Source organism: Sminthopsis crassicaudata, chromosome 3, assembly GCF_048593235.1.
Source record: "Sminthopsis crassicaudata isolate SCR6 chromosome 3, ASM4859323v1, whole genome shotgun sequence".
NCBI classification, from domain to species: domain Eukaryota; kingdom Metazoa; phylum Chordata; class Mammalia; order Dasyuromorphia; family Dasyuridae; genus Sminthopsis; species Sminthopsis crassicaudata.
Window position 1 is genome coordinate 22,979,185 of NC_133619.1, and position 288,358 is coordinate 23,267,542.

Genomic DNA, 288,358 nt, shown 5'->3' on the forward strand with positions numbered 1-288,358 from the left:
CCATTCCTACTAAAAACGCTTGAGAGTATAGGAATAAATGGACTATTCCTTAAAATAATAAGGAGCATATATTTAAAACCTTCAGTAAACATCATATGTAATGGTGATAAACTAGAACCTTTCCCTGTAAGATCAGGAGTGAAACAAGGTTGCCCACTATCACCATTACTATTCAATATAGTACTAGAAACTCTAGCCTTGGCAATAAGAGCCGAGAAAGAGATCCAAGGAATTAGAGTAGGAAATGAAGAAATCAAATTGTCACTTTTCGCAGATGACATGATGGTATACTTAGAGAACCCCAAAGATTCTGCTAAAAAGCTATTAGAAATAATTCAGAATTTTAGCAAAGTCGCAGGATACAAAATAAATCCACATAAATCCTCAGGATTTTTATACATTACCAACACAATCCAACAGCAAGAGATACAAAGAGAAGTTCCATTCAAAATAACAGTCGATAGTATAAAATATTTGGGAATATATCTACCAAAGGAGAGTCAGGAATTATATGAGCAAAATTACAAAACACTTGCCACAAAAATAAAGTCAGATTTAAATAATTGGAAAGACATTCAATGTTCTTGGATAGGCCGAGCGAATATAATAAAGATGACAATACTCCCCAAACTAATCTATTTATTTAGTGCTATACCAATCAGACTCCCAAGAAACTATTTTAATGACCTAGAAAAAATAACAACAAAATTCATATGGAAGAATAAAAGGTCGAGAATTGCAAGGGAACTAATGAAAAAAAAGTCAGAGGAAGGTGGTCTAAGTGTACCTGATTTAAAGCTATATTATAAAGCAACAGTCACCAAAACCATTTGGTATTGGCTAAGAAATAGACTAGTTGATCAGTGGCATAGGTTAGGTTCACAGGACAAGATAGTGAATAAAAATAGCAATCTAGTGTTTGACAAACCCAAAGATCCCAAATTTTGGGATAAGAATTCATTATTTGACAAAAACTGCTGGGAAAACTGGAAATTAGTATGGCAGAAATTAGGCATGGACCCACATTTAACACCACATACTAAGATTAGATCAAAATGGGTCCAAGATTTAGGCATAAAGAACGAAATCATAAATAAATTGGAGGAACATGGGATGGTTTACCTCTCAGACTTGTGGAGGAGGAAGGAGTTTGTGTCCAAGGGAGAACTAGAGACCATTATTGATCACAAAATAGAACATTTTGATTACACCAAATTAAAAAGTTTCTGCACAAACAAAACTAATGCAAACAAGATTAGAAGGGAAGTAACATATTGGGAAAAAATTTTTACAGTTAAAGGTTCTGATAAAGGCCTCATCTCCAAAATATACAGAGAATTGACTTTAATTTATAAGAAATCAAGCCATTCTCCAATTGATAAATGGTCAAAGGATATGAACAGACAATTTTCAGATGATGAAATTAAAACTATTTCCACTCACATGAAAGAGTGTTCCAAATCACTATTGATCAGAGAAATGCAAATTAAGACAACTCTGAGGTATCATTACACACCTGTCAGATTGGCTAAGATGACAGGAACAAATAACGATGAATGTTGGAGGGGCTGTGGGAAAACTGGGACACTGATGCATTGTTGGTGGAGTTGTGAAAGAATCCAACCATTCTGGAGAGCAATCTGGAATTATGCCCAAAAAGTTATCAAAATGTGCATACCCTTTGACCCAGCCATACTACTACTGGGCTTATACCCCAAGGAACTACTAAAGAAGGGAAAGGGACCTGTATGTGCCAAAATGTTTGTGGCAGCCCTTTTCATAGTGGCTAGAAGCTGGAAGATGAATGGATGTCCATCAATTGGAGAATGGTTGAGTAAACTATGGTATATGAATGTTATGGAATATTATTGTTCTATAAGAAATGACCAACAGGAGAAATACAGAGAGGCTTGGAGAGACTTACATCAACTGATGCTGAATGAAACGAGCAGAACCAGAAGATCATTATACACTTCAACAATGATACTGTACGAGGATGTATGCTGATGGAAGTGGATTTCTTCAACATAGAGAAGAGCTAATCCAATTCCAATGATTAATGATGAACAGAACCAGCTACATCCAGAAAAGGAACACTGGGAAATGAATGTAAACTGTTATTTTTACCTTCTGAATCCAATTCTTCCTGTGCAACAAAAAATTCGGTTCTACACACATATATTGTATCTAAATTATACTGTAATATATTTAACATATATAAGACTGCTTGCCATCTGGGGGAGGGGGTTGGGGGAGGAAGGGAAAAAATCTGAATAGAAGTAAGTGCAAGGGATAATGTTGTAAAAAATTACCCATGCATATGTACTGTCAAAAATGTTATAATTATAAAATAAAATAAAAAATTTATAAAAAAAAAAAAACCCTCAAGAAAAATAAAGTTAAAAAGTAAAAAAAAAAAAAAAAAAAAAAAAATTTCTTGGAGAAGTCAAACAATAAACTATATTTGAAATGGACCATTATCATAGACAAAACTGTTTCCACAATTGCTTAAATATAACACTGATCTATTAAAAATATCAAGAACAATATTTTAATAAATGTTGCCATAGCAAATACTCATAATTTCTATAGTGAGGAATCAAAATGTTACAATAAGGAGAAGCAGCACAGACTGTGGGAGCAAAGCCATGTTGCAACAAGATGAATTATATATACCTATAATCCTATGTGCTACTGGAATTGTACCAAGTATGTTTGTAGCAAGGCTTTAGAAGATGACTTTACTTTCCAATACATTTTATTCTACTACTAAACAAGTTATTTTATCTGTCCGAGCTAAAAGATAACAGAAGAATTATATAGACTTTCTTTTTGTTTTATTAAAAAGTCAAAAATAATGCTTCCCCCTAAAATAATGAAATACAATGATAGCTACTAGCTCTTTGAGCTATGCAAAACATTTTACACGTTATTTTATTTAATCCCCACTTGGATGGAGGAGTTGTGATTATTATGACCATTTTGCAGAGGAGAACAGTAAAATTCAGAAAATTTCAGGAACTTGTCCTGGGGTGTGTAGATAGCCAATTTTGAGTCAGAATTTGAACCCAGACTTTCAACCAAAGTAGTTTTGTCCACTTACACAAGAAGGAGGGATTTGAATATCAAAATAGTTAATAAACAAAAAAATCAATCCTAATGCTGGTCCATGTAGAATAGTCCATAGGGCATAGTATTTCCCCCCATGTACATGAGTTTCCTTTATTCTTCTAACTGTAGGTATGTGACAGAATTTCGTTTTCAGCTTTCTTCTGTTTCTATACTATTTCACTTAAACATATGATTAGCTCCCACAAATTTAATTATAATCTCTATGTTTGTAATTTTCACATATAATCATTCTGCTCTTTTCCAACATTCAGACACACGTCTCTAGATGTCTTTCAACAATCTCAAACTCAATATTTAGCAGTCACTCCAAACCCATGTCCCAAATGGAATTCATTTTCTTTCCCTTAAATCCTCTCTATTTTTTTTCCTCTCTACTTTTACTATTACTATAAAGGGCAACATCATTCTCTCAGCCCTTCAGGCTATCAATCTAAGTAATATTCTAAAGTATGTTGTAACCCTCGTGCTCATATCCCCAGGATTTATTACCCCCCATATCCAATCCATTGACAACACCTGTAGATTCCATGTTTGCAATATCTCTCCAATACACCCTCTTCCCTTCTCTAATATTACAACACTAGTTTGGATGGATTATTTTAATAGCCTGCAGTGATCTGTCTGCCTCAAGTCTATGTTCTTCCTTCATTTATAAAGCATTTTCCTAAAATGCTGGTCTGGTATTGTCACTGGCCTACTTAACAAATTCCAGAAGCTCGCTATTGCCTTCAGGATCAAATACAAAATGGTCTGTTTGGCACTCAAAGCTTTTTAAAAGCTGACCTCCTCCAACTTTCCAGTCATTTTATGTTTTTCCCCTACAATATATTCTTTGATTCAATAACCCTGGATTTTTGGTTGGTTCACAAACAAAATGCTCTATCCCTCAGCTCAGAATGTTTTTTTTTCTTTTAATGCTTTCCCTCTTTATCTCCATCTACTGGCTTTTCAGACTTCCCAACTAAAATTTCACTTTCTAGAAGATGCCTTCTCAAAAAGCTGATGAGTTCAGTGCCTTACCTCTGTTAATTATTTCCCATTTATACTCAGTGTAGTTTGCTTTGCATATTTTGTTTGCAAGTCCTCATTAGATTGTGAACTTTTTGAGGACAAAAGTTGTCTGTAGTGATTTTGGTTTTGCATTTTGGCATCTCTAGCCCTTAGGAATAGTGTCTGGCAAACAGTAGGTACTTAATAAAAGCTTATTGACTATTAGTATTTTGATTTATCTGTGCTCTCACTACAGTAGGCATTCTACTCTGCAATACAGGTTACAGATCAGCCATGCCTTGATATCTTGAGTGACTCTTTTCCCATGTTTTTTAAATAAATGTTTTAAAAAGAAATCCCTTTTGTTCCTGAGTTTTTCCTTCTAGATGAGGAATTTGTTGTTTCTGCCCTTTGTTATTCTAAATGGTTGATGCTACCAGTGAAGGTTTTGTCCTTGGAGCTTGTGCAGGGATCCCAAAGTGATGGCTGATAACCCCGTTTCTTTAATTTTGGGATGACATGTAGAAGAAAACCACTAAGAGAGAAAGCCATTCCCATTCATTTCAAGCCCTCACAAAATTCCAGCTCATCAAATATCTACAAGTTTCCCTTTCATGTTTTATCATGATTGAGGTTTCATTGATCATACCTACTGCATTTCCAATTATATTTCAATAACATCTCCATTCAACCATTCTTACTCAATCTTTTAATATTCTCCGTTATTCACACACATACAATACTCAGCTGTTGCTATTACTCCTTCTGTTTTCTTGACTGGCCCACATTGGTTCCCAGATACATGTTCTTGATAATGTTCCCTATACAACTTAAAGTGAGGAAAATATTGTTAACGTACTGCAATCTGGTGACTCCTATTATTAGTCTCTTAATGGCCCTTTGGGCCATTTCTAATTCCCATATTGTCCTCTGACACCATGTTGTTACCTGATTTATGGCACTTATAGATGATCATCTTTGTGATGAGTGAATCAAACCTAGATAACATTTTAGAGATTTTTCAGTGAATTCCATGCTCATTCTAAATCTGGCAGAAAACGTCTCATTATAGTCACCCTCTGCTGTTATGATTTTTTAAAAGGAGGGCCACTTTTAGGATGTATGAAATTCTGGGAATTTTTTTTTTTTGATGCAACTCCTATCTATATAATCTATTTGATGAGAAAATAGTTTTACAAAATTCATGAGACCATGTGATATACAATAATAAATTGATAGATACTTAGGATAATTAACTTACACCATTAATTTTTTAAAGGAAGTATGATTTAAAATAATGAACTGAAATATTTTTATATATTTTGTATATTTAATGAAAAAATTATGTTAATTTTCTAAAAGCATTATTATATTGGAGTTTTCCATAAAGAGAGCACTATGAAATGTCAAGTTATTATCAGCATTCTATTTTCTGATTTCTTACTGCCAATGCACGAAGTAATAATAATGACAAATATAATATAAAATGAGAGAAAACTTATCTGTAAGATTATCCATGTCATTTAAACAATTATCATTATTTGAGTCTAATACAAAGAGCCCTTTTTTACAGGAAATGCACCGAAACCAGTGTTTTTATCTAATTAATATTGAAAATGTCACAATAAGAAAATGTGATAGTATTAATAGTGAAAATAATAAATGATATGAATATATAGATAGATTCCAAAGAATCTTCTGACAAGATACAAAAACTATAAAACAATGTAATAAATACTATGAGAACTACTATCACCATAATATCAGAAGTCAGTGCACTATCTAATGAAGGCAAACTAGAGTTCTTTCCAAATATGTTGGAAGTAAAATAAGGATACATTTTATCACCATTACTATTTGTTATACTAGTAGAAATATTAGAGATAGTAACATCAAGAAAAATATGATAAAAACAGTAAAGAAGAAAGAAAATATTGCTTATTGCAGATGATATGATGGTTTCCTTAGAGGGGCTAGTTAATTGAAAAAAAAAAACTAAAATAATTTCATCAGAGTTGAAGGTTATAAGGAAGATTCAATTGAGTGATGAACATTTTTCCATACTGTAAGAAAAACATAGGAGAAAAGGTAATTTCTATTTAAGTAACTACAACATTTATAAAACATCTGGGAACATGTCCACCTAGGCACAAATAGGAAATGTAGGAATATAAAGCACTCCAAACAAATAAAAAACTAAATACTTGGATAAATAGTTATCATATATGGGTAGATAAAATCAACATAAGCAAAACGTCAATATAATTTAGTTTACTTGTTCCTTGCCATATAATTTAAACTGCCAAAGGGTTATATTACATAATCACAAAAATGAATTTCATCTTGGGAAACAAAAGATAAATAATCTCAAGGGAAAAGAAAATAAGAGGGAATATGGGAAGGAAATGTATCTAATAGTGCCGAATCTTTAATAACAACACAAAGCAGTACGCATGAAAATGTTTTATAACATGTTAATTAGTGGAAATGATCAATTAATGGAAAAAATTAGACCAAAATATACAGAACCAAACACGGACAGTAACTTTTTTGTTTGTTTGTTATTTTTGTAAACTCAAAAATCTTTGTTATTTGGATTTTTAAGACACTATCTCACCCTATTCTCCTCAATATTATTCTTTTCAAAGTAATCTTTTTTCCCATTCTTTATTAAATTTTGTGGCTTAATAACTTTTGTAATTTTGCATTTCTGCACATGGGAGAGTCCAAATGACTTATAATTTCTTATATGTTTCAAGAAAAGAAACACTATATAGAATCTCATTCCAGTGATGCAAGTCCACAGTATGATTACTTGGGCCAACTAAGAAGTTAGATGACTTGCCTATTGTTACACAGGTATTGTGTTGAAATTAGGGCTTGGCCTTATGGCTTCCTAATTCCAAGGCTAACTAAACCTCCATCTAACATTGCACCTTCTTTTATTTTTAAAGATAACTTATGAAGAATTTATGTTAGTGTATTAAAAAGTCTGGTTGATCAGTTGAATTTGATTCTTCATGATCGCATTTGGAATTTTCTTAGCAAAAATACAGAAGTGATTTGCTATTTCCTTTTCCAGTTCATTTTCCAGATGATGAAACTGTGAGAAACACATTTAAGTGACTAGCCCAGGGTGACACAGTTATTACACAGCTGAGTCTTTCTGACTGTAGGCCTAGCTCTCTTACTCTACTCTGCTCTACTTAGCTGCCTTATTAAAAATCTAATGGATAATATATATATATATATATATATATATATATATACATATATATATATATATGTATATATGTATATATATATGATCATAATTGTTTATGTATATATTGTATATCATAATTTTACTATTTATAGTATAGAAGATTACTATGAGATATTTTATACTTATAAAAGAGTTTCATTATATACCTTATTCACATCTCAGTTATTGGATAGGCAAGATGTCTCAATAACTAATCAGAAGGTAAGAAATATAATGGAAGACACGTGCATATGCACACATATCTTCCTGGGATTTCATTGGATTTGTAATTTTTCAATATGAGTTTTGCTTCCAGCAATGTAGATGGAAGATCTTTAATACTTGTTCATTCTTCTCAATTCTTGAAGAAATCCTTTTAGATATCATCTTCAATGAATGTAAAGTTCAAACTTACAAGCAGCGTGATGTGGTGGGAAAAACAATGGCTCTGGAGTCATTGACCAGGTTCAAATATTGGTTTTGATGTTTGTAATCTGTGTGATCTTGGCAAGTCACATAACTTCCACTGTCATCTATTAAAAAAGACCATTGGAATTGACAGCCTTTGAAATCCATCTTAATTTCACATCTATGCTTCGTGATTCTGTGCTGGGCAGTTTTTGACTTATATTGGCATTACATGGATGACAATGGAGTAAATACTGCCATGATTAACTTTCACTGAGTGATAATAAGAAACAATAGTGGTTTGTATTTAGATAGTACTTTATGGTTTACAAAATATTTTACAAATATACTATTTCATCCTAACAACCCTGTGAGATGAATGATATCTTTATTACCATTTTACAGATGAAAGAACCGAGTCAGAAAAAGGTAAAATCATTTGTTAAGGGTAATATAAAACAAATATTTTAGGTTGAATTTGGAATCTTACCTTCCTGAGTTCAAGATCAACTTCTACTACCTAGCAGGCTTACAGTTTTTGCTCTTTCAATTCTCCTCACATTTTAAAATCACTTAAAGTGCTTGTCCTTAATTTTTGTTTGCTAATGTATTATATCCAATATATTATATAAGCATTATATTACTTGCTACCATACTTCCTAAGATTTGTCTATTTTAAAAGCAATTCAGATAAGTAATTTTTTTTCACAGATAATTTTATTATTCCCATCATACTTCTCAAAATTTCATAAGTATTAACAGATTGTTGAGATGTGATTTTTATTAAAATCCTATTCTGATATCTTACCATTACGTGGATATCTCTCATGGTCATCAAGAATGTAAAAAAGTTCTCTTAAGATAGATGGGTTTCAAGTATATTTATATTGATGTCTCATTTATATACCATCTAATAACCAATCTGAATAAACTTAAGAGTGCTCACAGCTCATTTGTCTACAATGGGATCATTTTATAAAGCCATATTAGATAGCAAAGACTACTTACTTTTTACAAAATCCAGAAATACCATGATATGTAATCAGTAGAGAATGCACCCCAGACACCCAAAAAAAACCTTACAGTACCAGCAAGACATTTGAAGGATTGAAATTCATACGAAAAGATTATAAAAACAAAAACAAAACTCCAATTCTGTAAGTATGGGCAGATATTTGTAAGAAAGTAGGAAACACCAAATTAGTTAATACTGAATATAGCCTTTTGAAAATATCTAAAGCAAAATTGGAAATCTATATAACAGCTTTGGTGCTTTGTTTCAGATTCCTCTCTGCTAGATATTACATTTCTATATTACTTTTGTGGGTAAAATGAATTATTGACATTTAGCAAATAATTTGTAGGCTGATAAGTTCAAAGAAACTATTTTTTCAAAGATTAAAGAACACAAAGGCAGATCACAATCCAACATGTCTTTGTTGTCCTGTGCTAAGTACATTTTATTTTCTTTCTGGATAAATCCTTGAAATTCTTTCCCTTTTTAGTGTCAGTATTCTCAATGATCCACTCCATCTAATTTCCCAACGTTTGTACCCTCTGTTCCAAAGCTATACAAAATTAATCACAACAGTGGCCATGTCTGAAAATAAACATTTCATTCTGTACCTGTAGTCCACCATGTCTCTGCTAAGAGGAGAGTTGCTTGCCATCTTCTGAAGTCAAAGTAAGATCTTCCCGAGCAGCTTTTGGTAGGCATGAATTTCTAAGGACTTAAAAGCAGTTGATGTGGTTTTACAGATCAATGACTATATTCAAAAGAGTAAAAGTTGGGACTGAGTTTAAGAAGTCTTTAGTTAAAGAAAAGTAAGAAAAATTCTGTTAGCTTGGCAAAGAGAATCCTGAAGAATGATCTAATGATGAAGTGTTGAAAAGGCTACTAAAAGGGGTGTACTGGTCAGCTGTTTTTTGTTTCCACTGATGAGAGAACCAGGTGAAAGAGATTTAAATAGAAAGAGAAGGAAAAGTGCAGCAAAAATGAATTATAAAGACAGAGGTTAGGGAACTTGTGAAATTTCCTGATGAAGTTAAGGAATTTTGAGTAAAGAGAAGACCATGACAATCTAGTTAGCCCATATGAGAATAGGTATATATCAAAGAGTTTAAAGCCAGAAAGGATATTTAAAGATCAATTCTTCCAGTCCTCTCATTTTCTAAATAAGGAAATTGAGGGTCAGAAAGGCCAACTGAATTAATACAGATTATATAGCTAGCAAATGGAAAAAAATCAAATTCAAGTTTTCTCTCTTCAATCCACTTTGCATTTGCTGCTCTTTGGCTTCAGTTTCATAAAACAACATCTTCTCGAGGTAAGCTCATCGATTTTAATATCATAACCTTACTGCTAACTTAGGCTTTGACTGATATCCTTTTTCTTCTTATTGGAGGGCTGAGCATTGGAGTATTTTTGCCCTTTCCCCTCTTCATTTGCTTCTCTACATGATTTCATTCTCATCACTATCACCCCAGCCTATACTTTCCTGTCTCCTTTTATGTGTAGTCACATCCCACCTCTAATACCCCAACCCTATCCCCAGACCATTAGATTATAAGCTTCTTGAAGGCAGTGGTTCTCATTCCTGGTTTTTAGGTCAGTTCTTAGCACAGAGAAAGTGTTTAATAAATATTTATTGGATTATCGAGTAGACTTCACTACAAATGCAAAGTCTATTCCACTAGGTCAGGTTTCTAGATTCGAATATCATTTAGGATACTTGTTAAAGTTGTTAAAAACATTAAGCCTTAATTATTTACATCCTTTTTCATTTGTGAAGTGAAGGGATTCTACTACATGGCTGGAAGGAGGACTTAGCTCAAGTGTTTATTGTTGTTCTTGTTGATTTTTTTTTTTATTTCAAAGCCAGGATTCTTTTAGGATCTACCACAGCAAGGGAGGCCTCCATGGTTGAAATGGAGATTCATAAGGGATAATTAAGGACAACAAAAGTAATGTGAAGGGTAGTTTGCTGCCTGGTTCCCCACCTCTCTTCCTTCCCCCCACTAAAAAAAAACCCTGTAGATACATACAGATGGAGAGACAGAGAGAGACAAAAGGACAGAGACAGAGAGAGACAAAAGGACAGAGACAGAGAGAGACAAAAGGACAGAGACAGAGAGAGACAAAAGGACAGAGACAGAGACAAAAGGACAGAGATAGAGAGAGTCAAATATAGAGGCAGAGACACACAAATACAGAGGCAGAGACAGAGAGAGACAAATATAGAGGCAAAGTCACAGAGAGAGACACAGACAGATAGAGACAAGGACTAAAACTTCCAATGTGGACCTGGAATACTGTATAAAAGGAATACAAACTAGGATAACCCTATTGAGCCTCTGACTTGATGGTTTTGAAGCCATGGATGAAAGAAAGAATTGTTGACTATCTTAGGAAGGCAATTTTATGAGTGTGGTTATAGTCACTTCTATCTGGAACTCCTACATCAGGGTTTATATTCATGTTTACCCATTCCTTCATTGATTCACAATAATAATCAGATAGTTGTCATTATTGCTTCTTTAGAATTTTCTTTTCTCTTTCTGCCAATTAAAGAATTCTATCTCTAGCATCCTGGGGTTTGACAATTGTGTGCCTCAGGGATTTGAACAATAAGATTTTTCTAAATAATATTATGTAGATAATTTCTATTTGAATAGCATTGCTAGTCCTTCTCAGCTCTTGAGAATTTCATCCATTATGCCCATGCACACCGTGTTATGGCTGCTTTCCTGCTTCTTTTCTTCTGAATGCCCATTATTCTTAGCTTCCATCATCTTGTTCTATTTTTGAAGTCATTCAATTTGATTTGCATTGGAACAATCTGTCTGTTAGCCTGTAAAATTCAGTGCTTGCAGCTCTAGTCTGTCTTTGTCATTGTGGATTCTTTCTTTCACAGCTTCTATTCTGTGTCCTCTTAATCTTCTCACCTCATTGTTTCCTTCAATGATGTTTCTCTTTTCTACATGTTGCTTACCAACTCTTGAATTCTTCTGTTAACTCTTCCAGCCACTTTTCCCCCTGGTGAAATTTATGTCCTCATTCATGTCTTTCAAAGTAGTTACTATTCATTCCACTTGTCCTTCTACTTGTCTTGAAGTTTTTGTTATTATTTTCTTTTAGGTTCTTAATTCTCTACAATCTGAATATTTTTTCGTTTCATCTTCTTCTATTTCTTTACTTAAAGACTCCACTACAATCAAACTGCTCCCTTTGCATTCCCATATATTCCCTTTATATTATTTTTCCAAAATCTTTGTTCACTCAGGTACCTAAAATTTCTTTACCTCTGCTTATCTGGGTGACCCTAAATCTAGAGGCAATTGCTGTGAAGAGAATGCCATATCTAGATATGACTCCTAATCCAGCTTCAGACATTTAATGTATGAGCTTCAACAAATAACAACTTCTATGTCTTCAAAAATAAAACAAGTATAATGATGGTATCTACCACCTAAGGTTTTTGTGAAGATAAAATGAGATAATATTTGTAAAATTGTTTTGTACAGTTCCCATGATATAGTTGTGGCTGATCCAGTTTTGAATGATGTCATGAGGTGATATCTTGACTTGCATGTGAATTGGATTTAAGTGAGATAGACAAATTTACTAATCTATTTCTCTTAGTATTATGGAAAGTGGCAGGAAAAAAAAGAATAACTGGTGATGGCCCAGTTTGTCATGGCTGACCTTGGCCTTCTTTATGTTTGACCAAGAACTAAGTACTCTACAGCCCCTGCTTTACCTGCCTCCATGGCTATTAGAATAAATAGTTTTCATCCATCCATTCCACCAGGAAATTCTTCACATGCTGGGGGTACCCACCCTCTTACTCGACTAATAGATTTGAAACTTCTTGGTTACTCTTAGTCTGGTTTTTATTCCATGTGCTAGAGAGTTTACTTGGGTGTTGCTACTGCACTCCACTTCTTGAAGCCACATTTTAGAGTTGGGTGAAAGCTGGGCCTCAAAGGTTGATGGGAAACCCTCATCTTGGCAGGCTTGGCAAATCCTAATAAGGATAATTAGGTAAAGAGTACCTAGATGAAATTAGGGTTACTTGAGGTCTAGTGGAAGGTTCAGGGTACAGGGAGTCAAATAGAGCTCTCCTGCAACCCCTTTGGATTTGGCGCAAGGATACAGAGTTAAATGAAGTCTAGTAGCAGGACAAGAGTTCTCTGTAAAGGAATTTACAGACTTGAAAAGCTAGATTTAAAAAAAAGAGGTTTATTTGGGGGTTTGGAAGTAAGGTTAAATGTAGAAAGATGCCAGCGCAAGAGCTGGCAATGGGTGGACAGGGACCCTTGGCATAGCTGGTGTATGCTATATTGGGGGCTCTTGTTTCCCTCTTTTCATAATGGGGAGCTTTTGGTAATCTTGAAAGGGGCCCATGGGTGGAGTCCCATATTGGCTCCTGGCTGGTTTAGGCCAGAGTTAGAATTTGAATAGAATTCAATGGGTTTTAAAATAAGAATGAAGCTGTTTGCAGGGGTTGGGGAAACCTGAGCAGATGCAGGGACTGGGACAGCCCAAGTTAACTCAGATCTGATGGGAGCTGGGAATTAGAAAGGAATTTTAACCCATATCACTAGCACCAGAGACACTAATTTTCCTTGAAAACCAGTGTAATATAAACACTTCTTCCCTTCCCCTTCTTCCTCCAACGTCCATATCTTGTACAAACAACAGAAAACCTTCTACCATCCCCTCAGTAATCTCCTTTTCTTTGAATTTGAAAAACTTTGTCTGTACTTGCCATTTGGCATTTAATACTATCTTGTATTCTTAAAATATGGACATGACATATTACTGTCTCTCCAAAAAGATTTTCATTTGTTTGATGCCACTGATAATGTCCCCAGTGCCTGTTAGCTCTTTACATACTCAATAAGTGCTCTCTAAATAAGTCTCGAATTATATGAGGATGTGTCAATGCTCCTAAATATAGACAATTATATTTCAGCCAACAGCATGATGTTTTTTGAAGTTTTGAGAATACAAAGAAAAGCAAAACCTAGTCCCTTATCTCAAGTAGCTTAAAGTTGAATAATGTATTCTGGGAATCTTGGACTTATTCCTCAATGATTCTTCTTTGTCAGGGAATCATTGCTCAGAAAGAAAGCCTGCTGTCGATCCTTTTGTGTGCAGCTTATCATGCTTATTTGGTTCACATGCAGCAGTACAAGTCTCTTTGATATAAAATTTAAAGAATAGTTTGGTATCCCATGACTGCTTCTCCTACAGTGACAAGTTAGTAAGTGATTGTAATAAACATAATCCTTTATGCTTTTCTTTTGATTTTTCTCAATCAACTAAGAAAATAAACATACAAACAAAATGATTTAATCAAATAAAACTCCACTAAATACCTTCCCCTCCCCATCTCACAGTCTCTATGAAAAAATATAATCAAGAACCTATTTCAAGTAGTAAAAATGCTTTAAATCCTAAAAAGAAATTTTGGGGGAGCAGAAAACATGGAGTCCCCAACTCTCCAGACATTCACTTTACATGAAATTTGGTCTGATTGTTTGTGCTACAGTGGGAATAATATAGAAGTCCATGATAAAAATCAATGTAATTTGGAATCCTCAGATGAGATAGAAATTTCATTATTTTCTAAAATAGACTATTCAAATAGTATCTAGATAGCATGAGATATTCTTTAGAGAAATATCATGCTGTTGGCTGAAACCACACTGCATATACATCCACAAACTTCATGGTGAGTAGGAAATTAGTGAAGTTTTACATGATATTTTTAGAAGACTTCTAGTGACAGATCAAATTCCCAAGGTCTATAAAGTGGCTGTCATAACACACTTATTCCAAAAAGCATTAGGTGATGACAAGTGCAGGGACAGAAAATTGGTTAGCTTAACATAAATTGTAGGGGAAATGCAATGAGAAAACTAAGCAGAGAGAAGAAATGCTTACACAAGCATGAGACAACCAATCAGGATTGAGAAGAAGGGAAAAAAAAGAGAGATTGCTTCAGTGACTTATTTAGGAGTTATCTAGAGATATTATTATCCATCATGTACTGGGGAAATGTACTGACACTTATATTTACATAAGTTTCCCGAAAATCATTTGCTTAGGTTTTCAAAAATGGGAAAGGTACTAGAGAGGATCAAAGCTCAAAATCAAAGAAGGAAATGAAGGTGTCCATGAAAAAATATTCAAGCCAAGAAAACTATATGGGGATTTCTTTTATTGGTTGTTGGCAGAATTGAAAATAGAAAGTCTTACTTAATAGGCTCTGTACATTTGTCACTAGAATCTTCATGTCTCTTAATAGAATTTATGTCAATTTCTTAATCTTATCCCTGTAGATAGAATAGTAAGAGCTTAACAAATGCTTGCTATTTTATCTTATATATTCCTGAAAGAGGTAAATGATAGAAAATTTGTATATATGTGTATATATGCTATACAATATATGTATGGGTGTATATATTTGTATATACTACAGTATTAATCTAATTCATTTTCTCTAAAGTCTAGAAAACAAGTATTTCTCAAGTAACTGGAGAATCTCTAAACAAACAGTGACATAAGAAGGGAGCGTTATTGTAACATTAAAACCTACAATTCTATAAGTGGGGAAAAACACCAAGATGAAGTTGGGAATAATTTGTAATTTTCACCAATAATTTAATTTTGATCTTGAAAAAGAAATGATAAAATATATCCTTCCCCCTTTAGGGAGCTAGGATACTATAAGGGCAGATGAATGTGTGTGTGTGTGTGTGTGTGTGTGTGTGTGTTTGTGTGTTTCTAAAAAGGAGACGCAGAGAAACAAAGATAAAGACACATGGAGACAGAGACCCACTGAGAGAGAGACATAGATAGAGTAAGGTATATATTTTGGTCACATAGGTAATATGATCTTTATGACATTATATAAATGACTGATTTTTTTTAGTAAGTGGAACAGAAATTGGAATTGTACATTGAGTTATTTATATAATGAACTGAAAATCTAGGTGATACAATGAATAAAATTCTGGGCCTGTAGTGTGGGAAATTCAAGTTCCTGAGGTAAAATCTGGACTCAGTTCTTAGCTATGTGATAGTAATCAAGTCACTTAATTCTCTTGGCTATAGTTTTTTCTATCCATAAAATGAGCTGGAAAAGAAAATGGCAAACGACTCCAATATCTTTGTCAAGGAATCTCCAAATGAGATCATAAAGAGTCAAACACAACTGAAAAATGACTAAACAGCCATATAATAGAATCTAAAGAGACCAAACTCTCTACCAATGTATTAGTCAATACCTTGTCTTAAACTTGAGTCTTTTAAGAGTTGCTTAAAGTATTGAGAATTTAAATATCTTGACCAGTATCACAAAGCCAATATGTATTAAAGGTAAGACTGATACCCAGGTTTTCCTTCTTCTGAAAGTAGCTCTTTATCTACTATGATAAAATGAATTTCCTTAAAAAAGGACAACTATTTTAATTCTTTGAATGTTTTTATCACTTTTACTTATATTCATTTTTATCACTTTTGCTTATTACATTACTTTTTAATTGAATCTATCCTTCTTATTTCCATACCCAGAGAACTATCTTGTCTAACACATAATGGGGGAAAAAGGGAAAATTTAGTAATACTAAGTAACACATCATCCAAGTATGACAATATATGCAAAATTCCACATCTATAGTCTGGTGACCACACTTGTTAAAGAATTGACAAGCATTTCTCATCTCTTTTTCAGGGTCTAATTAGTCATTTTAATTATATATCCTCCAGGTTATTTTTAGTAAAATATATTAGTCTCCTTTTTAAAACTACATTTTTTTTGGATTATAAGTTCATTAAAAATTTTTTTTGCAACCATTAAAGGCACGTTTCATATATTATGAGAAAACTTTCTCCCATTTCTCCTTCCTGATAACACATTTTCAATGATAATTTAAGATTAAATCTTTCCCTACAGGTTTTGTGTTAAACTTTTACCTTTTATTGCTAATACGGCAATTGACATGGAATTACTTAATATTGGAGTAGAAAAAATTGTTGATGATAAGACAGATAAGAAAATAAATTAATAAGTACCACTGGATGCTATGAAAACAATGCTAAGTAAAATATCCAACTTAAAAAAAAACACATTTCTTAGAATCATCATACATTATACCTCCATGTGCCATATAATGTAGGAATAAATTGACATCAAGATATTCAGAAATAAATGTCCAAGTTAGTTGGGGAAAATAAATAACTTGAAATATTAGAAGTTAAATTGGAGATATGGACTTTAAGACTGATCCTGTCTCTGTTCTGTTGACTTCTGACTCTGTAACTTGTGATACCAACACTTCTTATTGAAGAATTTAAGCATTAGGGAAAACCCTTTTCATATCTGGATCATTTCACTTGGACCACATATTTGCCTTTAATATATGCTGTTAGAATATTGGGATGTTTTCTCAATGTTATTTTTCCAAACTAGCATCTTTAGGTATACGTTTTTTATTCTCTCAGTCTTGCTTACAAAGTCTTTTACTTTTTCTTTTGTATTTTCATTCAGTGAGGGAAAACAGTAGTCATTAGAGATGCTTGCCTATGCAAGCATCCTTACTCTTTTAATTCTCTTAGAGGCTGCTCTCTGATTAGAGAACCTGATTCTATAGATATTAACTATAGAGCCAAGTAGAGCACATATTCCATTCCACGTTCCTTTATTAGGCCCTGTGTGCTACGTAGAGATTCATCATATGAGAATGCTATTCCCTTTCAATAATAGCAGAGATGGTGTTATCAACCCAAAACCTGTAATGATAATAGTGCATAGGGAAGTGAATCAAGAAGACTTGGATGTTTACTAGCTATGTGATCCTAAGTAAATGACTTTAAAGAGTGATCTGCTTTGTGCTTTCTATGTATAACGAAGAGGTTGGGTGTGATGCCGTCTAAAGTTCTTCTGACTTCTGGATCTATGATCCTAAAGGAACTCCATTAGATTAGCAATAAGGTCCGTTCCAATTCTATATATAATCATCCAACACCTAGCACAGTACCTGGAACATAGTACACATTTAATACATGTTTATTGTTGATTGAGTAATCAAACTGTTTAATAGCTAGCCTGAAGTGTAACATTTCTGGAGATAAGTGAGTTCTACTAAATGTAATTTTTTTTCTGGTTCTGGTACTAAGCGCTACAGTATATCTGCTAACCATTGCCAGTGCCCGTCCCTCAAGTAGAGACTTACTTATCACATCTGATAGAATCATAAAAGAGTATGAAAAAATCTTAAACATTTATTCTAACCTCTTCATTTTACAATTGAGATTTCTTCTCAAAATCAGCAAATTTGAGAGCCAGAAAATTGTATTTGCTCATTATTACCAAGGGAATAAGTAAGAGAGTTGGGATTTTTATCTAGGCCTTCTGAGTCAATTTTCAGTGTATTACAATAATACTGTCATCAAACACAAAGGATAAAACTTTGACCCCAGAATTAGGAAGATCTGAGATCAGATCTGGTCTCAGACACTTACAAAAAGTATGGTACTGAGCAAGTCATTTAATCTCCATTTCTGTTTCCTCAACTATAAAGTGGGGATAGTGATTGTACCTAACTTTCAGAATTGTGAGATAACATGCTTAGCATAATTCTTGGCGCATAATGGATTAGTATATGAATGCTCATTTCCCAAATATTTTCTTTTTAAGAAATGTACACAGATATGAGGGAAAAAGTCATTCAAAATCATTTAAAGAATTTCCTTAAATTTCCTAATATCTGGGTTTGATTCATGGTTCTTACATATATTTAAAAATGTCTCCTCCAGTAGAATGTGACCCTCTTACCTTCAAGGATTGTTTCATTTTGTCTTTGTGAACCAGTACTACCTCAAATATGGTAAGCATCTAATAAAATCGTATTGATTGATAAGTTGACTAAAATATATTAGTTGTGTGTCCTTGTGTCAAGTTATTTAACCTTGAATTTCCCAAGGCAACTCTCTGAGCCTTTCATTTATAATTAAGTTACTGATATCTACTGGCTTAGAGAGCTTCTTCACTAGTTTAGAGAACATTGTGATTTGTCTTCCTCCTTAATTGCAAACGTTGTGACAGCAAACTTGAAACCATAAGATTATTGGTTGATATGAAAAGATTGAGTTCCATGATTTAGTAAGCAGCTAAATAAAACAGTGCATCTAGTCAGGAAAAAAAATTGAATTCAAGTGAAGTTTCATACACTGTCTGTGTGACTCTGAGAAAGGCACTATTGCCTCATACCATTTTCTCACCTATAAAAAGAAGGAAATTGTGTTGCCTATATGATAGGGTTGTTGTGGGAAGCAAATGAGCTATTTTAACTTGCTTAGCATAGTGCTAAATGCTTAATAAATGCTTATATCTTTCCTATTTTTTCCAATATGAAATCTGATCCCATTATCAAGAAAGGAAGAATGAAAGAGGGAAAAAAAGACAGATTGAGGGAAGAAGAAAGGAAGGAAGGAAAGGGAATGAGGAAGGAAGAAAGGAAGGTTGGAATTGAGAGAGAAAAGAAGGGAAAGAAGAAAATGAGCGAGAAGGAGAGAAAGCAGAGGGATGGAGTGAAAGAGGAAGGGAAGGAAGCAAAGGAAGGAAGAGGGGAAGGGAGTGAAGGAGAGAGGAAAAATAAAAGAAGGAAAGAAAGAAGGAAGGATTACAAGTCACTTATTTATCAAATTCACATTATCTTGAGTTTTATGACCTACATGATAACTAATTCATCTGATTTGCTCCCCCCTTCATCTATTTATTTGCTGCTTTAAAGACAGTGTCACACAAGGTCAATGATTAAATGTTTCATCAGAAGCATGCAGTTATGTATACATATATTGTACTTAATTTATACTCTAACATATTTAACATGTATTGGTCGACCTGCCATCTTGGGAGGGGAAGGAGGAGAAAAATTGGAACAAAGGGTTTGGCAATTGTCAATGCTTTAAAATTACCCATGCATATATCTGGTAAATAAAAACTATTAAAAAAAAAAGCATGCAGTTAGTGTGCATGTGTTTAAATATGAGCTTGTTAAGTGCACATGTTTTTAACATGAAGGACAAATTATCTAGGAGACACCCGCTCTATAGACCATAGCTATGTTTGTTTGAGTGATGGAAAAATCTTCAAAGTGCAGACTATAGACACAGATTTAGGGGTCTATTTTTATTGGATCAATGTGTGTTCCTACTTAAAAGATGCAAGAGGGTCCAGCAGGGGAAGAATAAGAAACTATATGCTAAAGTAAACCAGTGATAATACAGACAGCTAAGCAGGAGTTATTGACTAATAATTGTAATGTTTTAGGCGATATCTGCTTTGTTGGTTTCATTACTTATATTAATGAGGTCTTTAGTGCTTTTTATCTTTTAAAAATTGTGTGTGTGTGTGTGAATTCAGATATGTGTGTGTCTAGACAAGAGCAGCCTCTGTGCACAAGTGTAGCTTGATGCCAGGCTATTTTTAGTGTTTCTTGGATAAGCTGGGAAATTAATAATGCCACATGTAGGAAGTAAAGAGCTTTGTCACTTTGGATTTGCTGCTCGAGCAACTTTCCTTCCAAAAGTCGATAAATTACAGGGCGGCATTTAATGAGTTGATCCATTTGCATTGCTATTAACCCTTGGGTACCCTTTCACAGTGCCTGAAGAAATTTCAGTTTGTTTTCGAAGGACTTGGTTCACTGGACATAGATTACTTTTGTCCTTTTTGGGATGCTCAGAAATAAATTACTGGGCCAGATGTGTGATGATGAGTGCATAATGAATGGTGATGTTGGGGGGGGGGAAGGAGTCATGGACATTGTGGAGGGGTCAATTCAAGATAAGCTTACTTGTTGCCCTTGTCAGCATTAAATGGATTTACCTCCATTAGTGGTGTCCAAGATCACCACTTTATTTTAGCACTTGACTTTTGATTGGTATAGTTTGACCATCGTAGCCTCTTTTCAACCTCTAGGACCATTTGCATGTATGAGCATATGAATTGACTTAATAATGATAGGAGCCAATTCATCTGCAACATGCAGAACTCTGAAATCTAAATATCTTCCCAATATACCCAACATTTCTACGTTAATTATTTAGTATCAGTCTTGAAGTAGTAGATCTGAAATTAAAGAATCTGCCTTCTATTTTCATGCTTTATAGCTCTGTGACCCTGGCAAATGCACTTAATCTTTCTGTGTCTCAGTTTGCTCATCAATAAAATGGGGGGATATTTGATGGCTTCTAGGAACCCTGTGAGGTTAAGAGCTCTGCTACTATGAATTTATAAGTAGATAAATCTAGAGTATTTGCAAATAGGAAAAAAAAATAAAGTAAAAAAAAAATGAATGGTCCCTCCACAGGCATATTCAACTTGGAAGTTATGAAGTTAGAATAGACTCATCTCAATGGATGCATGTACTTAGTCATGTGAGCTCTCCCTATATTAGTGAAGATTACAATTCACAGATATCTCATTCTTTGCAATTTATTTCCCTGTTCTCCCCTAGAATGTCCAGAAAGAATCACTGCAGTATGCTAACATCCTACTTCTATTTTTAAAAAATTCTTCATTATGAGTGCACTACTTTTGTTATCCTTCTTGGATTTGTTTTTCTCAATATGTGACTAAACTGCCTTCTTCTTTGAGCTTACATTTTTTGGAAAACATCCAATATGCTTCTACCCCACTGGAAATACATACAAGAAACACCTGGAAGATCTTATCATTTATATATGCAATATCCATTCCAATCAATAGCTCAACTTAAGCCTAGTGAGCAATATAATGGCTCATAAAGTTCCTGTGATTCACCCCTCTTCAGCTTTAGGAAAATGATTTTAAAGAAAATGTTATTAATTCAATAACAATTGCCCAAAGTACCCAATTAAGGAAATTCCCAACATGGAGACAGGAATTATACTCTCTTTCTCTGTACATAGAGAGAGAAAAAATAAATAAATATGGTTAACTTCTCTCCTCTTTTGTGATTGAAGGAAAATTCTGTTTACTGGAAACATTTGCATAATGAAACAATGGATTAAACTATAATGTTCAGAAACTGAAGAAGGGGACTAAGCTTTCTCAGGACTTCCTTCTGCTAAGATTTTTCTGCTCCAAATTTCTTGTAGAGCAAATAACTCTCCTTGGTATCTCCAGATTTTTCATACCTTCTCATGTGTATGCTAAAATACCAGGCTTACTGAAACTCTAAAATAAAGAACTCTCTTGATAATTTGAAGTTGATCCCTGGTGTGGGGCCAACTTTTCCCAGTGTATCTGAACAAAATTCTGCTAGAGTGAAGAACTGTTCCCACTTGATTTGATTGGACATTATTGATTAGACATTCCATCACTTGAAGTAAGGTGGATTGAGTGAGTTCTTCCTCCATTTGTATTCCATTCACAATATACTCAATGATAATGACAATTTTTAAAATAATATTTTATTTTTGCAAATACATGCAAAGATACTTTTCAAAATTCTCCTTTGTAAAACCTTGAGTTCCAATTTTTTTCTCCTTCTCCCCCAGTACTACAAGCAATCCCATGGAGATTAAACATACAATTCTTCTAAACATATTTCTTTAGTTTATGACAATTTTAAACCAACCAAAGTAAATCAAGGGAAGGAGGAGGCTAGTTATTGACAGAAGGTCTGGAAAGATGTCACATTGAAGGTGTGAATTTAAATAAGAAGGCATCTGAGGTGGGAGAAAGGAGGTACTGCCTCACAGCCAAGAAAGATGACCAGGACACAGAAATAGGAGATGGAATGTTGTAAAAAGCAGAGAAGACACTTGCTAGACTGCAAAGTTGGAGAAGGCAGTTGATAGGGAATGATTTGATTTATGAAACTACTTTCACTGATGCATATAATCTATTCATATCTATTAAAGGGGAGGCTTGAACTTTGTTCTTTCTTTTTTATTATAAGGCCAGTACTCTATCTACTATACAACTACTACTCTATTCCTAATACCATCTTAGTATATTTATCTCCCAGAATATAATAGGAGCTTTACAATTCAGAAGAGGATTATTATATAAAATTGAAATTTTGGAAGGTTTGAAGAGTTCACTTTTTATTTGCACTTCTATTAAAAAAACTTTTAACCTTCTTATAAAAACTTAAATTTTCAAACATTTTAGATAAAACTGAAACTTTAGGAAAGCCTAGTTGTATTTGAGACATCTACAAAAAAGAAAACCTCTATTTGTGGTTAAAGAGCTAAAAATCTGAGAATAATTCCCTTGATTCAAAATATTTCTAATATATTTCTTTTAGGACCTCTTTCCATTTAAGATAAGTTTTGCCTAAGACCTTTAGGATTGTATTATAATCCAGAGGACTGTTATATAAGGAAGTTGATGACCAATGAAAAAGCTGAGATCAATCATTTGATTAAGTAGAATTTATATGTGTCAAGAAGGTACTATTCTAAAACCTGAAGATATAAAGATGCAGCAATGTGTTTATGCCCTTAAGGAGTTTACAATTTGATGGTGAAATGGTGTATACATAAATAGGTAAAAGAAGAATTTTTATCTAGATAGACAAAGGAAGGTTTACTGAAGATGGGGTCTAAAAGAAGGAAGGTGACTGTTATTTTCATGGGAACTGCAAATATTTTGGAGAAAGACCTAAAAGCCAAAAAACAGAAGTGAGAAACAGAAGTATGACTCTGGTCTATACATGTCATACTCAAAACTTTGAAGTAAAGATAAAGAAGCAGAGACGGAAAGATCACCTTAGAAGGATGAAAAGTAACAGAAGAAGAGAATCAGATTTATGACACTGAACTCAAGGCATGAGTGCCTTCTTTGTGAATGAAACCTCCAAAGTCGAGGAGTTGTGCATCATGAATGGTTAAAGAAACCACTCACAGAGAAAGCATAATTTTGCACAACATGGATTTAGTTATGTGAGTAAAAGCTTTCCAAATGCAAAGTTGTTGTTATTTTTCTTTTCTTTCATTAATTTTTTCACCTAAAATAAGGTTTTGAGTTTGTGGGTTTGTCAATACAACCAGACTCTCTCAAGTTTCAGGTAAAAGGGAAAATTTTTTTTTTGTCAATTTACTTATTTTTTTTTTAATTTATGGGAAAACCCCAAGAATTTCCATAATATAGTATAACAAAAAAGATGATTACCTATAACAATGCAAATCTACTATATACAACTTGCTATTCCTTTTAATATATAATAAAATTATAATATGAATTTATTTAATTTTTCTTTTCACTTCTGTTCCTCTGTTTTAGAGTTGATTACCGTTGGAAACAAATACATGTGTATGTTGTTTGTCCTTAATTCTTTTTATTATTATTATTTTTAGTAATAGTCTTTTATTTTAAAAATATATGGAAAGGTAGTTTTCCATTCACCCTCATAAATTTTTGTGTGGCAAATTGTTTTCTTCTTCCTTTCCCCCTATTTCCTCCCTTAAACACCAATACACTATATGTTAAATATATACAATTCTTCTATACATTCCCCAAAATCATCATGCTTTATAAGAAAAATCAGATCAAAAAGGAAAAAAAATAAGAAAAAGCATGCAAACAACAAAAAAGTAAAAAAAGTACTATGTTGTGATCCACACTCAATTCCCACAATCCCTCTCTTGGGTGCAAATAGCTCTCTCCATCACAAGTCTATTGAAATTGACCTGAATCAACTCATTGTGGAAAAGGACACATGTCCATCAGAATTGATGATTGCATAAATCTTGTTGTTACTACTCCTTTCACTTAGCATCAATTCATGTGTGTCTCTTCAGGTACTTCTGAAATCATTTTCTTAATCATTTCTTATAGAACAACAATATTCCATAATATTGATATACCACAAATTATTAAGCCATTCTTCAACTGATGGGCCAGTTTCTTGTGCTACAAAAAGGGCGGCCACAAACATTTTTGTGCATGTGGGTCCTTTTTCCTTTTTTATGATCTCTTTGAGATACAGGCCCAGTAAAGTTTGTTCTTGATTCTTGAAGAGGACCATGATGTAAAAGAGGGAATGCCATGACATGCAAGTGAATTGGATTTGAATGAGAGTGGGCCATGGAGAGTCACCAGTTTCACTTTCTCCTCTGGAGCCACCTGGATCCTGTGGCCAGATAAAGATTAAGACAAATGGAGGTGGCCCTAGATGAATTTAGGTACATGCGCGCACGCGCGCACACACACACACACACACACACACACACACACACACACACACACACAACCCTGAATGATTTCCCCTCCCACATTGATTTTTTTTTTTTTAACTATGTAAAAAAGGCCATTCTCTACCTCATTTCTTTCTTACTTAGGGTTAATCATGGATTGGGTATTACCTCAGTTAAAGTGAGTCCTGTTAAAAATCTCAGCTTAACAAGGTCAAGATCTCCTAATCCATCCAGGGCTAACTCCAATTGTTCTGTATGTAAAATTATTTAATACATACTTGTATTTATCAATTCTTTCTCCCAATGAAGATAGTGTTTTTCTTCACATGTCCTTTGAATTAATTTGGGTATTTGTTTGTTCTTAAAACAATATAGATGTTACTATATAAAGTGTTCTTTTGGTTCTACTCATTTGGATTTTTATTATTTCATGCAAGTCTTTACATGTTTTTCTAAGATCGTTGAGCTCATTATTTCTTATAGCACAGTTGTATTCATCACAATCATCTATCACAACTTGGCTAACTATTCTCCAACTGATGGATATCACAGCAATTTCCAGGTCTTTACCAACATAAAGAGAGCTGTTATAAATATTGTAAAACATACCCCAGGATATGTATACGTGTGTATACACACACACACACACACACATACACACACACACACACACACACACACACACATATATATATATATATATATATATATATATATATATATATATACATAAACATTTTCTTTCTTTGCAAGTTTCTCCAGAAATTTATTATAGCTAGTTCATTTGAAATTCTATTCACGGCCTTGAATTCTTTTGAAAATTTATTTTGTGGTGAGATTTATCTAGTTCAGAGAGAGAGAGATTAAAAGTCAAGAGAAAATATATAAATATATTTATAATATTAAATGAGGCTTTATGAATAAGTACACAACCTTTTAGGACATGTGACCATATCTATTTTTCTCAAAATTGGTGCCCATTAGTCATTCTAATATATTCTGAATTAAAAATATGTTTAGTGACATCCTGGTAGAGTACTTAGAGATTTGGTCTCAGAGTTTGAATGATGAGAGTATGCCCTCTGACATACATAAATATATGATCTACATCAGTTGTGGGATATTTGACACTGGGGTTCCCTCTCCAGAGTAAATCTTAGATATAGAAATGCCCACAAAGTAAAGAAACTTTTCAATTTGTTCTTCAAGATATCATTGTATTGAACTTTCATTACATTTAAAATGAATTTGACAACCATCTCTTTTACAATTCATGGTGTTTAACAATTAAGTTAATATAACATTATTAATGCTAACAAATATTTGCTAAAATATATAAACCAATGAGCTTCATGCAAAAATATAGGCTTCCAATTATGACTCAGAATAATCATGCTAATTTTTGTTTATAAAGAAGTAAATTTAAAAAATAATTTTCTCACAACACTTATGTGAGCATCTCCTACATTTTATCTTTTCATCTGAATTATTTTATTTTTGAATAAGTTTTTTTGTTTTTCAATTTATTTTATTTTCCCCAATAATTTGTTAAAACAATTTTTAAAACATTTTAATATAAATTTTTAAGTTCCAAATTATCTCTCTCCATCCGTCCAAGATTCTAGATGTTGAATTTTTAGATCATGTACTAGAGCTAGTAATTGTAAGAACCGGGATGTAAATAAGGCTCTCCACACTCCAACTCCAAGGATCTTCCCAATCTACCTAAAATATGATTTGATACAAAATAATATATGATACGATATGACATGGTATGGTACTAAATGAGACAATATAGTACAATTCAATTCAATGAAATATAATAATATAACATAACAAAATACAACACATTATTTGCTAGTATTTCATATGTATATATATCTATATATCTATATCTATATCTATATCTATATATATATATACAAACATACATACAAATTGTTATAACCATAAGAACATACTATATGATAGTATTTTAATCACAAAGCATATTGCAGTAAGTTCTTATGTAATATGCCCACGCATATATATTTATTTGTATAAATACATGCAGAAATTGTGCATGCATGTATATGCGTAAAGTCAGAGAAAATTTATCATAGCAAAGATATTACTTGCTTTAAATTCAGGTAGATCTATATTCATAGCTTGCTTCATACTCCCACTAGTGCCCTGACCAGTCACAGTCTCTCAGTATCTTAGACAATTGTGTTTAAGACTCTCAGTTTTGGAGGAATTGCTCAACTGCATTGGCAGGAATTTTCATACTGTGATTCCTCCCACTGAAATAATATGTATGGACAAAAAAATTAAACTTTAAAAGTGCATGTAGAGCTTCATTTTTCCACCATTGCCCTCCCCCCCAAAAAAAACCATGTGTCCGGAAATCTGAGTTAAATGTTCCTAGCTTTAATTTTCTTAACTACATCTTATTGGATTGATCAAAAGGGAATTAAATCAGTAACTGAGTTTTGCCCAGAGGTCACTGCAAAGGATGGGCCTCATATAAAATTGAGGCATAAAATACAACTAAATCTCTCCATGTATATTATGAAATATAAATAGAATTACTTCCTATTTATTTCTAAGACTCTTGAACAGATCAGTATGGGCAAAGGATATATATTATACATGTTTTCATGAATAAATATATGTGTTTTTGTATTATTTTACATAGTATATATTTTATATAGTATTTATTATATAATTATGTTATTTATGGTGATTATGGAAATGTATGTATATGTGTATTACCATAAATAAAAGAAATCAAAGATGGACAGGATAAAGATCAATTGGTTTATTCTCAATTATCAGTGTAAATATGTATTTCTTACAAGTGAATTATCTCAGAGTCATTCATTACTTATATAACAGAATTAAATCCTTTGAGAAAAAGTATGGATTCCCTCATGTAGATGTATGTTCAATACATATTATAAGAATACTTGCTCCTTCAAATTATTATGATGGTTAGGTCCTTTCCAACCCCCTTAAATTTGGATTAATTTCAATTTGTTATACAGATTATATATTTTTGTTATATCTAATTTTATGTTCATTAAACATAATACAATATTTACAAGGACATATATGAAGGAAACCTCATTTCACTCACCAGATTTCCTTTTACTTTTAATTCTAATTTTCTCTTGAGTCTTTCCTCAAACGTGAATTTAAAATTATTGAGATTTGTTGAACCTGTGGCTTCAGAAAATCTTTTCTTTTTTCTTTATTGTTTATTTTTTTCAGATTACATATATACATAAACTATTTTAACGCACGTTAATTTATAAATAATGTTGGGAGAGAAAAATCAGAACAAAAGAGAAACACCACGGGAGAGTAAACAAAATAGAAAAAAAGTGAACATAGCATGTGTTGATTTATATTCAATCTCCATAGTTCCTTTTCTGGATACAGATGGTATTTTCTATCTAGGGATTCTGTTGAATCACTGAGAAGAACTAAGTCTTTTATAATTGATTATCACACATTCTTGCTGTTATTGCATACAATTTATTCTTAGTTTGGTTTGTTTTACTCAGCATCGGTTCATATAAATCTTTCTAGGCCTTTTTAAAATCAGCTTATTCATATAAACTTAGAGAATAATAATAATCCCTTATCTTCATGTACCACAAGTTATTCAGCCATTCCCCCAAAATAATGGGACATTTTTACACATGTGAATTCTTCCCCTCCTTTGGGATTTCCTTGGAATACAGACCCAATAGTGGTACTGCTGGATCAAAAACTTTTTCACTCAGTTGTATAGCTTTTTGGGCATAGTTCCAAATTGTTCTCCACAATGGTTGGATCAGTTCACAATTCCACCAACAATGTATCAATGTCTTAGTTTTATTACATCCTCTCCAACATTTACCTTTTCCTGTCATCTTAGTTAATCTGAGAGGTATGAAGTGGTAGTTCAGAATTGTTTTAATTACATTTCTCTAATAAATAGTGATTTAAAACATTTTTCATATGACTGTACATGGCTTTAATTTAATCATCTGAAAATTGTCTGTTTTGATCATTTATCAATTAGGAAAGTCTTCAGTTAATCTAAAGTAATAAATGTTGATGAGTTTGGTCTCCTTTCTCTAGTTCCCTTAACTTTGAGTAAATGTCTTTTTTTTTTTTTTTTTTTTTTTTTTTTTTTTTTTTTTTGAGGCAGTTGGGATTAAGTGATTAAGCCAGGAAAGGCTAAGTTCTGAGGCCAGGTTTAAACTCAGATCCTCCTGACTTGAGGGCTGGTACTCTATATACTGCACCATATGCTGTAAATGCCAATTTTACAATGAATTTTATATCTGTTTCTTAGGGATTCTCACTTTCTGTATATGACCTATCTATTTTTTCTACTCCTAACCATTTATATTAGTGATGAAGTAACCATATCTTCTTGATCTGGAGTCAAGAGAATCTGAGTTCAAATCTGGCCTCTGAAACTTCCTAACTGAAACTCTGAGTGCCTTTAATCTGTCTGCCTCAGTTTCTTTGTCTGAAAATGTGGAATAATAATAGCATCTAATTCAAAGAATTAAAGCAAATGACATATGATGGAACCTACAAACATTAAAGCTCTATATAAATGCTAGTGATATGCAAAATTTTATGTTATTAGGACTCTAGTAAATATCAAGTCCAAAGTAATGTAACCTAAGATAATATAAAACATTAGAATAGAATATGCTAGGCTGGGCTAGTGTAGGATAGGATAACATAAGATTGATATGATATAGTGCAACATAGAATAAAAAGACTAAAATACAATTCAACACAACACAATGCAATATAATATAATTTATACTGAATGTAATAAAATATCACACTTGATGTGATATACAATATGATATAAATATAACCTAATCAAATATAACATAACATAAACTAATATAATTTAGTATCATGATATTATATAGCATATATGTGATGTTATATATAATGCATTTAAGTGTTTCCTTTGTAATATAATGTATAATATGTATTACTTGTATTAATATCAGAAAATATAACATGTTATACATATACAATATGTAATATTGTATATGTATAACATATTATATTTTCTTGAATTATATTTTAATTATTATGTTATATTTTGTTCTATTCTAATCTATAGAAATCGACTTTTAGAGAAGGATCATGGAATAGTGGATTTAGTTAATTTCAGAGTCAAAGTAACAGGTTTGAAACCAGACTCTGACAAAAAGTAGATGTATGATCCAGTATCTTATACTTTGACTATCCTAACTTTCTATAATCAGGGACTATTACATCCACCTGTGTGTATGTTTGCATGTGTCTGTGTGTATTCATGTATGTATTTGTATGAAAGAAAGAGAGAGGAAAAAAAGAGACACTGACTCCATTGGGAGTCTGATAACCTTGACATTCATATTGTTTTTAAATGCACATAATAAAACACGTAGAATTATGAAAAAAAATCAATCATATTGAAATACCATGATCAAGTCAGTCAGTCAATAAGTATTCATTTAAGTTCCTCTATGTCAGGCAATGTGCTAAACTCTGGGAATACAAAGGCAGAAGACAATCCTTGGTTTCGAGGGGCTCATAATCTATTGGAGAAGACAAAAAGCAACAACTGTCTGCACACAAATTGTACGCAGAATAGACAGGAAATAATTAACATAGGAGAGGCATGAGAATTAAGAGGGATTTGGAAAGGCTTCTTTTAGATGAGGTTTTAGTTAAGACTTAAAGGACAGAATTACTTACAAATAAAGTTCACAGTCTCTCAGTAAAGAATACTGCTCTAAATCTTTAATTATTATGCAGAGTTTTCTACCCTAGTATAACACAGAGCCATCCCCCAAATCCTCAAACTATGCCTTTTGTCCCATGAAATCTTGTGAATCTATTTTCTTTCCACTCATGCCTATTACAATCACGATACATGTTAGTGGATAATGGATGGTATGATTAAAATCTTCATCATTTCAAAACACATCTCATGACTATTTTTTTTCTTTTTGGAAGAAATTTATGAAATAGGAAATTGGCAGTTAGGATGGAAAGAATGGAACATAGGTGAGAGATGCCAGGTAGGAAAAAATGGTGAGATTTTTTTATCTTAGATTTATGAAGTTGATCACATGAGGATGAATCCTTTAAAAAACATGTATCTATCTATCTATCTATCTATCTATCTATCTATCTATCTATCTATCTATCTATCTGATCATGAGAAAATCTGTAAAACCATTCTATGTTATGTTGACATCCAAAGGACCAAATCGTTTAACAAATTCTTGTGATCACCTCCAAGGTATTATTGGAGTTGTACTTCAGGAGATGGATTATAATATAAGCTGACCGAGGATATGAAACAAAATGAAATTCATTTGACTTGGAATCATAAAGTGATTATAGATAAGGGATAGGAACATAGAAAGCCAGAAAGAAAAAAAAAAAGAAAAAAGAAAGACCAGGAAAAAATCCTACAATATAAGTGATTACAAATTATGCTTAAGATTTTTAATAAAAATATTTGATGTGGTTATCATGAGTATATATTATGATCTTTGTCCTCAAGGAATTTGTATTTATATACAAATTATATTTATATTATATCCATTTAATTTGTTAAGTAACTGATGGATAAAAGTCAAAGAAGTTTTCAGTAAGTCAGAGAGAATGCATGCTGTGTTAGCTTAATTGATTTAGTAAAATAGAAGAATTCTCCATATTATAGTCTAGTTCTGTTGTTTTTATCTTGATAAGACATAGATTTGTGTTCTTAATCCAAATTGAAGTATAGGAGTCTGTTCCATGCTAAATGTTAATTTTCATTCTTGTCAAAATTCAGTCCACTTTACTCCAGTCTATGATCTCTGCCAGCAAGCAGGTGCCAAACACTTTGCCATGCCTAGTGAAGCCAAGAGTTTAGATGACTCTTGAATGTTTAAAAAGCTTGAGAAGAACTACAATATACATCCTCTGCTTATTTCTGATTTTCTAGAGTATCCAAGCCATTAGTATAATAAAAATGAAGGCTAATTGTTATTCCCATGGCTCCTTCCCATGATATGAAACATCATCTATGGAAATACAACCAGAATCAGGGAAAGTATTGACTGTAAGTGATTCGATGGGCTATAAGAGTTAATTTCTTTGGGGGGAAACAGTGATTGGGAGATAACTGGTCTCTGCCTACACACTTTTAGCACCATGGCAGAGATGAGACTTATAAATACTTTATAAATTAAAAGAAATTAACTGCCTTGCTGTGAAACTCAAAGTACCACCTACACCATTTTCAGTTTTCTATTAATAGTGAGAGAGAAGCATTAGCTGCCAAAGCCCTGGAATAAATTAGTGGGGAATTGGAGCTTACAGAGATGAGTGATTTCCTCCTGTTATGTGCAGGACATGTGGTGGGAAATGCCATATTTGGTGCCAATTCCTTGTAAGTTCCAAAATTATGTAGAATAATGATGATCTAAGATTCCTGACTTTTAGCCTTATTAAGGTTTAATAAGAACAGACAGTATATGTATATTTGTTGGAGAGAATAAGAAGAATGAACAAAAGGCAAAGTCACGTAAGTAGAGGCTGTGTTTTCTTTGAATGGTGGTTTCTATTCCATTCTGTTAATTTAAGTTCCCCAAATTTGTCAAAATATATGGAATATACACACTCAGTAGTGTATGTACTTACACATATACAATATACATATATATATATATATATATGTGTGTGTGTATATATACATATTTATACATATATGCAGATTTTAGAAGATGAGAAAAGTAAAATATTTCCAAACTTTAAAGTCCTATAGATGTTTCCTTATTATCATTGTCAAGACAGTTTAATTTTTCCCTGACATAAAAAAAAAGTTTGACATAAATTACCTGAAGACTTGCTGGTGATGTCTTCCCAGTTGGCTCTGTCTAGTGCAGGATAAAATAGCAAACTAATCCCAGAAACTTTCTTTAGGGAAGTGTAAATACTTTCAGGAATTTCCAGGTTCCATCTCTATCAGTAGCTCTGCTTGGTTGCAACTCCATAAAAAATCATGACCCTTGTCAGGTACCACCTGATGTTTCCCACCCTATTTTTCAGCTTCATTTCATATGTGATCTTCTCCAATTAGATTGTAAGCTCCTTGAAAGTAGAGGGTCTCTTTGTTAACATTAATCATTTTGTGGGGGGAAATAAAAAAGTAAGAGGCAATAATCTATCAATGTGGACTCAAGTCTATCAATTCTCTATCTGGAAATGAATATCACTTTTCATCATGAATTTTTCAGATTGTAGTAGGTCATTGTGTTATCAGAGCTGATCAGTCTTTTTACAAGAGATTATATTTAAATTATTGCTATTGCTATGTAAATAGTTTTCCTGGTCCTGCTCATTTTATTTTTATCAGTTCATTTGAATCTTCACAGGTTTTTTTGAAATTAGCATCTCAATTTCTTATAAGCAACATTATTTCAGTATTTTCATTTGCCATATATTCAATCACTTCTTAATTGATGGATATCTTCTCAGTTTCTGATTCTTTGCAAACACACACACACACACACACACACTACCATCAACATCAAACATCATCACCATCCTTACCCCCACCACTATCATCAAACTACTATAAATATTTTTCTACCTATGGGTACTGTTTCATGTTTTTATTTCTTAGATAGTTGTATTGCTGAGACAAAGGGTAAACATAATTTCATAGCCATTTGAGCATAGTTCCATATTGCTTTAGAATGGTTCAACTACTTTGCAATTCCACTAACCCTACATTAGTTTACTTTTTTTTGCCCCAATGTTTTCTCCAAAATTTGTAATTTCCTTTTCCTATCATCTAAGCAAATTTAATGGGTATGAGGTAGAAATAGGGTTGCTTTAATTTATAATTCTTTAATTATTAGTGATTTAGAATATTTTAAATGATCACTAATTAAATGGATGTCTTCATCCTTCTTTATCTCTTTGCCTCTTTTTCTGTTTGTCTCTTTTTTCTCTCCTAATTTGGTTCAGTTCCTTATATATTTCAGAAATTAGAATAGAAAATCTTGATTTAAAGGTTCTCCTCACTCTATTTCTCTTTTTCTTTTAATTTTAACTGCACTGAATTTGTTTCTGGGAAAATAAAAATTTAAAATTTTAGGTTATTAAAACTATCTATTTTATCCCCTGTGAAACTCTCTATTGCTCATTTACTCCTCCACTTTCCATAGATTTAAGGGATATTTTTTTCCAAACTACTCAAATTTGCTTTTTATATCCTCATTTATATCTAAATTTTTTACCTATTAGACCTTATATGTATAGAAGGCATGAGATGTTCGTTTATGCCTAGATTCTATCAAACAGCTTTCTAGATGTTCCATCAGTTTTGTGTTAAATGATGTATTATTGCCCCAATAGCTGCAATCTTTGGGGTTATCAAACAATAGATTATTGTGCACATTTGCTTCTGGATGTTGTTTACTTAAAATGTTTTATTGATTACTCACTCTATTTCCATTACAGCAACAGACAATTTTGATGATTACAGCTTTAGAATAATATTTGAGATCTGGTACCGCTAGACCCTGCTAATTCAGATTAAAAATAATTGATTCCTTTAATGTTATTCACATTGTGTCCCCCCAAGATCATTTCATTATTTTTTCTAGCTCATTAAATCATTATTTTACATTGAAAAATCAGATTAATTAAGGCAGTATTTTCATTTTGATTATATCGATGATCTATTCATGATTATCTAACATTTTTTCCAGTTATTTAGATTTGTCTTCAATTGTATTGAGTGTTTTATCATTATATTTATATAGTTCCAGGTTGTGTCTTGGCAAGTAATTTCTCAGGTATTTCATGCTTTCTTCAATTTTTAAAAACTGAATTGTGACTTTGATTAAAAACAAATTAGGTTTTGTTTATAATATATAGAAATACTGATGATTTGTAGGTTTATTTTATATTTCTCAACTTTTCTAAAGTTATTAATTGCTTCACAAGTCTTTTGTTGTTTTATTTTCTTTCTTTTGTTAGGGGTGGGTTGACTCTCCTGTATTCTCCAAATAAATTATCATATCCTCTGTAAAGAGAGACAGTCTCTTCTCTTTATTCAAGTGGTTTTGGTCTACTGCTTTGGCTTAATCCACCAGACTTTTTTTTCAGGACTAAAGTTTAGAACCTTGTTCTATTCTTGTTCTTTGAGACAAACTATGTTTCTTGGACTTGTTTGCTTTTTTCAGAGGTAGGGCAACTGTTCCCTCACAACAATTTATTTCTGCAATGAAACTGTGACCTAGAACTGGATGATGAGTGACAAAGCTGCCAGATGATACACATTCCTCCTCAGGACTTCCTGGGATCTCTTTATTCCTAGGTATTCAGTGTCCTTACCATTCCTGAGTGCTGTGCTGGTTCTTTAGAGTTTCTGCCTGTTGGATTGCTGCTTATTTGCTGGATCTCTAGTTAACCTTTCTGCACTTTTGGTGGATCTTTCTATCTTCCAAAGTTGCTTTGGGCTGGAAAAAATATCACTGTGACTTTTTCTTGGCAGTCCCACTGAAAATTTAGTTTGAAATGTATTTCAGATCACTGCAAAGAAGGATGTGAATAAGCTCGGGAAAAGTTATTACTTTTTATTGAACTGTCTTTCCTCTTCCCATGTCAATTTTCTTTTTTACTTATTCATATATCTATATATGTATATATATATATGTGTGTGTGTGTGTGTGTATGTATGTGTATTCGGTAGTCTCACTTATTCTTATGTTGTATACTTATTATATAGTGTTTTACACATAGTACAATATTAATGTATATGTATTTAATTGAATTAAATTATGTCCTAAAATCATTTTTGTGCTATAAAATAGCCAAAACACCACTAAGATGGTCATCTGAATTTGTTTACTTTGAAGTAATGCTCCATTTTCCTATTTTTAACTATAGTTCTGAATAACATTATGCATGAAGCAACTTGTTCAACCACTTTCTAAATCATTTCCCTGTACAGGAAGCCAAACTCTTTAATGAATCTTTTTTTTTTTTTTTAATTTTAGTTCCTGAATTCCATCATTAATAACTTTAGTATTTTTTCAAGCCCTTTATAATTCCTCCATTTGATGTTACTATTTCAGAGATTTTCTTTGTTTCCCTTAAATACTAGTTTAATACAATATAATATTATTGAATTGTACTGTTTTGTCAGCTACATCATCATTTTTATGTTTTATTGTTGTACTTTGTCTAACTTAGGTTGATCTAAATAGCCTTCTATCAATGAAAATTGCCACAGAGTACTTGAGTAATACTATTTCATACAAATATATGCAAAATATGCTGTTTTAGTTGACTTGATGTCTAGGCAAGGTCAGGAAAAGATGAATTAAGGCTTTGGGAAGGTATTTTAAAAATAAATTTTCTCTTGGAAAAAGAAATCTCTTCTACATAATTAACAGATCAGCCAGGAATCAAATTTTATAAAATTAAGCTGGAACTTATTAACTAACTACTCAAAATATTTTATCAAAGACATTTCCTATACAACCATAATTTTTCAACAGTTTCCTTATCAGATATAAGAAATACATTTTACACAGTAGAAAAATTAATCTTCCACTTGGAAGGGAATCACCCTTATCTATGAATTTTTGCATTTTAAAATGTGTTTTCTTATCAACTAGAGGGCTGTGTCAAGTTGGTTTCTTGAAAATCTTTGTGGCTTTCAAAAGGACTTTTCCCATTTTGATTCTGGTCTGTTTGCTTCTGAATTTTTTCCATTCTGATTTGATTTGTTTAGGACATTTTTGCTTGAGTGCCACAAATCACTTTCTTCATAGGAAAGAGTTTTCTTTACTTCCTTTTTCCTTGGAATCATCACCATAATGAGGACTATCATCATGAAGGCATGTTTACTAAAGGTCATGGTAAAATAGGCGTATAATTAGTGTTTAGTTTTCTAATTATTAAAGGCTCATGAGAAGAACATAATGATTCAATCTTTATCAGTCAAAAAGTTGAAATTTTATAATATATTTATAAACTGGTTTCCTTATTTTTAAAAACATTTAAGAAAGTTGACAAAAATGGTTTTAAACAAATCCCCTTATTGATATGTTGATGAAAATTAATTAAAATCATGTAGGTAAAAATATAAGCTTTGCTAATATCTAGTTGTTCTACAACCTGAGTATGGTCTGTCATTATTCACTTTCACTGTTTATATGTGGCTACTTCTTGCAGAAATATATTATGTGTTCACTCATATGGAATATTTGTGCCTCACTTGTGATAGAGCCTTCTGAGCTCTTATTGGTCCAATAAATCAGAGTTGAACACACTGGACCTCGATCCCAACATAGTGACGTAATTTTCGGACCTCTTTGTGAATGAAGAGCAAGAAAGTAATATGAAGGCTTGCCAAGATTTTTCAAAGCTTGCTCATTCACTTTTGGTGTCAACCTATTGTCTAACTCTCACTTGTTGCGTCCAAGAAGATGAAGCGTGCAGTTGCCAAACCCCAGTAAAACTTTCTTGGCAAATAAACTAAACCAAATTGAGGATAAGTAACAGACCTCAAATATATTGGTAAGGTAGGGTGAAGTCTATCCCAAACTTATAAAGATTTTTCCCTAATGGAATGGATACATGAGAATAATTTGTTCCAATATCCAAAGAGAACTGAAATGGGAAATATGGGGTGCTTAGTGAATCAAAGAAACCATTCACTGTATCATGGACCATTGCCAATTATCTTTACTTTTGTCCTACCAATGAACTTCACTGACTGAAAAACAGAGTGAGACAGACACATTTGTGCAACTCTGCCTCATTTAAATCTGTGCATATAAGCACATACAAATCAAAATCATGATTATTGCTTTTTTTTTTAAATGAGGGATAAACAACAGAAGTAGCAGTAACAGTTATATGATCTTCCCCCTTGCCTATGTACTAGAGAAAACAGTGGCAACATATTATTAGCAATTAAAGGCATATTCCTCTTAATTGAGTGTTCCAACAAATGTGTGAACTTACAGCTAAAGTACTATACAGATAAAATTGTCTCTCCAAAGTTCTTCCTTTCTCCATCTCTCTCTCTCTCCATATGGAGAGGTTGCAAATGATAATGAAGAAGAAGAAGAAGAAGAAGAGAAAATCCCTGGAAGCTTCCAACCTCAAAAATGGGCTTGATTTTTTCCTGAACCTACGCTCTTTTATTCCACTTTTAAATGGTTCTTGTATTGCTCTTCCTAGCTACAGAAGTGATTTCTGTACTATACAGTTATCTTTTCAACAGCAACACTTTCTATAAGTCAGTGTTACTGCTTGGAAAAATACCCAGTCGAGAAAGATCAAAAGAATGCAATTGAATGGTGGAATTTCTGAATTTTAAAAAACATTAGAAAGGTCATCCAAAAAATCAAGACAAAGAAAAAACAGGTTTAAGAGAGAACCTATATTAAGGAGCCATATATATTAGCTCTTTTTTTCACTGAAAATTTGATTTTTGCTTTGTATTTATTTTTTGCTATTTAAAACTTACCTATTTTGTTGGGTTCTTTTTACCTTATATTATGTGTATTAAATGATTTATATTTGAAATGATGTTTCTTAATTATTTGAACCAATCAATGCTTTCCATTTTGTTTTTTTAATGTTATTCATCAGATTATTCTTCCTGAATAATGTTTGTATAGAGAAAAAATATGACAGATTGCTTTATTTCCTATCCATAGTTTCCTATTTTCCTATTTCTCTTGCGAGGAAGGTTCTCTGTTTCCTGGTTTTTTTTTTTTTTTTTTTTTTTTTTTTTTTTGCTTGGATCAACATTGGTCATTGAAATTAATCTGACTTCTACAAATTGGTGTTGTTTACTTTTAAAGTATTATAGTCATGTATATTGGTCTCTGAGTTATGCTTTTTTGGTATGCATTTTCCTATATATGTCTTCTCATTTTTTTCCCTTAAGTCTCCATATTCATTGTGTCTTATTAAACAAACTATTTCATTGCATTCAGGAAATTCCAAGATTTCTACCAGAGGGTTCAATATAAGCATGCATTTATTTTCTTTATCATTGAAAGCAATTGGCCCAAAATTAATTTTTCTGTTTTCTCCTGCTATTTCAGGAAACTTACTAATACTTATTTAGAAAGATAATAAAAACAAGCTCTGAGGACCTGGGTTAAATAAGATACATACACACACACATATATGTATATATATACACACATATATATATATATATGTGTGTATATATACATATATGTGTGTGTGTTTATGTATATATATATATGTATATATATACATACATATATATATATATATATATATATATATATATATATATATATATATATATATATATATATATATATATATATATATTGATTATAAAACATAGAATAACTGCCTTGTTTTATATTATCCTCTAAATTTCAACTATCTATGACGTTTCCCATAATTCCTGTCTTTGTTTTGAACACAAGTAATAAAAACATCATTCATTATATTTTAAGCTTAAAAATATAGTTATATGTGAGGATGAGTGGATTAAATAATTTTTGAAAAGATAAATATAAAAGCAAACAATAATTTTCCAACATGTATACAAGGCAGCATTAAGACAAAGGGAAGGAGAAACAAAAGATGTTGAAAAGAAGGGAAAACATAGAAGTAGCTTTAAAAAACTATTAAAAGGGGGGGTAATAGCTTACTAGATTTAATTTTTTTCAAACTACTTTGTGTTTTACAAATGACAAGGTTTTTTTTTTAATTAAACATTGGCCTATCCCTTCGATCATTCTCTCCCCTCACGTAGGAAATCCAAAAAAAAAAAAAAAAAAGCATTCAATATATTGCTGCATAGTCTTGTAATACAAATAAATTAATTAGGCATGTCCAAAAATGTATGTCACTTTCTGCATTGTAGTTTTATCATGCTCTGTCACGATTTGAGTGACACATTTTAGCTGACTTCTTTTATAGTTGTGGTTTATCATTACTCTAAGCAGAGAAGGCACAGTATTAGTGCAAAGTGGAAGATGAAGGATTTCTATACTTATCCACTCTCTTGAAGTGCACAATGGATTTCATCCTTAAGGACCCAAATACTAGTTGTCACACAATTCTACTTCCTTCCTCTCACCTGATTTATTTTGCTTTGCTTTTTCAAATTTCCCCTTGATGTTCAAAGTCTATGAGTATTACTCAGAGGCATCTGAAAGATGTTTCCTTTGTGCAGAAGAATAATTTGCTTTTAAGGGAATGTTGTTTTATCACCCCCTACCCCAGGCTTTGAAATTTTAGACTACTATCCTAAGTCAACTGCAATAGAATCAGATTCTGGAATTATATAGCACAGTAACAAAATATACATAATATATATCTATATATACCATAAGAAGGGTGATATCTGAGTACAAGACCTTAAAGTTTTATTTAGAATAAATATACATCAACAATACATGCAATGCATATAGCCAAATGTAAAGAATCTCATGGTGAAAAAGATGTCTATTTTGGAGAGAATTCTTTTTATCTAATCTCTTTACGTTCACTTTTCAGTCTCTTTTCTAAATTATAATTAAATTAGGAGACTAATTAAAAATAAGGAGGGCTCATGCATGATTAAAGACAAAAAAACTATATCCCTCTGCTTTTCTTTTTAATTCATTAATTTTTTCCTGAGATTCATTTTACTTAGATCTTTTTTGTTGTTAACTTGAAAATGAACCATGTTTGTTGATTAAAATTTTGTTTAAATGATCATTCAAATGGCCTATGGTTATAAATTATGAATTACATAACATGATTTATAACATTGATACATTGTGAATAATATTCATATTTAATTTCTTCTCTTTTAAGAGCCTACTTATTGATTTGATAATTTTAATTTTTTAAAATATTTATCTTTTTATAAATAAAATTAATATTTTAAATGCTTGCTAATTTTCTTTAAGACTTTGTAACTTTTAAATTACACAGTCTTTTTTATTCTTAATTTCATATATTTCTAATCTAATTTTCAAATGTCTTTTACTGTGCTTAAAGGAGATGTGATTTAGATTATTTTTATTGATTTATTGCTTTTTCTTTGTGAAAATTTCTGTATTTTTGTTTTTCTTTGGGAGATAGGTGGGTAGGATGACTGGTGTAAGCCTATTTTATATAATCTGCAAGTATTGTAACCATTAATAACCTTGATCTTAGTACCCATTGGCATAGAAGCTTTAATCTATCCTTTTTTTTTTTTTTTCTTTTTTCTCTGACCTTGGTACGTTCACTCTTACTTGGACATCTTGATTGTCCTCTGCTCCCAGAAAGTCACCATATTTTTACTGGACTTACTGTGGTGGGCAACCAATTAGCTTAATCCCACTGTTTCAATAGAGGATTTTACAGGCATGTGCTAACATGTCCAGCTATGTGTTTAATCGTCTATTCAAGTTGTTCTTCCTTCAATTCACTAATTTACCTAATGTTTTCTAGGATATGACTTTTCCTATTTTGATTTATTGTACATGTTAATATTTCTCATAATTACCACATCTTAGAATCACTATTCCAATAATTTTATGAATTTTTTAGTTTTATTGTTGCCTTATCTAGAATACTTCCCTTTCTGCTTTTTTGAATCACATGAAGAATAATAAATAACATTCAGTCTCTCCCTTTTGTTCTTTATATTCACACTTTAAATGTGCTTCTTACAGATTTCAAACACTTTTACTTTGTTTTATCATCCACTATTTTTTTTATTATAGAATTTTATCTGTTCACATTTAAAGTTATCATTGTCATATTTAGGGTTTGATTATTTTTCTTCATACATTCTCCCCTACTTTCTCTTTACAATCAGCACCTGAGTAAGTGTTGCTTTGGCTTACATTGATAGGAAGCTAATCTCTTCACATCAATGTCACCTTCTCCCCATCAATTAATCTTTACAATTACAAAGTTAATTTTATTTATATTCACTCTTATTCTGTATTCTTAATGTAAAGTAATTTTATATATTTCCAATGTTTAGCTTATGAACAACATAAAATACTTTAAACATTCTCAATTTGAAAAATTTTCATTTATAGCTCTCCTTTCTAAATAAGATTTGTTATTTTTCCCATTCCTGAAACATATTCTTTCAATTATATATCATACTCTTGCATAATTTTCATCTTTGTTCTTTTCATGATGTATACATAGCTCTTGATAGAAGTTTTTCTTCTTCTTCCCATCTCTTGCTGTGATTGAAGATTTTTTTTTCACTCTTCCACCACACTGTTGCTTTTAATATTGTTTTCATTTTCCTCTAAGGCCTGTCTCTTCAAGAACCTTAACACTCACAACTGCTATTTCTTTGCTTAGCCAATGGAATATGCTGGAAGATGGTTTATACTCCATTTCATGGAGTCTAACATTGTCTATATTCTTGGTCTCTGCTCTTCCCTCAAGAGCACATTAATTATATTTTTTCTATTTGTGTAACTTCATTAATAAATCCTCTGAATCACAAATTTTTTAACCACAAGACAATCAACCATCACAACATTTCAGTAAGACACATGTAACAAAGCACAGACACGTGATGAAAACAGAGGATGGGCAAATGGCAATGTAATTTGAAAATATGAATACCCTTGAAACTTTGGAGTTATGAATAGTGCCTCTTGAAGTCATTTTTATATATGCCCCTTATTTCCCAATATCATCTACATATGTACTTTTGTGTGAGTCTTATATGAATTTGTTATCCCTGCTTATGGTTTGAGAGAGTATACCCTAGATTTATGGTGGAAATGTTATTTTACATCTGCCCTTACTACGCTATTATGTTAAATGCAGTGATTTATGCTGATAAATATTTAACAACTGGCTCTCTTAAATGCATATATCATACATCCAAGTTTAATCTTTCTCACTAATATTATCTTCATCAATTTCTTAATCCTAGAAAATTAAAATGATAAATCAAGTTCAGATTTTTAGACTTTGTCAGTATTGGAGGTATAAGTACTCACATTGGAAATTTAGCAATTGGCTTTTAGAAACCAGCACTAATTGTCTTCCCCATGCTATTGATTATATTGAACTTTAATGCTTGCTGAAGTCTTTATATACAATATATTGTTCGAATACTGGAACAATCCTGGAATGTAGGTGTGATCATGGACAGAGAAAATCAAGAATTGATGTCATTGGTATACAGACTTCTTAATTAAAGAAAAGCTTTCTACTGGTGTAGATAAATAATTTTTAAGTCTAAAATCTGGGTTTAGGGGTTTGCTTTCATTTCCAGAGTCAGAGACAAGACTTGAACTTGACTTTCCTTCCTTTGAGTCACTCTATAAAAGAATGGAAGCTCAGAGAGGTTGTGAATGGTCAAGCTCTTATAGCTAGCCATTGTCTAAAGGGAATCAAAATTCTGGTTATCCTAATTCTAAAGGCAGTCTTTTATTCATTCCTTTATCAGATCACAGCATCAGTCTGAAGCTTTAAGGTACCTTAGAGGCCACCTATTCAAAATATTTTATTTTATGGATTAGCAACTTGAAGCCCAGGTGGCTAACAATTGGAAAAAGATGTAGAGGTCATAAACATCAAAAAAGGAATTGGGAATTTGCTCTTCCTGCTTCTGATGGCTAATGTTCTGCATATGGATAACATCTGGCCAAAGATGCAACAAAGTATTTGGGGTTCTCAACTAATGCCAAATTAGCTCCTTGTTTTTCAAATCCAATGTATACTGATTTTAACAGTGCCTGAAATTACCATTTCATTAACATACAGGCTTCCTGCATGGTTGTATTTATCATTCCTTTTAGGAACAAAAGTCAGGTCCTCTCTAAGAGTTCATGGGCAATCTAGGAAAGAGTTCTAATCAATGAAAAAGTCACCATCAGTGACAAGTATTCTCTCAAGATTGCTGAGCTGGTCTTCCCATAAAACAAAAACTGTCCAATCTACTTGAAACTTCTCATCTTAATCAAAACTCACAAGGACTTCTCAATTCCTAGCATAGCAAATAAGAAACCAGGGTCATTTCTGTGCAATGGTGATGCATGAGATGTGCAAATTAATGGGGATGGCCTCCCCATTATTTCACAGTCTTCCAAAATTCTTTGGAAAATTCTACAGACATCTGTCCCTTCTATTACTTTTTCCTGAATGGGAAGAGGAGTAAATCTCATGTTAACTCATGGATAGTGCATTTCTCCTTTCAACCTATTTTATATGAGTCAACTGATATGTGGCCAGTACCAACATTACAGATGGATTGTTGTGGCAAACATACAACTGCACTATTAGACAATACAGGTGCTTGGATTGTCATTTGCTTGCCAACCAGCAGTGTACTGGATGTTGGAAAAGCCCCTGTCATTACAAAGGGAGGCAGAGAGAGCGTGTGCCTACTCACTCAGCTGGCATTAATCTGACTCCATAATTAGGCCCAAGCTTGGACCAAATCCACTGCTATAATTTCTTTCTGAGACTCTGAATCACTTACAGATTCCTGACCAGAACCCTCGAATTAGGGGGAGAGATTTTGGGCTGAGATTGTCAGGGGGCTTTGATATGGAAGTGATATATATGCTTTCTTCTAAGAGGATGCTACCAAATAAAGATTGCAGCCAAGATGATGAACATTCCCCTTCTCAAAAAAAATGTGAAACCACATACCTAGGAAAATGAGACCTGATATAAGCTGAAACAAACTCAAGTGATGTGCTTTAGGTTCATTATTTCTGCAATTGGAGTTGATTTTTTAATTATGATTTCTGTTTTTCCAAATTGAAGATGGGATGACTAAGACTTATTTAAAACAACAGTAACACTTTATTGATTAAAGTTATATCATTTACATTTCTCAATTTAATCCCCATCCATTGACTATGGTAGAAAATCATTTAAAATCTTGACTTTGCTACTTAGTACCTTTGTGACCTTGATCAAGTCATTTGACATCTGTTCTTTAGCTTCTTCATCTGTATAATGAGGACATTGGACTTAATAAGCTCCAGCATCCCTTCCATCCCTAAATCGATTACGCTGTGGATTTTATCTAAAATGACTTGTTTTCATTTTTCATTTATTCAAAATAAAATGTATATTTCATTTATTCATTCATTCATTAGATGCATGTTGTTTCCACCCAGCATAACATATCATACTCTTGAATGGCAGAGTCTGTTTTATTTTTAGTTTTGCATCCCCTGTACCTAGAATAATGTCTACATTTGGGAAGAGGAACTACTCTTATGAGTTCAATAGGGAAACACCAGTGAGATACCTCTCGTTGCTAATGCATAACAGAACCTGCTCTGTACCTTAAACTCTTCAAGAGTTTCCAGGGTCACTGAGAGGTGGTAACTTTCCTTATAATTTTCCAGATAACTTCCCAATCTGTGTTTTCTTTGTTTTGAGATCTGTTCTACAAATAGTTAAATGAATTAAACATTCAAATTAACAAAACGGACGGATACATCAAAAAAAAATATTGAGGGTATATCTAGTAGTCTGTACTAGTGTTTCTGTACTTCTCCACTAAAAGAAAAATGGTTTTTCCTATCAGTTTTCTAGAACTAATATGTTCCTAACTTAAATCTGGGTTCAGTGGTATTTTTAAAAATATTACATTATATGGAATTACAATAACTCTTGTATTTGTTCTTTTCCTGTTTCTGCTTTTTTCACTCCATATCTGTATTTTCTTTGAATTTGTCATATTAAAGATAATTTTTAGTACATAATTGCATGAGTGTAATACACCATAAATTTTCAGCCATTCCACAATTAGTGTGTAACAAGTGGACTTCCAATATCTTACTATTATTGAAGTTGATTGTTATTTTATTACAAACATGAAAGAATAGAATAGCAGAGGAAGAGGGCTTTTATATTTTGCTTTTTTGCTTGATTACTTGCCTCTCCTCGCACCTTATTCATATCATAAGATAAAGTTGATCCTTTGGTTTGAAACTTGTGGTCACTGTTTTTAGAACTGGAATTATCTTGAAAATGTTTCACCTTGGCGCTCTCAAGGTAAATTTCATGTCCTTAAAACTTTAGATGCATAATGACACTACTCGAGAGTGATCTTGAACATTTGCTGGGTAGTTTGTGTGGGGAGGGTAACGTACATTTATAGGCCTTCTGCTGAGAGGGATAAAGTGTGTCTTGGCCACATAAGACTTTGTTCTATCTGTTTTGTGGAAATCTTCAGATTTTACAGAGAAATGTACTAACACCAGGACTTTCTTATCGTCCTCTGTGCTCCTCCTTGGTAAGTAGCTTAGAAAATATGTACACCTACAATCTTTCTTGGCATATGTTCTTTACACACAATAGTCATTTTTAAAAAGCCGGTTGGTTGGTTGAGTGTGTAGCTAGGGCTCCTGAAAATTATGAATTATATAAATTATATTCTGAAAGTTATGGATTATATAAATTTATACACACATATATATATATATATATATGTATATATATATATATATATATAAAGATAGAGATGGACACAGATTATATCTATCTTTCTACCTCCATATCCATATTTCTATCTATCTGAGAGACTTCATTCACAAAATGACTAACCATGGTGCCAAATTATTGAGGATAAATAATGCTACCCATCTCGCATACACATTCACTGTGCTACTATCTTCACTCCTTATACAACTGTGACCATCCTGGGTTGAGCAAAGTCATCAATGAATTGACCAATTCATTGTCTCTCAACTCTCAATTGAATCTCTGTCCCCATCTTTCCCAAATCAAAAAGAACACTCAATATAGATTCTAGCTATCAATGTGCACTTTATTGCCTACTATCCCCAGGGCCTTTTGTAAAACTCAGGAATCAACGTAGTCTTAAAGAACTTTCTTCGAGCATGAATAGTAAGTGACAGCAGCTTCCTTCCAATTTTCTATGACGAAAACTAGTAATAGTAGTAGTAATAGCAATAGCAGCAGCAGCAGCCATAAGAGTAAATAAAACTAAATGAAGTACTTATCATTACTTTTGTTTTGTTACTACTATGGTTGTACCAAGGAAGCTGTCTGTGAGGGATCCAATGTTTTTCTGATGTAATGTAGTCCCAGCTTCCCTGATGCTTTTTTGGTCTAGAGGGTATATGCTATTGATATCTCTCAGACTTGATGTATACCTAAGGCTATGAGATTGACCACCCTCTTATGATTTAGTGACCAAACATTTTTCAAGATGGAGATGAGAGGTGAGAATTCCAGAGGAGGTAATTGCTCCTGATTGTATCACTGTTGCATATTCTTGCAAAGTCAAATGCTTTTGTTAAATGTTCAGTTATTTCCAGTGCCTCATTTCACCTCAACATTAAACCCAAAGTAAAAGAGTGGTAGTGTTATTATACTTTCAATGAGCATTCAGAGGATGAGCCCATATCTTACTATTTTTATCCAATTTGCAAAGTGAGTAATTACATCTACTTGTGCTATTGTCTGTAAAACTTTAAATAGTCAGAAGTGTTCCACCTACAATTTCATTGGTATAACAAGTTGTCACATGGTGGGGGGACCCAAACTACCAATGAATTACAGAGTCTCTCTATAATTTATTGTCTGTGAGAGCATTAATTTGCATGTCTCTACCATCACCCATATTGTAACCCAACCAACCCTTCCCATTCAGCGCAACTTTCATCCATAGCTCCCCATAAATTAATTGCAAATAGCAAGTCAATATGACAAAGACCTTTTTCAAATTCTTATCATATTTTTTGGATACCAATGAAACCCAATGTCTATATTCCTATGATGCTTGTTCTTGTCACTGAGAGGTCCTAATTTCTATTCATATATTATTCTGATTATAACTTTCCATCTCTTCTTTTCCATAATTCCTACCCTGAAATCTATTGCAGCCTGCCCATACTCATTTCTTCTTTGCTTAATGGCTGATTCTTAACTTTGTGTTTACAAAGAGTATAGAGTTCCAGGACAACTATACAACATCACTGGAAGATCATTGGTGTGAAAAAGGATCTTAGTTTCTGAGAGAACTATGTAACATTATGTGTTAATTTTTAAAATTGTGACAGTATGATTTTCTAAAGATGATATGAAAACTTTTGTTATGAAAATGCCTTGAATGAAGAATAAGATGAAAATACTTTTAGAAGCTGAAACCCTTTATTTTACAGATAAGTAAATCAAAGCCATCTATTCTTAAAGACTGATGTTTCCTACTGTCTTCCTTTTGTATTCAGAGTCGCCAAATAAAAGCTTATTTTTTTGTTATATTTTGTTTTATTTTTTGCCCCCTCCCAAATATCCTGGGCCTAAACCATTGAAATTTAGTTCTGGAAACATTCTTCTCAGGGACCAAATAATTGGTCAGAAATAAGTGATATATAGGCTAACTGATTCCTCCATAGCAAATAATGAAGATGGGATTCCATGATCTCTAGTGGTCTTCCAGGTAAGAATTTTGAGTAATTGGATTTGAATTCACCTCTTTTGATTGTGAAGACAATTATATTTCTACCATATAATAATTTAGAGATCTATACTACTCAAGGTAAGTGATGTAACATAGTTTTGAACATTCATCCTTGCAAAACCTTGTGTACCACAATTTTCTCCCTCGTCCTCCCCTCCCCTAGATCACAATTAACTAAATATATGTTAAACATGTTCAATTCTTCTAAATATATTTTCACATTTATCATGCTGCATAAGAAAAATATAAGATCAAAAAAGGAAAAAAAAATGAAAAAGAAAGAAACAAGCAAACAACAACAAAAAAGTGAAAATGCCATATTGTAATTCATATTCAGTTCCCATAGTCCTCTCTCTGGATTCAAATGGCTCTTTTCATCACAAATCTATTGGAATTGGCCAGAGTCCACTAAATATTGAAAAAAGCCAAGTCCATCAATAGTTAATCATCACATAATCTTGTGGCTGTTCTCTTAGTTCTATTTACTTCATTAGCATCACTTTAGGTAAGTCTCTCCAGCCCTTTCTGAAATCATCCTGCTGATCATTTCTTACGAGACAATAACATTTCATTGCACTCATGTACTATATAACTTATTCAGCCATTCTCCAACTGATGAGCATCAACTCAGTTTCCACTTCCTTGTAACTACAAAAAGGACTGTTAAAAATATTTTTTGCACATGTGGTTCTCTTTCCCTTTTTTATGATCTCTTGGGGTTATGAATCCAGTAGAGACACTGCTAGATCAAAGTGTATGCACAGATTGATAGCCCTTTGGGCATAGTTGCAAATTGCTCTCCAGAATTCACCATCTATTCTTAAAGACTGATGTTTCCTATTGTCTTCCTTTTGTATCCAGAATCTCCAAATAAAAGCTTATTTATTGTTATATTTTGTTTTATTTTTTGCTCCCCCACCCACCCAAATATCCTGGGTCTAAGCCATAGACATTTAGTTTTGGAAAGATTCTTCTCAGAGACCAAATAATTTTTTCAGAAATAAGTGATATATAAGCTAACTGATTCCTGCATAGCAAATAATGAAGGTGGGATTCCATGACAAGTCCAGTCTAATTTCATTTAGTTTATGTTACTTGCTCAAGGACATAAGGGATCTCAAAGCTAGTTATGTAACATTTTCTAAATTCTCTAAGGTCCTCTTTCATTTCAATAGGTTAGTAATATCATAAAAAGTTCTTGAGATCATCAAGTACTCTCCAGGGTATTTTCACTTCTTATTAAATGATTCAGTCAAAGACAGAAATTGTACATTTATTAAATCACATACTATGCATTTTTATGAGGACATTGGAATTTAAATTTCTCCCAAAAGCATAGATATCAATGAAATACTACCAACAGCATATATGAGATGAGAAGGGGAAAAACCAACAACTGTTGGTCTTTTAAAAATTTATCATATTTCTCAAAGCTCATTTAGTTTTGATAGTGATGATATTAATTGATCATAACAATCTAAGATGGCATAGGGTAGTGAAGTGTCTACTTGACATGTAGAAATTTAACATGCATATTAAATTATAAATCTTGGTGAATAAATTGAAATGCTTGGTGAATGTTGTCAAGTCTTGATTGCTTATATCATTTTATGTGTGTGCTCATGTACATGTGTGTAAACAAGTCTGTAATCTCTTCCAAATTGTGCTGATAATCTATTCCAAATTGTGCTGATGCTCTTGGATTGATACCATTCACCAATATGGTAATACATTTGTCTGACAGAGATATACATCTTTGCCCAAATTTTCTTTTTCATATGCACTATTTGGGGTATAGGAGTCTTTAGGAAGACTATTACCCCTGGTGTTAGCATTGCAATGCCCTTTTAGGGTTGCTTTCCACTTTTAGAGTCCACCAAGTTCATCCAACTCTCACTTGTAGCTTTATGTCTCAATCCATTGGTGAGTTAAGAGAGTACCCAAGATTTTGAAGACTTCCCCAGGGGGAATGGATTGATGAGAACACTATATTCCAACAGCAATGAAGTGATTAAAGCAGATGCTGTGGAGTGCTTAGAGCTTGGTTAGGCAATTAAGATACCAATGTCATCCTCTGAATCCCAAACCAGGGCCAGTTATCTTGACTTTTTCTTGAGACTGGAATCTGATGTCTTTGGAAGAAAGAAAGATAGTATATACACCTCTGGCTCATTTGATGAACTATATATATATATATATGTATATGTATATACATATATATATATATATATATATAGTGAACTAATATTTAATAATCAAACTAAGTATATTTATTGTATTCCATTCATTTGACCATTAATAAAAACATGAGATTAATAATATGGGCATAATTATGTCTGTCTCACACAAGTGAAAAGAGAAGTTCAAAGAAGTTAATCTGTGTTGCCACTGTCATAGATAATCTTACTTTTTTACACAAATAATATTCAAGGTAATCTTTGAATCTAGAATCTCCTGACTATGAGAATGACATACATGTCATAAACTATATTTATCATCAAGGGGATTTAGTAGGTAGCCAGAACAAAGATACAGAATTTCTCTCTTAGTATGGGTCAGTATGGAAGGCAATTAAAAGCAATGAAACAATATTATTTGGAGCTTTGCCTTTTTTTTCTGTATGATTTATATTTTCACTCTTTTCCTTATCCTTTTTACCTGTTGGATTCTATATCTCACATTTAATGCAATATATTCAAACAAGCATTTATTGAGGTCTTAAAAATGCAGATTATTCTACTAAGTGTTATGTCCATAAAAATAGCAAGAAGAAAAATTAGTCTCAGTCATAAAGGAAGTTGTATCACCTTCGGTCAGAGGAAGGGGCAATACAAAAGATGTAAATAGGCTGTTTTGAGAACAAAATTGATAGAACTAAAAACATGGTGGATATGGTGGTTGGGCCAGGAAGGAAGGCTTGCGGAAGAGATGAAAAAAGAACTGATAATAGCAAATAGGTTATAGTGAAAGTGAAGTAGAAGGCCTGAAACATTTCTAGTTGCCTCTTTTTCCTTGGCTTGCCAAGTCTGGACTTTAAGTAATCCCCAGGGCCTGTTTCTAATATAATACCTTCAAGTGTTTTAAGAGCTTGGGGTATTATCTTTCCAAGGGTTATTTGCATTTTAATAGAACATTAAGAGAATTTTTAAGTATTAAAAAAAGGAAAGTTAAAAGGGGGTGAGATATGGGGAAAAAGAAATAGTTTGGAACTTGGTTGGTCACCTTTCCAATTTTAGTATGGAATTGGATGTCAAAGAGACAGTGACATGATAGAAAACTATTTGATGACAAGTTATAAGTATACGTTTGTTGATGTGTCTTGGCCTTAATGTCCAAAACATCTGCTGTCAATATCTGCCTCTATCCCATAATAGCTTCTACAAAATTTAAGCCAGTCAGACTCTCAAGGCCCAGTTTTCAAATTTTCAGTTACAAATGAGTTGCAAATCTTTATCAGTAGAAGGCATTTCCACAGTAGGAGTTCATTTGAATCATAAAATTTCTAGTATGGAAGCACTCATTCTCCTAAAAAAAGTCACATTTATTTTTCAAATAAATTTCTATTATTAATTTTTATATCACCAACATTATCCATCCAACGTATCCTTCCTCTCATTCTCCAGTCAGCTGTTTCTTATAAAAATAAATTTTAAAAAGAGGCAGGGAACATAAAAGCAATTATCAAAGTTAACTAAAACTAAAATAAAAACTTCATATCTACCATCCCACATTCATCTCTTCTTGTCTCCACAAAAAAATTGGGTATTTTCTAAAGTTTTTGGTATAAATTTGGTCATTTCCAAAATTATATTTTGTTGTTTTGTTCTATTTATACTGATGTAGTCATTTTGTACATATAGTCATTGCATATATTATGTTCCTTTGTATCTGATAATATATTTATATCCATTCACTTGTCTTCCCATGTTTCTCTATATTCATTTATATTCATCATTTCTTACAAAACAAAAATATTCTTTTACATTCAGGTATTGTAATTTGTTAATCCATTTTTCAATTAATGAACATTTACATTTTTTCCAATACATTGTTTCTACAAAATGAACTGATATGAATATATTGATATATATGGGACTTTTATTTTTGCTATTAAGCTCTCAGGAAGTCAAGAAATATATCAAGTCAAAGAATATGGATTCTATATACTTTCAAAATGATTTTTATAATATTTGGAATAATTCATAGTTCCAAGAACAATGATTTAGTCTGCCCTTCTTTCTACAACTTCTAATATTGACTATTCTCAACTTTCATCATCTTCAGTAAATTTTCTTAAAGTAATATGAAACCTTGGGGTTATTTTGATTTGAATTCATCTTATTATCATTGATTTGGGGGCATTTTCATATAGTTGTTAATAATTTGAAATTTTTTTATGAAATTTTATTTATATTTATATACTTATTTACAATTCTATCTTTTGACAACATATTTTGGGGGTGAAATTTCATCATTGTTTTTGATAAATCATCTATATATTTTTTCAGTATCAGATATTTATTGAGAGATTTAATAGAAATATTTCCTTGATCCCTTTAATACACTGTCTGGTGATTTTTAAAGCTAAATCATATGCTATTATACATTCCTCTACCTGCCCCCATCTCTTTCTTCTGAAGTTTATTTTTTTTTAGATCTTAAACTATAAGCAAGATGAACTAGTGGTCTATGAGGACACTAACTTTTCCTTTGCAAATGGCTTCAAAGAGTGAACTCCAGGGAATGTTATTAACAATTTAGCATTTCCAGTTCATGTGAAAATGTTAATTCTACTTACCAAAGAGAATATTATAGACTTGCTTGGTTTAAAATGCAAATATCACACCCTCTAATTCATTTGAGTTTTGCATTCACCTATTACTTTACAGAAAAAAAAAAAGTTAAATTCAGGTTTTTGAGTCCTGCATATTCTTAAGTTATTTAAAATTAATGCATATAATTAATTTTCTTACTCTGACTTACTCTACTTCTACCAAATAGCAAACTGAGGAAAAGGGACAAAAGGAGCCAAAATAATAGGAAAAAAGCAGAAGATAAAAAGATATAGCTAAGTAATAATGATCTTAAAAGCCCTGTAATTTTTCCCTGATGAAATATTATTTTAATAATAATTATTGTGCAAAATAATTATTATTATGATATTATCAGTTTTTTCCTACTCCACTAGAGGGAGAAGGATAGTCACATGTTCCACTCACCCCTTGAGAGAATTGATCCAAGGCCCAGTATCATTCTTTGCTCTCCTCCTCCTCACTGGTGGTAAGCTTAGGAAAGGATGAAGGCTTTGTAATTAATGTTTATATTGGATTAAATACACTCATTATGCTTAGAAATTAGAGATTTAGAATTTGCAGGAGCCCACTACCTCACATTGACATTGGAAATTTCTGATGAGGAAAATTAAAAACCTTTGATTGTTTTCTATTGTTTGGAACAGGTTAGGACTCTGGAAGATGAAATTTTATTTTAGAAGTTTCTCTTTGTTTTTCAACTACAAAAATAAAAGTCAAATATGGTTCTCAGATTTTTTAGGTTCCTTTTTCATTGATTTCCTATTCAGTGTACATAATTCCATAGAGAAAAGAGTAGCTCTAAAGGGGGAAAAGTCTGTATCTGAACAACATTTACCAATAGGAGATGTTAGTGGATAAATTAAGATAGTATATTGAAAGCTACATGAACTTTCCTATGAGACCTAAGAGGACAGATCCTGAGAAAGCATTTCCATAATCTATTTGGTGGTAGTAAACTAGTGCTGATAAATTTTCCCAGAAGCACATGGCAAAAAAGACATGTACATACTCCCTTATGCCAAGAGTGGAGGTCTTGAATAATATTCCTGAATCTTAATATTTAGTTTAAAGCATTGAACTTGAAATTATAACAACTTACTTGAATACAAATTCTGCAACTTGTTTACTATGTAATGTTTTATGAATCATTTTAAATCTCTGGGTCGATTTCTTTCTCTTTAAAATGAGAGCATTTAATGTTTAATGTGCAACAAGAGAATGGTATTTGTACACATATGTTGTATCTAGGTTATATTGTAACACATGTAGAATGTATGGGATTGCCTGTCATGGGGGGAGGGAGTGGAGGGAGGGAGGGGATAATTTGGAAAAATGAATAAAAATAAATAAATAAAATGAGAGCATTATGCATATTTAACATGTATTGGTCAACCTGCCATCTGGGTTGGGGGGAAGGAGGGGAAAAATAGAACAAAAGGTTTGGCAATTGTCAATGTTGTAAAATTACCCATGCATATATCTGGTAAATAAAAACTATTAAAATAAAAAAAAATGAGAGAGTTATGGTAGACTAGACCTTGCTTCCAGCTCTAATTCTAGAATCATGTGACTGTATGATACTCTGGTTGGGATATGGGTAAGGGAAGATATCTGTCTCCTGAGTAGAATCTGGTCTTTTAAACAAAGAAAGGTCATTTTCTGGCTAGTGCTTTGGGGGTTGTCTTTTTTGTCACTCTAATTTGAATAGTTTACAGGTTTTAGAGTTTAGGCATTAGAACTTGCAGATAATTGAGAGGAGTCCTTGTAAGTCTTATAGAAAGAAGCTCTAGAAATAACATTATTGTTGAGATTGTAAAGAATAGGTTTGTTTGAGGGAAACCAGAGTCCTGGAACTCCCAACTTCTCCCTTCAAATATCAACCAGGTGCCTGGGAAGTTCAAGGAAGACTAACATTTTTGTTGTGAAGGCTTTGCCAAGGCCTTTGCAGGACTGCTCATCTGGACAATTGTTCCAATGGTCATGAAGGTGGCTGAAGTGCTATGGAGAACATAGAGTTTGGTTATACATCAGAAACTCCAAGGTTTTTGCATAGGATCATTGCCTCCTAGGCTATTGCCTATTGGATAGACCCTTGTTCTTTCACTGAATTTTGAGTCTGGCAGAGAGAGTGAGGCTGATGACTTTGGGCAGTTTCAGTCAAATCCTATTCACACAAGAGTGATATAATTGGTACTCTGAAATGAAGGCTTAATAACAATTAGAGTGACTTATTTAAGTAACATTGGTCTGCATTGAAGAGAGCTGCCTATTTATTAATCTTTATAATGTGGTTGTCTTGCTGATGGAGTCCATGAGCTGTTAGAAGTATCTCAAGGGATTGCTGAGAGCCACCTTGAGAAAGGGGTTAGAGTTGGTAATACAACTAGGAATATCTGAACAGAAGTCAAACCTCACGCATTATTTATTTTACCACCTTGGGCATTTTATTTAACTACTCAGTGTTCTGAGCAATAAATAGCAGAGAAGATTCAGACCTGCATTAGTAGAGGAAATTACCTTAAATAAGTTTTCTATACAAAGGAAATAACAAGTGTGTTCTTCGTATGATTTTAGGGGCTCTTGTGAATCCCTTCATCTTGCAAATGAAGTTTGTTCTATTCAATATGTATATTACCTTGAATATCTGTTCAGGAGCTAGCGCCATCTTTTGCATGTCTTTCAATATGTAGTCACAAATAAACCAATAACCTCCATTTATACAAGATGCTCTCCTATTTCATCTATGACCTCTTTTAAAGGATCTGCAAAATGCTGGGACACAATGTTTTAAAGCAATGCATCATGTAAACAGTGTTACCATGAAAAATTAAAATTTTGTTTCTGCAAAGGGAAAAAAACACTGAGCCTATTTTCCAAAGATTAAGAAAAGTGAGGGATCAAAAATTCAACATCTGAGTTTAAGGCAGTCATTAAAATTAGCTTGTGCCTAGAGCCCAAAATATATTAGGAAGGATTTCTCTCTTGCACACAAATAACTATTCAAAAATCCCTTTAGCTTTAGTTCTCTTTCCCTTGACAGTCTAATGAAGGGGGTATCATTTTTTTCTGAGAGAACACTCCTCCAGGCAGATGTTTGTATTCCCTTGAAATGATGCTCAGGAGATTGGTAGGAAAATGTTAGGAAACCAGAGTCGGCCAGAAGTATTTCAGTGGATACCTTAAAATATTTCTAGGCCAAGGACTTTGTCTATAAATCCCTGGCTGTCATATAGTTACTTTTTGAAATTCTCTGTGTCTATCTCTATCTTTCTGTCTCTCTCTCTCTCTATCTCTGTCTTCTTCTTTCTGTCTGTCCCTCTCCCTCTCTCTGTCTCTCTATCACTCTCTGTTTCTAGCTTCCTTTCTCTCTCTTGGTCTCTCTGTTTCTCTGAGTCTGCCTCTGTCTCTCTTCCCCTCCCTCTACCAATATGGGTCTCCAAAATAAATACTCTTCTTGTGACATCATGTCCATATGATTTCACAATATGTAATTTTTCAAGTTTTCAAAAAATTTTCTCTTATTTTTGTGGGTTCATGATTTAGACACAAATAGTGGTACTATTATATTATATTATATTATTATATTATATTATGTTGTGTTGTGTTGTGTTGTGTTATATTATATAATATCATATATATTATATTATATTAGAAGAACAAAGGTTAATCTACTTCTAAGATCTATAGAGAAAGAAAGCATTTTTGGCCAAAGAAGAACTAGAGTTCATTTTGAAATGAAAAAAAAATAGATAATTTTTATCATATTAAGTTTAAAAGTGTTCATACAAACAAAACCAATGCAGACAAGATTAGAAAGGAAGCCATAAATTGGGGAAAAAATATTTTACATTTAAGGGTTCTGATAAAGGCCTCATTTCTTAAATATACAGAGAATTGAATCAAATTTATAAGTATACAAGGCATTCTCCAGTTGATAAATGATCAAAAACCAAGGTCTTTCAGATGAAGAAATTAAAACTATTTAGCCATATGAAAAAATGCTTTGAATCACTATTAATCAGAGAAATGCAAATTAAGACTAGTCTAAAATACTACATCTCTCAGATTGGCTAAAATGACAGAAAAAAGATAAAGATAAATGTTGGAGGGGATATGAGAAAACTGGAAAATAGCAAAGTTATAAACTCATTTAACCATTCTGGAAAAGAATATGGAATTATGCCCAAAGGGCTATCAAAGAATGCACAACTTTGATCCAGCAATGTCTCTACTATACCTGTAATCCAAAGAGATCATAAAAAGGGAAAATACCCACATGTGAAAAAATGTTTGTAGCAGTCTTCTTTTTATTTTATTTTTTTTTTGTAGTGCCAAGGAACTGGAAACTGAATGAATGCACATGACTTGGAGAATGACTGGATAAGTTATGATATATGAATGTTATGAAATATTATTGTTCTATAAGAAAGGATCAGCAGGATAATTTCTGAAAGGCCTGGAGATACTTATATGAACTGATGCTAAGTGAAGTGAGTAGAACCAAGAAAACAGTGTACACAGCAATAACAAGATTATATGATGATTGATTCTGACAGAGCCATGGTCTGACAGAACAAAAGATTGACTTCAGAAAAAAAAATTAAGGTAATAGAGATTGACTGAAGTAGAAACACTAGTGCTAAGTCTTTGAAAATGAATGAATCCTCAGTCCTTGCATAGTTACTGTTATAATCATTAAGTAATTAATCTGAACAAGAGCTAGTGGAGCTGGCAGGAATGATTACTTTCCCTTTTTGAAAGATGAGATAATCAACCATTGTGCAATTAGTATTTATGCTAAAAGTTAGAATTCCCCACCAGAATTGTTTGCAAATTTTAACTAAGTTAAGAAACATGGTTCTTTTCAATATCAAGTTGATTCAGGCTAGTTCCAGTGGTCTTATGATGGAGAGAGCTATCTGCACCAAAAGAGAGGAGGAGATGGGCCTGAGTGTAGATCTTAACATAGGATTTTCACTTTTTATTGTTGTTTGCTTGAATTTTGTTTTTATTTCTCATTTGTCCCTTTTTGATTTGATATAAAAGAACTGCATATGTTTGAAATATATTGGATTGCTTGTCATGTAGGGGAAAGGGTGGGAAGAAGGGAGGGAGAAAAACAATTGGAACACAAGGTTTTGCAAGGGTGAAGGTTGAAAACTCTCTGTACATTTGATTTTGGGAGGAAAAAAAAAGCTTTATTAAAAAGATAAATAAATTGATCTTAGCATGGAAAACAAAACAAAACAAAACAAAAACATTCATTTCCAAAACATTCAAAAGAAAACAAACAACAAAAAACAAGTAAAGGAGAACAAAAGATTGACTTCAGAAAAAAAATAAGGTAATAGAGATTGAAGTAGAAACACTAGTACTAAGTCTTTGAAAATGAATGAATCCTCAGTCCTTGCATAGTTACTGTTATAATCATTAAGTAATTAATCTGAACAAGAGCTAGTGGAGCTGGCAGGAATGATTACTTTCCCTTTTTGAAAGATGAGATAATCAACCATTGTGCAATTAGTATTTATGCTAAAAGTTAGAATCCCCCACCAGAATTGTTTGCAAATTTTAACTAAGTAATTTACTTCTCTACTTCTAATTGTTAATGAGACTTGAGGGAGTTATTTCTTTGTTTTCTATTTTATGCTTTGGTTTTGACCAGTAAATTCTTAGTAGCAAGGATTATTTTAGTAAAAGTAAAATAAAATAAATCCCTCAACTAAAGCAAATCAGCAACTCCTGTGTAATTTATAGGTTTTAAGATTCTCCTAGAAGCCCAGAGGAATCAATTGACAATCTCAGTGAAAAACAGGCAGCAAATGTCAGAATTAGAATTTAAATCCAGATCTTTGGAACTCAAAACCAACTCAATGCCTTAATCTGCCCTATAGGTTTCTAAAGAATCTATCTATATGCTTCTCTGAACTTAGTTAGCAGGCAGTGACATTAAATAACAATTCCTTCAAAGTGACTTCAATAATAAGACATTTACTGATTCTCTACCCTTTGTTGTTGGTATGCTCTACTTATTAAAATCACATTGCATTGTCTTAAGATAAGTGTCATGGATTGAGAACATTGATTTAGAGATTTTAGCAACCAGCTATTGTACTTCTAGATAAGGAAACTGGGACTCAAAGAGTGATTGCTCTTGGTTAAAGAGATAATGATGGAGGAAACATTCAATTCCATTTTTCTCTCATAAATATCTTAAATTCAATATGTCTAAAACTAAACTCAATATTTTCCCTCCAAAACGTTTGTTCTTACATTTTATTGCTATTGGGAGAACCATCATCAATGAAGTGACATCTTTAAATCGTGTCCCCTTCTTTCTTCTGATCCTGGTGCAAACTTCATCAGTTCAAGACTAAATTATTGTTAAAGCTTGATGGTTTATCTGTCACAAGTTTTTTTTTTCTCTTTCCTCTTCAGTAACAAACACTCTTTGTAAACTTCCTCTCACTTTTCTAGTCTATTTTTATACATTATAGGTTTTCATTTCATCACATTATTCTGTGATCCAGTGATACTAGCTGCTTTGTTCCATCTTTCCAATCCAGGCATTTTCACTGACCATCCTTTATGCATGGAAAGCTCTTCCTTTGCTTCTTTGCCTGTTGCCTTCCTCCCTTCAATTCCCAGTTAAAATTATACCTTCTAGAGGAAGCCTTTCCTCATGTCCTTTCATACTTCCATTTATTGAGGATTTCATCTTTATTCTGTATCTAGCTTGGTGGTAATTAGTTGCTTGCATATATTTCCCCCTATTAGACTGTCTTTTACACACACCTTTAATTACTTCATAAATTCTTTTTATTTACTTTTTGTGTGTACATGTTCCTATTATATCCCCTAGAAGTATCAGGTATTTGAGGGCAGGTCCTTGTTTTGTATTAATCTTTGTATTTCAATAACTAGCAGACCATGTGATACATATCAGTAACTTAATATATTTTTCATCAAGTGTATTTATTCATATGGAGAAACCACAAAATTTCGGAGGATCACTAATTTAAATCTGGAAGATTTCTAAAATGACATCTTACTTCAAAGCTGACTTAATTGAAATCACAGGAATGTCTTGGTCAGGGTGACATGGCCATTTAGTTTCAAAGAGAGATTAGGAATTCAATTTCTCTTATTCTAGTATGGTTGTGTCTACCTACCAGTCTTTAAATTGAGATTGTTTTATCTACCCAATTTCCATAAGCCTTTTGAATCATGAATATATTTATCTATATACGAATTAATCTTCTAGAAATTATTTGTATTATTATTGGTATTTGGGAAAAATCTTGCCCTTGAGTTTTATTCTATCATTTAAATAGCTGTAGTATTCTCAATTTCTTGTCCATCAGACAACAAAAGTAGAGTTTCTTAATATGCATTGTAAGAACAAAGTTTATTCACTACCACCACTGCCATTCAAAAATACCTTTTGAGGAGAATTAGCACCATGGGAGATATAAACTCGATCTCTTTAATTATAATTTCAATGGGATATAAAGGAAAAATGACAAGGATGAGAAAAGAATAATAATTATAATGATGACCTTTATATACTGCTTTGTATACATCATTGTATTTGAAATACACATTAATTCTATGGAGTTGGTAAATGTTTTATAGATAAAGAAAGGGTTTTGCTAACTTTCCTATGATCATATACAATGTGTTAGATAGTGGTTTTAGATCAAAACCTCTGACTTTATAGTAAGTTCAGCAAAGACAGTGTAAGATAAGGGAGATTCTTGGGTGCTCCCCACTCTCCCCATCCCGATAGTCTGGAATAGTCAGGAGGAGTTTTCTTATAGGGAATCTCAAATTGTTTAGGGAATCTCAGCTATGATGCAGAAGACCCTGACATCTTCTTGCCTATTTACTTGAACCATGAATGAAGGCTTATAATTACGGTCTCCCTGAATCATAAATATCCTTGACTCTTCCTCACAGGGGCATCATATATGTTCTCTCCAGAATAACATCAATATGATGATAGATAATATATAACGGAAAAAAAGTTGGGAAGCAACCACAACTTTCTGATTATCCATCCTATAATGATGAAAAGAATCTGGAAAATGTTTATGATCTTCTTCCTTCTTTTGAACTTTAAGGCATTTTAACCTAAATAGTGGGACAGTGGGTTTAATCTCCTTTTTGCTGTCTTTCTCATTGGTAACTGAACAATGGGATTTAGCGCAGATTGTAGAATTTGTAATTTATGAATCATGGTTAAGTATGATTATTTGGCAAATGATTAGACTTTCAAGAAAAGAAGAGATTCTTGTTGAAAAAAATAATGGATGCAAGTGCTACCTTTTCTATTAATTACTTTTTTGGACCTGAATAAGCAGTGTTGTCTTTGATTTCCTCTTTAAGTATATAAATTAGCTAGACTTGGTGATTTCTAAGATCTCTTTAAACTTTTAACATTCTATGATCTTGTTGATAAAACTGTATGAATTTGTACGTGTTTGTGTGTCTAGATATAGACACAGTGTATATGTGTATATATGCAAGTGTACATTTTATTATATACATATACATATATATATATATATACATATATATATATTAAATACAAAGTAATCTTCTTCATGTAAGGCTGACTAGACATGAAAATTTTTCTTTTCTCAATGTAAATAACCAATTTTTGAGAAAATCATTTTTTAAAAAATTGCCTACAACTTAGAGGGTACATCACTTTCATAGGTCATAGAGTTTGTCATACATGGTACTTGAACCCCAGTCCTAATTCTGAAATCTATTAATTCCATCATAGTGCCTTTTTTTTCTTGAACAGTTAATATTTACGTTTTCTTTATTCAATTTCTCAATGACAAAAATAAGGAACAGAGAATTTTCTTTTTAATATATAATAGGTGCTCTCTAGTTCTAAAATTCTCTGAGTGCTATTAAAATGTAATCATACAGAAGTAGTCACTAGAGTTTCTATCTATAGTTTTTAAACTATTTCAATCTTGTTTGAAAAGCTTGTTCTTTTTGAGAATAAGGAAGGAAATATGTATTGCTGAAAATTATTGTTAATCAGATTGATTTTTTTTTAAAGAAAATGCTTTCAATGGGAACAATATATAGGCAATTTGCCTAAAGATAATGCATTTTTGTAGAGATATAACTTACTTTTTGTGAGGTTTTGTCCTGCTTTATCAGAAATATCCTGTATCTTCTTAAATTCTCAACTTAATTATTATATATGAGAAGTAAATTGATTCTACTTTGACTTATTTTATGCAGAAATCATTTCTTGACTGAAATCTTAATATTTCCTATTGTAAAAGTATTTAAGTACTTTAGCATTTCAAATAGTTCCATAGCTTCTTCCTCTCTGACAATTAAATATTCCTGTTATTTGCATTAGTTTACAAATTTCTGCCACATTGTGTGTGTATTTATGTGTATATGTGCATATGTATAGCATGTATGTGGAGGGATGATATAAATGGAGAAGTTTCATATATATATATATATATATACATATATGTGTGTGTGTTTATATATATATGTTGTGTGTATATACAGCTTGTATAGGGAGGGAGGATACTAATGGAAAAGTTATACATCTGTATATTTATGTATTTGCACATGCGTGTGTGTGTGTGTGTGTGTGTGTGTGTGTGTGTGTTTGGGTAAATCCAATCAACTTGCAAAGACACATAAGTGTTTCTTAGAAGTAGACACTGCTAAGCTCTTGGAATAAAAACATAAAAGTTAAACAGTTCTTATTTGCAAAGAAATTTCATTCTAGTAGTTGGAAAACCCACACATTGCACTGCATTCCACTAGATATTCAAGGTTCTGGAGGATGGCCTCTAGCACATTGGAGGGGGAGCTCAGTTATAGAAAAAGAATAGGCAAGAATCAAGAATTACAAAGGTTCAGAAGGTGTGTGTCCTTTGTTGATATCATTGTTCTAACAATCCACATTGATGAGACTGCAAATCCATCAAAATATGAAGTAAATATAGAAAGCTCAAATTTTAATAACTTATTAAAAACAATAAGCATTATTGCTGATATGGGGATTATGTGTTCCGTTCTCTTAAAGATACTAGAAATTTTGGGAGGAGGAGGTTTTTTGACTGGTTAACATTAAATAAATGACCTTATAAATTTATCAGATAAGGGCATAAGACTATTATAAAAAGAATGGTACATTTGGATCACAGCTTTGCTACTTTAAAATTCCTGAGAACTTGGATAAATATGTTCATCTTTCTGGATTTCCGTTTCTCCCAACTAGTTGTCAGTTCAGTATAATAAAATGAAGCATTATCCTAAATGATCTTTAAGGTCCCTACATCTTTCATCTCTTCAAAAACAGATACTTGAAAGATAAGACATAACATGTACAGAGCCAATAAAAAGTTGGTCATGATTGTATATGCCTAGAGTCTTTGCTTTGGGGGAATCAGAGGTTATTAGATGGAGATCTGTGGTTTAAATCTGATTGGAAATCCACTGTAAATCTACCATCAATATAATGAGCCCATGATTTTTGGGGAGGGCAACTGGCTGCCTATGGAGGAATAAAGTAACTCAGATGAAAAAGAGACCTAGTGACTGTTTCTGTTCCAATCAACAATAGAACCGAAACTTAGAGAATTACTTCTCCAACCTAGGCAAGATAGGAACAAACAGACAAAAATAAAATAAAATAATTAAAATAAAATCAGTGCTTTTTAGCATGGTGGAAAATTTGTCAAAAGACTACAGAAATGTGTGTGGTTTTTTTTAAAGCTTAAAGACTTCTGGGTAAAAGAATTTTACACAGCTAAAAGTTGAAATTTGCTCATAAATTCATAGTCAAGCTTTAATGTTTATGTTTTAGTTTGGCTTGTTGAATGGTTTGTTTCCTGAAATGAAAGGCAAAATACAAAGGAAAAATGGGAAGAATCAATACTGTCCTCTTGGCATTTGGGTTTAGCTATAGAAAAGCTTCCATTTGAGGCTCACAAGTGAGCTACCAGCCCATTTGCCTTGATCCACAGGAAAAGGAACATTCCTAAAAGGCCAGGCCAATTAATTAGAGACCTGCACAGCTTTCCCTCTTGCTTGTGTAATCATTAAATTGATTTCTCCAGTCCATCATATAACTGTTCCAGCGACGGAATCCTGCTTTCCATTCACGCTCAACTTCATCAATATCTCCTGTAAAACATGAAATGGGTTGGATTAATGTACATTTGAATTGATAGCTATATTAATTGAAAAATAATTTTGATTACAAATGCTCTTTTCTGTAGGTACAAAGCATGGCAGCTTTTTGTTTTGTTTATTTAGGGTGATTTTTTCTCCTTCCTTTTAAGTTGTCAGTAATTCAACTTTTAAGATTTACATTTTTGCCTTGGAGCTTCTTTCAAAGAAAAAAATAATCTTCAATAAGACAAGTTTTACCTTTTAAAAATTTAAAGGAAATATAAAAGGTTTATATTTATGTTTTAAAAATTGAAGTGTTTAAAAATCAGTCTTTTGTAAAAATAAACAATTCCCTTTCCCAATCCCCACTTTTCCATTATATTTAGATGCTTTAAGATAAAAATACATAAATATAACAACTCTCTTTATTGTGGCAGGTATATAATTACATTCCTATATGATCAATGTACAGATAAAATTAAAAGAAAAGCAGCATTTTCAAGGCTGCCCACTTTTCTTATTTATATGCCCAAATCCTGAAGTTGAATTAAAATAGTAATATTTGAGCATTTTAAAACCTCCTCAGAGATTAATTGGCACACACACACACACACACACACACACACACACACACACACACACACAGATACATATCAAATTGTCCTTTATATTCTTTCATTCAGTTCCTTCATCGAGCATTTAATATCATCTATCTAGATGACATTCTATGTTCAGTTTTTTTCTGCCTCAAAAGATTTTAAATTCATAAAATAAAGCTGTGGCTCTGTTTAATGAACCAATGAAGTAACATTTATTTAACACCTATAATGTATGGCATTCATGGTTTTATACACATAAATGATTTTATATATTAAAGCTAGTTATTAGAAATCTGGGACAATTTATATTTATTGACGACAATTTCTGGAACTTTGTGAATGTAGCATTCATGTATATGTATGTATACACATATACCACAAATATACACATAAGTATTATGTATGGATGTGATACATTCTCTGCTTTTATATAGGAGGTCTTCCCATTCATTTTTTTTTGCTGTATCCTTCCATCATTCAATTAATGTATATATCTATCAATCTGTCTGTCTGTCTCTTTGTTTCTCTATGACAAGAATCTTTTTTGAAACTGGTGAAGTTCATGCATCACTTATAAGGATGCTTATAGATGACAAAATAAAATTGAAAGTAGGGGGCACAGCTAGATGGTACAGTGTTAGAGTATCAGCCCTGAAGTCAGGAGGACCTGAGTTCAAATGTGGTCACAGACACTTAACAGGTCCTAGCTGTGTGACCCTGGGCAAGTCACTTAACCCCAATTGCCTCAGCAAAAAATTTTTAAAAAGTCAATGAAATTAGTGGTAGCAATAGCTAAACTATTAAAATAAAAAATAAATTAAAAAAATAAAAAAAAATAAAATTGGAAGTAATGTAAAGGGATATGAATTATATTGCAATATAGTTACCCCAATATTACAATTTACAGACAAGTGAAGAACTCTTGATTTAGTCTAATCCTTCCTTTTAACGACGAGGAAATTCAAATTTGTGAATTTCACTGGTTTGGCCAAAGCCACAAATGGCATAGAAGGAATTGAAGCCCAGGGCCTCAGATTTAGCTTCTAGTTTATTATTTTTTTCTTCTATGAGCCACTACAGTATTTAATTTCTTTCCTTCAGACAAAGAAATATATATATATATATATATATATATATACACGTATATATGTATATGTATATATGTATATATGTATATGTATATATATGTGTGTATGTATATATGTGTGTGTATATATGTATATGTATATATGTGTATGTATATATATGTGTGTATATATGTATATGTATATATGTATATATGTATGTGTATATATATATATATATATATATATATATATATATATATATATATATATATATATATATATATATGTATATATGTATATAGGTAGTTTTTACCAAAGATTGGTTAGAGCATCATGATGACTCTTAAGACAAAATTTTTTTTGGACTCTTAAGACAAATTCCAACTCAAAAGCAACAAAAAACTCTCAAAACAAACAAAAACACAAAACACCTTATATGGGAAGTAGCTCAAAGGAAACTAGGGTTTCTGAGCTATATGAATGCATGAAGGGGTGAATTTATGAAAAATTATTAAGGCAAGAAATGCAGTATCACATATAGAAAATGTCAGACAGGCCAGTTATGCTACTGTGGAGTACATTAGGAAAAGTAAGATGGAATTGATCTAGGAAGCTAGGCTTCAGAGAGATAATGAATGTTGATAAACACCAGAAAGTCTGGGATTTAATTCCACAGTGACCCACTGAGCTTCAGAAAGAAGAGAATGACATTGTTTATCCTATGCTTTAAGAATATGAATTAGGCACATATTTTCAGGGGAGATTGAGGAGAAGAAACTTAGATGAAGGGAAACCAATTAACAGGCAAGCATAATGGTCCAGATAAGAGATGCTGAGTTTCTTAAACTCCCCACTAAAATCCTATCTCAAAGGATTCTTTGCCAATTCCCCCTTATTTTTTTTCTTTAAAAGTAAGTTGTGTTTATCTGGTATATAGCTCATTTTTACATGTTTTCTTCTGTTTTTGCCCCATGTGATGACAGCATCTTGAGAATAGGAACTATCTTTTTTTCTCTTTTGTGCATATATACATATATATGTGTGTATGTGTATATATATATATATATATATATATATATATATATATACCCACACACATGCACATAAGTTGTAATATGTATATGTATATATTTACAACTCAGTATATATGTACATGCATATAACTTTTAATATATATGTATATACACTTGCAAATCCATATATTCCTCCAAAATGAATAACCACCTGGCTTACTATTTCACTCTATCTCAATTGTGAATCTCAAGTTCTAAATATCCTTTAAGCAAAGTTTGTAATTACATATGTATATATACTTGAAATTCATTATGTTTGTATTGTAGATCTATGCACACATACATGCATGTTTATGGACATCTGTTGTTTTTGTTGCCGTTTGTCCTTCATTTACAGAAAGGACCATGACATCAGGGAGGTGATTTAAATGAGGGAGGGCTGTGCAAGGTCACATGACTCACTTTCTCCTCCTGAGTCGTTTGGATCCAGTGGCCAGATATACATCAAGATGCCTGGACATGGCTCTGGAGTTGTGGGAGATCTTGACCTTTTAAGTTAAGGTTTTTAGTAGGTCTCAGTTTACCTAAGTGTATATGAGGTAGTATGGTATATTAGAGGGGCAACTTCAGTACCATTAGGGCTTAGGATTTAAGTCCTACCGCAGACACATCCTGATTGTGTGATCTTGGATGAGTTACTTAAACTTGGTAATGCATTCAACTTTCTGAGTCTGCAAATTAATAGGATGTGTCCAGACTCTATTGATAGAAGAACTTTTCTTTTCTAGGAATTCCAGTGGAATCAGAGGTCTAGGACTCATTTATCCATGTCTCTGTCTCTGTCTCTGTCTCTGTCTCTGTCTCTCTCTCTCTCTGTCTCTGTCTCTCTCTCTCTCTCTCTCTCTCTCTCTCTCTCTCTCTCTCTCTCTCTCTCTCTTCTCTCTCTTCTCTCTCTTCTCTCTCTTCTCTCTCTTCTCTCTCTTCTCTCTCTCTCTCTCTCTCTCTCTTTCTCTCTCTCTCTCTCTCTCTCTCTATATATATATATATATATATATATGTGTGTATGTATGTATGCATGTAGCTATCTGTAGAAGCTGCTCAAGATATCAATACTAAGGTTTTATTTTTTAAATATTTAGTTAGTAATCTCTGAATAAGAGAGAAAGTCAAAGACAGAGACACAGAAGCACAGAGACATACACAAAGAAAAGAGAACAATATACTGAAGCAGGAAACCAAAGTATTAACATTTAAAATAAATCCTAGATCATCAAGCACCTATTTAAAATATGATTAGGAATGAATGAATGCATGGATTAAAACATTTTTTAAAAAATCCTCAGGATATAAGCACTAGAGATACAAATTTCACAATATCCAAAGTGAGGAACTTATTATCTTCAAGCAGATTACATTCTAATGGAGGGAAATAACACATTAAGAAGAGTGAAGATGGGAATGTAGGTCTATGGAGTAACTGTGATGATGAAATATTAAAATATTGTTTAAAGAGGATAAATATTATAAATAATGATAATTCTGACTTACATTCCTGATATATTCTTCATAAATTAATTGATGATCAATTGTATATAGATGCTATCTCTGTGACTAAGAATATTTATCTCTCTGAATTCTAGATCCTAAACCCTATTCATCCCTTTCAATGGAAGTAAGTTCCTTTTGGACCAATATTGTTTTTAGAGAATAGGGGGAAAATAATATGATGAACAATTCTATCTTACCTACTATTGAGGGGGGTTAAGGTCCCTTTAAGATTCCTTTCTAATTCCCAACCTCCCCCCCCAAAAAAAGAAACTAGGATCTTTGATTCACAAATCCTGGTCAAAAAGCATCCTTTTTGAATTCCAATGATATTGGGGCTTTCCCAGCCCCCACAGGATCTGAGCTAACTTGGACTTTCCTAGTCCCCCACTATCTGCTCAGGTTTCCCCAACCCTCACAAACAGCTTCTTCCTTATGTACAAACCCATTGAATTCTATTCAATGTTAACCCTGGCCGAAAACCAGACAGGAGTCTGGACTCCACCCACCTTCAAGATTATAAAAAGGGGAACCCTGGAAGTTCACTCTTTGTAGGAGCCTAAACATGGCATTCTTACCTCAGCCATGCCAAGGGTTCCTGTCTGCCTGGTAACCAACTCTGGCCCTGGCGTCTTTCTACCTTTGCCCTAACTTCCAAACCCCTACAATAAACCTTTTTTATCAATCTAGGTTTTCGGGCCTGTTAATTCCTTTACAGGGGACTCTGTGCCGTCATTAGACTATCCTTGTGCCCAACCAAAAGGGGTTCCCCCTTTCCTAACTCTCATCACTATATGCCAGGAAATGTCCTGAATTCTTTTGCAAACATTATCTGATTTTATCTTTATAGTAATTTTGGGAGATAGGCTTTTGTCATTATCCCAAGTTTAACCATGGAGGAAATTGAGGGAAGTAGAGGTTAAATGAATTGCCAAAGATTACACAGCTGGTGTTTAAGGTCACATTTGAACTCAGGTTTCCTGACTCCAAACCAAAAGCTCCATTCACTGTACCACCCAGCTGCCTCTAGGTTTGTCTTTGTTCCCCAGTATTGAACACAATGTCTTGTTTATGGTAAGTTCTTAATAATTGCTGATTTGATTATATGAAAATTTATTGAATTTTATATGAAAAATATATGAAAATTATTTGATTATATGAAAATGCTTAGAAAATTTGGCCAATTCTCAATATTTTCAGACTTTTAAGATTAGTTTACCTCCCCCATCAAAGTATGAGGAAAGAATAGGCTCACTAAATAGAGAAATATTCCTGTTGCATTTGCATGGTCCTGAGATGAGTAGTGGAGGATCTTCTTCAGATAATATTTTTTGAAAATCTCTTTGATGAATTAGAAATGTCTGAGAGATTTGTTAGTTTAACCATAATCAAATTATACTTAATTAGAGTATATTCTTTTGAAGCTGGTATAGTTAAAATGATAAAGCTTTTTTATATTTAATAAGTATTTATTTTGGTGAATTTAAAACAAGTATTCAATGTTATTTGAACTGCGTAGAAATATTGAAGGGTTGTTATATGACAAACTTTCAAAAGAAGAAATGAGTCTGTACTTCATTAGATAGTTTGTGCTTTTAGAGTGGTCAGAAAAATGCATATATTCCTCCAAAATGAATAAACATCTGGCTTACTGTTCCACTTTGACTATTTCACTTGTGAATCTCAAGTTTCAAATGGCCTTTAAGTAAAGCCTGAAATTAAAGCCTTGAAGAGAATAAAGTCATTTGCCTCTTTGTCAATGAGAGACAATTTGAGGATTTGGACCATGACTAGTATTATTTAGAGAGAAGGCACCTGGTTATGAATTCCTTTCCTTGACTTGATTATAGTTTAACAATCACAGTTGCTAATGCAATGATGCCTGATTAGCAGTTCAGGCAAGTGTTACATTTCCTCCTGGATGGCTCATATTCAGATGTTTATGAGCTCTAGTGCTTTGAAAGTAGTCATGCCCAAATGTTTTATAAACCTGAGTTCTTCCTTTATCTATAAACCTCCATCAAGAAGCCATTGATCTGTATAATGAATTATGAAGCACTGAAATGCCAGCCAATAAAGAAAGTAAAGGAAGAAAATGTATAAGAGGGCAATCAGAACTTTCAAAGTCGCAATAAATGGAGACAGAAAAATAAGGGAGTATGTATTAAGGACTGCATTTATACACACACACACACACAGACACACACACACATACACACACACACATATATACATACAGATGCAAGACATTGTGAAGTAGTGTGTAAAAAACCAGGAAGGCCCAGATTCCAGTCCTACTTCTGAAAATATAGATATAAATATGTAATGTATGGTAATGCATGTATGCATCACGCATGTATGCATGCATGGCACATACATTTTACATGTATGTCATATCTGTGTAGCTATATCTATCAATCATTCATCTATCTATTCTACTAACTGAGTGAACCTGAGTAAGTTACTTAAATTTTAGGTATTATAAAGCAAAATTCTTTGTTAATACATATAGAAAAGGTGATAATCTGCTTTGAAAGAGGAAATGTTGTTTTGTTTTTATTTTTGTCTGATAACACAGAGAAGTACTTCTTGAAATATAGAAGAGGTGTTGAACGAATGGTCAAATGATTAAATTCAAAAATATTCTTAGTGCTCACAAACTAGATTAAAAAATGAAATTGGGAAATATTAAACAAAATAAATAAAATCCAATACAACATATATTTTTCTGAGCTGTCATGGGGTGGCTGGATCATTATCTCAGTTTAGTAGATCTGTTTCTATTTTTGTTTGACAGCACTAATTTATGTAGAGGGAAAAGGTGTTTAACCTTTTCCTTAGGAGAGGTTTTGATTGAGCAGAGGGTAAAAAGACTATTTGGTCTTTTCAGACTTTAGGTGAATGGCACCAAAGAAAATAGGGAAAAATAATCATAAGCTTGCCTGTTTCATAGTTTTATCTTGGCATTCCTGAGATCACTGTAACAGGTTCCTTTGGATCTTTTCTATTTTTGAGCAGGTTTGAGAATAAGGATGGGGAAGAGATAACTGAATTATTTAGAAATGGTTGATTTAATGATATTATTTAACTACTAATGTTAAAAAAGTTAACCCACTGGGGATATTTTCCCCATATAAACATTAGAAGAGATTAGATTTAGTCCCATTTACTTAGAAATGTGAATGCTCAGAAGTATATTTTTTTCTTTAAGACCTCAACCTCATATTTGAATAAAATAAAGGAATATTATTCCATTCTATTAATAATACTCTTTTGGGCAGGAGACATGACATGAATGCTGTGTATAGTTATCTTATTTTGATTGGCAAGAATGCAATCATAGCACAACCTGTGCTGATCACTGGAACAATTTTGTCAGTATACAGACTAGAGGGGATTGAAATCATCAAATAAAGGAAGTTTAAATCTTAATATTGGAAAAATTCACCTTTTTTGAGGTTTCTTCAACATCCATGATCTGATCCTAAATAGGACCAGCAATATCTGATTTGAGATGGTGTGTTTAGATCAAACAGATGTCAAATTAGTATTTGATTATTGTACTTATTGCAATCATTTTCTAGTCCTACTGAATGGTCACAGACAAAGATATGGAAAGGACCTGAAAAGTCATATAGCTAATATTTAGCTTGGTTGCAGTCCTGCCAAGGTCCTCGATTTCTAAGTAAATTAGTTTCAGCACCTAACTCACATGAGTGTTGTGAAGATTCAATGAGAGGAGATAAGATGAGATAATATTGGTAAAACATTTTGTTCCATACCGCTCCTTCCTTTATTATATATAAATACATCTGGAGAAATTAAAATTCCAGTTATTTCCCTGATCTTTCTCTTCTGGCCTCTAATAAATATTAAGGTATTGGGTGCTGTCTGCCTTTGGGTTTTCACCATTTCACTGTCTTTTATGCACAAAATCTCCATAGGAAAAACTCTCTAAATATCACTGCTAATTTCTGAATTGGCACATCCAAGTGTCTTTTCTCAGGCTTCACCCCTCAGAGCTCTAATAATTCTCTGTTTTTATCTCTAATCTAAACCTCTGCTCACCTCCTCCCTTTTACATAACATGCTCCCCTTTCAGTCCCCCACTCCAGATATTGTCTTAAACACTTCTACACAAAAGGTCTGAAAATACAAACTACTTAGCTTATCCAAAATCATATACATTGCTTCATCTTCCCCCAAAAGGAAAACAAACCTATCACCACTCTTTATCTTTCTATTTGTTTTGATCTTTATCATATTTTTTTAGGTTCAAAAATCATATTCTTGGACGAAGTACTTGACTAGAGACATAGAGCTCCAATCATGAAGACATGAGTTGAAATCTTAAGTTACTTAGTGACAAGATTCTAGGAAAGTCACAAAACCATCCTTTACTTCAATTTCTTTATGTGTATGATGCTGATATTATCTATGATATCATGATGCTGTGGTACCTGACTCATAGGAGTATAATAAAAATAAAGGTAAGTTGAAATAACAATTAAAAAGCACTTTGCTAGCCATAAAGTTCTATATAAAATACTAGAGTATTTGCTGATGCTGGCCCCACTGCCAGGATAAATATCTATTTTTCTGTGGAAGAAGATAATGGACATGTAATGAGTACTGCATATCCACTAGCCAGTTGTTCAAATATAAAAGCAAAAGGCAGAAATCAGTTTTGAACTGTAGGAAGGAGAGGAAAATAATACATGAGACTACTGGGAGTTTTCCTAAAGGATTCAGATTTCTGTGTTTGGAATCAGTTTCCCATATTGTGAATTAAGTTCCCTTACTGGAACTTAACCAGTAATCAGGAGTTTGGCAATTTGGTGGATCGTGATTTTTAAAAATGATTCTGCCAATGAATATGGTTTCATTATTACACAAAACAATAACAGAATAATAAATGTGTTAATTTTATTGATTGGGGGCTTTTTCAACTACTTACAAAATTTATAAGCACAGCAGGCAATTTCCACATAATACTGATTTAATTAATTTTATTTCATTAACATCTCCTTTGAAAATGATACTTCAACAATTTTGAATGGATTTATGGTTAAAATATATTGAAGTTGATTTAAGAGAAGGTTAAATAACATGAATTTACCTAGTTAAAGCAAATTCTGTCATCCCTTGACAGTTGGATACACACTATCAAATTTTAAATTGCAGAAATATCTAAGCTGGATGAACAAATCATTTCCTGACTCTAAAGTTTCTTAAACATTGAAAGGAGATTCTATTTCAGAATAGATTAGATAGTTGAGAAAGCTGAGATACATACTATCTTGCAACATTTGGCTTGTAGATCATCTTTCCTTCCTTTGACAGAAGTGAATCTCAAAGTATCAGTGTCTATTTACAGCTGACTTAATTATCCAACAATAGATTTATTTGCTTTTTAGACTATTGCTGGTGAATGTGCTGACTTGCTATTTTACTATGATCAATTGAACCAGAAATATCTGATTTGAAATGGAGATATTTACATCAAATGGATGTCAAATTAGTATTTGATCATTGTATTTATTGCAGTCATTTTCTAGTCATACTGAATGATCATAGAAAAGACCTGAAAAGTCATATAGTTCAATCTTCTCATCCTCTAGGCTCCTAAGAGAACTCAAATTAACTGACCAATATCAAACATAGAGTAAGTAGTAAGTACTGAATTTAAGATCCTCTGATTTTCAAGCCCACAGTCCCAACAAAACCATCATTTATATAATTAATATGTAAGAGCATTTGATGTCAGGTAACACAGGACTAGACAGAGTGTTTAAGAGTGAAGTAAGGGATAAGTGCAGAGATAGCAGAGGTCTTGAAGTCATCAGAAAACCTTGAACTTATCTATTTCAGATTAATCACTTTCCTCTTATCTCTCAATTCCTTCCAACTAGAAGTAATAAAAATTTAGAGTTGGAAGGAAAAAATCTCTTTATTCTTTTCCATCAAATTCACAAAAAAAAAATTTTTTTATAAAATTCACGAATGGTCATAGAATCTCATGATCACAGGGTTGAAAAGCAGCTCAGAGGCTAAACAGAAGAAAAAATAACTCTGTTTTACATGTAACACACATGAACACATGCATACAGATATGTTATTAAAATGTTTTTATATTCTAGAAGGAGAGGCAGTAATCTACTTGTTTACCTGTTGTAAACATGTTGCTTATTCTTCACTATTTCTAACATTTGCAGATAAAGGTTAAGATGAAAAATGTAGTTCAAATATCTGTATCTCAGATTCTTTTCATAAGGTATAGCATACATTTGTACTTTTACTTTTTAATCTTTACTACTTTTATCACAACTAAGGGATAGAGCTCTTGACAGATTAATATTCTTCTAAATTAGTTGAATTACATTATTTTCTATTATCTTGTCATAGAAAATGAATTGAGAATAATCAGTTTTCATTAAGTAAAGGCACGCCTTTACTAAACATTCATAAAAGACCATCATATATTTAAGAAATGGGAATTTCCTTACTTTATGATTAGCTACCTGGTATTCTTTTTATTTAATATTTTTTGTATGTATTCTGTTTGAACATATGCATGTACTGCTCTTTTGGGTTTTCTGCTCCTACTGGATTGTAAACTCCCCAGGATTAAATATTTATTTTTATTGATTGTATTTGTATTCCCAATCATTAGTACAATGTCTGGAACATAGTAGGTATTTGATAAAATGTTTTCAATTAATTGATATATGTCTATCTTTATATCTGTCTGGATCTATCATCTATCAATCACTATCTCTTACTCACATATCTATCTTTATATCTTTTTAATATAAGGGTTGATTCAGTACAAGTGGTTGGTTAGTGATGCAATAAATGTCTGTACATCTCTTGGCAGGTTCAGTGCCTTTCCTCATTGTCATTCACGCCCAGAGGACACACCAGGCAGGCCTGTTCTGCCAAGAGATGCGGCAGCCCATCTATTGGTATCTATTATGTCACAGAACATTTGGTAACATTCAGTACACTTGTATATCAGAGACATTGCCCCACCAGATGGAGTATAGAAATATAATTTTCATGAGTAATGCATGATGATCAAAAAGCATATTAAGCAATAGCATGTTATTCTGAAATGTCCACATTTTGCCTGAAACTGACCCAAATTTAATTTTTTTTTTTAAATAACCTGCCATATTTGTGAAATCATCCACAAAGGCCATGACAATAGATCGTGAGATAAAAAGGATAATGAAGGCAAAAGTTGAAATTGAGGGAGAACTTTATTGCAGAAAGAAAACAGATTCTAGAAATGTTATTTTTTAATTTTGTGGGAATATTGAAAAAAGAAGACTTACATGGTACAAACAGCTGGATGATTTTAAAATCAGATGGTAATATTGATAGAAAATGTACAATTGTCAAAGAGCAGCAAAGCAAAATTTTATTAATTTGATGATGAAAAGAGAATAGGGGACATTTTTATTAATGATGGACATGTACCTAAAAACAACAGCAACAGCAATAAAATCTAACCAACCAACCAATCCAAAAGCTTTGCCAATAAAGATTAGATATCAGTATATACACGGAATAGGCATGCCATAAAAAGAATCAAATCATATAGAATTTGAATTAAATTGAGATTCCATGAGTCTGTTCCTCTCATTTCTTTTATAAATATGGTTAAGTAAATTGTTCAAGGGTACTTGAGAAGATCCTACAAACTGGAAAGTTTTGAAAACAGGTATGATACTATAAAGAATATGTATATGTGTATATATATATATATATATATGTATATATATATATATATATATATACACATATATATATATACATACATACATACATACATACATACATACATATTGCTTTAGAACTAAACTAGGAGGTTTTACAAAATTTAAAACCAGGTTAGCAGCAATGTGACACATTTTTTGGGACAGAGAAACTTTGAAAACTCATTGAAGGATCTAGTAGAGGGAAAACCAACATTAGGGAAAAGATACATATTTGAAATATTTCTATTTGTGTTGAAATATTCAATGTGTCTTTAACAGAAACTAAATCTGTTTATTCATTTTTATCTTGGGATCAGGGTTTCAGGAAGGGTATATATCAATTCTCAGTAGATTTTTATGGAGGCTGGATTTGCAAATTTCTGGAAGAACAATGCACTGTGCAATAAAAGTCATTAAAATAAACTTTGAAAATATAGTTATAAAATATATATTAGAATTGAATAGCACATACCCATTGGTTGTTTTAGCAATATGTTTTATGAAGTAAAAGTAAAATAGTCTGTTAGTAGCAAGAACTTTAATTTAATAGTACAGTTATTAATGACTAAGCATAATTTCTCACCTGACATTTCCAAAACTTTGGGGAAAAATGTTTTCCAGAATCGGCACTGCTGGGCACGCAATTTCGCATGTATTTTTGGTGATTCAGTGTTCAAGGTAATATATTTTTGTTCTGTGGTACCAAAGATTGGCCATCTAGTTCCATTGTTCTGAGTCCCATTTGGATTTCTAAATAATAAAAGAAAGATGATTGTTTTTAACAAAAGCATACTTAGCAACAACAAAAGTATTTCTATATTATATCAGAAAAAATAGTTTGAAGGGGGAAATATATTTCTTTAATTCTTTTGTCTACATTACTCAAAAATAATTTCACAGATGACTTTATTCAATGAAAGTGGTGGATTATCTATGGCAGATTAGTAATGCATTCTTAGCTGTCATTAAAGTTGATAAAAAATGTCAAATAACACATCAAGGATTATGTAAATATCTGTTTTATTTCTTTTCATCTGCATCTGTCATATTCTCTATTTATTATCCATCATCTATCTAACCTCATATATATATATATATATATATATATATATATATATATATATATATATATATATATATACATATATATAATGTTTGACTCTTCCTCTCCATCCAATCTTTTATCTCTGTTCCTCCTCTTCCTCTTTCTTCTTTCTTCTTCTTCTTGTACCTCATTTAAAACTATTCAGCATCACCTCTCTTCCCACATATTATTATCCATATATATAGTGTGATATTAATTTACCTTCACAATTTGACTTGCTACTAACTTTATAGCTTCACTTCCTACTACTTTACAAAAATCATTCTGTTTGACTATTCCATGAAACTTTGCTGCTTTTTCTTGCTTCTAGACCCTTATACAATATATTTTCCATGCTAAAAAAATGAGTTTCTCATTTATTGAAATCTTTCCCTTCTTAAAGGCTCAGATCAACTACTACCTATTCATAAATCTTTTCTTAATTATTTTCCTTACTTCCACCATCTACTTCTGCTAACCACTTCATAACATAAATATACATATATTTGAAAATATGAAAATACTTTTAAAAATAAAACCAATAGATGATAGATTTTCTGAGAGGTGAAGGGATTTATTCAGGATCAGATAGTGGATATCAGAGGTGAAACTTAAATCTAGATCTTTCTGACTTTATGGGGTCAGAGCTTAACCTGATAATCTGATCTATAATCTGATCACTTTAGGTCACAGCAAACTTTAGATAAATATAGATATGTCATTTGTGTTCTTCATATTATGCATAGAAAAAAACAGTGTTTATTTTATTTTATTTTAATTATTATTTTTATTTACAAGGTATATGCATGGGTAATTTTTCAGCATTGACCCTTGCAAAACCTGTTCCAACTTTTCCCCTCCTTCCCGCCAACCCTTCCCCCAGATGGCAGATAGACCAATGCATGTTAAATATGTTAAAGTATATGTTAAATACAATATATGTATACATATGCATACAGTTATTTTGTTGCTCATGAAGAATCAGACTTTGAAATAAGGTAACATTAACCTTAGAAGGAAATAAAAAATGCAAGCAGATAAAAACAGAGGGATTGGAAATGCTATGTAGTAGTTCACACTCATTTTCCAGAGTTCTTTCACTGGGTGTAGCTAGTTCTATTCATTATTGAACGAATGGAACTGATTTGGTTCATCTTATTATTGAAGAGAGTTATGTACATCAGAATTGATCATCATATAGTATTGTTGTTGAAGTATACAATGATCTCCTGGTCTTGATCATTTCACTCAGCATCAGTTCATGTGAGTCTCTCCAGGCCTTTCTAAAATCATCCTGCTGGTCATTTCTTATAGAACAATAATATTCCATAACATTTATATACCACAATTTATTTAGCCATTCTCCAATTCAATTTCCAGTTTCTGGCTACTACAAAGAGGGCTGCCACAAACATTTTGGCACATATAGGTCCCTTTCCCTTCTTTAGTATCTCTTTGGGATATAAGCCCAGTAGTAGGGCTGGATCAATGAGTATGCACAGTTTGATAACTTTTTGAGCATAGTGTAAAGATGAGGTTCCCACAAAACAAGAGAAGGGACTTGTAAGGGTCCTTTCAATGGGCGGGCACAGCACCACAGGAGATTTCAGTTGCCTAGAAGTATTCTCTGTGGATATAGGACTGCCCTCTGGGTGGGATCCTGGCCATATTGAGATAGCTTTGTAATGGGTCATGGCTCTCTCGCTGGTTGGCTGTGTGTGTGACCTCACAGGCCCCTTATAAGCCCACTGCAGACAGCAGTCGCTCTCTTTAACCTGGCTCCCTAGCCTGGGGTAGCCAAGCCAAGTCAAACTGATGGACAGCCTAGAGAGGTAAGAAGTTTGGTAGTGAACACGTGGGTCTTCAGACCACGTGTTCATTAGGAAACTAACAGGTCAGGGCATCAAGCCAGGGCATTATGTGAGTAGGTATAATAAAGGCTTTTAAGATTACATATGGCTATTCTTGAGTGCGCTACCGGTTATTAAACTATTATTCATGAAATTGTGGCCAGAGACCTTTGAAGGCCTCAGAGTAGGCGAGCCGGGTAGAGTTGACACTGCAAAGGTCAGTGGTCAAAGGTACTCTGTTGGGCCTAGGACAGACTAGTAATTGTTACTGCCAGGAGGGCATGCTACAGCATAGTTCCAAATTGCTCTCCAGAAAGGCTGGATATATTCACAATTCCACCAACAATGTATTGGTGTCCCGGTTTTCCCACATCCCCTCCAAGATTCAGTATTATCTTTTCCTGTCATCCTAGCCAATCTGAGAGTTGTGTAGTGGTATGTCAGGTTGTCTTGATTTGCATTTCTTTGATTAATAATGACTTGGAGCATCTTTTCATATGGATAGGAATAGTTTCAATTTCTTCAACTGAAAAATTATCTATTCATAACCTTTGACCATTTATCAATTGGAGAATGACTTGATTTCTTATAAATTAGAGTCAATTCTCTATATATTTTGGAAATGAGGCAAAACCAGTGTTTATTAAAAGCCTGCTATGTTCTAGCTTCTGAACTAGTTGGTAGAGAAAAAATATATTTTTGTCTTCAATTGACTTGCAGTCTTGATAGGTAGATAGAAGCATTTGCAATATAAAATAATGTATGTTGGAAGCCAAATAAGTTGGATACAATATGTATATTATATTTGAAGAGAGCTTGGGTGAAGTAGACTGTAATTCCTTGAGGATAGAGGCTAGTTTTGATTTTGCCAGTATTAGAGTACTTTGTGATTTGTAGATATCTAAAAAATCTATACCAATTCAATATAGAAAGGAATACACTTGTTTTACCTGTATATTGAATTAAATTTAAAAATTGACAACAGTTAGAAAGATAGATCATCCAACTATGTCAATGTTGTAGCAAAGACCAAAACTTTGAACAAAAGGTCCTAAGTACCCATATTACCTGAATAAAAGTTATACTAAAGAAGATGCATATATCAGCTAAAAATTAACAAACCTCCACTGTGTGTAGTATATAATATGATAAACACAAATTTCTGGTAAAAGTAGTTAAACAAAATAAAAACATGGCTAAATTTGGATTCAGAGACAACTATATTCAAGTTTTGTTTGATATGATGAGATCCTGGGCAAGTCTCTGAATATACGTTCTCTGAATTTCTGTTCTCTTATTTATAAAATAGGAATAATAACAGTATCTCCTTCAAAGCCTTGTCATTAGAATCAAATATGATATGTAAAGCATTATCCAAATACACACACACACACACACACACACACACACACACACACACACACATATATATATATATATATATATATATATATATATATATATATACATGGAGAGAGAGAGAGAGAATATTTATTTTTGAGCTCTTTTACTATTACATATATATAGTATCCCTTGCCCTAAATGAGCTTTGCCTCAAGTGGTCCTCTTTATGACATTATCCTTTCCCTCTCTATCATTTATATTCTTCTAGTGGATTATACACTTATATAGCAAAGCTGATATATAGGAAAATGTATACTATTTTAGAGTGAAGGGAAATTATGAGGTATTTACTAAGAGTATTTCAGCAGAGAAGAAAATGGAATGAAGAAAACAATAAATTCAAATATTTGGCTCTGGAAGGGATTTAGATATCAATTAATTGAGTCTCCTCAAGGTTGATGAGGAAGTGTTTAAGTGATTTGTTTTTATGATCACAGAGGTAATATATGTCAGGTCTGGGATTTGAGCCCAGATTTTTTGATTCCAGTACTCCTTGGACCACAGTAGCCAGTAACTCTTGCCTGATTGTCTCAATACAGAATTTTGTTACCATCAGTGAAAATCAGTCAGTTTGAATTTTCACATAATACTCAGTGACCTCATACTTCAAGTGATAAGATTCAATGGAGAAATAGTCCCTTGAAGGTTTGGTTGACTTCTCATTGAGATTAACTTATTTAGTAGGTATTAATCACTCTTCTAAGTACAGCATTTCTAGGAAAGACAGTTTTATTCCAAGAGAATAACCCTGTGCTCCAGGGTATATTCTGATTACTAAATGAGGTCAGAAGGAAAATTCTTCCTACCTGTCACAGATGACAAAGGTGGCCAAGTGAATTATATCTTCTTTTGTTTTCTTTTTTTTTTTTTTTTTTTAAGACTGAAACCACCAAGTGTGGCTGCTTGAAGCTGAGTATTAAGCTGGAAGAACCATGGACTAGATCCACTACAACAATTCTAATGTTCTTAAATTGCCTACTTTCATCCTAATTCACCTCTAATTAACTTATGGCACCACTTTCCCTTAGCATTCATTTGTGGTTCCTGATAATGGTAACTTAAAGCAGAGTTGACTTGTGCTTCAGTTCAAGATCAAAGAGCTAATGGTCCTGTCAGTATTCATTTCACAAAGATTGGACTATAAAATAACTCATGGCATTCCAAATTGTGGTCCTGAGATAAGAGAATGCCTCTGCTATACATGCAAATATACTTTTCAAAAAAAAAAGGGAGTTGAAGATACAATCAGAACAATTGAGCATTTTCATTTATAATTTAGAGAAACCTCCACTGAATTGAATAGCACATCCAGAAAAACAATTCTTATCAGCATCAATAAAAATGTATTGTTTAATTTAGCCCCTAGAGAGGTAATCCTAAGAGGCTGCTTGTATTCTTAAAATTTAATTGATAAATATATCAACAGTTGTTGATACATTTTATTTTCCTGAATCATTTACTGTTCTTGTTACAAGCAGAGACTTCAGAAGAATATTTTTTGAAATACTCTGTTTTGACCACTGAGTTCGATTTTCAACTCCATGGGATTCTAAAACAAACAAACAAACAAAAAAAAAAAACCCTAGAAGGTAGGACATTCAAAAGTGGTTTTTTTTTTTTTTTTAAGCAGTCCTTAAAACACTTAGGTCACAGCCAATCTAAAGGTAATATTACCAAGATATCTGTGTTTTAAAAAATCACTCATGGCAGTTTTGCCATCACACATTCTTGTAAAATGAAGAAAATTTTTGCTTATATTGAAAATGAGAATCATCATGATGGTTAGAAACTAGGGGCTTTCAATTTAAACATCAGATCTGGTTTGTCCTCAGAGATTGAGAATATCATCCCCAAATATTGATTTCTGACCCAAAAGTTCCTAGCATTCAGTTCTGGGACAATAATATTTCTAGAGAATCACATGATTTCTTGTCCAGGCTTACAACATTCAGTTTGTCTCAATGTTGTGACAGAGAAAGGATGTACGCAGATTTGAAGCAACAATAAGGGTATAATCACTTCATGGTAACTGATCTTATTTGAATTTCAGTTCTTTAAAATGTAATATGGGATAATTCCACCTACATTTTTAATTGTGTTTGATTTCTATAAAATTTAAACTGGACAATGAAAGAGTGCTTGATAAGAAAGAATGCATGCTAAGCTTTAATGTCCTTTCTTAATAAATTAAGTTAATTCATTCTTTATTAAACACCTACTATGTGTCAGTCACTGTGTTTAGTACCAGGTATGCAAAGGGAAATCTATATAGAGTAATACTGTATAAAAACAGATATGCAAACACAATTATAATTATGCTGTAACATACTGTTATGGTAAAGTAGAAGTCTTAATTTTTTTTAAATGGAGTTAAAACCTATTATTCAAAACAATAGGCAATGGCAAAGTTCATAATTTCAAATAATCATTGCCCAGTTTTTCTTAGAAAGTTGGTTCTCCATGTGCAAAAATGTTTGTAGAACCCATTTTCTAGTGGCGAGTAACTGAAAACTGACTGGATGCCCACCAGTTGGAGAATGGCTGAATAAGTTATAGGATATGAATGTTACAGAATATTATTGTTCTATGAGAAACAATCAGCAGGATGACTTTAGAAAATCTTGGAAGGACTTAAATGAATTTATGCTGAGTGAAGTGAGCAGAAGTAAGGGAACATTGTACAAGACAACAAGATTATTTAATGATCAGTTGTGATTGATGCGGCTCTTTTCAACAATGGGGTGATTCAGGCCAACTCCAATAGACTTGTGATGGAGAAAGTCTCATCTTTATCCAGAGAGAAGACTTTGAGAACTGAATATGGATCACAACATACTATCTTCATTTTTTTTTTGTTTGTTTTTTGCTTGTTTTTGGTTTTCTTTCTCATTCTCTTTCCTTTTAATCTGATTTTTCTTGTGAAATATTGTGGAATCATGGAAATATATATGCAAAAATTACACATTTAACATATATTGGATTACTTGCTCCTTAAGGGAGGAGGTGGGAGGAAAGGAGGGAGAAAAATTTATAACACAAGGTTTTTAAAGGATGAATGTTGAAAACTATGTATATATTTTAAATATAAAAAGCTAAAAAATAAAGTGTGCTCTCTACACTGAGTGCTGGGACTCTCATCAGAAAATATTTTTACCTTAATTTTGTGAAACTTGCCATTGGAAATTTTTAATATGTTCCTTGTCAAAAACCTCTCATTTTAATAATATTTTTTAACTTTTAATTAATTTTAATAATGTTTTTGCATTTAAATGCTGAAGAATATTATGGTTTTCTAATGGAGAACTCATTTTCTCTGACAAAAAGTAAACATATGACATGTGCATATATGTGTTATATGTGTATATAATAGGCATCCATATATAATATATATTTAGATAGATGATAAATAACACATGCACACATAATACAAAGGAAGTATGACATAATACATAGAGACCTGGCCTTGGAATGAGGAAAAGCTGATTTCATTACTGTTTCTGATATAATTTACATCTGAGAAAGATATTATCTCAATGATAGAAATCTTCAGAGTTTAAGGAAATTTTGTCATTGATAGAAGAGGTCTAGAAAAATACATACATTTTTGTTGATTTGCATATGCTCCAATGGACTTGATCATTATGTATTTACAGATGTCTCCAGAGACTACATTTTAGCCACTTCTTCTTTCTTAGCTCCAGTTCTATATCATCAATTACTTGCAAAAATAAGGGAAGCTTCTTGGGCATCTAGAATTCATGTCCAAAATATGACTTCTTACTTTCCTACCAATAACCATTCTTCATTTGTGTTTCTCTATATTAGTCTCCCTGACATCTAAGATCGCAATATCATAATCATCTTGGACCCTTCATACTTCTTCACATTTATTCACGCTTCTTCACTTTTGCATCCCATATTAAATTTTGTCAATTGTAATTCTGTACCATTATATATATATATTTGAGTAGCAGCAACAGTAAAGGAAAGAAATGTTTATATATATATAAACATTTCTTTCCTTTACTGTTGCTGCTACTCAAATACAATACCTTATAATCTCATGCCTGAACTACTGGAGTTTCTGGTTGGATTTGCCAATCAAGACTTTCCCTACTCCAAAATATCTTCTTTTTGTCAAATCTGTCTTCTTAAATGTGAGTTTCACCAATTCACTTCCTATTCCACTTAATGAACTCAAGTTCTTCCTTATTACTTTTAGGATCAAACCTAAAATCTCTATCTTGTAAAGCCTTCAATAAACTGTGCCATCATAATCATCCATTTTTTTTTTCTTGTTCGATTCTTTTTGTACAGCAAAATAACTGTTTGAACATGAATACATGTGTTGTATTTAACTTATACTTTAACATATTTAGCATGTATTGGTCAACCTGCCATCTGGAGAAGAGGGTGGGTGGAAGGAGGGGAAAAGTTGGAACAAAAGGTTTTGCAGTTGTCAATGCTGAAAAATTACCTATGCATAATTTTTTGTAAAAAAAAAAAAATAAAAAAAATTAACCTGTGCTATCCCATTTCTCATCATCTTAAAACTTATTTTCCTCTTGGTACTTTATGATACAATGACATCAATCTCTTTGTTGTTCCTAGCGCAAGACACTGTATCTTTTGAATCCATGCCCTTTCACTGACTGTCCCCTATACCTGGAATAGGCATCTCTTTGCTCATCTCTGCCTCCTGGCTTCCCCAGATTTCTACAAGTCTCAGATAAATTTTGCATTTCCTATTCTTCCATACTAATTACTTCCTTCTGATATTACCTCCAATTTTCCTTGTATGTAATTTTAGCATGCTGTTTCCCTCCGTAATATGAGCTCATGGGAGTATCTTGTTTATTTTCTTTTTTTCTAGCATTTAATACAATTTCCAGCACATACTATGTGTTTCATAAATGCTCTTGGATTGACTCACTGATTTCAAATTCCCAGAACAACTCTCTTTTGAGTCAATGATACAGTCTTCCTAGAGAAACATAGCACTCTGATATTGACTCTAGTTTTATTTGCAAATCACTGTCTAAAGTTTGATTACTTTTTTGAAACTTCTCATACTGAAATTTTAACATTTTTCCATTAGCTTCTTAAGATGAATCTTCAGAGACATATGAAATCATTTTTTCTTTTCTGAAATAATTGAATATATGGCTATGCCCAACTCTCTTTTCCCAGCTCTTTTTATGAGACATAAATATCCACATGATTCATATACTCAGGATCTTGAGTATTTGTACTCCCCAAATCATTGAGATCCAATATTATTTACATCAGGCTTTCATTTATCTCAGAAGAGCAATCCTTTCAATCTCACTGTAAAAGTGCCATGCTGGATGGATATTTTTCAATATTACACTTATTTCAAATCACTTCAATATATGTTGTACTTTACAAGGTTTTACTGCATTAGAACAGAGGGAATTAATATTTGGGTTTATTTCCCTATCTTCCTTTTAAGATGTAAAACATAGCATGCGAGTCTCTTGTTGCCAAAGTTTCAGAAGTCAGAATATATGATCTTCTTACAACAATTGAGTTAGGAAGAGAATAGGATTAAGCATTTATATAGTACCTTCAATGTGCCAAGCAGTTTTCTAAGCATTTTTATGCATATGTATATATATATATATATATATATATATATATATATATATATACACATATACACATATATACACATATATACATATATATGTATATATATATGTACACATGTAGATATATATACATATATACATATGTGTGTGTAAAATTTAATTCACATAGCAATCCAATGAGGCAGATATTATTATCTTCATTTTATAATTTAGGAAACTGAGTCAGATAGAGATTAACTGAATTACCTTTGGTTATACACTTACTCCAAGTCAAGTTCTATCTGCTATTCCATCAGTTGGCTCTATATTTGAAGAAATTATATTAGTTTTTGAGGATTTAGTTTAAAGCTCTTAAATGGTTATTGATACAAACCACAAAGCCACTGATAGTTAATGTAGTATCCTAAAATTCATTTCTTGCAGTCTAAAATAGTTTGACTACCAAGTACTACTTGCTACCTATGTATCCTTGGAAAATTCACATTATCTATGTTCTCATTTATAAAATGAAGCAGTCTCTCAGTTCTTTCATGATTCTTAATCTATAGTTGTCTATTTCCATGAACTATAGCACAATCCTATACCCATTTCAAAAATGTAGGCTCGCTAATGGCAGATATTATTTCATCTTATAATAGCATTACTACCTTTTAATATAATAAAGTAGAACTTTATCAAATCTGTTGAATTGGTTTTCATCTTAACTCTATCTTCAATTTAGTCTTTATGAATGTATCTATGAAAAAAATTGGCTTTAATAGAAAGATAAAAAAAATAAGTGATTGAGGGATGCAGGAAAAAAAAAAGATTAACATGATTTTAAAAAGATTCTTGTCTTCTAAGTTACTTTATAGCAATTTTGATTTGATTTGATGCAGCACAACATCAAATGTTCACCGGTGTGCCTTGATCTTCTATTGACATTTATACCATTTGGAGGAAGGAAGAATGGCTAGTGCAGAGGGATAAAAAAGACAGGAGGGAAGTATGAAGTAAAAATTATTTTTATATATTATTTAATTCAATATTTTAGTCAACTAACATTTTTTCTAGACAATAATCCAACATCACTGATGACTAGAAGCTGTAAGATTACATTGGCAGGTCCATCCTATTATTCAAAAAAAAAAAAAAAACTGGAGATAATTTTATTGGATTCAGAAAGAAATAGTATGTAAGCCAGGTTCTTATTGGAGTAAGGAATAAGTTTTCATGATTTCATATGTCCTAACATATCAGGATGGGTGGAAAAATTCCTGATTTTGTAAGGAAATAAATTTCATCCAAAATTGAATTTCAAATCATACTCAGTGGAGAAGAGGACCTGTAAATACATTAGGTAAGGGATGAATTTATAAGAACAGAAAATGTTCTTTCTTCTGACCTTCATTTGAATAAGAGTAAAATTATATTGGGACATCAATGTCTAAATCCTAACAAAAGAGTAAAATAATGAAATAGAATATTTTTGCTCAATAATAAGATTATATTTTAGCTAAATTCTTACAAAGAGATGGGTCAGATTTGGGTCAGATTTCTCTGCCAGTTATTATCTAACCTTAAAAAATACTGGAAACCATATTTAAAGTATGCAAGAAGACTATGGAATGACATTATATGACGGAATCAGAAAAGATCATTAAGGAAATGTTATAATTAGAGAAATAAATGGGTGATTTAAGGCATAATATATTTTCAATTCCCATAATGTTACCTGAAACATGTAAAGCAGTATATGTACTCACAGAAGGAGGCATTTGAGAAAGGGAATGATTATATTATAAAATATATAGTGATATTTCTTTACAAAGCTAAAACTTTCAATGTGTTTTCTCCTCTTTTAGTTTCTTTACTGAATGGAAGCTCAACATGTTTCTCAAATATTTATTAAGCAGACAATAAATTCAAGGCAGTTTACTAAGCACAGGAAAATCTAAAACAAACATACAGATCTGTAATCTCATGAATTTGCTTGCTTCTTGCAATTATGCTGATTGCTTCCCATCCAAGCCTGTCCACCTTATTTAACTCTAATCCATGTCTTCCTCTCAGTTCATTACAGAATATCAACTCATTATGTTAGTGTCACTAGTCTGACTGTAAAGTGGAAGCTGAGTCATGAATCATTTTCCATCAATAATGAATCTTTTCTGGTTTGTTAAAATATAATCAATTCAACTGTGTATATATGTATCTTTTTGTATATATTGCTATTTAGTTCTCATTGCATCCAGAATTTTATTTATTCTTTTCTCAATGAAAGTCTTCCTAATATATAGACCTGAAGATTCTTTGGAGTCTTTGTACAATTTCGTTATTGATTTTTACTGTCATATCCTGACCTTTTTTCTATATTAGCATTGAAATCATGTAGTATAAGTTGATTTCATTGCAATATTTTTTCAAAGCATTTTTGGTGTTTTTTTTTTTGTTGTTTTTTTTTTTTTTTTTTTTTTTTTTGTTGTTGTTGTTGTTGTTGTTGTTGTTGTTGTTGTTGTTGTTGTTGAGGCAATTGGGGTTAAGTGACTTGCCCAGGGTCACTCGCCTAAGAGGTGTTATGTGTCTTAGGCCAAATTTAAATCTGAGTCTATCCATTCTATCCACTGTGCGATCTAGCTGCTCCTTTCAAAGTATTTTTGTAATTTCCAATGTAACCTTCAATTTACCTGCAACTTGTTTCTTCTCATTGAAAATCTGATATTGATTTGTGGTGCTCTTTTTGAATAATAGATATGATAATGGACATCCTTACTTTATATTTGATTTACTGGATATAATTCATATAATTATGACTTTTGATTTTAAATACATTATCATGTTAATGAAAGATCCACATAGTCACAATTTCCTAGGGTTTTTAACAGAGACAGGTGATTTTTTTATCAAATTATTTTTTACTATGACTTTTTGTTATTCCTATTAATTATTAATTATATATAAAATATGCTTATATGTACACACGTACACAATACATATGGATGTATTTTTTCTTGATATTAAAGAAACTTTGTAATGCTGGTACAAAGTTATAAGCATTTACATATACCTACTATATGCCATTGTACTAAGTGCTTTTGATATTATCTCATTTGACATATAACCCTGCAATATAGAAGTTGTTATATCCCATTATATAGTTAAAGATTATAATATAGTCAAAGGCTGATTCATCTATATATCAGATAGAGTCAATGTCTAAGGCTAAATTTGAATTAATATCTTAATATCTTAATATCTTTCTGACTTCAAGTCCAGTGCTCTGTCCATGGTTCTAGCTAGCTTCCTCTAACCAAGACATTGTGAAATACTGCAATAGCTTTTTTGCTAATAGTTTATTATAAATATGTGCAACACTGTTCATTAGGGGAATTGACTTGTACTTTTCTTTCTCTCTTTGAGATATTTCTCCTTTAGATAAAAATACTATATCTTTTTCATAGAAATGATTTGGCACAATCTAACATTTTCCTATTTTGGTAAAAAGTTTATACAATGTGTAAATGAATTATTGTATGAATGTTTGTTAGAATTCAATTTATTCAATCTCATGGCTTTATTCTTTGGGAAGTAATGCCTAGCATATTCATTTTCTTTCTTTTCCCCTTGAGGCTGGCATTTTAAATTTGCCATTTATAGTTACATTAATCTTGATGTTTAGAATTTGTTAGTATCCATTTAATTTAAATCCATTGAACTATATTAATTTTCAAATAACATATTTTCTCTCAGTTTTCATATTCGTTTACATCTTTGTAGCATTTGAAAATTCTGATCAGCTATTTTGCCTGGATCTTCTCTTTTCTTTGTTAGTCTTCTCTCTTGGTTCCCAAAGTTCTTCTTTGTCCATGCTTGAATCTCCTTTCCAGAATCATAATCCTTATACCTTCTAAATGTTAGTGCTCTGATTGTGTGTCTGTGTGTGTGTGTGTGTGTGTGTGTTTGTGTGTGTCTTTCTGTCTGTCTCTTTGTCAATCTCTATCTATCTCTCTGTCTTTCCTCTGTCTCTCTCTTGTGGCCTTCTATCTCCATCTGTCGGCCTACCTCCCCCAGACACACAAACATACACATATTCTTTTGTTGACTGCTTCAATTTAAATGGGCTTATTACTATTTCTCTATAAGTTTTTCAGATCTATATTTTCAACCTTAGTATCTTTTAGTTTCCATATTTTATCAAGTGTTAGACATGTCCAAGTGAATGTCCTGTATATACAAGTCACACTGTACACATCAATAAATAAATGTATTTTTCTTCCCAAACTCCTTTCCTTTCTGAACTTTTCTAGTACTGTTAAGGTACTACAATTTTAAAGTTTCAAACTTGGAATCATGCTCACTCTCTCACTTTTACTTACTATGGATATTTAATCATTTGGTAAATATTGGTATATCTACCTCAATATCATCTTTTGCTTTGATCCCTTTTTTATCTACTTATCCAGAAATAATTTCAGTTCAGAAGCCTATTACCTCTTAATGGGACAATGAAGTAGGTTTCTAATTAATTTCCATACCTTTAATATTTTCCCATTCTAGTCATCTTCTATATAGCTGCCAAAGTGGTTTTCTCAAAATGTAGGTTGCTTTCCTTCACAACATACCCTAATGTTTCGCTATTATCTCATGTATATAAAAAAGAAACAAACCAATCAAAAGAAAATAAAACATTTTGTCCTGTAAGGACATTTACACTTCCCCATTCCACCTTTCCAGCTTTATTGCACATTACTCCTTCATTTACTTTATAATGCAGCCAAATTGACATCTTAATGTTCTTCTGCAATTTCTGTCTCTCTTTATATCATTACATTGGGTATCCCAAATGCCTAGAATAGACTCCTGTCTTAACTCCTGTTGTTAGATTTTTAAATTTCTTTTGAGGTTCAATTCAAATTCTACCTTCTAAATGATGTCTTTCCCAATTTTTATCACTAAACCCTAATGCTTTTCCTACATCCAAAATATCTATCTCTCTACGTTCATGTATATGTCACATTTACATGTACATTTCTCTTTTCCTAATTAAATTATAATTATATTCAACTCAATAATTGTTTCTTTTTTTTTCTTTATGATTCAATGTTTCTAGTTGTATGACTACTCACTGTTTTTTCAACAGTTCTAGAACCAACAACTAAGTTAATGTTTGCAGATTTAAACTTTTTTTTGCAGATATCAAAATCATTTCTTGACTTTCTGTTCAAACACAAGGGTATCTCCTTGGAATAGTGTTTTTAAATCTATAAAATATATATGAAATTATAAAGAAAATATCATTATGAAAAATATTTTTCAAAGTCATGTGTTCCCCAAAAAAATATCCAGGGAGAAATCTGTCTATCCCAGATTAAACCAGTGGTAGATGTTCTCAAAACTATGTAAATCTTAGAAAATTTATTTTCAACCACTCTGATACCATCACAAGAAAAGTTGAATGAAGTCACAACAAGAATAAAAATCATTTTGTATTTCATTTTGTTTCATGAATTGTTACAGACAAAAGATGTTCAGTAATGAACCATTCCCAATTTTGCTAGACTCTTTCTTAGAAAGCCAATATAATGTGTGCTTGGGTCAATACTAGAATCATTTCCAAAATATTAATATTTTCAAGAATTTGCTCTTAAAAATAATTCTAATAACTCATGAGAAACATCATTTTAACATGAGGAAGCATTATAAAATGTTATGGTTGATAAAATTTTAAAAAATGATGACATGCTTTCCTGAGGCTAACAGTATATTGATTTTCCATCAAAAATTATTTTCTTTCTTAACAAGACACAATTCATTTTTTAAGAATGGTAAAAGATTCATTAGCATTTGGGTTTACTGTTTTTTCTTCAGGAAATTATATTAGATGCCTCAGCAGAAGAGTAGGATTTAACCACAAAAGCAGATTATTTCTCTGTGAGCAATTGCAATTTCGTAATTAGATTAACTCAAGATATCATCTCTTGTTTATCAGGCTAAAAGGGTAGAGAGACACCAGACAAAGGTTCTTGTACATGTAAGAGAAACTAAAACATGATATCTTTTTGCATTAAGTGATACCAATGATGCTTTTCTCTTTCTTTCTTTCTTTCTTTCTTTCTTTCTTTTTTTTTTTTTGAATGAGAAAGATCTAAATTAATTAGAGAGTGAAAGTGTAGCACCTCTCATTTTTCTTATATTCACAAAGTACTGAATTGAGTAAGGCACTAAATTACTTCAGCATATGGCATGAAATATTTTGGTGTTTTTGCATTAGTCAGGCACACACATCCAGATGTCTCTCATAATTTCTAAAGGCCACGATGCATTATGTGTATACCTATTTTAATTTTTCTAGTCACAGCACAGTAACTGCCAGCATTTGGATACAAGTGTGCGATTTCCAGAGGGCCTCCCAACCCACAGTGAATAGAAAGATATAAATGAAATTCTGCCCCAATGGCACTGGGACATTTATTGTAATAAATGGCAGATTTACCATTAACTATTGATTAAGGAAAGCTTCCCCAAACCAAAACTATTGGGCTTCTTTCCAACTTCTTCCAAATTCTAGTAGCTTTTCACTTTTTTTTTTTCCTTGTAAACCTCTCTAGTGCCATAAGGTTGATGGCAGTAAGCCCTAAGCTTCAGGAATGAGATGACTCAGTGCCAAGGAAAACAGTCCTGGAAACTCTTTTATGGCAGCAAGCAAAATGACTAAAATAGATTTTTTAGTGTACACTTAGAAATACAGGAAGAATTAGGAAAACAAATTCAAAGACAGAATACAAAATGATTCAAAGAATTGTCTGGGTATCTGAAGGGTATATGTGAACATCTCATTTGTTTATATTTCTTTGCTACCACAGAGAGAATGAACTGAATTATATAAAAATGTATTGGCTTTCTTAGTTCTATGTTCAACCTTTGGTTCTATGGACTGCAATCTATCATAATGGTTTAAATCAAATCTCTGACATATGCTGACAGTGAGATTGCCTTACTCTGACCCTAGATCCTAGTAGGGTAGATATTTAAGGAGCTCTGAGAGATATTTAAACAGCTCATATTCTTCATGTCACAGAACTATCCAGCAATGTATTTTGCTGTCTCAGTAGATAATGGGTACTCCCACATTAGAGCTTTGACTATCATTCATTTGGAATGTTGAAAAGGGGATTCTTGATTATATATAGATTAACCTATAAGACCTCCCTTTTTCATGGAAGGTTGATGCTGAACATAAAATTTAAGAGAATGGCTTAGAATTTTGAAAAAATATATACTATGAAAACTGTATATATCAAACTTAGAAAAGGGATGGAGGGAGATACAATCAGGGCTTTCTTGGTCTTGAGGCTAGTTTTCTATATAATTATGGTGCCTCTTATGTAGATGCTTGATAAATGCTTAATGAGTTTCACTGAAAGTGACATCAGAGAGTATGGTATATGAAAAACTATTTTATTCTATTAGCTGCCAAATTTAGGATTAGATACCAATTGGTACTTTTTTATAGCAATCTTCTATTGGTGGATCCTTCGTAAATCTATCCAAATTATCCTTTTACTTTATTTTTAACCTTATACTATTTTGTAAAAGTGGAACAAGTAATCTTATATAGATTGCTCATTGTATTAATTTGATGATTATTACCAAATCCAAGGGAAGTTCTTAGTTTTAATTCCATTTTAGGAGATATAGTAAGTATGTTGACCCTCTGAAGATCTTTCATTTCAATAACATCTCTAGTCAAGTTTCTATATTGAAAAATGCTGTTATTTAATGATGTTTAAAAAAAAATAAATATCTCCATCCTTTTAATCAGTTGAATTAATCCTTCTCTGAGTCTTTTCTCTTTGTGCTATATATTTCATATTCAATTTAAACTATTAACATAGAACAAGTGTATATAAAAATAAGATGTATATGTTTCCTATTTAATTTGTTACACATTTATGATAATGCCCATCAATATGTTGGCTAGATTTGGTCATTATCCTTAGAGAACAGTCTACAAAATGTCACATATATTTTAAGAAGAAAAGCTTTAAATGTCTTAGTCATTCAAAAATTGCTATGTACTATTTTTTAAGTAGCAGTAAAATTCTGAAATACTCAAAAGGAAGCTTTCTACTGTTTTTGGATCAAATCTTATTAACTTTTATCATCTCAACAGAAAGCCATGAAGACCCAACTGACTGAAGTTGATAGTACTCACAGAAATCAAATCCACCCAAGGTAATTCCTCTAAGATTATTTTTTGTTGATAACATTGAAGTTTACTGCATGCAAATGAGAGGCTAATTATAATGAAGTATACTATTAGGTTCTACTTCATGCATTTAATACCATACTTACCAAAGTGAAACTCACAGATAATTTGATTGAGTGCAGAGAAAGGATGTGTATATTTATAGTTTCTCTTTATCAAAATATGTTGTTCCTGTGGTTCATAATATAAAATTTGAGAAGGAAAAAAAAACTGGACTTTTAGAGAGATTTGTGAAGTAGACTTTAGGTTTATATATTCATATCTATATGTGTATGCATATTTATATACATATATGTATATGTAAATATAACATGATTCTAATTATGATTTTCTATCTAAATTTTGTTGATATGATATGTAGCCCAATAATCCCTCCTGAAAATAGAGTGAAAGAAAAAATATCAATTGAGGGACATCAGCATCTACAAAAGTGAAAATTTAGCTTCTTCAAAGGCATGGGGTAAGTAATTTAGATATATTTATATGTCATTTTTATATGCCAGTTTCTCATCTTTGGTACACAAAGGAGGGTTCAAAATAAATGGTGAGTGGCACTTTCCTTCAGATATAACTATTTTATTAGTAACTAAACTTTCCAAGGAAATTATTTGTGGAAAGAACAAAGGATTTCAAGCAATTCCAGAATGTTACAATGATAAAGGATTAGTCTAACCCAAACTCAAGAGAATTTTCTCTTTCTCTACTACATACCATTCAATTGAATTCTATAGCTTTGGTCTGAGCGTCTCTGAGGCAGGAAGAGGAAAGGTAGAGAAAATCTAGTATATCCTCAGATCATTCTTATTGTGAACATTGCACATAAGTAAATAAATTTTTAATTACATGAAACCAAATTTACCTCTTTGGAACTTCTTCCTTTGGTTTATGTTCTGATCTCTCAGGTTAAGAAGAACATACTCAAACATTTCTAAGTGACTTGCCTTTCAAATACTTCAAGCCTGCTATCTTGTCCTTAGCTAAATTTTGTCTTATCTGTTTAATGTCTTTTTTTAAATTTATCTCCATTAGAATATAAAATCCTTCAGAGCATGACTTATTTCTGATTTTTATTTTTCTTCTACTGCTTGCCACATGAATGATGTGACATTATATGTTACCCCAACACCTTCCTGATTGACCTTTGGTCATATTTCTGCTAATCAATTTTTTTTTCATAATGAGGTACCTAGAGTTAAAAATAATGAATGCACAAATACACGTATGTGTGTATGTCCACATGTATGCATGCAAGTATATGGTATCTGACAATCATACTGAGACTACTCTATGTCAGACACTGTGCTAATTGTTTTATATTATTATTTCATTTCATCCTCAATCTCAATCTTAGAAAGTAAATGCTATTATTAGTCCTATTTTATTGATAAGAGAATTGAAGAAAGCCAAGATTAAGCAACTTGTTCAGGATGACACATTTATAAGTATATGCAGTTCACGCATGTGTGTAAATGTATGCAATGTGTGCACACATATGCATGTGCATATAAAATAATTTATAGACATATATATATACACATACATATTTGTGTTTATATGTAGATAGATGTAGATCAGTGGTCCGCAAAGTTTTAAAATAGGGGGCCAGTTCACTGTCCCTCAGACTGTTGGAGGGCCAGACCATAGTAAAAACAGAACCTCACATTCTGTCTCCGCCCCTTAGCCCATTTGCCATAACCCGGCAGGCCACATAAACTTCCTCAGAAGGCTGCATCTGGCCTGTGGGCCATAGTTTGAGAACCCCTGATTGTAGATGATAGAGATATTTTTATAGATTCACTTTTATTTCTTCTATATCCTATCACAGGATTTGGAATATATCAGTTTGCTGATTGATTGATAGCCTTTCAGTATTTTTGGTTCCTTAAATTGTCATCTCACATGTTATCTATATCTCACTGAATATGCATCATTGATATATTTAATAAGCATAGTAAGCATCACTTCATTAAAGTCACTGATTTTAAAAATAACAAAAACATCAGCATTAAAAATAAGTCAAGCACAGATCCCTGGAATACTCCATCAGACCGTTTCATTTTAGGTAATATACATTTATTATAATATTGATCTTTTGATTCTATTCATTCATTCATTCAAATAGTTCAAATGATTGATTTTCTTCCTTAGTACAATATGTTTTCCATACTAGTCTAGTAATCCTTTGTTGGTTTACTTGTTTTTTTTTTTTTTTTTTTTGTTTGGGAAATGCAATTATTTTGATATTTTCAATTTGTCATAAAGCTATTCTTGTCATTATGGCTTATTTTATTAGATGTTCACTAACTTTGAGTTTGTAGTACCATAGGACAAGAAAATAAATTTTATATGAATGACAACAAAATCCCTTTGCAAATCCTTACTACGTGCTTTTAACTATCATCATAATCACTACTACCTACAACAACTCCTCCTCTTCTTCCTCCTCCTCCTCTTATCACTGTTGCTTTTGCTACCACCACCACCTCTTCCATCATCATTATACTTATCCTCATCTTCACTAGCAGCAAGTCACTGAACTACAACTAGAAGAGCCTGGAGTAGATCTTTGAACCCTTAAGTGGATTTGTCAATCATAGAAATAAAGGTTAAAAGTGGATGTTTTTCTCACCTTCCCTAACATATTTCAAAAATATAATAATGTATTTTTTTCTTTTTCATTTTGCAGATTTTCAGAATTGTATTGTGGCAAATCACTTTATGTTATGGAAATATCAGGGAAATTTTATGACAAAGGATTTTTTTTGTCTCCTCTTCCTACTTTGAACTGAGACTTTTGTTGGTTGTGCTATACCTGAATTGTTAGACATTTATAATTCTGTAACATGTTAATTATTTTCTGTAGTCAAATGTATATAATTCTAATTTATATATAAATATAGAACTTCTTTTAAAAGAATTAATTGGAAAGTAGGTTGTGAAAGAAAAACTAGATGAGAAAGTAAGCCACTCACTTTTATAAAACTTCATGCAGAGTGTCCTTCTCACCCCAAAGTTAAATATTAAACTAAAATTCAAAGCCTTATTTCTTAACCCAGTGCAATTTGATAAGTGCACATGATATGTAAAAAAAAAATCACATTTGAATTTTAACTCTGATAAGTAAAAGTTAAACATAGGAAATTGATAAATCCCCTAATATATTTAAGTGACAATGCTCAAAACCTTACAGAACTACCCCTTCTCTTAATAGGACTTTTTTAAAACTAGTCCTTTGACATCTTTTCTATTTTTTTCTTTTTTTTTTTTTTCAAATATACTGAAAATGAACCAATAGTGGCTTAAGCTATATTTTAAAACCAGAACACTTGGATTTGTATGCGAGAAAAATAGGGTTCAAATATAGTTCTGATGTCAATTGTGTGACCACATATAATTCATTTAACCTTTCTCAAGCTATTTCCTTCACCAATATGACTGATAAAATGAGGATAATGATACTTGTAGAAGTCTTATTTTGAGGTTCAAATTATACATGCCCATACTCACATGCATGTCTACATAAAACATGTATGTTTACATACATATATATGCCTGTACAATAAATTTATACATGTACACACATATATGCAAGCAAACATATATGTCCTTGTGTGCATGTATATACATGTTGCATATATATTTGTATATACCTACAAATACCTATTATATATTTGTATATATCTATATACATATGTATGTAAGTTTATGTGAATATCTTTGAAGAATCTAAAGTTTTAGAAGACTATTATGTTTATTACCAGCCAATCGTGCAGTTTATACAATTTGTTAAAATGACCTGAATCAAAGCAGATGGTTGATAAAATTGTGATGAAGCTTGGGTCACTATGAAAGTGTTTTTATGTTAAATATATATATATATATATATATATATATATATATATATATATATATATATATATATATATATACATATATATGTGTATATATATATATATATATATGTATATATATATATATATATATATATATATATATATATATATATATATATATATATATAAACAATAACTGTGAGCATTTACATTATTTATGGAACACTTTACATACATTATTCCAGGAGGTTGTATATGAAGCAGCGGGTTTATAGTAAAGGACGACTCATTCCTATTTCATGTACTAGCTGTGTCACTTAGCAAGTCACATAGTCTCTTTAAGACTCAGTTTCCTCATATGTAAAATATTGATGTTTATTATCCTATGATTATTTTGAAGATCAATTAAAAACATATTTCTTTGCCAGTCATTAAATAATATATGAATGCTTGCTATTATTGTTTGTTATATGCTAAATATTTTATGTAAAGAAGTGATAGAGGACAGTAAAGAATTCAAAATAGAAGTAGATGCACAACAATATTCGTCTACTTGAGTTTTGGAAATACTACTCAAACACATTTTTTGTGATAGCTTCTAAAAAAAGAGAGAAATTAATAATTTCAGACTAAACTAGCTTTCTAATTAATTGATGCTTTCATGGATGGAAGGAAGTTTGGTAAATAGAAGTGAAAATTTCTTGAAGGAAATCTTCCTCCCTCTCTCCTTTCCTTCTTCCTCTCTGTCTCTGTCTGTCTCTGAATGTGTTTCTGTCTGTCTCCCTATCTTTCTCTGTCTGTTTCTGTCTGTCTCTCTCTGTCTCACATCATGGAATTAATAAAGGCATATTTTCTTCATTCTTTACTCCAGATGTCCTCATAAATGGGACTTTTGCTTTGCCTTGATCACTGTGTTGGATTTGGAAAGATGATAATGGGACTTTTTTTAATCTGCTGCAAGGGGAAGAAAAATAAGCAGAAAATGTGTGAGAGTACTTTCCTCTTGGGACCAGCATCTATTCCTTACCAAGCCTCTTTCCACCATTCAAAACTGTTTTTTGGGGTCATATATTTGGATTTACTTATTGTTTTCTGAGCTTTAGGGGAACTAGGAAATGAGCATCAACAAAATCTCTTTGGTTCATCCTGAGTTCCTAGCTAGAGGAAATTTCTCTAGTTAACAAAACTTATCCAGCTGCAGGAATGCATTTCTTTACATTAGTTAGCTACTCTACCCTTTTATTCCCTTCCCACAGAAAACGACACACACCACACACACACACACACACACACACACACACACACAATAAAATGAATAAACACACTGATTTGGAGAACTGGTTTTCTTTAAAAATGACTGGCAAAAATGACAACAAAACAAGTGTATTTTTACAATAAATACAGATGGAAAATAAGTCCAAGAGAAGAGAACAACAACAAGGTAGGAAAAATACATTGTCTTTGTCTAATAAACAGGGATAGCTATATGTCTTCACAGAGCATTTCCTGCAATGGCTGTGGCAGCAATGAGGCATGGATGGACCCAAGCAGCTCTCCCCATTTCTCTCTATCATTCTTATAGATGCTAAAGATTAGATATCCTCTGGTTGCCCAGGTGATAGAAGCAACTTATGCTTCAAGGTGTTGGCAGAAGAAACTATGATTCCTCAGAGAGGAAACCTCTTCTCTTGCCCTTTCTTAATCATTCCCTCTTTTTTTTCTCTCAGGAGAGGGGAAGCTGAGCTCATGGTCTAAGGCTCAGTTAGTTAAAATTTGTTGTACCACTATTATAAAAGCTAAAACCATACAAAGGTTGGGGAATAGTAATCAGAACTGAGAGGAAGTCATAATAATGAAAAAATGCAGAAAATAATGGTCAACAGATTCATGTAATTTAATGGTTAGAATAAACACTAGAAAATTTTATATCTTAATATTCTCAGATTCACATACACACATTCACATACCCTCAGACCTTACATTAAGTGGAAAGTGATAAGAACAGTTGGAATAAATAATGAACATTTCATGCTGATAAGTAAATATTTACCTACCTTGAGTTTTACCTTGTGAATTTTCTCTAATTCACACATTTTTCATGTGTTCTTTTATTTGACCATTTTTCTCAGCTCTTCTAAGCAAAGGAAAAAAGTAGTCCTTCAGGGATCAGAGTTGCACAGTGTTAGGTATTTATAGCACCTGATTTTAGGGAATTGTGTGGAGTGTAAGGAAAGTAATTAGTTTAGGATTTACATTCACACTTTGCTATTTTTCCATTTAGTTGAATTCCATCAGATGCTATCTTTGACAAAATATTCAGTTATCTAAAAGCACTGTAACTGGGCAAATACTGCCTGCAAATGAATGTGTCTTATTGAGGAATCACTTCTCTAAGTAAATACTCAATATATTTGTATATATTTAAAATAAATGTCAATAAATTTGGCTAGGGGGCATCATCAAAATACTGAAATGGGATCTGCCTCTTTAAATACTTCCTAACAATACACAATAAGAACTTTAAAAAATACTTATTTATTGACTCTTAAAATGAAGTTTTTCTCAAATTCCATTTTTTGTAGTTATTGTATTTCAGTTCTGAAAAAAAAATTCAGAGGCTTTTCAGATATATTTCTGTTTGAAAAAGAACACATGCCAGTAGTGCAGCATTTTACAGATCTTATATATAGAAGAAGACTGATAAACTTCCAGCTCCATATATGTAATCTGAAGTTGCATTTAAGCCTCACATAAATAAATGAAGCAAGTATAACAGAAAACATTATTATATTTACTTTTCAAATTAAAAAAAGAAACAAAGTGACTTGGTCATTATGGCATTCAGCACGTATCAAAGATGGGATTTGAAGTCATTTCTTCTTGAGTCCAATTTAACATTGTACATGATACAAGAGACCTTCCTCATCCATACTTTTCTCTCTCTAAAACTCTTATGCTATTTAATAATATCTTGTTTGCTTATTGGGATTTTTTAAATGCTGTTTCATGTTAGGATTTTTACAAGGTGCTAAGTCACTGGGATGAATAGAGACAATTGATTTGATCCTACAAGGAGATGTTATGGGCCAGAACTTGAAACAAGGCACTAAGTGGAATTGAGGAGACAATGGTTAAATCTAATTTAGCATTGATTTAATTCCACAACAAATAATGGTTTTCTAGTGATGAAATGATTGGTACATACTCAGTGTGTACCATATAAGCAAGAAACTCTCAGGCCCACAATCCCACTCTTGGAGGTGGAGTCTGATTCATTCCCACGTCTACCTCCCTGCTGGCTGAAGACATTCTGACAAGAACTCATCTCTCAAGGAGAGAGATAGGTCTCTGTTAAAGCTAGCCGGACCCAAGGAAAAGATTCAAGACTTTGAAAGACACAATAAAGGATTCGTATTTTAACTCCTGGCTGCCTGTAAGAAAGCTAACCGAGCCCCAAGTGAAGGAGACAAGACTTGAAGAAGAAAATAAAGGATCTGGAGATAAGATTTGGAAAGAGACATTAAAGGACTTTAACTCCTGGCTGCATTTTGAACTGAAACTGAAACTAAGGCTGCCTCCAGAAACTCCCCAAGAGACCTGCTCCCAAGAGAACGATTACATTTTAGAGAAACAGAACACTATAGTTTCGCATTATTGGTTACCTTAATGTTATAAATGTCCCAACAAAATTATCACATTCTTGATGGAAGGAATTAAGCCTTTGGATATCCAAATGCCAGTCTATGTCCCTTTTGACCTGGGATAGGGACTACATGTACAATTTTATAGGTTTAGGGATGGATGAAGAACATATTACAATAAATGCAGTTATCTGCACTTATAGAGTTGTGTTGAGCACTGACAGGTTAAATAACTTGATTGCCATCAGACACTTTTTTATGTATCTGAGGTAAGAAGGAACCCCATTCTTCCTAGACATGAGGGAAACAATCTATCCATTATCTTATCTTGCCACTTTTTACATGATAATACTGTAGCTATAATATTCTCTCTTACCATTTTTAATTCTATCATTATTATCTCCAGTTCCTTCTAATGACTACTTTATAGAATGATCTTGCATCATTTTCCACGATCTGCCTCAGTCATTAGTATTTCTAACATACTGAAATTACTGTGTATTTATTTTGTATGTACTGAGATTTTACTTGTCTTTGAACATGTTGTTTCCCTCTAGTAGTATGTAAGCTCCTAGGGTAGGGCTTCTTAGATTTTTCCACTTGAAACTGCTTTTCACCTGAGACATTTTTATGATTTCAAGTATATAGGTGTACAAATCAAGCATTTACTGATAACAAATCATAATTTTGATATTCCCACATTGTTATGTCACAAACCACAGTTTAAAATGCTTTGTCCAAGAGGAAAGGGGCTATTTTTGTTTGTGTCTTCATATCTCAGCACTTACCACTAAACCTGGTCCTTAGTAAGCAGAGAGAGATAAAGGACTGGTGAATTGTATGAAATGACATATAGTGACATATACACACACACACACACACATATATATATATATGCATGTATATATATATATATATGTGTGTATATGTATATGTATAGGTATAGGTATAGGTATAGGTATAGGTATAGGTATAGGTATATGTATATGTATACGTAGGGTGTCAAGGTGCTCTGGCCCCCTCATCCTTATGGTGAATCAGGCCCATCATTACTTTTTCAGAATCTGTTATAAAACTCCATTAGACAATCTATTTGTGTTTGTCATTTTAAAATTTCATCTTCTTCAGATGACACAAACTAGAGAAGACTTTCCATAAACATTAATATCATTGTATTGGAGAGATTAACATGATCATTGAATCAGAAACTCAAATAATGAGCTAATTGATTGTGTTTATCTGAAGATAATTGCAGTTCATTCTCATTTACGTATGAGGACAAGTTGAAAGAATGGATGATTCATAATTTTCCTCTGTTTAATGTGTACCCTCTTCATGCCCTGATTGATTATGAAAGCATATGATCATTAAGAAGGGCAATAAAACAAAAAGCCCAAAACTTTTGACTAAAATTATGTCAATTTATATGGAATCAGTTATAGAATATCAAGCAAAATCCTAGAGACAAAAAGTAGTAGAAAACAAAATATCTATTCCTTTAAAACATTCTTTCTCTATTGTATTTCCATCATGCATCATGGAGAATTGATGAGGGAATTGTCTAAACCTAATTAGACTAGTGTCCCAATCAATCTGGTGAAGTCCCGTTTTAGTCTCACATAAGGAAGGACACAATTAAGGATCCTCAGCTTGAAGAAGCATTGAGTGCCACTCCCCATGGAGATGTCTGCCCACTGGCAGCATGCTTAGAGGATATAGAAAATCTTATGTAAGGGGAGCTGCCTTGGAAGACATTGATTGCTTAGGATTTGGGGATGAGATCCTGTGAAAAAGACTCAAGATCACAAAAAACAGCCCTCTCTATAGTCTTTACAAGTGCTATTACTCCAGATTGCCTTTTGTTTTTTTCTCTTTGCTTAAAGGCCATATCAGTTTACAGATGAGTGAACTTGTAGGATGGAAAAGTAAATTTAGACTCATTAATAGTTATCTCCCCTAAGGGACAGTTGATGTTCCTTATGTTTAGGGTAAAATCATGTGGCTCACTCAGATGTTGTGGACAAAAGACTAATACATGTGCAATGTTTAAGCAGTCCAAATTGCATATGTGTATGATCCTGGAGTTCAGTCTCTAGTGAGAGAACAGTATTTTCCTATGTTGTTCTTGCCTTGTAAAGTCTCTTTAAGATTAAGAGTTCTCAAGAGTGACCTCAAAGAGAGAGATAATGAGTTCTGCTACAGTGATCTCTTGAAAAAAAAAAAAAAAAAAAAAGAGAGAGAGAGAGAGAGAGAGAGAGAGAGAGAGAGAGAGAGAGAGAGAGAGAGAGAGAGAGAGAGAGAGAGAGAATGAGAATCAAGCAGATAATTCTTGAACATTTCCCTTCATGGAAAACAATGAGAAGATTAGAATACTTATCTGAAGGACCTTGCTTGTTCAGTAGCCCCCAAAGAAGATTTACATTCAATCATAAGTCTAAACTATCTAAGTAAGGCAGAAAATAGAATGTTTTAATTGAAGCATTCAATATAGCCTCAGGTATATAGCTGAGTAACTTTGTATGTTATGTTACATCTCTCAGCCTTAGTTTCCTCACAAAGAAAATAATTACCTTTCCCATGAGGTTACTGAGAGGATCAAATGAAATCAGAGTGCTTGGCAAAACATAAAGCACTATATTAATGCTATCTTCCTCTTCTTCCTTTTCTTCCTCATTATGCAGAGTTTGATAGAAAAAGTTTGAAGAACAATGTATCAAGAATCATAGGGAAGAAATTCAAACCAGAACTTCAAAAGCTCATAAGCCAAATCAGTTCTCTTTTGAAAATAGCTGGTAGGCAATTGAGTGCTTTATTGAGTCATGAGACCCCTTTAATGCATCTGCAACTATCTGGATATGAAATATATAAAAAAGAATGAAATGCAAAGTGTTTCTGGAGCAAATCTCAGTGAATGCAATGAACTAATAAGAATATTACTCTCTTGAAGTCATCCCAATCTATGTCAATATTAATCTGAGTGTGCCCCAAATTTAGGGATACTCTGTATCAGGGGTTCTCAAACTATGGTCCGTGGGCCAGATGTCGGGCTGAGGACGTTTATGCAGCCCACCGGGTTATGGCAAATGAGCTGAGGGGCAGAAACAGAGTGTGAGGTTTTGTTTTTACTCGTCCGGCCCTCCAACAGTCTGAGGCACAGTGAACTGGCCCTCTATTTTAAAAGTTTGAGGACCACTGCTCTATATCATGTATTGCATACTTACTTAGAGTGAGAAGAATTGACAAGCTTAAACAATTTAAATCTCATTTCTTTGAGTGAAATTATTACAGAGCTGTAAATTATGCATTATTTGCAAATTAAAATCCTTTAAAATGGGTTTATTTTACTTTCTTGCTCAAAAAGTTCTAGTGATTACTTAAAATATAATGGGAATTTCCTCCTCTCAGGATTATTTTCCAAGTCCAACTCACATTGGTGGTCCCAATCACCAGAACATGCGTGCACACAAAAAGGCACATTTATTAGTCATTTCAAAAATCATGTTTGCATTTAAACTTTGCAGTGGCTTGCTATTTCATTCTCTAGCTCATTTTCCAGATGAGGAAACTGAGGCAATATAATTACACAAAATCACACAGCTAAGTCATACATGTCTAAGACTGTATTTGAACTCAGGAAGAAAATTTGTCCTTACTCTATATCCAGTACTGTATTCATTGTACTACACACACATCCAGATAAGCTTCTTTAAACAAATCCTAGTCTTTTAATTATATAATTTCATCCAGTTTCAATTATTTACTCTATGATTGACAAGCTTATTGTTATCTAGTTTATGCTTTTTGTTGAAAGATTCAACAGAGAAAGCAAGCAATTGTTCACATTCATTTTATGCCTTTGGTTTAGCATGTAATTCAAAGACCTTCTCTCACCTAATAAAGATGAGAATGCATTATACTCTATACATTATACTATATATTTATAAAGCATATAGTTAATTATATACATATATGCAAATATATATGTAGGTATATTTGTCATCCCATATATACATATATATATATATATATATATATACACACACATATATACATTCAAACATTTATCATTTAAATTTCTTCAAAAAATAGATCCAATTAACTATTCTAGATTGCACTTTGTTCCTGTTCTATCATCCAAGTTTTTCATTCAAAACATTCAAAGTTTTATTTTCTATCACACCACATTTTTTCATGCCTTTGTCTTGACAGTTTGCTATGACTTAATTTCTCTCTTCAAACAATTTGACTTAGAATAGTCAAATTCCATCAAAGTAAATATTTATTATTATTATTATTGTTGTTGTTGTTGTTGCTATTATTATTATTACTATCTTTTTTATAGGCAGTTAATGTTTAATGGATAAATCAGCACACTTTAGTAGTTATGAAATCTGAGTTAAAATCTGGCTTCAGACATTTACTAGCTGTATAATCCTAGCAAGTCATTTAACCTTGTTTTCCTTCCTCATCTATAAATTGAGATGTAGAAGGAAGAAAGAACTGGCAAATTACTTTTGCCAAGAAAACCCCAAAAGGAGCCCCAAACAGTCAAGGCATGATTGAAAAAGCAACTGAACAACAATAATTTATCCTGTACAAATCACTGACTGTCAGAGTTGAATTAATACTGGATTTGGAGTCATAGTTCCTTGTTTAAATCTAGCTTGAATAAGTTGCTCTATGAACTTCTTAGAGTCTTAGTTTCCTAAGATGGAAAATGCATGTGTTGAATTAAACCCTGATAGACATAATATATGATCCAATGTTCTTTGCAGACATTCCGATGCTTATGCCTTACTCTCCTGACCAAAATCTACTTTGCTTTATTTTTCATTTTACTTAGTTATTTGTATATGTGCTTTTTTCCTCTAATAGAATCTAAGGTCCATGTGAATAGACCCCATGTTTGTATTTTTTTCTTGTATTTTCTAGTCACAGAACAATGTCTGACATACAGTAGAATTTAATAAATTCTTGTTTTATAATTGGACAAATACTACAATGTTGTATTTTAAAAATCGTCTAATGAATTTTACACTGTATTCAAGTGCCTCTCATTGAAAGGGAAGTGAATAGGAATGACCAGAGAGATCAGTAACTACTAAAATAATTCTCCTCTAAAATGCTAAGCAAATATTTTTGTTTCTCATGGATCTGCAGCTATTATTCTCAATAAAGTTCAAGTACTTTGGCTCTGCCAACTTGAATATATTCTCAGTTTTATACTAAGGTAAAAGCATTTGTACATAGGAAACTGGGTCAAAATTTAACTTAACCAGAGCACAGAAGGTTGTTTGAATACATTTAGAAGATGGATTTTGGTTTACTTATAAAAAGTATCAGATGCTCAAAGTTTGAGAGAGTTGTTCCAGTGAATGTACTTTGGATGCTAGTTGAAAGTGAAATGAGACATTTTATCTCATGAACTTTTGTCCAAAGTGAAACAATATTATCATCACTGAGCTATTATAATTCCCTTGCACCTGGGATTAATTGACATCAACCACAACCACTGAAGGTTGAATGTCATTGTGCATTGGCAAGGACTACTGAAAACTCAGGCTTAGAGATTGAAAATATGACAAGTTCTGATGACAAAACTGATCTTGTTTCTATTTTCCAAAATTAGCAAGTCAATTCCTCAACTTTGTATTTGACTATCAATAAAACTGAAATAAATTTCTGTGTCTTTTTTTTGATGGGTAATTTTAAAACGACATAGACTTCTCAGGAAATAAAATGTATGTTTTGCTCTGAAATTTGGTTGCCTTTAGGCACTGTTGTTGCCTTTATTTGTTGCAATGATCAGCCTCTTTTTAAGCCTTGCCTTTAATCTTGATTTATATTTTAAAATATTCCATCAAGATTTTACTGTATTTTTCCTAACATATGAGAAAAGTGATCATGAGCCACACCTAGACAAATGCTGAATACATTTCCAAAATGCCATTCAAATGTGCTATCAAACATAAACTGTGGAAAGGAAATCTGTGCCACTTTAAATGATTATGTAAAAAATACCTTAAAGATTAGTAAAGAAAACAATTATGAATTTTTTCTGGTTAGTAAAAAGAAACACATAATAAATAAGTCTTTCTAAATTAATCTGATCTTATATAAGGGAAGCTGGTAATTTGGTTTCGTTCAAGAATTAAGGACAGACTGGGGCAGCTAATTGATTCAGTAGATAGAGCACAAGCCCTGAAGTCAGGAGGGCCTAAGTTCAGATCTGGCCTCAGACACTTAACACTTCCTAGCTGTGTGACCCTGGGTAAGTCACTTAACCCCAATTGCTTAAAAAAATAATTAAGGACAGATATTTAATGTGGAATCTTTAGTGAGTGACTTAGGATACTGAGAGACTGAGTTACTAGCTCAAGAGTATAGAGTTTCTATTTTTCAGAGGCACTATGTGACCAACATGTTTCTAAGATTATTATTCTATGTAGTGTCTTTCAGAATAGAAAATTATATTTCACAAATTGTAAGTGTCCAGCAATCTAAGAGTTGGCAAAAGGAAGGGCCCCTTCTATAATCAATTTATATGAATTTAGACAATTCAATTTATGTCTCCGCAGAAGATAATACTTTTGTGGTCTTCTGCTTTTTCTACAATGAAAAATCATTGTCACTATTTTTCTCCCTATGACATGAAGCCAATATAAACAATCATGCATTGGATGCCAATACAAGAAAAGTAGATGAACCAAATCTCTGTGCATGTTCCATTTCAGCCACTATGACAGCTTGTCAGTTCGTGAGCCAGGACCTCAGACAAGTGCAAAGTGTGTCTTTCCAGATACCAGCCTCTTATGTAATGTACTGATGCTAAGTTTAAAAAATCTGCTAGATACTGATCATTATTTAACATTATAAGAACTATGAGTAAGTGCTGACACTTGTCTTTGTAACGATCACTAAAATGGTTAAATGCCACTATATAGAGACATGTCCTATAGCTAGATGGCACAGTGTGGGGTGCAGTACATAGAGCTCCAGGCCTGAAGTCATGAAGTCTTGTCTTTCTGAGTTCAAATCTTGCCTCAGATACTTGCTAGCTATGTGACCCTGGGCAAGTCACTTAACTCTACTTCAGTTTCCAAATCTATAAAAATGAACTAGAGAAGGTTTCTTTGTCAATAATACCCCAAATAGGGTCATGAAGAATTGGACAGGATTGAAATGACTGAAGAAACAACAATATAGAGACATAAAACTAAATTAGCTTGGAGATATAGACAGATACAGAGATATTGATATGATATGTATCTATATAACTATATAACTATATATATATATAAATATATATATATATATAACTATATAACTATATATATATATGTAAAAAAAAAAAATATATATATATATATATATATATATATATATATATATATATATATATATGTATGTATGTATATGGGGCAGCTAGGTGGCGCAGTGGATAGAGCACCAGCCCTGAATTCCGGAGGACCCGAGTTCAAATCTGGCCTCAGACACTTACTTAACACTTCCTGGCTGTGTGACCTTGGGCAAGTCACTTAACCCCAGCCTGGGGGGGGGAATATATATATATATATATTATATATATTTTATATATATATATATATATATATATATATATATACACACACATACATATATACACACAACAAAAGAACTACAATATATACAGAACACTATCCTAAGCACTGTCACCTTCTAATTGTAGTGACAATACATGTGACATGTTTCCATTTCAGACTGGCAATTCAGAATACTGAATGCAAGATGCTTCGGCCTAGTAGTGCCCCCTAAACCATCAGCCTTGTTTCTATCCAGATACCATGGTCATCTCTGAAGATAGAAATAATGTTTGTGAAGAGCTCCATCCTTGTCATCACTGCAAATATTCACCATCTGTCACCAAAAGGCCCAGGAGCTCAAGCAACAGTAGCATCCACTACATGACAAGTAAGACTACCAGTGGCTGATTGCCATCTGTGGGAGCTGGGAAGTAGGTGGTCAACATGATGACAAAGGTTTTTGGGGTTTTTTTGTTTTTTTTTTTTTTTTTTTACTGGGATATATTGTCTGTTTCTCTCTCAAGATGCCTTACTATGTGAACAAGGATGGCTTACTTGATTAAAAGGAATTGGTGGGGATAAGTAGACCATTCTTCACATGAGTTGTTCCCATGTTGATGACTTGAAAATGGGGATAATGGTATAGCTAGTAATTTTAGGGCATCTCACTATTCCCTTTGGGATTTTAGAAATTAACAGCCTATTTGGTGAAATAAATAAGCAGTTGCTGCTGTTTTAGTTGTGAGGAAGGTTGACTCTTTCTACAAAGTGATTGCTTCCTTCAATGATGGCTATTGGTTCTAGCCGGAAGCATGGACAATGTTGTTTCACTCTGTGTGTCTCTTGCACTCTCTTTGTGGCTCTCTCTCTTTCTTTCTCACCCACACCCAAACACACACAAAGATTTGATCATGTTTCTCCCTTCTGGAATTCAAAACACTTCATAAAATAGCCATCTCCTACCTTTTCAGTATTTTTACATCTAACTCCCCAACATACTCTTAAAACATTGATATTGGTTTCTTTGCTATATCTTATAAACAACAGACACTCCACCTGTTGCTCTGCTCTGACCATTGATTACCCGGACTTTCTTAATGTTCCGATTGAAATCCTGCCTTCTACAAGAAGCCTTCCCGCTTATTTCTGGTGTTCTCTCTCTTTCAATTATTGGCCAATTAACCTGAATATAGCATGCTTTGTCTGTTTACATGTAGTCTTTCTCATTAAACTGAAAGGTCCTTGAGGGCGTATTGTCTTTTGCCTCTTTTTGTATCCCTAGAGATTATCACAGTACCTAGGATACAGTACAAACTTAATAAATATTTATTCATATGTTTAATGAAATTAATTAAAAAGATAACAGGTACTTATTAAATATTATATATATGCATATATATACATATATGCATATATGTATATATAAATTAATGGATGAGATACTTAAACTCACACCTCTGCCTTTATTCAGCTCCGTGTTTTCATTTTTATAAGAAATTCTAATAAGGAAACTTCTGTCATTGTTAATAATGATCATTTCTAAAAATAACAGAGACCTGCTCACAGTCACACAACCAGAATCAGAGTGAGAGGTTTAATCTCAGATCATTCTGACCTGAAGATCAACTGCTTATCTACTATGCTACATCGACTTTCAATTTAGCTCTGATTACATACATGCATATATATGCATATGACAGTGGTTTTATGCATATGGCCATATACACATTCATGTAAACAAACCTAAATATCTATAAACCTATGCATACATGAGTGTATATTATAGGTACACACATTAGATAGCTACATATAGATAGACACAATTGCATATATGTACATGTACATATATTTATTTTTGAGGAAATGTGCATACCATTTCTCAATTGTAATATAAGTATAGTTTAATGTAATCTCAGGCAATATTAAACTTTAATCTCCATGAGTTTTAAGATTCTACCCAGAATCCTCTTCTATTAAATCTCTAACAAGACAACTAGACAACCATAAAATTGTAATATGTCTTGAGCTCATAATATAGTCCAGGTATTGTTTGTCATGCAAGAAAAAGTAACATGTAAGAAAACATTATGATTTATTCACTGATTGCAAAGGAGCCAGACAAACCATGAGAAATCTGCCCACAGTTAGTCACTAATGATACATGATCACAGTCTAAAATTATTCTTTTGTGGTAGGGTATGTTTAATGTCATCTATGGAGAAAGTAATATTGAAAAGAAAACAACTGTCCTTTTACATTCAAAATCTGATACTTCATATACACTTAGCAGTTGCAAGACAAAATTCCCACATTCTAAAGAGAGGTATTTCTTTTTAATATTCAATATTTTTAAGTTTGAAAGTATCTTTCTTGTTTCAACTCTTTGTTTCATTATTCATTTCATTATCTCTACTTCCTATTTGGTCTCAAAATGGGCAATGGGACAATATTTAGAATGAAGTCTAGATTTAATCTAACAATAGAGTTGATTGCTCAGAGTGAATATCATGCATTCGATATTTCTTGAACTTTGCTCATTATTTTTATAAGGCAGAAAAAGGTCTAGCTTAGTATTGCTTATGAATTCTGAACTTAAAATGTTAATACTTTTCAGGAAAGAATGCACTTTTCATAAATCACAATTTTTGTTTGTTTTTCTTTGTTTTGTTTTTCACTCTGCATGATTTTATGGGTTGCAAATCAATGGGGAAATACATGAATCATGAAATTAAGAGGTAAGTCACCAATGGATTAGTGAAGAGATATAAAGTAGACATAAGTGGGTTGTAGCATATTACTAGCAAAAAAAAGTACAGAGAGCAATCATGAAAGACACCATTCAGCCCTTCACTATGGGCTTTGTGGAGCTTGATAGGTGCCTAGGAGCTGATTATGGTCCCCCAGACCACCTAGTCCTTTGGAACCTGGTCTTGGTGGTGAGCTACTTGCATCTCCCCTATTCCCTGGGGATACACAGACTACTGGGAGATCCAGACTGAAGCCCGGCACAGGGCAGCATTAAAGTTCCTGAAAACAAACCAAACAAAACCAAAAATGGTTTTCTTGAGAACTGTATCTGTTACTGGAGAAGACAGAGGAGGACATCACATGGTCAGAAGATGTAGTTGCAAATAGTCTCTGCCATGATGATATCAAAGAAAAGGATGTTAAGGAGTGGAAAAAGGACCCTATCTGGGAGAAAAGGAAAGGAGATGTATAATGGGACAAAGTAAATCACATGAAGAGGCACAAAATATATATTACAATCCAGAGAAAGAAAGGAGGGGGAGGAATAATGCCTGAAGCTTGATCTCTTCAGTTTGAGCTAAAATATGGAATAATTTAATCATACCATTGTGTACAGAAACTTATCTAACCCTATAAAGAAGGAGGAGAAAGAGGAAAGAAAAGGTAGAGGTTGGATAGAAGGAAACCAAGGTAAGAGAACAGAGAGGAATTAAAAAAAAAAAAAAAAAAAAAAAAAAGGCAGTACTAAGGACAGAGAAAGACCAAAGTATATTGGATGGAGGGAAATGTAGAACTGATAATCATAACTTTGAATATAAATAAAATGAGCTCTCTCATGAAATGAAAGCTAATAGCAGTGCAGAATAAAAACAAAACAAAAAAACAAAAAACAAACAATAAAACAAAACAATAAAACAAAACAAAACAACAATAACAGAATCCTGCAATAGGTCAATAAGTTATTTACCAAAAACACATTTGATACAGAGACGCATACAGAAAAAAGTAAACGGCTGAATCAAAATTAATTATACTTCAGTTGTAGTAAAAAAAAAAAAAAAAAACAGGGGTAGCAATAATTCTGGTCCCAGATAAAATAAAAGTAAAAATAGATCTACTTAAAAGAGATAAAGAAGGAAATTACATCTTGATAAAGGACCCCATAAACAATGAAGTAATAATGACATTAAATGATAGATGACCCAAATTTCTAGAGAAGACATTAATCCACTTACAGGAAAAGAATAAATGGTAAAACTATTCTAGTTGGGGACTCAACCTTCCTTCTCAAAATCAGACTGATTTAAACACAAAATGAACAAGAAAGAAACTAGGAAACTTATTAGGAGCCTCGAAAACCTAAATATGATAGAGACCAAAAGGAATATACTTTTTGCTTTGCAGTACATGTACCTACACAAAAATTGACAATGTAATGGGGCATAAAAACCTCACAAGTCAAATAAAGAAAAGCAGAAAAAATAAATTATTATGTTTTAAACTACAATACAATAACAATGATATTCAGTAAAGGGCCAGAGAAAGATAAAGTAAAAACCAATTGGAGATTAAATAATCTAATTCTAAAAAATGAATGAGTCAAACTATAAATCACAGAAATAATCCATAATTTCATTGAAGAGACAATAATGAGACAACATACCAAAATCTATAGGACACAGCCAAAGTAGTTCTTAGGGAAAATTTTATATCTCTAAATAGGTACATTAATGAAATAGGGAAAGAGGAGATCAATGAAATGGGCATGCAACTAAAAAGCTAGGTAAAGAACTATTTAAAATCCTTCAATTAAATATCAAATTAGAAATTCTGAAACTCAAAGGAGAGATGGATAAAATTGAAATTAGATAAGTATTGACATAACTAATAAAACTAAAAGTTAGTTTTATGAAAAAAGCAACAAATTAGAAAAAAGAATTTTGATTATTTGATTACAAAAAGAAAAGAATCAAACCAAATAACCAACATCAAAAATTTTAAAAATATGAACTTATCATCAATGAAAAAGAAACTAAAACAATAATTAGGAATGATTAATCTCCAACCGTATGGCTACATATCTAACCATGTAAATTTAAAAATATAAATTTCTCTGTTTAATAAAAAAGGAAATAAGTTATTTAATTAGTCCCATTTTAGGGGGAAAAAAAGGAACAAGTCATTAATGAACTCTACAAAAAAAAAAAAAAATCTACAGGCCAGATGTATTTACAAGTGAATTCTTTTAAAGAACAATCAATTCCAATAATATGTAAACTATTTAGAAAAATAGGTCAAGAAGGAATCCTGCCAGATTCTTTTTATGACACAAATATGGTACTGATATCTAAACCAGGAAGAGCCAAAACAAAGAACATTACAGAATAAATGACCTAATGAATATGGATGCAAACATTTTAAATAAAATATTAAGAGACTACGGCAACTTAGTAGCAGGAAAATACAATATAACCAAATGGGATTTATACCAGGAATGCAGGTCTGGTTCAATATCAGGAAAACTATTATCATAATTAACCACATCAATAACAGAACCAACAGAAATTCTATGATAATCTTAATAGATGCAGAAAAGGCTTCTGAGAAAATATAGCATCCATTCTTTTAAAAATGGTAGAGGGCATAGGGATAAAGGGAGCTTTCCTTAAAACAATAAACAAGATCTATCTAAAACCAATAGTAAGCATTATTTGTAATGGGGAGAAGTTGGATGCATTCCCATTAAGATCAGAGGTGAAACAAGTATGCCTATTATCACCACTATTATTTGACATTGTACTAGAAATGTTGGCTTTAGCAATAAGAAAAGAAAAAAGACAGAATAGGCAATGAGGAAATAAAGTTATCATTCTTTGCAGATATGATGATATACATAGAGAATCTTAGAAAATCATCCAAAAACCTACTGAAAATAATTCACAGCTTTATCAGAGGTGCAGCTTATGAAATATGCACAAATCATCAGCATTTCTATTTCAAAACCCATCAGGAAGAGATGGAAAGAGAAATTTCATTTAAAATAACTGTAGATAAAATAAATTATTTGAGTTTCTACCTGCCAATACAAACTCAGGACCTATAGGAACACAATTACAAAACACTTCTCACACAAATAAAATCAAATCTAAATTGCTCATGGGTAGCTGGAGCTAACATAATAAAAATGACAATTCTGCCTAAATTGAATTAGTTGCTCAGTGGCATACTAATCAGCATGCAAAAAATTATAAAACTAGAAAAAGTAATAACAAAATTCATATGGAAGAAGAAAATGTCAAGAATATCAAAGGTATTAATGAAAAATATAAAGATTTGTGACTTTAGCAGTAACAGATCTAAAATGATATTACAAAGCAGCAGTCATCAAAACCATGTGGTACTGGCTACCACATAGAGGAGTGGATCACTGGAATAGATTAGATACACATGACACAATAATCAAGGCCTATAGTAATCTAGTATTTGATAAATTTTCAAATTCTAGCTTCTGGGGAAAAAAAAACTAACATTTGACCCAAAAAATTGCTGGAAAACCTGAAAAATAATATGTCAGAAACTCAGCCTCAACCTACATCTTACATCCAAAACAAAATAATGTGAAAATGAATATTTGATAAAGACATAAAGGTGATATCTTAAGCAAATTAGGAGAGTAAGAAATAATTTACCTATCAGATTTTTGAAGAAGGGAGGATTTATGAGCAAAGAAGAACTAGGGAACATAAAGAAAGCAAAATAGACAATTTTGATTATATTAAATTTACAAAGGTTTTGCAAAAATACAACTAAGAAGCAAGATTAAGAAAAAAAAGTAAAAAGGTGGGAAACATTTTGTAACGAGCTGTCATCTCTAGAAGCTGCTGGATCGCTCTCTGGGAAGAGATCTGCTGTGTCTACTCAAATCTTTCCGACAGATTCTTCTTCCTGTAGTGAACCGTTGTCTCCATGTAGTTGCTGTTAACTCTTGCCCAGAGAAGTGACTTCCCTTCCTGCAGAGAGCCCCGTCAGGCCTGATGTAATGCAGAGACCCTCTTCTTGAATCCTGGCTCTGAATCTCCTCCAGCTCTTATCCTTCTCCAGGCCGATCTGCTCTCTGGGCCCAGTGCTGTCTCTTTTATCCTCCCAGAGAATGGGCGTGGGATAATGCAAGGGCTTCTGGGAAGAACCACCCCAGCCAATGAGCTTGCCCCCTCTATCAAGTCAACCTGAGTTCTCACCTTGTAATTGTCCAGAAAACCTGAATTCTCACCTTGTCACTGTCCAGACAACCTGAGTTCTCACTTAGTAATCCTAACAACATTTTACAGGCAGCATTCCTGATAAGGGTTTTATTTCTAAATATAAAAAGAGCTTTGTCTAATTTATTGCAATACAAATTCATTCCCCAATTGATAAATGGTTAAATGATTTGAACAGATAAATTTTAGATGATGAAATTAAAGCTCTCTATAATCATATGAAAAAAATGCTTTAAGTCACTATTGATTAGAGAAATTAAAATTAAAATAATTCTGAAGTACCACTTCACACCTCTAAGTTTGGTTAAGGTGACAGGAAAAGACAATGATAAATGTTAGATGTGATGTGAGAAAACTGGGACACTAATGCATTGTTGGTGGAGTTGGGAAACAACCATCCTTTCAAGAGAAGAATTTGGAACGATGGCCTATAAAATTCTGCATATTCTATGACCCAACATCAACACTATATTTAGTCTGCATACCAAGAAAACCATGAAGGAGGGAAAAGGACCCAGATGGGCAAAAATTTCTGTAGTAGCTCTTTTTATCTTAGCAAAAAATTAGAAAATGAGTAGATGCCAATCAATTGGGAAATGGCTGAACAAGTTGTGGTAGATGAAAGTAATGAAATATTATTTGTTCTATAAAAAATGGTAAACAAGTTGATTATAGAAAAACATGAAAAGATTTACATGAGAAGATAAGGAGAGAAACAAGCAGAACTAGGAATACATTCTATACAATAATAGCAAGAATGTGTGATGACTAACTATGAAAGACTTGGTTTTTCTGAGTGATTCAGTGATACAAAACAGTTACAAAAGACTTTGGATAGAAAATCCCATCTATAGCCAAAAAAAGACCTATGGAGATTTAATGTAAATCAACACATGCCTTGTTCACTTCTTTTTTTCTTTTTTTTTTCCCTCTCCTATTTTCCCCCTTTTGTTCTGATTTCTCTCTCCTAAAACCACTCTTAAAGCAATGATGAATTTAATATGTATTGATATTTATAAATAAATAAATTGAAATTAAAAAAAAAAAAAAAAAGAAATAGGATTGACTCCCTGGATTTTTGGGAAAGACCCATTCTGGTGGCCCTGTCACTTAAGGACTTCATAGCTCTGGGATCTTTTCTTTTGTTCTCCATTAGGACTGCCCTATTGCCTCTAGTTTTTCAAAAGCAGTTAAGGTATTAAGGCAAAAATTAATCTGTCCATTTGCAGTGAGAAGCACTAGGGAAAAATAGCAGGGCTCCCTTGTCATAATCCAGATCAGGCCACCGCCTCTTAAGATGATATTCAAGGCCATGGTGCTGGAATGCCTTTTTATATATGTATAAATGTATTTTCCCTATTTGTACTTTATATTTCACAGTTTGTAGATGTTTTTTATAACTCCACTGAGGAAGAACAGGGACTTCAACTGTTCTTTATGATGATAGAATCTTAAATCACAGATGGATCAAGCTTGATACCTTCTTTAAAGTAACTGGAAGGGGGAAAAAGTTCCCTTTTTCTTCCCTTCACATTGTAAAATATTCCATTGGGGAAATAGATGATCCAATATTGCTCATTGATTCCCTTGCTGCCTTCCACACCCTTACCCTCAGGATCCCCTATCCAGATGAGGGCATCTTTACTCTTTAGTTCTTGGGGTCTATAGGTAGTCTTAATTAGGTTTGTGACTTCTCCCACGATAAGGATGACAGCTGACTACTCCCTTAAAGCTCAAAAATCAATACTGTTTTGGACTCATGGGCCTAAGTCTATCAAGTTTTCCCCAGACTCCAGGGACCAGGAAAGGGTAAGTACAATATCAGATGCCAAGTTATATTTTTGAGCATGATGGAAGCCCATGACATCTGGGTCATCTCATCTAATTATCCATAGAATTGGACAATATTAATGTAACCACTCTTTTATTCTATTCTCCAGCCAGGCCTGCAACTCAATAACAACTGAGAGGCTAGGCTATTTGTAGACAAAAATGTTTAATCCCTTCCCATAGTCTGTTTTCTTGGAAAAGAATGAGACAGAACAGCTCAGTTCTGATTCTTGCTTTTCAGTTCTGAGGGATGATATGTTGGTGTCTATATTGTTTTTTAGAACACAGAACAGGTGCTTTCCCTAGCTTTCCTTGAATCATGGCTCAGGGCAGTGTCTGAAGGGTATCCAATGTAAATGCTAAACATATATATATATATATATATATATATATATATATATATATATATATATATATATATATATATATATATATATATATATATACACATATATATATATAATTATTATTATTAACTCTCTGTGTCATTCCCACATTGAGTGATGGAAGTAATTAAATACTGACCGTAATTCAAATCTCAATGAGGTGACATATTAGCTCATGTGACAAAGTGCTCTGTTTGATTACTGGCCTATAGAGTATTTTTACTTCTTTTAGCTATTGTCTCAGGGGTTACCTCAGATAAGATCCAGAGCCTTAATCCTGCATCAGCATTGTGGCTGAGATTACATCTCGTCTTTCCCTTTTGTCTTTTCCCTCTGAAGTAAATCAGTGTCATCCTTATGTGTTCTAATAAAATCATGGATTAATATGCTATCCATCAGATGCTGAGGCAGTTTCCTGCCTCCTGCTATTGCTAAAACAGGGTATTTTGCATCTCAACCTGGAAGACCAAATGACAGCATAGCTTTGAGGAGAAATGCCAAGAGCATCTGTCTTTAAAAAGAAGGGTTTTCAATGAAAAACCAACTGACAAAGAAGCAACTTGTTTATAGTACCAAAAACAATTATTCCCATTCCATCTCATCTATCATTTTAACCTGTGATCTTGGCCAAGTCATTCGGACCTCCATTTTGTAATCTATTAAATGAGGGACTTTCATAAGCTCAAAAAATCCTCAAAATTCTCTAATTAGATCTCTTCATTTTACAAATGAGGAAAAAGGCAGATAGTAACAAAGGCAAGAAGAATGGAAATTGTACATAAGTCTTTTGGCTGTCAATTTGTATTATGTGAATGACATCAGATTTTCTCCAGTTGTGACTTCTTTCTAATGGATAGGGATGGTAGGTTGCTCTGCTGTTTATTTAGGAAGGAGATAAAACATTTAAGAAACATCTGTGGAAGGCACTGTAGTGAAGAGGAATGGGCTAATTAGCAGGCCTCTTCCCTTGTGGACATTCACAGTCAGAGCCTGACTTTCACAGAATTTGAGATTTGAAATTTTTCACAGGCCAACTAATCCACCTGACTAAGAATGTGCTCTACAAAACACCTGAAGTGTGCACATATAACCTTTAACAGTACAACTCAAAGAAGGGGGAGCCTAATAACTGGGTTTGGGAAAGTTCTCATTGCTGACAAATTGTTCCATCACTCAGGTTGGGATATGTCTCTACAGTTTCTGCTCTCTGGAGCCAGCCAGAGCAAAATGGGATTTCCTGCGACCTTAAAACTTGAATTGATAAAAGCTGCTGAATCTTTTCTTACTATTTACTTCTTTTTCTTGGTTTTCAATTCTCTAATTGGCCATTTTTTTTGTCCCTGCCTTTCTGTTTTAGTTATAATTTTCCTTGGCAGAGACAAAAGGAGAAAATCTAGTTAATATCTTCCTTTTAACACAATGTAGTGATTAGAGGTCAGTAAAAATAGTGCTTAAACAGTGCTTAAACCTGTCTAATAATGGTCAGCTACATGATGATGGGTGAGTTAATTAAGCTGTCTGAGTCTCACATTTCTTATATAGAAATAGAAAATAGTAATAGAAATTTCTTATATAGGAAATAGGAAAACTCCTCACAATACAGTTAGGAAGCTCAAATGAGTTGATGTATGGGAAATGTGTGTATAAATGTTATTATAATCAGTTGTCTTCCCCTCAAAATTTAAGAGTGGGCCCATTCTTTGACTCCTCTCTTTTTTGCACTCTGGCACTCTGGATGTGTTTACAAAATCATGTCACACGTGTGCATTTTCCTTCTGCTACCTGATCATTTTCCATATCCTCTTAAGATCTAAGGTGTTTCTATTTTTCACACAACTTTTTCATTTTTATCCTCATCAGCATTTTTTCACTTTGTATTTTCAGAATTATAACTTCCTTTGAATCCTCCAAAAAAAGAAAAAATAGAAAAAAAAAAAAAAAAAAAAGGACAGAAAGATATTGTTCCCAAAACCAAAGTTGTAAAAGGAAGCAGGTTAGTCAGATAAGGAAGACATCCAGTGTGATCCATATATACCCACACAATATACAAAGATAATGGAAGCTTAGTTGTGAAACTGGAAGGTACTTGCAAATTCATTTAGTCCAAGCCCATTTATCCTTTTCTTTTTTACAAATAACAAATCTGCCTCCTTCAGAGTAACTTTCTCAAGGTTCCACAGCTAGTTAGTGGGCAAAGCAGGATCTCAAAGAAGGTCCCAGAATAGTGGATTTCCAGTGGGGCAATTACAAGAGGATATAGTTATGAATCATACTGCATGAAAAGATGTAAACAGATTGTGATGTGGAAGGAATGCCTTCATGAGTGAGGTCAAAGATCCCTTTGTATAGCAAACCATCTTATTTTTTATCGATCAACATACATGCATTCTACTTAGAAGCACAGATAAAGATCCAATTATTATATGTGATGGCAGTGATAGAGAAATGGATATTAACCCTTCCATTCCCCTCTGTCCTGTTTGAGGACAAAGCATATCATTGAAGCCTCCAGGATACAAAAAAAGTTAACCTGTGTTAAATATTTTATTGTTTTAACTATTTGGGGGCAGTTAGGTGGCGCAGTGGATAGAGCACCAGCCCTGAATTCAGGAGGACCCGAGTTCAAAACTGGTCTCAGACACTTAACACTTCCTAGCTGTGTGATCCTGGGCAAGTCACTTAACCCCAGCCTCAGGGAAAAAAAAAAAAAAAAAAAAAAAAAAAAAGTTTTAACTATTTAACATGTAATTACTATTCCATATCATGGAGATTTTTCCTTGACTTCTCTTAATGTCTCAAGTCTGGTAATCAGCCCATTAAAACAATAAAACAAAACCACCAAAATGAAACAAAACATTTCAAAACTATACCCTAAATGGCATAGTGAAAAGAGGACCAGAAAATAATCCTTATCAAACTTTCTATTAGAGTGGGTTCAAATTCCAGAGTGACTGGGACCTACTAGCTTGATTCTTGTCATTGTCCTCATTCTTTTAACACTAGTACTATAAGTAAACCGTGATTAGAACTGTTATTATATTCTTCCATGAAAGATATAGCCATTGAACTTCAAAGTCCTAAACAGGAGCATGAAGAAATTAGATAGGATGAGACTAAATCTGATGCAAAATGGAACATCATTGATAGAAGATGCTCCCTGATGAGGAAATTTAATTTTTTTGTGCTATTCGGCACATTCTCTCTACCTTTGATACTTAGTTGTTCAGAGCACAAGGATGCTTATCCAGGGTCTTTCAGCCACATGTGTGTATAGGTGGGTATGAGATTCAGAGAAGTTCTGTTTTATGCTTAGGGTCACATAGCTATTATCAGAGGCAAAATTTGCCTCAGTTTCTCAAACAAGAGCAATAAATAGTATCAAATCAGATTTTTTTGAGGATCTAATACACCTCATATACTCATCTAGTGTACCTAATATACTTCATACACTGCTGAGGATACAAAGAATGAAAGAAACATAACTTTTCATTAAACTACCATCATGTTCCTATTATAGGTACAGACATTGCTATGAAGAAAGAAATGAAGTGTATTAATGGAAGTATTTCAGTGTCCTGAAAAGACCAAGATTCATTTTATACTTTATACATTTCCATTGTAATAAACAGCATCCTAAACCAAAATATCAGCTTAGCTCATAACTCATTTTATGTCCTTGAAGTTATTGACATTTTCATAATCCTTGTCTTGCTCTGCTGATTAGTGAATTGTGGTTCTAGGTACTGAGAGTCTTTATTTCTGAGTACTCTCTATCAAAAGGGATGATAGAATCACAAAATCCTAACATCAGAATCAGACAAAGAAGGGGCCATAAAAGTCATCTGATCGAAACCATTCATTTTTCCAACTGAGCAAACTGTGGGCTGGAAAGGCTGTACCTTGTCAAACATTTATAATTGAGATTAAAATGGGAATTAGGCTTTCTTCATCTGACTTCAGACCCAGGACTTTGAGGTTCTGAGCTCAATTAGGAGAGACAGTATAATTTTAAAACATCTTTTTTCAGTTATAATGAAAAGACATTTCTGATGTCAAAGAACAAAATGAAAACATAATATTTATTTGAGTATTTATGCAAATATAACTTTTTATAGGTATGATTGCTTTTAAAAAATAAAGTCCCTGACACTGTTGTCTTTAATCTCATAGCAAGTCCAGATTTCAGAATGTAAATTTTCTGAAATATTCCACTCTCAGAGGTTTCCTTTAAAAGGAAACTAAACTCCCAATTCATAAACAAAGAATGCTTGCCAAAGAAGGAGGAAGCCTCTGGCACATTTAAAAAACTGTATTGAGGTTGCCAGTATTTGAATCTGGGAAAGTCCCTTTGAATACTTCAGGGAATTGACACTGTGCCTACTACTTTTAAAATGATTTTTCAACATCCACTACATATAATATTTTCAGGGCAACCATTTCCTTTCAATAATTTTGAACCTCAAACAATACATTGTTAGTTCCCAGAAGGCCTTGCAAAGGCTAATGAAAACATATAATAAATGCTAATTGATTGACTACAAAGCATAGTGATTGGTAAAAGCTTTGAGTCATATGAAAAAAATATAAACTATTATCTAAGGACTCAAGGATCATATGATCTCTCAGGGAGAAAAAAAAAAAAGAAAAAAAAAAAAAAACAGAGAATAATGGGCGGAGGGTGGTAATTATCCATAATCCTTTATCAGGCATAAGAGATGAAGCCTGGGAGTTACTAAAAACCTCTAGATAAATTGAAGAAAACTAGGTCACTGAAAATGTGATGAAAGGCAATGGGCATTTTCAGACTGGAATTTGGGAAATGATCTTTTTGTGTTTGATAGGATAAAACTAAAAAGATGCTTATACTAAAACAAAGTATTTTTTAGAATGTTTTTATTATGACCATTCTAAACAATTTCATTTCCCCAGAGTATTTAATAGAAAGTGTAAAAGGCTTTCAGTACCTACTCAAAAGATGGTACATAGAAGTTTTTGTTATGGTTAAACACCATAAGAGGAAAGATAAAACTGTTAAGGAATATCCTAGCACAAATATCAAATACTACAGAAGACAATTAAGAGAACCATCACAGATATATGCCAAAGGATTAAAAAATCACAAATTATAGGTTACCTATATATATATATATATATATATATATATATATATATATATATGTGTGTGTGTGTGTGTGTGTGTGTGTGTATATGTATAACATATATGATCATATGTGTGTATGTGTGTTAGGATTACTAAGTGAGAACTCGGGTTGTCTGGATAGTGACAAGGTGAGAATGCAGGTTGGACAATTACAAGGTGAGAACTCAGGTTGTGTGTGTGTGTGTGTAGTATAAACTGTGGAAAATAGAAATGTTAAATTATCCAAATATATGCCTCTGTATATATGTGTGTATGCATGTATATATGTTGTGTATATGCATATACAATATAAATATGTCTATATATACACACATATATGAAAATTATATGATAAATTCTAAATGACTTTAATCAAAAATTGGGGAAAAAAAGGCACAAGGTTATTCTACTAAAGAGAATCAAGGGATAAGACAATGAAAAATTCCACATCAATCCAAAATTTTCCAAAAAGAATTGAGAGGTAAAGAAATCAGAGATGAGAACAAATCAAGAAGTACAACCCTTCTATTGTTGTCCTTTGCCATTTTCTTTGCTTATCCATCCATGTAACATGATATAAGGATCTTGATTCTGCAGTCAGAGGATTTAGACTCAAATCTTACCTCTTCTATGTACTACTTTTGTGCAAATCTTTAGACCTGCCTAAACTTTACTTTTTTCATCTTTAAAATAATGGAATTAGAATAAATGGCCATTGAGGAACTTTCCAGCACTGTTAAAAAATGCTCCTAATCACTTGTCGTCGGGGAAATCAGAAAAATAATATTAGAACTTTGTGTAAGTGAATAATCAATAGGTTCCATGTTGTTTAAAAAGAAGAAACTTCCTATTACTCACAAAAGGAATTGTATTTCAACTAGTCTAAAAATGTCTCTGCTTATTTGTTCATTGTTTTAGGAAAGGAGGACATAGCATGACATCTAATCAAATTCCTTAACTTTGCACATTGGTAAAATAAAGTCTGAGGTTAACCAAATAGTAGAATGAATAGTGTGTGGAAGCTAGAATTAGAAAGACTCATCTTCTTGAGTTCAAATCTGGCCTCAAACACAAGCTTTGTGATTCTGAAAATCATTAACCTCAGTTAATCTTTTGCCTCAATTTCCTCATCTATAAAATGAGCTACACAAGGAAATGATGAAGCACTATAGTATTTTTGCCAAGAAAACATCAATTGTGGACATGAAGAGTCAGATATGACTGAAATGATTGAACAACAATCCAAAATAAAGCCTATAGTTGGGAAATGAATGTGCCAAAATGTCTCAAATGCCAAAATGACTTTGAGATAGAAACTCGAACACCTGTTTCAAAGTCAAGATCACAGTCTACTATATTTCACAGATAAAACCAATTTGTCAAAAGCCAATAAATCAACATGCATTTATTTAGAACTTACTTTGTGCCACGTTCTGTGATATTATGCAGATGGGATATAAAATCAAAACTGAACAAGTGCAAAGACTTCATATTTGATCAGGGAAGACATTACAAATAAATAAGAGTAAAGTGAGTGAAAGAGAGAGAGAGAGAGAGATGAAGAGAAGAGAAGAAAGCAGAAAAAAGAATAAAAAGATAGGGACAGGAGAGAGGAAGAAGAGAAAAACAGAGAAAAGAGAAAGAAAAAAAATCAAAGAGACAGAGAGGAAGAGATAGAAGAAAGACAGAGAAAGAGACAGAGGCAGACATTAAAGATACTGATAAACAAGCATTAACTGGAACTTTCTAATCCAACTCTCTTGTGTTTTCCTAACTTTATTTCATAATGTATAAGCTTCAGTTAAATGAGGCTAATTCGATTTCTTCTCTTTAATAAATGGCGGTGTGTACAAGAATTATGCTCACACACACACACACACACACACACACACACACACACACACACTGGACTTAGAGTTTGAGTTTTCTATACCTTGATTCATTATTTTTGCCCAACACATATTTACCTCTAATCTTGGAGCAAATATAATTACAGATATCAATCTTTACTAACTAGTTATCTAAATAAAAGTTTAAACTCTAAAAATAATTGAATTGTCTAGGATAGGGAATTACCAAATGGATGTATTTGTCTATGGATAAACTCATAAGGCTTGTTTCTTTACAATGAATCTATAAAAAGATTGTGACAATTTGATTGCCTCTATCATGGTCAAATAGAAGGATTGGCCATAGGTAGTAATATTCAGAAAGAGAGGGAAGACACTTATGCACTTTCTATTTGATAAAATTTGATTTATTTATTTTATTTATTTATTTATTTATTTTTGCTGAGGCAATTGGGATTAAGTGATTTGCCCAGGGCTGAGGCCAGATTTGAATTTAGGTCCTCCTAATTTCAAGGCTGGTGCTCTATCCACTGTGCCACCTAACTGCCCCGGAATGCTTTTTTTTTTTTTTTTCTTTTAATGTAATTATCCATATAATTAGATTAAATATACTTTGATTCTCAAATCCATTATGGGGGAGATATGGCATTTTGATTATAGAACATTTTTATTGGCATATGAAGAATCCTTAAAGATTACCTAAGTAATTAACTCATGAAATGTAAACTCAGAAGGGGAAGGAAATTCTAAGGTCACTCAAGTAGGAGTTTTAAGAACTACAGGATTGAATTCAGGAGGTCCCGAGTTCAAATCTGGTCTCAGACACTTAATACTTCCTAGCTGTGTGACCCTGGGCAAGTCACTTAACCCCAGCCTCAGGGGAAAAAAACAAACAACAACAACAACAACAAAAAAAAAACAAAACAAAACAAACAAACAAAAAAAAAAAAACTGCATGTTCTGATGCCATATTTTATTCCCTGGCTCAGTCCCTATTATGGTTTTTGCAGTATTGATTCCAATGTGAACAGTTTCTGTTTTAGAGTTTAAAATTATTTTAGGCAATGGATAGACTGCCAGAGTTTATGGGGTGAGCATAAAGAAACAATGATAGAAGCATACAATGTCAGTCCACAGAACAAAGGAATACATTGTGGAAGAGTTGAACAGGGAGATCCCCAAAAGATCTTCAAATAAATACTAAATCATTTAAATATATTTCCTCTCTGGTATCTTGGTGTGCTCCTCAACTGTGAAAGCCATATTTTATTTCTTCCTGTTTTATGGTAATGAACATTAGAATTTAAAGTGAAATGTGTACTGAGCTATTTAACTTTCCTCAAGCAAATCTGTATCACTTAGTGGGGAGAATATAGTATAATTGAGTTCAATAAGGTTTGATTCTTCACATCAAAATTACCATAGCTAAATCACTTAACCTCCCAATCTCAGTTTTACTAGTCTATAAAATGGAGATAGCATATCTCACAACTACTTAAAAATACTGTTGTGATATTCAAATAAGATGGTAGATATGTAAGTAGCTAGGTAGATATGAGAGAAACAACAAGAGAAAGGAAGAAAAAGAAAGAAAGCAAGAGAGAAAGGAAAGAAGGAAGGAAGAAGAAAGGGAGGGAGGAAGGAAGGAAGGTAAGAAAGGTAGTTAAGGAGGAAGGAAGGTAGGAAGATAGGAAGGAAGTTATAAAGGAAGGAAGGTAGGCAGGAAGGAAAGAAAGTATATAGGAAGGAAAGAAGGTAGAAAGGAAAGTAAGAAGGAAGAAAGGTAGATGGGAAGGAAGGAAGGAAGGAAGGAAGGAAGGAAGGAAGGAAGGAAGGAAGGAAGGAAGGAAGGAAGGAAGGAAGGAAGGAAGGAAGGAAGGAAGGAAGGAAGGAAGGAAGAGTGAAGGAGGGAGGGAGGAAGAAAGGAAGAAAACAAGGAAAGAAGAAAGGAAGGAAGAAAAAAGGAAGGGAAGATATAAGAAAGGAGAGAGAGAAAGGAAGGAAGGGAAGGATGAGGAGAGGGAGGAAAGGAGGGAGGAAAGAAAAAGGGAATGAAAGAGGAAGTGAGAGCAGGAAGAAGGAAAGAAAAGAGGAAGAGAAGAAGGAAGGAATGAAGGGAGAAAGAAAAGAGACGGCAGAAAATGTTAAAAAGGGAGGAAGAAAAACTTTAAATATTAAACAACTCTATCTTTAATCTGGCCACCTTGACCAAGTTCATTGAAATGTTTCAGGTTTCACATTTCTCATCTGTAAAAGATGGATCTGAACTTGATGATCTCCAGGGACTTTTCTGGCTCTGAATATGTGATCAACATAAGAAAAAAATTTGTTCTAAAAAAAAAATAAAAAAAGAAAAGAAAAAAAAAAAAAAAAGAAAAATTTGGTTCTTATCTTTCTTTTCTGTTTTCATCTTTGGGGGCTCTGATTTTCTCACCTCTTTCTATTGTTATCCAAGGAGAAAAACAGCATTTCTCAGCACCATTAAATGTCATTACATAGAAATGTCATTTATAGAAATATATAGAAAAGAGCTAGCCTACTTATTTTATGTCAGTTCTAACTTATCCTCTGATGTTATTTTAATTTTCATCCCGATATTTCTAGCAGATCCCAACTGTTTTCCTTTTCTTTTTGTTTTTGTTCATGTTAAATTCTGAAAAACAAAAAAACAGAAAACAAACAAACAAACAAAAAAAAAAAAAAAACAATACTGATTTCATGGTCACTTAATGATTTCCAAAGAGTATTTTTCCATGCTTGACCTTCATCCAAAGGATCCAAATTTTCCAGTTAAGTAAATAACCACGAGGTATATAATCAGAGAGTAAAAGCTTTTTCCCCCTTTACTATGGAAAGTACTTGAAATAGTTGCAATATTATCTGACAGATAATCTAATTATAGTTCTGATAATAATTAGACTGGATGGCAAAATGACAATCTTTTACAAACTCCAACTTGCCCATAGACTTCTCATTTTCTAATTTTAGCTTGACTGTACTTTCCTCTTTGTAGCTTCTGCACATATGATTTCAAGTATTCTAAAATTACCAACATGAAAATCAATCTATTTCATAAGTATCAAGTTTAAATATTGCCATGTAAACAATGCATAAAAATATCATGTCCTTATCAACTGGGGCTACCCTTGGCGAAGTACCTCAGTATAGCTGAAGGTACCTTATGGACAGGTCCTATTAAATGGAATGAACCAATGATTCACTATTTATAAATGCGGTAGTCACTGGAAAATTCAAAAATGAAACACTCTCCATCTTCAAGGAGCTTACATTCTAAAGGAAGATATAGTAGCTATAGAGAAATGGTGGCCAGGGAATTTAGTTTTGATCTAAGGAGTCATTAATATGGTAAATGGAGCTATAAATCATTCAATTTTTATACTACAAGAGGCAAGAGGTAGAACGAGAGGTAATTATGTATGTGGTAAAAAGTAAAATGGCAATATGTTTAATTAGGGCAGAGTTGCTGAGTAGATTGGTAGATGTTCCATGTGGGCAGGGGTTGCCAAGACATCAAGGGGTAGATAGATGGATTTTATACTCAACTATAATCATAACAGTTCAGTCCCAGAAGCTGAGTTAGTGTAGTCATCCCTAGAAATTCCTAAAAAAGGATTTCTAAAACATTCTTTATTTCATAGCAGAAAATGTTGAAGAAAATAGGATGGTGGACTGACAAGACTTTTTAACAAGACAAAAATGTAGTAATGAAGGTCCCAACTAAAGTGATTATGACAATGAGAGAGGGGAGAAGATATACACAAGAAAGTTTCAGAGGTGGAACCAACACTTTGTCGGTGAATGAAATGTGAAGATGTATTAAGAGCAAAAGGGCAACATTGGGATTTAAAAGGATCTCAATTTTAGAGTGGCAATGAAACCTTGAAATCACCTAGGTCAATCCCTATTTTCCACATGCAAAATTAATTGTGACTACTCTATGGACAAACACAAGGTAACCCTGATTCTTTGACTTAACTGAGAAATAAATAATAATTAAAACAAACAGAAAAAAAAAAACAGGTAAAGGAGGAGACTATGTCAATAGTGGCACTAAGGGCAGAAATAACTAAATAGAGAGTGTGCAAATGTGGCTTTTTATGGAAAGAAAAGAAATCATTCTTTGGAAATATTGAGATGAAGATATTGATGGACCTTATAGATAGAAAAGTCTCAGAGATAATTGGAGATATCACTGTTTAGCACAGGAAAAGAGTTCAGAACTCAAAATCTAGACTTGAATACAGGTTCTTGATTTATTTTTTTGTAACATGGAGCTTATTGAAAATCTGTAGAAATTTAGGAACCTCTTCTCAGAAAAAAATAATTTTAAATGCATAAAATAAAATATATAGGATTGTAAGGGAAAGTAATTACATGGAAATATAGTTATCACATCTTCCAGTTGAAAAATGCCCTGATATAGATCAATGGGAAAATACCATTTTAAGCTACAGGGTTAAATAAATTTTGTAAGAGAATATGAGCACACAGAGTAAAGAAGAAGGCCAGAGTCATGGAGAACATCCTTTGTAAAAAAAATTAGAAAGTAGAGTCACTTGATAAAAAAAAAACTGGGAGAGAAATAGAAGCAGAGCCAGTAAAGATTAGAGCTTCAGAAGTAAGTAGAGAAGAAAGTACTGAGATGAGGGAACCATTCTAGTGTCAAATGCTGCAGATAAGACACTTCTGTAAATCAACAATTATTTTATTCAGTAGCAATTATGTTCCGGGCTTTGAATAAGTAGACAAAACGAAATTGTCCTTGCCATTAGAGCAATAGGCACAGAATATAGAGAAACTAATTGAACCCTGATGTCTAGGGAAAGAAAAAAAAAAAAAAAAAGCAGGAATTGAAATCAAGAAAAACTATGTGACACTAGGATCATCAATTCATGTCTTTGCATCTCAGAATTTTAATCTGTTGCACAAAACAGTTGGGTTATAAGATTCCTGTGCTTCTTCTCTGCTTTAACTGGCAATCTTTTGAAAGAACAATTGCTTTTCTTTAATTCAATGATATATGCGAGTCAGCATACCAAATTGAGAAGAAAGCTGGCTTGCAAATAAATGGAGAAGACATAAGTGTAATTATCAACTATGATACATGCTGTCTGTTTGACCCTGGGCAAGTCCCATATCATCTCAGGGTTTTAATTGCTTTGAAAGACCTGAATTGGTACAGAAAGTTTCTTCAATCAGAAATTTTCTATTCCAGTGGAATCCAAGGTCAAGGTTCTACTCCTAAATTCAAGTATAACTTGAGTCACAATATTTTGGGCATTGTACAATTAAAAGAAGAAAGACCTTCTACACTAAAGACAGACTAAAACTTTTGAAAATATTGCAGTTATTAGGAATCCATCTCAGTGCTAAGTTCCAGTGACATTTTCTCTCTTTTCTGCTACTTAAGAAAACTATTTGATGTTAAATTACTTTTGAGAGACCTCTTTAAAAATAAAAGAAAAGATGATGAATGAATGGTTTCTGACTTCAGGGGCTTAATAATATACATAAAATCAGGGGATGAATTTTCAGGCCTGATTGCTTAAAATACTATATATTTTCTTCATATACATATATATATATGTAGGTATATATGTATATATCTCAATATGTTTATAAATATTTTGGTATGTTTATTTGTACACTTATAAACACTGAGTATTATTTTTATTGCAAAATTTTGGGAAATAAAAATGTTGCTCTTGTGAGTCATAATGGTTGTCATAAAAATTCAAGGGATTGCTAACTCTTTGGAAAAGTTCTAAGGACTTTATATCTAGATTTTTCAAGGTTATAAACTCTTACCTGAAAAGAAGGTCAGACCTTTAGAAATTAGTATTCCATATTTCTGGTGCTTGGAAATAATATAGTGAATGGATATGATCATTTTATATGTGGCATAGATTTTTAAAGTTCCCATCTGACTCTGCCTCAGAGACACCTGGAGAGGGAAGCTATGGCTGTGGAGTGTCTAGACTAATCGAATATGAATGAAAATAAATCCTTTGCAACAGTCTCAATAGTCCTCTAGCCTTTGTCTGATGATCTCCAAGGAAGGGAAAGTCACTTTTCCCCCAAGACAGTACATTCCACTTTGGGATAAATTGTTAAGAAGTTATGGGTTACATCACTGAAAAATGTGCCTGTTTATAACTTCTATTCATTGTTTGTAGATCTCTCTCCTGAATTCAAACACAGCTGGTCAGCTCCCTCTTTCCCATGATGCCTAATTGTCCTTCTCAGATCATTCTCCCTCTCATCAATGTCTGTTCTGATAAGGCAAGCAAAATGCAAAATGATTTTGAGCAGGATAGAATAGAGAGGATCATCATGGTCTAGTATTCCTGGCTAGTATGCTTGCTTTACACAGCTGAAGTTCCCATGTTCTTTTTCAGGAGAGAAATGCTCATATTGAGTTTATTGTGCCTGAAATTCCTAGATTGTTGCTCAGACAAATTACTAAGTCCTATACTAGTGAAGCTGATGTTTTACACCAAAATATAGCACTTTACATTTATCCTGTTTGTATTTCATCTTATGCAATTTGGCCTAATGTTATCATCTATTAAAAAAATGGAGACTCCTGGCTTTGTTTTCCAATATTTAGCTTGCATATGAAATGATAGCTTATTTGTTATATGTTATTGTACCATTTCTCTCAGCTTCTAAATAAATGACAGTTGTGTTAATTTTATGATATAGATGACAACTGAAAATCTGAGTTTAGTCACATTTATTTTTTCGCTTTATTGATCTTTGTCCATTTTGATATAATTATTTCTTAAATTAAGGAAATACAAAGGAAAAAGCATATACCACTCCCCATCTTTTCACACACACACACACACACACACACATACACACACAAAACACACACATATAAATATATATATGTGTGTGTGTGTGTGTATAAACCTATATATGTATATAGATATATGTATGCATATATACACACGGATGTCTATATATACATATATGCATGTGTCTATATGTATGGAAGTAATAGATAGCATCCTCTGACAAAAGTCTTTGGAGAATTGGTTTAAAAACTTTTGTAGTGATTCAAAACCACTTATGATGAAGAATAATGCTCACTCTGTAACAAGAGACAGGATAGACTATATGCAGAGACAAACATTTTTGAACGTGGTCAATGTGGATGTGTATTCTGCCTGATAAGCCTTATTGCTACACTATAAATTGTAACATTCAGGCTAGCTTTCTGGAGGTCCTTCAGACAGGCCTTGGTCTTTAGGTAGAAAAGTGATGAAGACAGGAGAGCCACCAGGGTGATGGTCAAAAATAGAATGTCTCATTTCCAGTCCTTCTTAGCCCTTATATACCTTAGTAGAATTACATCACTACAGCATACTGAATATGTGTGAACTAGAGAACCATTATATCACCATATTAAGTATTAAATGTATATATATATATATATATATATATATATATATATATATATATATATGTATAAGCTAGAGAACCATAATCTCATCAATTTCACTGAGTTAACAGATTGTTTCAAGTATATGTCTCCAGAGTTCAGGCTCTCTATAATATATATATATATATATATATATATATATATATATATATATCTAGATAGATAGATAGATAGATATCTAGATAGATAGATAGATAGATAGATACGTTATACATATAAATATATATATATATATATATATATATATATACGTTATACATACATATATATATTGGATTTTCTTTTTTCTTGAAAAAGTGAGAAAGAGAAAAAAATGAGTTTTCTTATGTGAAAAAAATGAGGGTCCTAAGATTGATGACCTGAAAGAAATCTTCCAATTCTAAACTCAAGATCTTTATGATTCTGTGAATATTTTCTCTATTTTGTAACAATGTAAAATTCAGAGAAAGTAAAAGTCCCTTTAACAAAGCTTGACCAATATAGTTATCAAATGGATTGCTCTGGTTTCAGCTGATGGCACTCACTTAATTTCAGGGACTTTAATATTGTTCTTGTTTCCTAGGTTACACTTGGATCTTATGTAGGCCTATCTCTAATACTTGGCTCATAACCTGAAGCTGGAATTTAGAATGGCTAGAGTGTTGGGCTAGGAGTCAGAAAAATGAGTTTTAATTTGATTTTATACAATTAATACCTGTATGACCCTAGGTAAGTCACTTAACCTTGATTTGTTTATTCAGTTTATTCAATTCTAAAATAGGGATAATAAGAGCACTTATATTACAGGATTGTTATGAGAATCAAATATTTATATCACCTTTATCTTTAGATATAAGCCCCCAACTCATACCCAGAAACACATCATCTTATAAGGAATTAACAAATAAATATATAAATGAATAATGTGTATATATATATATATATATACATATATATATATGTATATATATATGTATATATATATATATAGTAAATATATTTATATTTGTGTATAGATATGTACATTTGTGAAAATATTTATAGTGTTTGTAATAGACACTATGTAAATGTTTATTTCCTTCCCTTTTCCTTTCAACTCTTACTTTACAACTGAGTTTCTTTTCATCATTTAATATTCAATGAAATATATTCTTCATGAAGCCTGAATCAGCCCTAAGCTGTCTATGGAGAGGCCTATTTGCAGACATGCAAGGAAGAGTTAAACATCATCCTATGTCATTATGACCACTACTTACCACTATTCATGAGGCAGCAGGGTGTAGCTGAAAGAAGGCTAGGTCTGTTGCAAGGCAGGTCTGTCAGGCACTCACTATGTGTGACTGAGGTCTGAAGAATTGAACTCCCTTATGTTCACTTGCATCACTTTTATTGCAAATATGCTTTAATGTGAATAAAAAAAAAAAAAAACCTTCCATAATGAATGCAGTATACTGATATTTATCAGGCTTGGTTCAAGGGACATGAAAGTGTACCAGGGGTTAGAGGGACATAGGTATGGAACATACCTCTACTTCACTTTTAGGAAATATCGTGTTTTGTTTTACTTCAGTGTTTGATTTCCCCCTCATGAATGTGTATAGGTGTATGTATACATACATATACATATACATATATATATATATTTATGTATATGTGTATATAAATACATACACATGCATTATATATGTATATAGAGACCTACACACACACACACACACACACACACACACACACACATATATATATATATATATACACACATACACATACCCCATATACATACACACACTATATATGTATATGTATACATATACATATATACAGATCGATGTACTTGCCATATCTACATATACATACTATAATGCATATAAACTTACACTACATATATATGTATATATACATGTATATATATATATTATATATATACATAATACGTATATGTATAAATTTATATGTATATATATATACATGCACAAATACAAACACACACACACATATATATATATTTATTTATATATATATATATATATATATGTATATACACAAACATTATTCACTTATATATTTATTTGTTAATTCCTTATGAGAGGATAGGTTCCTGGGTATGAGAATTGGGGAGGGATATATCTGAAAAAACAAATGATATAAAATATTATTTTAAATGTAGGGATTAGACTAGAGAGATTTTAGTTTTCTTTTCATTTTAAGTCCATTGTTATTGTTGTTCATTTCAGTCATGTCTGACTCTGTGATCTCATTTGGAATTTTCTGGATAAAGATATTAGAATAGTTTGCCATTTCCTTCTCCTGTTATTTGATGGATAAGGAAACTAAGGCAGATGGGATTAAGTGACAGGCCTAAGTTTGCATAGGTAAAGGCTGAGGGCAGATTTGAACTCAGGTATTCCTGATTCCAGCCCCTGAACTTTATCCAGTACTCCAGTCATGATTATCAGCTTTCCTTTAGTATGCTCCTTAGCCAAAGAAATTTGAGCCGCTCCCTATGTCTACTCAGCAGGCTTTTTTTGAGTGTTTTATCTTTCTTAAGCTAGCCTCTATAAATTACTATGGCTAATGTTGCTCACATATCTTGGAACATGAGAATGCCGTATCATGGGCATAACATTGGTAGGCCCACGGCTTGGCTATTAGGATATTAGCCATGTATTGCAATGCTGACAAGAACAATTTAGGTGAATGAAGCAGCATAATGAGATATCTGCAATCAAATCCTTCCTCAGACACATGTGAGTGTTTGTTAATAGACAAAAATGACAAGGTCTTTGAGCTAGGGAAAGAGATTAACAATTGCACCAACTTCACAGATTTGTTCTGAAACTTAAATAAGATAATAAAAATAAAATGTTTTGAGATTCTTTAAGTACTATTCCAATGTTAATTGTTGTTGTTAGTAATAGATATCATGATTAAAAAAATATTGTTTTGTTAATTAATACAGCGACCACAATCAAACACAAAGTACACAATTGCTTACTTGAGACAGATCTTAGCATTCCAGTGAGAAAGTGATTTCAAGAAAAAGGTACCTGAGCAAAGCACATCAGGCTCTGGGGACTTTTAAGCACAATGGACTACAGTAACTCTAGACTAAATAATAAAGTTTCAAGAGATAGAGTAAAACAGTTTTGCTCTAGGAAAGCCAGAGCATCAAGAGGAGCAGCAGCCCTCAGCAGGTAGATGCATTTATAGTTGTGGCAACTCAGAAGAAAGGCTCAATAGAATAGAGAAAAGGACTAGTGGGAATGGGGAGGGAGGTGAAATTCCCATCTTTGCCCATTAAAATTAATGTAATTATGAGCAAGTCATTCCCCACTCAGGAGGCCTTGTCATCATCTATAAATTGCAAAATTTGTGTTCAATGAATTTAGCCTTTCAAAGTCTAGATCTATGTTGATATGGACAGAAGTAAGGTTAAGTAAACATCAAGGGGGATGGTAGCAAAGAGAAAAGGGTGGAGATGGAGGAAGCTGTGGAATTGAAATTGATTATAATTTGCAAGCCAACACCAAAAAAAATTAATCAGCAGTTTTTTTTGAAGTTCTTACTAGCCATCCCTGAAGGATGGAGTTTGAGCTCATCAAAATGCCATACACTCTATCCGTTGTGTCAAGAATATCATCAACTCTGCTTATGTTTTTCAAGTTTTATGGACCTCACAGTTCATCTGATACTAATTACTGCTCCATGAAAATAAATTATTATATGTTACATTACACAGCCTTTTTTGAAAGATGACATAATTATGTACATGCATTGTAATAATTCAAAAGGTCCACTATTTCATCAGTATGAACACAAACAATCATCACCCAAGCATGGTAGAAAGAATAGAGGCTAAAGACTCCAAGTTCTTCTCATTGACTATTACCCTGAGCTAGTCATTGAGCCATTCTGGGTCACAATTTCTTCACATGTAAACAGAGAGGAGTAAATAGTAGTTCACTGAGTGTGACATTTCATCTTCCATCTCTTCTCATTTACAAAGATCTTATTACCTGAGCTAAACTTTCAGTGATATCTGCCTTTGAAAGCCTTCTCCCCAAACTCATATCTAAAGAACAGTTTTGTGCAGAAGCTCTCCCTGATTACTATATTTATATCTGTTCTCTCCTATTTCAAATTTTCCTTGGGAAATTTTGCCAAATTTTTCATTTTTCTCTCCTGCATCGTACATTCTATTTTAATTATCTATGTATATATTATCTGCCTGCTCCTCCAGAATGCAAATTTCTTGAAGGTGATAAGGAGATACATATATAAATAACATGTGTTATGTGTTATATTAACATATGTTATATGTTTTGTGTAACATATGATATATGTTTTATATAACATGCTATATATATGTGTGTGTATATATATATATATATATATATAAAAGATGTATCTATAGATATATCTATTTCCTGCACATACACATACACACATAATGTTTGTTGATACACATACCTATATATTCATACATTTGTATACATGCATATTAAAAGTGTGTGTATATATGTGCCTTACACATAATAGGTGATTTTAAAATAAGATTTTAAGGTTAACAAAATATAATCATCAATCTTATTTCATATGGACAACAACCTTGTAAGAATATTAATATTATTATTCATATTTTGCAGATAGGAAAAAAAAAGTCTTGAGAAGTCTAAGGAAGAGTTATTTAATAATACCAATGGACTTTTTCAGGGCTCATCTCCAGTATTATTTTATGCTCTATATACTTCAGGCTTAAGAAAAAAACAATGTTGATAAAATGGAAAGTATCTAAAGGAAGGTAAGCAGTCTGGTGAAGTGTCTTAAGTCCCACTTTAAAATATTGGTTTAAAGATTTGGTGAAGAGAAGACTTAAGGGAGGAGATGTGGGCATCAGCACTGACTCCATATTTGAAGGCCCCTCTTTGTTGACAGATTACAGAACCAGGAGGAATGGGTAAAAGTTTAAAAAAGGTTACTTTAGTATTGATGTCAAAAAAAAATATTCTGCCAGTTGGCATTCTCTCAAAATGTAATACTTTGGTTAGACAGTGCAAGCTCCTCTCCCTCAATTACCTTCAAGCAGAGGATAGATAATCAATTGGCACAAATTTATAGGATTTTTTTTTTGTATGTCTGTGTGTGTACATTAAACTTGATAGAGACTAAGATCTTTTGTGCCGCTCAAAAACTGGCTCTGTGACAGTGCTTGATGTACAATTTATTTATTTATTTTTATTTTGGATTCAATTATGTATAAATTTGACTGAATAGATTGGAATGATAGATAAGGTCATTTCTAGTTATAAAAACTATACTGCTATAAAAAAGAAGAGGAGAGAGAGAGAGAGAGAGAGAGAGAGAGAGAGAGAGAGAGAGAGAGAGACAGAGAGAGAGAGACACACACAGAGAGACACACACAGAGAGACACATAGAGAAACAGAGATAGAGACAGAGACTGAGAGAGACACTGAGAGAGAAACAGAGACAGAGAGATAGACAGAGACTATGTATAGTACAGAGATAGTAATCATGCGATTCTCCTTCTCTTGGTTAGGTAATAAATCTGGCTGAAACATAGACTTTGCAGTGAACCTTGGAAGCTTTATACATAAATTTCCATTTAACATTTTCCAAAAATGACTTCTCTGCTAAGGGAAAGCATCTTAAAAAGCTTAGAAGGCTTCTTGGACATGGACCAGTTCTTACAAAAGCAACACTCAGTATAAATGAATGAGAAACACAAGGATTAAGATTCCCCTAAAAATACATGAAATTTAAAGCTTAAAGAGAACAAAAATCCAAGTAAAAATGTTGCTCTCAGCAATGTGTTAGAAAATTTTGGATTTTTTCCTAAATAAAGATGACTAGTAATTTTTTCCCCTTCTTTTCTTACTATTTCCTGACTATGAGGTCATTTCAGATTTTAGGATGTAATTAGTGCTATCAAAACTCACTTATCTGGAAAAATTACCTTATTGTGTCTTGGCTTAAAAGCCTTTGCCCTGTCAAAAGAAACTGTGAGCTATAATGCATAGAGAGGTGAGTTCAAAATTGGAAAGAGCTGGTTTAGATCTCATCTTGGGACATGTCTCATTTACCTCTGCAAAAATCAACTAAACTCTCAGTATTCTAGACCATTCTCTAGGACCATAAATTGCCCTCCTCTCTCCCCCTCCAAAAACAGGAAAAGTTAAGGCTCTATCCATAACCCTTGAAGGATTTAAAATATTATTATAATTAATATAGAATTTTATCAGTTCTTGACTCTTTTTAAGAGGCAATTTGGATTAAGTGACTTTCCTGGGGTCACATAGCTAGGTTGTGGTAATTGTCTAAAGTCAAATTTGAACTCAGGTTCTCCTGACTTCAAGACTAGTACGTTATGCACTATATCATCTAGCTGCCCCTAGAATTTTATCAAAACTACTTCTTGTCTATTTTGCATATTAAACATTTTGCTGAAAAATCTATCAGGACAATTAATTGTGTTTCGTTTTCATACTTTAACAATTTGTCTCAATGGAAAATACAGCAGATTGGGAATCAGACAACAAGGGTCCTTATCTGAGTTTCCCACTATGGATCATTTAACCTCCATGACTCTCAGTTTCTGAATATGTAGAATGGGGATAATAATCCCTCTCTGTCTCCAGGAGTTGGTATGAAGATCAAATGAAAATACAAATGAAAATGAATCAAGAGAAGATATTGGTAATTTGGTAGAGATGATTAAGCTTAGGATTTAAATGAGAGGGCCCAGGTTTCAGGTTTCTCATTTGTAAAATAAATGGAATATTTATTTTTATGAAGCACTGGGATGATATAAGGAGAGCTATATAAAATGCTATGTAAATATAAATTATTGTTATCATTTTGACACTTAATTCCTTTGTAAGCTGCAAAGAGACATCAATATTATTTACATTTTAACAATGTGAATTGAACAAGCACTGGTCCCTACTCAGTGGAGATATAAATTATTGTTATTAATTGATTGGATTTATTGCTTTATACTTAGTGCCTTGAAATATGAATCATATTTCCCAACATGATTGGAAAGCACATAAGTATAATTTCAAGTAATAAGGAACAGATAGACTACAAAGGAAAACCATGTAACAGGACAAGCTAGTATAACAGCAGACATCTTGGAGAACAAGCTTGCTTTCTGACAGTATTTTTTCAGTCTAACAAGAAAGGGGGAAGAACCAAAACTTCTAGACCACATAGTCCCTTCTAGTCTCTTCTGAATATACCTCCATCTTCAGGTGAAGAGAAAACACTTGCTGCCTCTAGGCAGTACTTTGGTCTCTATTTCCCTTCACTTTTCTTATCTGAGCCAGAGGTTGGAGATATCAACCACACCTAAGTACAAAGGTCTTTAGAATCCTTGGGGCCCTCAAAACTTTCTCTGCCATAAAATATAGCCATAAATATGAGTATAGGAATCGATTTATTTATGAAGAGGGGCAGAAGTAAAAGTCCCTAAGGATAGAAAGAACCCTTCCCATCCTATTTAGAGGAAATGATAAGATTTTCAATAAAATTAAAGAAGCTCATAAGTTTAGGTAAGAAATTTTTCTCCTCTATATATTGGAAAAAAGTTGGGATTTCTGCCCCAAAGAAGAAATAGAACTTCTTATCCAGGTTCTTTCAGAAGAATTACCAAAAAACAAAAAAACAAAAAAACAAAAACAAAAAAAACTCTCCCCCCCCCCCACCCAGTTCTTCCTCCTGACCTGAAATAAAATACATGAAAGGAAAGGCAAGCCTATGGGATAGTCCAATCTTGTTTTGGGGAAAACAAGATCAGAATAATGAAACCAATTAGAACATAACAAAAGATGCCTTAAGAGACACCAGTTTACTAATCTATAGATGTGGGGGAGCATCTAACTAGAAGTCTTTTGGAAGTTCCTTCCAGAGAAATAGAATTACTTGTTAAGAAAAGAAACAGGGAGAATCCCATAAACCTGTAGGTTAAATTTAAAACTCAAATGACCATTTTGGATTTGTTAATTCTCTTAGCTTCCCAACATTTTCAACACTCTCCAGTTTTATTTCCAGCTTTGGAGTCATGAAAAACTCAGCAATCTATGCTGGTGGTGCTTAGCACACTCATTTAGGATTTTTGAGATATTCTGTAATCTTAAAAAGTCAAGTCCCCAAAGGGCTATATATTCCTTCCATCTCTTATGGGACTAAAATAATAATAAAAAAGAAGAAGAAGAAGAAGAAAGAAGAAGGAGGAGAAGAAGGAGAAGGAGAATAAGAAGAAAAAAGAAGACAAAAGGAGAAGAAAGAAGTAGGAGGAGGAAGACAAGGATGAGGAGGAGGAAGACAAGGATGAGGAGGAGGAAGACAAGGATGAGGAGGAGGAGAAGGAGGAAACAGAGATGAAGACAAAGAAGAAGAAGAAGAAAGGAGAAGGAGGAGGAGAAGGATGATGACAAAGACAAGGAAGAGGAAGAGAGGAAGGAAGAGGAGAAGAAGGAGACGAAGAAGATGAAAGCAAAGAAGAAATAATAATAATGATGAGGATTTGGAATCCTGCTAATCGGAGAGATAGAATATGTTCCAAATTGATGTTATAGTGAAAGGAAAAAATAAGACAGAGGGGGATACTTTAAAGGTTTACTTGTAGGTAGGAGATAATCTAAAAGGCACCAATGTTGCTAATCAGAAACTGACATTCATTTAGGTCCATACTGCAGCCCAAAGAACTATGGGAAAGGCTAACAACACATATACATTTTACAGATTGTATCCAATGATATTAAGTGTGGTTTAATCAAAATATTGTAAAATCATACATAGTTAAAATAACGTATGTTCAATTGAAAATTTATTTGAAAAAAAAAAGATGAAACAATTCTCTGAGAAATGCAAATGGTGTTTAGCACTAGAGCAATTTGCAATAATTATTTAACATTACTACCAGAAATCTTAGAAAGGGGGATTTTAAAAAGCCCGCACTGAGTGCCTCCTATCCTATATAAAATGTACAAGGAAAAGGTTAAAACTGTGTGACATATCACTAAAGGTTCATACATTTAGCATCTTCGAGAAACCCAGCATGACACGATATTTCATAAGCAAACCAAAGAAAATCCCTGTACGTAAAAAAAAGAAAAACTTCTCAGAGAATTTAGTAAGTAAATTGTCCTAGAGTCAAGTTATTGTCACAGGGAGAATGTGAACATCCCTAGATAGAAAAAAATCAGATGACATACTGATTTATTTTATCTATCTATCAACATTTATAACTGTTCTAGATAGAAATAAGATAGATGGATGGATGCATGAATGAATAGATAAGATAGACAGGATAAAGGGAGAGACAAGAAACAGTTTCTTCTCATTGCCCAAAATGATACTAGAGTTTTACTAATGATGCTGTCAGTGAACCTGTGAAAATAAGTTGATATCCCCACATTTTTATAAATTTCATAATGTAGTTATCATACCCACCTGTGCAATAATCAAGTCAGAAGAACACTGCATAAATAATAATAGAACAACAGAATAGTTATTTTTGAGAACTTTTTCTATCAGAATACAGTAAGAATATGAGAAAAGTTAGATGAATGACTGTAGCAATAATTTGATGCTATCTTAGTAGCTAATTAATAGATTTTATATACAAATATAAGTGTATATGTGTGAATAACGATATATAGATCAACATGGATAAATGGATAGACAGAGACATTAATAGATTGGTGATACATAGTTAAAAACAGTGCAAATGACAAATATAGGCACAGCATTTGTTGAATCAAAAGGAACAGTTCCCATAATAAAGTCTATGGAAGTAATAAGATGGAAAATATGCATGTAAACATATAATGTTGTGTTTGAATCCCGCTCCCCGTCTTTTTCATGACTCCAAGTTTAGTCTTCTATCCACTGTTTCACACTATATTCTAGGTCCCTTACAACTCTTAGACTGTTACTGTCTGATTTTTCTTTTATTTTCATGGTACCTGTGACTTTGATATGTGTTGCCATGATACCATACATATTGTAAAAGCTAAATATTTAATCATGTTCCTTTGCAGTTACTTAAACTAACACCTGTAATGATGAAATAGCTTCCTGAATGGAATCCCTGATTCTATATCATTCTCTTTCTACCACATTATAAAGCCCCTCTTTGCATGGGGAGGGGACACAAGACAAAGAAAGGAAGTAATATTCTTGGAAGAGAGTGAGAAAAATGTTGTTTCTCTTGAGTAAAAATGGAATATAAGTTTACATACAAGTTTTGAGGATAATTTGTTGATAACCTTGGGTTCCAAGCTATGGAATTTAATAGGCATAAAGGAATAAAAATATTACCCTTTATGCTCTGGTCAATGGTTAAAGGTGACTTCTGTTTTCCAAAGTTGTGAAAGAAAAACAATAAAACAGTATCACAGAATCTTAAAGACTTATGGAACCTTAGAATCCTTCTAGTCTAAACCATATCCAAGTAAGTATCCTTTAATGTCTAAAAGTTCTTTGTGGTCTTAATGTATGATCCTGTGATCTACATATTCAATGAGTGGCGATTCAGGCTTTATTTGAAGAGATTTGATGAAGTGGAATTTATGACTTTCTATATAGGAAGTATTTTATTGGCAAGAGATGTTTCATGATATGAAGTCAAATTTGCAACTTCTAATTATGCTCCTTATTCTGTCATCTGGGACTGAACAAAATAAGTCTAACCATTTTTCTCCAATACAGTCTTCAAAATATTTAAGACATATATTAGTCTCCTTCTTCCTACTCTACACACATTTTCTTTTACAAGATAAACATCTCTACATTTGTCAATTGACACTTATATGGGAAAGAATTGTTTTTTTCTTCATTATCTATGTCATTTTCCACCTGACACTTTCCAGGTTATACATGCATGTCCTTTCTAAAATTTGACACTGAGGCTGGAACATAGTTCTATACATTAATCTGAATATGATTTCCTTGGTTCTAGACTCTCCACTTATCTTAATAAACCTAAGCATCTTTAGCTTTTTTTGAATTCTATAATTAATCTCAATTCAAATAATAATTTGAAACCTATAAATAATTGTCAATTAATCTTGAGGTTTTTTTTTTCTTTTTGCACATTTCTAATTTCTCTACCTAATTCTTTTATAAATCTGTGTCAATGAAAATCACATCTATTTCATATGTAGATCCACATAACCATTGGTTAATGCAATTTTCTAAATGGCCAAAAGAGCCCATTTCAATTTGTGGGTATAAAATGGCAATAATGGAATCCATGTCATTTTAAGATTAAGATAATAAAGTTTACCCTTACTGTTTTCATTACTTGACATGCCCCCAAACAGATCCATGTCTATTTTGGGGGGAAAGAGGAGGAGGAAGAGGAAGAGGAGAAGGAGGTGAAGAAGAGACAGAAGGAAAGAAATTTAAGAAACTTACCCATATTTTGCAAAACTGGCCCAGTTCTTCATAATGGAGCGGCTCAGAATTTCCTCTGCTTTGGTGTAATTAACTCTTCTTTCCAGAGGTAAGCCAAAAACAAATTCAATTTCATAACCATGCATGACTCCCATCCATTCAGGCCAAGCAGTTTTGGATGATCGATGTCCAAAGTAGTAGAAAAATGCATTATTCCCTAATTCAGAGAACTTTTTGGTAAACTCCAAAGCAGGACATATAAAATTATAATCTCCAACGACATCATCCATTACATCACGAAAATGTTCAGGATACTGTTCATCTGACAAGCCAGTGTAGTGAAATTGTATGGATTCCACTCCAAGTTCATTCACTCCTGGGAAAAACTCTTTTATCCCTTCTTGGAATTGCTTTTGACTTATCATACTACTGTTATCTTTGCTGAAACCTGGAGCTCCATAGACCAAAAAATATGTCCCTTCATCTTTGTTAACTCCCACTAATAACTGCGTTTGTTTAAAATGACCCCCCTGGATTAGGTTGTCTGGCATGTCTGTGAGAAAGTCACCATCCACAGTTGGACAAAAATTGCTTTTTAAGAGAGAGCCTGAAGAGAAACTGGGATTTACATGCCCCAGTATTTCCTCAGGACTTTTATTCCGAAGACATTTAATTAGCTCAGTCTCATTTCCTCTAGAACAACTGAGAGATTTTGCTAAATCTAACGTTCTGTTTCTGGCTTCTAAAGGAGGCATTATTGCCCATGGAGCATTAGCAGACCCGCTTTGAAGAATGGCTCTTGTAAACAATGGGTGACTTTTCGGAGAAAGCATATGAAAACTGACTGAAGCAGCCCCTGCACTCTCTCCAAACAGAGTTACACTTTTAGAATTCCCACCAAAAGTTGCAATATTTTCTTGGATCCACTGAAGAGCTAATTGTTGATCAAATAATCCCATGTTTCCGGGAGCCTCTGGATTCCCTGGCAAAGCCAAAAATCCGAGAGCACCCACCCTATAGTTCATCGAAACCACAATTACTCTCTCAACACGAGCCAGAAACTTGCCATCATACACATGTAAGGATGATGTTCCAGACTGAAACCCACCCCCATAGATCCAGACCATGACCGTAGCATTTTTTGGTTTGGGAGTCGGCACCCAAACATTAAGATACAAACAGTCTTCACTAAGTTCAGTGTTTGGATTCCACATCTCAGATCCTGGAAATCCAGGAAAACTATCGTCAATGCTTTGATAACAAGAGTTGGGATATTTGGTGGCATCCCAAATATCAGACCACTTGCTCCGTGGATGTGGCTTTCGGAATCGAAGTCGACCAATGGGAGGCTCTCCAAAGGGAATCCCAAGAAATGCCATCACCGTGCCCCCAAGAACTGGGAGTTGTACTCCTTTGATTTTTCCTTGCTTGGTTGTAACAATGAGGTCTTCTTCAGCCTCACACTTCCTGATGAATGTGGAGAGTAGAAGAAAACAAACAAAAAATAGGATGGGTACACTAAGTCCAATGCTGTTCATCCTGATGTCTGAAATGTAATAAATGAAACACAATTAGGATGCACTTCATACTCCCATTTATTTACATTAAGAAAAATTAAAATATAACTGTATGTTATTTATTTAGATATAAATTAGATACCTGTGATCCGACTAAAATTTTATTCAGTAAATTAATTAGCTAGCAAGAGACATATTCCTCTCTACTGCATTAAAATCTCTGAATAATTACAGTTGACCAAAAGGAAAATGGGCTGACTAGGAACTGAATCTAAAATAAAACTATACATTATTACAGATTTAGAAGTGGATATGTGCAATTAGAGGTTTAATGACTTCTTATTACAAAGGGAATAATTGTGCATGTATGGGGCAGATTATTTTATCTATAGTCTATTTTAAATTTGGAATTTCTAATTAATCTTGTGTTGCAGTAGTAGAAAATTATAAACACAAATATTTATAAATTCGTGTGTGTGTGCATGTGTTTTACATTGACAAGTTATTGAAGGGAGGAGAGGCCTTTTATTCCCTCTACTCTTTTCTGGAAATGTCACTAATGAGGGAAAGGAAAGGGGGAACCCCATTTCTCGGCGCATAGATCCCATGAGGCGCAGTGTCCCCTGTAAAATGAATTTACAGGCCCGAAAACCTAGGTTGATAAATAAAAGGTTTATTGTAGGAATTTGGAAGTAAAGCTCAGTTAGAAAGATGCCAAGGCCAAAGGTGGCCGTTGGTGGGCAGGAACCTTTACATGGCTGGAAGGATACCATGTGTTGGCTGGGAGGGCTCCTGCAATGAGGGCGTTCCAGCTTGTTTCTTTTATACCCAAAAGATGATGGGCGGCACCCAGTTCTGGCAAGCTTTTCAGTTAGCCCAGTTCAGGTGAGGGCTGGGAGAAGCTGAGCTGAGAATGGCGGGGCTGGGCCCGGATATTCAAAGGGTGCCTTTGACCAGAATTTGTGAATCAAGGTCAGTCATGGGTTGGGCAATTAGGAATCTTAAAGGGATCCCAACCCTCATCAGTTCCCCCCTTAAACAGTTGAGACTTAAATTCATTTAAGAAAAGAAAATAGGGAACAGTGTCCTTCATTTAAGGAAAGGTTGAAGATTTTCTCCAAAGATCTTCATCCCTACACAGAATAATTTATAAATCCTGAGGGAAATGGGTTGGGAATTTAGCAAAGGGGATTCTGGGAATCCAATGGAATAAATTAACTTTTTTTCCTTTCTGAAACTTGGACTATGCTATAGTTAATTGTATAGGATCAGCAAAAGGCAACATTGAGAAATGATGATGAAGAGGAGGAAGACTAGGATGGAGAGGGCAAGGAGGAGAAGGATGAACCTGTCACTTAAATAGTACCTTATAACATTTTAGGATTCCAAACAGCATTGGAAAATCACAAGAAAGTAGTGAAATAAGTTCAGTAGGTATTATTGCTCCCTTTTTACAGATGAGGAAACTGAGATACAAAGAAGTTAAGTGAGGAACTTAGATACAGAACTAGACAATGATACACCAAGTACTAAATTAGCTCATGTTATTGGGCTATTCATAAAGAAATAAATAATCGAGATAGATTAATAATCTAAATGGTATTGGGATTTTTATAGAAAGCAATACACCTTATTCCACAGAAATGCATCTCTGGATTTTTTTCCAATACCAGAGCCCAAAGAGGGGAGTTTTGTAGGGGTTGGTTGAATGCCATTGAGGCACAAAGATACTTTTCCCCTGGTTCCCAATTTTCTTGTTCCCAATTTTCACACAAATATATGAAGGCTAGAAATCTAATTCAGTCAGAAGTTATTTTCAAAGATCATTTGAAAGTCATAATGCCCTGGTGAATTGGTCTTTTATATGAAAATCAAAGGGGAAACTAGATGGTTCAGTGGATGGAGATCTTGCCTTAGAATCAAGAGGACTCATCTTCCTGAATTTAAAAGTGGCCTCAGACACTTTCTAGCTTTGTGACTCTCAGCAAGTTTGACTTGTTTGCCTCAGGTTCTTTATATGTAAAATGGGCTAGAGAAAAAAAAAGGCAAACCACTCCAATCCCCTTGTCAAGAAAACCCCAAAAATATATCACAAAGAATGAGACACCAAAAGATCATAAGAGAATTTATAAATGGAGGAAAAGTTTTTTGCTAAAAATGTTTAGAAAAGTTTGATTATTCAATCCAAATAATAATAATAATAATAGCAATTGAGGCTACAAAACCTCAACTGTAAAAGTTACAAAGATGACAAAAGCAAATATCATCTGCTGCAATACATATACTTTAAATCACATTCCCCTAAGTTCTCAAGATGAGGAGCAAAAAAATAGCTACTTATAAATTGTATAAATCTCTTAGAGAGAACTAACATGATAGAATAGATAAAGTTCCAGAATTTCAGTCTGTAAATCTTGGGTTCTAGCCTCAATTTAGAACACAATTACTATATGGTCAAGATCAAGTCATTAAATTCCCCAGTCTATATTCTAAAAGTTAAAATAAAGGGAACCTGCTTTGGACTAAGAGAATAAATCAAAATTATCATATCAAGATAGATTAGGCCTGAAGGATGAGGAAAAAGAGCAGTTTCTTTCTCACAAACGTTTAAGGAAATTAAGATATTCCAATAATAATAATTACTGATGAATATCAGCAATGTAAACAGTAATCTAATTTATTACAAAATAAACTGATGAAACATTTTTTTTTAATTAAAATTTCAGTTCTAGAATAGGTATTAAGTGACTGGGCCTAGATTTAGAAACTAAATCTAGGGACATTCTATGTCCCTTCCCCCCCCAAAAAAAAAAAGAAAGTAAAAATGATGTGTGTATATATAATAAGGTATACAAGTTCCATTTTATTTTTAATATCCTTAAAATTTATAGTTTGACTATGTTTTTATAGAATATATATTCCCTTTCCCTCCTCTTCAGATACTCATCCTTGGATAAAAGGTCATTTAATAATATAATTGATAAAATTATATGTGATCACTGTGCTCTAAAAGGTGACAGTTAATATTACTGGGATGCCTAGCACCACACCCAGGCAGACATTCTTTGCATATATTGTGAGCTGTTAGAGATTAAGGCCTCAGGCAATGTCTTTATTGCTATGATTTGGTGAAATAAGATCTGTTTAACTCAATAACATGATTCTTTTCCATTCTTTAAGAGAAAGGGTGTCTGGGAGTGGGAACCAGGATGGGAGATGAATAATGGGGGTCCATAACCTCAAGACAACCATTTATATGGACTAATATAAATTTTACTAATCAATTTTTTTTCTTTTGGGGTGCTGGTACTGGGGTGGGAAGAAGCATCAAATTCTATTATATCATTAAAATCTATTTTTATAGAATTACAGAATTATAATATATTTAAATCACATTCCCCTAAATTCTATAATTATAGAAGCCATGGTCCCATTCCTTTATTTTTTTGATGAAAAATATTTAGGCTGCAGAATTCAATGATTTGCCCAACACTTTGCAGATAGTTGTTTTAAATGATGCTTTATATATATGAATTTTTCAAGGATCTTTGTCTTTGGAAAACCCATTGTGAAAGCATCAATTTATTTCTAAACTATTAAGGCAACATTTTTATATGCTTTTTAAAAGTTACATCTCAAAAATGTGTTATATAACTAGCTTATATATTCAATGCTATATTCATTTCTGCCTGCATTTCCTAACATTCAATTATGTGAGATAGAATATCTGCAAGCAATTGCAAAGATTTGCATCTCACTATTACAAGTTTTTAATTTCTCCTCAATTTTTTGAATGTGATACGTTATTTGGAATCATATTCCAGTAAATTATTTCTGTACACATGCACTAAGCTTTTGCCTTTTTGGACTATATAACATGTCTATGACCTTTAACCTCATAACTAATATTGCTCTTACTCTACATTCAAATACCAATGATATATTTGCTCATTACTAGTTCAGCAAATGCTTTACTCTCTGTTATGCTACCCACTGAGAAGAGAAGACCTAGTGTTTGTACTAAATGTATTTACAGAATTATAATATGAAGAGAAGGATTGATTGGTGCTTCATTCCAAAGAAGGGAAATTTTTTAAAGAGTGCCTCCCATATCAGATGAGAAGTGATTCCTTCTCTGTCCAACTCACTCCAATATCTCTATCCCATCCTAGAGATTTTTTCTTTCCCTCAAATATTCCTCCCTTGAGTCCAAGAGCTTTTGTCTAGTAGTACTTGTAAAAGCAGATACCTTGGGGTCTTGTTTCCATATTTCACTGGGCTACTCTGGGCTCTTGAGATTTTTTCAAACTCTGAGACTTTTTTCATGATTTGGCAGATTTAAAAAATGTGTACAGCTTCCTTCTATTACTGCCTTACTGTATATGAGTTTTCTTGCCCCAACTTACCAAACATATAGAAATACACATCTACTCATGTCCAGATGCAGAGTTTGTTAGCTGTACTTACGATCATACAACAAATATAAATATACAAAAGTATTTTAGATTTCAGACTTTGATTTTAATTTAAAATTGTGTTGCCTTCATAATAACAAATAAAAGCTATGGATTTATTTGAAGAATAAAATTTAAAGACAATAATTATAATATTTTAGACCTTATTCTAGAAAAATTGTATTGGTAACTTTGGTATTTAGTACAATTTCAATAATTCTTTTGACTATAAGGGGAGAAAAATATTAACACATTTGATTTATCTAGGAAAAATATTCGAAGAACATGAGATAATAGCCATTTTAATTGATTAAAATGATTAACAAATGAACAACTAAGAATTCAAGTGATCTGAAAATATTCAACTATCCAAGCCAGCTCCATTTTTCCCATTGAGATTTGGGTTTAGACAGTGTATGCTCACTTTAAATAAACTATTCTTTTGAAAAGAGAAGAATTTCTGTCCTAAGAAGGAGAGAGACTGAGCTCTTGGCAAGTACAGCTGCAAGTACAAACTCAGCCAATTCAGCTTGTTTATTTTATTGTCACAGATATGAGAAAAAGGGAAGAAAACGATGGAAGTAAGAGCCATAGCAAACTTGAAAGAAGAGCAGAGGAAAGGGAAAGGAAGGGGCGGAGAGAAATGGACAACATTCTCTTTCTAGCAAAGGCTTTGAGAGAGTAAAAAGAACACTAAACTGTGAAATTTGGAAATATTAAAAAGTAATTTAATTTACAAGAAAGGAAAATGGTAATAGAAATTCTCCTTACTAAAAGTCTTCCTCAGAATCTAATCTGGCAATAAGCGTAATTTTGTATAATTCATCACAAAAATGTGCTGATTAAATGTAGCCAGGACAGTATCATATATATATATATGTGTGTGTGTGTATATATATGTATATATATACACATATATATATACAATGCACATAAACACATTTGTGCTACATATGTACTTATATGTGCATGTATGTATTATGAATATTTGTGTATACATGTATTGTATACATGCTCATGTCTTTGCATGTTTGCTTGCATATATATATATATATATACATATTTAAATATTTATTCATCTATTTTCCCTTCCACCTTCATCTATATAGAAAACTTCTCCTTAGTATAAAGAAAAAAGGAGGGAAGGGATTTTTTTTTTTTTAAGAGCATCTTATATAGCCTCTTCCTAATGACTTTTTGTCATGTATAACAGAGAAGCAGCTATAAGTTGAAGTGATGTCAGTATGATACAAGGCAACCAGAAGAAAACAGTCATCAAAGGAAGAGAGAAAGAAGGGAGGTCAGAGGTCTTCAAATCCTACCCTGTTATCCAGTAAATGAAGAAACAAGTCCCAGTTTAGGAAGTATAAGAGACAAGATTTGAATACAGACTTAATCTCCAAAATTTCACCTTTAATAAGTGATCTTTCTACTATCTCTGACTATCTGTGTGGTTGGTCCTGGAATGGAAATCTTACAAACGTAGAAGGGCTCAAATCTCAGGTCTCTGAAACTACAAGATGGCAAATTATGCAAAGTCTCAGAGTTTCAAAATCCTTATCTTCAGAGGGAGTTAGGTGGTGTGGCAATTAGAGCATTGGCCTTGAAATCAGGAGGACTTGAGTTTAAAATCTGATTTAGTCTGATTCTGTGAACTCACTTAACCTCTCTAATCCTATTTTCTCTTGTAAAATGGGGGAAATAATCATACTTATTCTAGAGGGTTTCTCTGTGAGGATCAAATGACATTTTTGAGAGTTTTACAAAATTAAAAGCACCATGAAGATCCAAATGGTTGTTATCACTAGTGCAGTATACAGTAGGCATATACTAAATGCTTATTGAATTGGAAATAACATTTAACCCAAATAAAAATTCTTGAAACCTTTTAAAGCATGTCAAATTGGGCAAATTGGAATAGGTCTTAGGGTGGAGTCAGTGGGAGAGGTTGTTCTGATTCTGAAATAAAAAAATTGGTCCTTAGTTGCTTATATGCAAATAAAATACAGTTCATAGTTGATATGAATAAATGTTCCCTTTCTGAAGGGAGGTTAAGTTTGAAATCTTTGAGACAAAGAATATCTCTAGGATAAAAAGGCCTTTGTTTCATTTGCTTTTTGGTGCCTAACCAACTAATTAAAGATAGACAATAGTATTGAAGTGTATTTCAAAGTAAGAAGTGAAGAATTTTTTTTTTTTTTTAAAGTTAGTGGTTCCTGAATTTGCTTATGGCTTATTCGATACAAGACAAGACAGTGCTTTTTATGCAGAAATCCTCTTGCTATAAGATCCAAGGCAATAATGCAGGTACAGAAAACTTTTTGACTCCTTAGGACATTTATTACAGTCTTTCCTCACTGGTCACTCAGAAATGCTATAGATTTACTATAGCATTTCTGAGTGACCAGTGAGGAAAGACTGTCTTTGACAGTCTTGTACTCATTTATCTCTATATTTCATAATCGTTTGTCCATATGTCAGGTATAGTTCAAACTCAACCCAAATGGGTTTATCAAGGTAAAAGCTAGCATTGCCAAAAATGAAAACCAGTGATTTCTGTTCAGGGAAAGGAATCAATAAAACCTTAGTACTGTTATAGAAACAATCATCCATTAAGTATAACTTCAGTCAATTCTCCCATTTTATTTAAACTTCAGGTTAGTTCATTTCAAAGAAGAAAAGTCACACGATTCAAAAATCCTTAGGATTCACTAGAATAAATATGGATTAATTTCAAAATCTTAAAGCAAAGTCACTAGGTAACTATTTAACTTTATTTTTTTTTAAGTAAATACAAACACAAGTCAATGACCAGCATTGCTAAACTTTACAAACTGGTGAATCAGCAATCGATGTATTTAGAATATAAGCCTGTCACTCAAAGGGTAATATAAAAAGGGATGGACAGTACACATAAGCAAAAATTATTTTTTCAAATACCAAAAAAAAAAAGTTTGCAGGGACATTTCCCCCACCACACCCCCCACCCAGTGCAGAGGAACTTATGTAGATGGAAAGCCTAGAATGATAACAAAGGTTCATCCACACTCCTTCCAGCCCACTTGTTCCCCAGCATCACAAACATACAAGGCAAAAATGTAGCAGTAGATCCTAATCCCCAGATAAATAGCTTCCTTGCCACTTCCCTGCAGCCCTAGTCCCCACATGCAGAATGACTTACCCTGCTCCCCAGCCACAAAGATGATAAAGTTTGTAAGGACTCGGGATCACTTACTATTTCAGTGAAATGCAGCCTGCAGCTGCTGCTCCTAGCTTGGGAATTGGACAGCCCCTAATCAACTGTTACTGACACAAAGCTCGCGAGACTTGGCAGCAGCAACCTGATCTGGAGGCAGTCCGTCCTTAGTTTCTGACATCTGTTCCAAGGCTAATGGTATGGTGGGAGCAATGATTCAGTTACAAGAGCTTTACAGGGTGCCTGTGGGCCTATCTGAAAAGGAAAATACAAAGACTTCTTAGAAAAAAAAAAAAAGCCACAATTTGGCTACAATGGAAGTCTTTCATGAAGCTAAGAAATTATTTTTTAACCCCTTAATATCTGGGGTAAAATGATTTCACTCTTTTTACCCTGGGTTTAAAATATTAAGAGGATGTTTCAAGGGAATACAGATATTTCCTGTCTGTGAAATGTCAATTCCTCGCTGCCTCTTCTGGGCCTGGAGTCCTTGAAATCCAGGATGGTGAAAATGAAACCAGGAGAGGCCAGATGCCCTCAGTAGACACTGCCAGGCAGCTCCCATCCCCACCAATTAGAAAGGCTTCCATATTAGCCACATGGTGATAAATAACCCTTTAGTAATAACAAAATATTTTATCATTGTTCCAATTTGTCAGCCATCCTAAACAAACAGAGTATTCCTAAATACCATGTATTTGGACTGTGTAGACAGCCAAGCTGGATGTATTCCCTCCGCTGCCTAGTTGATTAAACAGTTCCTACCTTCCATCTCTGTACCTGGCTCTAGATTGAAACCTTTTGGTCTATAAGTATGAGGAATTCTCATCTCAGAGGTAGATCAGAGAGTTCTTTGTAATTTATATTTGGAGTGTTTTCTGGGAGCAATGGAAGGGTGAGTTATTTGGACAAAGTATGTGTCAAAAGCAAAATTGGAGCCTGGCCTTTGTGATTTCAAATCAATGTTATAAAATATGCCAAAATTCATCAGAGACAGACAGACAGAGACAGGGAGAGACAAAGATAGAGACAGAAGCAGAGACATAACAGATAAAGATATATACATATAGTTATTACTAGGGTGTTCATGTGTGTGTGTGTGCATGTGTGTTTGTGTGTGGTGTACTGTACCCAATAATTGCACTTTGTAGATTATATCTAGAGAGAATCATCCTAATAAGGGGAAAAACACCATTAAAAAACAAAGAAAAACCAGCCATTTATTGTTAATGTAGAATTAATTTAAACTGTCCACACACACACAAGTAAAGGTGACCTAAATGTTTAACAACTGGGGAATGATTAAAGAAATCATGATACATCAATGGCAAGGGCGACTCTAAGGCAATTAAGACTGACAAGTGCAATAAGTCAAATTGAAAAAGTAGAACAAGTAAAGGGAATACAGACTCTTGCTAGACTGCATCTAAACCTTAAAAGAAAGGGCAATAGATAAGAAGGAAATACCTCAAAATTGTGTTGAAGGCATAAAAACAGACTGAAGAACATTCAGCAGAAACACATGACTCAAGGAATGGGAGAGAGATGCCCTGGAGGGCTTCCTGGGGGCCTCTGGTCAGACATCCTGGAGTCTGTAGGCAATACTCTGGGTAATTTTGTTAGCCAGCTTTTAGGAAGAATATTGATAAATTGGGGATTTTGGATATTGATAAATTGTAGATGAGGATGAAAAAGGTGAGAATGGTCCAAAGATCATGGTATTAATGAAATTATCTGGTCAGGTTAGTGGAGAAGAGAAGATAAAGGAAGAGTTGAGAAACTGTATTATAAAAATGATTAGTTGATGGATTTTGCAGAAACATAGAAAGATTTAAGTAGGTCTTTGAGGGATGATGCTAACCACTTCTAGAGAAAGGACTCCTAAATAGAATTATGTACAGTATGGTTTTACATATATGTATATCTGTATGCATGCATATATGTCTATAGGTGAGAAAATGGTATATAAAATTGCATTTAATTGCACTCTTATCTAAAGCAAAGTGAGGAGTGAGGGAGAAAAAAATTAAAAATGCAGAGTAGAGAACAAAAGAAAACCTATAAAGAAGCACAAAAAAGCTGGGTACCTTTGAAAACAATGTATCATATTTATGATATATCTTTAATAAAGTAAACAGTCAAAATATAAACTTATGGTTTCACATTGAAGCCATTTTTTATGCTGCACCACATACATGGATATGTTTTTTTCTCATTTTTATATTTAGTTAAATAAAGAAAATATTAAAAAATATTAAAAGTTCTCACATAACACAGGGAGATATCTTGTTCTTCTTGGCCCCAGAAGACAGAATGAGAAGTCCAAAAATAATTTTATTTATGAATAAATGCTTCTAAGATTGAAGTACTTCCCTTGAAAGTCCTCATTGAATTATTTTTTAAAATGGATGACCAGTTATTGTGAGTATTTAATAAAAATTACAGTTAAAAATGAATTGAGGTGGCCAGAAAGGATTTTTCCAAATTCAAGGGTCAGATATGTGTGCATATGTGTGAGTATGCATGTGTATGTATGTGCATGTGTGTGTGTATATGTGTAACTTTAATATCTGGTAACCAAAATACAGATCGTTGATACTTGGCTAAATATGGCAATTTGTAGGTTCTTCCTCCACTTTGTCTATCCAGTCCAAATTGGCATTTGGCCAGCCAAAATAACAAGTTGGCCATCCTATGACTTATATTTCTATCTAACCAGGGACTCCAAAAAAATACAGCATGACACGTGGCCCCCACCCCAGTAAAACTATCTGAGCAAAAGGACTGAACCTGATTAAGGATAATTGATAAGCATCAAGCTATTGGGGAGTTAAGGGGGTGTTAAACCCCAGCATGTAAAGAGTTCTCCTGGTAAAATGGGTGGATGAGAATAATGTTCTCACAGTCATGACGGTGATTCAAGCAGGCCTGTGGAGTGCTTAGAGCTTGGTTAGACATCTAAAATACCAAAGTCACTCACTCCATCTCAGTTCATTGCCAGTGTTCCTGACTTGTCTTGCCACTGCACTTCCCTGACTTTTGAAGATAGAGACAGATGACTATGTAACTCTCCCTTAAATTCAATTTTTGCATGAGTCAAAAGAAATTACCCGTACTATTTTATCATTTTACATTTTACTATTTCATTACCTTATTATTCTACTCTTACCTCAAAATGCTATGGCTATAAGCATTGACAAAATAGAATATGGAGACACTGGGGAGCTGTAGTTGCAAACCTACACACAGGTGGCCCAGACTACTGGGCCATTTCTCACAAGATTGAAGCATCAGTGGGATTTAGCAGCCCCACCAGGTATCTGAGCAGCCTTTTTAAGGTCTGAAGTCTCACCTTCTGGCATGAGGGCTAGAAAAGGTACTCTAAAAATTGCCTGCTCTATTTAAACTAACCCTGGTCTGCTTACTGTGGCAGGCAGGGACCCTACTCTGTGATTGAAAAGCAAAAGTGGAGCAAAAACTTTTGGGAAAGATGAGTCCACTCGCCATTGTCATGTGGACTGCATACACACTGATGGACAACATGGAATCAAGTAGACCTGGAATACAAACTTGTCTTGTTGCAAAAGAACTCACCAAGCATCATATCCAAATATCAGTCCTGCATGAAACAAGGCTAACAAAGGAAGGACAGCTTATTAAGTCACAGCTGGATATATATATATATATATATATATATATATATATATATATATATATATATATTTCTGGAAAGACCTCATTGATGGGTACAGAGTTTTATAATCAAATATAATCTAATCAATACATTGTATGCCCCCCAAAAAGAGTGAATGGCAGGTTTGTGACCTGTGATTGCCACTTGCAAGAAAGTGCCATGCCATCATCGTTAGGGTTTATGCTCCCACCATGATGAATCCTCATTAGGTCAAGGGAAAATTTTATGAAAACCTGGACACCATCATCATTAATGTACTGAAAAAGGATAAGTTTATTTGTATGGATTATTTTAATGCCAGAATAGGCAAAGATAATCAGACATGGGAGGAATAGAGTAAGAAACAGCAACAGATATGGTCACTTACTGCTTAAAACTTGGCATCTCGTGGCCTTTTCTTCACAAATGTTGTCATGTATTTACTTAAACACAATAAAACTTTGTAGATGCACCCTCACAGTAAACACTGGCAATTGATAAACTATCATTTTAAGGAGAAGAAACCAAGTGATATATGGTGCAGAGTGTTGAACAGATTATATACATATCTTTTCCAAGTTAAACATTTTCATTCAACAAAGCTCAGCTCCAAAGCAAGGCAAGTACCAGAAGACCTAAGGTGAGCAGATTAGAGTGCTTCTTTATATGTGAACAGTTTGTTGCTGAGTTGGAGGGGAAATTAAGTCAATACATGATTGTCAGTAGAGGTGCAGAAAAGAAGTAGGTCGCTTTCAGAGATTTGATGTACAGCATCCTTTTTTTTATCTAGACTATAATACTTTAAAACATCAAAATTGGTTTGACAAAAGTGAGAGAGAAATTCAGAAGCGAGGAAACAAAAAGAAATGAGAACTTCACATTTACCAGCAAGATATTTTGTCTTTCACTAAGAAAGAAGCATTTAATTCTATCAAAAGTAAAGTGCAAGTGAAACTTCAAGAAAAGCAGATTTCTTAGCTTAGTAGTAAAGCAAAAGAATGTGTCACAATGCTAGTAACTTTTGTGATATCCAGAAAATTATTTTGGGGTCAAAGTCCTAATTTTACATTTGAACTACTCAGTGCTGACAGATCCATACTAATTGGTGATGATGGCATGATTATGGAGACATGGGCTGAATGTGGTTCTCCATAGACTGTTATCAATCAGTGCTAAAACCATTGACCATACATCTCAGTTTGAAGTCAATCCCTCTTTAGCCAAGCATTCAACTGAGCAAGAGGTTTTGAATGCCATTAGATTCTTCTCAGGTGATATAGTGAATGGTGCTGATTCTGTTCCAGCTAAGATTACAAGGCAGGCTGGAGGTCAACTAATACAAAAGTTGACTGAAATCTTGCAGGTTGTATGGCAAGAGGAGATTATTCACTGGAATTTAAATGTCTCCATCATCTATCTGTAAAAGGAAAAGAAATAGATTGTCCTATTCCAATAACTGCATCTTAAACAGCACTGGCAAGAATTTTGCCAGGCTGGTCCCTTGAAAGATAATCTTCTACCCAAGACCCAGTATATCTTCAAAAAAGGCAAAGGACCATTCAACATGGCATTTGTTGCCTGCAATTTCAGAAAATGCCAACAGAACAGCTATCTGTATGCAATGTTTATCAAGCTGATCAAAGACTTTGATATTGTCAGTCATGAGGGCTTGTGAAAAATAATGTCAAAATTTGGTTGTTTGAAGTAGTTCATCAGTATTGCATTTCCGTTTCATGACAGCATACTTGCATGCAATCCAGTCATCAATGCAGTAAAGCAAAACTGTGCTTCCTTGAAGCAGTTTTAATTTTCATTTATTTCAGCTCCCTTCAGTGAGGACAAAATGGCATCAAAGATATCTGCCACACTCATGGCAAATTGTTTAAATTGAAAAGACTATAATTCAAGGGTAGCACACATTTTTGATTGCCAATGATTGTGCACTCAGTGCAGAATCTCAGGCAGAGGTGTGCCCAAGTATGGATTAATTCTTTGCTGCTTCTGCTTAATTGGGCCTAACAATTACCACCAAGAAAAAAACAAAACAGGTTTTCAACACATACATGGAACTACTGGGTATAGCAAATTGAGACATTTTGAATACCATAGGTAAGTCTAAAAAATGCACACATTGCCAAAACTAGCTTGATATTTGGAGGCTCCAAGGGAAAGTGTGGGAGAGAAAAGGTATCAGGCTGCTTACCAGACAGATCTACGAGATGTTCTGTGGATCTCATTTTTATATGCCAATGAAACCTGGACAGTCTATCGGTACCAGACCAGAAACTGAATCCATTCCACAGGAATTGTTTTAGGAAGAGTCTAAAGATTGTGTGGCAAGATAACGTATTGGGTATTGAGGTCATTTCTTGAGCTAAACTGCCAAGAGTTCAAACTCTAACTCAAGCTCTACCACTCTGATGGACTGGCCATGTTATTCACCTACATGAAAAGTTCATTTGACCGAAATATTCTTTTATGGAGTACTCACACAAGGCAAAAATTCTCACATGGAGGGCAGTAGAAGTGATGCAAGAATACTCTCAAGGTGTCCCTGAGGAACTTTAGAATTTATTGTGGCACAGGAGACACTGGCACAGGACTGTCCATCATGTTCTTCTCACCTCAAAGAATGCCCTGTGCTTTATTCACAGAGTACAATTGCAGTAGCTCACAGAAATGTTAGACTGTATGTAAATTTAAAGACATGCTAATATGAACTATTTGTACATGATCTGTGGTAGAACCTTCTGAGCTCACATTGATCTGATCAGCCATAGTCAGACACAAGGTACTTTTACCTGGTCATAGTGATATTGTTTTGGTCCTGTTAGAATATAAAAAATATTCATTTATGAATATGTATCAAGATGCCTATGTATGTGTGTACAAATGTATATATATATATATATATATATATATATATATATATACATATATATATATATATATATATATATGCATATATATGCATGGGCATATAAAATACTTCTTTAGGTGTATATATATATGTGTATATATACATATATATATACACACATATATATGTGTGTGTATGTATGTGTAAATATCCATGTGATCATAATAATAAATGTGTGTTCACACACATATGAGTGCTTTTGTGTGTTTACATAAATAGATGTATAGATATAGACTGACTTCAAAATGTGCTTGCAAAGATAGCAACTGATGTTTGGCTAAAAAGGATAATTTGCAGGTTCCTTCCCCATCCTGCTTAGCCCTTGGGCATCCACAGTGACTAGTTGACAATCCTGTGGCCTATGTTTCTATCAGGTACTTTTTTTCCTTGGTCTAAAAGTTACCTATTATTGTTCCTTAAGTAATTCAGTTTCCATCCGAACTTGCTGACAAACCATCCAGGATTAACATGAGCTGACTTCGACATTAAGAAACTGATATCATCCCTAAATCTGTGGTTTTACAGTTGCTGTTTAAAGATACCAACAGGATTTTATGGGAGTGAATGCTCAGAGAACTAGTACAATGTAATCTTTTTTTTTTTTTTTTAAATCCATGTCTAAAGGAACAATATTAATCCTTTGGAAATTATAGACCAGGGAGAATCCTCTTTAAGTACTAGAATGATTGAAATTTTAATCAATAATAGACTGAAATTTAGCTAAACATTAATTTTATCTGTTATAGGAACATAATCAGATGAATAATTATCAATTAAGTTATGCTTCAATTTGATCCAGGGACTTGTACAGTATCTGGCACACAGCAGGCACTTAATAAAGCCCAGAATTTTAGAATGTTAGATTTAGAGTAGATAGGACTTTGAAAATCATGTATTCCACCGCCCATCCACAACTGAAAAGAGATATTAAGTAAATTAGTTGCCCCTGGTAACTACATCTGACTACCTAACATTGAGTTTTGGACTTTGGTCTTGTTTATTGAATGAGTGATGTTTCTCCTTCCTAAATGGTATTTTTAAATGATATTTCCCTGGAGGCCATTGCCAATATTTACTTTGATTTGTTTTTTGCATTGGCTTTGAATTTTCACTTTACTACATTTGTTTATTGTCCAGATTTATGAGTCAAACTGTGTTATAGTCATATTTCTGATTGTGAAAAATTGCCTTAAAAGGGAAAGAGGAATAAACATTTACTTTGTACCTACTAGGTACTGGAAATACTAAATAAGGACTGGGCACTGAGCAAACCAGTTTTAAAAAAAAATATTATCTCAGTTTTTTCCACACAACAACCCTGCTTAATAAGTGCTATTAATATCCCTATTTTTTTTTAGTTGGAGAAACTGAGGCAAAAAGAGATTAAGTGATTTTATCAGCAGAGAAATGCAAATTAAGACAATTCTGAGATACCACTACACACCGGTCAGATTGGCTAAGATGACAGGAACAAATAATGATGAATGTTGGAAGGGGTGTGGGAAAACTGGGACACTGATGCATTGTTGGTGGAGTTGTGAAAGAATCCAGCCATTCTGGAGAGCAATTTGGAACTATGCCCAAAAAGTTGTCAAACTGTGCATACCCTTTGACCCAGCCATACTACTACTGGGCTTATATTCCAAGGAAATACTAAAGAAGGGAAAGGGACCTGTATGTGCCAAAATGTTTGTGGCAGCCCTTTTCATAGGGGCTAGAAACTGGAAGATGAATGGATGTCCATCAATTGGAGAATGGTTGGGTAAATTATGGTATATGAAAGTTATGGAATATTATTGCTCTGTAAGAAATGACCAGCAGGAGGAATACAGAGAGGCTTGGAGAGACTTACATCAACTGATGCTGAGTGAAATGAATAGAACCAGAAGATCTCTGTACACTTCAATGTTGTTTTAAGATGTATTCTGATGGAAGTGGAGATCTTCAACATAAAGAAGATCCAACTCACTTCCAGTTGATCAATGATGGACAGAAATAACTACACCCAGAGAAGGAACACTGGGAAGTGAATGTAAATTGTTAGCACTACTGTCTATCTACCCAGGTTACTTACACCTTCGGAATCTAATACTTAATGTGCAACAAGAAAATGGTATTTACACACATATATTGTAACACATGTAAAATGTATGGGATTGCCTGTCATCAAGGGGAGGGAGTAGAAGGAGAGAGGGGATAATGTGGAAAAATGAATACAAGGGATAATGTTATAAAAAAAATTACTCATGCATATATGCTGTCAAAAAAATTATAAATACAATTTAAAAAAAAATTATTTGATCAGGATGATAAATCTTAAAATACCTGAACATCCTGCATTTTGGTCTTCTTGATTCCAAGTTGATCTTCTACCTACTATCTTGACAATGATGAGATTGATAATGATGATGATGATGATGATATCAGCAACATGTAGATGGAGAACATCAGAAAGGAAAATAATGCAGATGGCGATACGGAAATATATTTGATATTTTCTTGCTAGCTTCTTAAAGTTTATATCTGTTAAACATTTTACTGGAATTGACCACTTCATATAAGTATTTATCAATTCCTATTTGTATAGTTGGATGCTTTTTTTTGGCGGGGGAATTAGAATAAAATAATTTTAAAGTTCTTTACTTATAGTCTATTCCAGTGATCTTTTTTCTTAAATTAGCATAGTTCATAGTGTTCAAAAAATAGAAACCTCACATTTAAATCTTCTGAAATCTCACATTTAAATCAAAGTGAAGATTAGACTAAAGATTTTTTTTTTTTTTTTTGGTTTTCTTTTCGGTTTTCAATGTTTCATCTGGCTGGAGATAAAAATATATATTATAACAATAGCTTGCATTTTATAAAGTTGTATTAGATCTTCACATTGTCTCTAACAAAATGTTCTTCACAAATATTAATCCTAAAAAAAAAAATTCAGCTATATCTGGATAGAATTGAGAATTGAATTGTCTGTCTCCCAAGCCAAGTCCTGTCAATTCTATGTTCACAAGATCTCTAGTACATGCCCTCTATCCTTTCTCTCATACTTTTTGATACCCTCTTCTAAACTTTTATCACCATCACCTTATTCCTTTTTCCCCCCTGAGGCAATTAGAGTTAAGTGACTTGCCCAGGATCACACAGCTAGGAAGTGTTAATTGTCTGAGGCCAGATTTGAACTCAGGTTCTCCTGATGTCTGGGTTGGTGGTCTATCTACTGCACCACCTAACTGCCCCCCATCACCTTATTTATTGACAATTGTGATAGCTTCTCTAGCCATTCACCTTGCCTTAAGTCCTTCTCTACTCTAGTCCATCTTGCCTTTAGCTCCTAACCCATTCACTAATCTCTAGTGACTCATTATCCTGAAAATTAAGTCTCTGTTCAGCTTTTAAAACTTTATAAATTGGATTTGCCTTTTTACATGCTACTCCTCAGTATGTTTTGGCCTCCATTCTACTACTTACACAAGACTGTCTACCATTTGAATCTCTACATTTTTAATGCCTGTTCCCCATGACTGCAATTATTTCTGTCCCTATTTCCAATTATTGGCAGTCTTCAAGTCTCTACTAAAATCCACTTTGTCCAAAAAGCTTTTCCTGAATTTCCTTAATGCTACTTCCTTTCCTTTGATATTACCTCTCATTTTCAGCTATATTTTCCTGCTTTTATATAATTGTTTTCCTGTCCTCCCTTCCACAGAAGATTGTGAGCTCCTTGAAAGCAGGGATTGTTTTTGCTTTTTAATATGTTGTCAGAGCATGTCATAATGTCTTTCATACAGTACACACTAAATAAATCCTGTTAACTTTACTAGCAATAGATTTATCCTATTGCAAAAGGTTACCAAGAAAAAAAGTAAGCAGTTTTTAAATTATTAGACACTTAGTTAGCTTTTATTCTTGGTATTTTTCTGAGATGGATTATAGATTAAGCTCTAGTAGCAACCTCAGAGTTGATCTAGTTCAATTTTACCATCTTACAATTCATAAAACTGAGATTTGGCTATACATATATATATATATATATATATATATATATATATATATATATATATATATATATATATATATATACATATACATATACACACACACACACACACATATATATATATATATACACATACATACACACACACACACACACACACACACACATATATATATATATATATAAAACATTTATTTTAAATTCCCTATTGTTGAGTATCTTTTGGATATTCCTATTAATAGTAAATGAATTCAAGTGATGTAATAAGAAAACACTGAGAGATTTAAGTTCTTTGCCCTGGAGATCAAAGGATTTGGGGAGGTATTTTTCCCAAATATTTGAAATATGTCACATGAAAGAGGAATTAAGATTTTACTATCAAATAAAGAGAATAGAATTAGGACTCCTAAGTAAAATATGAGGAATACATTTTGGTTCCCATGTGATTATGAAATTTATTTTAAAGTTTTAAATACTCATTAGGTGATGAGCTCCTTCAAACTAGAGGAATTCAAGTAGAGGGTGGATGACCATCTGTCAGAAAGATTGTGGAAAGACATCTGTAGAAAAAGCCTTTTTATCTGCCTTGGTAGGAGAATTAGTATGATTAAATGTCTTCTGTATTTCTTTCAATCCTAAGATGCCTTAATGACATGAATTGTTCTATATTTAAATAGAGAATAAAAACAATGATGTTTTGAGGATTTAGGCAAGGAAGTCATTCTATAATAATCCTCCCTTGAATCAATGATTTCAGTATGACTGCTCCTTTTACCATTTCAAATTGTAACCTAATTTTTGAAATCCTTGCAATATTTTCTTATAAATGCATCTTAAGAGTTCTATCCAAGGAGTGGAACCGTTTTAGATTTTTGACTATTCCCATGGGGAACAGTACAATATTCTGGAATCTTCCCATCAATAAGATAAAGACCAGTTTTCCACCTTCCAAAAAAAAAAAGTTAATGTAATTAAAAGACTGAATTGTCTCTGTTATGCTGTAAGAAAAGAAGCATCACTGAAGGAGGAAGGCAAAAACACTCTATTTATTATCTAGATAAATAAGATAGCTTTCTCTGAATGGGAAAAAAAAATAAAGTTACAAAATGTATTATTAAACTCATTTAGATTGGAACATTTTTATATCACCCTAATTTTCAAATACAGCTCCCACCAATTTTTCTGCTCAGGAGGTCATCTCTTGAGAAAAAAAAAAGTCAAAAAAGAAAGAAGTTAAAATTTGTTCATCAAAACCTACCAACATACCAACAACATATAAGTGTTAATCCAAAATATTACATATTTCTTTGCTGCTATTTCTGCAAAGGGTGAAAGAGGTGCATTTTACTAACTCATATCTGGGGTAATAATAGGTCTGGAGCTGTATAGCCTTCAGGTTTGTTAAAACAAACAAACAAACAAACAAACAAACAAAAGCAAAAAACAAAAAAAAAACATTTCTATGATAAATGTCAATATTTCATCCTCTAATTTTGTCTAATTATTTCTTCAGCACATCTCTAGATATGATTTTCCTTTCAAAGGTACAGTATTTCAAGCATACAACATGATTTTTGATAAATAGGATATCAGAAGGACAGAAGAATCCAGTAGAAATGCTTCATCAAATCCAAACCCAATTTTTTATGGTCTGGGTATGATTTGGCAAGACATTTCTTTTCTCTATTATAGTACTCAGTTTCTCTGGCTCTAAAATCAAGGGATTGGATTAGTTGATCCCAAACCTATACTTTGACCTTTAAATCTATTACCTTTTTAATTGTAACAGCAATATTTTATAACTGTTAAAGAAATTACATTAGCAATGATACTATAAGTAATAATATACCTCAATATCTATGTCGCTGGTATGAGTAAATCCCAACAAATTCTGAAAATTCCCTGTAAGGATTTCTTTAAAATAGTTCTTAATTTGGACTTTGTTACTAATTATTTTTACTTAAAGTTTTATTTGTGACTTAAGTTTTATATTCTTTTCAGAAATCTGAAATTTTTTTGGAAAAAGAACAATCCCCAAATGACATATGTTGTTTTTTGTTTGTTTGTTTCTTTGTTTGGGGCTGTGGAGTATTATGATCTTAATTCTGTAAGGGAAAGACTTGATTTGATTTTCTAGCATCTTGATAGAATTTCCTTATTTATTATCAAATATAAATTAATGTTGATATCTGGTTTTGGTGGTTTTCCATGTTCAATGAAGATTTTTTCCACTTCAAATCTGCTATAAATTTTAAGAATACTGCTATAACAAAGCAATCACCAAGACATCCAATAGATATGGGATAGAAAATGTCATCTGCATACAAAAAGAATGGATATTGAATGTAGATCAAAACATATTACTTTCACCTTTTAAATTTTATTTACTTTTTTTCTCATTTTCCCCATTTGTTCTGATTTTTGTTTATAGCATGACCAATATGGACATATGTTTAAAATTATTGTAAAATGTAACTTATGTCAGATTGCTTGCTGCCTTGGTAAGGGAGAGGTAATGGAGGGATGGAGGAAAAAAAAAAAGTAGAACTCAAAAGTTATTCAAAAAATGAATGTTGAAAACAATGTTTACATATTGGAAAAGTAAAATTTAGAATTTGAAAAATAAAATTCAAATACAATTTTAAAATGCTATATGCTACACAAAATTGATATATTTGAGTTACAGAGACTCAGGACTAGAAGGGATTCCAAAAGCTGTTATTCAGCTTTTCCCTAGGATATACTCCCCATTTTTACATTAAATTAAATTTCGCAAATCTGAAATTTATGTCTGAAAAATAAAAATTAGGATTTATTTTCATTATGATATTTTACTCATTTCATTGAACTTTCAGTGGATGCTAATAGACTTTTTAATTGAGGCTCTGATAGGAACAACTTTGTCATTCACTGTTTGAAGCCTCTAATATTTCTTCACATTGTCTGTGAATTTTCTCTATGCTTATTTCTCGCATAGGTTATAGTTACTGAAATAAAAGGAAACACTTCCAATTTGGGGTGGGAAAATGGTCTTGATCTTTGGAGCCCTCATGTGGTGAGCTGTATTTTTTGAAATACTCAAAACTAGTTTAGATGACTTGGGTTTTGGTAAGTGTAGAGGATGGTATATGAAATGGTTCAAAATTTATGGAAAATATCAAATGGCTTGATTTTTAAAAATAACAGATAAACTGATACATGGTACTGTGGCTGGTCTAGGAGGGGAGATGGGAGGAAATCTTATCTCATCTTGTTTTAAGTGACAAAATTATTTATCTTTTTGGGATCCAATTATCTCCTCAGTGAAATGAGGGGTTTGTATTCAAGAACATCTAAGACTTTTTTTTTTTTTTTTGCTTTAAATCTAACATCCAAGGCTTCTTGTTTTAAAGCTATGATCCTATGATTCACTATGATGTAGAGTGTTTTTTTTTCATAAAGTAACCTATTCTAGTAATGATTTTTAAAAAATTAATGAATACTATGAGTTAGTGATTATTGAGGTTTCTTTTCTTAAAAGAATAAAGAATGAGAAAGTGATCTCAAGACAATGTCTAGTTTCAACTGTAACAAGCACAACTTGCAAGATCTTAAGCAAATTAATACCTCTGAGACTCGTGTTTTCCATTTAGAAAATGAAACTCGGATTTGTTTTAGATACTTTTCAGAATTATCACACAAATTGTATGAGAAATTTCATATACATAAAGGATAAGCAGGTAAAGAGCTGCTGATATGGTCTGGCTAGTACTAAGCCCATAGAGAATATATGACATGGGTCCCTTGAGAACCATTCCTTGGGGGATATTTGCAGTTGAGCTGTTTCCCTCTCCAATTCCAGTATTACATTTACCTTAACACTAAAAATGTACAATTTTGGATTTTAGAGAAATCCCCTCATTGCTCCTTTGTTCCATATGGTAGAGGCTGTGGTGCTGGTGATGGGGCCAGGGGAAAGGTAGCTGAGGCAAGAGATTTGGCCCCTGAGCAAAAAGAGTCTTGCATGGAAAAAAGTAAACAAGGCAAACATGGTGCTGATATTCTTTCTCTTTTTAATATGTCATAGAAATCAGCCAACCTGTCTTTTTATCTTTCTACTCATATTGCCAGGTCAGGTATGAGCAGCCAGCACAGTTACCAGGATTGAGGGAAGCTCCTCTCCTGCAAAGGAGCAAAGAAAGACACAACTATCTTCTGAATTCTACACACCCACATACTTCCAAGTGAGGTACATGGCAGAGTTTCAATTAAGGCTTCTTGAAATGAAAAATGCATATATCTTGTCAGTTTTGGCAGCATGAGGTGCTTGAATATTTGTTAATTATTTGCAAAATTTGTCAATTCCAACTTTAACATTTACTGCCTTGCATTATAACTCTGAAATGTCTCCGGTAATATTCCTCTTTTTAGAATAGGTCACAATCGTGATGAAGAATTCTTGCCTCCAGAATTCAACATTTCCCATTTTCTTGACACCCATCAAATAGGCCCAGAAACCAAACTTTCAAACATGTGAGACAATAATCAAGGTAGCTTATGGTATGACTTAGGGAACATTTCAGTTTCAGGATCTAGTGGAAGAGGTAGATTGCTGCCAGCCAAGAGGAATATGGTTTCTTGACTTCCTATTCACCTCTACTAATTTCTTTGCTCTCTGAGTTTCTTACTGATCTTGGTGAATCAATTCTCCTATTTCGATCATAAATCTCACAGCTCTCCCTTTTAAATGACACCATTAACTTCAGACTTTGAACATTCATTATTCCATGAAATTTTAAATAATCCCTCTGACCTTCTTATCATATCTTAGCATTGACAGAAAATCTACTCGCTCCCCCCACCATTCCTAACTGCCTCTCAACACCTTCCCCCCAAAAAAACACAGACCAGTACATTGGATTAGGTCTCTAGTCAGTTAATCAGGTCAGTCAGCATGCATTAAATGCCTACTGTGTACCACATATTAGGGACACGAACATGAAAGGAAAAAAGCAGCAAACAAACAAAAGCAAAAACCTGCTCATCTCTTAAAGAAGGAAAAAGCATGTTAACAACTATGTACAAATATGTCTATAAAAGTATCTGTATTTATACCTGCATATGTGTATATAGAGATAGATTTGTATATACACACATATATATATATATTATATGTGCTTACATATACATATATGCACAATACATATGCAAGATAAATTGAAGATAACTCAGAAGAAAGGCAACAATACTCAGGGGAATGGGAAAAAGTTTATTTGTAGAAGATGCAACTATCTGAGACTTGAAAGAAAAACAGAAAGAAAAAAAAAAAAACTCCAAATCATTAAATAGTAATTATTTTTTCTCATCCTTATTCAAGTGGCATTTATTAAAGCCTCTGTGCCAGGAACTATTTTAAGACTTGGATATACAAGTAAAAGGAATAATATCTTTATTACTCAATCCTAGTGAATAAATAATCTAATGTGAGAGATAGAAATTAATAAAAATTTTAACAATAATATATATATACTAATAATTGTCATTCTTATTATTTTATAATTTCAAGTTTTACAAACTATATCACGTTATCTCATTAGATATTGGTCATTAGACAATAATCATGAAAGGTAGATGATATCATTTTCCTTATTTTACACATGAGACTAAGGCTAAGAGAGGTTAAGCGACTTAAGTATTTTTACAAAGCTAGTAACTGTCTGAAGCTCCATTTAAATTTAGATTTTCTTGACCTAAGTCCAACACTCTATTCACTATACCATGTACCCATCTACTATACCAGTTAGCTAGGTAATTAACTATATATAGATAAATATATGATATATAGAGAAATATATATATATATATATATATGTGTATGTGTGTACACACACATACATATTTATCTGTGTGTGTATACACAAATATACACATATAAAACCACATACGTATAAATCTGTTCAATACCTATAATACTAATGGGAAGGTCCCTGCTGTTAGGGAGATCAGGTAAGAGTTTATGAAGAAGATACTGTTTATTATATATTTTAAAGGAAAAGAAGGACTTTTGAAAGCAGAGATAAGCTTTCCCAGAGAAATTGCATTCCCAATATGGTAGAAGCATCCCTGCAAAATCAGTGATGAAAAGTGGATCTTCTCCAGCAAAGAGCAGAGAGAAGTACAGTTTGACTGGACTGAAGAGTTTTAGAGACAAGATAACATCCAAATAAAAAGTATGTCCAGATAAAGTTGTAATGGACATTAAAAATGAGACAATATCCTGTATTTTATTCTAAAGCTAATAGGAAACTGATAAAGTTGATTGAGTAGAGGAATCATGTGATCTGATTTATACTTAAATAAAATTACTTTGGCAGAAGGTTTTAGAATGTATTAGAGTGGTGAGTATCGTAAGACAAGTAAATCAAAAACAAACAAACAAACAAACAAAAAACCAACTATTGCTCTAATCTATGGAAATAATTATAAGCACTGAGTCTAGAACATAATTCCATTAGTGGAAGAAAGGATTTAGAAGTGAGAGATACTGTGATGGTAAAAACAGAAAGATTTGACAACTGGTTAGATATGGTAAGGAGAGTGAGGAGTTAAGGATAATGCATTGTTTATGAATCTAATCAATTGGAAGCATAATGTTGCCTTTAACAGAAATAGTGTTACTTGGAATATGGGAAGATTTAATTTTAAGGTGAATGCTAATGTGGTTAGATTTAGACTTGTCAAGAATGAAATGTCTCTTTCTCCTGGAAATTTCTAATAAATTGGTGTGATGGCAGTTCAGGAGAGATTACTAACCGACTAATAATATTATGGAAAAATTGTTTAGACATATAGATTTGTAAGGACCAATAAATAGGAGGTGGATTAGTATTTCAAGATTTTTGTTTTTGGTTTTGTTAGACAAAAAAGGAAAAGAAGGAACTTATATTTAATTTTATCTAATTTAATTTGACTAAAAAGTCAAAGGCAAATTTCTCAATTGAGAGGTGGGACAGAGTAAAAAACTATAAATATAGGTCAACATTCCATTCCACTTGATGACCTCTCCTCTATTTTTTAATAAGTAGGACTTCTGGTCATTTTCATCCTCTCTTTCTAACTGTTCCTTTATTAGATCCTCATCTTCTTCTTTTCCCTTAAACATGAGCATGCTCCATTTTTTAAGTCATTGCATTCTTAAACATTAGTATTTTTGTTCTCTAATCATCCTCTCTCTTGGAGATTTTATTGATCCCTGTGTATTTCATTATCAACCATATTCATATGACTTGGGGAATATAGGTGGGGAATTATCAAGTCTTGTAACCTTTTCTGAGTCCTGATTCCTCTCAATCCATCTGATGTATTTAACCCTTGTTGACCAAACTGTTCTCCTAAACATTCCTAAACAAAGTCCTATTTAGATTTGAATGATTCTTTTTAATAACTTCATGCTGTAAATATTTTTTCTTACTAACCAGATACTAAAGCATATAGGATATTCAAGGAAGACTAGTACTAGTATATATATATATGGCTGTGAAAGCAGTTAAAGGAAGTGCTATGGAGGGCTTCAGCAGACCTCAAATGCTAATGTTATCCACTATGTCTCGATTATTGTCTTGCCATTAAATTTTGACGAATCTGGAAGAAATAATGTGGCTGATGACTTTGCATAACTCTGCCTCACATAAATCCAATTCGTGGGCAAGTCAAAATATTTCCCTTGATTTCACTGTTCCTCTTCAAAAGTGGAGGAACATCAACAATATCTACTATTCTATTTGTTTCTAGAATCCTGAAGATTGAGCACCTTTCTCCAATATACCACTCTGGGACACTAGTTATCTCTCTATAGATGTTTAATGCTTATTTGAATAATTTCATTCCACAAATAATTATTATGTATAGACTACATAAACAAAGATAAAATGAAAAGAATAATAATAGTTCTCATCTTGAAAAGGCTTATATTTTACTTAGGGATTTATGAAGAAACTGAAAAGCAAGTAGTAGTTGGAGAAGAAAGGGAATATTAACAGTAGTTTTATTATTAATTATTACTCTTAATAATAAGAATGTTGTCTATTTTTAAAAGCCGTTTTAAGATTTGGAAAATGTATTGGTACCTTTGATCTTTAAAACTACACTTTGCTATAAAGTATATATTTGTATTCATTTTACAGATGGATAACTGAGGTTGAATGAAGTCAGATGAATTGCATGGGGGCATAGAACTAGTAAAATATCCATTGACAGGATCCCAACTCAACTCTTCATGACTCCTAGTTTCATGGTCTATCCTATAGAATATTAAACAGAATCCAAATTCAATTGAAATAACTGAATGACTAAATACTTTAGAATTATTTCTATATTGTTTCAAATATGATGTACAATATGTTTTATTTAATAATTATTATACTTTTATAAGGACACATTCTCTCCCTGATAAAATATAAGCTCTTGAAGGCATGAAACTATTTAATTTTTGCCTTTGTTTTCTCAATAACTTTTACATAAAAGATAAGTAATAGATGTTTTTCATTGACTTAGAATAGGGGTTCCATTTTTTTTTTTTCTTTCGTAATCAGCCTTTTATAATCTAATGATCCTAAGGACTTCTCAGAATAATGTTTTTAAAAATAGTTATCTTAAAAACGTTTTTAAAATAAAAATAAAAAAGACTTCATTTTAAAAATGAAACCAATTTTATTGAAATAAAGCTAGAATAATTTCTAATTTATTTCATAAACTACAGAGTATCTATTTGTGAAGAAATTAAGAATCCTTGATGTTAGGTTCTTACTAAGTGCTAATGAGATATTAGGTTCTTACTAAGTGCTAAGTCGGTATTTAACAATTCTCTAGTTCCAGCCTTTACTGGGAGTTTTACTTGTGAATTCCTGGGGGAGGAGCTTGTGTGCTTAGGAGGAGCAAGTTCATTGGTTGAAGTAGTTTTTCCCAGAAGCCCTTGCGTTATCCCATGCCCATTCTCTGGGAGGATAAAAGAGGGCAGCACTCCAGAGATAGTCTCTGTTCTAGGTCAGATTTGAGGCGGCTCTCTGGAGGAAGAAGTCTCTCCTCTAGATCAGAGAGCGATGGGCAGTTTCTGGAGACAACAGCATGTTACACCTTTATCTAAAGTTATTCAGTCAGGAATACGTTAAGATAATTATAAATGTATCATGTCATTTTACATGCTTGGATTTTTTCATAATTGTAGTTTTATTTAATATCTATGGGGAAAATATAATGTTGTACTTGTTGATTTCTCTATCTGGGTAAGAAAATGGAAAAAAATACTAGAACTGCCTTTAGACCAAGCTGAGTTCAAAACATTGCTCAGGCCCTACCTATCTATATAAACCTGGGCAAGTCACATGACAGTCTCAGTTTCCTTATCTTAAAATCAGCATAATAATAATACCTGATAACTATGGTAAATATAAAATCAAATGAATGAATATATGTAAGCAAGTTTATAATCATGAAATGCTATATAAATGCAAGTTATTTTTACATGTGTAAGAAATCAGAAAAAATAGTATTTCAATAATATGAGGTTAAAAAAAAAACTTTGAAAAGGCATGAAAAAATATTTTTTTTTTCCATATTGAAAATTTGACACAACTTGGGAGGAGTCTGGGGTAACAGAACTCTGGTTGAGGAAAAAAATGATTGCATTAAATGCTAGGAAATTGCATATGTTGGGTTCCTCTTCTTGCCTCTTGCCTCCACCCAAAACACCTGCCTTCTCAGTGAAAGTGATCCACTTTATCATTTCTTCTGCTTTTTGCCCCCAGCCATACCAATGTCTTTAGTGTAGCTATACTTTTTTCTTCCACTTGGAAACATAAGAGGATGTACCTGTAATAAAGCCAGTTGTTTTTAGCAAAACTGTGTGAGGAATTGAATATAGATATAAATATAAATATATGTTGGTCATCTTCCATGATTCTTCTAGGAAAGTCACTCCTTACAAAGTGTATTGAATGGCTTCTCTAATATCATTAGGGAGACTCACTCAATGTCTCAGGTTTCAGACTATGATAGGAAAAATTTTCCCAGGTTTCTTACTAGTTTAGTTGATTTTTATTTTTGCTTTGCCATGAGCACCTTTGTAATTTTTTTTTCTTTTTTTTTTTCTCTCTAGGGGGCATACTTGATTCTATCTCCTCTTCAGCAAACTTTATAAATCACAGAACTGTAAGGAAATTATGTCAACCAATACCTACATACTTTGTTGTTAATATTAAAAAGGTTTTCTTTGTAATATAATGAAATCATCACCTTAATTAGCCTGAACACTTTTATACTTTGGATGGGTTTTGGACATGAAAAACATTGTAAACTTTCTCATTTTCCATGTTTCTTAATATCATAGACTTATACCTAGAATAAATAAATGAATAAAACAACTTTTAAAATTGTTGACTGAGTGCAAATCACTTGAAAAGAGATAAGCAAGAGAGCCCTTGCTCTCAATATGTTCATATTCTAATGAAACAGATAGTATATGTAGGAGATTCTGGCATGAAGATATATGGAAAATTATATGAGAACAGAAACAAAATAAATGACAATAGCATTTCCTTAATGAAACTTATGTTTTGCTTGCTAAAAGGATCAACATGACATCACTATGTTAGAGTCAAGTTACAGTTTCTGACTGTGGCTCATCAGACCAATATAAACTAAGAATGCTTTTCCATAGATCAGATGCAAATAGTCTGTATGAATATGTGGGGTGAATTCTACAAATGTATGCAACTTGCATTTATTTTGAGTTACTTCATTTCTGTTTTCCTCATACACCGTTGCATCTCCTTTGATGCAGGTGTGCCATGTTCAACAGCTCTTGATTAGCATCTCCCATGTCACACAATCAATTTTAAAGTATAGACAGACCTTGAGAGTCTGACCACCATGTGACTACTGGCCTCGTGTAAATCGTTCAATAAATACAATTTTAGGAAAGCATAAATTTGGCATTTGAACATTGTGGCCAGCCCATTAGAGTTTCACTCTCTACGGTAGTGTTTGAATGCTTGGCAGTTTACTTTGCAAAAGGACCTCATTGTCTGATATCTTATCCTGCCAAGTGATCTTCAGGATCTTCATAAGACGATTATAATTGAAGTAAATCAGTCTCCTGGCATGGCATGGTATACTTTCAAGGTTTCACTGTCCAGGCATAGAACAATGAGATCAGCACAGTGTCTCTGTAGACCTTGAATTTGGTAGTGAGTCTAATTTTTCTCTCTGACATTTTCCTTTGGAGCTTCCCAAACATTGAGGTAACTCTGGCAATGCGTGTGTCAAACACATTATAAATGTATGCATCCTTGGAAAGTATACTGGCATGTTAAGTCAACTTATCCCTAGTATTCAAAACCTCCATTTGCTATAACCTGTGATTTTACATATGGCTAATGTGGTGTTGACTAGTGGAGCACCTGCGTTTGAGTAAACTTAGATCAAAACTAGATAAGCAGCATAGAATTGATCTCTACTCTTCTTCAGTGGTTACAGAGTGTACAATCATCTGCTAACAACAACAAAAATGTACCAATTCTTCCTTCCACTTGAGTCTTTATTGCTATTGATAAAATATCAGTTTCTGATGTTGAAGCAGTGATAGTGTCAAGGTTGGAGAAGTTGGATGTTTTCTGGTTCTTTAGCAGCAGTAGCTGTCAAACCTACCAAAAAACTGTATCCAGATTACATCTCCATAGTCATCCCTTCTCAAAATGATAGCTGAGTGGACTAGGCCATTCTAAATGCCATTCTAAAGGTTCTTGAGTTCAAAGTATTAGGCTTTCTCTATCAGTATCTGAGAGGAGTTGATGCTGTGACCACTGATTTATCTGGTATGTGAAACCTCTTATTTTTCCCTTAAAATGCTTTTTTTGTTCTCAATAAGCACTGCTTGCCTATTATGTATGTATTATGTATGATTGCTGGTTGGCAGTTGCTGAGAAGTAGAAACTATGGAAACTTATGGACACTTTCTCATGTTTTTACAAACGTAATTATTACAGAAAAAATGACGTAGAAATATTATTAGGAAAGTGTTTTTAGTACAAATTCTAAATTAAGATTTAATACTCACATTTTACAGTTGGGGAAACTGAGGATCATGGAGGTGGGAAACTGAGGATCATGGAGGTTGTAATCTGTGATCACACACCTAGTAGGTATCAGAAGCAATATATAAACCTAGACATTCCTGATTCCAAGGACATCATGGGAATTACTTACCAAAGAGTTATTATTTCTGCTAAAACTTTACAACACAGTAAATTTGAGTATTATCATAAGGCTGACCCTTTCCAGTAATTTAAGTCCAGATAAGAATTTGGATTGTCATCACAATTGACATTGACTATCAAATCTTGCCATTTAATATCAATATGACCTAGGGGAAATAATCTATGACATTGACTATCAAATCTTGCCATTTAATATTAATATGACCTAGGGGAAATAATCTAATTCTTTCTATTATAGTGTACTCGCTACATGAGAAATGAAGGGGTCTAGGAGAAGATAATGCATAAGAGCCCTTTAAATTTTACATCATCATATTAGCATTTAGGAGAGATTATTTTCAACAGCTGAAAATATTAAAAATAGCAACTATAAATACCAAAGTCATTCATGTTAGATGCTGTGGCACACCTGGATATTGACATAAAAAATAACTTTATCTTAAAATTTTTTTCTTCACAAAAAGAACTGATATTCTATAACTAAATGCAAGTGTTGTGTGATCATGACCATTTCATTACAAGCATCTGTGAAAATTTCCCAGACTTGTACCATGGCTCCTCCATATTGAACAATTCATCACACTGCCATCTGTTTGAAAAGTGCATTTGCCAACATGGGTGGATTATCAGGAAAATAAATTTGTTTATATCATTATGCAAATTATTTGATGCTGTTGAAGATATATGAATGTGTATTCTGCATAGACCATTAAATTTTAAAGCTAGAATCACACTACAAAGATTGGATGGACATTGAAAATAAATAAAATATGAACTAAGGCAATTGTTTGCAATTGAGGTGATACCCAAACAACCAGTTGATTTGCTTAATTCAGTCCAAAAATTTGCAGTGATGGTGATGGGAAGATGGATAAGTAAAATGTATATAGCCTAATGGAAACAACAAATATTGTTTTGTTTGACTGAATTCTGCCATTTAAACTAGTTTTATTTATGTTACAAAAATTGACCTTAGTTTCTTATTTACATAGAACAATTCTGATTCCAGTGTTTCAGACTTATTATTACATGGGATAATTGCTTTGTCCATATTTCAGCAACTGAATTTGAGTCAGAGACAGGTTAAGAGACAGGGATGTTGGTCCCTGATAACCACCTTATAGATAAGTAACACAGTGGGAACAGAACACAGATCTCATGGATTCTGAATTACTTTTTCATATTCATTTGAGAAAAGAGACATTCAAAATTATGAAACCACAAAATAGAGGGTTAATAGAGTATCTGAGAATTCATCTAGTCCACTCATATTTTATTTTTTACATGCTGATTCCATGGCCAAGGGAAATAAAATGACTTGCCTATGGTCATAGAGATACATGTTGTTGAGGTCTGCATCTTCATTATTCTTTTAGATTCAGATTTGTTTCATAAATTACTGTATCCATGTCATGTTTTTCATAAATACAAACTATGTAAATTATAATTTGTGACTTAAAATGCACAACTATTTTTAAATTTAAAAATATATCAGCATACAATTTATATTACTTGTCTGCACACCATCCCATAAAATATTATTCTGATATCCAAAATATTTTGGAAGTGATCTTAATTTATTAATAAATAATAGAAATAAAGCAAATATTTTAGGACCATTTACTATGGTAACAAAAGCTTCAGGTAACATCTTTATAATAAACTGAATCTGTTCTCTGATGCCTTGTCCACAAAAAGTTTGCCTCTGCCAGTCTAATAAAAACAACAAAATCTAAAAACACAAGATCTCAAAGCAATTTTCTTATACTTGAAAACAGAAAAGTAGAATGGAAAAAAGGACAGAAAAATTAAGAATTAGAAGGGTTTTATACCATTTGCAAACATTAACTTATCTATTGGAAGGCTAAAATCATGTTTCTTCCTCAATATCTCTCTCCCTCTCTCTGTATGTGTGTCACTCTCACCATCTTTCTTTGTCTCTGTCTCTGTCTCTCTGTGTGTCTCTGTCTCTGTCTGTCTTTCTCTTTGTATAATCTGGGTTCCTTTGGCAGTTTTGTAAAGCCTATGAACTCCTCCCCAGAATAATATTTTTAATGCAAAAAGAAAATTGATGGGGTGACAAAGAAAACAAAATACACTGAAAGAAAGTTTTATATAATATAAATATACATATATATATGAATTATATAGTATGCATGCTATAATATAAATGATGTAATGTTATTATATGTATTAGATATAATATTATGATATTATTTAATAATGTATCATAATATGATATATCATGCTGTGTCAAACATGCAAAGGCATAAATATGATAATATGCAATATATAAAATTATTATAATATTTAACTTAATGTAATATATAATGATAAAATCTAAAATTGGATTACATCTTATGTATTATTTTATATTAATTCATATGCATATGTACATGTGTGCATTTATCTATATATCTTTGTAAAGTTAAAAGGCCAAAGGCCAAGTTTTCTTACTCTAACTATAAGATTCCCTTCTGCTCCAATTCAGGAAAAATAAGAGCAAATTTTTGGAAAACTGAACTACTTCAGTATTTGCATTTTTTCAGCAAATGGGAGCTTAATGTAAAAATAAGTTTCATCTTTATGGGTAGATGACTCAAAGCATCTTCATGGGTAGTGTAACAAACAATGCATGGAAATACTGATTTTAATTTACTAAAAGTGATTACAAGGATCTTAGTTTTGGGGGGCTGCTAATGATCTTGTTCTACATCGCTGATACAGAGTATATGTAAAACACATTTTTGAAGCGAATGATAGCTTCTGCAATAACATCTATTTTAAAGATGAAGTGGTAGAGAAATTTAATGAGGATCTTGACAAGACCCAGCTAATATAATAAGCATAAACATTGATATTCAAGCATTTCAAAGTGAAAATAGGCAGATGAAGTATATGTTAGAATATGTAAAAAAGCTCTGAGAACCAAAAGACTCCAAGATCTTGTAGATTACTCAGAAGAAAATACATATATATTATGAATATATTCTTCTAGGTTAGAGTCAAAAGACAAAACCAAAAAGTAATATCATATATAATCAAAAAGACACATACACAAAGAACAAGAAATGACTAATGGAGGCATATAACAATCAATGTTTGATGACGAGTCTAGAAAGGAACAATGTCAACATCAGTATCTAATAAAAAAGAAGACACTAGAAACAAATGAACAATTTTCAAACAGATATTTTTTTTTAAAAAGTTACTTATGCTGAAAATAGATCAATGGGGAAATACAAAGATATTAAATTTGGCTATCATTTCTTTTTCTGGAAATATTTAAATGATGTAAATATTTATCACAAGAAAGAGGCTAAAAAAGCCCAAAAGACTCTAAATATCTGAACTTTTTGAAAAGTAAAGGAAGTGATAGTAAAAGTCAAGATTAAATTATAAAATGAATCTTTTTATTAAATATTATAGAAATGTATATTGGAAGCATTTAAGCAGTATCTCTTTGCAAAAGAGCATAAAGTGACTTCTGGGGAACCAAGATGGTGGAGTAAGAAAAATTCATCAGAACTCTCTCATTTTCACCCCCAAACCACCATAAAATAGTGCCTTCAGTCAAATTCTATCACAGCAGGACCAGCCAAAAAGATGGAGTGAAACAATATTGGAGTCTCCAAAACTTGGGTGATCCGGAGAAAGTTCTGTCTCAAGAGTTTAAGACAAAAAAATATCCTAGGGAGTTAGCAGCAAGTACAACTTCAGAAAATTGCAAGTATATCCTCAGCCTCAGTGTTATAGAGCAGGCAGACTTCAAGATTAGGACCCCCCATATGCTTCTAAATAGCCAGAGAAATGGACAGATTGCATCTCTGAGCAGTACCATATGCTTCAACATAGCCCTAGGAAAAGAGACAACCTCCAGGGGTCAGAATCTAGATCAGAAACCTAGCCAAACATAGGTCAAAGGCAGCCAGATGAAAATGTGCTTTGATTTAACCCAGAACAAATGCAGAAACTTTCACCAATATTAGTACATACCAAAAAACCCACTAGAATGGTGGTTTAGCACCAATTAAACTGTCACATCTGTATGGCCTCCAGTAGTATCAGTTGCCCCCACATCTTGGTACAGCATCAGACATGACTATATCCTATAGGATTAGCCAAATGGAGAAAGAGATACAAAAATCCACTGAAGAAAACTCCCTAAGAGTAATATTGGTCAAATCAAAAAGAAAGAAAAAAAGCTAATTCAGGCAAACAACTTCTTAAAAATCACAATTGTACCAGTGGAAGCTAAAACACTATGACACAATAATAGAATAAATCTTTCAAAGAAATGGAAAAAGGAAGAAAATCTAAAATATCTCATGGGAAAAGCAACTTAATTAGTAAATAGATTCAGGAGAGACAATGTAAAGTCTGGACTAACTCCCTGGAGGGCCTCAGGATCAGTCAAAGTCCAGATCAGTCAAATTCCTTGGTCTTTACGGAAAGAAGTGAAGGAGGCAGGCAAGCTGCCTCATGGCTTGCCAAAGATGTATCTTAGATTATGGAGTCTAGACTCTTCAGCCTCTCTCTTCCTTGTCCTGCAGCCAAGTGACCTTGACCTCTCTCCCTCAGCCCTTTAATCCTTGCCTTCCAATACCTCACTACCACACATTACAGCAAGCACCAATGGTGAAGAGAACCATGACATTACCATATTATCTAAATATATGCTTATAGAATCATTATCTCACATGGAATAGGTAATTAGCCTTAATTGCTCTGCTGTCTGTGTCAAGTACGCCTTTTCAGAGTTTTATCCCTCTACAAGACAACATCAGAATCATTGGACTATATGCAAGCCATTACCAAATGGAGGGCCAAGATAGTATTTTTCAAGAAATTATCAAGGAAAATGACCTTGTGTCCTTGAACCAGAGAGAAAAATAGGCATTTAAAGAATGTAATCATCACCGCATGGAAGAAATCCCAAAATAAAACCTCCAAGGAACATTAGAGCCAAATTTCAGAACTATCAGATCAAATAAAGAAATATCACAAGTAACCAGAAATAAAGCAATTCAAATATTGGGAAGCACAATCAGGATTACAGAAAATATGGCAGCTGACATATTTTTTAGGTGGAGATAATGGAATGTGATATTTCTGAATGAAAAATAACTATGACTACAATCAATGTTACCTTACCTGGAAAATTTAAGCATAATATATCAGGGAGAAAATGGTCATCCAATGAAATAAAAGAATTTCAAGCTTTCACAAGAAGACAACCAAAAATAAACCAAAATTTTGATTTCACATAGCAAGATCCAAGAGAAACAAAAAGATAAAAAAAGAAAAGAACATATAATGTCTTTAATAGAGATAAACTCTTTGTACCCCTACATAGGAAGATGATATTTCTAATTCTAAAAAATTATATTGCTTATAGTATAGATACAAAGAATATACTTGGAGAGAGAGTGGAGATGTAAGGTACCTGTTTGTATTGTATTGTATTGAGGCAATAACATAAAAAGGATAGAAGATAAGAAAGGATAAGGAAGGATAAGAAAGAAAAGTACACTGGGGTACAGAAAGAAGAGGTAGATATAAGTGACTTCACATGAAGAGGTGTGAGATATATTAAGTGAAAGGGAAGATGTGAAAGTGTGAAATGGGTATCACATGAATGTTACTTTTATCTGTTTTGTCTAAAAAAAATGATACAATACACAATTAATTGAATATAGAAATATGATTTACCCAACAGGGAAGCAGGAGGGCAGAAGATTAAATAAGGAGAGGTGGATAAGAGAGAAAAAATTCCAAGAACCAAATGGGTTAATGTTTGATAAACCAAAAGATCCTGGTTTTGAGATTAAGAACTTACCAGTTGAGAGGAACTGCTAGGAAAACTGGAAGCCAATAACATACCAACTAGGGATATACCAACATCTCACACCATATACCAAGATTAGGTTAAAATGCATATATGATTTTGACATAACGGATGACATCAAAAGCAAATTAGCAGATCAAGGAAAAGTCTACTTGTCAGATTTGTGGAAAAGAATGAATTCATGACTAAATAAGTGTTAGAAAGCATTATAAAAAATAAAATATATAATTTTGATTATATTAAAATAAAAAGCTTTTAAGTGAGGAAAACCAAACACAACCAAGACTAGAAGGAAAGAAGGAAGCTGTTAATCTTTATAGCAAGCATCTCTGATAAAGACATAGTTTTTCAAATATATACAGAACTGAGTCAGAATTATAAGAAAAAACAAATCTTTCCCCAAATGATAAATGTCATAGAATAGGAACAGGCCATTTTCAGATGAAGAAATCAAAGCTTCTGATAGGCATATGAAAAAATCCCCTAAATAACTTTTTAATTAGCAAAATACAAATTGAAAGAACATTCAAGTATTATTTCATCTCTCTCAGATTTGCTAATATGACAAAAAAGAGAAATGATAAATGTTTAAGAAAATGTTTAAACATAGGACACTAATGCATTGTTGGTGGATTTGTGAACTAATCCAACCAGTCTGGAGAATAATTAGGAACTATTCACAAAGGGCATCCGTACTTTGATTACTCTTTGATTCATCAATGCCATTACTGGGTCTATATACAACAAGGTCCTCTCAAAAGGAGAAATAACCTACATGTCTAAAAATATTCGTGGCAGCTCTTTTCATAATGGTAAAGAATTGAAAATTGACTAAATAGCTGTGGTACCTGAATGTAATGGACTATTATTGTACAATAAGAAATGATGAACAGGAAAAATTTAAAAAGAAACAAAACAAAACCTGGAAAAAATATTTAGATAACCAACTGGACAAATCTAAGTATACACCAAGAAATAGGCTGACATAATATTCCTAAAAATGAAAATTACAATAAGCATAGTGGAAGGTATAGAGAAAATATGTGCAAAGAAGATCTGCAGAATCGCACATAGACACTGTGAATATTCTATTTATGCAAAGGAATGCAACAGAATATTAAATGTTAAATTTCTAAACAGCCTTCAATTTATTTCCTATATCTTCATATTGGATTTATCTAACACCATGGATAAAGTTATCACTATGGATTGCAATTTGATCAACTGAAAAGAATAGATATTTGGATAAAATCATGTTATCTATTGAAGTGCTGATATCAGATATCTGCACAAACAAAACACATACACACAAGACCTCTGTATGTTTGAGTTCAACTATGAATTATTTTGAATTCAATAAAGTGACTAGATTATTTTTCTCAGCAATTAATAGCTTTGAGTAGATTTTTATTTTTTTTAATCAGCTTATTTATTTCTTATCATGTCATCTTGACAAATTCAAGAATTATTTGGGATGCAAAGAACAGAATAAGTTTTGAAGACACTAGCAAATGGCAATTTAGAAAATGAACCATAGAAAATAAAAGTGCTTCTTTGAAAGAAATTGCTTATGGAAATTTGATCATATTAGTATTTAACTTTTGATATTGTCATATTTTAATTTATGTGAATTTTAAAAAGAAACTACATGTTAATTCATATTCCTTGTGGTAAAAGGAGAATATTTATGGAGTGCCTTTAAGTACTATAACATAGATTTACCACTGCATTGAATGCTACTTATTTTTAGTGATGCTTTTAGGTACATTAAATTGTTATATTATAAATTCAATTTTCTTTGAAACTAATCCTTTGTGACATATCACATGTTATTTTCTTAATGACTCACATAAGTTTTGACAGTAGCTAATAAATTTGGGAAGCAAGAGAAGTTTGACCTCTATTGATTCATCTTGGTGAGGAAGTGACCAGAGATTTAGCTCACATCATTCCCTTCTTTTTACTTCAACTTCCAGCAAAAATAACTTTTTTGCGCCTTCATATTTGATTCCATTTACTTTTTCACACTGTTCCTTATTTTTGAAATCTTTTTTTTTCTTTCTATATAGGAATGGATAGAGAATGTTAGACTTATGATCTAAAAGATGTGATATAAAACACATTTTGGCCATTAGCTCTTAGATCTCTCTGCCTCAGATTTTCATCTCATTAGAGGGATAGAATACATATTACCTAAGTCACCTGTTCTTGGATTAAGTAAAATAACCTACATGACAACCTCTTTGTGAAGTTTAAAAATATTACATCAACACTACTTATTTTCATTGGTAGCCATTGGTTTGCTATATCCAATGAATTTTCAATTTCTACTAGGAAGTCTTTTATTTCTTAGGTTAATGAGAAGGCAATAGTAAAGTATAAAGAGAACTGACTCGACTTAGAGGACCTTATAAATCTTACAGGTTTTTGCTTGAGTGATTCTAGTCATCACTTAAAATCCTAGAATCTTAATGTACTCATCTGTATAATCAGCATTTCAAAACACATGGTCTCTGAATTAACTTAAATCTCTAATCTTATGTTCCATAATAATTTGAATGACCTTTCCTTCTTTGAATCTCTTAACCACTTGAATAAGTTCCATATAGATTGTAATCTATCTATACAACAATAAATCAGTTTGTTAAGCACTTATTATATACTAGAAAAGAAGATCACCTACAAATCCTCAATCTCAATTTCTGTGAGCAGTAGTTGTTCTGTGCTCCAGTATCTTGAGGGGGCAATAAGATCAATCAATCAACTAAAGGTATAAATTACATGTGAAAACCCCTGAGCATAGCTATTGAATTAATGGATTAAAGTTGTGAACTAGGTGAGAATAATTTCCTGACACACCAATTGCATCAACCAATAGATTATAAAATTAAATCAAAAAGTCCATTTTGGGACAAGATCTAGGATTCCCTAGTGGTTTACAGCTATTTAGGATGATGATTACACTATAAATTCATATCAAAATATTATTAAATTCCTAGACATCATAAGTCTGAAGAAGATCAATTTATAGTTGTCCAAGGTCACTCAGATGGTAAGTATCAGAGGACACATCCATGTTCAAATGTCTTCTAACTTTTTTTGCACCACACCAATAGATTACAATTCAGCCCCCTTCATATTTTTAATTTCATAATGTCAAATAAAATTACATATAATCTTGGCAAAAATGTTCTCTTTATATATTTTTTATATCTGAAATGTTATCACTCAATATTCCTAATTTTGCTATTTTATTATTTTTAAAGCTTACAACAAAACTAGATGATTCTTAGTGAATTTGTTTGGCAATTTGCCTACACAATTTCATTCTGTGAAACAAATATGATTTTTACAGCTTTAGAAGTGAAAAAAAAAATGTCAGAAATTAGCCAAGAGACCAGTGTATTTTGTCCATTTTCACTACAAATTGGGCAAATTTCTTTGAGTATCTAAGAGAGATAGAGAGAGCTTCCAGCATGGGATAGAATAAAGTAGGTTTCACAGTAAAGTCAGTAATTACGAAAAGAGGAGTTTTAATCGATTGTAAATACTGACATAGAATAGTGATATGAAAGATATTTATTTAAATATATGAAAGTAATAAATGTCCAGATTATATCCAGCAATGAATAGTCTTATTATTTTGATTCTGAAGAAAAATTCTTAGTTTTGCTTAGATTGACAGCTGTCTCCAAATTAGGATATCAGATGTTTTCTAAGTTTCTTATACTGAATGACTCAACTCTGCCAAATGGTTCTGGATGGATCTTGCAAGTGATAAGGATCTTTGCAATTCTCCAAGAAGTAAAAGCAAATTCTATTTCTGAAGAATGATTCAGTCATGAGGTTTTGAGATTGGCTTTGACAAAGTCAGCAACGATATATATCTTCCTTTCTTCAAATCACAGAATCTCAGTATGGAAAAAGATATAGAAAGACATTTAGTACATCAATCAATAAATAAACAAGCATTTAAATGCCTACTACACGCTAAACACTCTATTAGATATCTAGGATACAAAGACAAGAATGAATAAGTCTTTGCACTTCATGAGCTTCCAGTGTAGCAAGAGTGATAAAGTATGTGCATATGCGTGTGTGTACGTATGTATATAAACTATATATAAATAAATAGAAAATAATTTAGAGAGGGCAATTCAGGTAGGAGAAATATGAAAAGATTTGAGTAGATTTTAGAAGTTGAGCTGATCTTTGAAGGATGGTAGCAATTATGTGAGATGAAGGAGGTAGTGGATTCTAGACATGGGGGACAATCAGTGCAAAGGCACTAAGAGAGATGAAATATTTTGTATGAGGAATAGTAAGAAAGCCAGAGCCAAATCATAGTGTGGTTAAGGGAAATAAGGCTTAACAAAATAGGCCAAGTCATGAATGGTTTTAAATTCAAAAGGAGAGCTTATACATCATCCTAGAGATATTACAGAAGCATCAGATTTTTATGCATGGGACTGGCTGGAATGGAGCTGGGTTTTCTGCAAATCAATTGAAAATCAATTTGGCAACTGTCTGAATTATAAACTCAAGTAGAAAAAGACTTGATATAAGAAGAACAAATAGGAAGCTGATGCAATCATCCTGAAGAGGAGTGGTGAGAACATAAAATGACAGTTATGTGAGTAGCGAGAAGGGGATATTACATAAAAGATATTATGGAGGAAGAAAAAAAAGCATGTAGTCAGCAATTTGATTGAGTGGAGGCTACAGATTCAAAGATAATACTGGGATTAAATACTTGAATGATTGCAAGATGATTATTGCATTGGAGTAAATAGGGAAATGTGGAGAGAGAGCTGAGACTTGACAGAATGATATTGAAATATCTCTTCATGTCTAGATCCAAGCTCAATATGTTCAATAGGTAGTTTGAGCGGTGTGACTGGAACTCTGAAGAAATTATACACTTGACTCTATGCAAACCTAAGTGTCATCTAGATAAGCATGTTAAATAACTTATGTGAGGTCATGAATTCCAGAGAGCCATAGAGAAAGAAGAGTTTAGGGTTTGGAACAGGGGGTTTAGATTCATGGCAGTCTAGCCTATAGTTGAACAAGAATATTCTACAATTAATCCAGCCAATAAACATTCAGCCTACAATTGAAAAAAGGGAGCCCTCACAGGTAAGAGAGCCTATTTTGTTTAGTTTTAAATATCAAGATCAAGAGTTTTTTTTTTCTTAAAAATGCAAATAATATCTCAACAACTATTCCCATCACTTCCTGACAAATAGAAAGACAAATGAAAACAGTGCCAGATTTTGTATTATTGGGTTCAGAAATCACTACAAAAAGTAACAATAGCCACAAAATTAAAAGATCCTTGCTCCTTGGAATGAAAGTTATGGGAAACTGGACAGCATACTAAGAAGAAAAAAGATCACCTTGCTGATAAAAGTCCAGCGAATCAAAGCTATATACTCTTTTTTAGTAGTAACTTATAGCTGTGAGGATAAGGATAATAAGATAAGGAAAATAGAACACTAAAGAAGTTAAGCTTTTGAATTGTTGTTGTGAAGAAGACTTTTGAGAGTCTCTTGGGGATCAAGGAAATCAATTCAGTCAATACTTAAAGAAAATAATTCAAACTATTCGCCAAAAAGTCAAATACTGAAGTTGAAGCTTAAATACTTTGTTCACATAATAAGAAGATAAAACTCATTGGAAAAGTCTTGTGTGTTAGTAAAAAATGAAGCCAGAAAGAGAAGGGTATGGCAGAGGATGAAATGAATAGTGTCAGGGAAACATCAAACATAAACTTAGACTTAGAAAGATGGTAGAGGATAGAAGGAACTACTGCTACATTTACTCCATGGGGTCATGAAGTTTTAGATAAACTAATTAAAAATAAAACTATAAGAATGTTTTCCTTATCTCAAACAAATATTCCAGATTTTGAAAATTCCACCTATCACTCTTTTTTTTTAGCTCCTTGTTAGAATAAGCTTAATCCCTTTTAAAAAAGAAAGTTTTAACCCCAATTGCCTCAGCAAAAAAAAAATAAAGTTCTTTAAAAACTTAAAATAGCAAATAAGTTATGTCACATTAATTTTCTGAGGCTCTAGATAATTCCCCAAGATTGCATATAGCTAAACTAAAAGGTGAACCTAGGTCTTCTTAACTCTAAAGCTAATGCTATGTCAATTATATCACTTTATTACTACCTAAATCAGATTTTTGTCAGAGCTTCTGAAAACCTAAGGAATACTGATGTTATTGTTTTATTTGGCTTATTCTCTATCTCATGAATCAATTAATTAGAAGAATAAATAATATTCACAGGATCCTAAAGACATGGCAATGACTAGGAACAATTCATCATGCTATTAGGTGTAGAAATTAAACATGAATATTAAATATGACTCAATCATGAAACAATCAACAAACATAATTTAAATGCCTACAAGGTGTTGGGAACTAAGTAAAGCTATATTAGGCAAAGACAAAACTAAAAACTGATCCTGCCCTCAGATAGTTTCTATTCTGATCTGAAACCAGCATGTACTTTTATTAGTTACTGGTAGACAGTCACAGCTTCACATAAGTAAGTTATAAGATTCAATTCTGAGAAATATCATCATCCAAGAATTCTTAAAATTTAGAAAGGTCACATGTCATGGACTTATGCTCAGACCCTTTTTTGTAGCACTGTGACTAGGCCATTAATCAGAATCATATTGCAGAATAGGATTAGATGTTGAAAGTAAAAACAAAGAAAACATTCCATGGCCAATGACATTTTGCCTGGAAAGGGAAGGACATTCAGGAGAGGAATGATTATTTAAAAAGAAACTGGCCCAAAACACTGAAGGTTAGAAGCTGGGTTATGGGCTACAGTCAGGGTTAGCAGCTGGCAAATACAGGAGAGAAATAAATAGAACTGATGATTGTAGCATAAAGGAATATAATCTAGATTTGCAGCTGTGCAAATCACTCAAAGGTGATCAGGTTCAACTTATTTATTCTGCATATAAGAAAACTGAGGTAATAAGTAATTAAGTAATAGCAATCATGTCAATAGTTAGCACTTGCATAACCACTTTAAGGTTTTCAAAGTTATTTACATGTGAATAACTCAATTTATTATTAACACTCATGTGGTAGAGGTTCTCTTATTCACATTTTACAAAAGTGGAAATGGAAGCATAAAGAAGTTAAGGCATTTGCCCAATATTTCTTAGTTTCCTTCTACGTTAGAGAGATGGCATTACATAGTGCTAAAGTTTTCTACCCCTACTTTGCTCCTTGATATGCTCTATCAATCATATCCTTTTCATGTCTCCTATTTCTAACTTGTTTTTTCCACAATGAGCTTATGAACAAACTCAGTTATTCACCAATCTTAAACAATCCCTCTTCTTATTCATCTAATTGAAATGATGTCTTAATAGCTTTTTACTGCCAAACATCTTGAGAAAATGTTTTATTTCATATGCCATTCTGCTACCTTTCAAATAATTTAAATTTTTTTTCTTCTGATTTCCTATGTAGAAATGACAATCTCACAAGTTTTTAGTAAATTCCTTATTACCAAATATATTGGACTTTTTTAGTTGTCACACATCCTGAATCCTTGATAGTATTCCACTTTGTTGCTTAATTCATCATTCTTTATCTCTTCTTCCTTAGTTTCCATAACTCCAAGTTCTCCTGCTCTTATTACTAGAAGATTAAAATTAATTTTTTACTCATTTCTTTGCTGGATTTTCTTCTCTTACTAGATAATTGAAGTGAGCATAAACAACAAATGATATTTATAGGATATAAATTGAATAACATGCTTTTAAATATTATATTTATAGAGGTTTTTACCAATTGAGTACTAAGGATTTTTCAATCATTTTAAAGTGGGATCCAAGTGAATTGTCCATACTCATAAAATTTATAAATGTCAGAAGAGAATGTGAGACTCCTTCTTAACTGAGTTCTAAAAGTCTGTGTCACAAAGTTTGTACTTCTCTTTAAATTGCCTCCTTTGATGAGGTTACTTTCCTGCTTTCAATAGGATTTCAATGCCTTCCAATCCTGATCTTTCTGCTGAATGGTGCCAAGGCATTTAACTCTAGAATAGTGTATGAGTTTCAATCATTAAATGATAATTAAATTTTGTTAAATAAATATAAATTTAAATAATAAAGTTCATATATTTTATTTTTTAATTTTTAAATACAGTAAGTTTATTTACTTTTCATATACATTGCTTTATGAATCATGATGGGAGAGAAAAATCAGAGAAAAAGGGAAAAACAATGGGGGGATAAAAAAACAGAAAAAAAGAAGTGAACATAGCATGTGTTTTTTACATTCGGTCTCAGATCTTTTTCTGGATGCAAAGGCATTTTTTGCCCAAAGTCTATTGGGATTGCTTTAGATCACTGAACTACTGAAAAAAAAACAAATCATTCATAGTTGATCATGGCACATTCTTGCTGTTATTGTGTACAATGTATTCCTGGTTGTGCTTGTTTCACTCAGTATCAGTTTAGTAAATCTTTCCAGGTCTTTCTATAGTCAACTTGTTTATCATTTTTTTTTATAGAATAATAATATTTCATAATCTTCATGTCAGTAGCTTCTTCAGCCATTCCCCAATTTATGGGCATCCATTCATTTTCCAATTCTTTGCTAACACAAAAAAGACCTAATACAAACATTTTTGTACATGTGGGTCCTTTTTCTTTCTTTATTACTTCCTTGGGACACAGACCCATTAATGGCATTGCTGAGTCAATGGGTAAGCAGGGTTTTATTGCTCTTTGGACATAGTTCCAAATTGCTCTCCAGAATAGTTGATCATTTCACAACTCCACCAACAATGAATTTAAGTCCCAGTTTTCCCACATCCCTTCCAACATTTATCATTTTCTTCTACTGTCATCTTAGCCAATCTTATAGGTATCAAGTGGTACCTTGGAATTGTTTTAATTTGCATTTTTCTAATCAATAGTGATTTGGAGCATTTTTTCATTATAAATGACTTTAATTTCATCATCTGAAAATTGTTCATATTCTTTGACCATTTAAACCTGGGAATTTGACACAGTTCTTTATATATTTAGAAATGAGATTTTTATCAGAAATACTGGCTGTAAAGATTTTTCCCCAGCTTTGTATTTCCCTTTTAATAGTTTCTATTAGTTTTGTTTTTGCAAAACCTGTTTAATTTAATATAATCAAAGTTGTCATTCTGTCCTTCATAATGTTTTCTAATTCTTGTTTGGTCATTGTTAGGTGAAAGTTGATGAATTTGCTCCTATAGAATAGCTCATTCCCACAAAAAAGATTTGAAATAACAGGTTGTATGAATATGAAATGATGAAATATAATAGTAATGAATTATAAAAAAGGAAAACAATCCTTACAATAAATCCTTACAATAAAAGGATTTAATACATCCTGTGATTAATATAACTATCATAATAAAAAGTAACACTTAGACAAAGGGAGAAGACAATAAAAAATATATTACTGAATTGGGGAAGCAGCAACACTACAGACCTACAGATGGGGAATCCTGGATTATAGCCTACAAGTCCTGACCTGAGGATCCCAGGCAGAGAGTCCTCTCCATGGCTGAGATTCTAATTTGTGGATTAGCCTAATGTAAATTAAATAGCCCAAGGAACAAAGAAGGCTTCTGTGCCAGCAAGAATAACTTCACTCTTTTGCACAAGTCTAAAAGGGAAGCCAACCCTGCCAGAACCTGTCAAAAGTGAAAGAATTATTACCGGAGTGGCTAGTTCCAGTACATAGATAGCATGTCCTTGATAGATTTGGCTGAATCTACCCAGGATGTTTTTGTGTAAGCTGTGTTTGCTCCCAGGGTTATTCAACAGTTGCATAACAAGGGTGAATAATAGTTCACTGTACTGTAATTACCCCCACAGACATGGAGGGAAACTGAGGGCCAGGGCTTACAGAATCTTATCCTTAAGCCTATAACTTTGTCATAAATTCTTCCCTTTTCCAAATATCTCATAGGCAAATTATCCCTTATTTTCCTAATTTGTTTATGTTACGATCCTTTATATATTTTGACTTCATTTTGGTATGGAGTATGAGATGTAGGTCTGTGCTAAGTTTCTGACATTATTTTCCAGTTTTCCAAGCAATTTTTGTGAAATAGTGAATTCTTATTCTAGAAGCTGATTATTGTGTCATATGTATCTAATCCATTCCACCGATCCACCACTCTATTTCTTAACCAGTACCAAATGGTTTTGATGACTGCTGCAGCAAAATATAGTTTTAGGTTTGGTATTGCTAAACCACCATCCTTTATTTTTTGTTTTGTTTTGTTTTGTTTTGTTTTTGGCTTTGTTTTGTTTTGTTTTCATTAATTCCCTTGCTAGTCTTAACTTTTTGTTCTTTAAATTTTGTTGTTTTTGAGTTCTATAAAATAATATTTTGGCAGCTTGATTTTGGCACTGAAAAGAGACCAAATTAGGTAGAATTTTCATTTTCATTTCATTCAGTCTAGCCATAAACAAAAGATACCTTTTCAATTGTTTAAATCTGATTTTATTTCTGTGAGAAGTATTTTGTAATTATGTTCAAATAGTTCTTGGCTTTGTCTTGGTATGTAGACTCCCAAATATTTTATTTTGTCTACAGTAATTTTAAATGGAATTTCTCTATCTCTTACTTATGGGCTTTGTCCATAATATATAGAAATGTTGATGATTTCTATGGGTTTATTTTATATCCTAAAACTTTGCAAAAGTAGTTAATTATTTCAAGTATGTTTTTTGGATGATTTTGTAGTATTCTCTATATCATCAAATCATCTGCAAAGAGTGATAGTATTATTTCCTCACTGCCTATTCTAATTCCTTTAATTTCTTTTTCTTTTCTTATTGCTAAAGTCAACATTTCTTGGACAGTGTTGAATAATAGTGGTAATAATGGGCATCCTCATTTCACCTCTGATCTTACATGAATTGGTCCAGTTCCTTTACATTAAAATAATGTTTGCTATAGGTTTTAGATAGACACTACTTATTATTTTAAGGAAAGCTCCTTTTCTCCCTATGTTCTCTAGTGTTTGTAATAGGGATGGGTGCTGTACTTTGTCAAAAGCTTTTTCTGCATCTAGCGTGGTTATCATATAATTTCTGTTGGTTTTGTTATTGATATGCTCAATTATAGTAACAGTTTTCCTGATATCAAACCAGTGCTGCATTCATGGTATAAATCTTGGTGATAGTGTATTATCATGCTATTAAATTGCTATAATTTATTTTCTAGTATTTTATATAAAATTTTTGCATCAATATTCATTAGGAAGATTGGTCTGTAATTATCTTTCTCTGTTTTAACCCCATTTGCTTTAGGTATCACTGCCATATTTGTGCCATAGAAAAAATTTGGCAGTTCTCCTCTATCTATTTTTGCAATTACTTTACATAGTATTGGAATAATTTTTTCTTCAAAGGATTGGTAGAATTTGTTTGTGAATCCAGTCCATCTGGCCCAGGGGGATTTATTTTTAGGGAGTTCATTAATGACTTGTTTATTTTTTTCCCTAAAAATGGGAATATTTAAGTGTTTTACTTTCTCTTCTGTTAAACTGCACAATTCATATTTTTGTAAATATTCATCCATTTCATTTAGTTACACTTTCTGTTCTTATCTCTTTTAATAAGATCTATTTTACTTTTGCTTTATCTGAGATCAAAACTGCTACCCCTGTTTTTTTTTTTTTTTTTTTTTTTACACTTCAGCTGAAAAATAATAAATTTTGTTCCAGCATTTTACCTTTATTTTATGTATTTCTGTGTCAAATGTGTTTCTTGTAAACAACATATAGTAACTTTTTTTAATCTATTCTTGTAAGGGTTGGAGGAGGAGTCAGGCACTTCACAATCAGGAAGTAAACAGGCAATATAGCCTGAGACCCCTGGAATAAACAGGGATTGCCTTGTAGGTGGGAACACATTGAGATAGCATCATTAACGGGAGGCATCTCCTTCTCTGATTGGCTATGTGTATGACATCATAGACCCTATTTAAGCAGAAAGGACAAGGAAGTATCTCTCTTTGACTGGGAATTCACTAGGAGTAAGCAAGAGGTCAGAGGGGCAGGATGTGAACATGTGAAAAACAGATCTTGAGCTTGCACATGGCTGTTCTTGAGCACTCGACCATGCATTTAAACCATCATTCTATGAAATGATGGCCAGAGATCTCTGAAGACCTCAAACATATGTAAGATTGGTAAAATTGGTTTAAGCACTGCAAAAGACAGTGACCAGAGATTTCTCTGAGGTCCTGGGAACTAGGAGAGACTAGCAGTAGTGACTGCTGAGTGGGCATTAACAAGGGAATTCACAAAAGTAGTAAATGCTTTGTGGGCATTCACACACTCTGCTATTTGTTTCCATTTTATGGTACAGTTCATTCCATTCACATTAACTGTTCTGTATTTCCCTCCTTTGTATTTTCTCCCCTTTATATACTTTCATTCTCTCCACTCTGTCTTTATTCCTGTTTTTTTTTTTACCCATCCCACTTTTTATCTTATCTTCTATCATCCTTCCCCCTTCTCTTAGTAGTGTTTTTAACCCACTTTACCAATTATCTTATCTTCTATCAACCCATTCCATCTTTTCTTACCTTTTGCCCTAGTGTTTCCTCTCTCCCTTCTGTATTATCTCTCCCTTTTTGTTTCCTCTTTCTTCTCTGACTTCTCTATAGGATTAGATAAAATTCTATTCTCAACTGAATATTTAAATTATTCCCTGTTATAGCCAAAATTAATGAGATTAAACTTCAGACATTGCTCCCCTCCCTTGTTCCCCCTCTATTGTAATTGGAATTTTGAGCTTCTGTGTGAACTAATTGTGCCATTATATGTCCCCTTTCTTCTTTTTCCAGTACAGATCTTTTTTCCACCCTTAATGTCTTTTCCTTTGATATCATCACATGAGAGTCAATTCACATATCCTCAATCCATGTGATGACTCACCCTTTGTCTGCCTTAGTAACAGATACAGTTTCACTAGTTAAATATATTGTTTTCCCATCTACTTTTCTATGGTTCTCTTGAGTCTTGTGTTTGTAGATTGTTTTCTGTTTAATTCTAGCTTTTCCTTTTAAATAGGAATGATTGAAAGTCTCTTACTTCATTGAAGTTCCATCTTCTCCTCTGAAAGATGATGCTGAATCTCACTGGGTATTTAATTCTTGGTTGTAATCCCAGATATTTTCCTTCTGAAATATGGTATTTGAGGCCCTCCCATCCTTTACTTTAAAAGTTGCCAGATCCTAGGTAATCTTGACTGTTGCTTCTCAATATTTGAATTGGTTTTGTCTGGCAGCTTGAAATATTTCTCCTTGAGATTATAGTTTGGGAGTTTTGCAACAAGTTCCTTGGGGTTTTCCTTCTGGGATCTCTTTCCAAAGATGATCAATGGATTTTTCGATAAGTATTTCACTCTCCAATTCTAGGATATTTGGGCAGTTTTCCTTAATTACCTCTTGTAGAATAATAACCTGGCTTTTTTTTTTTTTTTTTTTTTTTTTTTTGAGGGGGGTGGTCATAGCTTTTAAGTAGGCCAATAATTTTTAAATTGTCTCTTTGGAATCTATTTTTCAGGTTTGTTGTTTTGTCAATGAGGTATTTCAGAATTTCTTCTATTTTTTCATTCTTTTTAGTTAGTTTCACTGATTCTTGCAGTCTCACAAAGTAATTAGCTTCCATTTGTCCAGTTCTAGTTCTTAATGTGTGATTTTCTTCAATCATCTTTTGTATCTATTTTTTCTACTTGGTTTGTTCTACTATTTACATAGTTGCTTTCTTCAGACAATTTTTTTCCCTTCCTTTTTCACATTGTTGACTCTCATTTCTATGCTCTTTTTCTTTTCTATCTCTCTTATTTGTCTTTTTAAGTTATTTATGAACATTTCAAAGAAGCCTCTTTGGGCTTGAGACCAATTTATTTCCTCTTTCAGATTTCTTGTATGGACATTCTGTCCTTGTCTGAGTTTGTGTTTTGTTCTGCCCTGTCACTATAGTAACTTTTTATGGTAAGGTTCTTTTCTGTTTCTTCCTCATTTTCTTTTCTTTTCTTTTGGTTTTAACTTTTTAAATTTTAAGGTGGAGCTCTGCTCTTGGGGTAAAGGGTAAAGGGAAACTGTTCCAAGTTTCCTGTGCAGCTTTGAGCTTTTACTTTGAGCACAGGGTGTCTTTGTGTTTGTAGGGGGTAGCTTTGCCTGCTCTGTTCAGGAAACAACCTGGTTTCGCAGAGCTTGCCTTCTAAACTAGGACTGAAGGCTGCCCCACTGATCCGCTACTCTACTGAGCCAGAAATGAGTTGTGATTTGCCGGATCAAGACCTCCTCATTGACTTTCCCAGAGTTTATCTAATCTGGGCTGAATACCCTTTTCACCCCAGTGAGACTGATCTTTCTTGAACTATTTTCTTTCTTGATCTGGAGAATGATTTCATTCTGTCACATTCTTTTCAGAGGCTTAATTTCATGTGGTTTTCAAGGAAAACTGGGAGAGCTCAAGCAACTTCCTGACTTTACACTGCCATCTTGGATCCAGCTTTCTCTTCACATTTTAGAATTTTTAACATAAAATAATGTTTCCTGTTGTGCTACTTGGAGCTGTTGGAATACACGGGAGCCACCTGAGAGAGGCTGCTGGAGACCCAATTCAGACCTGCAGAGTGGATCCCCTCTTGTGAGAAGATGATACAAAGAGACTGAGAGGCAGTTGCTGTTCTCTGACCTCTTTGACTGAGAGACCCTTGCATTGTCTAACCTCTCTCCTGTTCCCTCTGCCTCCAATTTATATCATTCCCAGTCTGCAATGCCTGTGCCAACAAAGACTGCCCTGCATCTACTTCAGATGTTATGATCCACAGCTGTGGAAGATCTCGGAGAATTGACCTGTCTCTTACCAGTTTCCCTAGAATCTCTATTTGGCATGTTTGTATAAAATAAATAAAATGTTTTTTATTGGGTTTATGAATTACATGTTATTAATTGATTTACTTTGTGTTCATATTGTCTCTTTTATTATAACTTGTATTTTTAATATGTAACAACTATCTAGTTGTCAATAGCTGATTAAATAATTGTGCATTTATTTATAGTCATCTTCATTTTCTTTGTCTTATATCTATCTCATTTGGACATCAAAATCATATTTTTATAATGAAAGCTAAATGACTTTATTTTGAAAATAATTATATAATTTAGTATTATTAATTAATAGGAATCAGCAATTTATTGATCTGCTTTTATATTTTTATCTGTTGTTTGCTAGTAAATTATTTAATTTTTCTATTGTATTTATTGAGATGCTATTTATTTCCTGTCATATGTGGATATATTTTTATTAAAATTTCAGTTTATTGTATATTCTATATTTTGAGTAGTAGTATATACAATATTGTATCTGATGTTTTTCTTCATTCATTTAATATTTTTATGATGTCTGTGGATATTTAATTTTTCCATATTTCTAATTGTTTGCTATTATTCATCCAATGGATCTCATTTTATCTTTTTCACATTCTTTTAAAAAAATTCATATGAGTCATGATGTTGGGAGAAAAAATCAGAACAAAAGGGAACAACCAAGAGACTATAAATACAGAAGAAAAAAGGTGAAAATAGTATTTGTTGATTCACATTCAATCTCTTTAGTTCTTACTGTGGATGTAGATAGCATTTTCCATCCAAGGAAGCAATTTTTGAAATTGTTTTGAATCACTGAATAGCTTAGAAGAAACAAATCTTTCATAGTTGATCATCACATAATCTTCTTGTTGCTGTGTATGATATTTTTCTGGTTCTGCTAATTTAACTCAGCATCAGTTCATATAAATCTTTCCAGACTTTAAAAAATATCAGCCTGTTCATTATTTTTATATTCCAAATACTATTCTATTTATTGAGCCATTCCTTAATTGACATTCTCTTTCAATGGATCTTTTGATTTCAAATTCCTAGGGGAGTTTATACCCTTAATTCCAATGATTCCTTATGTGCTTTGATTTGCTGTATTAATTGACTTCTAATTGATTTTATTATTCTTGTTATTACTAATTCAACTATCTTTTGTTTTATTCTCTGATGAATATGCATATTTGGGGATTGAAATTTGCTTCTATAAACACATTTCACTACTTCCTATCAATTTTAAAATGTTTCAGTGTTATGGCCATCTCAAGAACTCAAAGTATATGAGCCCTTTGACCTCAGAGGTGAGATGAATGAGGTGGGAGACTCAGAGTATGAAAAGAGTTCCAATTTATTGTTCTGTACAGCCTTATTGGTATACATTTTTGCTAGTCTGATCAGGGTGTGAACAATAGGCAAACTCCTATCATCATTCAGAGAAGCAGCTCATGGACTTTGCATACACATGGTATCTGCCAATGGGAGGACAGCCAGTCCAGCAATAAAGGCATCCCTACTTATGAGCAACTAGCTGTGACCCTCAGACCGAAATATTTTCCCATGTTCACAAATCATTGCTCATTGTTCAGCAAGGGCGTTTCTGCAACGTGGCAAAAAACTTATTGTGCTCCAAAAGTTGAGGTGGCCTCTGTACTCCCTCTAGGCAGGATCCCATACTCTAGCATTTCAGGACATGAGTAAAAACCCAAACATAATACTTTACCACTAATATTTTGGTCATTTACCTAAGTATAATTAACAATTTATTTTTTAGTCTTTCCCTAACCTTTTACATTCACCATAAATTTTACTTTTTTATTTTATTGAGGTCTATAAAATAAGTTTTGATAGTTGAATTATAATTAATATATTAACAAGTTGTTTATGCCTTGCATCACAATCAATTGTGGTGAATATTTTTAGATTATTTGCATGTAAAGTAATTATCACTTTATTTATTTCCAAATATCTATCAAATACAGATTTTTACTAGCTTCTTGAATTCAAGATCATGTGTTTTTTCATATCTTTTTGTTTATGTTTTAATTTACTATTGGATTTTCCAGATTTTATTACCTTTCCCTTTGATATGCTTGCATGCTATTAGGTGAACACATTTATGATTAATATTTCTTCATTGCTACTTGGTGCCTGTAAGTACAATGCAGTTCTCTATTTATCCCTTTTAGGAATTCTCATTTAAATTTAGCTATTCTATTATTACCAAGCTTATATGTACTGGTTTCCTAGTGTTACCTGAGATATACTAATCATTAGTTATATTTATAGTTTAAAAGGTGTGCCTAATTTTGTGCCTTAAGTATTCTTGCTAATATATAACTTACTTCGGTGTTTTTCATCTATAGTCTAAACATCTAAAGTCTAGTTCTTTTTTATATGGTTTATTGAATGTATTTATATTCCGGTATTAAATATATATATATATATATATATATATATATATATATATATATATATGTATATTTATATACACAATTTTGGTTGTGTTCTAGAATTTTTTTATATATCTATAAAAATGATGTATTTTATTTTACAGCTATCAATCTTGCCCTACTCCTTACACTTATGCTGCTACATCCAAACTTCGATATATACGCAGACATGTAAATAATCCTCATACAGTAATAGAAAACTACACAGAGTTTCATATAATTATATTACTTCCTCTTTCTGATTTTTTTAAGAAATGTGAATTACCCCATTTCCTTTCTCCTACATAAGTATCATATCTGGACAATAAGCTCTTTACTCTGTCTACTTCCCTTATTGTGTGTGAGAGATGATTACTGCTGGAATCATAACATACTATGTTCCACCCAGCTACTTTTTCATGAACAAATCACTAAACCTCTGAGAACCTGATCTAAAGTTCTCTAAAATCATGTTAACAACTTTATCTGTTCATCTGATTCATTGGAGGAAAAATATATTATGACAATCTTTTGAAAGTAATGGAGAGATGTGGACTAGAGCATAGCAACTTTGTCATGATTCAAAACTTTTTGAATGGCCAGACATAAAGAAAAATCATTAATGGTCCAGTGTCAACAAAGACGACCTTGGGAATCTGTTTTTGATGTTGTTATTTAATATTTTGTCTATGTCTTTGGTTAAAACATTGGTAGCATGTTTGTCAAAATTTGTTAATGAACTCAAACTGATAGGGATAGCTAACACACTGGAGGTTAATGTCAACACTCAAAAGAAAAATCTTATTATTCTAGAATATTGAGCAAATTAAATATGGTGAAATTATTAGGAATAAACACCAAGTCTTATAGTTGTATTTAATAAATCAACTTGAAAAATACAAATGAGAGAGATATGACTAGACAGCTTATTAGAAAAATAAATCTGAAGATTTTAAGGTACTAAAATTTCAATACAATTCAACGTTGTGATAATACGACTGTCAATGCTAGTATATTCTTAAATGACTTTAAGAGATGCATAGAGTCTAGGAGCAATAAGCTAATAGCATTACTGTACTCTGTCTTGCTAAAAGCTGTGATAAATAGGCACTGAATTTTTAGTAGACAGGGATCTGCTGGACTTTATCCAAGGGCACGAAAAAAGCATGGTGAAAGACCTTGAGATGATGACAAACTAAGGTAAGTGGAAGTTTTTTTTTTTTTTTTTTTTTTTTTTTTTTACAGGTGTTCCAAATGTCAGCATCCTGGGCTTGACATCTGGTACTTCCTAGATGTTTTTTACCAACCTAGTCATTTAGAGTTTCAATAACAGTTTCCTCTGCTATAAAATGATAGATTTGGCTTCATGATCTTTGAAGTTCCTTGATTTCTACATAGGTATCTTATTTACTAGATGGACAAGAATTTGGGAACAGTTGGGAAAAGGGCGACATCCTGCAATTATTTGAAGAACTATCATAATGAAATTATTTTGTTTGCTCCTGGAGAGTTGGACTGGAACTTTACACAATGAAAACTGTTCAATTAATTTAGAAGAAAGATATTTAAATATAGAGAGTACTGCATTGAGAGAAAAGACATATTTTTTGTTGTTGTTTTGTTTTGTTTTGTTTGTTTGTTTTTTCCTAGAGGTGAAGTTTTGATTGCCACTTGTTACTAGTATATCAAAAGAATTCTTAATCAGTTATTCAGTGCCATTATGAAGTCAAAACAGCACCAAAGCCAGAAAACAACCTAACAATTGGCAAAGATAAGGGTTCATTTCATATAATGAAACTTTACTATCATTACAAGTTGTAACTGCGAGAGGTGCCATTCCTACTAAAGTCCAATAGGAAGGTTGAGTTTGGTCACAAGGAATTCCCTACCAATTGAATAGCATAAAACAAAAAAGAGAAAAAATGAAGAGGACATGGATTAGATTGCAAACTGGTGACAAATGATCTTAAGAACTGGACAAGACTATTTCTTGCAAGGACAGAAAAGATGACAGTCTTTTTTTTTGATAATAGGAAAAAGGAAAACAGCTTTTTATTTATTTGAGGGTGGCTGCAGACATAACAAACAAGGTAGAGTGAAGAAAAAATATATAGCTACTTAATTTGTCTAAAATGCAATAATTTGTTTCAAGACAAGGGGTTTCTATGTCCTATTTCTTGCATGTCAGATTGGATGAGGTTGGTTACTACATTAATGATTGTAAAGGGCTGAAACTCTGAATTGATGCACTGAGGTCGGACAACCGAGCACTTAAGGCTAACTACCAATGACTGGACAATACTCTTATTAGAATAGAGTTGGTATAGTTATGAAAACTAAAACTAAAACTAAACATTTCTGGAAAGTAATTTTGAACAATAGCCAAAGATTTGTAGAACTTTGCATATCATTCAATCTAACAATAACACTATTATATCTGTATTTAAAAGATATTTTTAAAAAGGAGTAGATCTTTTAATGGTGGCAAAGCATTGGAAATTGAGGGTCACCTATCAAATGGGGAATGGCTGAACATGTTGTAGTATATGTATGAAATAGCACTCTATTGTATTGTAAGAAATAACAATCAGGATGCTCTCAAAAGAAAATAAATAAAAAAACCCCACAACTAAAAAACCTGGGAATACTTACCTGAATTGAGGCAAAATGAAATTAGTTCAGAATAGCATTGAACCAAATAATAGCAATATTGTACAGTGATCAATTGTGATCCAGAGAAAGAACTGATGGAGTTTGAATGTAAATGGAAATAAGCTTTGGAAAAAAACAATAAATAACCTTTTTTTTTTTTTTTTTTATGTTTTCGGTAGTAACATGACTAAATCACTTGTCTTCTGAAAGAGAAGGAATGGATAGAAGGGAAGGAGATAATTTGCCATTCAAATTTTTTAAAAGACCAAATGTAAAAAAAAATGACATGAAATTTGGGGGAAATATTAAATGAGAAGGCATAGGAAGAACTATTGTGCACACTTTTTCCTTAATATTTTGAAGACATCATCCCCTATAGCATCTCTTAGGGAAAAGGATTAAAACTTATCTCAGTGCTTATGTAGTACCCTTTTACCAAGTTAATTTACAGATAAGGTATGACTCCTGGGTAACTGTGACTTATATCTTGATAATACCTTGCTACTTGATTCATGTAAACTCTGAGTCTAGTTTCATGCTGTTAACTCTTTCTTTATCTCTTTGAAACTCTTAGGTTCTTTTAGTTTTTACTCCTTCCATTTAGAGCAAAAAGTAATATATTACAAGATTGACAACCAAGGTCTGTTCAGAACAAAGAAGATGGTAATATGGTGTTAGAAAAAGGAAGATCTAAGCACCCTTCTCTTAACAGATGATACTTGACTAGACACTCTGAAAGAGAAAAAAACAATCATTGAGAGTCACCAAACCTAAATGGAAGAAAAACAGCTCTGAAGCTGACTCAAATACTTATGAACTAACCAACAGTGATGGAAATTATGTAGATCAAACCCATCCCAAATAAATCAAACCAAGACATAATTAAATGGTTCGGGTAGTCAAACCAGCATTAGTAACACTATGTCCACACATACTACCTTATCATCATTATTTTCCCAGAAGCAAACTTCATAGGTTCTCCACATGGCAAAGCTATATCATCTGAGCAAATTGATAATCTAGCATTGGAATTAATGTAGAATTAATATCTGAAATAGATTTCAGGAATAATTTTCAACAAGAGACACTAAGTGACTTCTAATCCATTTCAATTCTCTAATCACTATATAAAGAGTCCTACACTCTGGGACTGAGATAGGAATCCAATTTCATCTCATTTTTCTTTAAGAGATGCTGAATGATTTAACCTGCTCTGGAAGTATGAGTCTGGAATAGAAAAAGGCCCCAAGTGGAAAGGGAAGGGACACATAATATAGATTGCAATACATTGAGCATTTTCTAAATACTCATCAAATTGTTTTGTCTCTGTGCCTAAAAGGGAGGAGTTACTGCCAATCAATGGGGACTTATGTCCCTTCAGGGATAGCTCTTCCATGTGCTCTTGAAATATCACTTTGAACCACAGATCCTTGTGCAACATGAATCTGATTTCCTTTTTTTTTCACCCTTTTTGTTTTTGAGTAAAAGAGGGCCATTTCATCAGTGAATCAGGCAATCCTGAATACTAAGCAAGTGGTTTTTTGTTAGTTTTCTGGAGATCTCTAGACTAGCCTTTTTTTCAGTAGAGTCTGGAGTCTGGAGGGTTAGGGTTAGAAAATAGCCAGGTGTTAAAGTCCAAATCCTTTATTATCTTCTTCACAATCTACTTTCCTTGCCTCAGGCCTGGGCCAGCTTTCTGGAGAGCCTTTCACACAGGCCTTACTCTCAGTGGGGGAAGTGCAGGAGGCCAGTCCCAACTTAGTATGAGATTAGATGAATCTCTGTGTCTGAGAGCTTCAGCCTCCAGCCATCACAAGGATGGACTATAGAATGAATCTGTCTCTCAGTCCCACCCTGGCTCTATTTTAATTATATCACAGGTGTGAATCTTGTAGAACTATTTTAAGTGTTAAGTACAAGTACTGAACTAGAGAACTATTAATCACCATACTAAACTAGATAAACATCAATTCCACTGACTCTACCTTGTAAGAATCCTTGTTTTAAGTACAAGAGTTCTGGCCCATATAAAGTAGTAATCTTGGTGAAATATTTCTTGTTTGGTAATGATACATATTGGCTTTGGGGGATATTTGTGATTTTTACTAGTGCATATGAGACTGTGAAGACTGTGTTACATTGACTTTTTTTTTTTGAGCATCTCTTCAACAGCACAAGTAAAATAAGAAACAGAAAAATGTTTATGCCTTTTTAGATAATGCAAAGGATTCTCATGGACTGGGGATGTCTACTTTGTTTTTAAGATGTGTTCTTGTCTATTCTTCAAGAATGGCAAAAATTCAAATACAAAGTAAAATATAAAAAGCACTTTCCCAGAATCAGCTGATAAAACATCGTCACATTGAGGACAATGGGGAATTGCTTCCAAGAGCCTGAGTAGACTTTGTCTAACTGTTTTCAAGTAACTAATGATATGTTTGAAGGGAGCTTTTAGGAAAGGATGCCTGGCTCTTTTAGAATCTCCCTGACCAAGTCAGACAGAAGTGATGTTATTAAACTCTTTGAAACTAGGCTGTTCTTCTTGTCTTTGATGAAATAGTTTTTTTATTGACTTGAAGGGAAAATAGTAGATTAGGTGACCTTGTGAAGTTCCTCAAGTCTCAAATGTTAATTCTGTTAATCTAGGAAGTCTCTAAATTTCCATGGAATTTTTAAAACGTGACTCAACTTATAAGAAATTATAATTATTTATACATTTTTCTTGCTTTATCAATTACATGTAAGTTGATAGTGTTTTGAATTTCAAATTTTCTATTTTTATTAATTCATGGTGGGGGAAGGGTAGCATATGTTAGGGTGTGGTATAAATTTAGATAAATAAAAGAGAGATAAGGTATATAGATTAATGGGAATTGGATTTAAAGAAAAGGACAGAGTGGGTGAGAAGATAAAGGAGGAATCTATAGGGGGGGAGAAATTAAATAATAACAAAGCAAGTTGAGGATCAGAATTAAAGTCAGAAGAAGCATCATATAGGAATGTTAGTGAAAAAAATGTGTTTGGCTGTCATGGAAACTGCAACATTGGATTTTAATTAAAGATGTTAATATTTGGGGCAGGGGATGGAGAATTTTTTTTTTTTAAATGGAATACAGAACAGTGTATCTAGAAGAAAGACTCCTAACAGATAGTGATGGGAAAGAGAAAAGATAAATTATAAGGAGATATAATAGAAGAACTCTGGAGAAGTATACTTGAAACAAGGTGTTAACTCAGTGGAATTGATGAGATAATGGTTCTCTAGTTCACACATATTCAGTATACTGTAATGATATAATTGTAATAGGATATTTAAAGTGGGGACAAAGTCAGACTCAGGGGGAGACTGGTTGAGACTGGCAGAATGCTGGAGGAAAATAGGTCAGACTGAGACTGGGTGACAGTGTATGACAGACACAAGACTGTGTAAAAGACAATAAAGACTTTGGACTCTATTCTTGTCCATTCTAGAGGTGTCTATCCTGCTGAAACCAAGGCCCATCCAAAGGATCTCTAGAAAGCTTGCCTGAACATTAGAATACTGTTGTTCAGGCCCTATTGGGTATCCATCCAAAAACATATTGAAATCTATTATACTTGGTGCTGATGTCATTTCTGTGTCTATACTGTTTTTTTGTTTTTTTTTTTTAATTTATATACTGTGACTATATAAGCTAGACAATAAAAATTAACAATGAGTTGCCTAGAGAGCTGAATTGCTCTCAGGAAATTGGAGACTCCTTTGACTAACCCATATTTTCAATATTATCATTTTTCTGCCAATTCTACATGGAAGAAAAACATAGAATACAACTCATAAGCAAAAAATTAATGTCTCTAGGAAGGCAATTGATAAAAAAGGTTGTAATCAACATAGAACCAACAATTAAAATAATTAGAACCAAGAAAAATTGAGAAGAAAAAAGAGAAGTAAATTATATCATCAAGAAATGATGATAGGAAGAACAGATGTGCCAGTCAGAGCATAACAATTTGAGATAACTTGTGACAAGTCAGAATCTTGAATATCACATTAGGAGAAAGTGATAAGGCTCCTTGATGAACTTTGTGTGGAAATTTTGGAGAGGATATGTAACATAGTTGTCTAGACAGAAATCAATATTGCAAGAAACACTGAATTTGATAACACATATCCATTTCAGTAAAGTTAAAAATAAATCATTTGTGGTACTGGTATGGTATTGGTTTTGTAGTTATATTTGTAGATATGTATATCTGGTCTCTAGAATTTCTAATACTGAATAGAAAATGGCATCAAACTAAAGATTTGGAAGGAAGTTTTCAAACCTAACTGTTGTAATTTTTTTTCAAACCCCTACCTATTTTGTGTTTTGCAATAATAGCAATTTATTTCAGTTACAAAACTCCAACCGCAATCTAAGCTGATTTACTTCAAGTATCTCTGGAGGCAAAATAATATATGACACACTGGGTGGCATAATGTTGGGCCTGGAATCCCCTTCCATTCAAATATGGCTTTAAAACACTTACAATCTATATGACCCTGGGCAAGTCACTTAACTCTGTTTGCCACAGATATCTCATTTGTAAAAGGTTCTGTAGAAGCAAATGGCAAATCACTATAGTATCCTTGCCAAAAAATTCCCAAATTAGATCATAAAGAGTCAGATATAATTGAAAAATAACTGAACAACAACAGAACATATAAGAGTTTTAGTTTTCAAAGCATTCTTTTCTAGGAACTCCTAATTCTAAGTGTAACATAACATTTAAAACAAATCAAAGCTCAATTATGAAGAAATACTATTTCATAGTAATTAAATTGGATTTGAGATCAGGAAAGTTTATGAGGTCATTTACCTAGAAGTAGGTTGGATCTCACTTAGCATCTAAGCCAGCTCTTTCATTTTAGAGGTGAAGAATTTACAATAACCATGAGAATGACCATTTATATCCTTATTTTCTAACTCTAGAACTAATGCTGGGTTAAAATATTCCTAGGATGGTTACAGGCTGTGTGATCCTGGATAAGTGATTTAATATTTCTGGTCCTCAGTTTTATCATTTTTAAAGGAAATAATAGCTACACCTATATCATAGAGCTGTTGTAAGGATCAAATGGGAAAAATAAAAAAAAGCTTTCAAAGGTTTTGAAAAACACAAGGTTATAAATAAATGGAAGAAGTTTTGTGCCATATGCTCATAGAAGCTGGTTTTATAGAAAGTGGTCAAATGATTATAGTACTGGGTACCTGATTTTAAATCTGGTCTCAGTCATTTATTAATTGTGATTCTGGGCAAATTATTTGATTCTGCCTCCTTTTACTCTGTGCTAAATTGGGAATTATAATAGTACTTACCTCCCAATGTTGTCACAATGCATACATAGCGATAAAGCAAATACCGAGTTTGGGGAAATTTAAACTATTAAATAGATGCTAGGTATTATTATGCTCCTGAACTAGGCCATAGATACTAGAGGGCACCTAGATCAAAGCAGAAAAATAAATGCTATAGAAGTAAAAAAATAATCTCAGTTCACCCAGGTTGTAAGTGGCAGGGTCACGTTTTAAAGCTAAGAATCTTCTTCTAAAGAAGTTTATTTTCTCATACAAGAAGTTACTTCTAATATAGAAGTAACAGCAGAAACATGAAAAAAAAAAGTTTTATTTCACAAATTAAGCAATAGAGATAATAAAGGCATAGATAATAAGGAATATATAATTACCATATTACTTAACCATGTTATTCTTTCTTTAACAATGAAGAATATTTTCTATAAATTTGTTTTATTTTTATTTTTTTGTTGGTGGTACTTTTTGGTTACTCATGCTAAAGACAGGATAAGCAATGCTAGCCTGGAGCTAAAACACAATATCTATTTCCCAAATTGTATAAGGGATCTGTTCTTTGCTTGACTTTCAGGCTTATAGATGACATTTGAGCAATAAAGCTCAAAACAAGGCCCCAAGGTACCCAGAAATGTTGTTATCCTGGCCATTAGAATATCCACTCTATTCCAAAAAACAAAATCAAGTCAGCCTAACAATTCAGGTTCTGGGAAGTTATAGCTTTGTCCATAGGGCATGACAACATCTAGTTGCAAACTGAAAAATTCAGTGTATCCTTTAGTTATTTTGTCCCCATGATGCAAAATAATTCATTTGTCTAATTTTCTCATTGAATTGAGTCGATCCATCAACTATTGTAGTGTAATTCTATAGTGGAAAAGTGACACTTGGTATTATTTTATTTTTGGAAAGTAATATAAGGCAAAATAATAGACCATTAGAGTGCATAAATATCTTTCATAACTGCAGAGAAGCTGAAGATGCAAACACACTTAAATATAATCATGAGTTGAATAATAGCTAGATAGGGTTTATTATGGATATCCCCATAAGTGGAAAGAGAAAAGATTGGAATAATTCTTCCCAGTCAAATCCAACAAACATTTCACAAATTCTTCCTTTGGTGAAAATTATGTTCTGGGCACTGGTGACACAGACAAAATGAAAGGCAATCTTCTCTCAGGGATATTATATTCCAATTCAATTTTTTGGATTGATATAGAATGTGAACAAGTAAATATGTCCGAGTTAGAAGACTATACTAACAAGTTGGGAAACCAAGAAATGGATTCACAAAGTTCAAAGGTGAGAAACTTGTACATTTCAAGCATGAGAGACCAATTAAGGAGTAAAGTAAAAAATTATCTAGATTTGATATTCACATAATCTGAGTGTTGAAACTTGTGAATTTCAGGGTATAAGTGACCTCAATATTGAAAAATCAAAAAATAAACATTGTTGAAGGATATTTAGAAAATCACATTAAAACCCAAACCTAAATTTCTTTGATTGAATGAACTCTTGTCAAGTCCATTTAAAGAAGAGTACTTATTTGGTTGAATTGTGATTATTGTTCTAAGAGACTTGGTTTCAGTTAAATCAGTAGTAGAGATTAATTTAAGATCACAAACTCCCCAAAAGGAAAGTGTATTGAACCTCGAGCCTTGATAAATCAGGGATAGGGTGAACGATGTATGAGGCAGATGAGGTCTAGAACACAGAATTATAGAAAGTATGTCCATTTATTTTTCCTGTTGCTAAGGAATTTTTAGCAATAATAATAAAATACGTAATCTTCCATTTTTAATTTATGTTCTCACATAATTGCAGGCTAAATGTCTAGTTCTGATGTTGCTATTGTAATTAAATTTATGAGAGCCATCTAGATCTAAAGAAAGGACTGTAGGAACTGAATGTGGATTACAACAAAACACTCTCACTTATTGTTGTTCACTTGCATTTTGTTTTCTTACTCATTTACTTTCTTTTTTATCTGATTTCTCTGTTCAGCAAGAGAATTGCATAAATATGTTTATACATATTGGATTTAACATATATTTTGACATGTTTAACATATATTGAATTGCTTGCTATCTAAAAGAGGGAGTGAAGGGAATAAGGAGGAAATCTGAAAAACAAGGCCATGCAAGGGCCAATGTTGTCAAATTATCCATGCATATGTTTTGAAAATAAAAAGCCTTATTTTAAAAAGTAATTTAATTCATCTTCAAAAGCAGGCAAATAAGTAAACAGAAAAGATAAAAGGACATGACTTTATTTGAGTGAGGTGTCTCGGGATCAAGTCCCCCATCCTTCCCACCAGTTTCTAAAATTGATTTTTAAAATGTCAGTAAGATGATGCTATTACATATCTCTTTGCAAAAAACTTAAAATAAATGTCCTAGGATTTTGATATGCTTATTAGTGTAGGAGATACACAAACTAGGCATTTAATCAATGTTTTATCAGTTGGCTAATGCTATTAATGTGTTAACCAATATTAATTCATTTTATTAGCTAATGAAACTAGGGACCAGAAAGATTAAATTAGTTGCTTAAGTAAACAAATAGGAGAGCAACAAGTGAACCCAGAATCTCTAACTTTAATCCAACCTCCCTTTTCCCAATGCATCTTACCGTTGTTTCCAATTCCATCATTGGAAAACTAGTGTTTGTATGTCCCAGAGAGGCAACATGGCCCGGGAAAGGAAAACAAAGATAATTAATCTCCCATATTTCATTTTCTCAATCTATCCCTCTTCACAGGCTGAATTGTCTTTTTGGAGTGTACTCTCTCCTAACAACTACCTCTTAGAATCTCTGGTTTCCTTTTTAGTTAATTCCAAATGCTACTAAAGATGGTCTCTAGATGCTAGTATATATGCCAAAAATTATATTCTATTGACATATATATATATATATATATATATATATATATATATATATATATATATATATATACATATATGTATACACACAATTAAAACATAAATGTATACCAATATACATATACATAGATATATACACATATGTATAACTATATATATATATACATAGATATATACACATATGTATAACTATATATATATATATATATATATATATATATATATATATATATATATATATATATATATATATATATATATATATATATATACATGTACGAACTTCTACATGTGCACACATCTTCTTCTATAAAGCATAAGTACTTTCATGTTTAATTTTTTTTTATATCCAGAACTTAAAAAAAGATTCTGGTACAGGGTGAGGAGCTTTCACATTATTTAGAACACTAGAACCCTTACCTTCTATTCCAAGCAAACTAATAGTCAATTAACAACTTTGTGCCTCAAGCTGTACAATGGTATGAACTCCATAAAGCACTTTGGAATATCAAAATATCAACTCCATATTCTATTTAAAATTGTTATGATGATAAATGTGCCACTTTTAGGTACTGTTTTAAATACAACTAACTAGATAAGACAAAAATAAAACTTCATATAATTTCATGCCTAGTGTTCTTTGGAAAATGAAGTATAATATGTGATGAATTATTTTTAAATAATCTGAACTAGTAATACGGATATATAAATATAGTTTTGTTTGGTTGGTTGTTGTTGTTTAATAGTTTTACTTGTGTCTGATACTTCATGACCTCATTTTGCTTTTTTCTTGGCAAAGATATGGGAGTGGTTTGCCATTTCCTTTTTCAACTCCTTTTATAGATGAAGAAATGGAAAGCAAATAGGATTAAGTGACTTTCATAAATGTCTTATGAATTACATATGTTAACCAAAATCTATCTATATTTGTTTTTCCTATAACAAGATCCATATAGATTTAAGAGCCCATTGCTTTGGTACGGGGAAGATAGTTTATGATGTGAGAAAGAAATAACACTGATTAATATATTGCATAATTATCAAACCTATGTGGTACTGGCTAAGAAATAGAAAGATAGGTATACAATTCAAAGTAGCAAGTAAACATAGGAACTTTGTCTTTTACAAGTAGAAATACTGTAGTTTTTGGAAATAAGAGTGCATTTTTCAATAAAAACGGTTGGGAAAACCAAAAGCGGTCCGGAAGACTGATATCTTACACCATTTGCCAAGATAATAGTGAAATGATATATAGCCTAGATACAAAGAATATTATAAAGAAAAAATGAAGAATAAGAAATCACCTGTTATATTTACAGACATGTGAACAATTTATGAATAAATAAAAATTAGCAGTGTGAGTTGTGTTTTTTAAATATTTTAGTAAAGTTTTTATTTCCAAATATATGCATGGATAATTTTTCAACATTGACCCCTGTAGAATCTTGTGCTCCAATTTTCTCCCTTCTTCCCCCTACTACCTAACCTAGACAGCAAGTAATCCACTGTAGGTTAAATGTGGTAAAAAAAAATATATGCTAAATTCAATATTTATACTACTATCTTGCTGCACAAAAAAAGTTGGATCAAAAAGAAAAAAATAATAATAAAATTAAATGCAAACAAACAACAACAAAAAGAGTGAAAATGCTACATTGTGATCCACACTCAGTTCCCACAGTCCTATCTCTGGGTGTAGATGGCTCTCTTCATCATAAGATCATTGGAACTGGTCTGAATCATCTCATTGTTGAAAAGAGCAACGTCCATCAAAATTGATCATCATATAATCTTCTTGTTGCCATGTACAATGATCACCTGGTTCTATTCACTTCCATTAACATCAGTTCAACATCAGCATCAGCATCTATATCAGCATCTCTCTGAAATCATTCTGCTGACCATTTCTTATATAACAATAATATTCCATAACATTGATATCCCATAATTTATTCAGCCATTCTCCAATTGCTGGGCATCCACTCAATTTCCAGATGCTTGCCATTACAAAAAGAGCTGCCACTAATATTTTTGTACATATAAGTCCCTTTCCATCCTTTCAGATGTCTTTGAGATATATGCCTAGTAGAAACACTGTTGGATCAAAGGATATGTACATATTGATAGCCTTTTGGGCATAGTTCCAAAAGAGTAGTGTAAGTTGTAAAATGAATAATTTCAATAAATTTTAATGGTTTTTGTACAAATAAAAGAAAGGTAGCCAATATCAGAAGAATTTAGAAAATGTTGTGGGAGGTTATAAACAGATTTTCAGATAAAGGTTTTATATGTTAAAGATATAAATAATATTATCAAATCTATAAGAATATTAGTCATTCCTCAATTGATACATGTTTAAGGTCCAATGATGAGGTCAAAATGATTTAGAGTCATGTGGAGAAAAATGCTCTAACTGCCTATTGTCTGGAGAAATGCAAATTAAGGTAACATTGAGATAAATTTTATATCTTTGATTAAAATAATTGAAGGGGAAATCCATAAATGTTGTAGTGGATGTGGAAAAAAATGAGACACATACATTGTTGATGGAATGATGAACTGATCCAACCTTTTTGGAGAGCAATGTAAAATTATGTGCAAAGTGTTATTAAACTGAAATACTACTACTAGGTCTGTTTCCTAAGATGTTTAGGGGAAAAGGAAAGGAGCATATATGTTCTAAAATATTTATAGCAGTTCTTTATATGGTGACCACTATCAGGAAACTTTTTTTTTCTTTTGCTAAGGCAAGCAGGGTTAAATGACTTGCCCAGAGTCACACAGCAAGGAAGTGTTAAGTGTCTGAGACCAGATTTGAACTTGGGTCCTCCTGACTTCAGGGCTGGTGCTCTATGCACTGTGCCTTTTTGCTGCCCCAAGATGTGGAAACTTGAGGGAAGCCTGTCAATTGAGAAATGGCTGAACAAGTTGTGGTATGTGATTGTGATGAAACACTTTTGGGCTATAAGAAATGATGGGGTCAATCATCTTAGAAAAACATTGATAGGCTTGCCTAAAATAATGAAGAGTTAAATGAGTAGAACCAAGAGAATGTTGTATAAAACTTTGAATGACTAATTTAATTTTTATAAACTCCTAGATAAATTAGAAAGAAAATACAATGGAAGACAAGATCTGCATCCAGAGAAATAAAACTATGTATGGATTGGAGATACACAGAGAGACACATATATGTATGTATGTGTGTATATGTAGATATACATCTATACATATACATATTTGAGTCTAATGATTAGCCATATCTGACAGAAAAGAGACAAAATATGTTTATATGATAATTTTATTTTGAAATTTAAAAATGGCAACTTATATACAATTGATTTGCAGTTTCATGTGCAATTGCTTTTTTCTATTCTATTCTGCTATGTAAATGCTTATTTTATGTATTATGTTCAGAATGATAAATAATTTTTTAAAAATTCTCAGTATGAGGGGAAATGGAGATGTCATCATCAGCATCTAAACTTCTTGTGGGCAAGGTATTTTAAAATATATATTCCCACTACTCAGCATAATGCACAGTACATAGTAGGTAATTAAATACTATATATGTGTATACATATATATGTGTATAGTTAAATCTATTTTAAAAATCTATATGTACTTGCTTTTCTACAATAAGATTCGTATACATCTGATACATATACATATGCATTACATGTACATATACATACACATTGTAACTTTGAAAATAATATTTTATGATGTGAGAAAAATGACATTGATTAGTATATTGTTAATTGTACTTCAAACATACTTTACTTAAGAAAAATGATAGGTAGATAGAAAGAGATTAGATAGATAGATAGATAGATAGATAGATAGATAGATAGATAGATAGATGGATAGAGGAATAGAGGGATAGAGAGATAGATTTAAGTGTTTTCTTACCCCCTTCCTACTCTGAGGACCCTTGCTCTCATCAACATTAGTCCATTAATGATATCCACACTTATCTTCCTTTTGGTTTTACTCCTTTTATTCCTTTTACTTGACCCAGTCAGCCTGCAGTACTTTCTCCATATAATTTTAATTTCACTTTTCTCAAGTGTATGTCCTATGCTCAATTGCTACTAAAAACCCATTTCTATATCACCTTAAAATCTGCTTCCCAAACATTAACTGCTATGAAAATATCTGATGTAATTAGGTGCCCAAACCCTTAAACCAAATAGACACATTCAAACGCATACTACATAATCCTGAAGGACTAATAGTGAAAACACTAAATATTCAATTTAAATCTACTTACCTCTGAGAATGTCCTCTTATCTCCTCCATCCAAATATGGAACTTTTTTCTTTTGTTTTATCTGACATTTTGTAGATTTCCTTTGTGAAGAAGCATTCATCCAAATCCAAATATCAAATAATATACTTATTTTGAAGATAGGGATATGATGATCCAGATCACATTATGTGGAAACCAACCCTATAAACTATTGCTTGAAATATCTGCGTTCTTAGGGTTGTGCCTGAATTTTTCAGATCATTACCTTCACCTTTCACTTGGGTATCCTGTAGGGACCCAACCCAACCACATAAATAAAATAAAAGCATCACACTGAATTGGAAACAAATGGAAAATTTGTTCCATCCTGACTTTTAAGGAGTTATTTTCTTCTTTCACAGTTTTTAGTTCTTTTTGTAAATGCCCAATTTCATTTTTAAATGAATTATTTTGCTCTATTGAATTTTTTTCCATTTCCCTAATTTTTTTTTTTGAGAATTATTTTCTTTTTCCAATTCAGAAATTCTATTTTCTTGAGACTTTTTTATCTTTTCCAATTCAGAAATCCTACTTTCCTGTGTTTTTTTAACCTTTTCTAATTCACTAATTTTGTTTCCCTGCATCTCCTGTGAATTCTTTATTTTTTCCAACTCCAATTTCAGGACGTTGTTATTCTCTATCATAACTTCCCTTTCCTTGCCCCATTTTTCTTCGATCTCCCTCAATTTCTTAAGAGCTTCTTCTAGGAGAGAGTTATGTGATGGGGGGCAGGAATCGTTCCCCTTTAGGTTGTTATCTTCTGAATCTTTGCTGTTAACTTCCTCGGGGTTGGATACCCGCTCTTTCTCTGTATAGAAGGAATCTATAGTTTTTCTAGCTTTTTTGCTCATACTTAAAAAATGTTTTGGGGTCTGTCCCTGGGGTAGGAAATTATTTACTTCTTTACCAGCTTCCTCCCAGACCGGATGGATGCAGCGGCCCCTGCGCCCGCGCTAAGAGAGAGCTCTGGGAGAGAGTTCCCCACCCCCTCCCTGGAAGTGCCTCAGAGGTGATTAGCACTGCTGTGCTTTGAGGGCGTAGAATAGTGAAGACAGCAAGAAGCTCAGCCTATGTGTCCGGGTGGGGAGTGGATGTCTGCAGCAGGTGACGTGAGAAGCCCCTGCGCTCAAACTGGAAGTGTCTGCCAGAAACCGCGGTCCCTAGTTCAAAGGTTCTGCTTCTCTGGGACTTCCTGGAGCTGAGTTCCACTCCCTCCAGCTAAGCTAGGCCGTGTGTGTTGCCTTGGGCCGTATCCACCCACTTGTCAGTCTCTTAACTATTCTCAGGAGGTAGCTGAGGCCACACCCCCTGGTGCCGAGTCTGCCGAGTCACCCCCAGGGTGGGGGGGAGGGGAAATCTAATCTGAGTTTTAAAATATGAAACAAATGGAAAATTAATGCAAGACTGATTATTATACTGCTAAGCAAGTTGTCTGCCATATGCTGTAGTGCTTAAAACATGCATGGTTTTCAAGGATATTCAAAATTAAAGCAAATGGAGAATTTAAAAATAGAGTGGAAAAAGATAAATTGCTTACATAAGTCTCATTATAAAAATTATGTTGAAGGCAAAACAACAAAAACATCAACATGAGAAAGGATCATGAATAATCTCCAAGCTGTTTTGTTTTATTTTTCTATTTTATGAGGTCATTTTATTACCCACACTCTTATCCCCAACCTTGACTTGTTTCTTGCATCTTAGACATTCATCAGTGATTTGCCACATTTTGTTTTCTTTCCTATTAAGGACTAAAACACACATGATAAGAAAATATGTGATGCTATTCCTTAAAAATCTGCTTCATTTTGATACTTCCTTATTTCTGTCCATAGTGTATTTTTCTCCATTTTTGAAACTTGATGTTAATGCTAATATTTTCTTTATACCTTACTCCAAATAGGGTATCAGCTTCTAAATGTAAATTGTTTAATTATCACCATGTTCAACCCCAAAGATCTTTTGGAGTATTAGGGTATTTCAACCAAAGTATTTACCATATTGCCATGTGCAAAGTATGTATTTCATCAGTGTTTCTTGGCACGGAAAATGAGTTTCAGTCATTCAGGAACAAAATGATGCAGATGCAGCATTCTGTAGAAACAAACAAAAATATATAATTGAAAAATAAATACTCATAAGATAAGCAAAGTTGCCAGGATTTACCAAAGATTTATCAAAGCACATTTCAAAATGTTCAGCAGAATGAGAGGTTCCTTTATGAATTGGAAGCAAGCACACAATATGAAATTAATCAATGATTGTGAAAAGTCATATCTTTTCTGAAGATGACAAACTTAAAACAATAAATAAACAAGGAACTCACTAAGAAACAATAAATAAACAAATTTAAAAAGAAAGGACAAAGGAAGGAAAAGAGGAAAGGAGGGTGGAGGGAAGGGGAAAAGCATGTCTAAATATGGGCATAGTAATATGTAGTAATATATAGCTTAGTATCTATTGAAACAAAAGATGTACCATAGAACATGTAAGAATATACAGCAGGATAAAAGCCAAAATTGGAGAAGTTTTGCGTGGAAAAATGCCTTTTTAAAGCAAAGCTCTTGCATTTCCTCTATGTTCTGTAATAGAAGGTTCTTCTCACTGAACTTCACAGTCTCTCCTAAAACTATTTTCTGGGTTGTTTTTCTAATGAGGTATTGTACATTTTATTCTATTTTTTTTTTTCATTTTGGGGAGGTTTTATTTGACTGATAATTGAAGCCTCCTTGATTCATCCATTTCCATTTCTTCAACTCTAATTTTTAGTGAATTATTTTCTTTTTTTTTTTTAACCTCCTTTTGCATTTGGCCAATTGAGGTGTTTTGTTCACTGCAGGTTTTTTCCATTTCACAAATTGTATTTTTCAATAAATTGCCATTTTTTAATATCTATTTTGTAAGGAGTTATATACTTTTTCCATTTCATTAAATTTACTTTTTAAGGAGTTTTCTTCAGATAATTTCTGTTTTTCCTTTTCCATACCATTTTGCAAAGATCTCATTTCCTTTCTATATTTTTTTCTAACTCTTTTTAGATCATTTTTTATTTCTTCCAAGAGAGTCTTTTTAACTGTGGAACAATTCATAAAATTCTTTGTTGTTTTATCTGTAGCTGATTTTCCTTTAGATCCTCAGAGTATGAAGTATATCCTTATCTTTCTCCATAAAAACTGTCTATGGTCAGAGTTCTTTTTGATTTTTGCTCACTTTTTTAAAGGTTGAGATCTGCTCTTAAGATAAAGGGGTGACAACCACTGTAGTTTTCCCTGGGGACAATGCAGCTGACTGACTTCTGTTGTTGAGTAGGTGAGACTAGTTCCTGCATTCTTCCCATGCTCAGTGGCTCACCATTTGCCTTTTATATTTGCATTTGGAGTGTCTCACAGCAAATCTGCTAAATGACCGGCTTGCAGCCAGCATAGAGTAGCTTAAGAACCTCACAATAGATTCCCTGGTGCATAGATGCCCTAACATATGCCCCTCTGTACCAGCTGATTGCCCCAGGCTCCCTGCACTGTGGTCTGGACTCAACAGCCTCTCCCCCTACCCAATTGAAACAGATCTTTTCTGAAGTTCTTTCAAAGTATCTTCTTACTTATCATACTTAGAATATTTGTGGGTTTTATCACTCCAAAACCAGTTCAGAGGCTTAATCAGCTGTTGATTTGAGGGAAACTCAGAGGAGGTCAGAATGATATGTGTCTGCTCTCTGCCATCTTGGCTCCAGCCCTGATAGTCTTAATAAATACAAATGTTTGCCAAAGAAAGACAAAATTTCAAGAATTATAAATTACTTTCAAATTGATGTTGTGTTAGAGTCTTCAGGAATTCTGTGTAGAAAAAATAGGCCTAATGTGTATAGGTTAGAGGGATACAGGTTTTTATTCAAAGTATAGAATTTTCTAATAAGTTGTTATTTAAAAAAGAAATTGGTTATCTCAAAGGTTCCTTTTACCAAATATATTTAAGAACAGGCTAGAAAACAATATTTTTATAGATGCTCTGATAGTTCAATCAGTTTTATGTATGTTACTGATTGAACTAAATAGCAGTTAGTTCATTTAATCTTTTCTACTTAGAGAATCCTAGAAAATCAATTATTGCTAAAAACAATTAGCAAGTTTAGCAATATTTCAGGATACAAAATAAATACCCATAAATAACGAGCATTTTTATATGTTATCAGCAAAGTCCAGCAATAAGAGATATTTTAAAAAATGCTCTGAATCACTATTGATAAGAGAAATCCAAATTGACAACTCCATGGTACTACTACAAATCCTTCAGATTGTCTAAGATGACAGGAAAAGATATTGTAAATTTTGGAGAGAATGTGGGAAAACTGAGACACTAATATGTTGTTACTGGAGTTGTGAACTAATGCAGTCATTCTAGAGAAAATTTTAGAAACATGCCCAAAGGGCTACATAATTGTGTATAATCTTTGATCAAGCAGTATCTCTTTGTCCCAAAGAGATAATAAAAATAGGAAATAACCCAAATGTGCAAAAATGTTTATATCAGTTCCCAGCTTTTTATTTCTATCAGCAAGGAGCTGGAAACTGAAGGGATGTTAATCTACTGAGCATAGAACAGAATTTTGGAAAATGGTTATTACATATAAAATGATATAAGTATGATATAGGGGATAGTTATCATTACATAATTGGTTTTTGAGAACTGATTATTTATTTCCTATATAGTTTTTATAGTTATTGAAGGAAAAATGAAATTGAAAGATAAATTTAAAAACCTTAAATGGTTCCTATTTTCTATATAGTTTTGAAAAATTTGATGAGGATCATTCCAGTTCACCAACAATCGGGGCTACAAGAAATTTGAGTATTATTGACTTTTATGACTATTTAAAATTGTTTTTGAAGCAAAGCATCCTCTTTTTTTTTTTTTATTAAATCATTTGTCTGCCACAGAGACTAAAAAAGTGATTAGTTGAGAAGTCCAACTATTCTTGAATCACCAGATGGAGGAGAATGTGATCATGAGACCTGGAGTGAAGTTTCACATTAATAGAATCCCAGAATACCTGCTCATATGTGCTGGCTACAAAACCTTAAAAAGAGAAAAAAAATTGATTATATTCATTCCAGCCATTGATTCATCTGGCTTTAGATTTGTAACCCATGTTATACTCAGTTTAATATAATTTCTAAGACTGCTGAAATCAAACTCAAATTAAAAAGCTTTCCAGGATGGTACCTTAGTTCAGTCCCTAGAGCCACTTTTCCTTGGAAGTTGTCTTTGAGCTATGAGTTATTTTATTACTATTCTTTACAATAGTATCAATATATTATGGGGATTTATTTTTTTCAAATGTTTATCAATAACCTTTAAATACAATAACAATTACATATGCCATATAAATTATTAATATTAATCTATAAGTCTATAAAATGCAAAATTATGATGTGAATAAAAGTCTTGTGATGGATATTCTGAACCTTATTTTTTGTTTCTACAGGAGATAGTAGGAAATAGTAAGTCATCTTTTGCTTATCAAAATTCAGTGAGACTATGAGAAAATTGTAAACCACTTCAGTAGTAATTATATACAAATACACACATATAGATATAAATGTAGAGTCAGCTTCTTCATTTGGTAATGGCAATTTTACAAATGATTCCCATGTATTGATTTCACAAAGGTCAACTCAGTGCTTGAGAAAAGAATATTGCATTTGTAGTCATAGGAGCCTATGTTAAAATCCTGCTTTGTAACATAGTGGTCTGTGTGACCTTGGAGAAGTCCTTTCCCCTTTCTTAATTAAAGTTTCCTCTCCTAGAACATAAAGACTCTAAAACTTGGATATGACATTTTCTTGGGTTACTTTTAGCGTTATTTGTTTTTTTTACTAAAATTTCTGTTCATTACATGTAATACTTAAGGAATAAATTAATTAAATATCAACAAATTCAATAAATATTTATAAGAACATACTATGTGCCAGGTACTGTGCCAATTGTTTAGGATACAAAAAGAGGCAAAGGACAATCTCTGCTTTTAAGGAGTTTGTAATAAAATATAACAACAATATCAGCAAAAGCAACAGGGATTTATTAAACCCATAATATATCTCGCACAGTATTAGAGATATATAAAGTTCATGCAGTTCATGAAGATGAAAAATTAAATATTCCTTATCAAATATGTTGAGTTCTAAGGGGGAAAAGCATCACATTCATTGATAAGGAAACACAAGATGTATACAGAGTAAACATTGTTATTTCATTGTGAAGAGTAATAGCTGGAGATTAGAAAGGTGGAATCACAATAATGTTCATGGAAGTTAAGTCACATATGTTTAGATTGTGCATTCTTTGTATATCTGACAAGTAACCTATCCAAAGGTAATGGGGATAGGAAATCGATCTTCAAGTATGGGGAACATTAAGACCAAGAAATTATGTTTCCATAGAATGTAAAATGTATGAAGAGTATTATTATGTGGTAGGCCTAGAAAAGTCAATGGAACCAGATTGGTTGATAGAAGCACATATGAGCATAATTACTCAACTAATAAGTATATATTGAATACTCCACATTTGGTTCTAGCCATTGTGTGCTGGTGATAAGAATTAAGAACAAAATAGTCCTTGCTCTCAAGGAGTTTAAAATCTAATGACAGAATCAACACATAGAAAAATCAATATAAATCACAACAGCCATTTTTGGGTTGGGAGAAGAAAGTAACAATTAAGAAATCTTTAAAGAGTTCTTACAAAAGTGTCACCTGTTTTGTGATTTGACAGAAGCCAGCAAGCCTATGAAAAGTCAGTGAAGAGAGAGAATACTACAGCTATGAGGAACAAATTTTGCAAACATAACTAGGCAGAAAATAAAATGATGTGATGTCCATTTCAGAGAAAGAGGAAGTAAAACTATTTGACCAGAATGTAATCAATATAGGTGAGTAATGTGTGCTAGAGTAGATCCCAATTACAAAGAACTTCAAATACTAATACTAACTTCTAAAACTTTGGATTTTATCATAAAGGAACTAGGGAATTACTGAAGCTGCTTGAGAAGCAGAATGACATGGTTAAATGTGTACTTGAAGGATGCCATGTGGAATGTATATAAATTTGAAAGACAAGGAAGTGGTATTTCTATCTACTCTCATCAGTATGATTCTTTGAAAATTCCTTAAGAAAACAAGAAACAGATATGTTTAAAATGGGAAAAAATTATGTGACACTATGTGCAGAACAGAAAAATAACTTTCCTACTTTCAAGAAAGACTGGCATTCAGGGGATCAGTGACTAGAGACACATGTCTGTAAGGGACTGAGCATTTCTTTAACTAAACCAAAGAGTCTTAATTAGCCCGGTTTGGGGCAATGAATAGTAATGTATTTACTTATCCCATGGGAATGCTTTAAGGCTTAATTAATATTGCAAATCATTCTTATGTCCTTGGGTGAAGTGCAAATTATTATTAATATTATGTTGCTGGGTTGAATTTAATGAGGTAAGTCCCATTAAGGAAACTAGCAATCATCAGAATGAGTATCACACAAGATGAAACAATTGAAGTTATCTGACATTTCAGTTTTGCAAGTTTCAAAGAATCCCATATTTTTTAAATCCCCAAGTTTTTGTTAGTGTGACTCAGTGTAGAAACAGAACCGAAGCTTATTATTGACTAAACTTTTTTTAAAGAGGTTGTAAACCTTCCACCTCAACCAAACTACAAAAGAATTTGACTAATCTCAGATGTGATATATTCCAGTTTTGACAAATTAGTTAATCAGCAAGCATGTGTCAAGCACCAAATAAGTGATCAAGGCCCTGAAAATCCAAATATAAAGAATTAAGCAATCTCTAGTCAAGGGGTTTATATTGAGGGGAAAAGGATAATAAAAGGCAGAAGTGGGGGAAAATAATGAATTAAAAATTAAGAAGTGCTTGCCATGTGCAAAACATTGTGATTAAGCTCTGCAGATAAAGTTAGAAGGAGGAGAAAAAATCCCTGCCCTTGAGAAGTTTCTCAGAAAAAAAGCAAATATAAGGATTTTAAGGGTTTGAGTCAGATGAAAATGTCTATGATATTTCCAAGATGGTGGCAAAATAGATGGAAATATACTTTCTAAAATAGTGCTTTTTTATCGATATACCATTTCTTTTTCTGATGTTGAACAATTTGGACTTTGATAGTGAGAACTTCTATTTCGTTTGCTATAGTAGATGTGACTACTTAAGAAGTAGGAACTCTAGAACTTGTAGGAGAAAGTAAACTAGTTTCTCTCAAAAATTATTCTTTCCTTTGAACATGGCTTTGGATACTAAGCTAGAAACTGTGCAATGGACTGGAGGTCGGAATGATCTGCTCTACCTAGAAGTTGTATCCATCCTCTTCTCAATGGCAGATGGGCATTGGTTGATATTGGTGGTGGTAGGGTTAATTTTCCACTCTCCATAGGGATTGTTTCCTAGATGATAGCAGTGAGCGTCAGACTAGAGAAATGAATAGATGATGTGGAGAATGCTGTTTTACTCAAGGTTCTTCAACTCAGCCTATTCCTAGGCTATCTCCATCACTGAAGAGAAGAGGGTTCTGTGTGAAGTAGTAGCAGTGGTTTAAGTGGACTGGCCATTACTATTTCTTATCATTCCTTTCTGGTGTTTTGCTATTTAAGCCATGTTGATGTGTGAGCCCAGTGAATAATATAACACAAAATAAGACAATAAATGCAAATCAATACAAGACTGTTAAGGAATTAGAATAGCTAGAATTACTGTAGCAATTTAAAGTTTGTAAAGCAAACTAAGTGAGTAATCTCATTAGATTAAATTCACTGTAGTTGATAAGAAGCAGTAGACTTTTCAGAATAAAGAAAGCATTTATTTCATTGTGGGTATTTGATCTCTGTTTTGAAGGATGACTTTTTAAAAACTAGATAGAATTGAGGAGGGAGTATATTCTAATCACAGTGTGGTAGGTACAAAAACATAAGATCAAGGGCTATGTGTGAGAAGCATAAAGAATGACAATATCCCTTAATTACACAATAATGAGACTAACAGAGGAAAAAAAGCTTAATAAATGATATTTATAATATTCATATAATCCCAGAGTTTGAATGGAGCACAGAGGTCACCTACTTTAACCTATATCTGAACAAAAATGTCTTTCAAGATTCTCCAAGCATAGCCATTGACTCGATTTGAAAACCTCCAATACCCCTCTATCAGGTCAAATTAGTCTATTCCACTTTGGGATGTCATTATTATCAAATGGTTTCTTTCCTTTTTTTCTTCACAGCCACTCTAAATGTGCTTCTAGTGATGTTCATCAAGTACTAATATTTCTGTTTTTTTACAATTAAGCAGCACTAAGTATCATCTCTCTTCCCCATGACTATCATTCACATCCTGGAAAATATCTATCATGTTCAGATCACATCCTGATTTCATCACAAGACCTTCTACTGAGCTCTTTTCTGTGGTTCTCTTATGTGTATCTAGCTATTGAAATGTTGTTTTGTTTTGTTTTGTTTTCATTTGAGTATAAGTTCCTTGAGGAGAAGTATTGTTATTGTTTTTCTTTGTAATGTTAGCACTTAGCAAATTTCCTGAAATATAACAGCTTAATAAAGGATTGCTTACTGACTGAAACATATCATCATATTTATGAATTTAATTCAGAAGATATATATGTGAGTTGTTTTCAAGATAAAGAAAGATACAAGCAAGACTTGATATGACCAGCATACATAGACAGAGAGAAAATATCTAGTTTTAAACTCAAAACACATTATCTGTTCCAGTTTATGTGTTATGTGTTAGTTATGCCTTTGTTCAATTAGTTACATGACAAAATTTAAGAAGAGAAGCTGAATAATATTGGTCAGTTGTCATTTCAATGCCTGTGAATTCTATTGCTAGAGAATAGATTTGAATTTGGAAGTTGAGTCATTTGAATTCACTGAATGACATAATTTCAGTTTAGGAGATTTGTTATATTATATAAAAAAAAAAAAAAAAAAAAAAAACTAGACTGTATCTAGTTAAAAATAAACCCTGAGGATAGTATATATGAGGCAGTTATTAAAAAAATCCAAGAATAAATACATAAATCATTAGCAGAAAAGTACAAAAAACTTGAGTGCTGTAAATGTCAAGTTCCTACGGCTGAATAGATTTCGGTAAAAATGATGATGCCCCAAAGTATTACAGTGGAACACTGTAGATGGGAAGGCTCAAAGAAGCATCTTAAATGTATCCATCTATAGTTTCTAAATCAATGCAATAATCTAAAGTTATTGCATTTGTTACTTTGGTGCCAAGATGGTAGAATGAAAAAAGGAATCCTCTTACCAATATACATCTCCCAGATTGGTTTAGATGACAGGAAAATATAATGATGAATGTTGGAGGGGATCTGGGGAAACTGGGACACTAATGCATTGTTGGTGCAACTGGGAATGGAGCCAACCATTCTGGAGAGCAATTTGGAACTATACCCAAAGGACTATCAAAATGTGCATACCCTTTGACCCAGCAGTGTTTCTACTGGGCTTATATCACAAAGAGATCTTTAAGGAGGGAAAGGGGCCTATATGTGCAAGAATGTTTGTGGCAGCCCTCTTTGTAGTGGCCAGAAACTGGAAACTGAGTGGATGTCCATCAGTTGGAGAATGGCTGAATAAATTATGGGATATGAATGTTATGGAATATTATTATTCTATAAGAAATAACCGGCAGGATGATTTCAGAGAGGCCTGGAGAGACTGACATGAACTGATAATCAGTGAAGTAAGCAGAACCAGGAGATCATTATACATGGCAACAACAAGATTATAAGATGATCAAATCTGAGGAACGTAGCTGTTTTGTGATAAGGAGAGTCATCAGTACCCAGAGAGAGAAGTGTGGGGATTGAGTGTGAATTATATTGTTTGCTTGCATTTTGGTTTCTTTCTCATTTTTTTCCTTTTTGATCTGATTTTTCTTGTGCAGCATGATATTTGTGGAAATATGTATAAAAGAATTACACGTGTTTACCATATATTGGATACTTTCCATGTAGAGCAGGGTGTGGAGGAGAGGGAGGGAGAAAAAAAAAATGGAATACAAGGTTTTGCAAGGATGACTATTGAAAACTATCTATGCATATGTTTTGAAAATAAAAAAAAAAAAAAAAAAGAAAAAGGAAACCTCTAAAGCTCTCCCAAATCTCTCTCTAAAAAATAGAAGACTGCCTCAGAATTGATAAGAAGGGAAGCAGCTTGTTAGGGAAGATCTGACTAACTTAGGAGGGGAACTAAGTCCCAGAGCCAACAGCAGCAGGGGATCTATAACAAGGCTTTAAAGACTGGGACAATTCTCCATAAAGTCCTACTCTCCAGCAAACGAGAAGCCCCTTGAGCCAAGTGAGCATTCCTTGCAGAACTTCAAAGTCCCACCCCAGCACAAGCTATTTGGAAAACTACCTTCCCTCAGGGCTGACAAACAGCAAGACCCTGCCCCATATCAGCAACACAATTACTCTTCCAAGATCCACTATCAGAGGTACCCTATGTCCATAAGCAAAACAGAAGCAGGGACCCACCCTTGAGATCCACTAGCAACAAGATAACTCCTTTAGGACCTACTAGGAGAAAGACTCTGTTAAAGCAGCTTAGCTATAAGAATTTATCCTTGAAGCAAGGCAGTAATTAAACTCCATACTTGAGGAAGGCAAAGGAGAGGCCCATCCACTAGTACAAGCAAGTAGGGGAAGCTTGCCCTTCAAATAAAGCAAGAAACTAAGCCCTAAAGCCTGGTGAAAGCCAGCAGTAAGACCAATGAAACAAAACAAAACAAAACAAAACAAAACAAAACAGATCTTGACAATAAAAAATTACTATAGAGATAGGGAAGATCAGGCACAAATACATAAAAAAAATAATAGTGTCAAAGTGGCCACATATGAAGCCTCAAATAAACATAATTTGGTCTCAGACCACACAGAATTACTGAAAGCTTAAAAATAGATAGTAAAAAGCAAATGAGAGAAGTAGAAGAAAAACTGGAGAAAAATGAGAGTAATGGAAAATAATCATAAAAAAGAGTCAATAACATAAGAAATGATAAACAAATATTTACCAAGAAAAATAACTGTCTAATAGTAGAATTGGTCAATTGAAAATGGAAGTACAAAAGCTCACTTTAGCATCTGAAATTCCCTTACCAAGGAAGCTCTGAGCTTCCTTCTTCATCCCAATCAAGGGGTAAATTAATTATAATAGAGCAGAGCTGAATTTAAAAAAATAATAATAATACAACACTCAATGGAAACAAAAAGACAAAAAAAGAAACATGAAAGAGAAAGCAAAAGACATTCAATAGGATTAAACTATATTTTCCCATATCCCAAAGAAAGCGGAAGGGAGCTCCATTATGATTATCTAAGTGTTTTAATAATCAAATGTTATTTACACAGATGCTGTCTGGAGACAAGTGTTAGACAATGTATTACCGTGCAGTCTGGGGTACTATCCACATGATTCAGTTTTTACCTGAAATAAATCCTATAGTAATTATAGACATCATATAAATTACAGCATAATTACATAATTATCATTATGGATTTTCATTATGCTTAGCAAGCAGTTGTAATGTTGGATCTGGACTCCAGGGCTTGCCAGTGATACCAGTATTGTTTGTTGAGGGTCTAGACTTCCAAGGTTATATGATAAACACAGTGAAGATTATGTTCTGGTCATGGTGCCCTTGTTATGTCTTGCTAAGGCCTACGCCTGGTTATTTATCCTTGTTTTGTCTTTCAACCCAATAAAGAATTTATTAGGCTGTGGTCTGGGCAGTATGAGTAAGTTCACACACATAGACAGATAAGCACACACACACACACACACACACACACAAATTGTTATTTGCTACAAATACTGTCCTTATAATAGCTTTCACTCTCTCCTCCCTTAAAATGGATTTCACCCCAATAGTATGGCTTTCACTAATCAGAACCCCACACTCACTGAAGAAAATAATTTCTGAAAATTAGAATTAAACAAGTAGAAACTCATAATCCTATGACACATCAAGATATAAAACAAAATCAAAAAAGAAAAAAATAGAAAAGAATTTGAAATTTCTTTTGGACAAAAAGCTGATCTAAAAATAGATACAGGAAAGATAATGTAAAAATTATAGATTGTCTTAAAGCCATGAAGAAAACAAAAGAAAATAAAAACAAAGCAAAATAACAACTAGTCTGATCTAATATATTAGAACCAGAAGAAAAAATAGAAATGGAAACAATCCATTGATCATGACTTGAAAGAGATCACAATATGAAAACTCTTAGCAATATTATTGCCAAATTTCAGATCTTACAGACAAAAAAGAAAGTATTGCAAGTAGCCAAAAAGAAATATTTCAAATATTGTGGAGCTGTAGTTATTATTACATAGGATTTGACAGCTTCTACCTTAAATTACTGAAGGGGTAGGGAAATAATATACCACAATATAATATACCAGGAAGCAAAGAATTCAAGATTATAACCAGAAATCATTTACCCAGAAAAATGGAATACAATCTTTCAGGAAAGAAATGAATATTTAATGAAATAAAAAAAAAACTATAAAATTCTAATTATTTCTAGTTATAATAGACCATAGCTGGATTAAAAAAAAAAAAAAAAACAAAAAAAACTCAAGACTAAAAAAAGACTCAAAGGAAACACAAACAGGTGAAAAAGAAACACAAAAGTGAAAGCAAAATAAATTTATTAGAGTTAAATTATATTTTTCTATATGGCAAAATATTTATAATTTTAAATTTCTTCCCAGATACACATAAAAAAACAAACAAACAAACAAACAAACCAAAAAAAAAAAACAAAAACAAAAACAACAATTTTTGGTTTTACATATACTTTCATTTTTTTTTTTTTTTTCTTTTCCATATTTCCTTGTGAATCATATTGGGAGAGAAAAATCAGAACAAAGAGGGAAAACCCTAAGAGTTTAAAAAAAACAAAAAAGAAAAAGAAAAAAAAAAGAAAAGAAAAAAACTCAACACATAGAATGTTTTGATTTGCATTCCATCTCCTTAATTCACTATCTGGATATGGCTGGCATTTTCCACCCAAAGTTTGTTATGATTGGTTTTTGGCATGTAATTGGCATCTTATTGGGGTGCTGAATTTCTGAAGTGGTTTTCTTGATGTATTATAGGTGTGTTGAGTTTCTGACAGGGATTTCTTGGCATAGTGTTATTGGTATGTTGAATTCTGGATGTGAGTTGTAAGCATGTAATTAGCATGTAGACAGGTTTTCTTGTATGAAATTGGTGTGTTTAACTTTTTGGACATTTTTTAGGGACACAAAATTGACATGATGAATTCTTCATGGTTTTCTTGATGTATTAAAGTGATGTGTTAAATATTTCATTTTTTTAATTCTTCTTTTAGTGTTTTGTTATTTTAATATTACAATTACAAGGGAAACTATAGATGTGCCTAAATAGATATATGTATTTGCATAAGTATACATACATAAAAATTTATACTATATATTATATCATGTAATTTCTTTTGCATTCCTGCTTTCTCATTTTTTTTCTTCTATTTTTCTTATTTGCCTTTTAAAGTCTTTTATGAGGATTTCCAAGAAGCCTCTTTGGGCTTCACACCAATTTGTTTCTGTTCAAGGTTATTTTCTGTTTCTTGCTCATTTTCTTTCTTTTCTTTTGATAGTTCTTTTTTTTTTTTTTGATATTCTTCTTCTTCTTCTTCTTCTTCTTCTTCTTCTTCTTCTTCTTCTTCTTCTTCTTCTTCTTCTTCTTCTTCTTCTTCTTCTTCTTCTTCTTCTTCTTCTTCTTCTTCTTCTTCTTCTTCTTCTTCTTCTTCTTCTTCTTCTTCTTCTTCTTCTTCTTTCTTCAACTTTTAAAGTGGAGCTCTGTTCCTAGGATAAAAGTATCACTGTCCCCACCCCTGAGCCTTTGTTTTGAACATAAGGGTCCCTTGTTTTGTAGGAGATAGCTTTGCCACAGTTTGCCATCTGAGCTAGGACTGAAAGCTGCCCTATTACTTTGCTCCTCTACTGAGCCAGGACTGAGGGTCTTAGTTGCTGCTTTGTTGTGATTAAGAGACCATCTCACCAACTTTCCCAGAGTCTTTCTGAGTTTGGCTGAACACTTTTATCACCACAGTGAGATTGACCTTTCTTGAAATTTTTTTCAGTCTATCTTGAGCTGGAAGGTTGTTTTTATTCAATCCAACTCTGTTCAGAGGCTTGGTTTCATGTGGTTTTTGAGGGAAACACTATGTTTTTCTTGGCATGTAAGTGGTTTGTAATTGTTCTGTCTGACTCCTACAATGTGCTTTCTATCTCTGAGCAAATATTCTCACACCAGGGTCAATGGATGTTCCTAAGATTTCAGGGGACTCATCTTTAGTGCTACATTAAGTAAAAGGTGGGGGAGGTTAAGAGGAATAGGTGTAGAGAGAAACTTTTCTAAGAGACTACCATTATTTTTGTCTGTGCTGAGAATCTCAATATAAAATGATGCTTCTGGAGACTATAGAGCATTGGTAGCTGTGTTGATGGTCTATATCTTGGCAGAGGTATAAGAGACAGGTCAACAAAGGAAGAAAACCACCAAATCTCAGCATGACTGAGGATGAAACAATCAATCTGTGGTGACTTCGTTAGCACCCTGGGTAACTTAGAATCAGCCGGAGTCAGGAAAAGCAAAAGTCTTTTATTCTTGGTCTTTAGCAGTAGAAGTGAAGAGAGTGGACACTTAGGATCTCTGTGACCTCACCTCCTCCTCTCTCTCTCAGAAGTGACCCTGGCTAGTCTCACTGCACCTCCTCATCCCTCCCACAATTCTCTGTATACACCAAACCATTGGGCCAGCACAGGATAGTGGGAAGGGCCATTTTCCAAGCATATTCCTATAGAGTATTGGCCAATCAGTAATTAGCCTCAAGTGCTCCCTTGTCTAACCCCAGTGCAATGACTCAAGAGTTTCAGCCATTTATATCAACCCACTTTATACAAAGGAGATGAATTTAAGGTCTATAAGAAGACATGCATTTCTGGGCATGGTGATATGGGAATTTGTTATTATTATTATTATTATTTGGACTATATATACTTACTCCAAAGATTTCTTTTTCTTTATTATTGAAATAAATTGAAAGGGAAAGAAAATAAAATTAATTATTTGAAAAAATAAAACAAATGCATATATAAGTAAATAAAAATAGATGTATCTAGAGACTCTCTCATTAGATTTCAGTAAAACTCCTGTGTTAAGCAAACCTGGTAAATGGTCATTCAGCCTCTTCTTGAAAACTTCTAGGCAGAAGAAACCACAACCTCCAGATGTGGCCCAATCCACTTTTACATAAATCTATTTTATAAGAGGCAGCCAGATGGTTCAGTGGATAGAGAGCAAGGCCAGAAGTCAGAATGATCTGAGTGAATTGGGCCTCAGATGTTTACTATGTATATGACCTTGGATAGTTCAATTAACTTCTGTTTGCCTTGGAAACTGCTCAATGGATAGTATACTGGGCATGTAATTAGGAAGGCCAGAGCTCAAATCCAGCCTCCTTAATTGTGCAATCCTGGGCAAATAAATTAAATTCTATTTGTCCTAATCTACTGCAGAAGGGAGTAGTAAACCATCCAGTATCTTTATTGTTACAAAGAGTCAGATATGACTAAATAACCCAATAACAACTTGATAAGAAAATTGTTCCCTATAAATAAAAAGTTTAAAACCAGCCTTTCTTTTTTGTCTTACAATTCTGTCCTGTGGACCCAAGAGTAAAATCAGCAGAGGAAGCCATACACCCACCTTTCTGAGCCTGGGAGGGTCTTAGAGGGAGCCTTCATGCCTGTAGGACTGACAGCAGAAAATATCCTTTGGCTTAGCAGCAGGATTATAAAAAGAGTTGTGGTTGCAAAAACATCCCAGAAATTCAGTTTTCCCAAGGGCCTCTCTTTAATCTTTTGAAATTCAAATCATTCTCTTTTGAAATGCCTGCCCACAATCAGCCAGAGATTGACCAACAAAGAAGATGAATGTTGGAAGATGGCTCTCTAGGTGTACATTTTTGCATGTTTTATCACCATGGAAGGAATTAACATCTTTTGCAAATTGCAAACAAGGTGAATAGATAGGTTATTGAATCTTAGATTTAGAAATTGAAAGGATCTTTGAGGCAATTATGACCAACTCCTTCATTTTATAGCTTTTCAAAGAGCCTTAACTTCCAAGAAATTAAGTAACTTAACCCAAATTACACATGTATGATAAATCAAAAATGTTGAGATTTGCCCAGGGCCTCCTACTCCAAATGTAAAACTCTTATCCCTGTGCAATTGTTGAGGCTTAGGATGTTGTAACTTGGAGGCATGCTTCAGTTTATTAATAGAATCTTAAGAAATAATGACATCTCTTAATTTACATCTTCACAGATTCCCCCCCCTAAAAAAAAATAAAACAAAAAACAAACTAATACTACACGTTGGTAGTATATTTCTCTACACCAGGTTGTTCACTTTCACATCATCTCTGCTTTTAAACGGTAAAGGACAAAAAGAACAATATATATTGAAGATTTCTGAAAAACAATGACAAATCATCATGTCATCTATGCTATCATATAATTATGTTTGTTGGCATAAAAGCAACCTGGAATATTTCACCTCCATCAGGAGGCAAGGAAACCTCTGGTTTTTTTAATAAACCTACTGGACTATTAGTCTGTATCTTAGCACTATTATATAAGTGAACTAAAAAACTATAATTTTTATCCTGGTTGTGAAAATAAGATAAATGACCAAAAGATATTTATTTTTCTCTTTTAATTTTCTTATACTTAATATGCATAGAATCTTATAAGTGAATATATATATATATATATATATATATATATATATATATATATATATATATACATTAAAAAATGTACACATAATACAGACAGACATCTGGGCTTACATGCACTCATTATACAGGACCAAAACAACTTAGTCTTCATTTCAATCATAGGAATAAAATGGAAATTATATTGTAATATTGTACAGAGAAAGAAATTCAGACCTGGTTTAAGATAAGTCATGGTAATATGGCACTCTACTATAAAAAATGTGAATTAACCAAGCTTCCATTAGAATAGAATTAATTGACTTAAAGCACAGAGGGGTTGGAATGATATGAGATTGAGAAAGACATTATTTCTTTTTTGCTACTTAGATCTTAGATCAACAGTTCTTTAAAGGAAAGTAGAGTTATGAAGCATTGCTCTCCTTTCTGTATTTTTGATAATCAACATTAGTTGATTGAGATAAGATCCAGTATGAGCTCCTGCAGGACAATGCCAGGGATGATTTGATTTTTCATTTTGTAGCCTGAAAGTCAATCAAAATGCTTGCCATGTAGTATACACGTAAAATGTTTGTGGACTGAGAGAATTTGATTTATTTCAATTAATTATGACCCAACCGCCCCTGAAACCACAAGGGAGTTGCTAGAATAGATGTGCTAGTGAATTTAAATGTATTTATCTATTTTTCATTTTAAAAAATTTAAATGGCTTATAATATGCATACATAGTATTTCATCCTATAACAACTCAAAATCTATCTTGAATTCTAATCTTCTAAAATACAGGAATAGATTGTCAAGTGATTTTTTTGCATTATTATTCATTGCACACACACATAATATACATACTTACATACATATTCCTAAATTCTTGATTTAAATTTTATGTATAGCAGCAATTGCATGAATGCAGTGAAAATCTTTTGATAAGCAATGTTTTTCTTAAAATTCTGATTCTCTGTCTAAATTAATCCATCTTTCTTTCAAGTCATGTTTCTGTGTATATATGTGTGTCATTTGTTCAGTTCAGATAAGATGGAGGTTTGTGTGTGACTTGCTTCTCTTAGACCTTCTTTTAAGATCAGCATAATATATTAAAAGTTGTCTGTGGCCTTCTGTCATATTTATTTCTCCAATAACTTTTCCATTTTGCAGTTAGGTTTCAGAGAAAATACTTTTCTTCTATAGTAAAATAATTAAAAAACAAAAACAAAAAAAATATTTAATTATCTTTTAGCCTTTTCCAATTGCTCAAATGTATTTGACTTTATGTATTTCTTTTGACTAATATATTTGTGTTTTAAAATATTCATTCAGTTTTAGAATATTTCTCAAAAAAAGATTGTAAGTCTTCAATTTTATTGAAAGTATATTTCTCCCAGCAGAATCACTCACTCTTAGGTTTGTCACAGAAGTTACTCCCTCTTTCTTTCAATTTTTTCTCTTTGAAAGAATTCTCTCCACAATTACCTCTTCTATATAGTGTAGGTAAAAAGCTTATGTGATTCTATCTTGTAATTTTTTGGTAAATGAATTCTTTCCTTATGTTTGTTTCTATCATTAGGGCAGTATTCATTTTACAATGAATAGAGCACTAGGACAGGAGTCAGGAAAACTCATCTTTCTATGGTCAAATCTTGCCTTAAACACTTATTACCTATGTGACCCTGGGCTATTCACTTGACCTTTGCATAAGGTTCTTCATATGTAAAATGATTTGGAGAAAAAATGACAAACTACTCCAGGGTCTTTGCCAAGAAAATTCCAAATAGGATCAGAAAAGAAGAAACCATTTTGTCTTTAGCTCTGTGGATCTTCATATTAATTAATTAAATGGTTTATACATTCATTTGTTCATAATTTATTTCAAGCTGTGATGCATAGATTCCTTAGCTTTGTACTTTGTCTTCTGGTTCTCTTAGGATTGAATTTTTAGTTAATTTCATTCCTTTTCCAAACTGTTGATTCTTTCATGAATATCTCTCATTTCTTTTTTCATTTTTTCTTCTACTTCTCTTATTTGTCTTTTGAAATTGTTTATGAGGATTTCTAAGAAACTGCTTTGGGCTTGAGATCAATTTATCTCACTCTTTGAGATTTGTTCTGTGTACATTCTGTCCTGATCTGAACTTGTGTTTTGGTCTGCCCTGTCATCATAGTATCTTTCAATGGTCAAGGTTCTTTTCTGTTTCTTATTCATTTTCTTTTCTCTTTCTTCTTCTTCTTCTTCTTCTTCTTCTTCTTCTTCTTCTTCTTCTTCTTCTTCTTCTTCTTCTTCTTCTTCTTCTTCTTCTTCTTCTTCTTCTTCTTCTTCTTCTTCTTCTTCTTCTTCTTCTTCTTCTTCTTCTTCTTCTTCTTCTTCTTCTTCTTCTTCTTCTTCTTCTTCTTCTTCTTCTTCTTCTTCTTCTTCTTCTTCTTCTTCTTCTTCTTCTTCTTCGTTGCTTTTGGGGTAAAGGTAACCCTTTCCCAAGATTCCTGTGTAGCTCTGTTTGTGAGGGGTAGCTTTGCCTGCTTTGTTTAGGAAACAGCCTGTTTTCCCTGAGTTTGCCTTCTGAACTGGGACTAGAGACTGCCTCCCTACTGTGTTACTTTACTGAACCAGGACTAAGGATCATAGTTGCTGATTTGCTGTGATTAACACTCTCTCCCAGGCTTTCCCAGAGTCTATCTGACCTGGCCTGAACCAACCCTTTTCAACCTAGTGAGAATGATCTTTCTTGAAATGTTTTCAATCTATCTTGAACTAGAGAGCAATTTCATTCCATCAGACTCTGTTCAGAGGCTGGTTACATGTGGTTTTCGAGGGAAATTGAGAGAGCTCCAGTAGCTTCCTGATTTTACTCTGCCATCTTGACTCCACTACTTCTAGTCTATTGATTATGGTTTTTTGACTATAGATAGATTCATCCAATCTTTATACTAATTTACTCCTGACCTTGCTTTTCTGTTTTTAATGTATTAATTTTTTGGTTTTTCTTCTGATATTTATATCAGTCACACATGATGGTGTAAACATATAAGTAATCTTTCACATGGTTGAACATTTTAGCTTGAGATAACATGATCTGCAGTTTACTAAACCAATTGGGTATCCACAATAAATCTGGTATTATTATGGTGAACCTCAAAATTAATAGAGGACAACAATATACTTTAAATGGACATAGTAATAATCCAAGTTAGAAATGGAATAGGTGGAGGCAGCTAGGTGGGATAGTGGATAGAACACCAGCCCTGAATTCAGGAGGACCCAAGTTCAAATTTTGTCTCAGACACTTAACACTTCCTGGCTGTGTGACCCTGGGCAAGTCACTTAACCCCAGCCTGGGGGGGGGGGGGGAGAAATTGGAATAAATCCAAGTCACTATTGTATTTTCAGCATGAGGTTCCCTCTTGCTCAAAAAAAAAAAAAAAATGGACTCAATTTAAATAGTAACTATTTCAAAAGATATTTATTATATTGTCCTTCAACTTCTAGTATCTCAGACTTTCATATTCTCTATATATCATTTATCTCGATAGTTGGTCTCATGATAGCTTTTAATTATTTTCTTTAGTGCTCTCATTTAATTTATGATATCATTAATAAGGAAAATTATTTCTATATTTATTTCATCCAGGAATTCCTATAGATTTTGTAGAAATTTTAGGATTCTCTTTGAGGCTTCAATTATCATAAATGTGACATTATTTTGTTATTCTGATTTTGTATCTTAGATTTCTCTTTTACTATCATATTAATTTATCAAATGAATTTTCCTCAGTTTGCTCATTAATCCAGCTTTACCCCCATAATTTGTCATTTCTATGAAGAGCAAAAATTGTTAATTTTATGGAAGGAATGTCAATGCAAAATTTGGTCTTAACATATACTCTTGGCAAAAAAGTATGGTTTCTTTAAAAACTTTAGATGATTTTCTGATCTGGAGGATACCTTCCTTGTTGTTGTCTTAGTCCAAGCTTCACAGAGCCTTGAATTATAATTTATAATAAAAGAAATATAGCTGCAAGCTGTGCATTTTCTTAGAAAATATTATTTAAGACTTTTGACTCTTGGATTGTAGTGAACATCTTTAGGATTCAGGCTTCCCTACTTTTCTCCTATTGTGAACTTGAAGGTTTCTAAAACTTATTACTAGGCCAAACTTTTCATGTGTACTCTTGCTTTAGTGCCACAAAGCTTGTGTCTATTTCTTCATGTGAAACACACCTCCCCAAAATCCACTTAATTATTCTTCTGGGTAATCCTTGATCTGTATTTGGTTTAGTGCTCTATTTTCTTATCTTGACTGAAATACTCTGGAGAGAAAAAGTTGGATTGTCTTTGTATTGTTTCCTCTACTATCTTGCAGAGGTCTTTTATGTAATAATAATAATTAAAATAATAACAACAATGATGATGATATTAGAGATGATCTTTGAAAATTACTTAGAAAGTATTTTGAGATAGAAATATTGTCAAAAAGTCTGTCAAAGTAATAGTGAAACTATTTTTAATCATAGAAATATGTAATCTTAATTATAAGAAATTAGCAAGTTTTTAATGAGAATACAATCAGATTAATTTCAGAGAAACAATATTCTTAAAGTGTGTCAAGGAATTGATGGGATATTACAGAAGGAAGCTATAAGTTCTGATAATCTCTCCCACAGACAGAAAATAATTCTACTGATAAGGTAGAATGAATGAACAGTGTTTTCTTTTAAAAAATAGCATCAAAAGCATTGCTTTTAAAAAATAGAACTGACAATTTGTTGAATATTAAGAATATAAGGTAAGTAGGAGCAGCAAGGATTTCAGTCATTTAGAAATAAACATTTTTAAATTAATTTTATAATTATAACATTTTTTTTGACAGTACATATGCATAGGTAATTTTTTTTTTTTACAACATTATCCCTTATACTCCCTTCTGTTCCGAGTTTTTCCCCTCCTTCCGTCCATCCCCTCCCCTAGATGGCAGCCATTCCCATACATATTAAATATATTATAGTATATCCTAGGTACAATATATATGTGTAGAACCGAATTTTGTTGTTGTTGTTGCAAAGGAAGAATTGTATTCGGAAGGTAAAAATAATCTGGGAAGAAAAACAAAGCAAAATAAAAAAAAAATGCTCACAGTTTACACTTATTTCCGTGTTCCTTTTCTGGATGTAGCTGATTCTGTCCATCATTGATCAATTGGAATTGGATTAGCTCTTCTCTATGTTGAAGATATCCATTTCCATCAGAATGCATCCTCATACAGTATAATTGTTGAAGTGTATAATGATCCCCTAGTTCTGCTCGTTTCACTCAGCATCAGTTGATGTAAGTCTCTCCAGGCCTCTCTGTATTCCTCCTGTTGGTAATTTCTTACAAAACAATAATATTCCATAACCTTCATATACTATAATTTACCCAACCATTCTTCAATTGATGGGCATCCATTCATTTTCCAGTTTCTAGCAACTACAAAAAGGGCTGCCACAAACATTTTGGCACATACAGGACCCTTTCCCTTCTTTAGTATTTCCTTGGGATATAAACCCAGTAGTAGCACTGCTGGGTCAAAGGGTATGCACATTTTGATAACTTTTTGGTTGGATTCTTTCACAACTCCACCAACAATGCATCAGTGTCCTAGTTTTCCCACAGCCCCTCCAACATTCATCATTATTTGTTCCTGTCATCTTAGCCAATCTGACAGGTGTGTAGTGGCATCTCAGAGTTGTCTTAATTTGCATTTCTCTGATCAATAGTGATTTAGAACACTTTCATATGAGTGGAAATAGTTTTAATTTCATCATCTGAAAATTGTTCATATCCTTTGACCATTTATTAATTGGAGAATGGCTTGATTTCTTATAAAGTCAATTCTCTGTATATTTTGGAGATGAGGCCTTTATCAGAACCTTTAACTGTAAAAATGTTTTCCCAATTTGTTACTTCCCTTCTAATCTTGTTTGTATGCTGCTGTAGAAAAATAGTGATCAATTGTTTTTCTTGATAGTATTTTTTCAATCAGAGAGCAGCGCATATATTGAGAGCTTAATCCAATAAGAAAAAAAAAAAAATCTGGGGTTTAATAATCTTCAAAAAGGTTTTGTGGGTTTTTTCCAAAGGTTTTACATTTTGTTCAACCTGCTTAAATGAAGATCTGCTCAATTAGCTATTAATGCAGTAGACTTTTCAACTCTAATCACAGATGCAAGGGGAGAGGGCTCAAGGAGAGGGTCTGGTAAGCTAACAACTTCCAGAAGTTTTCATTTATGGCAATGATACTTTAAGAGAACCACTCTCATTTCATAGTGAGTTTATTTTCTAATCCCTTAAAAGAAGTTTTTTTCTCATTTCTGTATTTGGATATCTTAGTTCAGTTCATTGACCAGCAAGTCCAGTGTTTAATTGCTCTTGGAGGGCTCACATTTTGGGGATGGCAAGCCTATTGTTACAGTAGTTAAGTTTCCAATGGGCTTATACACCAAATACAGATGGTCCTGTAATTAAAATCAAGCCAACCTAGTAACAGCTGCAAACTCTTTATTTCAACAATATTCCTCCCATCTTGGCCCCCACTAAAAATGAAAGTACAACCAAAACACACTTTTTAATTACATAAAAAAAGAACAATGTGTGTTTTAAGTAAGGCATCTTTTATAAAGGTACAAAGCTTGTCTCAAGCACAAACACTTTTCTGGTTAGTAGACAACTATACCTTTTATAGATTTATTAAAGTCTGTCATTGTTAATCCATTCTTCATGTGCTTAGGAATGAGTATTAGCATTATTTTTTAGGCTATAAAGTTTATAATTCTTTTACAAGGAAACAAACTGAGTTCTAGGGAGGTTACATAATCTACCCCAAAGCACATGGGTAAATAATAGAAACAAGATTTGAACTCAGGTTTTGTGGTTTTAAATTCAACATTCCCTTCCCCCCTTTTTACAAATAAGACAATATGCTCTCTCTGTCTCTCTGTCTCTGTCTCTTTGTCTGTCTCTGTCTCTCTCTCACTATCTAAATATCTATCTATATTGGTGCAATGTATAGGACTCATGACCCTTCTATAAGAAGTGAAATGAAATAGATTTGTATATACCTTCTTTTGTGATATGCTTATTCTTTATAATTTTGAAATATTTTTATTTGACTTTAATTCTCTATGTGTTTGTGTGTGTGTGTTTGTGTGTGTGTGTGTGTGTGTTATGGTTTGGTTCTTAACATTTGCATTGCTGTAGAAATGGCAAACTACTCCAATATCTTTGTCAAAATGTCATCATCATTATTGTTTCATGGTGGGTGAAGTCATGACATGCAAGTGAAATATCTTTAAGTTAAAGAAAATTGTGCAAGAACTGCAAATAGAGTCATGAATTAAAGGTATGGACACATCGGAAACCCAACAAAGTACGTGTTATGTTATTTATTTTTATTGTATAGTACTTTATATTAAACTTTCCAGAATTCTTTGTATTCATCCCATTAGTCATTGCAGACAATTGGTAATATTACATAAAATTCATGCACCATGATTTGTTTAATTGTTCTCAATCTATAACCATATACATTTAAAAAAATAATTATTTGCTATTATAAATTTTGCTATTATAAATAGGCTATTGTAACTAATTCAATTAATATGTAGGATTTCTTTGTATCAATATCCCCCTTGAGGTGGAACCTATCAATGGAATCTCTAGACAAATAAATATGGGAATCTTATTTATTTAATTTACATAATTACGCATTTCTTTCCAAAATGTCTGTGCTGATTTATGGTTCCACCATAAATCATTAATATGTCTATCTTACCATAATCCATCTAGCATTGACTTTTGTCATCTTTGTCAGTTGCTGGGTTGTGAGAACTCTCAGATCTGTTTTGGTTTCCATTTCTTGTATTATTAGTGGTTCGAAACATTCTTTATGATAGATGTTAATAGCTTTCATTTCTGCTTTAAGAAGTGCTATTATCCTTAAATCATATGTTTATTAGAGAATGACTTTTCCAGTAAATAAGTAAATATGTGTGTGTGTGTGTGTGTACTCTTTCTATAATTTGAATATATACATACTGAAAATTAAGATATACAAGCATGAATATATTCACATATGCATACACACACAGAAACACACGTACCAAAACCTCATCAAATTCAATTCCCCTTATTCTCCTGAGTACATTAATTTTGCCTGTGATCATGATTTTTTCATTTAATCTAATTTAACTGGTCTGTTTCATCTTTAATACCTTTCTTTATAATTTTGTTTCAAACCATATCTCACCCAGAACTTTGAGAGATATATTTTTTCTTTTTTTAAAAGTGCAAAAATTAATATTAAGATCACATATCCATTTAAAATGTATCATGGAATAAAATAAAAAGTGAAAATTTATTCCAATTAATTCCAGACTGTTTTCAAATTTCTATAGAAATTAAGAAAATTCAAATAGGAAGTTTTTCTTAAAATAAATCATATATATATATATATATTTTTAATTTGTTGAACACTTTGTAAGTAAATTCTCTTTTCTGGTTCTCCCTTATCTACTTGGTGCCACTGATATCTCTATTTTTTTTCATTTTAGGTGATTTTATTTTCAACTGATTTATCTATTTTTTAATTTAAATGCTTTTCCTTTTAAATGTTTTGTATGATTAATAATTTCTAATGTAGTTTGAAATTTAGAAATATTCCTCCTTCATTCTTACATTAAAATGATTTAATATTCTAGATCTTTTTTTCTGTGGTGAATATTATTTTTTATTTTTTATTTGTCTATCTTTTAAAATTATATGTGTGTATGTAATCTTGAGTGTGGCTCCTCATTATTTGAATTGTTTCCTTCTGGCTGATTGCAATATTTTCTCCTTGATTTGATAATTCTGAAATTTGGCTACAATGTTCATTGGAGTTTTCATTCTGTGGTCTCTTTCAGGAGGTGATCAGTGGATTCTTTCAATAGCCATTTTACCCTGTGGTTCTAGGACTTATGAGCAGTTTTCCTTGATGATTTCCTGAAAGATGAAGTCAAGGCTCTTTTTTTTTTTTTTTTTTTTTTTTTTTTTTAATCATAGTTTTCTGGAAGTTCAATAATTCTTAGATTGCCTCTTCTAGATCTATTTTTCAGGTTAGTTATTATTCCAATGAGGTGTTTTTCATTTATTTTGAGTTTTTCTGGCTGATTCTTGAAATCTCATTAAATTATTCACTTCCATTTGTTCAATTCTAATTTTTAGTGAATTATTTTCTTCAGTTAGCTTTTTTAATCTCCTTTTGCATTTGGCAATTGAATTTTTAAGTGGGAATTTTTTTTCATTGCAGTTTTTTTTTTTTCATTTCAAAAATTTTGTTTTTCAACAAATTGCTTTCTTTTTCATATCTGTTTTGTAAGGAGTTTTTTGCCTTTTCCATTTCATCAAATTTCTTGTAGGGAGTTATATGCTTTTTCTATTTCATCATACTTATTTTTAAGGAATTTTCTCCAAATGATTTCTGTTTTATGTTTTCTATATCATTTTGTAAAGATCTCATTTCCTTTCCACATTTTTTCTAACTCTTTTTTAAGATCCTTTTTTGAATTCTTCCAAAGGAGCCTTGTGAAATGAGGACCAATTCATTTTGCTCTTTGGGCCTCATCTAGAGCTGGCTTGCTTTTATGATCTTCAAGTTGTGAGATCTGTTCTTCTCTTTCTTCATAAAAGCTGTCTATGGTTAGAGTTCTTTTTGCTTTTTTGCTCTTTTTTTAAAAGGTTGAGGTCTGTTCTTAAGGCAACGAGGTGATAGCTGTTGTAGTTTGCCCTGGGGCCAGTGTTGCTCACTGACTTCTGGTGCTGGAGAGGCATGGCCAGGTCCCTTTTTATCTGGGGTTCAGAGACTCACTTGCTTTTGGTGTCTTATAGCAAATCTGCTGAACCACTGACTTGAAACCTGGCACTTGATGCTAATTACCAATTGGACAATTCTCTATTACCACATGTTTGGAGGATGACCCTACTTAACTATTCTGTGCTGGCTTGATAGGTGGGTCTTCTGGAAGGCCTAATACTTAAGATTTAACTTTTCTCTACTTTTTCTGTCTTTTCATCCTGAAAAATACTAGTTCCTTTTTTCCCCACTGATTATCTTCAATTTATCCTGTATATATTCATTTTCATGTTGTTTCCTCTATTACATTTATGAGTTACTTGAGCACATTAAAATGTGTATTGATTAATGGAATTAGAAATCAATGTTTTTCGTTGGATGAACATTATGCTTTTTTGCTTCTTTTTTTCAGATTATATTTTCATTTTTAACATAAATGTCTTTTCTATTTCTTTTGTGAAGTTTGCTACTACAGATTCAAATTTTCCCTTCTGCCAATTTTCTATGCTGTTCTAATCATATATTTTGCTTTTACATTTTGTATTTCTCATTCAAATCTTTCAGGCATATTCTACTGTGGTCCCATATTTTTGTTGGAATCTATAAAGTTTTCTGGCTCATTAAGTATTGATTCACCTTCTTTTGTCTAAAAATATTTATTCATAGATATCTGATATTTAGAATATAGAAAACATAGATGATAAAGAGATTATTTATTTTATAAATTTCCTGTTGCCATATGCCATATGGTAATGCTAAATGATCATTGTGGTGTACTCAGAGTCCTTCCTTAATTATTTTTTTTCCTGAGATCCTTGGCAATTTCACTCTTTTCCCCTTCAAATCTCCATTTCTTACTCCTTTCCCTTGATGGTAATTTCCCTAGAAGGTGGCCCTTAATGGTATGTCAACCTCTCTCCATTCAGATAACTTCCCATTTCTCAGATCTAAGTTTTTTTCTCAAGTGACATTTGGGGGACAGAACTTGTCTGAAATTGATGCTGAACAATTTATTTCAAGGACTGAATGGTGCCAAAGAGATAGTTACATTTTCTGGCTTTCTCCTTCTCTATTCTTTGGATAAGCTTTGTTGAAACAGAATGCTGCTGTAGTGCTGTGCTGGAGAAAAAAGCTTCTGCCTTTTATTTTTTCCAGTGGAAGGGAGACAAAGTTGAGTTTTTGTGAAATTTAGTTTAGCCTGCTTACAGGCTTTCTGCTGGAATATGTTAATTTGTGAGGGAAGGGTGCTGAGTGAGCATATTAGGGGCTAGAGAGCAACCTTCTCTTCTATAAGTTTCTTGAATTCTTCAATTCAAAAATTCACTGAATTGTTTCTTAGTTAATGTTCTTGGTGTCCTGGGCCCTGGAGAAAGCTGAAATCGCATTAATGTTTTAATATAATTCCAAGTTTGGAGATGTTGAGATATGCTGAATGTTGGAGAAAGTGTTGAGTCCTCCATCTTGTTGATTATATGACCTAGAATTCCTGTCTTTTTAAAAGAATCGGACTATGCTTCTTCTAAAGATAAGCCTTACTTTTTTTTTTTTTTTTAGCTATGTAAATGATGTTTTGTTTGTCTGTTTGCTTGTTTTTTAATTTTGCCATTGTCCTTCTCAGTAGAACACAAGCTCTTAGAAGGTAGAGACTATTTTCATTTTGGCCTTGCATCTTCATCACCTACCACAAAGTCTTTCTCAAGATGACTGCATAATAAATGATAGATAAATGAGTCAATGAATAATTGAATGGATTAGTGAAAGAGTGAAAAATGTCCACATAATTATTGTTTAATATTTGAATGGTGAATGGAAAAGATGGGATTCAAATCCAGGTGCTTGATTTGGAGTATAATAGTCTTCTTCTCCCTCCCCACCTTTCTTTATTTCAATACCTATATGTATGTATATCTGTATATAGGCATCAATATTTATTAATTTATTCATCTATTTATTAATTTATTTTTCTTTTTTAATTGACTCAGTGGGGATTAAGTGACTTGTTTGAGGTCACACAGATAATAATTGTTAAGTGTGTGAAGCCAAATTTGAACTCAGGTCCTCCTAACTTCAGTGTTGATACTCTAACTATTGTACATATAGATGCTGTGAATATTTATACTTATATCTAAATATTTTATTCTCAGATCTACCTTTTCTTCCCCAAACTCTCTGCTGAATTACAATCTTTACCTTCCAATTGCTTTTCACACATCTTAACTGGCATGTCCAGTAGATGTTTTAAATTCAACATGACCTAAAATAAACTCATTATCTTTTTCCTAAACATTCTCTCCTTTGAAACTTTCCTATATATCTCATCTCTCTCTCTTTTGTTACCAAGGTCTTTCAATTTCACCTTTAGAACACCTCTCCACTATGTAACTTAACTGCCAACAATCTAGTGCAGGCATTCATCAATCATTGACTAGACTATTGTAATAGCCTTCTGGTTACCCAGTCTCTCTCAAGATTCCCCCCCTCCAATCTATCCTTCATTCAGACATTAAAGTGATTTTATTAAAGTACAAGAACTATATCAGCCCCTAACTCAATAAACTCCAGTGGCTCACTATTTACTTTAAAATAAAATTCAAAATGAATTGTTTATCATTCCAATGATCATAATCTATCCTCCCTACCTTTCCCGTCCTTTTACTCCCTACAACAAATTTTCAATTAAGTGAGACTGACCCCCTGGCTTTTCCATGAACGAGACACTCTAGTTTTTCTACAGTTATTTTCTCTGACTGCTTCCTCCCATATATCTAGAATGCTCTCTCTCTGTACTCTACTCAAATAACATCCCTAGCTTCATTTAAGGCCCCCCACAATTCATATTTATCCTGTATATACACAAAAATGCATTTTTGTCTGTATTTGTTTTCATGCTGTCTTCCCTGTTATATTGTAAAATCCTTTAGGCCTAAGAAAATCCTATGCAGGTTTTGGTATCCCCAAAGCTTAAGATGGTTCCTGACACATATTAGACTTTAGACACATTTTTATTGATTATAGATTTTTGAAATATCTGTGGTTAAATCTATAATGATACATTTATGATCAATACACATATGTGTATCTAAACAGTTGTATAAATATAAATGCTTATATATAATATATGTATATTATTTTAATGTATGTATATGTATATTAAGTAGAACTTAACGTAATATATATTACGTTAAGTTCTACTTACTATATATTATATATTATATACAGTTATACTAAGAAAGTGTTTTATAGCATATCTCTTATAATTTAGGAAAGTTGACTATAGCATAACTATTAAGTATTCTCATGAGTTTGAGGGATTAGATAAATTTTGTTTAGCCCTAGGGGGAATAATTAAGAGTGGCAGATAAAATGCAGAGGAAAATAAAGGTGAAATTTAGATTTGATGCAAAGAAATCTATCCTAGCATGTTCTAGAAAGACTTTGCTCCTTCACTACTATTAAAGAAAAGCTGAATGACCACTTACATGATGGACTGTAGTGGGATTCTTGGTTTGATGTGTGTGAGATTAAATGGCTTTTCAGGCCACTTTTACCTCTGAAATGATAGGGATCATGAAAGATGTTTTCCATAAGCTACATTGCTCATATTAGAAATCTATAAGTGGACTGAATAGACTAAACTGAAAGAAAATATATTCTTTATTAATTTTATTTCATTTTGAAAGTAATAATTTATGTTGAAGGGTAATACATTTTGAAAAAAATAATTATACACATGCATACAATTTATTTAAGAGATGCTAATAACTCTGGGTAACTGATTCAGTTTCTCAGTGCCCTGGAGTATTATTTTTGCAGAGTGGGGACTGATCTTCATTGATGGAGGGAATTTTTTTAATGGGAATTTCCAAAATGAATGTAATCATAAGTCTGGTTCAAGGAAGACAGAAATTGAATAACTGGCAAATCTTTAAGGTATGGATCTTAAATTGTCAGATAATATATAATTGAAAAAGGTTGGGTATATGAAGGATGCTTTATATTAAAAATAAAATCGAAAAAAATTTCACTTCTATAATGGCTTGTTCTCTTCCATGTAACTGAATTGAACAAATTGCCAATAATTTACTTTATCTCCTACTATTTATTTTATAATTAACCTTTTGATATGTGTAGTTTATAACATCCAGTCTGGTACCCAGCAGGAACCTAGAAAAATGATATTCAGCTAACTAGATTTGATAGATAAATATACTTTCTCTGAGCTAACCATGGAAGTAAATTCTAAAGATATAAATACAAGTAAATAAGACTATCTAATCTCATGAAACTTTTATTCTATGGGTCAAGATAATTTATAAAAAGAAGCTTGAAAGTGAAAGTTGGAAATAGAAAATGTAAGGTAATTGGTGATTAGAAGGAAAATAATTTCAGAGACTGGAGTTCAGAAAAAGGTGGAGCATTACTTGGAACCCTCCCAAAACAGTAGTCTGGGTGGCCAGTCAGTAATTAGGATGTAGAAAATTAATGAATATATTTTTCCAGGACTATGTAATGATAATAACAATAATAATAATTACAGTAGTCATTATCGTAATAGTTTTTTTTTTGATCAATTAGTAGAATCATTGACATTGGACACCAGAATTTCTTTTTTGTATAGTAAATTTCAAAATTTGATTGTCACTAAGAACCAAAAGCAACAGAGATATTAAAATACTTTAAAATATGCCTGCCTTTTGTAAAGTGTTCATTTTATTTAGGATATTTAATCCTAAGTGATAAAATACATCTTTTACTAATATGTTACATATTTATTTTGTTTAATTTTATATTTATATCTCCTTGCAGAATGGAAAAAAAAACATATGAATCAATGTTAAAAATGAGGAAGGATAATTTCAACATGGTACAGTCAGCATAATGTAGTTCCAGTTTCTAGAGGAACAAATTTAAAACCCAGCTCTGACCTTTATGAACTTTGTTCTAAAGAAAATCAATTAGTCTCTCTTGACCTTAATTTTTTTCATTTATAAAATAGGCTTAATAATACTTGCACTAAGTACAACTTGGACTTATTTAGAGGAACACATTTTATAAAGGATAAAAGTGATGAGAAATGTGAAGTATTTGTAAGTCATTAATATTAGAAATAATTGGGGAAAAGTTGTTGACTGAAAGGGAAAAGAAGGGACAGAGTTTTATATATTATGTGTTGAATTTATTTGGAGTTGAATAATATTTGTTGAATTATTTTTCCTGCAATAATGATGAACATGCCATCTTGACCAGTAGCAATGTTCATACTTTTAATAAACTGTCATTACTTTCATATAATGCAATAAGGTTCAACTTTTAGATTTTTTCAATGTGTTATTGTACATAGTTGCATATTAAGCCAATTTTATGAAAAACAACATTTTGTGTTGGTTGATTGTGGTAGTTGCCTTTTGGTTCTTAATCAGGAATTTCCCAGTATGCAAACTCTATTCACTGAATTATGTGAGAACACACACATTTATACATATATGTATATATAAATTTGCATAGACATATTGTATGTGTATATAGATTTATATGTTTATATGTGGGAGTTGTCTAGGAAAAATAAAAAGATTAAATGATTAGTATAATAATGCAGAAACTATATTTATATTTTCATTTAAACTCAATTCTTCTTGGGTGCAAAAAAGGTCCTTACCCACTATACTACACTGTTTTATTAGTACTTTTTTTTCCCCCCTGAGGCTGGGGTTAAGTGACTTGCCCAGGGTCATACAGCTAGGAAGTGTTAAGTGTCTGAGACCAGATTTGAACTTGGTTCCTCCTGAATTCAGGGCTGGTGCTCTATCCACTGCACCACCTAGCTACCCCTTTTATTAGTACATTTTTTAAATAAATTATTTTTTGTGTGTGTTTATATGTATATGCCTATATATATATGCATATATAGGTATATGCATGCATATATATATTTATATAAATGAAATAAAAGATGTCCAATAATTAATATAACAGATTATTTTTCTTATATGTTATGAGATTATATACTTTAAAATGATGCTATAATGCTCATTGTGAAACGATATTTAGTTGCCATATATAGACATCATCCACTGTTGATAATGAGATAAAATGCTTTGTGACTTGGACATCAGCAAAAAGTAATATCATTTGAATGATTGTTCGATGTTATTTAAAAAAAAAAAGCAATAAAAGAAAAACAACAAAAAAGTCTACTTCATTGTTATGAAATTAAGACTTTTTCACTCTCATGTAAAATTCAGGAAACATGTGTCCACAATTGAGCAAATTGAACAAATAACTTCCATGAGTTTAAGTTTGGAATATTTGTTTAAAAAAATAATAACACTTGATTCTATGAAGGACATTAAAGAGGTCTTTGAATAATGAAGGGAACAGTAGAAATTAAATAAACCTGATAGCTTTTATTTGTTTTATTGCCAAGATAGTTTATGACCCGACAGTGGTTGCAGTGTTTCCCTAATTTTTGCTATAAAAGGGAAGTAAAACAACCATTTATTGTGGCAATACTTCATATTGTCCTACTTCTGTAAATTGTCTTTAAGCTCTAGGGTAAAGACGAGAACATTCATGTTTTTAAATTGGATCCAAAAGCTGTTTCTATGCCGTAGTAGCTAGGACATAAATTGCTACACAGAGACTATCCGATATGTCTCAACATATTGCTGCTCAGCAAATTGTAAAAAATTTTGGACTTACTTTACTTTTAACCAGTTTAGTTAGATTTTCTGCTGAATGGTTTTAAGGGTATGCTATAAGTCATTGCAATTTTTTACTTCCCCCAAAAGTTACTTTACTAGTTTCCCTTCTATAGTTCATAATACAATTTTGTCAATTTTCAAGGTATTTTCCAAAGGTTAATTAAGTCATACAGCATCTCCAGGGGGGAAGGCTGACAAGGAGAAAAGAAGTTAGAAAGAATTAAGCAAATTGTCCATGCTTAAATTATGGGTAAGTGATTAAATATGAAATTAATATTACAGGAGACACCTTATTTGCAGGCAAGAGAAACTCCCATTTGTACAGTATTTAAAATTTTGCAAAACAAAACAAGCAAAATAAATTTGGCAAATATTATCTCATCCTTACAACCACATTGCTTTTATCATCCTTAATACAGACAGAAAAATTGAAGTTAGACAACTATTTGGCCAAGATGACATAAATATGCAATTGGCTGAGATTGAATTTGACCTCAAGTTTTTGTAATTTCAAATACAACTTTCTTTCCTCTGCACCATTAAGTTTTCTTGCATTAAAATAACTATGGACATGTATACATATATTGTACTTAACATACCTTAACATATTTAACATGTATTGGTCAACCTGCCATCTGGGGGAAGGGGTGGGGGAAAGGAGGGGAAAAGTTGGAACAAAAGGTTTTGCAATTGTCAGTGCTGTAAAATTACCCATGCACATATCTTGTACATAAAAAAGCTATAATTAAAAATATGCAATTTTGATTGCATTAAAAAAACCCACAAAATTAAAGTAGCTGGATTAGTACTGCTACATTTCTGTGTAATCTGAGGAAAAATAAATGTAATTTCTTAAGCATCTTCAATTTAAATATGATCTTCCTAGGATTTCAGATATATAAGTAACAATTATTCAAGTTTTTTTTCCTCATAAATATTTATATCATTTATAACTGCAAAAAAAAAAAAAAGGTTTTCTTGCATTGTTTTTAGTTTAGATTCTCTCAGTCTTTTGTTCTACATAGTTGCAATCTACAATATCACAGAATTACACAAACTCAGCTGAAAATAAACTGAGGAGCAAGCTAGTCCAATTTGGCCCTAAGCAGAAATCTCCTTTAAGACCCATGGTCATCATCCTTTCAAAGAAACTTTCCATTGAAGGGGACTTCTTTGCCTCCTAAGGTAATTCATTTTATTTTGATGGAATTTCAAAAGAAAATCATGAATTTTATTTCACTGTTCCACAGGTAGAAAAGTGCATAGTACATGGGGCCAGGATTCAAGGTGATCTGAGTTTAAATTAAAATTCAGGCACTCACTAGTTGTTTCATCCTAAATTACTTAGCCTAAATTTGCCTCAGTTTCCTCATCTGTAAAATGCAGGTAATAGTAGCACTTACCACTGAATGCTATTGAGAGGATATAATGTGATAAAAGACAGTGCATTGCCTTACTTTGTAGTAAGAGCTAAATACATGTTAGCTATTCTTTTTATTAAGAAGTGCTAATATGGCTTTTTAAAATATAGTCCTTGGGATGGTTTTGTGAAGTTCTATTTTTACATTTGAATGAAGGGTTAATGAGGTGGTAAATCATGGAGTAATTGTGATGTAAAATAATCATAAAAGAATAATTTAAAATAATTTTTTGGGGGAGGTAAAGGTTTGGAAACAATAAAAGGAGCTCTTGATCTTAGTTTAATGACTTATCATAAACAGCAAAACCACTTTTACTCATTTACTATGTACCAGGCACTGTGTTAATTGCTAAGATACAAATATCCAAATGAAATTGTCTTTTTTGCTAAAGGAGTTTATTTCCTTTCTAGAGACTAACCTGCTTTAAAAATTGTTTTCTTAAGGAAAAATGAAACCCTTGTCCTCAAAGGGGCTTTTCACATAATTTAAGATTACAGTTAATATGATGTAACCCTCTTCATATTCATTTCACCTTCCACATCTCAACACCATTTTGAACACAATTCACAAGCTAGGTTAATTTATACTCTCCTACTCTTTTTATTCAGCACTTTATCATGCCTCTTTCCTGTCTTTGTATTTTTTACTCAAAATTTGCATATTAAAATTGGATTGCAAAGACCAGAAATGTCATAGTTTTCTATTAAGGACTGGATAAATGAGTCTAAAGACTAAATTATCTAATAGTTCTTAGAATCTAGAGTCAGATGAGATCTTTAAAAAATCGAGCTGGCTAATCTTTCCTTTTTATCACGCATTAGGATATGGAAGTTTTAGGTATTTAAGTTGGGTCAAAATTGCATAGGTAGTGAGTGCATGGTCAGGATTTTAATTTAGGGCCATTAATGTTAATGAAGAATTCTTCCCACCAGGTTATGGTGTTACTCCATGTTATTTATGAGTATGAGCAAATGATATTTGCTCATTGAGGTAACTAAGTGGCATGGGATATAATGGATCCAGTTGACATCAGGAAAACCCAACCCATGTCTGGCTTGCTACCTATGAGACAAACTCTGCTTGTCTCAGTTTGCTCATCTATAAATTGAAGATAATAATATGCCCTAGCTTGTTATGAGTATCACATGAGAAAACATTTGTAAACATTCAAAAATCCATGATAAAATAATGGAAAATAATAAAAATGCTACTATTATTATAAGTTTAATTTATTCATAGTCATTTTGATGTAAATATTTCCTTCACTTATGAATGGTACTCCAAAGTTATTCTGTGCAACTCTGATCCTCATATTTCCAAAATTTTTCCAAAGACATTTTATCAAACATGGGTTTCTTGTCTTTGAAAGGATATTAAAGGAGCATTTGGACTCTCCATCTATTATATTTCTACTTTACTTTCAATCAAGTTTCCTGATGACATACTCAACTTGTTTTGTTTCATTTTGGTTTTTTCCCAACCAATTCTTCTTTTGTAAAATACTCATTCTTGACAGGCATCTTTCAGTTTTTGTTATTGCTAACTTTAATTCTTCACGAGTCCTTTCAGTGCTGGTACTTTCCAATCTGACACTATATTCCATTTATATTTTATGTTAAAATTGGCATGTAACAATATTTATATAAATAAATTGGTTTATGCCAATATGAATATATATTTTCTTCTTTAGAATGTCAAGCTCCTAAAGAGTGGGTTCTGGATTTATTTGTTCTTTCTATTTCCATTGCATATAAAGGGATTGGAATTTATAAGTGATTAATAAATGTTGGTTAATTGATTAAGAAACTTTTATTCTATAATTCAGCTTTGCAGTATCATTGAAAAAGTATTGATGCTAAAATGAACCTTTGTTTTTACTATTATTAAAAGCAATTTACCAAAAACTATCACACTTCTTGTTCCTTCTTGTTTTTGCCAGGATATCAAAAGAACATTTAGTGTCCATCTATTATCCCTTACTGTTTCTATATGACTGTTCCATCATTCTTTTAATTCATTTTCCCGACTACATATTCAACACTTTTGTTTTTATTTTGTTTTACCTTGTTTTTTTGTGAATATTTCTTCATTTGCATAGTACTCATGATTGACAGAAAATGGCAGGCTCACTTGTCTGATCTTTCTGCTTTTTCAAGGAAAAGGAGAAATATTTTGCCAAAGGGCCCTAGATTTTTTTTTTCCTTATAGAAAAGAGTAAAAAAGACAATTCCATTATATCTCCATCCTAGTCTTCAATCTTAAAGAAAGAGGAATCAGACCAAGCCTTCATTTTTTTGTTTTTTATTTTGCATTTTCCCCCTTTACTTGACAATCTGAAGTCTCTTAAAGCAAAACTTCTTAAATTTATGGGTTGTGACTCCATATGGGGTCATATAACTGAAAATGTAGATTGTGAAATTATAATTTATTATTAATAAAAGTTTTATTTGTAGATCTATTTTATATATCTTAATACATAAATACCACAGAAAAAAAATTCTCAGGTGAAAAGAGCTCACAAGTGGAAAGGAGTTTAAGAAGCCCTGTCATAGAGAATTACATACTGTGGCCAAACCCCTTTGGACAATGAAAACCTAGAGGAACTCATACATCAATGATTAATATAACCTTCCCTGGTCATAAACTCCTCATTCCAGTAATTCTTATTCTCTAGATATCATGATTCAAACCTATTCTCTTTCCTTCTCTGCCAGGTATTTTACTGCCTTTGCCTTCACCACCAATGCCATATAATGTCCTCACTCTAAAGTTGCTCACCCTTTGCTTTTTGACTAATTAACCCTCATTCCCATGATTCATTGGTGGATCAACATGTTGGGGTTGGAATAGTTCTTGCTCTCCAATGTCATTTCTAGATTCTTCTTCCAACACAATAGTAGAGTTAGTAATCTCTCCTCTTTAAAGGTTCACTCAATCTGTAACCTATCACACTCTCAAAATTCTACTTCTGTCTACTAGGATATTCTAATTCCCTTCAATGATTTTAATTCCTTATCAATTGCCTTTGTTCTCAACTCCTGTTTTCCTACTAGAGGCCTTCAATTTACATATTAGTATTGATATTATATACCATAAACATATTGATATTCTCCTAAATATATATTTCTAAACTTACTCTTTTCAAATGATCCACTTTATTATCACTTAGATACAAAGAAGTTCACACAAATATTTTATTTTCATATTCATGAACTCTGAAATCAACTTCTCTGATCACATTCAACTGCTCTCTTCTATCATCTCAAACTTTTTTCTTTACCCACGCTGTGATTTCTGATCCGTTAATCCCTCACTTTTGTTGTTGTTGTTGTTGTTCTGTAAGTCATAACTTCTGAAGGAAATATATTCTTGTCCATTATCCATCAACTTCACCATCTCCATTGGTGAAGCAGTTCAACTCTTGCTTTTCCTTGCAAACTTATTCTATCACCAATCTTACTCTGTTACCCTTGCATAATTCCCACAATCCACTGGTTTCTTTTTTAAACATTCACTGATGATCAAAGGCGGTCTTCTCAGCAGTGTTTGGAGGATTCAAAATTCTTTAGTGGACAAAGAATGGGAAATTGATGTAGAAGGAGTTTGCCATTATTGTGTTTTTGTTTGAAATCTTGCTGACTGAATTCATTATAAGCTGATGTTATACAACCTCAAACAGAGTCTCAAGGCAATCATATTTTACTTTCCATTAACACACACACATACACACACATACACACACACACATACACATATGTATTTAAATAGAGAAGAAACAAATCATCAATATGTTGAAAAATAACATTTAGATCAAATATAAATCTAATCAATCGATCAATATATCAATTGGCAAGTATTTTTTAAATATTCACTCTAAATCAAACTCTGTGTTCAATGCTACTGGTCCAAAAAGGAAACACTTTTCAGTTATGAAGGAGCTTTCATTTTGTCATCAGAAATAATGTTATATATGAACAGTTGAAGAAAAAAACAACATTCTCTATATTTCATCTCACTCTTCAGTATGGGTTGGAAATTGGATAAAGTGTCAAGAAAGAGGTAGAAACAGTACAATTTCATCCTGAAAATTGACTTGTTGGCAAATCCTTTTCTATATGGATTCTACCCAGAATGTCTCTTTTTTTTTCCATAATAATGCTGAACACACTTCGTATGTCACATGTCTTCCTGTATCATAATTCTTTTGTTATCAATAATAATAATAGGTTTATTGATAAAACTGTTTCTTTTTATATTGTTCAAGGAATCTTTCTACTATCAGAAAAGATTCTCTGTATGAGACTGGATAGCAAAGCTACATAGACCATTTCTATGTCTTTTTTTTTTTTTTCTTTTTGTGTTTCCCCTTCCCCTACCCTAGAGATGGATACTATTAGACACAATAGGTGTATGTCTACATATACACACATATGTAAATTATTCTATACATATTTCTATTTTTATTTATCAGTGAATAATTTTGCTTGAAATCATTCTTAAAACAATATTGCTGTTTCTGTATGCAATGCTCTCTGGGTTCTGTTCATTTCACTCTTCATTACTTCATGCAAGTTTTTCCATGTTTTTCCAAAATCACTGAACTCATCTTTTCTTATAGCACAGTAATAATATTCCATAATTATGTACCTCAACAAATTCAGCCATCTCCCAATTGATGAGTATCTCTGTGTTTTGAGTCCTTGGCCAAGTCTTGCCAATTAAATCAAGAGCTTTGATTGTTTCTAAAACAATTCTTTTCATTTTCCACAGTTTCAGTATAATTTGAGATACTTGTTTTTTTCTTCATAAAATAACTAAAACAGATATAATTAATTGGTTACTAAACATTCAATTATGAAAAGAAATCTTCCTAAAAACTAATCAGGGCCTCAGTAGTCACTCCCTACATATTATCATTTGCTTTGAATTCCTGCCCAATCCTGCTAACGTCAATTTCCCATGGAAAGTAGGAGCAAACAGTCCCAATAAGGCCAAATAAAAGAACACATGCTTAACCACACAGGAATCCAGATAGTAGCACTGAGGTAGCATGGCTGTGACATTTCCCAGACTGTATCAAATCATCTCTGGCTATATGCCTGTGGAGCCCATTTTCTCCTGTTGTGATAATAATACACCCACACACAAATCAACATTTCTACCAGATGGTTTCAAAATATTATTCCATTTCCATTCTTCCCACCTTGTTTTTGGTTGTGTGAGCATTACTGAACTGACAGGAATTGCTTAGGAATACTCTGGCTTCTAATATGGTCCTGCTATGCCAGTCATGTTCAGACCTTGTAAATTCTGTGCTTGGAAAGTTCAAGCTAGGAATCATTGAGAGAGAGCATAGATTTTCCACAACTTACATGAAGATTTCAAATAGGAGAAGAAACAGCAGAGAGAAATGAGGAAGATATGCTTCCAGAGAGGCAACCTTGACATCCTTGACACCCATTAACTGTGACAAAATAATTCTCCACATTGCTCATTCATTCACATGCTGAGAGTCTCCCATTGGCAATGTTTTGAAAGGTTCAATACACTTTAGTGGATACAGGATGGGAAATAGGTATAGAAAAAGTTTGCCATTATTGTATTTTCCTGATTTTATCCTCTATTGTCATGAGATATGGTTATCATGATATCAGTATATTGTCATGGAATTAATAATCAATTAATTAAAATACTAATTAAAATTAATTAAAATAATTAATTAAAATAAAATACAATATTAAAAATTAATTAATTCCCACAAAGTTCTAGTTCATTACAAAAAATATGCAAAAAGGATAGATACCCTCTGTTTCAAAATTTTATCTTTCATTTGGGTGGGACATGGGAGAAATATATTTAGTGGTAAATAAATATAGGGCATATAAAAATATAAAAGGTCATTTTTGGGGGAAAACCAACACTTTTTTGAGGGATATACTTAGTGGCTTGGTGTTTAGAGTAAAAGACTTGTGTTCAGGAAGACTCATTCATTTTTGTGAACTTAAATCTGACCTTGTAGATTAACAAGCTGTGAGAAACTGACAGGTGACAACTCCATTTGCCTCCAGTATCCTTATCTGTAAAATGAGCCAAAGAAGCAATGGCTAACCACTCCAGCATCTCTGACAAGAAAACCCCAAAACTGGTTACAAAGAATTGGACACAACTAAATTGGCTTAACTGCAAATAATAGCTCAGAAAATTGGAAAATAAATAAATACACACACACACACACACACAAATATATATATATATATATATATATATATATATATATGTGTATATGTATATATATATATATATATATATATATATATATATACATACATATATATGATATACACATTTTGAGAGGTATCCAAATATGCACACATAAACATACATATGCATATATGGTATGTATGTTGCATATATTTTGCATATTATTGTGTTTTTCCCATTAAAATTTAAATTCATTATGAATATTTTTCCCTATTATTTTTTACTTGTATCATAGTGTAGACATAGTGCCTGACAATTACTACACGCTTCATAAATTATTGATTGATACATTGATCACAGAAGAGGAAGAATAGCTAGATGGTGCAGATTACTTTTGGTAATAAATTTTAAATTGAGGTTCAAAGAATTAATTTGAATAGATAAAGCACCATGTAAATGGCAATAGCCTAGAAGAAGCAAAGAGATGCTGTGTATATGGGTTGGTTCTATCTCCTAAAATAAATTATAGGTCATGAAAGTATGTGTGTGTGTGTGTGTGTGTGTGTGTGTGTGTGTGTGTTTGTGTGTATGTAAATGTATGTGTATATATACAAACAAAAATACACAAATAAATATGAGCCTGTTTGTGTGTTTATAGGTATATGTTCACATAGGTACATGTATGCATATAGACATGTTTCTGTACCCACATGTTGTATATAATATGCCTTTGTATTCCTAGAAGTGTCATGGATATATCTACATGTGTGCTTATATAAATATACATATATACAGGTGTATACATATGTACATATGTGTGTGACATTTTCATGGCTTATAATGCTGGACAAAAGAATCATTCCATTGACTCAGAAAAAAAAATTGAAATATAAAATTGAAACACCAAATATCTCCTAAATTTTTTAGCTTTTAAAAAAGATAGAGATTTTCCACAATGTAATACAATACTAGAGAAACAGCCACCATTTTGTCTACCTAAGCATGATTTTGGCCTGAGAGTTACTCACTGAATATTAATTCCCAACCCGGATCATTATACTTTGAGAAGCTCCAGCCATGCTGTTCATTTGATTTCCTGCTCCCCTTCCTTTCCCATCTGTACTCCTGGTACTTTCCTTCTTTATAGATGCCTTGCCTTTTGTTCCTCCAACTTCCTTTTATATTTTTTCTCACTTGGTAGAATGCAAACTTTCTGAGAGTAGGAATTGGCTTGTTATTGTTATTGTCATTCTTTCTTCCCTAGTGCTTTGTCCAGTGATTCGGTGATTGGAACATAGTCATGCATTTTGATTCTCTCTTCTTCCTTTCCTCCTTCTCTCCCTCCCTCCCTCCCTCTGTCTCTCTGTCTCTGTCTCTTTCTCTTTTTCTCTTTGTCTCTGTCTGTCTCTCTTCTCTGTCTCTATTTCTCTGTCTCTCCTCTCTCTCTCTATCTCTCTTTCTGTCTCTCTGTCTTTGTCTGATCATCTAACCAAAAATAAAGGGTGAATTTAGGCTATATTGTAGTGCTTTTAAAATTGGTCCATCAATGCAATATGATGTTAGTGCTACATCTTAGTTCAATAATTTATATTATTTTGTTTTGAGAAGAGAGATAAGACAGGAAAAGATGGCTCTGTTGTTGAGGAGAAGATTTTATTCTGAAGACATTACTACATTGATTCCAGTCAGTCTATCAAATATGTTTCTGGTTTTTCAAATTTTTTCCTTTCTTAATTTCTTGTCTATAACTCAAAAGGATGTGCTGAAATGACAAAAATTGGTGACAACTTTAAGCTTTGTGTTTCCAGTGAAGATTTATGGCTGCATTAAGGATTTCTTTGGGGCAGATTAGTACTTAAATATTGTCAGACTCATCCTAGCTGTCAGTTTGAAATGCCAGTACTGAATTGGTTATCTTTCTTATAATCAGTTATGTGACTTAGCTGTGTGATTTCACTGCAGTTGGCATACAACCTCTCTTACAAGAATAGTCAAATCCAGGGAAGTTAAAAGGATATGTATTTGATTACCTCTCAATTTTTATGTCTCCTGTCTTAAATGAACAAAATTGTATAGTATATAGATTTTTGGACTTGGATTCAGAAAGGTCTTAATTCAAATATTCAATCTCACTTTTATTAATTGCTGCAAGTAACTCATAGAGTTGATATAAATACTGAGATAAATAATAAATATATGATGATTATTTCATATTCTCAGGAGATAAAATATCTTTAGTGAAAATACCTGGTTAGACACAACTCTCTTCTGGCCTTCTCATTCTCTCTCTATAGTATCAGATTATCTGGACCATTCCCTCTGATTTTGTTCCAATAAAAATTTGTCTATGCAATGTTCAGTTCCCCTAGATCTTATCTTCACAGTGTAGTAAAATGGAGAAATTATATTAATCTTAGAATTGGGAGACCTGCAATACTCTTACCTAATATGCCTTACCATAGAAGGCAAAGTAAGAGATAAACATCTATTTCTATCTCTATGTAAGTATATGAGTATTCAGTTTAATATATTCCTATATAAATAGATGCATATGGATATTAAAAATGATTACAAGGGATAATGTTATAAAAAATTACACATACATATGTACTGTCAAAAATTATAATTATAAAATTAATAAAAAAAGATCTATGATATTATGAAAATCATAAATCTAGTGCTGGTGATGAGCTCAACAAAAACAATTATAAAATAAACACATATATTTCAAAAATAGATAACTATTATAAAGCATTCAAAATGATTTGATGTTTTCAGCCCTGAGCACCTCAAATAACAGAACCACCTACAAAAATAGTGGGCCAATTTATAATAACAATACACTTTGGAAGAAACATAATGATATCCATGTGAAATGAGTTAGTTTAAAATGTCAATTAGAAATATGTGTGGTGATATTCAGCAGATATTTGGAGACATGGTACTAGAATTCAGGAAAAGGATTAGAACCAAATTAGTCTATGTGCATATATTTGTTTATTTGTATATATTTGTGTTTTGTCTCTATTGTATCACATGCAAAACCACAGGAATAGATAAGCCACCAAATTACTTCAAGTAGTATGATCAACCCTTCTGTATATAAACATTTATCATGAAAAGAAAACGGCTCTGTCTTAAAATAACTGGCTCAGCTTTTGACAATACTCCAATTAGAAAGATTAAATGTCTCTTACCCATGATAGCTCCAAATCTATAAGACTTCTCTTCTTCAAGTTAATCATTACCAGTTCATCAAATTGATCCTTCTTTTTGACAGGATTTCCAACTTACTTTACACTCTATGCATCCTTCCTTGGTCAAGCTTCAAAGTAGTAATTTCTCAAAATTGACCAAAATATGTTTTGACTCAGCAATAGTAATGTTCTTTCATTCTTGATACACAAAAAGAAATAGCAAAAATATAAGATATTTATACCAATACATAACTATGATGAAAGTTAAACAATTTGTAGAAAAAAGAATACCATTGCTTATTCATTCATTAATACAACTGATATTTAATGAGTAACTACTATGTGAAAGGCATTCAGAAGAATACAGAAATAAATGAGACGATGTCCCCACCAACAAGATATTAATAATCATGACAGAAAAATAAAACCTGCACAAAGCTATAATAAACGAGAATAAATGAGTAGTGATTGATAACATTTATTTTCCTCTGTGAAAGCAAATGTGATAAATAGTGAAAGGACATACATAGCACAAAAATTGAAACTAATTTTGAAATGTGAAGATCTTGTAAAGATTATGATGATCTAAATAAAGATGCCACTGAGTGATTAAGCAGGACAGACTGTTTTTTACCTTCTAGTTCAGATAACTTAAAGAAGTTATCACTCCTTGAATTTAATACAACAAAAAAATCTTTTTATTTTTATTTTCTTCCTCTTTTTTTAGTCTAAAAAGATGGTAATTTATGTGAAATTGCTAAAAATAAGGCCACAGGTCCTCCTGGAGATGTAACAAGTCTTTGACAAGAATATTGTTGTTATTCAATTATTTCTGACTCTTTATGACCCCATGAAACCTAGCACACTAAGCCTTCACTGTATGCTGAAGTCTATCCAAGTTCCTGTTCAAGCTGTAACTTCAATATCTGACCTTCTAATGAATAGTCTGAGTTAATTTCTTTAAGTATTGACCCATTTCTTGCCATCCAAGAGACTGTCAAATGTCTTCTCCAGTACCAAAATTCAAAAGTTTCGATTCTGCAGTCTTAACTTTCTTTTTAGATAAATTCAAAGGGCTATAGATTACTACTGGAAAAAGAAAAGAAAAAAAAAAAAAACAGCACCAACAACATAGTTCTAACAAAAAGACCTTTGTCAGCAAGATGATGCCTCCACTTTTTAGCATGTTGACCAAATTTGCTGTATCTTTTCCTCTAAGGAACAAGCATTTATTAATTTCATGGATATAGTCACTCTCTACAATGATCTTTGAGTCCAAAAATATAAATTCTAATACTATTTCCACTTCATTTTATTCTGTTTGTCAGGAAGCAATGGAACTAGTTGCCAAGATCCTCACTGTGTGATGTTAAATTTCAAAAAACCTTTAACATTATTTTCTTCCACCTTTATCAAAATGCTTCTTAATTTTTATCCACTTTTTTGCCATCAGAGTAATATTGTTTGCATATTTGAGCTTGTGGGTATATCTTCTGACATTCTTAATTCTGGCTTTAGATTCATCCAGCATGATATTTTTCATATAATTTAGATAAATAAGGTGTCATACTCCTTTTCCAATCTGAAACCAATTTTTGCCCCATGTTTAGTTGTATTTCTTTTGGCCTGCATACAGCTTCCACAGGAAACCAGTGAGACGATCTGGTATTCCCATCACTTTGAGAACTTATCTTTGTTTTGATCTACAGTCAAAGTTTTTAGATTATCAGTGAAGCAGAGGTAGATTAATTTTTTTTTTTCCTGCAACTCCTTGCTTTCTCTGTAATCCACTGAATGTTGATTGATCTTCAGTTGTTCTGCTTTTTTGAAAACCAGTCTGCTTTTCAGTTAATTTTAGGTCACATATTACTGAAACGTAGCTTGCAGAATCTTAAGAATAACCTTGCTGGAATGAGAAATGAGCACGATTTTCAATAATTTTAACATTTTTCAGCATTGCACTTCTTTAGGATTTTGACACAAACTGATCTTTTCCAATTCAGTGACCAGTGTTGAGTATTCCAAATTTTCTGGTATATTGAGTGTCGCATCTCTTGACAGCATCATCTTTTAGGATTTTAAATAGCTCAGCTAGAATTCTGTCACCTTCACTAGCCTTATTGTTAGCAAAATTTACCAAAATCATTTTACTTAATTCTTCAGGATATCTGCTTCTAGATCAGTAGACACACAATCTTCTTTATCTGTGATGTTAAGATCTTTCTTATAATAGTTCTTCTATTTTTACTACTCTTCTTAATTGCTTCTATTTCTGTTAATTCCCTACCATTTTTGTCTTTTATTATCCCCATTTTTGCATAGAGTTTTCTTGAGATCTATAATTTTCTTAGAGATATGTCTTTTCTTTCTTCCCCATACTATTTTTTCTTCTAATTCTTCACATTGATCACCTAAGAAAATCTTAATTGTCCTTTCTATTCTGTGGAATTCTGCATTCAAATGTGTATGTTTTTCTTTCTTTTTGCTTTCCTCTTTGCTTTCCTTAACTCTTTAGCTATTTGTAAAGTCTCCTCAGAAAGCTGTGATGGTCCAGTCTAGCTCCTCTGAAGGTCTCAGAATAAATCCTTGTCAAGATAAGGAAAAGTCCTTGCCTCACATTGTGGACGCCAATTTGTAACGTGCTGTTGTCTCCAGAAGCTGCGGATCGCTCTCTGGGAGGAAATCTGCTATGTCAACTCAAATCTCTTGGACAGATTCTTCTTCTTGTAGAGAGCCGACTTCCCTTCCTGCAGAGAGCAGCCTCAAGTCTGGTCCAGAAACAACTCCATTTTTCCTCCAGAGTTGCCCTCTTTATCCTCCCAGAGAATGGGTGTGGGATAATTCAAGGGCTTCTGGGAAGAATTACTTCAACCAATGAACTTGCTCCTCCTAAGCATGCAAGCTCCTCCCCCAGGAATTCACAAGTCAAACTCCCAGGAAAGGCCAGAACTAGAGAATTGTCAAGTACCGACTTAGCACTTAGTAAGAACCTAATATCTCATTATCTCATTAGCACTTTGTAAGAACCTAACAGAAAGCCATTTTTTTTTCTCTTTCTTTCTTTCTTTCTTTCTTTCTTTCTTTTTTTTTTTTTTTTGTTGTGTTTTTTCTTACTGCCGTCTATATGATATCGTGCATCTTCATCCATAGCTTTTCTATGTACCTTATCCATAGTTCTTACATGTAACTCTATCCAAAAGTCTTTGGCTCAATCTACCAAATCCAATTACTTAAATTTATTAATCATTTCCACTTCTTATTCATAAAAGATACTTTTATGTCATGAGTATTTAGTCTAATAGCTTTTTCTTACTTTTTTTTTTTCAATTTAAGTCTGAATTTCATAAGTTTGTGATCTGAGCTAATTAGCTCTAGATCTTGATATGATCAATTTGATTTGGGTATTGACTATCTGATGATTTTCATGTGTAAAGTCACATTTTCAGATGTTGAAAAAAAAAGTTTTTGCTGTGATCTGAGTTATCTTGAAGAAACTCTATTAGCCTGACCTGCTTCATTTTGTACTCCAAGGCCAGAGCTGCCTGTTATTTGAGTTATCTTTTGATCTCCTACTTTAGCCTTCTAATACCCTATGATAAATGTGGAATATGTGTATGTGACAGAGGCAAAGATTCTGGAGTTGATTGCCATTTTTTTCTATCTTGGCTAACCCTGTATATCTTAATTCATAGTTTCATTGAATTATATAACCCCCTTTGTCACAACAAGGCAGTTAACCCAAGAGGAGCGGGAAGAACGACTACACTTTTATTCTTCTGTATCTAACTGTGGAGACATCACTGTGTAAATAATTCATATTCTATATATACTTATTCTTAAAAGTAGTGATTCATCTTACTGAAACAATTATGTATTTAGTCAGGCTTATGCAAAACAAAAGGGTTAATGCTTTCCGGATATAGTTCCTATAGAATATCACATTTGTAAAGAATTGACATTTCTCCTCTATATTATATATAACTCATCTATACTTAGTTTAATGACAAGATTAAAGACTTGCATGACTCAGTTTAGCTTTGAATTATTTCAGTTGATTTTTATGGAACTTTGCCTTACATAGGTGGGCATTTAACTTGTTTTAATTTCTTGAGATATACTGTAGTATACTGCTCTAAGTTTATTTATCATTTTAAGTTTAATAAATTTCTACTTGGGAGAAAAAGGTGCTGACATATGGATTTTTTTGTTTTTGGTTTTTTTTATTCAAACTTTCAAAAGATTGCAATGGTAAGGATAAAAATCATTGCACATGGCATTCTTTGGCTTAAACTGATTTTAAGAAAAACATGTCCTGATTGAACCTACTACATGTTCATTACACAGAAAAAAAGAAACTTTTTAGTTGACTGTTCCAATTTTTAAGAATAAATTCAGTATGTTCTACTTAATCAGTGAAAGCAATAAGGATAAAAAGAGGAATATTGTGTATCTTGTATCATTTGATGTTGCTTATTTTTTAAGACTGAATTTTATAAGTTTCATATTTTAAAGCATAAAAATGAAGACTGAAACTTTTATATGACTCCCTTAAAGGTTTTAGTTTTTTTTACCAGCAGTTAGTAGATCCCTCATAAAAGTGTACATACTTTGCATGCACATCACAATATGATAAGATAGACTAATAATGTATGTAGCTATAGAGTTTAAAGAGAATATGAGCCTTAGACAATTTTTTCTTGAATTATTTTGGAAGAGATTCTTAGATATTGTAACTAGTCTTAGTATAATGTAGAACATCTCTACTTCTGCATCACTTATTTGTTTATTGTTAAATGCTGAACCTCAATCACAGTTATTTTTATCCTGCTCCATCTAACCCTTTTATTGAAAGATATAATGTTTGTGTTCATGCCATTTATATATGTGTATGTATATATATATATATATATATATATATATATATATATATATATATATATATATATATATATATATATATATATATATATATATATACACATATATATATATATACATACATATATATATATGTGTGTGTGTATGTATATATGAATATATATGTATATATATACATACACATATATATGTGTGTGTGTATGTATATATGAATATATATGTATATATATACATATATATACATATATATATACATATATATGTATGTATATATAAATCTATGTATGTATATTAGAAAACTGAGATGGAAAGGGTAACTTATTTAAGGTCCCAGAGTAATAAATATATAATAGAGTTTGATTTTTGAATTCAAATTCATGAAATTCAACTTCAGTAATATTTTCATTAAACCTCATGATCCATAAAAGGAAGATAAAGAGTCAGTCACTGTGTTTATGATTAAGTCTTTAAGGAGAAGACCTTCATGCATTTGAAAGGTTCTTCCAAGAAAATTGGACTTGTTTCCAAAACTGGAAGGATGTGTGGAAAATGCTTGACCCTGGGCATTCACTTCATTTGCGAATACCCTAATACTATTCTGCATTTTACATTGCCAGTCTTTCCTCAGAGAGACCTCAGAGAAACCTCTGGTCACTGTCTTTTGCAGTGTATAAGCCAATTTTACCCAGCTTCTGAGGTCTTCAGAAGTCTCTGGCCACAGTTTCATGAATTGCTTAAAAATCGATAGTTGGAGACTTCCAGTCAAGATGGTGGAGAGGACACAGGCATCTATCTAAGCTCTTCCTTGCCTTCAGAATACTATTTTCATTATACAGCCTTGAAATTAGTGCTTGAGTGGAAAAAACCATGAATACATTGCCAACAGAAGATATCCTTGAAATTCACCAGGAAAGGTCTATTTTTGCTTGCTGGTGGGGACAATTAGAACCAGGTGCAGACCTCAGGCAGGCAGTGAGAGTGCTGAACACAACTCACACTGAGCAAACCAGAGGGGGGTGAGGGGTGGTCTTAGCCATCAGAAAATTTGCCTGGAGAACTTCACCCCATGTGAATTTCTTTGCCTTGGCAGCAAGCCAGCAGATCAGCAGAGAAGCTACAAACACAGGGGTCTCTCAGGACTTAATCACATCTACCCAGCACCAGGAGTGACTCAACACAATCTCAGAATCTCAGAGAGTAGCCCTTGTGCAGGCCGCAAAGCCATTGCTGTTCCACTGCTGCTAGTTGCTACTTCCTGTAGTCTGTAGAGAAAGCTTGGTAACACCACACTGCCCATAAAGCAGACCACATTTGCTTTGTTTGTTTGTTTTCTTTGTTTTTCTTTTATCAAAATGAGTGAAAAATTAAAGAGTGTTTTGACTTCAAACCCTGAGGAGATTAAAAACAGACCATCTCCAGATGAATCCCCAAAGGAGGATATGATCTGGTCCATCACACACAAGACTCTCATAGAAGAAATAAAAAAAGGCTCTCACAAGAGAGCTAGAAGAAAAAATGGGAAAAGGAAAGGGAAGCTTGGCAAGAGGGTCTGCATAAATCATCCCACTCATTTAAAGACAGAGTGGATAAAGAAATCAAATCTCTGAAAAACAGAATTAGTGAATTGGAAAAGATAAACAATTCCAAGGAAAACAGAATTAGTGAATTGGAAAAAAAAAATAGCTCTCTAAAAAAATAAAATTGGCGAAATGGGAAAAAAAAATCCATAAAAAAAAAAAACAAACAACTCATTTAAAAACTCCATTGGATAATTACCAAAAGAAATAAAAAAGTAAATGAAGAAAATAATTCATAAAAAATCAGAATTGAACAAATGGAAATGAATGACTCCAGGAGAAAACAAGAATCACTCAAGCAAAACCAAAACAATGAAACAATTTTAAAAAAATGTTAAATACATACTAGGGAAAACAGACCAATTGAAAAAAAATGTTAAATGCCTACTTGGGAAAACAATAGAAAATAGATCTAGGAGAGATAATCTGAGAATTATTGGACCTCCTGAAAAGTATGATGAAAAAAGGGCCTAAACACTATTTTTCAGAAAATCATCAAAGAGAACTGCCCAGATGTTATAGAAACAGAGGGCAAAATAGACATTGAAAGAATTCATCAATCACCTATTGAAAGAGATCCCAAAATCAAAACTACAATTCCAAAATTATCAGACCAAGGAAAAAATACTACAAGCAGCTAGAAAAAACAAAAAACAAAAAACAAAAATAACCAACAATTCAAATACTGAGGAGCCACAAGGATTACTCAGGATCTAGCAATATCCTCATTAAAGGACTGAAAGGCCTGGAATCGGATATTCTGAAAGACTAAGGAACTTGGTATGCAGCCAAGAATAACTTACCCAGCCAATATGAACATTTTTTTCCAGGGTTCTAGATGGGCATTCAATGGAATAGGTGAATTTCATCTATTTCTGATGAAAATACTGGAACTAAACAAAAAGTTTGATCTACAAATATAGAACTCAAGGGAAACATAAAAATGTAAAAATAAATCTTGGGAACTACATTTCTGTTATGAGTATACATAAAGAATATATATAAATATATATAATTTGGTTTTACAATTGTAATATAAAAAAGATGTATGTGCCAAAATGTTTGTGGTAGCCCTTATTGCAGTGGCTAGAAACTGGAAAATGAATGGATACTCATCAATTGGATAATGGTTGAGTTGGCATTCATATGGCATATGAATGTTATGGAATGTTATTGCTCTGTAAAAAATGACCAGCAGGATGAATACAGAGAAGCTTGGAGAGACATACATCAACTGATGCTGAGTGAAATGAGCAGAATAAGGAGATCATTATATACTTCAACAGCAATACTGTATGAGGATGTATTCTGATGGAAGTGGATAACTTCAACATAGAGAAGATCTAATTCAGTTCCAGTTGATCAATGATGGATAAAATCAGCTACACCCAGAGAAGGAACACTGGGAAATGAGTGTAAACTCTTTGCACTATTGTCTTTCTACCCAGGTTACTCTTACCTTATGAATCTAATTTTTACTATGCAATAAGAAATTCAGTTTTGCACACATATATTGTATCTAGGATATATTGTGACACATTTAACATGTATAGGATTGCCTGTCATCTAGGGGAAGGGGTAGAGAGAGGGAGGGGAAAAGTCGGAAAGGAAGTGAGTGCAAGGGATAATGTTGTAAAAAATTACCCATGCATATGTATTGTCAAAAAATTATAATTATAAAATTAATTAAAAATAATATAAAGAAGAAACTAGAGGTGGAAAGGAAATTGTGCCAGAAAAAGGATAAAGTGGGGGCACTACATCTTACAAAGAGGTAAAGAAAACCTATTATATCTGATGGAAAGAAGGGAGAGGGATGAAAATAGTGTGTATCTTCCTCTCATCAGAATTGGCTTATAGAGAAAAATATTAGATATATTTGATTTATGGTGAAACTTCTCGCATCTCATTGAAAAGTGGGAGGGGAAAAGTGAAAAGGGAAGGAGTAAGCTAAGCAGAAAAGAATATAGAAATTGTGAGGAAAAGGAATAAGAAAAGGAGAAGAACTCTAAGGTTGGGGGAGGGATCCTAAAAAGGGAGGGCTGTGAGATTCAAGTGGTGCTAACAAGTATAATACTTAGGAGGGGGCAAGGAATGGAGAAACGCATAATAAGCAGAAGCTAACATGACGGCAAGAAATACAGAATTAGTAACTTTAACCATAAATGTTAATGGGGTATTACTTTCTTACTAAGTGCTAAGTCAGTACTTAACAATTCTCTAGTTCCAGCATTTACTGGGAGTTTTACTTGTGAACTCCTGGGGAGGAGCTTACATGCTTAGGAGGAACAAGTTCATTGGTTGAAGTAATTTTTCCCAGAAAACCTTGTGTTATCCCACCCCCATTCTCTGAGAGGATAAAAGAGGGCAGAAATCTAGAGATAGAGAGTCTCTTGTCTGGGCCAGACTTGAGGCAGCTCTCCAGAGGAAGAAGACTCTCTACTCTGGACCAGAGTTGGCAGCAACTGTCTGGAGACAAGGGCTCTCTACAGGAAGAAGAATCTGTTGGAGAGATTTGAGTTGACATAGCAGATCTCCTCCCAGAGAGCAATCAGCAGTCTCTGGAGACAACAGCACATTACAATGGGGTAAACTCTCCTATAAAGTGGAGGTGGTTAGCAGACTGGATTAAAAGCCAGAATTTACAATATGTTGTTTACATGAAACACAATTGAAACAGGGCAATACATACTGAGTAAAGGTAAAAGACTGGAGCAGAAGCTACTATGCTTCAGGTGAGGTAAAAAAAAAAAAAAAAAAAAAAAAAAAAAAAAAAAAAAAAAAAAAAAGCAGGGGTAGCCATCCTAATCTAAGATGAAGCGTAAATGATAATTCTCCTTTTATTAACTAGATGATTGTTTCTTAAAATCTTCCCAAATTGAATTGTACAAAGTAAATTTAATTTATTTCAAAAGTAATTATTGAAACCTACAATGTAAAAGATGCTGGATAAATACTATAGATAGCGAAGAAAAAAGAAAATGGCCCTTGCATACACAGAGTTTCTATTCTAATGATGCAAAATTTAAATTCAATTTCAATAAAGCTATGATTTTCTGTACTACATCCTATGTTAGGTTCCAGAAATACAAGGATTAAAAATGAAAAAAAGTCCTTTTCTTCAAAGAGTGTAAAGATTCTTATTGTTGAGAATGTTGACTCTGAAAGTTGTTTTTGGGGAAAGCAGTATTTTTTTTTATTATTATACCTTTTTATTGACAATATATGCATGGGTAATTTTTTATCCTTTATCCTTTGCACTTTTATCATTATCCTTTACACTCACTTCAGTTCCAGCTTTTCCTTTCCCTCCCTCCACACCCTCCCCCAGATGGCAGGAAGTCTTATACAAAAAGATTAGACTATTGATTGTATCAGAAGAAAATAATACAGGATGATCAGATTACCACAAGACAAAGCAAACTTTTTTTTATTTTATTTTTTTGAGCTAAATCATTCAATCAATTACTTAGAGATGATATTATTTGATTTCTTTATAGATAAGTGTGTGAACAAGATTTATAGTTGACAAATGAAGTATATAATATAGATATTATATACCCAGTTTTAGCAAAACTTAGAACATTGATCTTGTACTATTCTTGTGGATAAAATAGGGAGAGATTAAATGATTGTATGAAGAGTGGTATTCATATTTTAATAAAATATTTTTAAGTGTAAAATACATGAAAATATAGTTTTCAACATCCATCTTTGCAAAACTCTGTGATCCAAAATTTTCTCTCTCCCTTTCCCCCATGCCCCTCCTCTAGACAGCAAGTAATATAATATATGTTAAACATGCACAATTCTTCCATATATATTTCCATATTTATCATGCTGCACAGGAAGAATCAGATAAAAAAAGAAAAAAAAAGATTAGAAAGAAAAGAAAAAAACACACAAGCAAACATGTTTTCATATTGTTAACTTGGTAGTACTTCAAGAACAGTCACAAAAGGAGGTTTCTAGTTTTATCCATCAAGCTCACACATATAATATACATAGCATTTAGTCCTGTTTTGTTTGAAGCCATTAATCAATGCTTTTAAGAAAAGCATATGTAACATAGTGATAATATATTCAGGGCACAAATATCTTTAGAGACATAACTAAAATACTTGAATGAAAGGTTCAGAATTAAAAAAAAAATGCCTTGACAGGATAGGCCATTAAACCAAAATTAATGAGATCATCATCATCATCATCATTATCATGCAGTATTGATTAAACATTTGCTTTATGTCAGATACTGTGTTAAGCACTGGGAATATAGAAAAAAACAAAAATATAAACCTTATTCTCATTTTAATGAACTACACAACGTGAAAACAATTGTGTGTGTGTGTGTGTGTGTGTGTGTGTGTGTGTGTGTGTGTGTGATCCAGAGAGTGAAAGCAAAGGATAATCTCAGAATTGCACTCATGAGGGAGCAGGAGAGGGAAAGGCATATTGCAGAGGTGAGGTATGAGTCTTGAAGAAATTAAGAAGTTCAATAATGACACATGTTTAGTCTTTTTTTTTTTTAATTTTTATTTTATTTTATAATTATAACATTTTTTGACAGTACATATGCATGGGTAATTTTTTACAACATTATCCCTTGCACTTACTTCTATTCAGATTTTTTCCCTTCCTCCCCCAACCCCCTCCCCCAGATGGCAAGCAGTCTTATATATGTTAAATATATTACAGTATAATTTAGATACAATATATGTGTGTAGAACCGAATTTTTTGTTGCACAGGAAGAATTGGATTCAGAAGGTAAAAATAACAGTTTACATTCATTTCCCAGTGTTCCTTTGCTGGATGTAGCTGGTTCTGTCCATCATTAATCAATTGGAATTGGATTAGCTCTTCTCTATGTTGAAGAAATCCACTTCCATCAGCATACATCCTCATACAGTATCATTGTTGAAGTGTATAATGATCTTCTGGTTCTGCTCGTTTCACTCAGCATCAGTTGATGTAAGTCTCTCCAAGCCTCTCTGTATTTCTCCTGTTGGTCATTTCTTATAGAACAATAATATTCCATAACATTCATATACCATAGTTTACCCAACCATTCTCCAATTGATGGACATCCATTCATCTTCCAGCTTCTAGCCACTATGAAAAGGGCTGCCACAAACATTTTGGCACATACAGGACCCTTTCCCTTCTCTAGTAGTTCCTTGGGGTATAAGCCCAGTAGTAGTATGGCTGGGTCAAAGGGTATGCACATTTTGATAACTTTTTGGGCATAATTCCAGATTGCTCTCCAGAATGGTTGGATTCTTTCACAACTCCACCAACAATGCATCAGTGTCCCAGTTTTCCCACAGCCCCTCCAACATTCATCGTTATTTCTTTCTGTCATCTTAGCCAATCTGATAGGTGTGTAATGATATCTCAGAGTTGTCTTAATTTGCATTTCTCTGATCAATAGTGATTTGGAACACTCTTTCATATGAGTGGAAATAGTTTTAATTTCATCATCTGAAAATTGTCTGTTCATATCCTTTGACCATTTATCAATTGGAGAATGGCTTGATTTCTTATAAATTAAAGTCAATTCTCTGTATATTTTGGAGATGAGGCCTTTATCAGAACCTTTAACTGTAAAATTTTTTTTCCCAATTTGTTACTTCCCTTCTAATCTTGTTTGCATTAGTTTTGTTTGTGCAGAAACTTTTTAATTTGGTGTAATCAAAATGTTCTATTTTGTGATCAATAATGGTCTCTAGTTCTCCCTTGGACACAAACTCCTTCCTCCTCCACAAGTCTGAGAGGTAAACCATCCCATGTTCCTCCAATTTATTTATGATTTCGTTCTTTATGCCTAAATCTTGGACCCATTTTGATCTAATCTTAGTATGTGGTGTTAAATGTTGGTCCATGCCTAGTTTCTGCCATACTAATTTCCAGTTTTCCCAGCAGTTTTTGTCAAATAATGAATTCTTATCCCAAAATTTGGGATCTTTGGGTTTGTCAAAGATTAGATTGTTATTTTTATTCACTATCTTGTCCTGTGAACCTAACCTATGCCACTGATCAACTAGTCTATTTCTTAGCCAATACCAAATGGTTTTGGTGACTGTTGCTTTATAATATAGCTTTAAATCAGGTACACTTAGACCACCTTCCTCTGACTTTTTTTTCATTAGTTCCCTTGCAATTCTCGACCTTTTATTCTTCCATATGAATTTTGTTGTTATTTTTTCTAGGTCATTAAAATAGTTTCTTGGGAGTCTGATTGGTATAGCACTAAATAAATAGATTAGTTTGGGGAGTATTGTCATCTTTATTATATTCGCTCGGCCTATCCAAGAACATTGAATGTCTTTCCAATTATTTAAATCTGACTTTATTTTTGTGGCAAGTGTTTTGTAATTTTGCTCATATAATTCCTGACTCTCCTTTGGTAGATATATTCCCAAATATTTGATACTATCGACTGTTATTTTGAATGGAATTTCTCTTTGTATCTCTTGCTGTTGGATTGTGTTGGTAATGTATAAAAATCCTGAGGATTTATGTGGATTTATTTTGTATCCTGCGACTTTGCTAAAATTCTGAATTACTTCTAATAGCTTTTTAGCAGAGTCTTTGGGGTTCTCTAAGTATACCATCATGTCATCTGCGAAAAGTGACAATTTGATTTCTTCATTTCCTACTCTAATTCCTTGGATCTCTTTCTCGGCTCATATTGCCAAGGCTAGAGTTTCTAGTACTATATTGAATAGTAATGGTGATAATGAGCAACCTTGTTTCACTCCTGATCTTACAGGGAAAGGTTCTAGTTTATCACCATTACATATGATGTTTACTGAAGGTTTTAAATATATGCTCCTTATTATTTTAAGGAATAGTCCATTTATTCCTATACTCTCAAGCGTTTTTAGTAGGAATGGATGTTGGATTTTATCAAATGCCTTTTCTGCATCTATTGAGATGATCATATGGTTTTTATTAATTTGATTATTAATATGGTCAATTATACTAATAGTTTTCCTAATATTAAACCAGCCCTGCATTCCTGGTATAAATCCCACTTGGTCATAGTGTATTATCCTGGGGATGATTTTCTGAAGTCTATTTGCTAATATCTTATTTAAGATTTTAGCATCAATATTCATTAAGGAAATTGGTCTATAGTTTTCTTTCTCAGTTTTCGATCTACCTGGTTTAGGTATCAGTACCATGTCTGTGTCATAGAAGGAATTTGGTAGGACTCCTTCAATCCCTATTTTTTCAAATAGTTTACATAGCATTGGAGTTAGTTGTTCTTTAAATGTTTGGTAGAATTCACCTGTAAATCCATCTGGTCCTGGGGACTTTTTCTTAGGAAGTTGGTTAATAGCTTGGTCTATTTCTTTTTCTGAGATGGGACTATTTAAACTACTTACTTCTTCCTCTGTTAATCTGGGCAAGCTATATTTTTGAAGGTATTCTTCCATTTCATTTAAGTTATCGAATTTATCGGCATAAAGTTGAGCAAAGTAGCTCCTAACTATTGTTCTAATTTCCTCTTCATTAGTGGTGAGTTCACCCTTTTCATTTTCAAGACTATCAATTTGCTTTTTCTCTTTCCTTTTTTTAATCTGGTTTACTAAGGGTTTGTCTATTTTGTTGGTTTTTTCATAAAACCAACTCTTAGTTTTATTAATTAATTCAATAGTTTTTTTACTTTCAATTTTATTAATCTCACCTTTTATTTTTTGAATTTCAAGTTTTGTGTTTGTCTGGGGGTTTTTAATTTGTTCCTTTTCTAGCAATTTTAGTTGTAAACCCAATTCGTTGGCCCTCTCTTTCTCTATTTTATGAAGGTAGGCCTGTAGAGATATAAAACTTCCCCTAATTACTGCTTTGGCTGTATCCCACACATTTTTGTATGATGTCTCATTATTGTCATTTTCTTGGGTGAAGTTATTAATTATGTCTCTGATTTGCTGTTTTACCCAATCATTCTTTAGTATAAGATTATTTAGTTTCCAATTATTTTTTGGTCTCTTTTCCCCTGGCTTTTTATTAAATGTTATTTTGATTGCATTATGGTCTGAAAAGGATGCATTTACTATTTCTGCCTTACTGCATTTGATTTTGAGGTTTTTATGCCCTGGTATATGATCAATTTTTGTATAGGTTCCATGAACTGCTGAGAAGAAAGTATATTCCTTTCTGTCTCCATTTAGCTTTCGCCAAAGATCTATCATATCAAACTTTTCTAGTATTCTATTTACCTCTTTGACTTCTTTCTTATTTATTTTGTGGTTTGATTTATCTAATTCTGATAGTGCAAGGTTGAGATCTCCCGCTATTATAGTTTTGCTATCTATTTCTTCTTGCAGCTCTCTTAATTTCTCTTTTAAGAATTTAGATGCTGCACCACTTGGTGCATACATGTTTAATATTGATACTGCTTCACTATTGATGCTTCCCTTTAGCAGGATATAATGCCCTTCCTTATCTCTTTTAATTAGATCAATTTTTGTTTTTGCTTGATCTGAGATGAGGATGGCTACTCCTGCTTTTTTGGTTTTGCCTGAAGCATAATAGATTCTGCTCCAACCTTTTACTTTTAGTTTGAATGTCTCATCCTGTTTCAGGTGTGTTTCCTGTAAACAACATATAGTAGGATTCTGACTTTTAATCCAGTCTGCTAACTGCTTCCTCTTTATGAGGCTGTTTGCCCCATTCACATTTATGGTTAGAAGGACTAATTCTATATTGCTTGCCATCCTATTAACCCCTGCTTATGCTTTTCCCCTTTCCTTCCCTTTTACCCTCCTATCCAGTATTAAACTGGTAAACACCACTTGCTTTTCACAGCCCTCCCTTTTTAGGATCCCTCCCCCACCTTAAAGATCCTCCCCTTATTTTACCCCTTTTCCTCGAAATTACTGTATTCCCTTCCCCTTAGCTTATTCCTTCCCTTTCACTTTTCAATGAAGTGGAAGAAGTTTCACCATAAATCGAATATGTCTATTGATACACGCTATGTTCATCTCCCTCCTTTCTTTCTCTCAGATATAATAGGTTACCTTTGCCTCTTCATGAGATGTAGTACCACCACTTTGTACTTTTTTATGATATAATCTCCTTTCCACCTCTATTTTCTAAGACAAATTGTACATATGTTCTTTACATATTTTTTTGACAGAAGTATAGTTCTCAAGATTTCTTTTTACCTTTTTTAGAAGTCTCTTGAGTTCTGTATTTGAAGATCAAACCTCTTATGTAGGTCTGGTTTTTTCATCAAAAATAGATGGAATTCATTTATTTCGTTAAATGTCCATCTTCTTCCCTGGAAAACGATGCTCATTCTTGCTGGGTAAGTTATTCTTGGCTGCATACCAAGTTCCTTAGCCTTTCGGAATATCATGTTCCAGGCCCTGCGTTCTTTTAATGTGGATGCTGCTAGATCCTGTGTTATCCTTATTGTGGATCCTCCATATCTGAATTGTTTTTTTCTAGCAGCTTCCAATATCTTTTCCTTTGTCTGATGGTTCTTGAACTTGGCCACTATATTTCTTGGCATTTTGATTTTAGGGTCCCTTTCAGTAGGTGATCGATGAATTTTCTCAATGTCTATTTTACCCTCTGTTTCCAAAACGTCTGGGCAGTTCTCTTTGATAATTTCCTCGAAAATGGTGTCCAAGCTCTTTTTTTCCTCCCATTTTTCAGGGAGTCCGATTATTCTCAAATTGTCTCTCCTGGATCTGTTTTCCAGGTCTGTTGTCTTTCTGGTAAGGTACTTGACAGTCTTTTCAATTGTTTCATTTCTCTGGTTTTGCTTGACTCCCTCTTGGTTTCTCCTTGAGTCATTCATTTCTACTTGTTCCAGTCTAATTTTCAATGATGTATTTTCTTCACTCACTTTTTTTATATCTCTTTGTAATTGTCCAATTGAGTTTTTATCTTCTATGGAATTTTTTTCCATTTTATCCATTTTATTTTTTAGAGAGCTGATTTCTTTTTCCAGCCCTCTAATCCTGTTTTCCTTGGAGTTGTTTACCTTTACCAGCTCACTAATCCTGTTTTCCTTGGAGTTGTTTACCTTTTCCAGCTCACTAATCTTGTTTCTCAATGATTTGATTTCTTTATTCATTCTGTCTTTGAATGCATGGGATGACTTCTCCAGGCTCTCTTGCCAAACTTCCCTTTCCTTTTCCCATTTCTCTTCCAGCTCTCTTGTGAGAGCCTTTTTGATTTCCTCTATGAGGTTCTTTTGTATTGAGGAGCAGCTTATATCCCTCCCAGGGGATACATCTGGGGACATTCTGTTCCTAGTCTCCTCAGCATTTGAAGTCTGCTCCCTCTCCACACAGAAGCTGTCAATGGTTAGAGCCCTTTTGAATTTTTTGTTCATTTTGTCAGAGTAGGAATCAAAGAAAACAAACTGACAAGAGAAGCAATTGGTCTGTTTTGCGGGGGATAGGGCCGGATGGTATTAATGGGCTTCCTCTACAGACTGGGGATAGGGCAGCAGAGAGCCACTAACAGAACAGCAATGACTGTACTGAGTCTGAGCTCTGAGGCTCTGAGAACGCACCGAGTCAGTCCAGGTGGGGGTTGGGGGTGGCCGGGCTCTGAGAGACGCTGGCTTTCTGGGGTTTTAATCTTCACCTCCGGTGTTTACACCCTCTCTGCTGCTCCTGGCTTGCTGCCAAGACGGAGCATCCACACTGGGGCAAAAGCCCTTTCGCAGAAACTGCAGAGATCACACCCCTCCCCCTCAGGTCTGAGCTGTGTGAGCTGCCTGTCTTACTCTGGCTGTCTGCCCTCAGTCTGCGCCCAGTCTGATTAACCCTCCCCCGAACAAACACAGACCTTTTCTGGCGACTTTCAAGGATGTCTTCTCTTGGTGATAATTTGTGTATTTCTTTCTGGGTCAAGCATTAAGTCAGAGGCTTGTCATGAAGTTTTCAGAGGCTTGTCATGAAGTCTTTCAGAGGCTTGTCATGAAGTCCACATGTTTAGTCTTACACTTAAATACAGAATAAACAAAACAAAATTGATAACTTCATCAGATCAACATACAAGGAGGCAGCATTAGAAGCTTTGGGCAAAAGTTCTGATTATAGGTCAGCAACAAAATGCAGCAGCCAAAATGGGGCGGTGAAATTAGTTGCCATCTTGGCTTGCATTAACAGATGCATTATTCATATGAATAGGGAGATGTTATTAGTGTTATACACTCTGTCCTCATCAGATTTCATTATTCTATTATTTCTTGGGAGCTAAGTATAAGAATGCCACTGAGAGGCGATTCAGGCCAATTCCAATGGACTTGTGTTGGAGAAAGCCATCTCCTTTCAGAAAGTGGGCTACGAAGACTGAAGGTGGATAACAACTTATGATTTTCACCTTTTTTGCTGTTTGCTTGTTTTTTCTCCATTATTTTTCATTTTTTTCCCTTTTGATCTGATTTTTCTTGTGCCACATGATAAATGTGGAAATGTGTGTAGAAGAACTGCACGCGTTTAACATTGGATTGTTTGTGGTCTAGAGAAGAAGGGAGGGGAAAAGAGGGAGAAATACTTAGAACACAAGGTTTTTCAAGGGGTGAATGTCAAAAATTATCTTTGCATGTATTGTGAAAATTAAAAGCTATTATTAAAATTAACAAAATGATGACACTGATAAAATGGATTCTGTTCAAAGCAAGGCAACCAAGTTGGAACAAAGGGAGTCTGTACTGTATGTAGCTTAATTTAAAAAAAAAAAAAAAAAAAAAAAAAAGTTGGAGTTGGGACTTTTTCCTTACTTTTATTTGTAATTTAATGCTTAGAGTTCTTGGGCACATAGCAGGGCCTTAAATGCTTTTTTGGTAATCAAGATTAATGTTTAACCTGAAGAAGATAAGACTTGAAGGGACATACTAGTTTTCCTCAAGCATTTGAAAGAAAAGAGATAATATTTATTCTGTTTGCTCCCAGAGGGCAGAACTAGGCACTATGAATGGAAGTTGGCAAATTGATCCTTCATTTCATAGAAACAAATCCTGAAAATTAGAGTTGTCCAAAAGAGGAATGGCCTGTCCTAGAAGGTAATGGGTTTCTCTTCTTTTAGTTCTTCAAGTGGAAGCTGGACAGACATTCACTTGTTATATCAGAGTGTTTATTTATGTATTCATTTAGGTTTTTTTTTTTTTTTTGGTTTTGTTTTTGAGAAAGTGTTAAAGACTTTTATCCTCAAGGTTTAGCACAGTGCCCAGGATGTAGTAGGTGCTTTATATATACATATATATATATATATATATATATATATATATATATATATATATATATATATATATATATATATATATATATATATATATATATATATATATATATATATATATATATATATATATATATATATATAGTTATCTACTCCATCAGTCTATATATAGACTGATGGAGTAGATAACTATTGACAGCCTTTCCTATGTGATTCTATGATGTTGAGATTGAATCTGATGGAAGGGAATATATTTATGTGAGAACACATGGGTACAAGTACCAGCACCATTATTATTTAATTATCTTTTGATTATGCATCCAGGTATACCTTCTTACTTTCTTCCTCTTGTATTCACCATTTCAGGAACTAATACTACACACATGCACACACACACACACGTACATATACTTACACATATAGATGTATATGTAATATAACACATATATATATCTATATATTTATATCTGTTTTTCTATCCATATTTATATTTATATCTAAATCTATTGATTTACCTATCTATATCTATCTATTTATCTATCAAATTTGTGATTCATTGGCCATGAACATGAGAAAAACAACTTGAACAACAAAAAAACTTTTTTTTAATGTTCTGCTATTATCAGGCTTTTAAAGTCATTATTAGACTTGCAAAATACTGAACATGCTAAATGAAATTCTGTATTTATTAATGTTATCCAGTATGATAGGACAAGATGTCCATTTTCCTTTTTAGCAACTATTACCTTTTTCACATGAAATTAATCAGTGATGTTTTTGTGCTACTCTGATACCTAAGGGCATAAACTTATTTTTAATGGAATAGATAGAGTCTGGCAACATTTTCAATCTGAAAAAAAGTTAATAAAATTAGAAAAAAAAAAGATGCAGTGCTTTCTACCCCACGTACCTCACCCCCAAATTAAATTTCTCAAATGGCATCATCTTTTCAATGGTGTTTGCTCATTTAATTTGATTACACTTTAACCACATTAATCCTATTTCTTATGACCCAGAAAACTGGTTCATATCTATATACCTTGGTTGTTTATTTCATTCACTTCAATTTGCTAGTCATTTACTGAGGGCCTACCATGTTCCAAGAGCCAGGGAAGAAAGTAGCTTCAGACCATGAGCACTGCAAAAAGAGAGTATTGAGGCTACTGACCTCCACTGAAAATGTGACCTCATTATTTATCTTACCTATAAATCACATGTAAGGTTTCTTAGAAATTAACTGAACTGTATTTTTAAAACTTTTCTGATTATACTTAATACCCCACAATTCCTTTTTGCCTTGGGGCATAAAGCCTACTCCTGTCCTTTGAAATGAAGACACAGGAGTTTTAAATGGATTAATGGGCAGTGCTGATGATATTATCGCCCTTCCTTTTCCTCCTCCCCTTTCTCCCTTGGCCCAAGAAGGTGAGGCAGAGGGAAGAAGAATTGGAAAATCCCCCAAAGGCTGATTTAAAATCCAACCTGAGCTTTGCACATAAAAAGAACTAAACTTCTCAATGGAAGAGTAATCCATAAATTCCTTAAAACAACAATGCACGAGGTAAACCAACAAAACGCTAAGAAGAATTTCTACAACTTTAGTCCATGTGATTCGTTTATTTCCTTCCTTAGTTTCAGCCACTGGTTTGAACTCTTCCTGTTCTATCTGTAGTAACCTAGCTTTTTCTTCTTTCTCTATCTCCATCTGTAGTTTAACCTGCAATTCTAGCAACTCTTGCTGTGGCATTTTATACTCTATACTGTCATACATATGCATTAGCTCTAGGTTGCTCCCTGTCCGAGCTATATTTACTGGGTGTGGGGATAGCCTTCTGGGAGCTTGATTACAAGCTTCCTGCTGTTCTTCAGTGGTGATCTTTGTTAAAAGATCTTCCATCTGGCTCTTTAACCTCTTTATATAAGCATTATGTTCAGCTGTGTCCTTGAGCCTGATCCCAAAGTTACCTGGGTCCATATTGCTTCTCTGTCTTCCCTCTTAAGTGGCGTTTCTACCGGATCTTTCAGAATCTTAATTCTGAATATTAAATATTTTCAAAACCTGATAATTCCTTATGTGCCCCACGTTGGGCGCCATTTGTACCTTGCTCTCCTGGCAGTTACAATTACTAGCTTAATAACCGGTAGCGCACTCAAGAACAACCACGTGTAATCTTAAAAGCCTTTATTATACCTACTCACATAATGCCCTAACTGATGCCCTGACTTGTTGGTTCCCGAGTGAACACCTGGTCAGAAGACCCATGTGTTCACTACCAAAACCCTTACCTCTTTTGGCTATCCATCTTGGCTTGGCCACCCAGGCTGGGAAGCCAAGGTAAAGAACGCCAGGTTAAAGAGGGCACTTGCTGCCTGCAGTGGGCTTACATAGGGCCTGTGAGGTCACACACACAGCCAATCAGCGAAAAAGTCACCCATTACGAAGCTATCTCAATATGGCCAGGATCCCGCCCAAGGGCAGTCCTAATATCCACAGAAATTACTTCCGGGCCTCAATCTCCCGATGCGCTGTGGCACCCATTTAAAGGCCCCTTACAATCACATACTTCTCTAACTTATAATTCTTCCTGTTTTCAAACTTCCAATTCTTTCTTGAACAATGTATTACAAACCTCAGCTCAATGTATCAAAAGAGAAGAGGCAGGCTAACTTTTGCCCTCTATGTTTTTATAGGCATGTGTAAATAGATAGCTGGATAGATAGATAGATAGATAGATAGATAGATAGATAGATAGATAGATAACCTGATAATGGCTGTACATGCAAACTATTTTTTCTCATTATCATTACCTTGGATTACATTAATTACAGGGGAAGTCATATCACTTGCTATTTTATCAAAGATAGACAACCAGAAGGAGAAAGTGGAAAAGATCAGATTTGAGTATATAACTAAAGACATAATAGAAATTTAAGATATTTTAAAATACTTTAGTACAAAACTGGATCAAAATTATATATGGAAACATGCAGAAAATCTGGATAAGAGGAAGCCCTATTCAAGTATAATTGCTGAGAGCAGGGAGCAGTCCAAATCATACTCTGCATGTCTTCTGAGAAGGAGCAACCCTACTAACTATACAAAGAAGGGTAAATTGGGTTTGGGGCATCACAATTTGGGAAGGGCATCCATAAATTAGAGAATAGCTAGAGGAAAGCAACCAGAAGGACAAAGATTCTCAGATTTACACCATAAAGGAATTGATCAAAAGAAATATATATATATATATATTTTTTCCTGGATCAGAAGAAACTTAGAAGGGATAATAGTTATCTTCAAGTGTTATTTAGTGCTTGTAATGGGCCAGGCCTTGTGCTAAGCACATTACAATTATTATGTTATTTGATCCTTTTTACAGATGAGGAAACCAGGAGAGATAGAGATTAAACACTTCTTTCCTTCCTTCCTTCCTTCCTTCCTTCCTTCCTTCCTTCCTTCCTTCCTTCCTTCCTTCCTTCCTTCCTTCCTTCCTTCCTTCCTTCCTTCCTTCCTTCCTTCCCTCCCTCCTTCTTTCCTGTTTACCTATCTAATCTATTTACACATATATGCAGGTATGCATATATGTGTATACCTGATACGTGTATATACATATAGGTACATACAAATACTATACACATACATATACACAAACATGTATATATGCATATATGTATTATCCATCTATACATATGGGTATATACACTTAGGTCTGTATATACATATGCATATATATGTACATATATATATATACATATATACATGAAGACACAAATACATACTATACACAAACACATCCATATATGCTTACATAGCTCTATCTCTATATCTATATCTACATAAACAAGTAATATTCTTCTCTACTTGGAAGAGACTGGCATAAGTGATGATATGCCCTTCTGTACATCCCTTAGAGGTTTTAAACAAAAAACTATGGGCAACTAGGTAGCGCAATGGATAGTGGATATATATATATATATATATATATATATATATATATATATATATATATATATATATCATAGTAGTAATTCCTTTATTTGTCTGTATTGGAATAGATACCCATTTAGTTTCCTTCCAGCTCTGAAATTCTCTTATTTTGTGAATATCTAGGATTCAAGGGGAAGATTCAAAACTCTGTGATGTCAGGAGAAGAAATCTTGTTATAAGAGACAATTTGAAAAGTCAATCTTGGAGATAGTGGGACTGTTTTCTCTGGAAATTTTCAATGACTCCTTCTTTGGTACATTATAGAAAGGATTTGGAGTCAGGTTGGCCAAAAAAGCCCTAAGATAGTCCTGGCTCTGAGTTCCTGTGATTGCATTATTCTCTGACTATCTCCTAAGGCAGGGAGGAGCCTCAGTTGTGATCTGCACTGGAGGAGGTAAGCTCCATGATGAATTCACAGATCCTTGAAATGTTATTGAAATATAAATAAATGCTGCCAAAGCAATGCTGAAGTCGAACGAAAGATTGAGACGGGGTTTAGCTCTAGGCTTTAGCCATACAAATAACTCATCTTCTAAGCCCATGTACCACACAGATGATGTGTATTGCTGTACATTCCTTTAGGGATACAAGAAATTGTTAACAGAAAACAGGGGGAAAACCACTCTCAAAACCTCAAGATATTTTTCAATATATTAAGTACTTACTTTGATGCCATGCTAAGCACTGCTCAAGTGCCATATATTCTTTGGTTGTTACTATTTTGGGACTTTGGTCTAAGTTCTTATGAGAAGTTAGGGCTCTCATTCCCAATTATGTGAGTCAGTCCTTCTCCTTCTCCCAGCATCAGAATAATTAAGTAGTCTCTAGGTAACCCACGACAAGGTCTCTAGGGGATCAAGTGACACCTTTCATTGTCTGCTGTGTGTCCAGTCTGCTGTAACTCTTTCAAAGGATGATCAGTCACTGTCACTTGTTATTGAGCCAAAGGGAACTGGTTTTCTATAGTCCTCTGTTTTCTGTCCTTTCATGCTGGAGACATGAATGATTTTCAGTTTCTAAGAGGGCAATCTTATAACTGGCTCCATGTTCTTTACCCTCTGAAAGCCCCTTGCCATTTTTCTTTTCTATTTGAAAATATTGTTATGCTATAGATGCTTACAGTGTCATCACAGGCTGCAGTAAGGACGAAGAGATGAAATTTGTTTTGTAAGCCTCCCAACTTGCATGTTATTATTACTATTGTGTTTTGAGATTATTAATTATAACAATTATTAGCAGCATGGTATTCAGCACATAGTATTAATAAGTATTTTTGATGATAATGTGGATCATTAAAATATCAGCAGTTTTAAGGAGCAGGTGTGTGGGTATGTGGGCTAAAGAGTGATATGCTCTTATGTGTTGAAGTCTTTTTTTCCATTTCAGAGAACACTAGAATCTAACAACTGAAAGACCTTGATGGCCAGCAAAATCCTCCCTACCTGAATAAATATCGACTACATAATAAAACTGACAAGTAATGTCATTTGCTTGAAGACTTCCAGTAAATAGGGATGCACTAATTTCCCAGGCAGCTTATTATACTTTTGAACAGCCAATTATCAGGAAGACACTGCTTTCCTGGAGTCCAATGATCTTTTTTTGTGATTTCTACACATAACTCTTTCCTTTTCATGTCAAACAATTTGATTCCCTCTTCCACATGCCAGGCTTTCAGACATAGGAAGGAAACTAATACTAATCTCCATCTACTCAGGTATTCTTTGTTAAGAATTAACCATTATCACATTCCTCAATTAATTATTATATAACATGATCTTAAGATCCTTCACAAATTCCATTTGAAGATTCTCCAGGTTTTGAATGTCTCCTTGAGTCCTATGCTCCTTTACCCCATTCAAAATCTTGCCCTGCTGAATCCCAGCAATATATTACTCCCACTTTCCATTTTCATCACTCCTACCCATTAGCTACTGAATAAAGCTAAAGCAAAATCACAATCATGCTGACTGGCTCTACTACAACTATACATTACAAAATCTGAACTGGAACATCACCTAGCAAGGCAATTCTGCTATACCTCCCTGATAGATTTACTGTTCTGCTCACCATAATGTTTTTTCTTGTAAAACTTTCATCCCTCCTTAATTGTTTCACAATGTCCTCTCCTTTCACTATTCCAGCTAAGAACATTAATTCACATTTCAAGGAATATATTTAAGCCATTCACAAAGAGCACCCTCAAATTACTCAGAAGCATTTTGCTATTATCATTTTCTTCTTCAACCTTGTTTCACATGAAGAAATAGTATTTTCTTTGCCAAGGAAAAAACATCTGAATGCCCAGTGATCCACTTAGATTCCAACTCCTCTAGCAGACTGATCTATGATCTCTAGTCTCTCACTAATCTTCATTTTTCCCCTGGCATTGGGAAGTATGTTTATAATCATGATTAGATGAAACAAAAATGAAGGAAAAAAGAAAGAAGGAAGGAAGAAGAAAGGGGAAGTGAAGAAAGAATAAAAAAAGGAAGGAAGGAAGAAAAAGAGGGAAAATGGGAGGGAAGAAAGGAATGAAGAAAGGAAAGAAGGAAGAAAGTAAGAGGGACGGAGGGAAGAGAAAGAAAGAAAGGAAGGAAGCAATAAAAAGAAAGAAAGAAAAGAAGGAAGAGAGGAAGGAAAGAAGGGAGGAAAGAAGGAAGAGAGGAAGGAAGAGAGAGGAGGGAGAATTGAAGGAAGAAGAGAATGAAGAAAATCAAAACAAACTAACTCCTTCAATATATTCATCCAATTTTGCTAATTAATGTCTATATTCCTCTTTCCTATAATGCCTACAAATCTTTGAGAAGACCATCTTATAATAGTTACCTTCAATGCTTTCTTATTTTCTTCCTAACTCTTTGCAGCTTGTTTTCTAACCACACCATTCAAGGAGAACAAAAAAAAAAAAAAAAAAAAAAAAAACAAACAAACAAACAAACAAACAAAAAAAAAAAACAAACAACTAAAAAACCTCTCTCCAAAATTCCTAATGATCTCAAATTTGTTAAATCTAATCTTAATTTTTGGTATTACTTTTCTATAGCCTTTGACATCGTCAATCACTGTCTTTTTTGGGGCATTCTCTTTTCTCATTTCTCTGGGTTTTGTAAAATGATTCTCTTCTAGTTCTTCTCCAAACCATCTGGCTGCTTATCCTCTGTCTCAATCACTGGACCTTCATCCATATCACACCTACTAACAGTGGAAGTCCCCTAAGCCTATCTCCTGGGCAGTTTTCTTTCACCCTCTATTTAACCTGGCAATCCCTTTCAGCTTCTAGGATTTCAATTATAACTTTAAAGTATAACTGTCAAAGCTATTTGTCTGGCCTTCAACCTTGTCTTCTGGTTATCTTAAACTGGAAATCCAGTAGATATCTTAAACTCAACATAAGCAAAACAATCACACACTGTCCCCACAGACCTGGAAAAAGTCTTCCCATTTTCCTGCATTTGTGGGCTTGTCATGGGACTCAGGCCATGAAAATGATTGTATTATAATCCCCCTGTCCCTTCTTTACTACTTATGATTTGTGCATTAAAATCTCTATCTTTCTTGCGACAGAAAGAGGCATCCTTCCCAGAAGAAATTCCATTTCACAAACTATATTCCTCACTCTCAAAGTAATTAATCAAACTGCCACTTGATCTCTTAAAAATATATATATATCCTAAAAAACAAAAACAAAAACAAAAAAACCCTAACTCTAGGCCTGCTGTGTGGCTTCAACTATCCACAGTTTAGAGATCAAGAGACTAAAACTTTGTTAATATCCCTGTGCAGTCAATTTTCCATTTAGCTATCAAATTTATTTTCAAAAAATGCATTCTTTCCATATGATGCTTAATTTCTGGATATTTTCCATTACTGTCCTGGTGCCTGAAATGTTCTTCTTCCTAGTCTTTAACTATTAGGTTCCATGAATTCCTTGAAGTTTCAGCTAAATCCTCACTTTCTACCAAAAAAAATAATAATAAATAAAAATCCTTTCCAAGTCCTTAATCTTAATCTTAATGCCTTTGCTCTGAGATTGATTCAAGTTACCATATATATGTCCTATTTACATATAATTGTTTTTAGGTTATTTTTCCTATTAACCTGTGAGTCCTTAGAGATTTTTTCCACTTTTTTGTTACTATCACTTAGAATGGCCAGCATATAGTAGTTGCTTAGCAAATCATATTTGCTAAGAGTGATGAGTTCATTATGGGTTCTAAAATTCTATAATTCTGTAAATCTAATTGGCTACTTTGCTATTCATTCATACAAAAATATTTTTACATGATAAATGGAATGATACTCATATTAATTATCAGGAGAATAAGGAGTCTTATATGTCCTATTTCCTATTCAAGAGAAAATAAATGATCAATAAAAACCAGGAAGCATTATTAAGCATAAATTTTGTCAGATTAACCTCATTTTAATTTTTGACAGGCTTGCTAATTGATTGAGAGGAAGAAATGAATATAGGGGTAAAAACTGGATTTCAGGGAGGTATTTGCCAAAAGTTTTCAGGATATGGACAAGTTATAGATACGTTGTCTAGACTGGTAATGTCAAGTTCAAATAGACCTTGGAGCCAGTAAACCATACATAATAATCCCTGAGGGCTACATATTGACTTAGAAAACCAGACATGTCTGCATATTTTTTTTTAAATAATATGTCAACACATTAAAATTCAATAATATCTATATTTTCATTTGGCTTGGGCCACCCTTAGGAGTGCTATGAGTCATGTGTGATCAGTGGTGTTGACTTTGACACTTTTAATCTAGATGAAAAACAGTTACAAATAGACTGGATTCAAAAAAATGTTAATTTAAGGAATAAAATTCAGAGGATTTAGCTAGTGGAGTGTTCAAGGTCCTGTTCTGCTTGACATTTTTTTTTCCAGTGTCTTAGTTGAAGAAACAGATGACAGATTATTCAAGGTTGTGAGAAAAAAATAATTAGTTGGATGACCAAGTTGGGAACCAAAAAGGTTACAACTGACTTCAATAGTGAGTTAAAGGTCAAAATTTGAAGGTCACATTCTTATTCTACTTATTTCCAAGCTGGATGCACATTACTCTTATAACACACTTGGCATTCCAACAAAATAGTCCCACTTGATCTTTGCTTGCATATCACATTACATTTCCTGCTTCCATTCCTTTTCATTGACTATTCCCTTTCCTGAAATGTCCTTTTTTTCTTAAATTTACCTGGGATAATTTTAAACTTATTCAACAGGCTCAGGAAAATATTTTATAATAAGGTTCCTGATATCTGCACTCCCCATAGTATTCTCTATCCTGCCATCTTTATGCAATTTATGTGTTTC

General features: G+C 32.8%; 1 protein-coding gene and 1 long non-coding RNA gene across 3 annotated transcripts; one reads left to right on the plus strand and one right to left on the minus strand.

The window, feature by feature from the left end:
- Positions 1-9,784: 9,784 nt before the first annotated feature.
- LOC141560257 (uncharacterized) lies at positions 9,785-110,118 on the plus strand. The gene is made up of 4 exons (XR_012487679.1): positions 9,785-10,101; positions 94,532-94,593; positions 94,989-95,087; positions 109,920-110,118. It is a non-coding gene; the product is annotated as an uncharacterized LOC141560257 (long non-coding RNA).
- BCHE (butyrylcholinesterase) lies at positions 64,085-154,019 on the minus strand. Of its 2 annotated transcripts, none has more exons than XM_074298131.1 (4): positions 153,954-154,019; positions 144,769-146,293; positions 77,013-77,179; positions 64,085-64,454 (listed from the first exon to the last, which is right to left on the minus strand). In XM_074298131.1, the coding sequence occupies exons 2-4, from the start codon at positions 146,283-146,285 to the stop codon at positions 64,330-64,332; spliced, it is 1,809 nt and encodes a 602-aa protein (XP_074154232.1). In that variant the 5' UTR covers positions 146,286-146,293; positions 153,954-154,019; the 3' UTR covers positions 64,085-64,329. The 2 variants fall into 2 exon arrangements, with proteins under 2 accessions (XP_074154232.1, XP_074154231.1); XM_074298130.1 differs by having other exon boundaries at positions 153,900-154,019.
- Between the last annotated feature and the right edge of the window lie 134,339 nt (positions 154,020-288,358).

Bases quoted from the DNA above. Each gene is read 5' to 3' on its own strand.
- BCHE (XM_074298131.1), bottom strand. From the start codon at position 146,285: ATGAACAGCATTGGACTTAGTGTACCCATCCTATTTTTTGTTTGTTTT. The intron at 77,180-144,768 runs GTAAGTTTCTTA...TTTATTATTTAG, and splicing joins GCCAGTTTTGCAAAATATGG to AAATCCAAATGGGACTCAGA. The intron at 64,455-77,012 runs GTGAGAAATTAT...CATGTTTTACAG, and splicing joins CAAAGTTTTGGAAATGTCAG to GAGATATTGATGAAGTTGAG.